The 216,414-nt window shown below is 36.4% G+C and overlaps 4 protein-coding genes, 1 long non-coding RNA gene and 2 pseudogenes across 13 annotated transcripts; 3 read left to right on the top strand and 4 right to left on the bottom strand.

The window, feature by feature from the left end:
* The first annotated feature begins 4,304 nt into the window (after nucleotides 1-4,304).
* Nucleotides 4,305-4,380, top strand: LOC124527469 (uncharacterized; annotated as a pseudogene).
* A 7,260-nt stretch (nucleotides 4,381-11,640) lies between these two features.
* On the bottom strand, nucleotides 11,641-28,574 carry PCNP (PEST proteolytic signal containing nuclear protein). 2 transcript variants are annotated; one of them, XM_047099149.1, is made up of 5 exons: nucleotides 28,473-28,574; nucleotides 22,395-22,609; nucleotides 19,243-19,317; nucleotides 14,096-14,151; nucleotides 11,641-13,430 (listed from the first exon to the last, which is right to left on the bottom strand). In XM_047099149.1, exons 1-5 carry the CDS (start codon nucleotides 28,534-28,536, stop codon nucleotides 13,304-13,306), a joined length of 537 nt encoding a protein of 178 aa, XP_046955105.1. In that variant the 5' UTR covers nucleotides 28,537-28,574; the 3' UTR covers nucleotides 11,641-13,303. The 2 variants fall into 2 exon arrangements, with proteins under 2 accessions (XP_046955105.1, XP_046955106.1); XM_047099150.1 differs by lacking the exon at nucleotides 28,473-28,574 and adding an exon at nucleotides 22,633-22,742 and having other exon boundaries at nucleotides 22,395-22,557.
* A 120-nt stretch (nucleotides 28,575-28,694) lies between these two features.
* Nucleotides 28,695-42,041, top strand: LOC124526832 (uncharacterized). Its single transcript, XR_006965753.1, has 3 exons — nucleotides 28,695-28,751; nucleotides 37,465-37,538; nucleotides 41,832-42,041. It is a non-coding gene; the product is annotated as an uncharacterized LOC124526832 (long non-coding RNA).
* Nucleotides 37,098-41,795, bottom strand: TRMT10C (tRNA methyltransferase 10C, mitochondrial RNase P subunit). Its single transcript, XM_047100019.1, has 2 exons — nucleotides 41,681-41,795; nucleotides 37,098-38,608 (listed from the first exon to the last, which is right to left on the bottom strand). The coding sequence occupies exon 2, from the start codon at nucleotides 38,594-38,596 to the stop codon at nucleotides 37,325-37,327; it is 1,272 nt and encodes a 423-aa protein (XP_046955975.1). The 5' UTR covers nucleotides 38,597-38,608; nucleotides 41,681-41,795; the 3' UTR covers nucleotides 37,098-37,324.
* Nucleotides 42,042-50,316: 8,275 nt separating the features above from the next.
* Nucleotides 50,317-51,120, bottom strand: LOC124527248 (putative protein FAM172B). The gene has a single exon (XM_047100449.1). It carries the CDS (start codon nucleotides 51,118-51,120, stop codon nucleotides 50,317-50,319), a length of 804 nt encoding a protein of 267 aa, XP_046956405.1.
* An 11,507-nt stretch (nucleotides 51,121-62,627) lies between these two features.
* SENP7 (SUMO specific peptidase 7) lies at nucleotides 62,628-215,907 on the top strand. 8 transcript variants are annotated; one of them, XM_047100010.1, is made up of 24 exons: nucleotides 62,645-62,797; nucleotides 68,289-68,341; nucleotides 79,187-79,285; nucleotides 97,771-97,868; nucleotides 137,250-137,447; nucleotides 146,667-146,861; nucleotides 168,973-169,091; nucleotides 172,846-173,030; nucleotides 174,094-174,433; nucleotides 175,501-175,655; nucleotides 178,260-178,406; nucleotides 183,594-183,627; nucleotides 193,063-193,242; nucleotides 194,840-195,102; nucleotides 196,775-196,908; nucleotides 198,499-198,615; nucleotides 202,614-202,736; nucleotides 206,351-206,443; nucleotides 207,337-207,461; nucleotides 209,305-209,357; nucleotides 210,790-210,839; nucleotides 210,934-211,002; nucleotides 211,863-212,013; nucleotides 214,051-215,907. In XM_047100010.1, exons 1-24 carry the CDS (start codon nucleotides 62,758-62,760, stop codon nucleotides 214,186-214,188), a joined length of 3,159 nt encoding a protein of 1,052 aa, XP_046955966.1. In that variant the 5' UTR covers nucleotides 62,645-62,757; the 3' UTR covers nucleotides 214,189-215,907. The 8 variants fall into 8 exon arrangements, with proteins under 8 accessions (XP_046955974.1, XP_046955966.1, XP_046955967.1 ...); XM_047100011.1 differs by lacking the exon at nucleotides 198,499-198,615; XM_047100012.1 differs by lacking the exon at nucleotides 178,260-178,406.
* On the bottom strand, nucleotides 155,541-163,849 carry LOC124526505 (U1 small nuclear ribonucleoprotein C-like; annotated as a pseudogene).
* Nucleotides 215,908-216,414: the final 507 nt, after the last annotated feature.

A 216,414-nucleotide genomic window follows, 5' to 3' on the forward strand; every position in this document is an offset into this window, starting at 1 on the left:
GACCACAACTGTATGAAACTAGAAATTAATTACAAGAAAAAAAAACTGGAAAAAACATAAACACATGGACACTAAACAATATGCTACTAAAAAATATATGGGACAACAGAGAAGCCAAAGTAGAAATCAAAAAATACATGGAAAAAATGAAAATGGAAATACAACACTCCCACAAATCCTTGGGATGCAGCAAAAGCAGTTCTAGGAGGAAAGTTTATAGCAATACAGACCTACCCTTAAGAAATAAGAAAAATCTGGGGCACCTGGGTGGCTCAGTTGGTTTAGCGTCCGATTTCGGCTCTGGTCATAATCTGAGTTTGTGAGTTTGAGCCCCACATCAGGCTTTGCGCTGACAGCACAGAGTTTGCTTCAGATTCTCTGTCTCCCTCTCTCTCTGCCCCTCCCTGCTCCTGCATGTTAAGATAAATAGACTAACATTAAAAAACATTAAATAAGAAAAATCTCAAACCATCTAACCTTACACCTGAAAGAACTAGAAAAAGAAGAAAAAGACCAAAGTTAGTAGGAGGGAAATAACAAACATTAGAGAAGAAATAAATGGAGAGACTAAAAATAAACAATAGATCAATGAAACCAAGACCTGGCTCTTTCAAAAGATAAACAAAATTATAATTCTTTAGGCAGAATCATCAAGAGAGAGGACTCCAATAAATAAAATAAAAAATGAGGGCTGCCTGGCTGGCTCAGTTGATGGAGTATATGACTCTTGATCTCAGAGTCATGAGTTCAAGCCCCACAATAGGTATGGAGCCTGCTTAAAAATAAAGTCAGAAATGAAAGAGGAAAAATAACAACCAATACCAAAGGAATAGAAAGGATTATAAGAGAATAGTAAGAAAAATTATATGCCAACAAACTTGATAATGTAGAAAAATGGATCAATTTCTACAAACATATTCTTCCAAAACTGAATCAGGAAGAAATAGGAAATTTGAACAGACCAATTGTTAGTAATTAACTTGAATTGGTAATCAAAAAACTCCCAACAAACAAAAATCCAGAACCAGATGCCTTCATAGGTGAATTGTACCAAACATTTAAAGAAGGGTTAATACCTATCCTTGTCAAACTATTCCAAAAATGGAAAATTTCCAAATTCATTCTACAAGGCCAGCATTACCAAAACCAGACAAAGATGCTAAAAAAAAGAAGAAAAAAAAATCCAAATACAACATAAAACAAACAAATGGGCCAATATCCCTGATGAACATAGATAAAAAAAACCATCAAATATTAGCAAACTAAATTCAAAAAGATCATTCACTGGGGCACTTGGCTGGCTCAGTTTGTATAGCATGTGACTTGACCTTGGGGTCATGATTTTGAGCTCTGTATTCTGTATATTTTCTATTCTTGAAATATGCTGAAGATTATTTTATGAACACGCACATGGTCAGTTTTTGCAAATGTTTCATAAAAATGTAAAAATATCTGGGCACCTGGATGGCTCAGTTGGTTAAGCGTCTGACTCTGGATTTCAGCTCAGATCATGATCTCACTGTTCATGGGATCCACAGAGCCTCTTTGGGATTCTCCCTCTCCCTCTGTCCCTCCCCCACTCATGCTCGCTCTCTGTCTCTTTCAAAATAAACTTAAAAATTCTGCATTTTGGGCACTGTTTTAATGTGTCAATTAGGTTTAAATATTACTTTTGTTGTTCAAATATTCTGTACCCATACTGATTATGTTTTGGCCTGCTTGTTCTATCGGTTACTATGAGTAGCTTATTAAAATATCCCTGTAAATGTGAATATGCCTATTTCTCCTTTTAATTCTGACAATTTTTGCTATACATATGTATCTTAAAGTGTTATTAGGTAAATAAAATATAGAATTCTATCTTCTTAAGTGCCCTTTATAATACTCTTGGCTTCAAGTACTTTGGCTGAAATTAAAATAGCTAGATCAGCTTTTCTGGCATTTACATGGTGTATTTTACCATCCTCATGCTTTCAACCTGTCCATATCAAGATCTCTTGGGATGTCTGGGTGGCTCAGTTGGCTCAGTGTTCAACTTTGGCTCAGGTCATGATCTCATGGTTCCTGGGTTTGAGCCCTGTGTTGGGCTCTGTGCTGACAGCTCAGATTCAGATTCTGTGTCTCCCTGTCTCTCTGCTTCTCCCCTGCTCAAGCTCTGTCTCTCTCAAAAATAAATACGCATTAAAAAAAATTTTAAAGGACTCTTGTATAGTTGCCCTTTTTTATGATTATTATTTTTAATTTTTTTAATGTTTATTTTTTTGAGACAGAGCACAAGCAGGGGAGGGGAGAGAGAGACACAGAATCTTAAGCAGGCTCCAGACTCTGAGCTGTCAGCACAGAGCCTGACACAGGGCTTGAACTCATGAACCTTGAGATCATGACCTGAGCTGAAGTCAGAAGCTTAACTGACTGAGCCACCCAGGTGTTCCTATTTATTATTTTTTAAGTTTATTTATTTTGAGAGAGTGTGTGCAAGCACGCACATGTAGGGGAGGGGCAGAGAGAGAAAGGGAGAGTCTCAAGCAGGCTCTGCACTTTCAGTGTCGAGCCCAATTTGGCCCTCAAACTCATGAACTGTGATATCATGACCTGAGCCAAAGTCAGATGCTTAACCAACTGAACCACCCAGGCACCCTGCCCCCATTGCCTTTTTTTTTTTTTTAAATCCAGGCTGCCAATCTTTGTCTTTCCATAGTAGTGTAATATTTAGTTCAATTAAAAAGTAAGGCATAATTACCAATATATGTGCATACAAATCTGTCATTTAACTTTTTTTTTGCCCTGCCTGTTCCACATTTTTCTTTTCAGACTTTTTGAAAAATTCCGTTCCCCTCCTCCATTTAGCTTGTTATTTATATATTGTTTTAACTGTTACTCAGTAGTTTGCTTGGTATTCAAATTCTTGGCACAGTGTCTTCTATTTCATGGGCATCCACTTCATGAGCTGTAGAGCTGTGTACATTCAGATACATATAATCCCATTCAAAAGATGCGGAAACAGACAGAAGCAGTGAAATGGTCTCTCAACTCCCATACCTAAGTGGTACTTACCATTATACAATCAGGCCTCGTGTTGACCACATCCCCTCAAATATCCTAGTGCCCTTTGAAAACTCTCTATTGACTTTCTGTCATCATCTGTTACTTACCTAAATTCTGGCTGGAGGTTTTTCTTAAAATCTTTTAAAAGCTACCCTGTATATATTTGTAAACATTTCCCCCTCTTCAGCATCTATCATTCTCCCATGTACGTAGGTCCAAACTCTTAAGTCATCTGGGATGTTTCCATTTCTCCCACCGATTCAGCCACTGCCTTCCTTAGCAAAACCTCTGATCTGTTACTTCTATCTCATTACTGCTAACATACCACTAGGAGCTTTTATGAACTCATTCATGCAGCATGCTACCAATACCAATATTCATGCATGCCCTATTTCCTTTTTGCTTTACGCACATTACTTCCAGATTATTTAAAACTGCCCTTCATCTTGAAGCTCCCTAGTTCTCTAATGGCTCTGTGCCTAGAGCAAAGAAACTACAAATAGGGATGAAAGTAACTTTGTATGGGGCAAGAGATTCCTGTTATAATTCTCCATTTCAGCATGGTGGCACTACCAGCATACCTTATTAAACGCTGGCATAGAAAAGCAACTGCTTAAGTTACTCCTATCAGAGAACGCAAAATCTCTGATAAAAGTGATAAAGATTCCTGTTTTTCTTCCTTAGAGTGTCACATGGCCAATGCCTACCATACATAGTATGGGATAGAATGAGAAGAACAATCAGCTGGGAGAGTGACCTTTTTTTTTTCTCAAAGTGGTCCTCTGAGTATAATTACACTGACATCTTATTTTGAGAAATTTGCTTGTATGGTTATATAGGTATGAATGTTTATACACAGATTAAGTTTATACCCACACACAGCATTACAATAGTGTTAGTGTTAGAATATTTGGGGGGTTTTATACCCAACTAAATATTACTTATATTTATGGTGAAGAGAGGCATCTTGTGAAACTGAGTCAAACCATTGCTCACACCTTGATTTTTTATTAAAAAATTTTTTAAATTTTCTGTTTCTTTTTGAGAGAGACAGACAGATAGACAGAGTGGGGAGAGGGGAAGAGAGAGAGGGAGACACCGAATCTGAAGCAGGCTCCAGGCTCCAAGGTGTCAGCACAGAGCCCCACACAGGGCCCAAACCCAAAAGCCGTGAGATCATGACCTGAGCCAAAGTCAGACGCTTAACTGATTGAGTCACCCAGGCGTCCTAATAAACTTTTATTTTTATTATTTTTTTAATCACTTCTTGGCCTTTTGGCTAAGATCAAGTGTATTTTTATTATTTTTAATTTATTTTTTAAATTTACATCCAAGTTAGTTAGCATATAGCGCAACAATGATTTCCGTAGATTCCTTAATGCCCCTTATCCATTTAGCCCATCCCCCGCCCCACAAACCCTCTGGCAACCCTGTTTGTTCTCCACATTTAAGAGTCTCTTTTGTCCCCCTCCCTGTTTTTACATTACTTTTGCTTCCCTTCCCTTATGTTCATCTGTTTTGTATCTTGAAGTCCTCATATGAGTGAAGTCATACATTTGTCTTTCCTTAATTTCGCTCAGCAGAATACCCTCTAAGGGCGTCTGGGTGGCTCAGTCAGTTGAGCGACTTCGGCTCAGGTCATGATCTTGCAGTCTGTGAGTTTGAGCCCCGCGTTGGTCTCTGTGCTGACAGCTCAGAGCCTGGAGCCTGCTTCGGATTCTGTGTCTCCTTCTCTCTCTGCCCCTCCCCCGCTCATGCTCTGTGTCTCTGTCAAAAATAAATAAACATTAAAAAAAAAAACAACCTCTAGTTCCATCCATGTAGTTGCAAATGGCAAGATTTCATTCTTTTTTGATTGCCGAGTGATACTCCATTGTATATTTATATACCACATCTTCTTTATCCATTCATCCATCAGTGGACACCTAATAAACTTTTTTTAAAGAGCCATTTTAGGTTCACTGCAAAATTGGGCAGAAAAGCAGTTCCTATATACCCTGTCCCCACACATTACACATCATTCTCAATTTGCATCTTCATTGGGGTGCCTGGCTGGCTCAATCAGTAAAGCATACAACTCTTGATCTGAGGGTTTAAAGTTCAAGCCCCATGTTGGGTGTAGAGATTACCTAAAAATCTTTTTTTTTTTAATTATTTTTTTTTAACGTTTATTTCTGAGAGAGAGAGACAGAGCATGAATGGGGGAGGAGCAGAGAGAGAGAGGGACACAGAATCTGAAGCAGGCTCCAGGCTCTGAGCTGTCAACACAGAGCCCGACACAGGGCTTGAACCCACAAACTGTGAGATCATGACCTGAGCCGAAGTCAGATGCTTAACTGACTGAGCCACCCAGACACCCCACCTAAAAATAAAATGTTAAAAAAAAAATTGCATCTTCAGTTAGATTTGCTTTAAACATTTGCAAATAAATGTTTCAACATCTAATTAGTACTTAAATTCTTTCAATGTTACTTTCTTTGCATTACTGGATTTCAAGTGTTCTGCTTATTTTGATCTTTTTTTTTTTATAATCAAGGTATATAAATTATATAGGAACTTTGTTTTATTTCGAGACACGGTTATGTGGGTAAATTCATAGTTCCTATCGATCTATCCAAGTTTTACATCAACTATGATTTAGTTATGGAATTCTAAAAGAAGCAGAAATATTAAAATAAGCAACTCCAGGTGTATGACCAGCATAAGGACAACACTAGATTCTCAGTGAAATGCATTTGTATGACAATGCCAATCAGTGATACATGCAAGAGTTCAGGCAACTGTTCCTGAAGTAATGTTATAGTGGTTATCCTTGATATTTTACATAGTACATAACAGCTTTTATTTTTCCTAAATATTAAGCAATGTGAATGCAATGAATACTGCAGATAAAGTGTTCCCCAAAAGGACTTACTCTTAGAAAAAAACACAGATTTAGGATAACAGCACACTTGCACTACATGAAAAATGGACAAAGATGTCTATGTCCATGTGCAATAATTAAGTGGATATCTATTGTGATGTGGGTCAAAGCCTTTGGTCTAAGTAAGAAAAATTCTCACATATCTAATTCAGACATGCTAGAATGACATCTACCCTAATTCACCTTATTTAGGGATACTTCCACTCCCACTCATTTCTCCAATGATCCAAGTAATGCAGGATCAATATAGGAAATTTGCAAAGTGTACGACATGAAAAAAAGTAAAAAACAAAAACTAAAAGCAAGAATCACGGCATGGGAACAATGATTCCCATGAAGGTGAAAGGTTACAGATCACTAGGGACTTGTCATGCAGCTGAATTAGGGATTTCCAAATTTCTTCTTCATCGTTGATGGTGAGCACCTTGGTATGCTGCTCTTCCCTGCTGCAGGCACATCATCTCCTCAAAGATCTGAAAGTTGGCCTCTTGGTCCCTCCTCTAAGATGTTAAATCTTTTCCTTTCTTACTTCTTTCCTCTGCCTTAGGGTGGTGTTTCTTCTTACAGACGCTACTTCTGCTCCACCTGAGAGTTCTGTTAACAATCTTTATTTATTTATTTTTAAATGTTTTTATTTTTGAGACAGAGACAGCATGAGCAGGGGGTGGGCAGAGAGAGAGGGAGACACAGAATCTGAAGCAGGCTCCAGGGTCTGAGCTGTAAGCACAGAGCCCAACACGGGGCTCGAACTCACAGACCGTGAGATCATGACCTGGGCTGAAGTCGGACGCTTAACCGACTGAGCCACCCAGGCGCCCTGACATGTTAACAATCTTTATACAGATCTTTCTCAACTTAGGATGGCGTTACTTCCCCATGAATCCATTGTAGTTGAAAATATTAAGTCAAAAATGCATTAGTACACCTAGCCTACTGAACACCATAGCTTAGCCTAGCCTAACTTAAAGGTGCTCACTCAGAACACTGACATTAGCCTACAGTTGGGCAAAACCATGTAACACCGTTTTATAATAAAGTGTCTAATACCTCATGTAATTTATTGAATACTGTAGTGAAGGTGAAAAACAGAAAAAAGTCAGTTAAGCATCCAACTTTGGCTCAGGTCACGATTTCACAGTTCGTGAGTTCAAGCTCCATGTTGGGCTCTGTGTTGACCATTCAGAGCCTGGGGCCTGCTTCGGATTCTGTCTCTCTCTCTCTGCCCTCACCTGCTCACGCTCTCAAAAATTAAAAAAAAAAAAAAAAAGAATGATTTTATGTGTACAGAATAGTTTTAACTGTATTGATTGCTTATACTTGTGATCCCATGGCTGACTGGGAGTTGTGGCTTGCTGTTGCCCAGTATCACCAGACAGTGTGGTACTTCATACTTCCAGTCTGGGAAAAGATAAATATTTCAATTTTGATGTATGAAAAAAATAAAATTCAAAGTATGGTTTCTACTGAATGTATATTATTATTTATTTTTTAGTAATCTCTACACCTAATGTGGGACTCTGACCCCCAACCCTGAGATTAGTCACATGCTTTTCTGAGCCAGCCAGGCACCCCACCACCCCAAATGTGTATCACTTTTACACCATCATAGAGTTGAAAAATTACAAGTCAAACCATTCATAAGTTTGGGACCATCTGCATTAGTTTTCCCTTGTTGATATAATGCTGAAAAAGCCTTTGAAAAAATTCAACACCCATTCCTGATAAAAGCACTTACAAAAACGAATTGGTGGATATCTTTAACATGAAAAAATGTTTACCTTAATCCTAAAGTCAATGTCTTATTTAATGGTAAAATACTGGAGACATTCTTACTGACAACAAGAATAAGGCAAGGGTGCGCATTATTTCTCTTATTCAATACTGTACTAGCAGTATTAAGCAAGGCTGTTAGACAAGAAAAATGAATTACAGGCACAAAAATTGGTAAAGAAGTAAAACCAGCTCTATTTGCAGGTGATATGATTGCACACCTGAAAAATCCTAGAGAAACAATGATAAAATTCAGTAAAAGAATTGAGGAAGATAGCAAGATACAGAATTAACATACAGAAATTGCCTTCATATCCTAAAACAATCAGCACACAATGGTAGAGAAAACCCCATTTCTGTAATAATAAAGAAGATTAAAATACTTAGGACTAAGCTTACAAAAAATATGCAAAAATGAGGAAAATTTAGAAACACCCCTGAAAGACACAAAAGCAGAGTGCTCTCAATTATGATGGCTTATTATCATAAAGACAACAGTTAAATGAAATTAGATCCTGATCTCACAAATGCATAGGAATATACTCTAAATTATCAGGAATCTACTTAAATTAAAAAAAATGAAATAATACAAGCACAAGAAAAACATGGGTAAATTCATCTCTAACCTCAGTATGGAGAAAGGCTTTCTAAATACTAACATACAATTGAGAGGCAGTAAGAGATTAACAAAGTTTACTACATAAAAAATGGAAGCTGTTTGCATTGCAAGAAAATATCATCATCAAAGACAAAAGACAATTAATTGGGAAAACTATAACATCTCAAAGATAAAGATTTAGTATATAAAGAATTCTTAAAAATTGAGAAAGGACCAAAACTCATAGTAAAATAGGAATGACATGAAGACTATTCATAAAGATATTCAGATGGTCCTTAAATATATGAAAAGATACCCTACCTTATTCATAGCTAGAGATACAAACTAAAACTAATCTGAAATACCATTTTTTACCTATCAGATTTGGCAAAAATTACCAAGTATGACATAAACATCCTGTTGGCAAGGCTGTGAAAAGAGGCACTCTCATACATTCCTGGTGGGAAAACAAACTGGTACAACCCTTTTGGAGGAGAATTTGGCAATATCTAATAAAAGTACATATGCACTTATATATTTTGACCCAGCAATCCTATTTCTGGGAATTTACCTGAAGGAAGATACATTCCAACAATATGGAAATACACATGCACAAGGTTATTCAATTATAGCATTGTAATGGCAAAATACTGGAAAGGACCTAAATGCCCATACATAGAAGAGTAATTGCATAAGCTATAGTATAGTCACACAATGGAACAGAAGAGTATTTACATAAACTGTAGTATATTCACACTATATAGTTGTTAAAAACGTTTTTGGAGTAAGATCTCCACGAACTGGTATAGTTTCCAGGGTATACTGTAAAGTAGAAAAAAAACACCAAAATATAAAAGAGTTAACTAAAACATGCTACATTTCATGTAAGAAAAAAAGGGAAATAATATCCACTCAGCTATTTATTTATTCAAAAGAGGCATAGGAAGAATAATACAGAAACTAGAGATAGATTACCTATAGGGAATAAGTTCAAGCGGGACAGAAAGGCTACAAGAAGACAGGAAGGATAGAGAGGAGGGACACTTTCTGTATAGTTCTAACTTTTAGAACTATGCTAATGTTTTACATACAAAAAAACCCCCACAAAAAACCAAACAGATTAACAAAGAATGGGTAGCATTCATTATGAAATACAAACAAAACCAAATTAACTATCTGCATTACAAATCAATAACATAACGATACTGAAAGGGGGAGCAGAGAAAACCCACATTACTTTGTAAAACAGTATTTTGATTATGCACTAGAAGAGTAAAAAAGGGAACTATAGACAAATACTGCACTGTTAGGCTGTTTTTTGTTGGTAGATAGATGAACTAGTAATTCTGAAAGTACCTTACATGTATCCTAGAAATTAAGCAAATAAAAGAAGTGAGCATATTACAAAGTCAGATTTCTTACTGTTGGATAAAAGTTTCAAAAAGAGAAAGACTATAATGAACTCTGTGGGATTGGTCTGGTATTAGAAGTATCACTATGAATTAATGGATATACACACACATATGGTATACACATACCTATAACACACATATAGATCTAGAAATGGATGTATATATTACATACATTTTCTAGCTCTGTTAAGCAGGCTAGAAGCAATAATACCTCAGTACCGATGACTACATCTAGTGTTGATTTTGGTTTCTAAATACCACTGTTTCATAGAAGGAACTATGGATACTTACAAAAATCAGTTTCCAGGGCTGGAGAAAATACAAGATGAGTCCAGTATATCTTTTGTTGCCAAAAATTAAGGGAGTATTAAAAGTTGGAGATGTCAAAAAGACATGAGGGTCAAATGGAGAGAGTTCACATGGGCAAATCTGGGACATTCTGGGTAACAAAGTCAATAATGGTAGGAATGGGTTGTAACCTATAGAATAATGTAAGGATACATGGGCCCATTATCAATAAAATAAATGTGTAATGAATGGGGGAAAAACCTTCCTCACAACAGAATTTCAACTACTAAAAGTAGAAGGAATGATGGAAACAGAAAATCATCATTTGGCCAATACTACACTGACAACTGTTTCAGGAAAAGAACCATGGGGGACAAAGAAGAACCATGAATGCCTGCCAATTAAGTGGGCAATAGTGTGAGAAATAGGGTACTTACACCATCCCAAGAATTTCTCCACAAGATACTTACTAATTACAAAGAGAAAGTAGTAATTTGACAGTGGAGAAATCTGACAGACACCACCTTAATTAACCAAGTGATGAAAATTAACATTACTAGCAATGGGACAAATTAACATCATGCTCTTGCTGCTACACTGAGGACACAGCAGTTCTGTGCTATTCTCGCCAAAAATGCATACATGGAATTTAATCATGAGGAAACAGAAGGCAAGGCCCTAGCTGAGAATCTTTTATAAATAATTGGCCTATACTTTTTAAAAAGTCTAAGGTCATGAAAGACAAACACTGAAGAAGTGTCTCAGATTAAGGAAGCTAGAGACAGATGACAACTAAACAATGTGTGATAATGAAGTGGATCTTTGACGAGACATTAGTGGAACAAAAAGTGAAATGTGAAAAAGATCTGTAGAACAACAGTATAAGGTGATATATTAAGGTAATGTAATAATGTTAATTCCCTGATTTTGACAACTGTCCTGGAGTTACTGAAGATGTTAACACTTGGAGAACATGGAAATATCTTGTAATATTTTCGCAATGTTTTCAAAGTCTGAAGTCTTTTCAAAATGAAGTTTAAAATTCAAAAGAAGTACCTTCACTTAAAAGTAACTTGGACAACCCCTCCAAACTAAATCAAGCTAACCTTGATTATTAGAGTTAAGGAACAACATCTGAAACTCAGCCTTCATTTGTAATTATTCAAATTAGAGTTAACCTTAATTCTAAAGTGGAGTTCTATTTTTTATTTACGAAGACCTGATCTATTGGGAAGCAGCAATAGAAACATTCAGAAAACATATTACATGGAGTTAACGGATGGCAGACACTAGAATACCTTCTAACACTTAGGGATTTTCAGAGGTATGCCTTAGCAGGATTTTCTACAGCACAAGACAGGCAATACTTTGGCAGTGGAGAGGGAGGATTTGGATTAAGTCTTTTCCAACCCCAGATATTATAATGCTATAGAACTATGTGCTAAGTTAGGAAGACTCCACTAAGTAATAGTTTTAAAACTCCCTTTACTTTGGCCAACAATCTGGAAAAGAGCAACAATCATAATATCTGTCTCTTCTTTTACGTTAAAAAACAAAACAAAAAAACCAGCGACAATTAAGCAGAATAGAAAATAAGAACACTATTGAGTTTGACAAATTTATTGGTATTTTAGTAAAGACATTCATCTCAGTCATTTCTCTCCCATCTTGACCTTAGGCTAATATTTGAGTCAAGAAAAGAATATGTAGGAGAGGGATGTTATTTTAACATAAACAGTAAAATGGACAAAAGTGGAAAGTTTGCCTACATTAAAGCAAGTTAAATTCATGTATCTTGATATAATTAAATCATGTAAGAACTAATAGTTCTATATACATTTCCATTGTTTTACTTGGGGCTTACTCTAAACTTAAATGCAAATGAACAAGTGTTAGGAATATATACAGGCTGCTTCTCTGGAGTTATTACTTATTAAAAGAGCTTGGCGAGTAGTTCCCACCAATAAAATAGTCTGAAGCTGCCTCCAAATTAAACATTGCAGGAATTTTCAATTTTTGTTTCTTTTATCTGTGACTAGGTTTTTAAAGATGTGTTTAACTATCACATTAAAAAAGAATTCATATACAAAAATTAAAAAAAAAACCTACAATACACAGATCTAACAACGTATATGTGGTCAAAGATTCCATAAAATATGTTTAAAGATGCATTTTCTTTTTATCTTCAGTACCTAAAATGTGCTTTTGAGAGGCCATTGGTTAATATGTATACACTCAAATAAACCACAGTACTGTCCTAAAATAAAGAATTCTTGTATTAAGTTCAAATCAAATTTGCTTTCACAAGTTAGTAACTTAAATTAAGCTTTAACAAAGTTACAGAAAGTGCATCTTTCTCATTTTCATCTTCATACAATGTTGTCTTTTTGGTGTTTCTACTTTTTAAAAAATAAAAACAGCCACATATTTAAGTATTATGTACATTTAAATTTTTGGTGGTGGTTTGTATTTTAAAAGAAACAGCTTCCTTATGATTTGCCTCAAGATCTGGTGGAAATGCTTGCAGCAACTAACTAGTAACAAAAACCAAGAGAAGCACATTCAAAATACTGATTTACTTTGGTAGCAAATGGTCTTTGAAGACTAATGAAGGTAGACAAGACCCGTTAAGGTGAAGTGGGCTATTTCAAATACTCAACAATTTACATAAAATTAAAAAAATTTTTTTTTTCAAGAGCTAAGCATCTGTACCAACTGATAGTAATGCAATACCTAGTTTTTGATGACTTGAAACAAAACAAATGCCCATTAGGAAAAAAAAAAAAAGGCTGTATTTTAATTTTATCTAATGTACTTTCAGTCAATAGTCCAGTAACATTTTCCTCCCAATACAATACTCCCTCTCTATAAGGCTGTTCCTGGGAGCCAAACACTTCAGTGTAATAAGGGAGTTAAGAGTAATTGCTTGCAGTTTAAATAGACAATAACTTTTTGCGTCCCTCTTAATGTGCTAATAATTGCGTCTAAAAAAATATGCAATTCTTAGAAAGGTACCATTTCTGATTTTTTTATTATCTGTAACCTTTGGAAACTAATCACATGAAACTACAAAATTAGCAAATGTCTTGAAATCTGTATATAAAACATAAATTACCTCTAATTTCAAACTCTCATTTATTAGTGTACCACTCAATCTTTAAAAAAAAAAAAGGCGGCTCCAAAGATAGTCTTATACCATTCTTTAAAAAAGGAAACTGTTCCTTTTAACTTTACACCCACCCCACACCCAATTTCAAAACACATCATTTAATTGTCTTGGTCATGGACATTTCCAAGATGAGATTTTATATTTCGCTCCCATAGCTTCTGGTTATCAGAAAAACCATGCTTTCCTTTATTGAAGGAGTTTGGTCCTGCTGATGTTGGTGTATCCCTGTGTTAAAAGACAGGAAATTTATTTTAAAAGTTATATAAGGCCTTTCAAAACATATTTGTTTAGTACCTATTATGAACACAAGCTGAACATCAGAAATCTCTACACAATTAAAAAAAAATACTTTCTATAAGACCCATTCCTAAAATTTCAGATTCAGTAGGTCTGAAGAGGGACCAAGCAAATTTGTAGTTTTAACAAACATGTAAGGTACTTTTGACACATAGCTAAAGGTGGCAACCATGACAGTTTTTAAAACTGGTGCTTGAAACCCACTAACAGGGTCATAAAATCAACTGATGGCTTGCCATCAGCATCTATAAAAAATGAAATCGAAGAAAAACATGAAGATGTATTATACATAGTTCAGTGCCACTGTGGACTTGTGTCATATTTACTTCAATTTTATGTTTTACATGTTTTTAAATGTGTGTGTGTGTGTGTGTGTGTGTGTACACACATACAAACTGGGTATTTAGACTGGGTTCGACAGTAAGTCTAAAGTCTTACTTTGGGTCCCAGTATGAAAGGAAGGTACTCCTTTTCTCTTACCAGAAGGGAAAGTAACATCACTGACAGCTCACAGAATTGTTTTGCCCGAATATTTAAGAAAAGTTGGAACACTAAAAGATCATCCTCTACAATCTTTATAAAAAAGCACATACCTTCCAATATTCTTCATCCTCATCTTTGCTTCTGGAGGCATTTCCTCTGGTTCACTCTGGAGGGGAAAAAAAGCAGAGATGACTCATTATAGGTTTATTAAAATTCACTTGCTAACTCATAATACTAAATTTGTATCTAAGCCTTTTAGCATTTTCAATACTGTAAATCTTTGTAAAAGGAAAAAATTATTTATCTTAACTACATTTTAAAAAGAAACACAGCTTCAAGTGTTGATTTTGCATAAAGAAAAAAATCTGGAAAAACTTGGTATTCTAGAACCAAAACCATTTGCTTACTATGCTACACATACACATTGTGCTAAATTCTTTAATATGTACCATCTTTAGGGGTGCCTGGGTAGCTCAGTCGGTTAAGCATCCGACTTTGGCTCAGGTCATGATCTTCACGGTTGATGAGTGCCAGCCCTGCATCGGGCTCTGTGCTGACAGCTCAGAGCCTGGAGCCTGCTTCTGATTCTGTGTCTCCCTCTCTCTGCCCCACCCCTGCTTGCACTCTGTCTTTGTCTCTCAAAAATGAATACATGTTAAAAAAAATTAAGATTAATATGCACTATCTTTTTTTTTTTTTTTTTTGAGAGTGAGGGAGGGAGAGGGAGGAAGGGGCAGAGGCAGAGAGAGACAGAGACATAGACTCTGAAGCAAGTTCCAGGTTCTGAGCTGTCAGCACAGAACCCACTTCAGATCCTGTCTCCCTTTTTCTCTGCACCTCCCCTGCTTGAGCTCTCTCAAAAATAAACATTAAAATAAAATAAAACCCTAATCACATCCTAAAATAATACAAAACAAACCCCTCCCCCAAATAAATAAACCCTAACAAATCTTATCATCACTTGCATTTTATTTATTTATTTGAGAGAAAAAGAGTGAAAACTCGCAAGTAGGGGAGAGGGGGCGGAGGGAGGGAGAGAGAATCTCAAGCAGTGTCCACACTCAGCTTGGAGCCCAAGGCCCTGGGATTAGGACCTGAGCTGAAATCAAAAGAGTTGGCTGCTCAGGGCACCTGGGTGGCTCAGTCAGCTGAGTGGCCAGCTTCTGCTCAGGTCCTGATCTCACTGTTTCTGAGTTTGAGCCCCATGTCTGGCTCTGTGCTGACAGTTCAGAGCCTGGAGCCTGCTTTGGATTCTGTGTCTCCCTCTCCGTCTGAGCCTCCCCCACTTGTGCACCCAAGCGTGTGCTCTCTCTCTCTCAAAAACAAATAAATATTTTAAAAATTAAAAAAAAAAAAAATTTGGCTGCTCAACTGGCTGAGCATTTGCATTTTAAAGTTGAGGTAAACAAGGTTAGTTTGTCCAAAGTCACAAAGCTAATAAATAGCAAAAGAGTTGGATGCCAAAGCAAAGAATCTTAGTAACTTTATGGTATTGTTCCTTCTAAAAACGTCTCCTTCACTATAAAGATATCTCGAAAATCTTGAAAGTTCATTCATTAGTACTTACATAAATGTTGAAAAGACATATGGTAAGTTAAATTCCTTTTTTTTTAAGTTTATTTATTTTTGAGAGAGTGAGCGTGCACAAGCAAGCGGGTAAGGGGCAAAGAGAGGGAGAGAGACAGAATGCCAAGCAGGCTCTGCATTGTCAGTATGGAGCCTGATGCAGGGCTCGAACTCACAAACCATGAGATCATGACCTGAGCCTAAGTCAGAGGCTTAACTGACTGGTAAGTCAAATAAATGTTGCTGCTGAGCTAAATATTCTTTTTTTTTTTTTTTTAAGTAGGCTCCAAGTCCAACATGGGCTTGAACTCATGACCCAGGATGAAGAGTCACATGCACATCCTACTGACTGAGACAGACAGGTGACCCCCAAGCCCCCTTTTAGGTAAGCTCCAACAACCCTCAGATCAACAGTCATGTGCGCTTACCTACTACTGAGTCAGCCAGGCACCTCTAAATATTTTTTTAAAAGAGTGTTCTCAAGATCTAGTCTAAAGGGGTTTCTACTGGTCAAATCTGGGGCAAGCATTATAGCTTACTGAATAAAGAACTGATGAGCCTACACTTACATAAATAAGGGGAAGTTCTTCCTTATAGTAAGAGACAATAAATATACAAGAGATAAAAGAACAAGAAAAATCATAATTGATTCTGGTAGGAATCCCTCAATGGATGTTAACACTCATGAGAATGTTTTTATTATTACTATTTTCTTAAATGTTTATTTTTGAGAGAAAGAGCACAAGCAGGGGAGCAGCAGAGACAGCAGAGAGCCCGTTTCATGAGATCATGACCCGAGCTGAAGTCAGAGGTTTAACTGACTGATCCAGCCAGGCGCCTTGTATTTTTTTTTTTAATTACAGATTTTATTTTTAAGTAATCTCTACACCCAACTTGGGGCTCAAATATAAACCCCAAGATCAAGAGTTGCAAGCTCTACCAACTAAACCAGCCAGATGCCCCCCCATATAATCTTTAATTACAAAAGGTAAAACAATAATCTGAAAAGCAGAAGGGTGCCCGGGTGACTCAGTTGGTTAAGCTACCGACTTTGGCTCAGGTTGTGATCTTGTGGTTCGTGAGTTCGAGGCCGGCGTCGGGCTCTGTGCTGACAGCTTGGAGCCTGGAGCCGGCTCTCTGCCCCTCCCCTGCTAATGGTCAAAGATAAATAAACATTAAAAAAAATTTTTTTTGAAAAGCAGGGGAAATCTGGCAGACATCACTTTAACCGAAAGATCATAGTTAACACCGTCAGTAATGGGACATATTGACAACATGTGCACCCTGATTATGATGCATTAAGAACTTGGCATAGCTTCTGTGGTACTCCTGCCAAAGTAAGTAATATGAATCTAATCATAAGGAAACATCACACAAATTCAAACTAAGGAAAACTTTACAAAATAACTGGCCTGGACTCTTCAAAAATGTTAATGCCATGGAACAGAGGCCAAGGAATTGTCCAAATTAAAGGAGACTAAAAAGGTAACAATGAAAAATATATTTTTAAAATTTAAAATTAATTAAATGGATGCCCTCTTTGTCAAATATATTTTAGGCCCAGATATATATCCCGTGTTACTTATGTTCTGCAGAAAAAGGAAAAACCAGATGATTTTAGATACACACATTCTTTTATCTAAGAGACAAGTTAAAATTAATATCCTTTACCATCATTAACTTGTTAATTTCTCCATTTGCCAAACAGGAATAACTACATCGCATGATTCATAGAAATATATGGAGGATAAAATAAAGTTATATGAAAAGACCCAAATTGTTAGGCATTCAAAAAAAGCCATTACTATCATGTAGGTGTTTACCATTTCCAGCCTCTCTTTTCACACACGCTGTTCCCTTTTTCGTATATTGTCCTCTCATACATTCTGTACATAGCAAAAAGCTACCTAATCTCTCAAGAATGTTAGAGATAACAGAAAACATGGGATTTTATTTTTTAGTTTTTTTTTTAACGTTTTATTATTTACTTTAGAGAGAGACAGAGTGTGGGTAGGGGAGGGACAGAAAGAGAGGTAGACATAGAATCTAGAGCAGGCTCCAGGCTCTGAGCTGTCAGCATAGACATTTCCACAGAATCCTACAACTCTGACAAGTAGTTTAAAAATGTATGATTTAAACTGACTTTTCATTTTACAACTGAAAAATGAAGACTCCAAAAAGGTAAAGTGATTTATTTCACAGGCTTTCTACTAGTTAGTAACTGGACAAGACAGGAGAAGAATCCAGGTCTTCCCACTGCCAGTTCAGTGCTGGCATCTAGTTACTTGGCCTCTCTTCCTGCCTTGAATTTCTATTATCACTTCATATCTTTGTATACTTTTGAGTTTCATTTTGTACTATTTTATGCCCTATGAGAATGAGTTCCTGGAGGGACATGTCTGAATTATCTTTGCAATATCACTGTGCCTAGCATATAGAAATTACTCAGGGGCGCCTGGGTGGCTCAGTTGATTGGGCGACCAACTTCAGCTCAGGTCATGATCTCACGGTTTGTGGGTTTGAGCCCTGCGTCGGGCTTTGTGCTGACAGCTCGGAGCCTGGAGTTTGCTTCAGATTCTGTGTCTCCCTCTCTCTCTGCCCCTCCTCAGCTCATGCTCACTCACTCGCTCTCTCTCTCTCTGTCTCTCCCAAAAATAAATAAACATTAAAAAAAGTTGCTCAAGTGTGTGCAATGAGTTAAGTGCAAAGAATCCAGAGATAACCACAGTAATTCTTTACCTATTGATCTGGGCTCTAATCACTCCATACTTATCCTTGCCCAAACGTCTACAGCAATCTCCAGTCCAGACAAATACAGCTGCTAGTATTTATGACTTGTCTTAGCTTATAAAAGTATTCTTTGCTTTGTCAAAACCCTGCCTAATGTTTTAGTATCCAATTCTTACTTCTTCTCTTTTATGTTCTTCCCAATTATTTCAGCCCACACTGTGCTCCTCTGAATGTGTAATTCTTATCCATATTGTTTTTGAGAGCAATTACTCATGTACCCGTACCCTGTTAACAGTTAATTGTTATACAATGGGGTCACATCTTAAGAGGGGGTTAGGTTTCTAAAGTCAGAGACCAAAGAAAAAAAAAATCAGTCAAAATGATGCTTTAAATTCCATACGTTATTCATAAGCACAAGAAGAGAGGGACACTGTGAGAGGCATGAAAGAGCTAAGACTGTCTAAGAGAATAGCAGATAAGCAACTCGTGCTCACTTTGGAACACATGCTTAATGAACAGAACTTCTAGCAGAATCACCTGCACTATTAGCTATTCCTCATGGGAGAAAACACTATAGCTGTCTTTTGTAAGCTGAATGAATGCATGATGCCTGAACACTGAAGACTTCCAACTATAAAATTATTAAAGGCAGCAGCATTAAATCTGTCTTTTCCTGGATCCTACATATTTCCTAGCACATATATATGATATATATATATCAACATATACATCAGGCATTTGTTGATTTGATTCTTAAGGTCATTGCCCCCAAAGGCAGTTATATTTTAAATAATCCTACAACCACATAAATAGAAATATCCAGATTTTGCAGGCATCACAAAAAATCTATTCAGAATTACAAAGAAAATTCACTAGTACCATTAATGCAACCTACAACCTGCCACTAACTTCATTAAAGAACTGATTCAAGTAAAATAAACAAAACTAGGTATCAACTTACATCTTCATCTTCATTAAAAGCTGCTGCTACTGAAAGAGTTTTTGGAGCAAGAGTTGGAACAGTTTCTTTAGGCTTCTGAAGAAGAAACACATTAAGAAGTATCACATAATGTTTACACAGGCTTGTTTAATGATACAAATAATTTATCTTCAAAGATTCAATTTTATGTTTTCATAGAAACATACTAAGGAACTCAGAACAAACTTTAAAGAACTCCACTTTCTCTTTTTACAAATGTGGTTATCAATGGGTAGCTTTAATTTTATTAATGATACGTCCATTTGTTTTCATCCTGTAAAAGATTTTCTAGTCAGGATCTGTAATTTAATATCATTTAGCTAAGGGATACCTGGTAAAGGTAAAGGTAAATGATGAGTAGTACTTGCCCACAGTGGCCAAGAATGAACTGCAGTGTGACTTAAGAACATAAAAGACACCAAGACTCCTCTCCCTACTAGTGTTCTGCCCTGTAGCCTGTAAATATGTTTCTCTTCTATCCAACCTAAGTTTTTGAGGTAAACTGCCCTATCATCAACCTCTGACCATCAATCTGGTCTTCAACCCACTGCAATCAGGCTTCCTCCCTCATTCTCCCATGGCTCCTCACTCACCTAGAATCAGGTGACCTTGATTCTGTAGGGTCACCAATGACTGGTGTGCTGCTTTTGACTCTAATCACCAGCTCCTTTTTGAAAACACTCCTACCTTGAATTCTCTGACACTGCTTTTTATAGGCTATTCTAATTCTCTGACCTTTTGTTCTTTGTTTCCTCCTGTTCCCCCCCTAAATAACACATACCCAAGATTCTGTTCTTAGTGACCTTTCCTTCTCTGTACTTCCCCGGTCAACTCCATTCACTCCCATGGTTTTAACTACCAAATCTTAAATGTCTACCCCCAAATAGAATGTCACATGCCTACTGGAGCTCCACTTAAGAGCTCCGATGGGTACTTTAGTTTGACAGTGTTCTAAGTACCCAAGCCAGAAATCCTTTTCTTCAACTTGCACTCTATCATAAAGTCCTGTAGATTAAATATTTAATAGACTTACGTCTCCCTCTGCCTTCCCATCAACTACCATACTATGGACACCTAAGGCCCTTTAGCATTACTTGCCTGAACTGTTAGAAATACCATCCCCTACTCTCAATTTTCTCCTCTATAATGGCACCAAAGTGATATTTCTAAAATGCACATCTGTTTAAGGGTTAAGCTTCCTTACAACAGTTTCATAGCTCCACTAGAACTTAAAGAATAAAACCAAACTATGCAAGTCCTTTATGATTTGGTTCTATGGTCTCATTTAGGGGGCTTTTCATCCCTACATTTGCATACCAATTTCCAACTACAAACATTTTCCTGAATGTACCATGTGGCTTCACATCTAAACTACTTTTGCATGAAATTCTTTTTATCTGAGATGCCCTTTGCCTCCTGTCTATACAGTTAAGGCCAACTCAAGCAACACTTCATCAGTGAAATCTTCTCTGATCTCCTGAAACAAAATGAACCACGCTTTCTTTTTATAACACAAACACTTTTGTCAATAATGCTTGCTTTTGAAGGAATAAAAACCATTAATTTGGAGATTATGCATAAAGACTCTAGAAATACCCTTTACTCTTTTAAAGATGTCAGGTATTTGATGTTGTACATACACATATGACACAAGTATCTGCTGATCAACTATCTTTTCATATCATATAATAAAAGCAATAGTTTCAACTATTTTTTTGTATCTTACATCCCACCTCCCTAAGACAACTGTGGTTATACTATAGTTTATTTTATGAAAACAAGTTTTTGTTTTCCAAAGATTAGGAAGTTTTTACTGAGTAGACTTTCTCAAACAAAACCCTCCCTTCTAAAATGAGGAGGAATTACTACATCATGTCAATGATTTAGGAAAAGTAGGGATTTGCATATCTAATTTAGGGGTGTGTTGAACCACAGCAGAATCTATTATCAACAAGAATATCTATATTGAAGTGTGTCTGAGAATACACGTTGAATGACTATCAGAAAAACACAAATACTTATGCAGTTAGGTCTATGCAACTTTATAAAAAAAAATATTAAACAAAAAGAAATCAGCTCAAATAGGAAGAATAGTCATGAAGTAATGAAGTTATAAGCAGAATGTCTTTTGTTTGGAATGAATTTTTTAAAGGAATAAAAAGAAAACAAATAGGAAAAAGCAAAACAACATAGGGTAGGAGTAGGGGTCCTGAGAAATGGTAGCTCTTCTAAAACTGTAAGTATAACTCAAACACATTGACTCTAGTAGGAACTTGATCCATATCATATTTTTAAGATCTTGGAATGAACATCATACACAGAATAAAGCTGTGTGCACCTGGCAAATAAGCATTAATTTTCACAGAACAGACATGAATAAACAACTCAAAAGTAGTAATCCCAGTAATTTTAGGATTATTCTCCTTACACAAGAATGTGACTATTTTCTAAAGCCAACAGTGTACACTATTTAAGTAACATTTTTTTCTGAAAGACCTATGTGGTTGAAGCATATGAAATTGTCACTTTTGTAGGTCAAAATTAGTCAAATATCAAAACTTCATAATAAGCTTCAATCTATTATTTCAAAACTTTCCAGATACTCCACAGTTAGTTAATTATTAACTTAAGGTTTATATTTAAAACAAGGGACCAAAAGTTGATCTGTCATTGGATATATAGAACTCAATGTCCATTTGTAGCTCCAAAGTAAAGTGACCAGGAAGCTCTTCTTATCAAGCAGTATCTCACTAGTACTTATTTCTAGAAATATTATTTTTAATATTATTGGAATTGAAAAATAAGGAAAAAAAATGAAATTCTTTCTGAAAATGTTTTTTGGAGGTTTTACTCAACTGAGAAAAATTCTAAGCTGTTACTTTATAAATCATATATTCCCTATAATAGTTGCTCCTTCTCATACTCCAAACCTTTTTGAAAAAGTTTTACTGAGTTATAATTTATCCATATTGTTCTTGAATATAGAGCTAATAACTTCTTAAATACTTAACATGTAAGTTCATGTACCAAAGTACCTTTTTACACTCAATTTACCATAACCCCATAAAAGCAGGTTTCCAAAACAAATTCTTAAGCCCCATTATGCACACCATATAGATCAAATAACAACTCACACTTGATCCAAGTTTGATGGATATGGCTGAGGCTTTCTTTGTCGTCTGACTACCTATGGCAAATCCAAACTTGGAGATCTTTGTAGGCTTTGTTGGGAGGTCTGCAGCTTCTTCTTCAGCTGATCGCTTCTCAGCGCTGCGACTGGAACTTTCCCCTCCATTACTGGAAGAAACAGTCTTAGTTTTCACAGGTTTTTCTGCTTCTTCTTCAGGTCCTGGTGAAGTCGAAACAACTTACCAAGATGAGCTATTTTTACTGAGCAGATTGATGGGAGCAGCAACCTCAAAAAGCATCGTTATAAGGAAGATACCTCTGCAGGTGTCACCTACTGACCCAACAGTCTCTTCCACTGTGTTAGAGTGTACAGCAGGAACTGAGATTGTGTGGCAGTAGAAGAGGGTCCCATGAATTAACTAGCATAAAATACAGAGCAATTTAAAATTATAAACGTAGAGTTCATATAATGTAAGACCCTTCAACTAAACACTATTATAGAAGTTATCTAATAATCTAATTATTTGTGGAATTTTGCTTTTTAGAAATTAAGGCCTGTAGGTTCTTCTACACAAACTAGCTTGTGAATATTAGTCCACATCACAGGAAAACACATTTGACTAATAAATTCTAACATTCTTCAATTATGTACTACTAGTTATACAAAGTACCTAGCTATGAATGGTCCATTATTACCTGAACTACAGTGCTAATACAGCCTGGAGTAATTTTCTTGAGTGATGTGTGCCTCATGTACCTCTCACACAATTTTTAGAGTTGAAAAGGAAACTCAAGGAAGCCTTCAAGTCATCCCCTCTGATGTAACTTAATTCTACTTTGAAAGCTTGGTTATCATCTGTTTTAACGATCATACTTAGGTTCATACACTACTTTTTATAATGAAAGAAAGATGAACTAATTATAATTTCAAATAGTAGAAGCCATACATATGTAGACTAGGAATGTAAGAGGGCTTTCAATGATTTGGCTTGAGTCTGTATTAATCAATGAATGGTAACAGTAAGTTTTTATTTTGAGTATCTTTGGTCCTTTGCACAAGAAGGCTACTTAATATATTGGAATGTAAGATAGAAGAAGTTTGGTTGATTATTAAAAATTTTATTTTCTTGCCCCAATTCACCCTAGAGAATGTTTTCTGTTACACTAGTTTATGAAGACAAGATGCTCTAAGCAATATCCCTGACAACTGTTAAGAAAACAGGACATTTCTAGAATGGGGGGAAAGCGGGAAATCAAACACAGATAGATGGACAAGTAATATTAAAAAATCCAGAGACTATATATCTTAATCCATGTATTTCTGGAATGATGAGGTCTCTAAATTAATAAGCACTTTGAACAGAACATTTGATTTCGTTTATAGGAAAGACAACAGGAACTCTATCCCCTTTGGACAGTGGTGAAAGTTATAATAAAAATGTTGAGGAGGAATTAAGCAGGATTAGCTTTTGGGATTTCCCCAGGAGACAAAGATAGCACTGGAATGGTTGCTGGAGGTGCCAGTCACTTATTTAGATATGAAATTACAAAAGCACCTGAAGAATGTAAGATTAATATTCAATAGTTGAAATACAGAAATGTAGAATTTCTTAAAAATAAGACAGTATTATGCCAACATTAGTTTATAACTAAAAGCAGTGTTCTAAATTTCATTCTGCATTGTTTATAGTTTTGATCAATTATGAATTATACTGTAGAACCTAAACAATAATAACTATTTCCTTGTGACTGACGGCTAAAATTGAAAACTCAGTCTCTACGTATGGGAACACATATAAACTGTAGAAAATGCACTGGGTTTACAAAAAGAAACAATCTATATATATTAAGGCACAAATTTTGTGCAAACACAAACTCTAGAAAACATCAAATAGCATAAAGAACATTTAGTCTTGACTGTGGTATATACAACTCTGCTTTTGAACTGTGACCCAAGAACTATACATAATTACTCAAGATCTCCAGTTCTTTAAAAAAAACCTATCTTTTCTTAATTCTAGGTCTCCTTTTACCCACAAAATTCTGGAACAAAGAATCTAGAAAAACGATAGCATAAATATGAAACAGAATGAAAAACATAAATCTTACTATAATATTAGTACAATTAAGTGTGATAACTGGCTGAACTCGTATGTGATAATATATGAAACAATACTATCTGTCCAATCCCATGATGCTATAGCGAAGATTTCTATAGACACTGCTGTAGAAAAGGTAGCATGAACGGGGAAGTTGGGAAAACTACCATTAATTAGGTAACCAACTGGCAGCAACTCAATTTTATTTTTATCTGCCCTCTTGACACCTTAAGAGGCAGACTATTAAGACCACCCACATTTCAGGTCCACACTGAAGATGAAACATGCTATGTCTAGTAGGTCATTTCTAAACACGACTGATTCCAGATCCAGCAATTATTTTTGGACATAGTAAATAACTCTTTGGCCTTGCTCTTCTCAAGAAGCTTTTTTTTTTTTTAAACAACTGTAAATACTCAACAACTTTAGAAAACATCCGCTCTTCAAAGGGATGGGGGAAAGGGAGTGAAGGAAAGTAGGTGTACTATTAGTACTTATTACTTAGCCTTAAATGGCTCAATGTATCACATGGATTGGAGCTGCTATTTTCTCTTTAGGTAATCTAATAATTACGTAGTAAAATACACAAAACATTTAGGAAATACAGCAAATGGAAACAGCAATGAAAACAGAAAAATGTGACAAATCCATATTATCAATGAGACTGTTGTCACAGTTTCTACAAATCTATAGTTCATCAGAAGAGAAAATTATTTCAACCTAATTTGAGCTTTGAAATATACCATTAAATATCAACACTAATTTCAAGGTCCATTAAAGTGTTTATCTTTAAATACAACATGTTCTGCACTTTAGCATTTGGGAGCTTTTAATCAAGAACTCCTGTTTTCAATTTATTTAATGAGATCGCTGAATTTTGGAAAGTGAAAAAATTTTTAGATGGCCATAGTTTGGCAATGTGAAAATTTTAGCAATATGACTTACATTTTTGTTCTTTGTTTTTAATAGGGATTTGAAATTCTCTTTATTTCCTATTCATTGAATCTCACTACACATCCCTCATTAAAAGTAGTTCAAGGTTGGAACTTTTAGATTCTGAGGGAGAAGCAAGAGTCATCTGTCAGAATATCCATGCTGCAGAGAATGTGATTTTTATTTTATTTATTTTTTAATGCTTTTTAAAAAAATATTTATTTTTAAGAGAGAGAGAGAGAGGGAGAGAGAAGAGAGTGCAGGGGAGGGAAAGAGAGAGAGGGAGCTAGAGGATCACTGACAGTAGAGAGCCAGATGGGGGCTCCAACTCAAGAACCCCAAGATCATGACCCTGAGCCAAAGTAGGACACTTAACTGAGCCACCCAGGCACCCCTATTTATTTTTAAGTTTATTTATCTTGAGAGAGAGAGAGAGAGAGAGAGAGAGAGAGAGAATGAGAGCAAGCTCAGGGGAGGGGCAGAAAGAGAGAATTCCAAGCAGGCTCCGCACCATCAGTGCAGGCCTGAACTCAGGGACTGCGCAAGATCATGACCTCAACCGAAATAAAGAATTAGACCCTTAACCGACTGAGCCACCCAGGCGCCCGGCAACTTACATTTTAAAGAATATGTGATCAGTTTTTTAAAAATAAGAAAATCACAAAACAATTTACAGCAAAATATAAATGCATAAAATTATATAAAAGTACTAGATTCTTTATCAAGGATTATTTTAATAAAAGGGATTTTATTGAGTTTGTATTCATTCCGAGCAAACAAAGTATGTAGATTAATGTGAAATCAAATTACACATGGTACTAGCACATTTTTTCTTTTCCACTGAATAGTTGGAAAGGAGGGCTTTGGAGGACAAAGTTACCTTATTTTGAAAAAAAAATTAGCTAATAAAGTTTAACTCCATAAGGGTATATTCTTCATGATCCATTTGTATTTTGGTAGCTTCTTCATTTGATAAAAGAGTACACAGCTACCTCTCCAAAAGGACTGACAAGCAGTTTAAATGAGAACATATTCAAGACCCTCCTAGTGGCTGGTATAATAAATGTCAATTTCATTCAAGTAGTTCTTAGATAACCTGAAACAGCATGAGGTGGCCATGATTATGATATGGACAGCTTTTCTAAAATTTCTATTTCAAGGAGCTACAAAAATTTAGCCAAAGGAGAAAAAAAATCTGCCCAAAGCCTTATTCCCCCGCCCCCCCCCCCCTTCTTTAAGGTGAGAGCAAGCTCAAGTAAGTAGCTTCTCTTGCTAACATAAATTCATTCATAACTACTTATAAGAAAATACACTTCCAACTTACTGGACTGTTCAAAAGGAACTAAAAATCAGAATATTCTCTAGGTAAGTCCCTAAGATAAGCTTGATAGTGTTTGAAAATAGTGACCACTTGCCATAAAATTAGCAATTCAGCAACATCCACAGTGTTAAGTGTTTTAGCTATGATTCCTCTGTATAAATTCATTAAAAATACCTGACATTCAAAAATGGTTTATATGCAACAGCATCATTTTCTTGTAAAGGCAGGCAAATCCAAGGCAAATTATGATGAATTTATTAAGGGATATTATTCTAAATCACCAAGGATACCATAAAATTTTTGATATCAATCACCCAATTTTATACCACCACCACCACACACACAAAAATATGCTAAAATAAAAACATCAATGTTCATGCTATACAGCTAATTATCCCTAACTGAAAGGGTGGTGGATAAATTACACAGTGGAGTTATGTTGACACTTAAAGTACATTTTGGCAACACATTAAACACATCTCCCATATTCTCAAGACACTTAAAAAGCTATCTTACAAAATTAAAAGATAGTCTAAAAGCCAGGTAAAATTCTTTAGGTCACAGATCTTTGTTTTTCCTCAAACTACTAATTTTTAACGTAATTTTACTCAATAATTTCCAAGATAATTTTTGAGGGGGGAAAAAATCCCTAACGAGGTAGTACTAAATGGTTTAAACTGCTGTTTTTTATTCCCAAGGCAATTCACATTAAACATCATGTTAATAAGGTCCTAGTAACTACTTTCATATGCTAATAATCTGTATTTTCTTTAAATACTTCAAGGATAAGACTTGAGGAAGTCAGAAAAGAGAGTAATACTTAAAACGTTCTCAAGACATTATGATCACCTCCCACGTGTTAAGTTACTTGCCTTGTTACGACAAAGGGGGATGGGCGGGCGCCTGGAAAGATGTTTCTTTCCCTTCATGCACAAGGCCCAAATTTATAAGAGTGGAGGGTACAGAATGAAGACAACTGTAATCTGAGTTCACATCGTAACAAAATACAGGAAAAGTCACACTAGCCTATTAAGCCACCTAAATATCTGTCAGCAGTTAGCTGGCAAGAACCTGAGAAAAAGCAGACACTTAGAAGAAAGGCAACCAAACCCTAACCCTAAGACCCCGCATCTTAAACCAGCGGGCAGGCAATGGTATTCTTTCCCTCCATCTCCTCGACCCATCCCCATTACAGGGTCGGTATTCAGCTTGGAAATGAAAGAGAAAAGGCCGGGGTCGTACACCACCTCAGCGAAAAGGGAGAAGCAAACTAACTCCTAGGTGTAACTTAGAGGCCAGCACCATTGGAAACTCGGCCTGTGGCCAGTGCCTGCGGCCACCGCTCGGTGACTCTTCCTGTGTGTGTGCGCGTGTTTTGTGTGATGTGCGTCTCCGGTGTGGCGGTAGCGGCTCCTGCACTGCCGCTCCTGGTCCCACCCCGAGTTCGATACCCCTCTCTGGTACCCATCTCCCTTCTCATTGGAAGCAGAGCCTCCGCTGGGGCCAGCAGGTGACCAACAGTGGTCGGCTCTCCCCCGGCAAGGAGGCGATGTGGGCCCGGATCCCAGCGGGCCGCGCCGGGCGTGCCCGGGTCTCGTCTGGGCCCAGCACCTGGCCGGGTGAGCGCCAGATCCGCCCATTTTCGTCCCATCCTATTCCCCCCACCCCGGGGCGCTCAAAGAAAGGCCCAGAGCATCCCACGCAGCCCGCGACGCTGGGGTTGTGTTCACCTCCGGCGGCTCCAGCTCGTTGCGGCTTCTCAGGCTTCTCCTCTCCCGCCTTCCCGTCCGCCATTTTCCCCGCCGCGGCCTCCGCTGCAGCCACGCCAAGGACGTCACGGCCCCGCCCAGCAACCATTGAGTTTCGGAGCCAGCTCGCGAGGCTGCAGCCTAGAGCGACCCTGGAAAGTAAAAAGATGCCGTTTGGGAAACGGAAGTGAATGTGACGTCATCCACAAGCGGCCTCTGAAGGGAGAGCGGGGAATGTTGTGCTGTGTCTGTGGAGCTCTGGTTAGTGGCTTGAGTAGAGGTTGCTTAGGTTTTCATGGCCCAGAGAAGTGAGGGAGCACCACTCCGGAAACGTTGGTGGAGTTTTGTAAGGTTTTTGCGGACTAGGGTGTGGCTACAGCTGAAGCGATCAGGCTGTTTTCATTCTGGTCTTGCTGGACCACCTGTGCCTTTAAAAAAAAAAAAAAAAAAAAAGAGGGCCGTGGGGTGCCTGACTGGCTCAGAAGAACCCGCGACTCTTGATCTCCGGGTTGTGAGTTTGAGCACCAAGTTGAGTGTAGAGGTAAATAAAACTTGTAAAAAAGTGGGGTGGGGGGGGTGCATTAAAAAAAAAAATCGACGTTTATCGAGCGCCCTCTTGTGTCAGACACTATCTTGTTTAATCCCCACGACAGTCCATTGTGGTATTCTCTAATGAGCTATGAGAGTTGAGGCCGAAGAGTTATTTGTCTGAGGTCACATAGCCACGTGATAAAACTACTTTTTCTACAGGTCGCAATTTTCCTATCAAGAGAAATTACCTCATTCAGTTAAAATTGCAGTAATTTCCGCCTTATTTAGAAACCTTTAATGGATCCCTAGGGTTTTTAAGATGAAGCCCCACGTGTTATATTGGGCCCCAGCCTAACTTTTTAGCCTCATCTTCCCTTACTCTCTGTATTTATACTACCGTCTTGCCAAATGGGGTCAATTCCTTGTCTAGGGAACTAACTGGAGTTTGTGGGTTTGCCCTACATTAAAGTGAGTGTTTCAGAAAGTAGTCTTAAGGAGTCAGAATTTGGGTTTGAATCCCGGTTCTGCCCTTTCCTGGCTGAGTAAACCTTGAGGGTTTCTTACTATCTACAGACATATGTTTTCTTTATAAAAAGAAATAATAATTGGACCTCATCAAAGAGTGCTCATGGGGATCAGATGAGATAATTTCTATATACCACTTTGGTCGCTTTATATTTCCCTCAAGTATGTGTTTAAAAAAAATGTCTCCATAGATGGCTTAAAAGTTATTTGACAACAGACACAATTAAAAGAAATTTTGGGGGGGGGGCTTCTGCGTGGCTTAGTCGGTTAAGCATCTGACTTAGGCTCAGGTCATGATCTTGCGGTTTGTGAGTTGGAGCCCATATCAAGCTCTCCACTGTCAGCATGGAGCCTGCTTTGGATCCTCTGTCTGCTCTCTCTGCCCCTTCCCTGCTGGTTCTCTCTCTCGCTCAAAATAAATAAATAAACTTAAAAAAAATATTTTTGTTCACAGCTCTTTGTATTGCATATTTCATATGTGAAAAGTGCTTAGTATTTATGCGTGGATGACTCCTCAGGCTCCAAGTCTGGGGAATGGAGAAAGAATCAAAGCATGTCTCATGACAGAAGTAGAGCAGTTTGGTGGTGATATGGTGCTGTTGTGATTTGAAGTCCCTGGCCCACCCATTTATGTCAATATATGTAAAACTCCTCAGCAAAATATTTTATTTTATTTAGTTTTTTAAATGTTTATTTTTTATTTTTGAGAGTGAGAGAGAGTGAACACAAGCAGGGGAGGGGCAGAGAGTGAGAGGGAGACACAGAATCCGAAGCAGGCTCCAGGCTCTGAGTTGTCAGCACTAAGCCCGACGCGGGGCTTGAACTCACAAGATGTGAGATCGTGACCTGAGCCAAAGTCAGACGCTAAACGGACCGAGCTACCGAGGCGCTCCAGCAAAATATTTTAAAGAGCAAGTATTAAATTCACATTTGTTTCTTTTTCCTTAGACGTGTTAATCACTGAGACTCACACATTATTTTTTAAATGGAGATGTAAACATGACTTGTATGTGAAATTAAGTATTTATTTATAGATGCCTGTATTTTTGAATGAGGAAAATGAAGTTTAGAGAGGTCCCATATAGCTATGTAAAAGCAGATCCAGTTCCATATACCACACTGTAGAAATTAAGGATGGAAAATAGTAATCCATTCACTTGTCAGTCCAGGAAGTCATATGGTGCTTATCTTGCACAGCATTGTTTCCCAGTACCTAGATTATATCAGTTTCGATAAATATTCATTGAAGAAATGAGTGCAAGCTTCAGTAACCCTCTACAAATGAGTTAGAGTAGTGCAGGGCAAAGAGCAGCAGTATTTATTGCATTAAAAATGAATTTAAACTCTAACTCTGCCATTTGCTAATTCTGTGAGTTTGAACTGACAAAACAATCTTAGCGAATATATTTTAGCTACAAAAGTGTATTAATACAGGATTACTGAGAGGATTAGGTGAGATCATACTGGTAAAAATTGTAATGCAGGGCTTCACTCATGGTGGGCACTTAACGGTAGCTATTTTTTTGTTACCTCTAAAGAGTTATTCCAATAATGGTTTAAAAAGCTGGAAATAGAAGGCAATATGGACAACTATTTTATTTTGTTTTTCATATTTATTTTTTAAAGTTTATTTATTTATTTTGAGAGAGAGGGAGAGGGAGAGAATCCCAAGCAGGCTCCACCCTGTCAGCGCAGAGCCCGATGCAGGGCTTGACCTCACGAACTGTGAGATCATGACTTAAGCCGAAGTCAAGAGTTGGACCCTTAACCGACTGAGCCACCTAGGCACCCCTAGACAGCTATTATTTTAATTTAGATGTTTAATTTGTGAGGTGACAGCTATAATATCTAACATTTATTCATGTTTACTATATGCCAAGCATAATTTGCTAGTTTTTAACATGATATCAAATACATTAAATCATCACAACAAACATATGAATTAAGTGCTACTATTATCATTTTTATGGAAGAAGAAACTGGGACACTGGAAAGGCAAGTAAGAGGTGGAGTTAAACTTAGAATTCAGGCAGAGAGCTACAACAAAATCAGAGAGGAAAGGTAGCTAATCAGGGTTTCACTAACCTCCCGGAGATTATTTTATTGTATTTTATTTAAAAGTTTTTAGTGTAGTTCACATACAATGTTACATTAGGTGCAGGTGTACAACATAGTATTTGACAAGTCTCCACACTAGGCTATGCTTGCTGCAAGTGTAGCTACCATCTGTCACCATACTATGCTATTACAATATCACCAACTGCATTCTTTATGCTGTGCCTCTTATTCCTGTGACTTACTCATTCCATGTCTAGAAGCCTGTATCTCCCACTTTGAGTAGATTCTTTTTGTTGTTGTTGTTTATTTATTTTGAGAGAGAGAGCAAGAGAGCACAAGCAGGGGAGAGGCAGAGAGAGAGAGGGGGAGAGACAGAATCCCAAGCAGGCTGTGTACTGTCAGCCTGGAGCCCATTGGGGGCTTGAACCCACGAAACGCAAGATCACGACCTGAGCCAAAAATCAAGAGTTAAGACGCTCAGCCGACTGAGTAGATTCTTAATACAGCCTTGTAATTTTATTATATTTCCCAGTACCATCCTCAAATTTGAGTGTACATCAGAATCACCTGAAGGGCTTGTTAAAATACAGTTGAAACTCTGGTGCTACTGTCGAGATTTTGACTCAATGGAGCCCCAAAATGTACATTTCTAACTAGTTCCCAAATGATATTGATACTGCTGGACTAGGGACCAAACTTTGGGAACCACTACCCTAATTATTTCACTTTCTTACACTATTTCACACGTTCTCTGCTCTCCACAAAAGTCCAATAGGTACTCCCCCTCAGCTGATGACTTCACTTCTTATTTTCATGGAGAAAATAATAGAAATGAAAACAGAACTCCTGCATATTCTCACCATATCTGTGGTGTAGTACCTTTATTTGTACTTCTATGGTCTTTTTCTGTGTTACTTATGCAGTAGATCCCATCCTTCTTGCTTATGCACAAGGTTGTCACTTCTCTCACTCCACTGCTTCATCAGGTTATCAGATTCCCCTCCATAACTGGATCATTCCCAACAGCATACATACATGGTTTTGTATCTGTCATCTTTGCAAAACCAACAAAAACAGAAGACTCTTCTATTGATCTCATATCTACCTCTAGCTCGTTAGCATTTTCATTCATATAGCAACCCTTGAAAGGCTTATTCATATTCACTGTCTCCAGTATCTCTTTGGTATCTGGTACCTACTGTGCTACCACCCTGGTCCAACCTACTATTATCTTTCACTTTTGTTACGGCAGTAATTTCTTAACTGGTCCCTGTCTTAGAATCTTGATACAGCAGCCAAAGTAATCCTTTTAAGATGAATCAGATTCATTCCCTACAGAAAATTTTATTATGTGCTAGGCACTGTACCAGGCCCTGGGAATATAGCAGTGAATAAATCAGAAAAAAAAAAAAAAAAAAGTTCCTGCCCCCATGGATTCTAGTCATCCTATTAAAACATCAGGAATATGTCATCAAGACCATGGATCTTCCAATCTCATTCACAGTAAAAACCAAGGGACACCTGGGTGGCTCAGTCAGTTGAGCATCTGACATCTTGCTTTCAGCTTAGGTCATGATCTCATGGTTCGTGAGATCAAGCTCTGCATCAGGCTCTGTCCTGACAGCATGGGGCCTGCTTGGGATTCTCTCCCTGTGTCCTGCCCCCCCCCCCAATAAATAAATAAATAAATAAATAAATATTAAAAAACACCAAAATCCTTAACAATGGCGTAAGAGGCTTACACGATGGACCTCTAGTTACTCTGACTTCATCTTCAGCTCTCTACTCACTCTGCTTCAGCTCCTTGTACCTTGAACTCTCAGGTTTTTGCACTCAAAGTTCTCTTGTTACTCCCTTCATGTCTGCTCTTCAGGTGTGCTCTGAATACTTGCTTGAAGGATATGGCTTAGGTATTAAACTGGGTAACATAATAGGGATAATAGTTAACAAGTAAAGACTTTTTTTCATTTTTAGAAATATTTATTTTGCGAGTAAATGTGTGTGCAAGTGGGGGAGGGGCAGACAGGGAGAGAGAGAATCCCAAGCAGGCTCCATGCTGTCAGCAGAACCTGATGCAGGGCTCGAACTCATGAACCATGAGATCATGGCCCGAACCAAAGTCGAGTCAGATGCTTAACTGAGCCACCCAGGTGCCCCAAGACTTTCTTATAAAACTTTTAATTATTAAAATCTGGGAAGTTGATAGTATGTTTGAAGAGAGCACAAGGAGGGAGCTAGAAATGGTATTACATGAAAATAATAGGTAAGAAGAGATGATTAGAATATAGGCAACAAAAATTACCTTCAAAGTGGAAGAATACTATAAATTATTGGGTGTTTGAGATAGGGAAAAGCCACCTAGTGACTGGGAAATCAGATCATTTAGTTTGGAGAAATTGAAGCAGTGTCTGGGGTTAAGTTCCAAATTCCAAAACATTTGGAAAATTAAAATTGAATTGAGTTCAAACTGTGGATGAGTTTGCCATTGTGATTTATCTGCATAAGAGAGGAGTCTTAGAAATTAGTTACTGCTTAGCTATTTGGAAGGAATTTATTTTATTTTATTAAAAAATTTTTAATGTTTATTTTTGAGAGAGAGAGAGAGAGAGCGCGTGCGCATGCATGAGTGGGGGAGGGGCAGAGAGAGAGGGAGACACAGAATCCGAAGCCGGGTCCAGGCTCTGAGCTGTCAGCACGGAGCCTGATGCAGGGCTCGAACTCACGGACTGCGAGACCACGACCTGAGCCAAAGTTGGATGCTCAACCGACTAAGCCAGCCAGGTGCCCCGGAATTTATTTTTTTAATTCTAGTGTTACCCAGTGAAATACCTTAGCATACTATTACGCAGGAAGAAATAAAAATGTGCTCCTCAAAAGGACAAATAACTTGCATATACTAGTATTAGAAAGTCCATACATTTCGAAGGTAGTCTAAACTAGATAACTAGTTAATATTTTACTTAGCATTTATGGGCCAGACACCATATTAAATGTTTTATGAGTCAAGAACTATTTATCTCCTTTTCATATATGAGGAGAACTGAAATTTCAAGAGATTAAGCAATTTAGGTAACATCAGAGCCTCGGGTGAAGCTGAAACCCAGGGAGTATGTCTGGGACTTGGGAGATCAGTAAGGCACGCTAGGAGCCTTGTTTGTCTCACTCTAGGTGCCAGTCCTGCTAGGCAATCCTAACCCCTTGTTCTGAACCACTATGATATTTTATCTCCATTGTGTCTCAAATGGCTTAGGTATTAGCATTTTGCCACTTAGCTGGGTCTAACGGTTGAAATTCATTCATATCACACTTACTCTTCGTTTACATATCACTTTCTCAAGGCCTTTCCTGATCCCACTCACAAGCTTAGGTTAGGCATCCATTATTTTTCCATTTGCACTTCATACTCTCTTATTATAGAGGGTATAATTTATAGGTTGAAGCCTAGGACTTTATTTATATTTTAAACTTTTTTTTTTAATGTTTATTATTGAGAGACCAGACACAGAGCGTGAGCAGGGAGGGGTAGAGAGAGGGGGAGACACATAATCTGAAGTAGGCTCCAGGCTCTGAGCTGTCAGCACAGAGCCCAACGCGGGGCTCAAATTTACAAACTGCGAGATCATGACCTGAGCCAAAGTCGGTCGCTTAACCAACTGAGCCACCCAGGCGCCCCTGAAGCCTAGGACTTTAAAATCAAACAGATCTTTTGAATTCTGAGACTACACTTAAAGGCTGAATTTTGAGTAAATTTTTATCTGTAAAAAAGGTACTATTAAACAAGTAAGTTACAAGTACTGTAACGCTTAAGTTACAGTACCTATAACTTAAATTATTCATGTAAACTGCATTTTGTTTGGCAGAGTAGATACTTAGTATTTGGTAAAAGGTTAGCTGCTTTAAGAAATGTATTGGACAGCATATCTCATGTTAATTTCTAGTTCAGAAACTAGGTACAAATAGTTGGCCATCCATCTCTATTTTCCATGTTTTCAAAAAATTTAATGGTGCAGGTAGTCTACAATGAACGTTTCCTAAAGTTTTAGGGAATAAGTACACATTTTCTCAAGTATATTAGGACTTAGTAGGTAGCAAGAGGCAGAAACCCAGCTTTAAACTGGCTTAGGCAAAAAAGGGGGATCTATTAGATGGGTTATTGCATGAGGTTTGAACAACCAGTAAATACTAAAGGTAAACCTATAGCTGGATCTCAGGGATGATTGGGAACGATGATTTAAACAGCTCCAAAAATTGGTCTTATTTTTATATGCAAGCTTCACTCTCTCCTACTATAGCCTGTCTTCCTTCATGGAAAGGAAGGCCACCATCAATTCCAGAGCTTCCCATCTGTCAAGAGTTCACAATCAGATAGTGACACAGGTTATCTTAGTTCTCAAACCCAAAAATACTAGAAAAGTGTTCTGATTGGCCTATCTTAAAGTCAGATCCCCATCTCTAAGTTTGAGTGAGGTGTCTCCTTTGGGATATTCAGCTGTGGCCAGGGCAAGGTCTGTAAAAGTATGGCAGCTTCCATTCAAATCACATGGCTGGAGAAAAGGAAGTTTTTCCCAAGAAGGGAAAGCTAGCTATACACTAATAGGGAAGTGCTGTATGTAACATTTATCAAATAAATTTTTTTTTCTAAGAGAACAAGAAATGAATTTTGTTCCCTCAAACACATTTTTCATAACATAGCCAAATCCCATAACATGCCAAGGAAGGTCTTAAACTTTTGTTTAACAAAGATTCAGTTAAATATACTTTAGTCCCTATGACATGCCAAGCACTGTACGAAATGTTACTTTAATAAGTGAAACATCACCTGAAGTTTAAAATCTTTTCTGTACCAATTTTTGATGAAAGGGCAGTTGACATGGCTCAAAGAACATCTAAGAAGGAAAATGGAGTCTAAGACTCAAAAGTATTCATAAAAAAGCCACAGACATGGTACAATTGTTTTACTGTACTCAGCAAACTTAGATGATTCTTTTTACTTTCAAAAGCTATTAAGTTCATGATAAACGGTATTTCCAAAGTCTTGCGGAAATTTAATTAATTGGGCAAAAAGACACACACTTCAGTTTATTTGGAAAGACAACCTTTAAATTTTTTTCTTAATGTTTTATTTGGTTTTGAGAGAGCCTGAGAGAGGGAGACACAGAATCTGAAGCAGGTTCCAGGCTCCGAGCTATCAGCACAGACCCTGATGCAGGGCTCAAACTCATGAACCGTGAAATCATGACCTGAGCTGAAGTTGGAAGCTTGGGGCACCTGGGTGGCTCAGTCGGTTAAGCAGCTGACTTTGGCTCAGGTCATGATCTCGCGGTCCGTGAGTTCGAGCCCCGTGTCGGGCTCTGTGCTGACAGCTCAGAGCCTGGAGCCTGTTTCAGATTCTGTGTCTCCCTCTCTCTGACCCTCCCCCGTTCATGCTCTGTCTCTCTCTGTCTCAAAAATAAATAAACGTTAAAAAAAAAAATCATTGAAGTTGGAAGCTTAACCAAGTGAGCCACCTAGGTGCCCCTGGAATGACAACCTTTAAAAGAACAAATGAATTCCATTTAGGAAGAAATAGACCAATAGAATTGTATTTCTACTCCATATGCTTCCCCCCCATTTTATTGAGAAATAATTGACATAAATCACAGTAAGAGTTTAAGGCATACAGCATCATGGTTCGATTTACACATATTGTGACCACTTATTTTTTAAGTTATCAAATATTCTCATTCAAGCCACCTTTTCTGTGTGTGTATATTTAGAGAGCCTTTTGGAAATGAATTAAAAGGTTTTGACTTCTTTAATCTGTTGACAAGCTCTTGAGAATGTTGAGAAATCTCCATACAACCAGTATGTTTTCTCCTAGGAACAAACTTCAGAGCCTCTTCCCAACTACCAGTGTTTTTCAGACATAACAAAATACGCATCATCTGATCTAAGGTGAGATTTTTGGTACCAGTGTCCCACTGTAAATACCTATCTAATGGAAGGCATTCTGTTGCCAGTTTCAGCCGTTTTGCCTTGGCTAGGGATGTGCCTGTCTGCATAGCCTTATCAACAAAAGATCCCACTATATAAATCTTATCATGCTTGAAAGTTGTCATAACATTGGGAGAATCTGCAGTTAAATATATAATACTATCCTTTGGGAATAAGTCTACATGAGACTTTTCTGTTGCTGTTAATAGCAATTTGTCCCATTTTTCTCCATAACGTTTAACTAACTCTTTATGATAAGCGCCTTCTACTTTAAGGTTGCAGAAATAAATATGGAAAGGATCAACATTTCTTCTGTTCCATCCTTCACTTTCTAAAAGTTGGGAAACAGTATTCTTAAGTTCCTTTGGTTTCATATAACTTTCATAATCCATGTCAAAAACCAAAGGTTGTCCAAACTGCATGGCCTGAATACCTTTCCAGCCCATGGCAATGTCTATATTCCTATCCCAAAGTCGTAGAAATAGAAAGTTTTGCTGTTTATCTTCCTTAGTGGTTTCCAGTAATTGGTCTTTTTTGGCTTTTTCCTTTAATGCTGCTTTCGTTTCCTTTTTTATTTGCTTGGCTTTTTTAATTTTTTCCTTAATATATAAATATTTTAAGTATTTTTTTTTTGATGATTTAGAAACACATTCCATAGCAGTTTTGAGTTCTTCTTCACTGATTTGTTCTGGTACTTCTTTGCCAAACAATCTCCACATCTCAATTAACTCCCTGATGGCAACTAGAGGGTCTTCATCCTTGCTGCTTGAGACTGCCGAAGCATCTTCTTCTTGCATGCTAGATTTCATTGTAATTTTCCACCCATCCAATCCCAGCTGTTCAGGAGGTGATGTACTCTCCTTCTTAGGATAGGACACAGTTGGTATTTTGGAAGACATAGATCTCTGCAGAATTGTTGAACATAAAACCCCTTTTTTCCTATGAATGGTAAATGGCACCAAAAATCTGCCAAAAGATCTTAAGGTGATACTACCACTCATTTTGAGGAAAACAGGCATGTAAGAAAACACCTATAAAAAAAGCAAAATGTAGTAAAAAGTTAGATAAAGACTTTTAAAACCTCTCAACTAATTGTGCAAGTATAAATTTGAGACACCAAAATGCAACTGATTTTTGAAACATTTGGAAACACACAGTAAGCACAACTTTATTTGCTGTACTGTTAATTTTTCCTAGACTCCTATGGCCTAGAGCCTGTGATCACTCACCAGGCACAAAGTTTAAAGCTTATATGGGATCTTATTTTTTTTTTTTAATTTTTTTTTTTTTAACGTTTTTATTTATTTTTGGGACAGAGAGAGACAGAGCATGAACGGGGGAGGGGCAGAGAGAGAGGGAGACACAGAATCGGAAACAGGCTCCAGGCTCCGAGCCATCCGCCCAGAGCCTGACGCGGGGCTCGAACTCACGGACCGCGAGATCGTGACCTGGCTGAAGTCGGACGCTTAACCGACTGCGCCACCCAGGCGCCCCTATGGGATCTTATTTTAAACATGAATTTCACTATTGCTTTAGGGAAAAGAATACCTTAAAGATCCCTTTCAGATTTGCAGCTAGGAGCCCAGAATATCTGTATTACTGGATAACCACAAAGTTATGTACTACTGATGTGGGTTAGATCATGATGCTGTTTCTTCTCCATTCTATACTAAGCCCCTAACAGATACAGGCCCAAACACAAGATCCTTAACATAAGCAACACATGAAGACAAGAAGATAAAAAGCAGAAAAGTTTTATAAAGGATGGCAACTAGTAAAAAGCACTTAGGAGCTGCTGTATCAATGCCCTCATATGTTTTCAAAACAGGAATACAGAGAGATCTACTGATTTAAAAACAAACCTCTTTTCTCCAGTTCAGAGTTTATTTTGTAGCAAATAATGTTATTGCCAAACAAAAATGTCCAAAATTAGGGCAAATATATATAAGCTCCACAATTTTATCCTCAAGGTGTGGACATACATCGAACAATGAAGATGCTTAAAAATGTGAAACCAGGGGGCACCTGGGTGGCTCAGTTGGTTAAGGGGCCAACTCTTGATTTCGGCTCAGGTCTGATCTAGTGTTTGGTTGGTGAGATCGAGTTCTGCTTCTGACTCTGTGCTGACTGCTCGGAGCTTGCTTGGGATTCTCTCTCCCCCTCTCCGTCTGCCCATGCATGCTCACTCTTGCTTGCTCTCTCTCTCTCAAAATAAAGAAATAAACTTAAAACATTGTGAAACTAGTATGAGATTTGAAGGAAAAAATCAACTTTTTTACCAAATGCGGTTGAAATACTTGAAAAATTCCTTCTTCCCTTGGCTTCATTTAATGACTGCATGCTTTTGGGAGTGCCTCTCTAACCTGTGTCCTGATGCCCAGATGATGCCCCTCCCTTAAAAGCAGATGTGCCTCTGAATTTTTGTCCTTAGCCCCCCCCCCCCCTTTTTTTTGCAATCTAAAATTTTCTGTATGAGGTCTGATCTTCCTCCATGGCTTCAACCACCACGCATCAGAAGAAACACCTCAAATGCAACATATTAAAATAATCTCTCTCCCTTCCCTTTCCAATCTGCTTCTCCTTACACATGGTTTTAGGGAGGGACACTGCTATCCATCCATTTGCTTAAGCCAGAAACTGGAAGTCATTTTATTACCGTCCTCTCTCACACCCCCCATATCTAATCCATCTGAATTATATTCACTTTACTTTCTTTTTTTTAATGTTTATTGTTGAGAGGGGGTAAGGGGCAGAGAAAGAGGGAGACAATGAATCTGAAGCAGGCTCCAGGCTGTCAGGAAAGAGTCTGAATCAGGGGCTCGAACTCATGAACCTTGAGATCATGACCTGAGCCAAAAATTGGACACTTAATCAATTGAGCCATACAGGGGCCTCAATTCACTTTACTTTCTAAATACATCTTGAGCCATTCACTTCTCTTGAATCCCATTACCCTAACTGCATCCCCTAGCCTCCAGATTTGCTCTGCCTCATCTCTAAGCCATTTGAAGTTAGTGCAAATCTGATCAATGCACTTGTATCATCCCCAACGTGTATTTTTAAGCTCATTGCTGCCAGGTTAAATCCCAAACTTACAAACATGGCTTATAAAGTTTTCCACAAAATCATCCTTTGTTTACCTCTTCAGCTACATCTCTAGCTATACTTCACCTCAAACTTTAGACCAAGTATTCCTCCTAGTAGTTCTTACAGCACCCTGTACCTCTCTATCACAGTACTTGTAACACTCTTTTGTAATTGCCTGGTTACTTATTTGCCTGACTAGACAGTAAACTCTATCAGGACAAGGACTGTATTTATATTAAAATTGAACCCAACATTTGGCAGTTTATGGCTCACAGTAATCACTCAAGTATTTTTCAAATAGATATCCTGGACCAATGCTTTTCACATATAAAACATGTTGAGACACCTGCATTTTTAAAAATTTGTTTTAAATTTGAGAGACAGCAAGAGGAGAGGGACAGAGGGAGGGACAGAATCCCAAGCAGGCTCCATGCTGTCAGTGCAGAGCCCTATGGGGAACCCTGAGATCATGACCTGAGCTGACACCAAAAGCCCCAGGCTGAGCCCACTGAGCCACTCGGGTGCCCCCAATTAAAAAAAAAAAAAAATTCGTTTTTTTTTTTTTTTTTCAAGTAATCACCCAATGTAGGGCTCATATTCACGACCCCAAGATCAAGAGTCACATTTTCTTCGGATTGAGTCAGCCGGGCGCTCCATGTTTGGCCACCATTTAAAGAAGAAAAAAGTTAGACTCCCTATTTCACTAGGAGTCCTCAATCCTGTTATGAAAAACATTTCAAAAACAAAGGTCTTCTGAGTTTTGTCTTTATAATTGGTTAAGATTTTTTTAGGATATCAGAGCAATGAAACCCAAATTTTAAAACAAATAAGGCAATCATTTTGGTAAACATTCCTCTTGTTCCAGGTATTGTGCTGCTTATAGTTTATTAAGTCGCTGGGCTTCCACTTATCTGTGGGCCTTCTTAGCACGCATGCTCCACAACGTGTATCTTACAATGGTTTCCCGAGTTGTCCCACCGCAACACACACAACTAAGATAAGAAACATGCCCATACCAGGAGTGCAGAAACAGTGGCTCCGGCTCGTGCAAACCGCGGAGACCTGGAGAGGACGCAGAACTCTGTAGTGAAGTGCTGAGCCCAAATACGTGCCTCACACGGAATTAAGCCCGTTGGTTCATTTAGTTTCCGTCCCTTTCCGTTCCAGAAGCCGGAAATCCCGCCCCCTCTTCCCGGCGCTTCCGGATGACGTCCCGATACCAGGGGAAAGCCTTCTGGTCTGAAAAACAGCGCGGTCGGGAAGAAAGCTGGTAGCTGGCCTTGAGGCCATGCCCACGGCCTCTTAACAGGGTGTGCTTGTAGCTGGTTTTAGTCTATTACACAACTATTTAAAAAATTTATTTTCCTCCTCTCTTATTCTCTGCTTGCTCCCCGTATTTATAAGCATTTAACATGGTGTTAAAATGATGTTTTCACAAGTCTCACTCAACTTTAAACTGATGCTAGGAATGTAACATATGAAACTTTGTGCCTAGTTTATCACCAGCACCTGGTACAATGCTTGGACTATGGTAGGCGACACTATCTCTCACTCCCCTTAACTCATTTGTTAAGTTTAATGTGAAAATGAAATTAAAGCCACATAGTGCAAATTAGTGGCCTTTGGGTCAAAATGCAGTCTGCAGGTGTTTTGTTTAGTCAGCACATTTTCAAGTATTTTAATTCAGTTGTCATTATTAAATTATAAGGCACAAAATCAAACACTGGGGGAAAGGACAGTCTTTTTCAAAGAATGGTGCTGGACAAAGTTGGACCCTCAACCTAAAACCACATAAAAATTAACTCAAAATGGATCAAAGACTCCAACATAAAAGTCAAAACTATAAAACTCTTAGAAGAAGACGTAGAAAACTTAATGACATTGGATTTGGTGATAATTTCTTGGATGACCCCAAAAGCACAGGCAACAAAAGAAAAAAATGGACATTTTGCACTTAACCAAAATTACAAACTTTTGTACATCAAAGGACACTATTGACAGAGTTATAGATGTGGAATATATTTAAGAGGTAAAAATGGTAGAATTTGCTGATTGATTGGGATTTTGGTGTAGAAGGAGAAGAAGAAGCCAATATTCTAGTTTGAGCACCAGGGTAGACGTGATTAGTAGTGTAGCGAATGGGGAAAAGGAGTGGATGGGGTGAGGGCAGAGATGGTGTGAGCAGTTTTAGACCTGATGACAGCTCCCTTCAAAATCAGATGATGTCTCCTTTACAGTATATGGTAGTTGGCTGCATGGGTCTAGAGTTTGTGGGATTTTTAAATTTTTTTTAATTTTTTAAATGTTTATTTATTTTTGAGAGAGAGAGAGAGAGTGCACGTGTGCAAATGGGGGAGGGGCAGAGAGAGGGAGACACCGAACCTGAAGCAGGCTCCAGGCTCTAAGCTGTCAGCACAGAGCCCGATGTGGGACTCGAACTCACGAGCCATGACATCACAACCTGAGCCAAAGTTGGATGCCTAACTGACTGATCCACCCAGGCACCCCTGCATGGGTCTAGAGTTAAGGAGAAAGAGAATGGACCATAGGCAGAGATTTGAGAGCTATGAAAGAGTCTTTGAAACCAGAGTCTGTGAAACTACGTGGGTGGAAGAGATTACCCAGTGTCTGAGTAGAGAGGAAGAGTAAACAAAGGAGACTGAAAATGAGCAGCTAGAGAGACAGGAAGAAAATAATCAGAATATGAGAGAAACCAAGGGAAGAGTGTTTCAAGGAAGAGACAGACCCAATGGGCTTCAAATGGGTCAACTAGGTCAAATGCTGCCTATACATTATGTAGCACAGGCTGAAAAGCATCCATTGCTTTGGGACCATATACTGAGACTTGGAGGCTGAAGCCAGATGAAGAGTGGGTAAGGAATGAGTGGATTATGAGAAAATGGAGTCAGCAAGTGTAAGTGTTTTAATGAAATTTGGCAGAGGCAATATACAATGGATTCAGTCCCCAGATGTGGCATCTAGGAAATTTGTGTTAATTATTATGACTGCTATGTTGGGAGAGACTTGATCAACTTAAAGGATTGTTAGCAAGGGAATTAGGAAAATAAAAGACAGTGAGAAGAGTGAACATCCTGAGAAGATTGAAAGAAGTGGTATTCAGAGGACAGTGGAGGGAATTGGTCTTGGACAGTAGGAGAAAATTCTACTTCTATAATAGGAAGACAGGAAGAAATAGGTGGGGATAGAAGCCAATTTATAGACATGACAGCTTACTTTGCATTTCCATTTCTGGAAATGGAATTAAGTCTCTTATTTTTAATTTGTATTTGTTTTTAAATTATGTGGAATACAACTGGAAGGATTGGTTTTGAAGAGTGAGATGTGACCCTTGCCTCACTACAGGAGGAAAAGATAAATGTGTCAGTTCACATGGATCATAATCATAGGCTTAATGAAGAAACCCCTTTTGTTGCTTTCCTCGGGGAGGAAATTATAGGCCACATGATAATCCATCATAACTTTGACTTCACAGGAGGTAAATTTAACTTTATTACCTCTGTAGCCATTTATTATTTAGTCTTTCTAACAGTGGTTCACAAAGTATGGTCCCTAGACCAGCAAGATCAGCATCAGCATCCCTTGGAAACTAGTTAGAAAGGCAAAATTTCATGCCCCACCTACCAATTCTACTGAATCAGAAACTATGGCAGTAACACCCATCAATCTTTGTCTTAATAAGACCTCCAGGTTATCCTAATACGCTCTAATGTTAGAGAACCACTGTGTTTGAAGAAACATTGAAAAGCAAGTAAGGAATTTCTTTAATGTTTTTATTTATTTTTGAGAGAGAGCCAGAGCACAAACTGTGGGAGGGGCAGAGAGAGGGAGACACAGAATCCAAAGCAGGCTCCAGGCTCTGAGCTGTCAGCCCAGAACCCTATGCAGGGCTCAAACTCCTGAACTGTGAGATCATGACCTGAATTGAAGTCGGATGCTTAACCGACTGAGCTACCCAGGCACCCCATTCTTGTTTTCTTTTTAATAGACTTACCTTAGCAAATTTGCAAACAATGTTCTCCTTTTTGTTAACATATGTTTAGTCTAGTATTGGAAAATCTTTTTTTTTTAATTTTTAAAAAGTGTTTATTTATTTTTGAGACAGAGAGAGACAGAGCATGAACGGGGGAGGGTCAGAGAGAGAGGGAGATGAGACACAGAATCTGAAGCAGGTTCCAGGCTCTGAGCTGTCAGTGCAGAGCCCGACGTGGGGCTTGAACTCACAGACTGTGAGATCGTGACCTGATCTGAAGTTGGAAGCTCAGCCGACTGAGCCACCCAGGTGCCCCAAGTATTGGAAAATCTTGATGCATTCTGCTTACAAACAATGATAATAGCCTATTACCTCTAACTATTTTCCACAAGAAAGGAAGAAAAAAATCATCATATTGACGTCACAAGATCTTAGGATTTTCCTGAAGGCCTCTCATATCAGTCTTTTTAAAAAATTTTATTTATTTATTTTATGTTTTTATTTTATTTTTTGAGAGACAGAGACAGAGCACTAGTTGGGGAGGGGCAGAGAGAGAGGGATACACAGAATCTGATGCAGGCTCCAGGCTCTCAGCTGTCGGTACAGAGCGCAATGCGGGACTTGAACCCACGAGCTGTGAGATCATGACCTGAGCTGAAGTCAGATGTTTAACTAACTGAGCCACCCAGGCGCCCCTCTCATGTCAGTCTTTTCAATATCAATATACATCTCTGGTATGCAGTTTATAGCTGAGAACTGGACATGTCCTTTTTCCCTTCAGGCTTCAAAAACATAGATATCAGAAGTCAGAGTATGGGAACAGATAGGGTGATGCTTGGGAGAGAAAGCTTAAAAAACCTTAATTTTCAAAGCAAGCATTTATCTGTAGCAAAAATGCTGATGTTTTGAAGAAAAGGAGAAACCAGTTTCTAAATGTACAGAGCTGTTGGGGCACCTGGGTGGCTCAGTCTGTTAAGCAGCTGACTCTTCATTTCGGCTCAGGCCATGATCTCATGGTCGTGAGATCAAGTCGCACGTTGGGCTCTGTGCCAACTGCACAGAGCCTGCTTGGGATTTTCTCTCCCCCTCTCTGTCTGCCCCATCCCCTGCTCTCTCTTTCTCAAAAATAAATAAAATAAACATTAAAAAATAAACATACAGAGAAGTTTATTAAAACAAGAAAAAAATTAAAATGGCAAGATAAACATAGTTTTAGAGCAAAGATAATCTTATGACCAACAACTGAGTTGAGTTCCTATACCATTAGTTTCAACTGACATCATTTCTGATGTGGTGGTCCAAAATATGTTCCCCAATTTTTTGACACTCTCTCTAAAAAGTGGAGCCTAATTCCTCTTCCATTGGATTTAGTGACTCACTTCTAACCAATTAAAAAATAAAAGTGGGCCAGTATGCAACTTCAGAGAGTAGGTCATAAAGAGGCAGTGCATTTTCCTGATTGCTCCTTCACCTGGATGATTCACCCTTGGGGAAGCTGACTGTCATGTCCTGAAGACACCCAAGTGACAAATTTCAGAAACTTCAGTTAGGCTCCTCTGAGCCCTCTTCTGGAATAGTCCTCAACCTTGGCCTTCTGTAAGGCTGCACAGTTTAGTCTTAGCAAGAATCTTGCTAAATCAACACCCCACTCTTGATATCTGATCATGTTCCTCATTCCCCACTCTTGATGTCTAAGTCCTTGACCTGCCTTTAGTAATAAGCCCCTTATCCTGATGTCTCCTCTTAGTAGTTTTCTGTCACTGACGCCCTCACTCTGCTCTTTGGTTACAAATTTCCAGCTATCTTTGCTGTATTCAGAGTTGAATTCATTCTCTCTTCCCTATTGCAATATCCTTAGTTGCAACAGTTTTGAATAAAGTCTTCCTTACCATTTTAACAAGTGTCAGAATAATTTTTTTCTTTAGCAGAAGTAGCCTATGGAAAAGGTCCACCTGGTGAGGAACCAAGGCTTCTTGCCAAACAGCCAGTCAGGTTTTAGATCACTGCAACTCCAGACAATCTTGACTGTATGCTCCTAAGCAATACTGAGCCAAAATTACCCACTAAACTTCTTCTGAATTTCTGAACAAGAGAAACTGTGAACTAATATTTTTTGTTTTAAGCCACCAAATTTTGAGGTTAATCTATTATGCAGCTATAGATAACTAATACACCTGACTACCAGATTAAATAGTAAATTGGGAGTTATGAGAAACATCAACTCCAAGTTAGTTAAGTGCAAGATAGAATAACTTTCATGGAAACTTTTTAAAAAACTTTTTTCTTTTTTGGTGCTTTTCATATTAAGTGCATTAAATGCATTCTAGTTAGACTATGTCAAAAAGGACTTCAAAGCTCACCTCATTTACAAATTGGAAAGTAAGGACTGGGAGACAGTAACTGGTTTAAGCAAGCCTTCATTAAAAGCCTTCACTAACCTTTCCTTAAGCAAAGGTTCATTTAAAACCTGCACATCCTGATTTACAACTCAGTGTTTTTTCCCCCCATTATGCCACTTAAGACATGGTACAGAAAGAAATTTGAAATATGTCTTTCTGATAAAGATTTGTCTTAGTCTGTCTGGGTTGCTATAACAGAGTATCACAGACTTGGAGGCTTAAACGTATGTTTATTCCTCACTTTTCTAGAGGCTAGGAAATGCCAAGAGCAAGGCACTGGCAGATTCCATGTCTGGTTAAGGGCTACTTCCTGATTTACAGACGGCTCTTTTCTTGCTGTGTCCTCACATAGCAGAAGGGAGTTCTCTGGGGTGTCCTTCGTAAGAGCACTAATCCCATTCATAAGGACTCCACCTTCATGACCTAATCACCTTTCAAAGGACCCACACCTATCACATTGAGGATTAAGATTGTAACATATAAATTTCAGAGGGACACAAACATTCAGTACATAACAGGGATTATAGTATATGCTGGGTTAAAAAAACACTGTGAATAGGAATATTAGAAAGACACTAGAAATAGCTGTATCAGAAAAATCTGTATGTTGGGACTCCTGGGTGGCTTAGTCGGCTAAGCATCTGACTTCAGCTCAGGTCATGATCTCATGGTTCGTGGGTTCAAGCCCTGCAGTGGCCTCTGTACTGACAGCTCAAAGCCTGGAGCTTGCTTTGAATTCTGTGTCTCCCTCTCTCTCTGCCCCTCCTCTGCTCAGTCTATGTTTCTCTCTCTCTCTCTCTCAAAAATGAACATTAAAAAAAATGAAGAGAAAAATCTCCATGTCCTATTAGATATGGTAGAGTTAATTCTTCAAATGTCGTGTCTTGTATGGGTTCTTCTCTTACCCATCTATGGACAGAGCTAAAGATAATTTGTAACCCCCTCCTTTTTCTCTTTTTAAACTTCTGGAACAGGGGCATCTGGGTGGTTCAGTCATTTAAGCATCTGACTCTTGGTTTTCAGCTCAGGTCATCATCTCACAGTTCATGGGCTCAAGCCTTCGTCCACCTCTGCACTGATAGCACAGAGCCTGCTTGGGATCCTCTCTCTCCCTCTCTCTCTCTGCCCCTCCCCTGTTTGTGCTCTCTCTCTCTCCTCTCTCTCTCAAAGTAAATAAATAAACTTAAAAAAAAAAAAACTTCTGGAACAGCCAAAATAAATTTTTTTTGTCAGTAGTCCCTATTTCAACAAATAGTATTTCTATCCATCTAGTTGCTCAAGCCAAAAATCCAGGAGTCCTCCTTCTTATTTCCTTCTCCTTATTCCTAACCTCCAATCATAAAATTTTGTTCATAGGAATCACAGTATTAGTATTTAGCATAAGTATTAAGTAATTAAATATTAGTATTTAGGTATTAGTGTTAACTATATTAGTATTCGTAGTTAAGAATTAATATTAAGCATTTCTCAGAATACTATCAAAATTAATTTGGTCTCCCAGCCTACAAGCTTGTGCTTCTTCTAATCTATTCTCTGAACTGTAATTAGGATATTTTTTTTTAATTTTTAATGTTTATTTTTGACAGAGAGGGAGAGAGCGAGCGAGCACAGAAGTGGGTGGGTAGGGCAGAAAGAGAGAGGGAGACACAGAATCCGAAGCAGGCTCTAGGCTCTGAGCTGTCAGCACAGAGCCCGACATGGGGCTCCAACCCACAAACCATGAGATCATGACCTGAGCTGAAGTCAGATGCTCAACCAACTGAGCCACCCAGGCACTCCAGGATATTCTTTATAAAATGTAAATCTGAGAATATTCTCCTGTCTAAAACCATCCAGTGTTTTCTACTGTTATGAGAATAAAGTCAAAAATCATAACCATGGCCATTGCAGCCTTAAGCAAGCTGCCTCTGCTTATTTCGTTAACTTAACTTTCTAACTACTGACAAAACCTCTCCTTGACCAAATCTGAGTCTGGCTCCTCTGAGCCCTCCTCTCAGCTAGGCTCTGATGTTGGACTCCATCGTTGGTCCACTTAGTCCAGTTTTTGTTGTTGTTGTTGTTGATGTTGTTGTTGTCACTTAGTCTAGTTTTAGCAAGAATTTGGCTGTCAGTGAAAATTTCTCATTTTTGGCACTTAATCATCCTCTAGATCTGATAAAATTCCTCATCCTCCACTGTCAATGTGTTATCAACCTGGCCTGGCTTCAGTAAGAATTACGCTGAGTCAGTCTAGTAAGAATCTCTCTTATGCCTGATGTTTCTTTCCTCTTAGTTAATTTTCCATTCACTGATCCTCACCCTACACTTTGGCTATAATATTGCCCCCTCAATTGTCCTTGGTGAATTAGAAGTTGAGGCTGATCTCTCTCCCCAACTTCAAAACCCCCATTGCAGCAATCCCTCTTAAAGTCTTCCTTATGTCTTTAATAAATGTCATGAATAATTTTTTCTTTAACACGGCTCTCCCATAATTTTTTAGCTTCAGTTAACTGGACTATTTTCTCCTACCTCAAGACCTTTGCATATGCTATTCCTTTGCCTATGAATTTGTTTTCCCAACTGCTGTTGTCTTTCAAACTAAGCGTCATTTTCTCACAGACGTATTACCTGTACCCCAAGGCTGTTAGCTCTCATACTAGATGTTCCATGGCACCTTGAATTTCTGAACACTCTTCACACTTTCAATTTGTTGTTCATTGTGAACTCCATATGGATAAAGGCAACGTTGGTCTTGTTTGCTGGTGTCCTCAACACGTACTATTGATGGGGACATAGTAGACACTCAAATATTAGCTGAAGGTATGAGTAAACACCTAAAGTAAACTTCAACATAAGAACAATAAATTCAAACAGAACACAAACATACAAAAATGGAGTTTATAATCATTTTTATGTTCACTTATAATTTTAGTATGGCATTAACAACATAGAAACTGAAGACTGACTTAGTGTTTAATTTCTATCAACTGCAGTTTTGGTGTCATTCTATTAAGACATAAGAGAGGTTTTCAAAAGATCCTCTAACTTGACTAATACTGTAAAATATTAATGATGGCGTTGACTGATGCCCAGCTCATCAATAGGCTACAAAAAAGAACATATTCACTTTTCAAAAAAAGTAACAAATCAAACCTCAAGCCAGAATATAACACTGTGTATATTCTTTTCATAACATAATACTGCAGAGTATTCTTTTTCTTCTAGCATCTACATTCGCAGCATTTCAGTGGGACAAAAAAATCTTAGGTGACAAAAAAGTAAGTTAAGCAATTTGCTTTCTTTTTGTGGAGCTTCTAGTTACTATTGGCACTCGAGAAAAATTAATAGTTGTTTTGGCTTTCAAAGCTTTTTTAAAGTATTTAAAAATTGACTGAAGGCTAGAGGAAGGGGCTAAGTTGTGTTTTTCTGTACCAGCAGAAACCATAGGAAACTCCTGTTTTAAAACAGTAGCTGCAGGTTTATCCAAAGGCTTAGGGCTTGTCACCCATTCACGGCAGTGGTGCTTTATCCAGGCCAATAACTGAACATCACTTCCCAGCTGGTGTCCTACATGATGTTCAGAGTCAATAAAGGCAACAGCATATACTTTGTTCATCACTTCCCACTTTTTACGAACAAGTAAGTCCATAAAAACCAAGCCTCCGTAACCATGTACAATGAAGGCAACATCCTTGCCTTCAGTCTTTGAAATGAAGTAATCCCAAATGTAAGCCATGTGTTCTTCAGGAGTGTTGCTGCATCTTTTAGGGGTGCACTGGAGAGGTTGCTGGACAGATAAAAAGTTCTCTGCTGGAACCATTTTTAGGGAAGATGACCCCTTAGTTTGGGTTAAAAGGCCTTTCCGCTCTTCTTCCATGTTTAGGTCGATGAAATTGTCATTGGGGTTTAGCACAATTACATCATAATGTGCCTGCAATGCCATTTGAATACATGGTATCTGACTTCCATGTTGGAGACCATGATGTATTATTGCCTGCTGACTCCACTGACCAGCTCTAAAGACTCCTTGGTCTTGAAGAAGAACAAGAAGAACAGAACGATGACTTGTTAATGCTCTCTCACTCATGAAAAAGAAGCTTCTTGGTTCTTTATCAGCCTCTGGTGGGATATATACTTTTTGTAATTTGCATACTTTCTCCAAAAGCTCATAAATATATTGTTCAAGCAAATAGCCAAGGGCCTGGTAGCGCTTGCTGTTCCTCTCAAAGACATTTTTATAATAGTTAAAAACAAAAGGCCTTTGTGTCTCAGTGTGTCTCAATTCAGCTTTTTCATTGAAGTCATATTTAAGTTCTTCTAGTAAGTCAGATTGTTCAATAAATTTTTGGAAGCTCAGCTCCCGAGTAACTGGTAACCACTGAAAATAAAAAAGCAATAATCTGTCAGTGGTAGAAAAAACTAAAAATATCCGCTTGTTAAATTATTCCTGTGGAAAATCATTCTAAAATTAAGTACTTCACTAATACATTACCCTTTTAATCTAAATTAAGGACTGAGTTAAGGACTTAATCTGAGTTAAGGACTTTAACTCAAAATAATTGTGAATGATGCAAAGTAGTAAGGGATAATTAAGTATGGGAAAATGGCCAGACCATACATAATGACAGAACTGACCCACAATCCATAGCAACTTGCCCAGGAAGCCAACCCCTTATCTACAATAAATAGCCCAGGAAGCCAGCCTGCTATAAGTCAGATTTGTACGAAGTCAGACTACTACCTCTAGTGACAATCCAGCAAGCTAAACAATAACCTCTGTTACAACTGGCCACAAATGGCCAGGACTTGACTAATAACTGAGAACTTTCCTAATTTTTATCCCTGCTTCCAAATTAGGACCCATGAGAAAAAGCCAAATATGCATCCCTAACCAATCACACAGGATATTCTGCTTTTAGTTAGCCCACCTGCAGCTTCCCCAGGCCAACAGCCTCCAATCAGGACATACCAACAGCCTTTCTTATTTTCCACTATAAAGCTTTCCCAGTTTTCTGCCTTCCTTTGAGTCTCTGCCAAAATGCAAGTGATGTGGTTGACTACATTGATATAGCTAGCACAGAATAAATAGGTTTTGCTTTTCTCATTTGGTTTGGCTTTATTTCCACAGTCAGCATTCAATAATTTTTGCTGTTAAATAAATGGCAGGGGATGGCAGTGGGGGTGAAATGCGAACCAGGCAGTACAGGTTATGATGAATTTATCTTACAATGAAGATATGGTATTTCAGATGTCTGAGAAGAAAAAAGTGGCTGACTAAAAAGTTAATTTAGACAGTTATTGTGGACAAAGCCTAAAAGGAAAAGAAAAGACTTTGAAAGGTTAAGTGGCTTGCCCTGAAGATTATTCATTAAATTATTATTAAATACACGATTGGGTACTGAGGTTGTCGGACTCTAAAATTCATGTTCTTAACTAATACATGAATATGTTCTCTGCTTAATTTCTTAACATTGACAGTGGTAATCCATGACTCACTTCCAATAAGTAGCAGTGAAAATGATTTTTAATTACACTCATGATACTATCAAGGCTTATGGCAAAATTAAGATGGTGCTTGCTTACTTTATTTTCTTAACTCTTTTCTCACTTTCTGAAACTTACTCTGATTCCCATATGTAACGGCTATGTTATGAAGGTGTTTGGTTGTCCAAACCACCCAACATATCTAGACTGTTCTCTATTCCCTCCTGTTCCATTAAAAAACTGTTTTCTGGGGTGCCTGGGTGACTCAGTTAGTTGAGCGACCAACTTCGGCTCAGGTCATGATATCGCGGTTTGTGAGTTCAAGCCCCGCATCGGGCTCTGTGCTGACAGCTTGGAGCCTGGAGCCTGCTTCGGATCCTGTGTCTTCCCCTCCCCTGCTCACGCTCTGTGTGTGTGTCTCTCTCTCAATAATGAATAAAACGTTAAAAAAACCCAAACTGTTTCTTCTAGTGTTGCTGATCTCAGAGGCCATTATGTAATTAATGTCTTTCCAAAGTGTAAATGACAGATAGACCTAATTATCCTTTAAAAGGAGAAGCCTTGGGGTGCCTGGGTGGCTCAGCCTGTTGGGCTGGGCATCCAAATTCGGCTCAGGTCATGATCTTCATGGGTTGTGAGTTCAAGCCCTGTGTCGGGCTCTGTGCTGACAGCTCAGAGCCTGGAGCCTGGTTCAGATTTTGTGTCCCTCTCTTGCTCTGCTCTTCCCCTGCTGGTGCTCTGTTGCCCTCTCTCAAGAATAAATAAAACATTAAAAAAAAATTAAAAGGAGAAACCTCTTGGAGGGAAGGTGGGTGGGGAATGGGCAAAATGGGTGATGGGTATTATGGAGGCACTTGCTGTAATGAGCACTGGGTATTGTATGTAAGTGATGAATCTGTAAATTCTATTCCTGAAACCAATATTACACTATATGTTAACTAACTAGAATTTAAATAAATAAATAAATAAATAAATAAATATATATATATATATATATATATATATAGAGAGAGAGAGAGAGAGAGAGAGAGAGAGAAGTCTGTCGAATTAGATTGATTTAGGTTTAAACCCTAGCTCCAAATTTTCAGTTCGAGTGACTTTCAGCAGGTTCTTACCTTCTATGAGTTTCTTCATCTTCTGAGTTTTACTTTATGCTATTTAATAGTGATCCTTACTACTCTCTATCTTGCTACTCTGCTTTATTTTTCTTCATAGTCTACATTACCACTTAATACCTAATTGCTTGTATATTTTTCAACTTTACGTCTTCCCTCACTAGAATGAAAGCTCTAGGAGAACAGGAATTTTATTTAACTACTATAGCTTCAGTGTTTAGAATGCCCTCTGGCACATATTATATAAATATTTTTTGAGAGAATAAATGCAAAATAGGGATAACAATATTTCACAAGGCTGTTGTGTGAAATTAACTAATGTAGGCAAAAACCATACTACATAGTGTCTCACGCATGGAAGGTTCTGTGAAATTAGACAGGATGATATTCATTTTTGAGAAATGTGAAATAAAAAACCGTATATATCTCTTTCCAGCCTTCCTTATTCACTTAACATTGTGATATTTATCCATATTAATAAATGTATTTCTACATCATTCATTTTGTTTTTGGTGTTCCATTTCTTGAATATGCCATAGTTTAACCATTTTCCTGTGGAAGAACATTTAGATTGCTCTAATTTTCTACTATTATATACAAAACTGAAATGGGTATTTTTATAGCTATATTTTTGTGCACATATCAAAAATTTCCCTAGGCAATATACTTGAAGGTGGAATTTCTAGGTTATATCAGCATCTTTCACTTCACCAGACATTGCCAAATTGCTCTTTAAAAAGAAAGTTCTATTTTATAAATTGACATGGATGACCAGGTTTGCACAGAAAACCAATAGTCTCTCAGATCTAAAATACCCTGTTTAGGGGTGCCTGGCTGGTTCAGTAGGAAGAATATGTGACTCTTGATATTGGGGTCATGAGGTAGAGCCCCATGTTAGGGGTAGAGATTACTTAAATAAATAAAATTTAAAAAATACTGTTTATTCAGATGTTGGTCTGAAAATTGCCTTTTCCTCTACTGAGATACAGTATATTTAAAGCTCAAAGAACTGGGGCGCCTGGGTGGCTCAGTCGGTCGGGTGTCCGACTTCGGCTCAGGTCATGATCGCACAGTCAGTGAGTTCGAGCCCTGAATCAGGCTCTGTGCTGACAGCTCAGAGATTGAAACCTGCTTCGGACTCTGTGTCTCCCTCTCTCTCTGCCTCTCCCCTGCTCATGCTCTGTCTCTCTGTGTCTCAAAAATAAATAAGAACATTAAAAAAATTTTTTTAAAAAACACATCAATTTCTTCTTAAAAAAAAATCTCAAAGAACTAAGCATTTTGTTAGCTATTTAACTCTTTTTTAATCAGAAAGTAAAATAAACAGGGGCGCCTGGGTGGCGCAGTCGGTTAAGCGTCCGACTTCAGCCAGGTCATGATCTCGCACTCCGTGAGTTCGAGCCCCGCGTCAGGCTCTGGGCTGATGGCTCGGAGCCTGTTTCTGATTCTGTGTCTCCCTCTCTCTCTGCCCCTCCCCCGTTCATGCTCTGTCTCTCTCTGTCCCAAAAATAAATAAACGTTGAAAAAAAATTAAAAAAAAAAGAAAGTAAAATAAACAAAATCAGTATTTTCATTCTTTTTTAATCAGTATTTAAAAAAATTTTTTAATGTTTATTTATTCTTGAGAGAAAGACAGAGTGCAAGTGGGGAGGAGCAGAGAGAGACATAGAATCCGAAGCAGTCTCCAGGCCTTGAGCTATCAGCACAGAGCCCAATGTGGGGCTTGAACTCGTTAACCATGATATCATGACCTGAGCCAAAGTCTGACACCTAACTGACTGAGCCACCCAGGTGCCCCTTAATCAGTATTTTCTAATAGCACATAGCACAACATTTAATGATCTCTTCCACTTTTGTTCAGTGTTTGTATACTTAGTTGTTTGAGACACTTCTCAGGGCTGAAGAATGAGAGTTTACAAACTGGAAAAACAAAATGGCACATAGATATATAAAGGATAGGTGGTGATGGGGTGAACAGGAGCAAGGTAGAGAGTATCTTCCAGAATGAAAAGCTAGATGATTTCTAGCACGTTTTGCTTGGTTAATATCCTCCAACCTGAAACTCTCCCCTAAATTTATATCTAATTGTCTACTAGGTATATTGACTTAGATGTAAAATACATTAAAAAAAAAATCTAAGGGGAGGGGAGAGGGAGAGGGAGAGGGAGAGAGAGAGAGAGAGAGAGAGAGAGAGAGAGAGAGAGAGAGAGAGAGAGAGAGAGAGAGAATCCCAAGCAGGCTCCATCTCAGGAATGTGAGCTCATGCCCTGAGCCAAAATCAAGAGTCACATGTGAAGCTCAACAGACTGAGCCACCCAGGCATCCCTAGGCTCTGTTATTTGAAATACACCTGTAATCTAATCACTTATCACCCTTCCACCTCTATCACCCTAGTTCAACTCAACAATAACTTTATCAAGTAACATTATCAAGTCTCCTATATAATCTCTTTGCATAAGCTCTTATCATCATGCAGTCTGTTTTCCACATAGCAGCTAGAGTGATCTTTTCAAAACCTCTAAATTGGATCTCACACACCTGTTCAAAATTCTCAATGGTTTCCCCTCTCAGAATAAAAGATTAGGTCCTTATCACTGCCTGCAAGGTCCCACATGGCCCTTAGCTCTTCAATGTCATTGCCTTACTTGCCTACTCATCTAGCTGCATGATCTGGCTCTTAGCTCTTTCTCAGGTGTCATTTCCCACTATGCTCTTGCTTACTTCACTCTAGCCACACCTGGCCTTTTTGCCTCCAACTGTGAAGCAAGCTCCTGTTTAGGGCATTCCCCCTCACTATGCCCACAGCTTGGAACACTCTTCCTGTAGATATTTCATTTCCTTCACATTTCTGTCCACTTGTTATCTGATCAGAGATGTGAGCATTCTATCTGAAAGGGCAATTCTAATTCTTCCTCATTCTCCTATCTATGCTTAGCTCCTTCTCTTCTCTTTCCTTCCTTTCCCTTCACTTTCCTCCCTCTACCTCTCTTTTTTTAAAGCACTTATTTCCTACCAGCTGACATATACTTGCTTATTTTCTGCACCCCCTTCCCCCGCCAACCCATTAGAATGTAAGTTCCATGGGGCGCCTGGGTGGCGCAGTCGGTTAAGCGTCCGACATCAGCCAGGTCACGATCTCGCGGTCCGTGAGTTCGAGCCCCGCGTCGGGCTCTGGGCTGATGGCTCGGAGCCTGGAGCCTGTTTCCGAGTCTGTGTCTCCCTCTCTCTCTGCCCCTCCCCCGTTCATGCTCTGTCTCTCTCTGTCCCAAAAAATAAATAAAAAACGTTGAAAAAAAAATTAAAAAAAAAAAAAAGAATGTAAGTTCCATGAGAACAGGGACAAAGACTTTGTTTTGTTCACTACTGTATCTCTAGTTCTTGGAATAATGCCCGGTACATACTAAGCACTTAAATATTATTGTTAGAAATTTACAATTTTTGCTAAGGGCATAAGTTAGTAAAGAGCAAAAGACCTCTAGCTGCATATACAGGAGAAAGATGCACACAAAGCTCTCTAAAAATTATAGAGGCTTCTTGTATAATTTTAAAGTTAATAAATGTCAATTTATTAATCATTCTTAGAGAATATCCTATGCATTTATGTTTCTTTTACAAATCAAGATCAATAATAAGATTATTTGATTATTAGATAATTAGATTATTAGAGCTGCAAAGCATGTTATTGATATTCATTGTTAATGTGTTTTTTATAGAGAAGTAAGGATTTTCTTTTTTTTTTTTTTTTTTTGAGAAGTAAGGATTTTCAAAGTAAAATGACATACCCAAAGTAACTCAGGCAGCTCTAGGAGACTGAGAGAAGATTCATTTTTACCGGTGATCTTGTAAATGCATAGTATTTAACTTATTTCATTCATCTTCCAAAAATTTAGTGAAGGTATTTGCTAGACACTTAGTGTCTTACATCAAGTAGCCTAGTCATTTTATATTGAATGGAATAATGGAGAATAGTATATAATCATTAATTAGAATATTAGGGGTGCCTGGGTGGCTCAGTTGATTAAGCATCTGATTTTGGCTCAGGTCATGATCTTATGCTACATGAGTTTGGAGCCTCCTGTTGGGCTCTGTGCTGACAGCATGGAGCCTGGAGCCTGCTTTGGATTCTGCGTGTCTCTCTCTCTCTCTGCCCCTCCCCCTTCGTACTCTCTCTCAAAAATAAATATAAGAAAAATTTAAAAAGTAATAATTATTAATGAGAATTTCAAATTAGGTTCTTCTAGTAACCTGGATTAGGTGATTGACACAGCTGTTATTTTTTGTTTTAGGGATGGCTATTGTTTCTAATTACTTATTTAAAAACCTTTTTTAACGTTTATTCATTTTTTGAGAAAAAGAGAGAGACAGAGCGTGAGTGGGAAAGGGGCAGAGAGAGGGAGACACAGAATCCAAAGCAGGCTCCAGGCTCTGAGCTGTCAGCACAGAGCCCAATAGGGGCTCGAACTCATGAACTGCGAGATCATGACCTGAGCTGAAGTTGGACGCTCAACTGAATGAGCCACCCAGGCGCCCCTCTAATTATTTATTTTAAAAATTGTAGTATAATATACTAAAATTTACTATTTTAGCCATTTTTAGTTGTACAGTTCAGTGACATTAAATAGATTCACACTGGTGTGCCACCGTTACTGCTATCTATCCATAGAACGTTTTTCATCTTGCCAAAATCTAACTTTGTAACCATTAAGGGATAACTGCTCATTTCCCCATTGCCCCAGCCCCCAGCAAACCATTCTACTTGCTAGGAATTTGACAAGTGAGTAGTTGGGGCAATAGAATCACAGATGCACATAATTTTAATTAGCTTGATTTTAAGGAGCTCCTTTTCTCTCCAGGATCATCAATTGGCTTTACTAAGCAATATTTTACATTCTTCACAGATGAACAGTAAGCTTTTATGAAAATAAAATTTTACAACCTGAGAAGTTAGCATCTAAAACCCTGGTTACTCAGTAATACCTTATTACAGTGATTATAGTCCTTTGGTATACTTTGGAGGTCTTTTGTATATCCTATGCCAGTAGGAAGCACAGAGTGAAGGATGCTTCACTCAGAAAACTTAAGAATATCTAAATGCTTTTTATTACAATGACCATGATTTTATTTATTTAGAAAAACAAAATAAAGAATCCTAGAAAACATGTCTTAAGAAAATAATTACTATTTTCATACAAAAGCAGATTATTCTCAACACAGAATGCAAAAATGAAGTTTTTTACTAAAATTATGCTTGTATACAATTCTATTTAGTAAATTACAGAAAAAAACTAGAAAATGATAAAGCTAATGAAATAACATATGTGAAAGGTTCAAAAAAAGCAAACTAAATCCCTTCCTCCTAGGATTCCTTCTCCCTACCTACCTCTCCCCAGGAAAGACTAAAGTGGCTGAATTTAATGTAGCTGAGGTAAAGACACAGAAATAGGCTATTAGAAATAGAAAGAAAAATAGAATAGAATAGAAATAGAATATTAGAAATAGAAAGAAAAAAAGTTAGATGTCACCAAATCTTGGGTTTCTCAAATTTGAGTATGCGACAGAAGTTTCTAGAAAAGTTAAAGAAAAAAAAGTTTAGTCAACTATTATAAAGAGAAACATCTCATAACAACTGATGGTTAGTGTTGCCAGCCATCCCTAAAGGGCCTTCCAATGCTTCTCTCTCTCTCCTAAAGTAATCACTCTGGACTTTTATAGAAATCAGTGCTTTGCATTTCTTTATGGTTTTATCTCCTAAGTATACAGCGCTATAAATTATAGTTCAGTGTTATACTTAAAAAAAGAAATACTTGATATGTCTTCCTGGGATAAATTTTAAACATACAGATTATCAGGCCCCACTTGTAGGAGATTCTGATTTAAAAGGTCTGAGGTGGGACCTGGAGTAGGTAGTTTAAGAAAAGATGCTCCCAAATAATTCTGAAAACTAGATTTTTGGATTTACCGACTTTGTGCAGTCCTAGACCCTATGTTTCATGTTTCTTGATTTGGATTATTCAGAGGCAAGTGGGTACCAAAAGTTAAAGGCTAAAGAAGATGAGACTACCTAAAGCCTCAGTTTTTACTAACAATAATATAAATTGAAAAATTTCTCTTGAAACTAATGTATTAAGGCACATTTCTGTGCCTCAATAACAACAGAAATGTGCCTTAATACATTATGTGTGCCTAAGAAACAGATGTGCCTAAGAAACAAATGTATTAAGGCAAAGAAATGCTAAATAAATGTAACATTTTAAGATAGGACACTTCAAAGAAGTTAGCAGTATATGTACAAGATATCTTGGGCTTGGCTGGCCCAGGGCCAAATGACAGTTTAGGGATCTTAGGTTAAAGATTTGTGCACAGATTCCTTCTATAGCTTTTTGGACAACAGATTATCCATCTACTCCTCAAATACCTAGAGTTACTGCAGGTTTTCATAACTTGTGGAAACAGGCCGTTCCACTGCAGGGCAGTTACAGTTGGTGACTGTTAAAAAAAAAAAAAAAAAGATATCTTTAAAACTAACTTAAAAAGATACCTTTAAAACTAAACAATCTTATGTATCTTTTCATGAATTACAGATTACTTCATTTATATGTGGAAGAAAAACTTGCTTCACATAAGAATTCTCAGTATTTTAAAGATAAAAGTCAATTACTAATGAAAATGGAGCGAATAGCAACATAACTCCATGTATCTTTGCCAACTGTAGGCTTTCCTGGAGCCCATGGTAAGAAATTCCACATTGTTTCTTTTAGTTTTTAAAATAGGAAGTCCAGATATCTACAGTGCCCATCTAAACCTCTTTACATTCATATTGTACTTAAAGTTAATTCACTTGTGATGAGAAAGGGCCTTTTGCAGATTTTATTAAGCTCTCTTCAAAGAAATTGTTAATCCAGGGATAAAATAAAGGGTTGATCAATTTCATACTGTCTCTTTGTCTTGAAACTATTAAAACCAAACCCAATGCATAGAACAAAAATAAAAATATAATACTTAATGTAATCACTTTTATGCACCTTTAATGCTCAATAAAGAGCCGTACCCATTAGATAACACCTGTCCATCCTCTCTTATAAAATACTGGGCTGATGAATTTCTAATCTCAAATAATTTTAATTTGAAAGGTTCTATACAGTGTGAGTTAAATGTACATAAGCAAAATGACATTATCCCCAAACATACTAAGACAATCACTTTTTTTTTTTTTTTTGGTCTTTCTTATTTTTAACATAAGAAACCTCTCACCTGAGCATCACTTATTTTTATGAAAGGCAAAATGAGGTTAAGTGACTCTCTCAAAAGTAGAAACTGAACTTTTAGTCCTTTAGTTGTTTGCAATGCAGTTAACTATGAGACAGATTAATGCTCTAACAATAAAAATACTGGTCCAAAAGCAAATTTGAAATTCTTGAGCTTCAAGTTCATTTATCTTCAAACGTTATTTGAAACAAGTTCCAATTCAAAGAGACAAATTGGCTACACGGTATATTAGCAGAACGGTATATTTGTTTCAAGAAGTCTAAGTGACACATTTGCAAACTGAATAATTAACTTCTTATAATTTCATTTCTTATAAGCTAATGTCTTACTGCTAAACTTTAAAACCACTTACTTTTATGGAAGCTGCTAATTTGGGTGGAAATGGATAAGGCCTACTTACACTTTCCTTTTTTATGTTCCCATCTCTCAGCTCTATTTCCATCTTTTGCAGTTAATTTGTTTCCTACAATATTGGCAAATGAATTAAGCTGGTTTGATTCCGGAGTTAAATTATTCAATGAAAAACGTAGATTTATGAAGAAACTTAAAATTCAGCTATTTTTTTTCTTTAAACAGTGTTTTGCTTTGCTAAACAGAAATAAACTAGGGCCTCTAAGTGAAACCCTTGTCGTGAATTTCAATCTCATCAAGCTCTGAAATATTCCTGCTTTTCAACTATTCCTGCCCTGTAAAACACTCCCCCGGGCCCAAGAGCCCAAATAGGCTTTAACACCTGGAGGCTTACCTGTACCTCAGCACACATCATACAGTAATTAAGGACGCTTGACTCAAGAAGCAGGAGACTGGGCTCTAGGGCCAGTTAGGTAAGTCCCTTTATTGGCCTTGGTCAAATGGGGAAAGGGGATGGGATGTTAAGCTCAAGTAGCTCCAAGATCCCTTCTGCTTGGAACATTCTAAGATCGTTTTGCCTCTGACTAATCATGCTTGAGCTGAATTATGTTTAACTTACTCTGATTACATCTTACACATTTAAAAAACTAATATGTATATCGTGGCCAATAAAACAGGGCAGTTTTCTAAACTGATGAGCCCTTTGAAAGAACTGAAAAAGAAAAATAAGTCTAAAAATAGTCTGAGTTCATTGAGGACTGGGCTAGTCTCTTAAGTACTTTAATAATAGTTGAATGAATTCCAGTTTACAGCCATCCACTTTCTATAACTTCAGCGTTTTATGTTTTAAAAAAACTGAGTTCTAGTTTACCTTTTTTTCTGAACCTTTAAAAATGATGAGTGTGAATTTTAAAAAGAGATGCTCTTTATTACTATGACATTTTTCCTCAGCTGACCAAATACATTTCCACTCCAAATGCTAAGCCAATGTCTAGGCTAACAGGTGGCTTTACCGTCTTTTTATTTCTGAGTTTGAGGACACTCTTGAGGACAAGTAGCTAGGAGAGACCGTGTAGTATTCCTCTTATTTTCATTTTTCTGGGCCACCTCGCGAGAGTCATTAAACTACAGGAATTCCTAAAGTTTCCCCTTTTTCAATTTTCAGTCTACCCCAGCCTTGAAAGTAAACAAAGCCGCAGACGATCTCGGGCTAAAACCACGCACACAACCTCACTTTCCTATAGGTTCAGAGATAATAAGAATAGTACCACTAAATAGGCATTCGAGGTGGCAACCCGCAGAGAAAACAAGTCCCAGGAAGTGATTTCCGGGTGAGGTGGGAGGGGCAGCTGATTTCCGGTCTGAGGGCAGGCGCCGGCTCTTGCGCAAGCGCTGTTCGTACTTTCCTGGCTTTCCTTCCCCCCCCTCCCCTCCCCCTCTCTTCCCCAGCCTGAGGGGTCTTGAGGTGACAGCGACAGCAACTGCGACTCCAGCAGGAGGAAGAGAAGATGGACAAGGGGAAGGCCGGGCGACGTCGATCTTCATCCGGTGAGAACGGGTCGGAGGAGGGCTGAGCATATTCTCTTCAACCTTGGGCAAATGGGAGGTACAGGCGGTGACGGGTGCGGCGGCCCGGACCAGAGAGGGCTCGGGCTCGAGCTCCCGTGGGGGCTCGGGCTCCCGTTCGCGCGGGGAGGGGAGGGGAGGGGCGGGGAGGGTACGAGCGGAGGGGCGCGCACAATGGAAGACTCCCGGGGCGCCCCCGCCTCTGCCAGTCGGAGACCGAGTCCTAGCTGTCATCAAAGCCCTGGCCGCTCTTAACCCCAGCACCCCTTCAGGTTTTCCCTCGTCCCCCGAACACCTTGCGTGAGTCTCGTCGGCCCAGGAATCTTCCCTGTTGGCTTGCCGCTCCCCTGCCACGCCTTCTTCTAATTCCACCAGTGCACCAGTTTCACTTCCAGCCCCTGACCCCACTTTTTCTCTATTTCTTTGATTCTCGATTCAGCTGCCTTCTCACCCCCTTACCTCGGGGCAGGTATAGCCGCGGCTGCAAAGGGGGAGAGGCGGGGCTTGTTAATTGACACTTCATCGCTCAGATCAGCGCTGCGACGCGTTTCGTTCTTTTGAACAGGCCCTCTTAATAACCTTTTTCTTTTCCAGCCTCCTGCTGCTTCTTCCAGAAGTGAGTAAAAAGTCGAACAAAGGATTTGAAGTTGTGCTTCCATTGTGTTTTTATTCGCCGTGTATTTTTGTTTTTGAAATTGCTTTATGGCTTCAGCTCGGGGTACTACATGTTGGAAACACAAAAGTGGAGTTGTAAGACATGAGGTAGAGCTCCTCGTAGTCAACAAGTTTTTGTCAAAGATCTCATCTGCTAAGAGTACCTCATTTCCTCGTGTTAAGTCCTGTGGATGCACTAGAGGAGGAGGGGGGAGGACTCTATTTTTAATAAGCTTACAGTTCAGTCCACAAACTAACACCCAATGAATCAGTTAATTCATTGTCTCCTTTCTTACTGTACCGTTTATTTTTGCAGAGACAGTCTTAGCAATTACAAATTTATTAGGAGTCTCTGATGGCAGTGCGTCTCAAACCTTTTTCTGCCTTATTTGCAAAGGATGAGTGAACAGGATTTCTGGGACATTGCTTGAAGCAGTTAAAAACCTGACTCCCTTTTCATAAGCAACCGTGTGTGTGTGTGTGTGTGTGTGTGTGTGTGTGTGTGTGTGTGTGTGTTTTCTAGGGATATTCTTTGCCTTTGAAAGTACGTGCATTACACATATGAAAGTACCGGCCTGCAATAGATCAGTGTTTATTTTAATATACTTTTTTTCCTCTTCTAAGACCTTCATGTAAAATTTACACATTAGGAAAATGCGCATTGTTTATCTGCTGCCAATTGCATGCTTTCTACTTTAGGGATTATTATTCTTCAGTTTAAGATGCACAGCCTTTTTTCAATAAGTGCATTTCATCTTAATACATTTCTTTTGAGGGGGAGCAGCAAGATATTAACCCTGTCCTTCAGCAAACCCCATCTCCTTTCACTTGTCACACTTATTTATTACAGTTAACATGATGCAAGTAGCTGTGGGAGGTAAAATTTGAAAACACAGCTGTTATTTCATAAAAGATAGTGATGTTTATGTTACCTATACCTCTGGAGAAGTTTTTTTTTTTTTTTCCTGGTGATTTTCTTTTTGGAGCTGTCCTTTTTGAAAAATAATTGCTATTGTATAAAACCCATTTTCAAATCTAATATTACCTAGCTGTTTTCCAGTATTCATCTGGTTTTAAGAGACGAATATTAATTTTTAAGAATGATTCTAAAGTATGTTTAATTTTTTCCACAGATTATCAGAAATAAAACTAATCAGTTGGTTTGAAGGGATTCTGGATTCTGTGTGATATTTGTATGCATATATTTGCCATTTCATTAGGAGTGGTTGCTAACTTGAACTCATGACCGGAAGTGACATTTGTGGTCATCAGAATTTCCAAGTACCCAAAGAGAGGAATTTGATTAATAAAATAGGAAGAATTCTATTTAGTTAGAAGTAGAATGTAGATAGCAGTAGGGAAAAAAAAAAAATGAAGTTTCAAAGTTTCCTCTGTGAGACTGCACTAGGTTTCCCTAAAACATACACCTAAAGAAGAAACTGTGAAGGGTTACATAGTGTATTGCTGATAGATCTTTTAGTTGCAAGTAGCACTCACTTGCAATTGGTTTAAGTTAAACACAAAACAAGTATTTATGGATTCATGTAACTGATAACTCTAAGAGTGGGATGGTTTGCAGCATGGTTATAATCTACTTTAGGCACTGGTTCTTAAGGTGTGTTGGGGACCTCTGGGTTCCCTTAGACCCTTCTGGGTCTGTGAGGTCAAAATTGTTTTTGTAACAATTCTAAGACATTGTTTACCTTTTCCTCTTATTCTCCCACATGTGTACAGTAGAGTTTTCCAGAGGCTACATGACATGTATCACAACAAATTGAAAGCAGAAACAGATGGGGGGGAAACAGTTGTCTTTTATTAAGCTAGACATGAAAGAGATTTGCAAATAAGTAAAATACTGCCATTCTTCTCAGCATTAAAACAATTATTTTTCATATAATACTTGAGCCATGTTAGCATGCAATGAGTTTATTGTTTTTAAATGAATTGATATTTTAAAATTAAAAGAAAAATTTTATAAGTAGAAGAATCACAAAAGCTCTGATTAACTTACTTTTCTGTAATGTGTCCATGAATCAGGAATTAAGCACAAAACACCTTTGAGCAGTGAGACGAGAAATTACAAAGTCTGTATGCTAAAGTTTACTTGTGAGAAGCTTCTCTAGCTTTTCTTCAGAGTACGTTGTATCTATATTTTAAAATTATTTGTAACCCCAATGAGCATGAATATCTTATTTTCAAGTTCACAGAATATCAAAAGCAGTAAATTAAATGGGACACAGATAAAAAATTTACTGGTGCCAGAGATGGGTCCACTAACAACTGAGTAAAATAATAATTAAATAATGCACAGGTCATTCAAGGGAGAATCACCATTAGAAATGTTTAATAACGAAAGTATAACAGATAAATTAGAGTCATAGATAACAATTTTCAGATGAATCTTTGATTTCAAACAGGAAAGCTCAAGTGAATTTTAGGTTTTCAATGGATTGCTTCAGGCAACATGCAAGGAATCTGTGTTCACTTTCATTTAAGTTAAGGGTACATACGTTGAGTACTTTGGTACTAAGCAGTGTACTAAGAATTTTAGGGACTTTAATTCTTTCAAAAGCCCTGTGAAGTGGTTATTATTTCTGATATACAGATGAGACAACTGGATTTAGAGAGGGTAAGCAACTGTTAGCAATAGCAAGTAAGAAGCAGAGCCAGGATTCAAAGTCTGGTCTGATTACAAAATATATAATTTTAACTTCTTTTGCTGTCACAGGGCATGGGTGAGTCTCACTTGGAAAAAAGAAGTTTCTGTGGACAAATAAGTATGAGAGCTGTAGTTACAAGAAAAATTAATTTATTGCAAAATTTTTAGAGCCTTTGTTATGCTCTAGTACACTGAGCCTCTGCAGAAGAGTAGCTGAGCATGCACTGTTATTCAAACAAGTGAAACTCTTCTCTCCTCCCACCCCCCCCCCCCCCCGTTTTATCTTGAGGATCTAGTGTCCCAGGATGATATGCCTTTATTTTTTTAGTAGCCCCTGGTGCTGTCTGCATATTTTGCATTATAGGTGTAATGAACGATACTTGAAGGTCAAAATCAGAATCTGCAATTAATCATGATAAAACTACATTATGTGCATAGATGTTAGCTGAAGCCATTGGCATGAATGGAATTACCCATAGAACGTACAGAGTGAAAAACATCTTGAATCACATACATTTAATTTCAGTGTAAAGAGGAAGAGACATTGATGGGCAGATGGGCAAATTAGGAAACAAGGAGAGTGAAAAGCAATGTAAATTACAGAGTTAAAATAGTGTGAGAGTGCTGAATTTGGCAATTAGGAGGTTACTTTTACCACTGATTTTAGTAGGACGGAAGCCAGATTTCTTTTTTTTCTTTTTTTTTTTTTTTCTGGAAGCCAGATTTCAAGAGGCTGAATGAAACAAGGAAAACAAAATGTAAAAAAAAAAAAAAAAAAAAAAAGAAAGAAAGAAAGAAAAAGAAAAAAAAAGAGATTTCTGAACAAGTTGGAGTAGGACATTAGGTAGAAAGGAATTTTTTTTCCTGAAGACTCTAAGACACTTAAATCAGATTGGTATGGAGCTGGAAAGGGGTCAGTGGAAAGAGAAAGATATTAAGTAGGAGATAATTGATGGGGTGAGGTTTCAAAAGAAATGGGGGAGATTGGAATCAAGAGTTTCTTGAGATGTGCAGAAAGGAGGGAAGATGGTTAAAGATACAAATAAATTTTGAGAAGTTAATGATATTGTAGTCATGGCTTCTAAGTGACGCAAAGAAAGATCATCTTTTGAAAAAACAAAAAGGACTTTCAAGTGGTAATAGGAGCTCAAAATAGAATAAGTAGTCAGGGATGAATAAAAGAACTGTTAACTAACTTTGAAAGTCTTTGTTAAAACAAGTGTGAATTTTGGGGCACCTGGGTGGCTCAGTAGGTTAAGTGGCTGACTTGGGCTCAGGTCATGATCTTGCAGGCCATGGGTTCAAGCCCTATGTGGGGCTCTGTGCACCTAGCTTAGAGCCTGGAGCCTGCTTCAACTTCTGTCTCCCTCTCTCTCTGCCCCTCCCCTGTTCACACTGTGTGTGTCTCTCTCAAAAATGAATAAACATTAAAAGAAAAAAAAACAAGTGTGAGTTTTGTAGTTAGTAGTAGTAATAGTAGTAAGTAGTATTTGCAGTTACTATTATGTGACTTTCTTCAGAAGTGCTAACAAGTCTAAGAGCAAGAATTTGGGGCAAAAAACATATCTTTTATAAAGGGAGAGGGAGCTAATAACACATTTGCAGATTTTTTTTTTTTTTAAGTTTATTTTGAGAGAGAATCCCACGCAGCCTCCACACTGTCTGTGTAGAGCCTGATGCGGGGCTCAATCTCAAGAACTGTGTCAAAATCAAGAGTTGGAACTTAACTGACAGAACCACCCAGATGCCCCTGAAAATGTTTTTGTAGAATATTCCCAATGTACCTCTCACCTTTTGCTTCATTCCCCCGCTTCCCAATTACAAAAATCTATCTGGTCATATGGTTCAACCAACATTTGTTGAACACCTATCGGACTTTTGCTGGGTAATATTTTATTTAGTTCTTAGAGCCAAGTTTTCTTCTTTTTTCTATTGTCGTCCTATATATTATTTAATGAAGACATTTTGTGAGAACTTGCTGCTCTTCAGATTATTTTTTGACCTTTATGTTTAGTCCATTAGATTCTGTAAAATGTATCAATGTAAATTCAAATTCTAACAGGTTAATTTAAAACAAAGGATAGCTGTGAGAGGATTTATTTTATTACATTGTGTATTTCATTTAGATATTAAATGATAATTTTTACCATGTCTTTGTAGAAATTGTCACAGAAGGAAAAAGGAAAAAGTCTTCATCTTCTGAGTTACATAAGGTATGCATTAGTTTTGCTTTTAATCTGTTCATTATCTTCAGAGTTACTAATATTGAAAGTATTTTGCTATTTATTTTTTAAGCAAAAATTTAAAGAAAATATTATAAAAACTTAATCAGTGTTTTATAGGGAATGGTATATCCTAATTATTTCAAGGGTTAATCAAGAAAATTTCTGGGATGTGACTTACTTAAATCATTGTGAGATGTATCAGTACAGTTTCCAGACCTTATTTTAGATTTTATATAAAACATAACCCAGCATTTCTTTGATAACTGAATATATTAGTTATCATTCATTCATTTTAATACTGTAGATATACAAAAGTTGTGCTCAAGTCATGTGCTGAAAATTACTATTTAAAATATTTCCTGTGAAACTTTAAAAAAAATTTAGTTCTTTTATGTAAGCCAAGAGTAGCAAAAGAAGCAAAATGAAGTTTCTACCTATGTAGAAAGTGTTTCAAAAAATATAATTTGTTTTTAGAAAAATGATCTTTTTTCCTCTAGAATTTTGTGATATTTTATTTATTTAAGTTTATTCTGAGAGAGAGAGAGAGAGAGAATGCAAGTGGGGGAGGGCTGGAGAGAGAGAGGGAGAGACAGAGAATTCCAAGCAGGCTCTGCACTGTCAGTGCAAAGCCTGATGGAGGGCTCTAGCCTGTGAGATCACAGCCTCAGCCGAAGTCTGATGCTTAACGGAGCCACCCAGGCGCCCCTAGCATTTTGTGACTTAAACACAGTAGTATCCTGATATACATTGTAATAATTTATTAGACACCTTTTACTGAAGCATTCCAAATTATGCAGAGAGGACTTTTAATTTGATAGAGAGAACTTTAATTTGGTACATTTCATGGAACAAAGAGGGAGAAGAAACCATAAAGAGGGCTTTGAGAGAGAATCAAGAGCACACAGACCACAAGACCAAACAGAAAGTATGGCTTTAGGTACTCTTCTGCCTTGGCTTACTTCACATTTGTGGGGTGTGGTTTCTTCACTCAAAATTCTGGATTTGGCTTCAGTGGCGTAAATGAGGGGGATAAAAAGAAATTCTCACATTGCTCCCATTCCCAGTTTTAAATACCTCTGTATTGACTACTGCTGCTTCTGTGTTTAATACCTCCAGTGAAGTGAAATGCTCTGTTTTAGGCTGTTGCTTCATGCAGTTGAATCTGAAAGTCCACCATTAGAAGTTCATAGTATTGAGTAAATACGTTTGTTTATTTTTAGATGAACTGCACTATTTTTTTTAACTTTTTATTTTCCAGTACCTTTAGATTTACAGAAAATTTACAGAAATAGTACAGCGTTTGCATCTACCCTTCACTCAGCTTCCCCTAGTGTTAATATCTTACATAACTACAGTGCAATGACCACAATTAAGAAATTAATGTTGGTACAATACTTTAAGCTACAGACATTTGGATTTCTTAAGGTTTTTTAAAGATTTTGTTTTGGGGGGCCTGGGTGTCTCAATCGGTTAAGCATCTGATGTTGGCTCAGATCATGATCTCATGGTTCACGAGTTTAAGCCCTGTATCAGGCTCTGTGCTGACAGCTCGGAGCCTGAAGCCTGCTTCGGATTCTGTGTCCCCATCTCTCTCTGCCCCTCCCCCACTCGCACTCTGTCTCTGTCTCTCTCAATAATAAATAAACATTAAAAAAAATCTTACTTTAAAGTAATCTCTACACTCAATGTGGAGTTTGAACTCAAAACCCTGAAATTAAGAGTCACATGTGCCACCGACTGAGCCAGCCAGGTGCCCCAGTTTTATTTTGTTTTCTTTTGTTTTTCACACTAATGTCATTTTTCTGTTCCAGGATCCCACGTTGCATTTAGGTGTCATGTCTCCTTGATTTCCTTCATTCTGTGACAGTTCTTCAGTCTTTATTCCTTCATGGTCATGACATTTTAAAAGAGTACTGTGATTTTCTCAGTATTTTGTTGAATATCTCTCAATTTGGGTTTGTCTCTGGTTTCTTGTAATTAGATTAAAGTTATGGTGTTTTGGAAAGAATATGTGATGTGTCCTTCTCAGTGTATCCTATCAGTGTAACCATTACTGGTTATGTCAGTCCTGACTGCCTGCTTAAGATGGCTTCTATCTGGTTACACCTTCACTTTGTAATAGGTATCTTGGGAGAGCTACTTTGAATCTGTACTGCAAATACACTGTTTCTTAAACTTTCGCTCACTGTTTAGCCACCTAGTGGTGGATCTTGCCTGCAGCGATTGTGTATACAATAGTCTATTGGTGATTTTCTATTTCCCTCATTCCCTTCATATTTATTAATTGAAGTTCTTCTGTAAGGGAGACCTGCCCCTCTTCCCTCCTTATTTATTTATTCAGTTATTTATTTTTATCAATATGGATTCATAGGTATTTTATTCTATGGGTTATAATTTATTGTAGCATTATTGGTTTTGTTGCTCAAATGTTCTAGCTTTGGTATTGACAGATCTTTTAGTTTGGCTTCTGTGCCCTTTGGACATGCTGCTTTTTTTTTTTGTTTGTTTGTTTTTTAAGTTTATTTATTTTGAGGGGGAAGAGGGGCAGAGAGGGAGGAAGAGAGAACCTAGCGCGCTTCAATCTGTGAGATCATGACCTGAGCTGAAGTCAAGAGTCAAATGCTTAAATGATTGAATAACCCAGGTGCCCCTCAGTACTGATACTTTAAAAAAAAAAATTTTTTTTTAGTGTTTATTTATTTTTGAGAGATGGAGAAAGAGCACGAGTGGGGAAGGAGTAGAGAGAGAGGGAGACACAGAATCCAAAGCAGGCTCCAGGCTCTGAGCTGTCAGCACAGAGCCTGATGCGGGGCTTGAACTCAGGAACGATGAGATAATGACCTGAGCTGAAGTCGCGCTTAACCGACTGAGCCACCCAGGTGCCCCAGTATGTTAAATTCTTTTTTTTTTTTTTTAATTTTTTTTTTCAACGTTTATTTATTTTTTGGGGACACAGAAAGACAGAGCATGAATGGGGGAGGGGCAGAGAGAGAGGGAGACACAGAATCGGAAACAGACTCCAGGCTCTGAGCCATCAGCCCAGAGCCTGACGCGGGTTCGAACTCACGGACCGCGAGATCGTGACCTGGCTGAAGTCGGACGCCCAACCGACTGCGCCACCCTGGCGCCCCTCCAGTATATTAAATTCTTAAAAAAATTTTTTTTTATATTTATTTATTTTCAAGAGGGAGAGAGTGCAAGCAGAAGATGGGCAGAGAGAGAGAGAGAGAGAGAGGGAGACACAGAATCTGAAGCAGGCTCCAGACTCAGCTGTCAGCACAGAGTCCGACATGGGGCTCGAACCCACCAACGGCAAGATAATGACCTGAGCTGTAGTCAGATACTTAACCAACTGCGCCATGCAGGTGCCCCAGAATATTAAATTCCTGTTAGGGGGCGCCTGGGTGGCGCAGTCGGTTAAGCGTCCGACTTCAGCCAGGTCACGATGTGGCGATCCGGGAGTTCGAGCCCCGCGTCGGGCTCTGGGCTGATGGCTCAGAGCCTGGAGCCTGTTTCCGATTCTGTGTCTCCCTCTCTCTCTGCCCCTCCCCCGTTCATGCTCTGTCTCTCTCTGTCCCAAAAATAAAAATAAACGTTGAAAAAAAAATTAAAAAAAAATTCCTGTTAGTAGTTTACATTACTGCTTTTTCTCTCAAGGTAGCTAGGGAAATAAATTACTGAAAGAATTAGGGCTGTGATGGGTATAGGTACAAGACACTGATACATTTTGACTTTAAAGTATTTGAAAAATATTTCTAAAGGGGCCCCTGGATGGCGCAGTCAGTTAAGCATCAGACTATTGATTTCAGCTCAGGTCATGGTCTCATGGTTTGTGAGTTTGAGCCCTGCATAGGGTTCTGTGCTGACAGTGCAGAGCCTGCTTGGGATTCTCTGTCTCTGCCCCTCCCATTGCTCGCTCTCTCTTTCAAAATAAACAAATAAACTTAAAAAAAAAATTTCTAAAGCAATACCAGTTTGTTGTAGAGAAATTAGAAAAGTGAGTTGAGGAAAAAAGACCACTCAGGCAGGACCAAAATTAATGTTTGGATGTATATCTTCCTAGTTTTCCTATTTTTTTTTGTTTTGTTTTTATTTTAACTTGTTTTATGTTTTATTTTTTTTAAATTTACATCCAAATTAGCATATAACTAATAGTTACGTAGTACATAGTTACATAGTACATAGTTACATAGTTTCGTGTCCCTTCCAAACAGCATACCTGTATCCCTTGGATAAATGCCTAGTAGTGCAATTGCTGGGTCATAGGGTAGCTCTATTTTTAATTTTTTGAGGAACCTTCATACTGTTTTCCAGAGTGGCTGCACCAGCTTGCATTCCCACCTAGTTTTTCTATTTGCATATCCATGTATAACAAACACATATTTAAATATTAAAAAATAGAAAACCACAGAATACTGTTTTATAATTTGCTTTTTCTGCTTAACTATATATTATGAACATCATTTTCTGAAATCAAATTGAAAGTATGGCTCAGTAGATATTTGTTGAGTACTTAACATGTATTGGACACTATACTAGGCATAAGTGCCAGGAAAACGGTAGCAAACATTTTTAATGGCTACATTGTATTCAGTTATATGGGTGTATCACAGTTAATTTAATCAATATCCTATTGTATTTTTGAGTTTTGTTTGTTTGTTTGTTTTTTAAGTAAACTACGCCCAACATGGGGCTCAAACTCATGACGCTGAGATCAGGAGTCACATGTTTTACTAACTGAGCTAGCCAGGCACCCCTTGAATTGTTTTTAATTAAAAAAAGAAATTATGAACAGTGCTGTAGTCGTTATCCTTGTAGCTAAATCTCTGGAACATCATTATTTCCTAAATTATTCCTGGCCTTTTTTTTTTTTTTTTTTTTGGATATTTTTTTTAAGTTTATTTATTTTGAGAGAGTATGAGCAGGGGAGGGGTGGAGAGAGAGGGAATCCCAAGCTTATAGCGCAGAGACTGACTGATGTGGGGCTCCAACTCACAAACTGTGAGACATGACCTGAGTGAAGCCAAGAGTCGGACACTTAACTGACTGAGCCACCCAGGTGCCACTGGCCTTTTAATAGCTGAATGTAGGTTAATTCAAGGCTGTTCACCCTCTCGCTCCCTGTTTTTTTTTTTTTTCAAGTTTATATATTTATTTTGAGAGAGGGAGAGAGAGAGAGAAAAAGAGAAAACAAATGGAGGGAGGAGCAGAGAGATTGGCAGAGAGAGAATTCCAAGCAGTCTCCTTTCAGTGCGGGCTGGAACTTACCATGAGATCATGACCTGAGCTGAGATCAAGAGTCATATGCTTAATCTTAATTGACTGAGCCACCCAGGTGCCCCAAAGCTGATATCTTGGTATATGTGAAGTAAGAATGTGAATACCTTGAATTCTGCTAATGGGGAGATCCATAGTTTTTGGATTTACGTATGAGGAAGTTGCTATTCTAGTTTGAATATTGAAAAATGAGAGTTTAAAAAATTATTTATTTATTTATTTTGAGAGAGTGGGGATGGGGAGACAGAGAGTGAGAGGGAGAGAGAATTCTAAGCAGGCTCTGCACTTCAGAGGGCTGAATCTCATGAACCATGAGATCATGACCTGAGCAGAGATCAAGAGTCTGACACTTAATCAACTGATCCATCCAAGCACCCTGAAAAATAAGACTTTTATTCTTCCTTGGTAAGTAATAGCCATACCTTTGGACAGACCCCCAATTTTCTTTAAATAATAGCTTTATATTTAAGTAGTATCTGAATAAGTAAGCGATTAAGATTCTGAAGTTCTGTATTAAGAACATGGCAGAGATCATTTTAGCCTGAACAATTTAATGAGCCTATGTTAGTAATGTGTAACTTGTCAGTGGATTCCAGCATCTTTTTTTCTCCTGGTTTATCTGCTTTTGATAGCATTTTCTTTTTGAAGGCTATACTATAATGAATCAGGTATAGAATGAACCTGAAGGTGACTACATGACTTGATCTGCTGAAGAGCTTGTTTAGTATTACATTTGAACATTAGTAAGTAAAATATATGTTCTTGAGCTTTGTTTGGGGGAAGTTATTAGAGTTCTATTGATATATTTAAGTGTAATGTGAAGGGAAGGAGATTTAGAACCCATTTTTGCCTTAAAAGTTTAAATTTGAATCTTTATTAGAAGCCTGTTGAAATACTTGAGAGTGTTAGGAGTCCCTTCTGATTCTTGTAAATGGAATTATAATATATGCTTTATAGAATCATGAGTAGCTTAGAATCTTTATTGGTTGTACACAGCTGAGACCATGATTAAAATTTGTGTAAGAATAGATCAGGTTGTTGCAAAAAGTCTTACATTATTTTTTTATCAGTCATTAAGAAAAAAGTGAGCGTGGAAAAAACTGACAGTAGTTAGTTGTACCTGAAATCTGCTTGTCCTATGCTTGTATACAATATTAGTGTGAGAGATTTAAATCTATAATTTATTAATCAGGAAGCTACAGCAGAGGCTTTTCTGGAGCTTTAAATATTAATATTTTTTCCCTTACCTTTAACAGTTGCATTGTATTCCTATCAAAACATTTGGAAGCTAGGAAAACACAAAAATGAAAATAAAATTCATCTCTTATCTCACTAGAGATAATCACTGTCAAACATTGTTATGTACAGCCTTTCACATTTTATTTCTATTCATGGATTTTTTTTTTGTCTTATAAAGATCATTCTGAATCTGTGTTTTTCTTTTATACTTATTTTATTTGAAATAATTTCTTTTTTTTTTAAAGTTTTTTTTTTTTGGTAATCTCTGCACCCATTGTGGGGCTCAAACTCATGACCCTGTGATCAGGAGTTGGATGCTTTTCTGACTGAGGCAGTCAGGCTCCCCCAAAATAATTTCTTAATATCATTAATCTTCTGGAACATGTTATTTAATAACAACTGAATAGTATCTTACTTGGTTTAATTTTGCCATAATTTTGTATTATTGTTCTTTTATTATTATTTCTAGTTTTTCTATATTAAAATAATGTGTGGTCTATATCCCTTTTCATAAATATTTATATATACTTTTATTTTCAAAGCTTTTAATGCTAGTTTATAGAGTTTTAATAAATATCCGTATTTCATGTGTCTATACTTTGGAGGGAATAGAGAACTGCCCTTTTTCTTTTAATGTTTGTTTATTTTTGAGAGAGAGAGAGAGAGAGAGAGAGAGAGAATGAGCAGGGGAAGGACAGAGAGAGAGGGAGAGGAGAATCCTAAGTGGGCTGCACAGTGTCAGTGCAGAGCCCATCACAGGGCTCAGTCTCACAAACCATAAAATAATGACCTGAGCTGGAATCAGGAAGTCAGATGCTTAACCAACTGAGCCACCCTTGTGCCCCAAGAACTGCCCTTTTTGAATATAGGATAAATATAGATATATTTCAGCACTGGGCATGGAATATAGATAAATGTGTCTGTCCTAATGGAAGTATACATAAATATTTATTAGGGTGAATAATTCATTGATACTGAGTATAAGCCATTCATAGGTAAAATGATTGAAAACAAGTTACTGTGGAAAAAGAATATAAAATATTCTACAGAAGACATCAGCAGTATTTTATAAGAAACTAATTTTACAGAATACGCGGTACTTTTCTAAATTTTAGTTACTGTCCTACAAGTTTGAACTGGGTAACTTTTTTTTTCTTTCTTTCTTTTTTTTTTTTTAATATCCAAGGTAGTTAACGTATAGTGTAGTATTGGTTTCAGGAGTAGAATTTAGTGATTTATCACCTACATATAACACCCAGTGCTCATCACAACAAGTGCCCTTCTTAATGCCCATCACCCATTTAGCCCATTTCCTTCCCCTTTTCCCTCCAGCAACCCTCATTTTGCTCTCACTATTTAAGTCTCTTATGAAAAAAAAAGTCTCTTATGGTTTGCCTCCCTATTTTTAACTTATTTTTACTTCCTTTCCTCTATGCTCATCTGTTTTTTCTTAAATTCCACAGATAAGTAAAATTGTATAATATTTGTCTTTCTCTGATTGACTTATTTTGCTTAGTGTAATACACTCCAGCTGCATCCACATTGTTGCAAATGGCAAGATTTCATTCTTTTTGATTGCCAAGTATTATTTCATTTTGTATATACCCCACATCTTCTTCATCCGCTTATCAGTCAATGGACATTTGGGCTCTTTCCATACTTTGGCTATTGTTGATAGTGCTGCTATAAACATGGGGTGCACGTGTCCCTTTGAAACAGCATACCTGTATCTCTTGGATAAATACCCAGTAGAGCAGTTGCTGGTTCATAGGTAGTTCTATTTTTAATTTTTTGAGGAACCTCCATAGTGTTTTCCAGAGTGGCTATACCAGTTTGCATTCCCACCGACAGTGTAAGAGGATTCCCTTTTTGCTACATCCTTGCCAACATATGTTGTTTCTTGAATTGTTAATTTTAGCCATTTTGACTGGTGTGAGGTAGTATCTCATTGTGGTTTTGACTTGGATTTCCCTGATGAGTGATGTTGAGCATCTTTTCATGTTAGCCATCTGGATGTCTCCTTGGGAATAGTGCCTGTTCATGTCTTCTTCGCAATAGTTCCCTGGATTATTTGTTTTTGGGGTGTTGAGTTTGATAAGTTCTTTATAGATTTTGGATACTAACCCTTTATCAAATAAGTATTTCAGAAATATCTTCTCCCATTCCATAGGTTGCCTTCTAGTTCTGCTGATTGTTTCCCTGAACTGGGCAACTTTTTAGGTTATTATAAGGGCCATGTAACTACTTACCCCAAACTTAGTGGTTTGAACTTATTTTATTCAGGAATCTGCAGTGTGGGCATGGTTCAATTGGAGATAACTTTTCTTTTTTTCACTTGCGAGTTAGCTAGGTTGGCTTGGAGGTCAGGGCCTTTGATCACTTTGAAGGCTTGCTCACTCACTTATCTTGATTCCTGTGCTGAGAAAACTCAGTATCGTGGTGTAGATTTATTTTTTTTTCGATGTTTCCAGTATAGTGGCTTAAGGGTGTCCAAGATTTTTTTCTATTGGCTCAGGTCTCCTGAGGAATGTGTATTGAGGGAAAGGGGGGGAAAAAAAAGAGAGGAAGGAAGAGAGAACACAGAAGCATGCAAAAGCCAGGCTGAAGCAATATAAGTATTACTTTTAATGATCTAGCCTTGGAAGTCACAGGTCTGCCCAGATTCAAGGGGAAGGAACGTAAACTGCACCTGATGTTGGAGGACTGTCATTGTCACATTGTAAGAAGAGCATGTGGAATGTGGAATATCGGTGTGGCCATTTTTGGAAAAATATGATATGCCACATTATCCAATATAGGCTAAATAACCTGCTCACAGCGAATCCATGGGTGTGAACAGCCTGAAGACCTTATTGTTACCCTTTGAGGAAGCAATTGTTGTTCCCTAATTAAGAATATGAAGGAAATGACTTAGAGATAGTATTGTCTTTTGCAGATGAAAACTTAAAAATAGGTACCTTTTTATACAGATTAGGTATAAGTAATTTATACTTATTTTATACTTATTATATTAATATAAAAAAGTATATTATATTATACTTATTATATACTTTTATACAGATTAGGTATAAGTAATTTATACTTATTAGGTATAAGTAATTAAGAAGTGCCTTGGAGGATCAACTCAGATTGCTGTGAAATAAGGGTTGCGATAACCTTTGTTCAAATTTACTGTGTTCTCATGACTTACACTTTACTCTCACTGAAATCATTTTATGGATTGCTAATGGATGTAGTTGATATAGTACTTATTATGTTATATTTTGTAGGCTGAATTTGATGCTTAACTGTCATTTATAACTTTTAATGTGAAATTTAAGGTATTTAAATTCTAAACAAATGATTTCAAACTTGTGGTTGTAATCCATACTTTCATTTGTTTATACAGCATACATGAGCCATACACTTCAGAGATCTAAAGGTGACTAAGTTAGGGTCCTCTGCTTAAGGACCTCCATAGCCTGGAGAAGAAGATGGACATATAGACAAATATTTATAATATAGTATGATACATGTAATATAAATAGTGTAATAAAAATGAACCAACTACTAATACCCAGAGAAAGGAATACCTTGGTTTGGGAGTGACAGTTGTGTGGATAGGAGACAAATTTTGAGCAGAATCTGAAGTGTTTTATAAGGGACAAGTAGAGGGAAGGGCATTCTTCATACATACATACAAAGGGAGCAGTACATACAAAGGTCTAGAGATATGAAATAATATGATGTGTTTGAAGGAGGTTGAGTAAACAGTGTGGTGGGATGTAGAGTTTGTGATGTGTGGGTGATGTTAAAGAGCCCAGATTGTTAAGAGTTTTATCTGTATGTAGTAGGTGCGGTTGTTGTATGTTAAGTATTGTAGCCATATTTAGATTTGTGTACTAAAAAACTCCGGGGATAGTATTTGAAAGATTAGAAGGGATAGAGACTGTAGGTAAGAGAATATAGTATGGCTTGCTCATACTAGGCAAAGCCTAACTATAGTTAGGAAGCTATTGTGATACTTTATTTATCTACCTTAATACTGAATGAGAGGTTTTTAGAATAAAATTATATTAAACTGCCTATAAATTAACCACTGAATTTAAAACTATTTAAAACTAATAGCAAAATGGGGTATGTGGTTGGCTTAGTACACAATGCAAGTCTTGATCTCAGGGTCGTGAGTTAAAGCCTCACATTAGGTGTTGAGCTTATTTAAAAAAACTGAAAAACTAATAGTAAAATATTAACGCAGGTAATATAATGATTCTGTTAGCTGATTCAGTTCTTATTTATATTTCAGTTAGATCAATTATTTTCTCATTCTGATTTCAGATAACAAAGATGTTAAATGCAAAATCAGAGGATGTTCGTGTTCAGTCATCACTGTCCAAACTCAGAAGCTCAGAACGCTGGGATCTCCCTTTGCAGGGGGTAAATAAAAACTATTTTTTTAAAGTACATAATATTATTTAGTGTGTTGAAAATATTAAAACATTTTTTAATGTTTATTTATTTTTTAATTTTTTAAATGCTTAATTATATTAGAGAGACAAGAGTGTGAGTGGGGGAGGGGAAGAGAAAGAGGGAGACACAGAATCCAAAGTGGCTCCAGCCTTTGAGCTGTCAGCACAGAGCCTGATGCAGGGCTCAAACCCACGAACCATTAGATCATGACCTGAGCTGAAGTCGGACACTTAACTGAGCCACCCAGGTGCCCCAGTGTTTATTTATTTTTGAGAAAGAGAGACAGAATGCTAGCAGGGAAGGGCAGAGAGAAAGGAAAACACAGAATCTGAAGCAGGCTCCAGGCTCTGAGCTGTTAGCACAGAGCCCCACATGGGGCTTGAACTCACAAACTGTGAAATCCTGACCTGAGCTGAAGTCAGATGCTTAACTGACTGAGCCACCCAGGTGCCCAGTGATGTTTAAAATATTTTAATAAAATTGAGTTTTCATTTTTTTATATGTCCTTGTTTGGGTTTTTTGTGTTATTTAATCACAAGTTTTTAATTAGTGTATTTCTGGTATTTGTTGAAGTGATGAAGTTAGGGTCTCCTTTAGTTTAAATCTAAGTATACCTTATTTTGCATGAGTGTTTTCTTGAAATTTAAATCTCATTATTGTACAATGTATTTTAAATTTACAAGAATATTAAGCTTATCAGAATCATTTGCTCTTTTGCTCTTGTTTTGTAAATTATAGAGGGTATATTTTAAAATGTGACACAACTGTACTTTAGAAGATATTCTGATTATAAATTTGAACTTTAATTTATCACTATTAAGCATTTTTATGGAGCTTTTGTGAATAACTCTTAAGATGGCACATTTTAAGTATATATATTTTTTTCTGTTGCCTGGTCACTTTTTAAAAATAGAATTTTTCTCAGATTTTCCAGTTTATCCATTTGAGCCTGTGTTCATTTCCTAGGGCTCATGTAGCAAAATACCATGGTGTGGGTGGCTCAACAGAAATTTATTTCCCAATAGTTCTAGAGGCTGAAGTCCAAGATCAAGGTGCTGGTAGGGTTGATTTCTCTATTGCCTTTCTCCTTGGCTTAGAGATGGCCATCTTATTGCTGTGTCTGCCTATGACCTTTTTTTCTGTGTACCTACATCCTGGTGCTTCTCTTCTTAAAGGCAAACTAATCCCTGGGTTAAGTAAGTCCCTACCCTTATGACCTCATTTAAACTTAATTACCTTTGTAAAGAGCCCATCTCCACAAACAGTTGTCTTGACAGTTAGGACTTCAACATATAGAATGGGTATGGGGAGCACAATTCAGTTCACATCATCAAATAATACATTTGTTTCTCTTTTTTGATTTTGTATAAAAAAATGATAAATGAGTCAAGATGACTTCTGTTGACAGAAAAGAAATTGTGTAAGGTTAGAAAATTTGGGGTGTATAGAAAGGTACAGGTGAAAAGACTAAAGAATCTTTCTCTGTTCCTTTTTCCTAAAGGCAACCACTATTAATAGCTTTTTTTCATTCCTTTCAAGAAAAAAAAATACATATGCCCATAAAAATAATAATTTATATTATTTTTTGATTGTTACAGAACAGGGATCATGAGATCTACACTGTTCTGTGCTTTGTTTGCATTTAATATTTCTTAAATTTTTTTTTCTATTTTAATACATTTAGATATACTTCCTTTATTTTTTTGGCTTTGTAGTACTCTAAAAATATAAAAATACTATAATTAAAAATTTTTTTTGAATATTGTCACATTAGTTTCAAGTGTACAGCATAGTGATTCAGCTTCTCTTTATGTTTTGCTGTGCTCACCACAAGCGTAGTTAACCATCTGTCACCATATATAATTTACTTAGTGCACTGGTATTAGATTGTTTCCAGAGTTTTGCTAATAGAAACAATGCTGCAGCAAACATCATTTTTTTTTTGAATATCATTTTTCATATGTAGAAAACTATTTTTGAGTGGGATTACTGGGTTGAAGGGAATTTGTATATTAAATTTTAATAAACATTGCAAAATTGTCTTACAGAAACTGTGCACTAATTTATATTGCCACCAGTGAAAGCTCCCATTTTGCTAGAAACTTACTGGCACTGGATATTATCACACAGTAAAATTGTTGCCAATTTAATAGGAAGAAAAAAACATAATTTTAAAGAAAATTTAATCACTTTGCACGTATGTATTTTGTTAGGACATTGAATTTATTGTGGAATAAATGTTATATATACAATATATATAATTTTAAGTATATACACACACACACACACACACACACACACACACACATACACTGCCTCTTGGAAGTAGACGTAGGCTTTTTGTTGGGTTTGTTTTCTTTTTTTTTTTTTTTAAATTTTTTTTTCAACGTTTTATTTATTTTTGGGACAGAGAGAGACAGAGCATGAACGGGGGAGGGACAGAGAGAGAGGGAGACACAGAATCTGAAACAGGCTCCAGGCTCTGAGCCATCAGCCCAGAGCCCGACGCGGGGCTCGAACTCACAGACCGCGAGATCGTGACCTGGCTGAAGTCGGACACTTAACCGACTGCGCCACCCAGGCGCCCCGGGTTTGTTTTCTTAAGCAGTATCTTATTAAATGCTTTTTTTCCTTTACCCTTCAGTCATACATGTCTTCCTTAGTTTTTGGCTTTCAAGGGGTAGATGTGGATCACCTGAGAGCTCTTTGGATATTAAGTGTTTGTGTTATAGTCTTCTGCCTTCTCTTTTTTCTTAACTGTTTATTTCAGCAGTCTCCTTTTCCTGAGAAACTAACCATTTATTTCTTATTTAGTTCCTTCTAACCCACTGAGTGAAACAAGGTCTTTCAGAGACATACTTTCTTTTCCCATGACTAGTTTTCCACCCTAGTTCGATGTCTTCCTTAAGTTAGTGTTACTTTTTGGAAATCTGTATCCTGTTTGAGATTTGAAGTGGCTCATGTGTCAGCATTGCCATGCTGTCTTGTTGCTTTAGATTTCACAACGTTTGCTAAGTATGCTTCATAGTTTGTAGAGTTTGAGGCTGTACCAGTATCTTGCTTTATTGTTTCTCTCTCACACCCTTTGTTTTTAGAGGGTTTCAATGAACAACAAAGAGATAACCTTGCGTAGTCTTTAGTAGAATTTTAACTCCTTTATTTACATGTTTGTGATTTTTATTGAGATAAAATGATATGAAATAGGTTACACAGGTCTTAGGTATATAGTTGAATAAGTTTGACTAGTGTGACATATGTAACCAATCCTGCTCAAAAATAGTTCCCTACAGTGTGAGAAATGATGTTCACTGTTGCAGTGTTTCCTGAGGAATAGAGCAGTCATGAACCTTGAGAGTTGTTTGTGCCCCTTTCCATTGTATCTTATCTTTTCCTCTCTCCCAGTCCCTAGCCCACTACTAGCAACCACTTTTCTGAATTCTGTTTCTGTAGGATAGTTTTGCCTGTTCATACAACATACACTCTTTTGTGCTTTGTTTCTTTTGCTCAGCAAAATGTTGCATTTCATCCCTGTTTTGCATCGATCAGTGGTTTGTTACTTTTTATTGCTAAATCATACTCCATGATGTGGCCATAATACAGTTTATTTAATTCTGTTGATAGACTTTTGGACTTTTTTCTTCTTTTTTTTATATACAGAGAAAGCAAGTGTGTACATGTGCACACACCAGGGAGGAGCAGAGAGAGAGGGAAAGAGAGAATATTAAGCAGGTTCCACATGCAGTGTGGAGCCGATGCAGGGCTTGATCTCACAACTATGAGATCATGACCTGAGCTGAAAGCAAAGTTGGATCTTCAACTGACTAAGCCACCCAGGTGCCCTTGGACTTGGTTTTAATTTGCATTTTCCTGGTGACTAATGGCATTAAAACATTTTATATGTTGATTGGCTTTTGTATATCTTTTTTTGCGAAGTGTGTGTTCAATTTTTTCACCCTTAATTTAAAAAATAAATTTTATTGATAATTTATATACAATTAAGTTAATCCATTTTAATTCTTTTTGAATTTTGACAAGTGTATATGCTTTTGCAACCACCACAATAATAAAGGTGTTGCGTGCGTGTGTGTGTTTGTATTTATAGTTTTTTTCTCAGTGTACAGCTCTGAGTTACAAGTTCTGTACAGGCTCATAGAAGGATTATGACAATGAAGATACTATACATAGTTCTATCAGTCCAAAACATTCCCTGGTGCTGTCCCTATGTAATTGTTCTCTGTCTCCAGTTTTCACCCATGGTAACATTGTTTTCTGTAGCTATACTTGTACATTTTCCAGAATGTCACACAAATGGAATCATAGAATGTGTAATGTTTTGAGAATGACTTTTACTCTCAGCATAATGCCATTGAAATTCATTCATGTTTTGGGGCGCCTGGGTGGCTCAGTCGGTTAGACGTCCGACTTCGGCTCAGGTCATGATCTCATGGTCCATGAGTTTGAGCCCCACGTTGGGCTCTGTGCTGACAGCTCAGAGCCTGGAGCCTGCTTCCGATTCTGTGTCTCCCTCTCTCTCTGCCCTCCCCCATTCATGCTCTGTCTCTCTCTGTCTCAAAAATAAATAAACATTAAAAAAAAAATTCATTCATGTTTTTGTGTGTGTCAGTAGTTTATCTGTTTCTGCCGTTGACATTCATATGGGTTGTTTCTAGGTTTTTGGCAATTGGGAATAAAACTGCTATACATATTTGCATACATATTTTTTTTTGTGAGCATAAGTTTTAATTTCTCTAGGGTAAATACTTAGGAGTGGGATCCTGGATTATATGGTAAGTATATATTTAATTGCCAAACTGATTACCATAGTGGTTTTATGATTTTGCATTCCCACCAGCAATGTATGGAGAGTTCTGGGTGCTCTGTATCTTTCTTAGCACTTGGTATTGACAGTTTATTTACTTTGTAAAAAATGTTTATTTATTTTTGAAAGAGTGTGAGAAGGGGAGGGCAGAGAGAGAGAGAGGGAGACACTGAATTTGAAGCAGGCTCCAGGCTCTGAGCTGTCAGCATGGAGCCTGATGTGGGGCTCGAACTTACAAGCTGTGAAATCATGTCCTAAGCTGTGAAATCATAACCTGAGCCAAAGCTGGATACTTAACCAACTGAGCCACCCAGGTGGCCCCAGTTTATTTGCTTTTTTAAATTAACAGAATCTATTTTTTAAGAGTAATTTTAGGTTTACAGAAAAATTGAAGGAATAGTACAGGTAGTACCCATAAACCCCTTAATTCCCCCTCCCCTGTTACCCCCACACAATTTCATTTATTAATATCTTTGCATTAGTGTAGTACATTTATTACAATTGATGAGTCAATACTGATATTATTATGTATTGAGATGTAACTGACATTTAACATTGTACTGATTTTAGGTATACAACGTAATTTGGTATATGTATATATTGCAGAATGATTAGCACAGTAAATTTAGTTAACATCCATCACCACACATAGTCACAGTTTTCTTATGAGACTTTTAAGATCTACTCTCTTAGTAACTTTCAGATGAACAGTCAATATCATTAAGTCACCATACTGTGTATTACATTCCCAGGACTTATTTATATTGTAACTAAAACTTTGTACATTTTGACCCCCTTCACCCACTTTGTCCACTCCCCACCTTTGGCAACCACAAATCTGTTCTCTTTATAACTTCAGATTTTTTTTTTTTTTTCAGATTCTTCATATAAGTGAGATCATACAGTGTTTGTTTTTTTGGTCTGATTTATTTCACTTAGCCTTATGCCCTTAAGGTCCATCCGTGTTGTGCAAATGGCAAGATTTTTTTTGATGGTTGGATAATATTCCATTGTGTATGCATACCACATTTTCTTTATTCATCTATTGGTGGACATATTGTTTCCATGTCTTAGCTATTTTATTTTATTTTATTTTATTTTTTTTATTATTTAAAAAAAATTTTTTTTAACGTTTATTTATTTTTGAGACAGAGAGAGACAGAGCATGAATGGGGGAGGGGCAGAGAGAGAGGGAGACACAGAATCTGAAACAGGCTCCAGGCTCTGAGCAGTAAGCACAGAGCCCGATGCGGGGCTCGAACTCACAGACTGCGAGATCATGACCTGAGCCGAAGTTGGAGGCTTAACCGACTGAGCCACCCAGGCGCCCGATATTATTATTTTTTTTAAAGTTTATTTATTTTTGAGACAGAGACAGAGCACGAACAGGGGAGGGGCAGAGAGAGAGAGGGAGACACAGAATCGGAAGCAGGCTCCAGGCTCCGAGCCATCAGCCTAGAGCCCGACGCGGGGCTCGAACTCACGGACCGTGAGATTGTGACATGAGCTGAAGTTGGAGGCTTAACTGACTGAGCCACCCAGGCGCCCCTGTCTTAGCTATTTTAAATAACGCTGAAATGAACATGAGGTTGCATATATCTTTTTGAAGTGGTGATTTCATTTCCTAAGGATAACTACCCAGAAGTGGAAGTGGAATTGCTGGATTATATGGTAGTTCTGTTTTTACTTTTTGGAGGAACCTCTATACTGTTCTCCCTAGTGGTTGCACCAGTTTACATTCCCACTTGCAGTGCACAAAGATTCCGCTTTCTCCACATCCTTGCCAGCACTTGCTTTGTCTATGTCTTTATGATAATGGCGGTTCTAACAGGCATTGATGATTAGTGATGTTGAGCAGCTTTTCATGTAGGTATTGCTCATTTGTATGTCTTTTTTGGAAAAATATTCAGACCCTCTGCCCATTTTTCAATTTTTTTGGGTTTGTTTTTACTTATTTTTGAGAGGGGTGGGGAGCTAGAGAGGGACTGAGAGAGAAGGAGACTATCTGCTATCAGCACAGAGCCCAGTGTAGGGCTCAAACTCACAGAACTGTGAGGTCATGACGTGAGCCGAAATCAAGAGTTGGATGCTGAATTGACAGAGCCATACAGGTGCCCTGAGTTTTATGAGTTCTTTAAATATTTTGGATATTAACCTCTTATTAGATATATGATTTTCAAATAATTACTTAGATTCTGTACGTTGCATTTTCATTTTGCTGTATAGAAGCATTTTAGTTTGATATAGTCCTACTTATTTCTTTCTTTGTTGCCTTTGCCTACATGTCAGATCCAAAAAACCATTCCTAAGACCACTATTAAGGACCTTACCATCTTTTAGAAGTTTTATGGTTTTAGGTCTTATGTTTAAGTCTTTAATCCATTTTGAGTTGATTTTTGTATATGGTATAAGATAGCGATCCAGTTTCATTCTTTCACATATGACTATTTCCCAGCACCATTTATTGAAGAGACTTCTTTCCCCATTGTGTTATTTTTGGCTCCTCTTATATATTAATTGAACATATATGCACGGGTTTATTTCTGGGCTCTGTTCTGCTCCATTGATGTATGTGTACCATTCTATGCCAGTACCATTCTGTTTTGATTACTATAGCTTTATAATACAGTTTCAAATGAGGAAGTATGATGCCTCTGGCATTTTTCTTCTTTTTAAAGACTTCTTTGACTTTTTGGGGTCTTTTGTTGTTCCATACAGATTTTAAGATTGTTCTATTTCTGTGAAAAATGCTGTTGGAATGTTGATAGGGATTGCATTGAATTTATAGATTGCTCTGAGTAGTGTGGACATTTTATCAATATTCTTCTAATCCATAAGCACAGGATATTTTTCATTTATGTCTTTTTCAGTTTCTTTAATTAGCGCCTTATAGTTTTCACTGTATTGGACTTTCATCTTGGTTTAATTTATTCCTAGGTTTTTCTTTTTTTTTTTTTTGTTTGGTTTATATATGGGATTGTTTTCTTAATATCCCTGATAGTTTGTTGTTAATATATGGAAATGAAATTGATTTTTGGATAGTGATTTTGTATCCTGTAACTTTATTGAATTTGTTGATTAGTTTTAGCAGTTTTTGGTGGAATCTTTAAGCTTTTTTTTTTTTTTATGTTTATTTATTTATTTTGAGGGACAGAGAGATCATGAGTATGAGCGAGCTGGGGAGGGGCAGAGAGAGAGAGGGAGAGAGAATCCCAAGCAAGCCCTGTGCTGACATGGGGCTTGATCCCACGAACTGTGAGATCATGAGCTGAGCTAAAATTAAGAGTTGTATGCCCAACCAACTGAGTCACCTACGTGCCCCTTTAAACTTTTCTATGTATTACATCATGTCGTCTGTGAATAGAGACAACTTTACTTCTTTTTAATTTGGTTGTCTGTTATTAAATTTTTATGCATGCATGCATGCCTAATGCAAGATTTGGTTAGGACTTCTAGTATTCTGTTAAATAAAAGTGTGGGAAGTTGGAAACCTTGTCTTCTTCCTGATTTTAGAGAAAATACTTTGAACTTTTCATGATTGAATATGATAGGAGCTGTCATCTTGTGATATATGGTCTTATTATGTTTAGGTACATTCCATATATATTTATTTTGCTGAGAGTTTTTATTGTGAATGGATGTTGAATTTGTCAGATGGTTTTTCTGCATCTTTTGAGATGATCATATGTTCCATCTTTTATTTTGTTAATGTGGTATTTCACATTGATTGACTTGTGGATGTTGGAACCTTCCTTTCATCTCTGGAATAAATACTATTTGATCATGGTATATGATTCTTTTCTGTGGTTGTATTGGGTTTGCTAATATTTTGTTGAGGATTTTTGTGTCTGTTTTCATCAGATATTTTGCTCTGAAATTTTCTTGAGTGTACTGGTCTGATTTTGGTATTAGGGTATTGATGGCCTCATAAAATGAGTTTGGGAGTGATTCCTCTTCTTCTCTTTTTTGAAGGAAATTAAGAAAAATCGGTAATAATCATTATTTAAGTGTCTGGTATACTTTACCAGACAAGTTCTCTTGTCCTGTACTTTTGTTTCTTGGGAGTTTTTGATTACTCATTCAGTCTTACTAGTAATTGTCTGATCAGATTTTCTGCTTCATGATTCAGTCTTGGTAGGCTGTGTTTCTAGAAATTTACTCATTTTTTCTAGGTTGTCTAGTTTGTTGTGTAATTTTTTATAGTAACCTCTTAGGACCTTATGTAGTTTGGTGGTATCATTAGGAATGTCTCCTCTTTCACTTACGGTTTTATTTATTGACTTCTCTTTCTTTTTTTTCTTGGTGAGTTTAACTAAAGGTTTGTCAATTTTGTTTATCTTTTCAAAATACCAGCTCTTAATTTCATTGGTTTCTTTCTTTCTCTCTCTTTCTTTCTCTCTCTTTCTTTCTCTTTCTTTCTTTCTTTTCAAGACAGAGAGAGAGAGAGCACAAGTGGAGTAGGAGCAGAGAGAGAGAGAGAGAGAGAGAGAGAGAGAGAGAGAATTCCAAGCTCTGATAGTGCAGAGCCCGATGTAGGGCTTGAACTTAAGAACTGTGAGATCATGACCTGAGCCAAAGTCAGACGCTTAACCAACTGAGCCACCCAGGCGCCCTGGTGTATAATTCTCTTTATACGTTGTTGGACTTGATTCTTTTGAGATTTTTACATCTATGTTTGTAAGAGAGATTGTGTAGCTTTATTATCTTGTAATGTATTTTTCTGGTTTTGGTATTAAGGTAATACTGTCCTCAGAATGAGTTTGGAAGTGTTCCTCTGCTTTTGTTTTTTGGAAGAAATTGTTGAGAATTTGTATAAATGGTTTCCTTAAATGTTTGGTAAAATTCACCAGTGAACCAGTCTGGGCCCAGTGCTTTCTGTTTTTGAAGGTATTAAATATTGATTCAGTTAATTTAACAGCTATGAGACAATTCAGATTATGTATTTCTCACTGTGCAAGTTTTGGTAGATTGTGTTTTTAAAGATACAGGCCCAGTTTATCAAATATGTGGGAGTAGAGTTGTGTCTAGTATTTCTTTATCATTTTTATATAATGTACATGGGATCAGTAGTGATCACCTCTCTTTCACTTCCTATATTACTAATTAGAGCTTGTCTTTTTTTCTTAGTTAATATGGGTAGAAGTTTGTCAATTTTATTGCTCTTTTTAAAGAAGCAACTTACAGTTTTGTTGATTTTCTCTATTGATTTCTTGTTTTCAGTTTTATTGATTTCTGTCCTATTTTTAGAAATTTTCATCTCCTTTCTTTGAAATTAATTTGCTCCTCATTATTTTAGTTACTAAAGATGGAAGTTTAGATTATTGATTTTAGAATTGTCTCTTTTTTTTAACAGATGCATTCAATGCTATAAGTTCCCCTTTTAGCATATGAGCTTGAGAAGAATGCATATTCTTCTGTTTTTAGATGAAATATTCTATAAATGTTAATTGGATACAATTGATTAATGGTGTTTTTCAGCTTAACTCTGTCCTTATTGATTTTCTGCTGGATCTGTTTCTAAATGAGGGTAATTGAAGCTATAATTGTTGATTCTTTTATTCGTCCTTGTATTTCTATTGGTTTTTGCCTTATGTATTTTGATGCTCTGTTGTTGAGTACATATACATTAAAGATTGTTATGTCTTCTTGGAGAATTGACCCTTTTATCATTATGTAGGATGTCTCTTTATCCCTGTATCTTCCAAATTTGATAATTTTTCTTTCTCTGAAGTTTGTTGAGTCTGAAATTAGTATTGCTACTCTAGTTTTCTTTTGATCTCTGTTAGAATGGTATCTCTTTATTCCTTTACTTTTCATCTGTTTGTGTCTTTATATTTAAGGTGAGTTTATTGTGTACAATGTATGGTTGGGTCTTTTTCTTTTTCTTTTTTGGGTTGATCTTTGAATATTTAACCACTTTTCTGTCCTGGAATAAACCCTAATTGGATGTATTGTAGTATTCTTTTTATGTATTACTTGTTTTGATCTAGTGATTTTTTTTTGTTGTTGTTGAGTGTTTTTGTTTATGCTTATCACAGATACTGGTCTTTAGTTTTCTCTTCTTGTACTGCCACTATATGGATTCAGTATCAGTGTAATTGTTTGCCTTATAGAATGAACTGAGAATTGTTCCCTTCTCTTCTAGTTAATAGAATAGAGTGTTTAGAATTCATTTTATTCCTTACGTAAATGTTTGTGTGAATTTCTAGGAAAACTCTCAAGGTCTGCAGGAGCTAGGAGTTAGTGGGAGGGAAGGTGGTAGCTGTGTTTGTAAAAGGATAGCAGAAAGGTTGGTGTGACACAGCTGTTCTATATCTTGACTTAGGTTGCAGTCACAGAGATGTGCACATATGATAAAATTGCATTGAACTAAATATGCATGCACACACAAATGTATGTGAAATTTGGGGTGCCTGAGTGCCTCAATAGGTTAAGTGCCCAACTGTTGATTTTGGCTTGGTCATGGTCTCGTGGTTTGTTGAATTGAGCCCTGCATTGGGCTGTGCACTGACAGCATGGAGCCTGCCTGGGATTCTCTCTCTCTCTCTCTCTCTCTCTCTCTGCCCCTCCCCCGTTCATGTACACTCTCTTTCAAAATAAATAAACACTTAAAAATTATTAAAAAAAATAAAGCAGGTGAAATCTTGATAAGGTCATGGATTGTGTCATTGTTAATTTCCTGGTTATATATTTTTCTAGAGTTATGCAGGGTGTTTGGGGAAAACACTGAGGAAAATTGCTTGAAGAGTATACAGGATTCCTCAGACATTATCCCATAATTCATCCACTGGTTCACTAGATACTGGTTAGCAAATAACTTCAGCTCATGGTTTTTGTCAAGTGTTTTCAGTGTTGGCATTACATGTTTCTTACTTTGGAAACTGGGTGAAGAATCAATAGAGTTGAAATTCTGATTTAAAGTTAAAATGAACATACATAAGAAGGTAAGGAAAATAAGCTAAAAAGAGACAGGGAGGCAAACCATAAGAGACTCTTAAATACAGAGAACAAACTGAGGTTTGCTGGAGGGGAGGTGGGTAGGGAGATGGGCTAAATGGGTGATGGACGTTAAGGAGGGCACTTGTTGGGATGAGCACTGGGTCTTATATATAAGTGATGAGTCACTGGGTTCTACTCTTGAAACCAGTACTATGCTATATGTTAACTAACTTGAATATAAATAAATGAATGAATGAATGAATAAATAATCAATCAGTTGGGTTGCCTGGATGGCTCAGTTGATTAAGCTCCTGACTCTTGATTATGGCTCAAGTCATGCTCTCATGGTTCGTGAGTTTGAGCCCCGCATCGAGCTCTGTACTGACAATATGGAGCCTGTTTGGGATTCTCTCTCTCCTTCTTTTTCTGCGTCTCTCTTACTCTATTGAAATAAATAAGTAAACTTAAAAAATCTATAAAAAAAAAAGTTAAATCCAGACCAGTAATCTCAATTGGTTAGAAAGTCATCATATATTTTTATTTCAATAAGCTGTGATAGTGGTAGTGGTTGTGAACAAAGTATTTTCCTTAGGATACAACTTTAGTTCTTTTTTAATATTTAAGGAAGCACTCAGTTGAGGTTGTAAACCCCACACCATTTAGAATGCATGTAGGGTTGATTTTGTTCAAGCAAACTTTTAGTCAGGATACTATGGAGTTTCTATTTTAATTACCATTATATTTTATTTTGGCATTTTTCTCAGAATGAAAGCTGCAGAATTAGGTAACTGAATGCTTTGATCTTGTTTGTAAACAAAGTCTTTTATTCTTCCAAAAGCTTTTTTCATATTTAAATTAAAATTATTTATACCATCTTAAGTTTCATAGTGTGGTCAGGTAGCTTTCAAAATATGTATGTGAATAAATTCCCATTCATAATCAGTTTGTAGGAGAAATCTTTGTTATCTGATTTTATTTTTCAGAGCTAGTGTATAATAGGTTCACAGACTAAAAGAAAAACAAATCATAATTTGTGAAAAATACAAATTATTAACCCAGCCTGTAATTCTTATATAATTTTTAAGAAGAAAATATATAAATATTTTAGTGTGATAATATCTGTAAGAATCAATTGATCAAAGTCTAAGTGAATTTTGTTATCATTTGGTAATATCTCCAGATATACTTCAGGTTACCCTTAAATATGATAGGATTCAAGAATTTGGAGTTAATGACATTTTAATTAATTTCCTTCCTATTAATGTTATCTCCAGTTTGTCCCCATGAGTTCATTTTGGTGTTCATTCCCTTTTTGGTGGGAATAATGTTTTTTTTTTTTTCCTATAAAGACTATATAGTACTATAGGTTCAAAGACTAGTACTTTCGTTGTTTTGCACATAGAGGCAAACTTTTTTACAATATGATAGTGGAGTACAAAAAATTCAGTAACATAAAATGTGAAGGCTGCATTTTACTGTGAGATTAATGGAATATTACAAGGACCTAATTGGACAGTAGTTTTGAGAGTTCAGCCCTTAAGCCAAATCATTCCCAGTCCTGGTGGTAGTTTTGATGTAAACAGATAGTATAATTCATTGTGAGAAGTCTTATCAATACTAGGGATATACAAAACTTATAATGGTGTTGTAGAAGAAATTGATTCACTCTGCTAGAGGGTGAGAAAGGTTTCTTGATGGTACTAGATTGGGGCTTAATGGACAAAGAGGATTAGGGAGGGCAAAGCACATTCTAGTAAAAGGAAACAGATGGTGAAGGATGAAACTGCTTGGCTCTTTCAGGGAACTACAAATAATTTAGTATCGTCAGAATACAAGATGTATGGGAAACAGAAGTGAGACATGAAAACAAATTTTTTTTCCCCATCCTATAGGTAGTCAAGATAGAAATTTAAACAAGAGAATTTTAACAGTTTCGCATTTTTTAAAGATTTAACTGTCATGATGGACTAGATGCTAGAGTAAGGGAGTAAGAGACCATTGGCAGGGAATCCCATTAGTTTAACATTGTAAGAGTCCAGGTGACAAATAAGAAGAGGCAGAACTAAGACAGTGATAACGAAAATGGAGAGAAGATATAGTTTTAATCTTGTTATATTGATACATTTACATTTTGTAGAGGAATGGGAGTGACAGATGTATGTTTAGGTTGATATCTTGGAGATTTTTGAGAATTTGTATAATTTAGAATTAAAGCATTGGAAGAAACATAGGCTTTTATGGGAGTCAGACCTGGGTTCATTGGTCAAGCCTCACTTACCTTTGATTAAAGTGATATGTTTTATACCATGCAGGGCTGTGATGATAAGGAGATAACATAATGCTTGGAAAATTAAAAAGGATGTTTATTGAAGGCTGTCATGTTCAGGACAGTGTTTTGTTTTTCATTACTTAAAACATTTTTTTCTTTTGTTAAATGACTTTTTTTTTTTTGTACAGGTGGAAATGAATTGTTTTACTTTTTTTATTAATTTTTTAGTTTTTATTTAAAATTTAGTTAACATATAGTGTAATATTAGTTTTAGGAATAGAATTTCATGATTCATCACTTACATAAAACACCCAGTGCTCATCATAAATGCCCTTCTTTAAAAAAAATTTTTTTTTAATGTTTATTTATTTTTGAGAGAGAGAGAGTGCAAGCAGGGGAGGGTTAGAGAGAAAGGGAGACACAGAATCTGAAGCAGGCTCCAGGTTCTGAGCTGTCAGCACAGAGCCCAACGCAGGGCTCGAACCCACAAACAGTGAGATCATGACCTAAGCTGAAGTTGGACGCTCAACTGGAGCCACCCAGGTACCCCACAAGTGCCCTTCTTAATACACATCACCCATTTTGCTCATGCCCTGCCTACTTCCTTTCTAGAAATGCTCAGTTTGTTCTCTTTTTTTTTTTTTTTTAATTTTTTTTTTTCAACGTTTATTTATTTTTTGGGGGACAGAGAGAGACAGAGCATGAACGGGGGAGGGGCAGAGAGAGAGGGAGACACAGAATCGGAAACAGGCTCCAGGCTCTGAGCCATCAGCCCAGGGCCCGACGCGGGGCTCGAACTCACGGACCGCGAGATCGTGACCTGGCTGAAGTCGGACGCCCAACCGACTGCGCCACCCAGGCGCCCCTCAGTTTGTTCTCTATAGTTAAGTCTCCTATGGTTTCTCTCTCTCTTTTTTTTTTGTTTTTTAACCCCTTATACCCCTCTGTGTTGATCTATTTTGTTTCTTAAATTCCACATTTGTGTGAAAAGATATGGCATTTGTCTTTCACTGACAGACTTATTTTGCTTAGCATAATATACTCTAGCTCCATCCACATCATTGCAAATGGCAAGATTTCATTTCTTCTTATGGCTAATATTCCATTGTGTGTGTGTATGTATGTGCGTGTGTGTGTATGTATATGTGTACACATAAATACACACCACATCTTCTTTATTCATTCATCAGTTGATGGACATTTGGGCTGTTTCCATAGTTTGGCTCTTGTTGATAGTGCTGCTATAAACATCGGTGTGCATGTGCTCCTTCAAATTGGTATTTTTGTGTCCGTTGGATAAATACCTACTAGTGTAATTGCTGTGTTGGAGAGTAGTTCTATTTTTAACTTTTTGAGGAACCTCCATGCTGTGTTCCGGAGTGGCTGCACCAGTTTGCATTCCCATCAACAATGTAAGAGGTTCCCTTTTCTGTGCATCCTCGCCAACATCTGTTATTTCCTGTATTGCTAATTTTAGCCATTCTGACAGGTGTGAGCTGGTATTTCATTGTGGTTTTGATTTGTATTTCCCTCATGATGAGCGATGGTAAGCATCTTTTCATGTGTTTGTTAGCCATCTGGATGTCTTCTTTGGAAAAATATCTACTCATGTCTTCTCTCCCTTTCTTCACTGGATTATTTGTTTTTTGGGTGTTAAGTTTGATAAGTTCTTTGTAGATTTTGGATACTAACCCTTTATCCGATAGGTCATTTGCAAATTATCTTCTCCAATTCTGTAGGTTGCCTTTTAGTTTTGTTGAGTGTTTCTTTCATTGTGCAGAAGCTTTTATCTTGATGAAGTCCGAATAGTCCATTTTTGCTTTTGTTTTCCTTGCCTCTGGTGACATGTCTAGTAAGAAGTTGCTATAGCTGATGTCAAAGAGGTTGCTACCTGTGTTCTTCTCCAGGATTTTGATGGTTTCCTGTCTTACATTTAGGTCTTTCATCCATTTTGCATTTATTTATTATTATTAGTTTTAATGTTTGTTTATTTTTGAAAGAGAGAGAGAGAGAGAGACTGAGCAGGGGAGAGGCAGAGAGAGAGGGAGACAGAGGATTCAAAGTGGGCTTTGTGCTAATAGCAGAGAGCCTAATGAGGGGCTCAGACTCACAAACTGTGAAATCATGACCTGAGCTGAGGTTGGACACTGAACATACTGAGCCATCCAGGCATCCCTTGAATTTATTTTTGTGTGTGGTGTAAGAAAGTGGTTTAGTTTCATTCTGCATGTTGCTGTCCGGTTTTCCCAACAATGTTTGTTGGAGCCTGGCTTTTTTCCACTGGATATTCTTTTCTGCTTTGTCGAAGTATTATTTTTTTATCTTTTAAAAATTTTTTTAAATTGTGGAAAAAATAACAAAATTTATCATTTTAACCATTTTTTAAATGTTTATTTATTTATTTATTTTGAGAGAGAGGGAGAGAGAAAGCATGAGTGGTGAAGGGGCAGAGAGAGAGAGGCAAAGAGAAAATCCCAAGCAGGCTCCATGCTGTCAGTGCAGAGCCTGATGTGAGGCTTACACTTATGAACCATGAGATCATGACCTGAGCCAAAATTAAGAGTTGGATGCTTAACCAACTGAGCCACCCTAGCACCCCATTTTAACCACATTTCTATTCATTCATTCATTCATTCATTCATTCACTCATGAGAGCATGCAAGTGAGTAAGGGGCAGAGAGAGAGGGAGAGAGAGAGAATCCCACCAGGTGCAGAGAGAGAGTGCAGATCCTGGAGTGTGATTCAAGCTCATCTGATGCAGGGCTTGAGCTCATGAACTGTGAGATCATGACCCCAGTTGAAGTCGGAGGCTTAACCAACTGAGCCACCCAGGCATCATATTTACAGCAATTTTTGATGCCAGATGTGTGTGGATTTCCCCCACCCATCAATCCTCTGTGACACCAACTGGGTATCCTACAATTTAATTCAATTCTGACACTACTTGGAAATAGTGTCAGATCCCACAAGTTAAGGGCGCAGTCACACAAGACTGCTCCCACAGCACTTCAAATGCCAGTCACAAGTCCAGCTGTTACTTTGCTTGTGATGAACTGGTTATAAATCTGAAGTTCCACAGCTTCACCCCCTCCCCACCACAGGTTCAATTAATTTATGCTAGAGCTACTAAGAGAACTCAGGGAAACACTTATATTTACCAGTTTATTAAAGGATTTGACAACATAACACCACTGAAGAGCCAGATGAAGAGATACATAGGGCGAGGCCTGGGAGGGTTTCATAGACCAAATAATATAACAAAAGATGCTCCTATCACCCAGTAAATTACAAGGGTTTCAGAGTTCTAGGCCAGGAACTGGGGGCAGAAACCAATATATATATATTTTTTGTTCTTTCACAGTCATCAAGGGTCATCCATGTAGCATGTGTCAATTTCTTTTTTAAGACTGAATAATATTTCATTGTATATACCTCGTTTTGTTTATCCATTCACTTATTGATGGGACACTTGAATTGCTTCTATCTTTTAGCTGTTGTGAACAATGCTGCTATAAACACAGTGTACAAATCTCTCAGGAGTAAACTGTTTTATTTTTATTTTTTTGATTTTTTAAAATAAGTTTGTTTATTTTGATTGAGACAGAGCACTAGTAGGGGAGGGGCAGAGAGAGAGACAGAGAGACAGAGAGAGAGAGAGAGAGAGAGAGAGAGAGAGAATCCCAAGCAGGCTCTGTGCTGCCAGCTCAGAGCCCAGCGTGTGGGGCTGGAACCCATGAAACCGCTCACATGACCTGAGCTGAAACCAAGAGTCGGTTAACTGACCAAACCACCCAGGCACTCCAGGAAAACAGTGTTTTAAACTGACTACCTATATAGTCATGTTTACATCCTTGTGAGATAGCTATTATTACGTCTATTTTCAGGCAAGGTAACTAATGAAGAGAAGATAATTTATTTGTCTAGATTGATACTGTTTTGTATTAAATTTAACTTTTGTGTCTAGTTAGATTAAATATAAACCCTGTTAATAAGATGTCTGACTATTCCCTAAAAATTTCCATGCAGCAATTCATTGGGAGCAAGTTGTAATCCCTTTCAATTATTATAAATATGGTAACTTCAAAATCACAGGTCCTATTTAACTTGGCATATAATAATTTCTATTGTTTTTTTTAAACTCTTTGAAAAATTTTATAATTATATAAGCTTTAGGATCTCAAAATGTTGGTTTCCGGACTAAATTTACCTTGCGATTTTTAAATATCTTTCTTCTATTTTTTTGGTAGACTTATATTTCTACACTAGCAAAAGAGCCAGGTGGGTTTGTAGACTGCACTTGTTTTCCTCTGTGAATTACTATGAATTTGGCCAATCATCTTGAAGTTTTAAATAAAAACAAACTTAAATGCCTCTTAATTATCATATTGTTATACTTAGTATTAAATTCCATTTTTCCCCCACCAGTGGAAAAGAAGCCTAAGAAATAAGGTCCTCTCTCTAGACCATAAAAGTAGAAAAAGTGTTCGTGGGCGTCCTGTCACCTCTAAGACATCACCAGAAAGGTAAGATATATGTGTGTATGACATAGGATGGGCTTATATTGTGTATAAATAGTGTGACTGACCATGGTGATTCATTTAGCTTCTTTGGATCTCAGATACATAATTTTGAAATACAAGGACTGAATTCAATGTCCTCTAAGGTTCAAGTGTGAACTTTCTGTGATTCTAAGTCATCTTAACTCTTTTCTTTTTGTGCATTTGGAACATCTTGATAAACTTTAGCTGATAAAACAATAGTTACATATAGACTTGATTATAATGCTTGATTCATTATTTGTGGTCTGCAGTAAAAAAGATGCTGAATTTAGCACTTAATGTTAGTAAATTATGATTATACTAGAGTTAAATATTTGGGAGATTCAAATTGCAGTTATCAGAAGGAATTTAGAGCATTTCAGGATTGGATATTTGTAAATAATTAAAAAATTGTTCTATAAAAGAGTGTTGAATTTTCTTTTATGGAATAGTGAATGAATAAAAAAAATGAGTGTAGCAAAGTAAAAGTTGTAATTATTGGGAGGTCACACAAATTAGAAGACTAATTGAAGTTCTTAAATTTATGTCAGAGCACTTCGTAAGGTACTTAGTCTTATTCTCCCTTTTCGAGTAAATTGTCTATAGGAAATGAAAACCATTGGTATTCCATATCCTTATCACTACTTAATTCCCTTCCTTCCTTCCTTCCTTCCTTCCTTCCTTCCTTCCTTCCTTCCAATGTCCTTATGGGTGTAAACCTGTGTCTCATTGTGGTTTTGATATGCACTTCCTAATGACGTTTGTCTTTTTATGTGTTTGTTGGTGATTTTTATATCTTCTTTGGAGAAATGTCTACTTAGATTTTTGCCATTTTAAAATTGTGTTGATATGTTTCTGTTGAGTTGTAAGACTTCTTTATATATTCTGTATACAAGTCTTTAACAGATATATGGTTTGCAAATATTTTCTCCCATACAGCTTTTCACTTTTTTGATGTTGTCTTTTGAAGCAGAGGTTGTTTTCATTTTGATGAAGTCCCATTTATCTATTTTTCTTTTGTCATGGTGCTTTTTTGTTGTCATGTCTAAACTATTGCCTAATCTCAGGTTAGAATGACTTATTCTTGAGTTTTCTTCTAAGGGTTTTAAGGTTCTAGTTATTAGAGTTAGGTCTTTTATTCATTCAGAATTAATTTTTGGATGTGATATGAAATAGGCATCCAAATTTATATTTTTGTTTGTGAATATGCAATTGTCCTAGCACCATTGGTTGAAGAGGTACCAATGTTTTGGGCTAACTTTGATGAAAATCAATTGCCTACAAATATAAGGGTTTATTTCTGGATTTGGAATTTTATTCCATTGATCTATATGTTTCTCCTTATGCCATTACCACTGTGTCTTGATTACTATAACTTTGCATTAACTTTTGAAATTAGAAAGTGAGAGTCTTCCAGCTTTATTGTGTTTTTCAAAATTGTTTCAGTTGTTCTAGATTTGTTGCATTTTCAGTTGAATTTTGAATCAGGTTGTCAATTATAACAAAAAAGCCAAGAAGGATTTTGAGAGAGGATGTGTTAAATCTGTAGACTAATTTGGGGAGTTTGGCCATCTTAATATTAAGTCTTCAGATTCATGAACATGAGATATCTTTCCATTTAGATCCTTTTTAATTTCTTTCTGCAGCTTTTGGTAATTTATTTTCTTCTTTTTGATGCTGTTGTGGAATTGTTTTCTTAATATTATTTTCAGACTGTTCATTGTTAGTGTATAGGAATTCACTTGATTTATGTATGTGGACATTATATGCTGTGATCTTGTTTAAGGCTTCCTAGTTCTAGAAGTTTTTAGTAGATTGCTTGGAGTTTTATACATAAAGACAGTTTACTTCTTTATTTCCAACTGGATGCCTTTAATTTTTTTTTTCTTTGCTTAATGTTCTGGTTAGAACATCTAGTATGATGTAGAATAGAAGTGGTGAGAGTGGACATTTTTGTTTTGTTCCCACTCTCAGAGGGAAAGCATTCGGTATTTTACCATTACGTGTCATGTTAGCTAGATTTTCATAGATGCTTTGCTATGGTTTGAATGTTTGTGTCCCCTCAAAATGTTTATGTTGAAATCCTAATGCCCAGTGTGATGGCATTTGGAGGTGGGGCCCTTGGGAGGTTAAGTCATGAGGGTGGAGCGCTCATGAATGGGATTACTGCCTTTATAAAGGAGACCTCACAGAGCTTCCTAGTTTCACCTTTTGAGGACACAGTGAAAAGTTAGCAGTTTGCAGTACAGAAGAGGGCCTTCACCAGAGCCTGAGCATGCTGTCTGGCACCCTGATCCTGGACTTCCCAGCCTCCAGAACATGAGAAATGAATGTCTGTTGTTTATAAGCCACCCATTTTATGGTATTTTGTTATAGTAACACAAATAGACTAAAGTATGCTCTTTTTCATGGAGGAAGTTCCTTTCCATTCCTAATTTGTTTGAAGCTTTTTATCATGAATGTGTGTCAGGTTTTGTCAAATGCCTTTTTTGCATTCATATCATGTAATGTGTATCTTTTAATTAATGTGTTACATAAATTTATTTTTAGATCTTAAGCTAAATTTGCATTCTTGAGATAAATCCCACACGATCCTGATTTATGATCCCATTGATATGTTGCTGGATTTAGTTTGCTAGGATTTTTTTGAGGATATTTTCATTTGTATTAGGAAGAGAAATTGATCAGGAGCAGTGGCTTAGTTGGTTAAGTGTCCGACTCTTGATTTTTGCTCAGGTCATGATCTCATGATTTGTGAGATTGAACCCTGCGTCAGGCTCTGTGCTGACAATGAGGAGTCTGCTTGGGATTCTCTCTCTCCCTCTTTCTTTCTGCCCCTCCCCCACTCACATTCTCTCTTACTTTCAAAATAAATAAACTTAAAAAAGAAGAGAAATTCATCTGCTGTTTTCTTATGTTGTCTTGTCTGGGATTTGGAATCAGGCTAATACTGACCTTGTAGAATGAGTTGGCAGGTGTTTTCTCTTCCTTTGTTTTCTGGAAGAATTTTTGGAGAATTGATGTTAAGTTTCTTTAAATTTTTTTTTGTTACGATTTTATTTTATTTATTTATTTTATTTTTTATTTTTTTACGATTTTATTATTAAAAAAATTTTTTTTAATGTTTATTTTTTTTTTTGAGAGAGACAGAGACAGAATGCAAGTGGGTTAGGGGCAGAGAGAGAGGGAGACAGAAGCAGAAGCAGCCTCCAGGCTCTGAGCTATCAGCACAGAGCTGACGTGGGGCTCGAACTCACAAACCGGGAGATCATGACCTGAGCCGAAGTCGGATGCTCAACCGACTGAACCACGCAGGTGCCCCACGATTTTATTTTTAAGTAATCTCTACACCTAATATGGGGCTTGAGTTCATGATGGTCAGAGTTGCTCCCTCTACCAACTGAGCCAGCCAGGCACCCAGGTTTTTTTTTTTTTTTTTTTAATGTTTATTTATTTTTGAGAGAGAGAGGGAGGGAGGGAGGGAGAGAGAGAGAGAGAGAGAGAGAGAACAAGTGGGGGAGGGGCAGAGAGAGAGAGGGAGACACAACATCTGAAGCAGGCTCTAGGCTCTGAGCTGTCAGCACAGAGCCTGTCAAGGGGCTGAAACCTATGAACCATGAGATCATGACCTGAGCCGAAGTCGGATGCTTAACTGACTCAGCCACCCAGGCACCTCCCGCCCCCCAATTTTTCTTTAAATGTTTGATGAAAGGCACCAGTAGGCCATGTAGACATTGGCATTTTGCATGTGTATGTGTGTGTGCCTGAGAATATCACGTTACAAGTTTAAATTTTTATTTGTTACAGCTCTATTCAGATTTTCTGTTTTTTCATGAGTCAGGTTTTTTTTTTTTTTTCAGTTTTAATTTAAGAAATTTCTACACTCAGTGTGGTGCTCAAACTCACAACCCCGACTACAAGAATTGCATGCTCCACTGAGTGAGCCAGCCTGATAGCCATGTATGAGTCAGTTTTGGTACCTTGTGCCTTTCTAGGAATTTGTACATTGTGTAAGTTATCTAATTTGTTGGCATACATTTGTTCAAAATACTCTCTTACAGTCTTTTTAATTTCTGTAATATTGTTAGTGATCTCTTTTTCTTATTTACAAATTTGCATCTTTTTTTCCTCTCTTTTTCTGTTCACTCTCCCTAAAGATTTGTTAATTTTGTTGATCTTTTCAAAGAACCAACTTTTGATTTCATCAATTTTGTCTCTTGGTTTTCTGTATTCATTTTCATTTATTTCCACTATAATCTTATTTTCTTTGTTTTTGTTTTGGAAATAGTGCTGCTTTTTCTAAATCTTAAGGTGTCTGGTAAGGTTATTGATTTGAGATCTTTCTTTTCTAACATAGCCATTTTGCAATTTTAAAATTTCCTTGAGCGCTGCATTAGCTGCATCTCATAAATTTTGGTGTGTTGTGATGTTCTATTCATTAATCTCAAAAGTATTTTCTAAATTCTGGTATGACTTTTTTGAGTCATTTGTTGTGAAAATGTGTATTATTTAATTTCTGCATTTTTGAAAACTTGCAAGATCTTATTGAGATATAATTATATTAGTTCAGGTGTACAATGTAGTGATTCATTATTTATATATATTGAGAAATGATCACTATAGTAAGTCTAGTTAACGTCTATCACCATGCATAGTTATACATCCTTTTCCTTGTGATGAGAACCGTTAAGATTTACTTTCTTAGCCATTTTCAAATACACGATACAGTTTTATTAACTACAGTCACCATGCTTTATATTATATTCTCATGACTTACTTACCTGTTGTTAATATTTAATTGAATTCCATTGTGGTCTGAGAACATTCTATATGATTTCCTTTAAAAATTTTTTTTTTGACTTTATTTATTTGTCTTGAGAGAGAGAGAGAGAAAGAGAGAGCACAAGTGGGGAAGTGACAGAGAGAAGGAGAGACAGGACCCCAAGCAGGCTCTGGACCATCACTGCAGAGCCTGATGCAGGGCTCAAGTTCATGAACAGCAAGATGATGACTTGAGCCGAGATCAAGAGTCAGATACTTAACCGACTATGCCATCCAGGCGTCCCTGTATGGTTTTCTTTCTTATAAATTTACTGAGTTTCATTTTATGGTTTTGCATATGGTCTTGCTTGCAGAATGGTTTGTGTATTTGAGAAGAATGTGTATTCTGTTCCTATTTGGTGGAGTGTTCTATAGATGTCTGTTAGATTGAATTGGATGATACTATTATTCAAGCTCCTGTTATCCTTGCAGATTTTCAGTCTAGTATATCTATCCGTTATCAAGACTGGTGTTTTGAAGTACCTACATATTATTGTTGAAATGTTCATTTCTCCCTTATGTTTTGTCAGTTTCTGCTTAATGTATTTTGTGGTCCTGTTGTTAAGTATATGTGTATTTGTAATTGGTATATCTTTCTGATGAATTAACCCTTTTATCAATGAAATGTCCCTCATTGTCTATTTTTGTTTTAAAGTCTATTGGATCTGATGTTCATATAACTACTCCATTTGTCCTAAGGTTGCTGTTTGCATGGTACACCTTTTTCCATCCTTTTACTTTGAACCTATTTATTTCTTGGAATCCAAATTGTCTCTAGTTGAGAGCCTTTAGTTGGATCTTGCTCTAGTGGTTTTGGGCTGCTATAGTAAAACACCATAGACTGGGTGGCATATAAACAACAAATAATTATTTTTTATAATTCTAGTGGCTGGGAAGCCCATTATCATGGCACCAGAAGGTTCATTGTCTATGAGAGCTTCTTGGTTCGTGTAGATGGCATCTTTTCATTGTGTCCTGAAAGGGTGGATGGGGCCTCTCTTAAGTCTCCTTTATAAGCGTACTAATACCATTTATGAGGGTTCCACTGTCGTGATCTATTCACTCCCCAAAGGCCCCACTCCTAATACCATCATTTTGGGGGTTTAGGATTTTAACATATGAATTTTTAAGGGAAGCAAACATTCAGAACATAGCAGATGTGGATTTTTCATCTCTTCTGGAAATCTCTGTCTTTGGACTAGATTGTTTACTCCACTCACATTTCATGTGAAAGTGTCAGTAGGGCCATGCTTCCTCTGAAGGCATTAGGGAAGGATTTATTCCATGTCTCTCTCTTCTCTTTGGGCATTCCTTGTACTTTGGATGCATTACTGCTGTCTTATCTGTTTACATGATCTCTATGTGTGTCCTCACATTGTCATATGTGTATTTCTGTTTCTATGTTCAATTTGCAGTTTTTAGAAAGACACCAGTCATAATCTATTACGGCCTTATTGCCATTATTTTAATTTGATTTCTGTGAAGACAGTATTTCCAAATAAATTAACATTCTGAGATACTGGGGTTAAGAGTTTAGAATGTCTTTTGGAGGGGGGCACAATTCAACCCCAGACAGACACCTTGAACAAGGGAGAGGAACTGAGCTTCTTTTGGGAACAGTAATTTCTTTTTCTTAGGAAATGAATTGGCAGCCTGTCAGTTTCCTTTTTCTCGTTCTTTATTGCTTCTTAAAAATTCAGTCCTTCTTCAGTGACCTGCAATTAAAATGAATATTTGTTTTTTTGTATTACCTTTGTGTTTGTGTGTTGCTTCTAATTATAGAACTATTCAGGTTTTCTATTCTTTTTTTTTAAATCAACTTTATTGTGTATCATTTACTTAGAGGAATATGTGTCAATTATAAGTTTTTATAATTTTTGTCAGATATATTGCTTTTTTTATTATAAAATTTACACAACATAAAATTTACTGTCTTAAAAAAATTTTTTTTAAATGTGTATTTATTTTTGAGAGAGAGAGAGAGACAGAGTATAAGATGGGGAGGGCCAGAGAGAGAGGGAGACACAGAATCCGAAGCAGGCTCCAGGCTCTGAGTTGTCAGCACAGAGCCCGACATGGGGATCACACCCACGAACCACGAGATCATGACCTGAGCCAAAGTCAAATGCTTGACCAACTGAGCCATCTAGGTGCCCCATAAAATTTACCATCTTAACCATTTTTAAATACATAGTTCAGTAGTTTTAAATCCATTTCTAATGTTGTACTAACATCATCACCAACCATCTCTACACTTTTCATCTTGTACTTATACTATATACCCATTAAACAGTGACTCCCAGTTTCTCCCTTATAGCCCCAAGCAACCACCCGTTCTACTTTCCATGAATTTGACTACTTTAAGTACTTCATGTAAGTGGAATCATTCATTATTTATCTTTTTGTGGTGGGCTTATTTTACTTAGCATATTGTCACCAAGTTCATTCATGTTGCAACATGTCAGAATTTACTTCCTTTTTAGGCTAAATGATATTCCATTGTGTACTTATGTTATACACGTGCTGTTTTGCTTAGTCATTCATCTGTCAATGGACACTTGCATTGCTTCCCCATTTTTGCTATTGTGAATAATGGTGATATGAACATGGCTATATGAATATGTTTTCAAAACCTTGCTTTCATTTCTTTGAATTTGGGGTATATATCCCCAAGTGAAATTTCTGGACCATATGGTAAATCTGTTTTTGATTTTTTTTTTTTTTTTAAATTTTTTTTTTTTTTCAACGTTTATTTATTTTTGGGACAGAGAGAGACAGAGCATGAACGGGGGAGGGGCAGAGAGAGAGGGAGACACAGAATCGGAAACAGGCTCCAGGCTCTGAGCCATCAGCCCAGAGCCCGACGCGGGGCTCGAACTCCCGGACCGCGAGATCGTGACCTGGCTGAAGTCGGACGCTTAACCGACTGTGCCACCCAGGCGCCCCAATCTGTTTTTGATTTTTGAGGATCACCATACTCTTTTTCATAGCAGCTGCATCATCTTACATTGCCAGTAGTAATGTGCTACTTTCTCTGCATCTTCATCAACACTTACTTTCATTTAATTCATAATAGCCATCCTATGTGAAGTCATAGGTGATTGTGTTTTTGATTTGTGTTTCCCTAATAATTAGTGATGTTGAACATCTTTCCATGTGCTTATGGCCATTTGTATATCGTTGGAGAAATGTTCATTCAAGTTCTTTGCCCACTTTTAAAGGTCAAGTTTTTTTGTTGTTGAGTTTTAAGGGGTTGTCTATATATTCAGAATATCAATCCCTTATCAGATTCATGACTTGCAAATATTTTATCCCATTTTTTGGGTTGCCTTTTTGCTCTCTTGATGGTGTCTTTAGATGCTATAAAAATTAAATACTTTATAAAGTACATTTCGTTTGTTTTGTTGTTGTTGCCTGTGTTTTCGGTGTTATATCCAAGAAATCAGTGCCAAATCCAATGTCATGGCCATGAAGCTTTTCCCCTATGTTTTCTTATATGCATTTTATAATTTTAGCTCTTACATTTAGTTCTTTGACCCATTTTGAGTTAATGTTTGTCTATGGAGTTGAGTAGAGGTCCAACTTCATTCTTTGGAATGTGGATATCCAGTTTTTCTAGGACCATTTGTCCAAAAGTCTCTTCTTTCCCAATTGACTAGTCTTGGCACTGTTGCTAGAAAACATTTTCTATGTATATGAGAGTTTATTTCTGGGTTCCTTATTCCATTTTCTTGATCTGTGTGTTTGTCCTTAATGCCAATACCACACGTTTTCATTACTGTAACTTTGTAGTAGGCTTTTTTTAGTGTTTCTTTTTGAGAAAAAGAGAGAGAGAACGAGCACGCATGTGTGAGCAGGTGAGGGGCAGAGAGAGAGAGAGAGAGAGAGAGAGAGAGAGAGATCGAGAGACTCCCAAGGAGGGTTTCATGCTGTTAGTGTGGAACCTGACATGGGGCTTGATCTCTCACAAACTGTAAGATCATGTCGTGACCTGAGCCAAAATCAAGAGTCAGATGGTTAACTGACTTAACATCCAGGTATCCCTGTAGTAAGTTTTGAAATAATGAAGTGTGAGTCCTCCAGTTTTGTTACTCATTTTCAAGATTGTTTTGGCTATTGGGAGTCCCTTATATGAGTTTTGAGATAAGATTTTTTGTTTCTGCAAAAAACATCATGACTTTGATACAGTTGCATTGAACCGATAGATTGTCTTGAGTAGTATTGACATTTTAACATTTAGCCTTCTAATCCCTGCAAATGGGTTGTGATTACATTTATTCATGTATTTTGTTTCCTCTAGCCATGTTTTGTAGTTTTAATTTTATGATTTTTTTGCCTCTTTAAGTTAGTTCCTAAGCATTTTCTTCTTTTTAGTGCTATTATAAGTGGAATTGTTTTCATGATTTCCTATTCAGATTTTTCATTGTTAAATGTGTAGGTGTGCAGGTGATTTTTAAATTTTTTTTTAACATTTATTTATTTTTGAGAGACAGAGACAGAGTATGAGCAGGGGAGGGGCAGAGAGAGAGGGAGACACAGAATTCGAAGCAGGCTGCAGGCTCTGAGCTGTCAGCACAGAGTCTGTCACGGGGCCCGAACTCACAAACTGCGAGATCATGACCTGAGCCGAAGTCAGACACTTAACCAACTTGAGCCACCCAGGCACCCACGTTATGTAGGTGATTTTTGTGTTGAGTTTATATCCTATCGCTTTGTTGTATTCATTTTTGAAACAGTCTTTTTGTGGAATCTTTAGGGTTTTCTACATATAAGATGATACCATTTGTGAGCAGAGATCATTTTACTTATTCCTTTTCAATTTTGATGCCTTTTTTTCTTTATATTTTGTCTAATTGGCTATGTAGTATGTTGAATAGAAATGGCAAAAATGAACATCCTTTTCTTGTTCCTCATCTTACAGGAAAAGAGTCTTTCACCAATAAGTATGATGTTTGCTTGGGTTTTGCATATATGGTTTTTATTATGTTGAAGCAGTTTCCTTCCATTCCTGGTTGTGTGCTTTTGTCATGAAAGATGTTGAACTTTGCCGCTTTTTTTTTTTTTTTTGCATCAATTGGGATGATCATATTTTTTTTTCTATTCATTCTGTTAATCTCATCTTTTTAGTGACCAATTTTTGTAGGTTGAACCATTCTTGCATTACAGGAATAAATCCCATTTGGTCATGGTGTATAGTGTTTTTAATTTGCTGCCAAATTTGGTTTGTTAATATTTTGTTGAGGATTTTTTGAAACAATGTTCATAAAAATAATGGTCTTTAGTCTTCTTTCCTTGTGGTGTCTTTGTCTGGCTTCAGTATCAGGGTAATGCTGGCTACATAAAATAAGTTGGAAATTATTATTATTAAAAAAATTTTTTTTTGATGTTTGTTTATTTTTGAGACAATGCGAGAGACAGAGTGCAAGCAGTGGAGGGGCAGATAGAGGGAGACACAGAATCTGAAGCAGGCTCCAGGTTCTGAGCTGTCAGCACAGAGCCCGACACGGGGCTCGAACCCACGAACCGTGAGATCATGACCTGAGCCTAAGTCGGACGCTTAACCAACTGAGCCATTCAGGCGCCCCTAAGTTGGAAATTATTTTCACTTCCATTTTTGGGACTTGTTTGAGAATGATTGCTGTTCTTCATAAAATTTTGAAATTCACCAGTGAAAGCATCAAGGCCAGGGCTTTCTTTCCTGGGAGTTTTGATTACTGATTCAATCTTCTTACTAATTTTAGGTCAAGTCAAATTTTCTGTTTCTTTGTGATTCTATCTAGGTTTTTTGTTTTTAGGAATTTGTCCATTTTATCTATATTATCTAATTTGTTGAGATACAGTTCATAGTACTCATTTATAATCCTTTTTATTTTTGTGGAATCATTAGTAATGTCCCCACTTTCATTTCTGATTTTAGTTATTTGCATCTTCTCTCTTTTTCTTAGCTCATCTAGCTCAGGTTTGCCATATTTGTGAACAAACTTTTAGTTTCATTAATTTTTTCTATTGTTTTTCTTCCCCCCATCTTTTTTTTTTAATGGTGCCCTGCCCAACGTGGAGCTTGAACTCAGACCCCTGAGATCAAGAGTCAGATGCTCTACCCACTGAGCCAGCCAGGCACCCCATTCTCTTATTTTTCTATTCTGTATGTCATTTGCTCTGTTCTTTATTATTTCTTTTTTTCTGTTAGCTTTGAATGTAGTTTCTTTTTTCCTTCTGGTTCTTCAAATTATAAAGTTGTTGATTTGAGGTCTTTATGTTTGTAATGTGAGCATTTATAGCGAAAAACGCTTCTTGGTACTAGTGTTCTTGTTGTGTTTTGCTAATTTTTGTATAAATTTTGTATGTAGGCACCCCTATTTCCTTATAGTTTTATCTCTATCTTTTTCAGTTTTTGATTTCAAAAAATTAAATCTTTTATATTTTTGAATTTGTTTTTGTTTCTGTTTTCATTCATCTCTTAAGTATTTCCTAATTTGTGATTTCTTCTTTGAACCATTGGTTATTAAAAAGTATGTTGTTTAATTTCCACAAATTTGTGAGTTTTCCAGTTTTCCTTGTGTTAATGAGTTCTAACTTCATTCCACTGTGGTCAGAGAAGATGCTTTGTGTGATATCTTTCTAAATCTATCGAGACTTAATTTGTTCCCCAGAATATGGTCTGTCTTGAAGAATGTCTTATGTGCACTTAAGAAAAATGTGTATTCTCTTGTTGGATGGATTGTTTCGCGTATATCAATTAGATCTAGTAGGTTTATTGTGTCTTTTAAGCCCTCTAATTTCTTTTTTTCTGTCAGATTGTTCTGTGCCTTATTGAGAGTGGGGCATTGAAGTCTCCCAACTATTATTGTAGAACTGTCTATTTTCATTTTCTATTAATTTATTCTTTATATATATATTGTTTTTGGCGATTTGTTAAAGTTTATTTTTGTGTTTGAGAGCAAGAGATCATGAGCATGCTAGTGGGAGAGGAGCAGAGAGAGAGAGACAGAGAGAGAGAGAGAGAAAGAGAGAATCCCAAGCAGGCTTCGTGCTGTCAGCTCAGTCTCATAAACTGTGAGATCATGACCTGAGCTGAAATCAAGAGTTGAATGCTTAACTCACTAAGCCAATCAGGTGCCCCAATTAATGCTTTATATATTTTGATAGTTTGTTATTAGGTATGTAGATGTTTATAATAGTTAGATCTTCTAGCTCTGTTATACCTTGTATTAATATATAATTACATCTTTGTGTCTTGTAGTCTTTTTTTGATTTTGTATTTTGTCTGGTATCAATATAACCTTGCTCTCTTTTGGTAGTATTTGCATGGAATATCTTTTTCCATACTTTGACTTTTAACCTGTCTTTGGATCTAATGTGAATCTGGTGTAGACAGCATATAATTGGATCTTTTTTTTAGTCATTCTGTCACTCTTTGTATTGGAGAGTTTAATCAATTTACATTTAAAGTAAGTAGTGATGAGGAGTGACTTATTTCTGTCATTTTTCTGTTAATTTTACATGTCTTACCCTTTTCTTTCGTCCCAACTTTCCTGCATTATTCTCTTTTTTTGCTTTGTGGATTTTTTTTTTCATAGTGAAATGCTTAACTTCCCTTCTCATTTCCTCTTATGTAGCTATTTTCTTTGTGGTTATCACGTGGGATTATGTTTAACATTATAAAGTTGTGGTACTCTAACTTGAATCTCTACTTACTTATCTTGAATAACACGTAAAATCTATTTCCTTATAGTTTTTAAAACAATTTTTATTTATTTATTTTGAGAGAGAGAGCAAGTGGAGTAGGGGCAGAGAGATTGAGAGGGAACAGAGAATTCCAAGCAGGCTACACACTGTCAGCATAGACCCTGATGGTTTTCTTTATATTATGTAGAAAACAAAATTTGCAGTTATAAACCAAAGTTGAAGTAATACTGGCTTTTAGACTAATTTTTTTTAAATAAAATATTAGTCTGTCAAATCATGTGGAAAACAAAAAACGGAGTTTCAAACCAAAGTTACACCATTGCTCATATATTTTTTATTTTTATTTTTTTTGAGAGAGGGAAAGTGCAAGTGGGGGAGGGGCGGGGGGGGAAAGAGAGTAGAAGAGAGAGAACCTTAAGTAGGCTCCACACCCAGCATGGAGTCCGACATGTGGCTGGATGTCACCACCATGAGATCATGACTTGAGCTGAAATCAAGAGTCGGATACTTAACCAAATGAGCCACCTAGGTGCCCCTCATGTATTTACTTATATTGAGATCTTTATTTTCTCATATGGTATTGAGTTAACTGTGTGGTGTTGTTTTGTTTCCCCTTGCAGGATTCTCTTGAGCATTTGGTGCAGGGCAGGTCTTATGGTTGCAAACTGTCAGTTTTCATTTGTCCAGGCATGTCTTAATTTCTCTCTAGTCTTGAAGCACAGTTTTGCTGAATATAGGATTTTTGGTTCATGGGTTTTTTTCTTTTAGAACTTCAAATATATCAAGCCATAGCCTTCTGTCTTCCAAAGTTTCTGATGAGAAATCTTACTATCTTGTTGAACATTTTTGTATGTGACAAATCACTTTTCTTTTGCTGCTTTCAAGTGTGTCTTTCAGGAGTTTGATTATAATGTGTCTCAGAGTGATAAACGAAAGACACTAAAAGTAAATTAGAAATAGAAACAACAAATAATACAAATTTTATTTATTTGTAAATAAAACCTTCATTGAATTATTTTAATTTGAATATGCTCTTTGACTTTTTTGTGTGTCCCTCACTAATAAAGTGCCAGGCACAGATGTTCTCAGCCATGCCATGATGTAGATATTGTTTATTCAAGGGAAAGTGATATAACCTCTAAGACAGTTGCTTATCTGTGAAATTAGGAGAAAAGTCATCAAGTTTGCTAATTCTTCTGCCTGCTCAAATCTGCTTTCGAATCCCTCTAGTGAATATTTCATTTTAATTACTGTACTTTCAGCTCCAGAATTTTTTTGGCTTACTTTTTGGTGTTCAGCCTCTTTGTTGGTATTTCTATTTTGTTCACAAACTGCTTTCTTGACTTTTCTCAGATCTTCTTACATTCTTTGATCGTTCTTAAGACAATTGTTTTAAAATAATTTGTCTAGTAGATCTGATATCAGGTCTTATTCAGGGACAGTTTGATTGATACATTTTTTTTCCTATGAATGGGCCATACTTTCCTCTTTCTTTGTCATATTATGATTTTTTGTTGTTGAAAATTGGACGTTTGAATCTAAAAATGTGATAATGTTGAAAATCAGATTCTGTCTCTTTCGCAGGGTTTGCTGTTATTGTTTTTTATTTTGTTTATTTCATTCATTTATTTATTTTTTATTGTTGTAGGCTGTCTCTTTGTCAAAGTTCATTATATCTATAAAATTATGGTCTTTTCAGGTTTTGTTTGAGCCTGTGCCTTTCCCTATGTATACGTGGTAACTTTCTAATTTCATCCTTTTATGCATTCACTTTTGAATGTTTTAGTGTTTAATGTATGGCTCCTAAATGGGGAAAAAGGGAAAAATTAAGAGATGAAAAAGGGGCATTAGCTTTTTAAATCCCCTGGAAGTCACTTTTAGAAAGGGTGAGGCTTGCAGAGATGGAGGGAGGTGCAGCCACAATGATTGCTTGCCTCTTTTTCTGCACCTCTGACATAAGAAGCAGTAATCAGTGATCAGAGAACAGATCCCTGATATTTAAAGGATAAGACCATTTTTTCTCCTTTGGTTCCTACAATGCTGTGAGTGTAAGCTGTTCCTGTAACATATGCTCAGCTGTTGCTGAGGGTCTGGGGGCTTGGGGTGGGTAGCTTCTACTATGCTAAGAACTGAAATTGACCAAAATCAATGACATTTTACTGCCTAAGCCTTTTCCTGAAGTTGTAAGCCTTCAATAATCTCCAGATTTCTAAAAACAGTTGTATCAGACAGATTTTGCTAGTGCAGTTCTGTGGGTTGGGAGATCGATTCTTGGTGAGTCCTACTCCACCATCTTCCCAGAATCCCCTTTGTATTGCTTTCTAAGAAAGGAGTATTCTTTTGAATATTTATTGAAATGTGTGGTGTGCTTACATTAAATTTCAACAATTTGTGTTTATTTCTTTGTTCTCTTTCCCAAAATCCATCTTTTTCCTACCATCAATAAAAAGTTAGAAGTAAAATTTGCCAACCAGGGAAACAGTATATTAAAAGGGAGGAGTCAGAAAAAAACAACACAAGACTTAATTGAATTTAGAGACAAAATAAGAAGACAATAACTGTGAAGGAGAACAGGAGTAAAGGAAGAGTGAAAGGTTGGAGCATTTTTTTCCTACATGTTGTCTTATCTTTCTTAAACATTGATATTTCTTTAAAAAATTCTTACTGTTTTTCCTTTGCCTGTTATGTAAGGAAAGTGGGATGGGAAATTGAAGACATAACCAAATAGCAAAGGAATCTAACTCCATCCTGTTAAATATAGTGTTTGAATATGTAGATATATCTTTGTTTTCTTTCCTATTCCTATAGGTCATTCCTATTTCTGTGCCTTTACTTAGGGTCCAGATAACCATCACTACAATATTTTTCAGGATTTTTTGTAAACCTTGTAGATCATCAGCTGCTTAAAGTTTTCTGGATGGTGGAGGTAGGTATGAAAAACCCCCAGAAGGGCAAAGGCAAAAAGCAAGGAGAAAACTGGAGACCTTCTATCATGTTTGTTTTTTTCTTTTATGGAGTGATATCACATTCATGAAGAATAGATGGGTAACTATAAAAACTGACATTTAGAGAATAAGAAAAAGCTCTTGGAAATTACACAATGATCGTAGCAATAAAGAAAGTCCTATAGAAGATGTAGCTAAAATTTCCCCTAGTAAATAGAATAAATATAGTAGAACAGAAAAGAAGAGACTCAAACCGGGTAGTACAACATCTAAATAATAGGAATATCACATAGTTTAGAGAAAATGCAGGGAAGAATTTATCAAGAAAATACTAAAGGACATCTCCAACATTTGAAAGATTGAAAAGCCTTAATGAATATTAGCACTGTGTCAGAGGGGTAAAAAAAGGGAGAAAGAGAAACCTTCACTAAGGCACATTATGATATATCAGAGTACCAGAGGTAAGGTAGAAGAGATCTTAACAGATTTCAGAGGCAAAAAAAAACCCGCAAAAAACAAAACAAAAAACTTGTCACCTATGAGGATCAAGAGTCATAATGGCATTGATATTCTTAGCTGCTCTGGAAGGTAGAAAATTATGAATCTGTATCTTCAAAATTCAAAGAGAACATTATTTCTAGCCTGTTGTTCTACACCTAACTCATCAAGTGTAAGAGTAGATTCAATACGTTTTTAGACATAGAGGTTCTCAAAAAAATCATCTGCCATGTATACTTTCTTAGGAAGCTCCTTTACGATATGCTTCACTAAAATGAGCATGTAACAGGGCACACTTTTTTTTGTAGAAGGCCAGGTAGTAAATAATTCAGGCTTTGTTGTCCACAATGTCCCATATTCTTCTCCTCCTGGAGATGATAGGCTACCTGATGTTTTGGCTTTATTGAGAGGAATTCTGTATATGTTAATCAGTGAAACATAAGTGATATTACATGGGGAAAAAAAAGTAAATTGACTGTATAAAAATTTAGGTAATTAACTCCTAGAAAAACTAAACACTGTATAAGAAAGGAAATGTAACTGTAGTGGATATATGGATCAGCTTTGAAGAACATTCATGTAAGGATTAACAACTGCAGATTTAAATATAATTTGTGATATAAGGATATTGGGAATTTATTGGATGGAAGGGGAAATGTTGGAACAAAGATTGCAAAATGCTCATATTCTATCAGTGGATATTGTTTAAAAGAAAAAAAATCAGTGCCAGTAATTAGTAGGAAAAATAGTAGAACAGTTTCATTGGGGAGTAGAGAAGGATGGGGTAGTGGACTGTTTCAACATGAATTCTGTAATAAGAATTTGTCATTCATACAAAGGAAATCAAATCATCAGTTATCAGAAAATTCTGTTTAGGGGACTTAGTGAAGACATTATAGGCTAATTGAAATCTGAGAGGTATTTCCTCAGTGGTAGTTCTGGGATTACCTAATACTTTCTTATATTTAAGTTATATAACGTTATGTATGTAGCACCTTTTTGGGGAAAGAGAAAATAATAGTTACTTGTATAACTAGAGCAGAATCTGGATTATAAGGCAGTAAAAGTCAGACTTGAATGATTTTCTTTTACTTGTAATATTCAGAGAAAGCATATAATTTTATAATTAAGATGTACAAATACATTTTTTTCCTGCACAGATACTACTGTGGTACCATGTGAAAGATAAGAGAACTTTCCCTGAAAAATAAAGTGACCTGCAGTTGAAAAATAAAGGAATATTTGCAAGAGGAGGAAAGGGTCTATTGTAATAGGGAGAATACTCTGACCGTAAGATCTTTAAGTGTCTCAAAAGTTAGCCAGAAAAAGGCTTTTCTCTTTTAGGGAGAAGTAAACAAGACTTGAAATACCTGAGTTTGGGGAAGCAGAATGAGAAACCAAATGAGATAGCACCATAGATCAGAAAATGTTTTAGCTTGAGGTCAGTCTATTCTAGGCAAGGGTTGTATCCTGGCTCAGGCTGAGAGTAGGTCAAAGTTCATATGCCTGGGCAAAGGTGACAAACGTAACTAGAGTTTGGTTAATAAGAAATTTGTTCCTATAGATCAGTGGAGACACACAATTCAGTTAATCATGTATGACATTTTGGGGAAGAAAAAATTCTTATAGCAATTTAGGTTCAGTGACTGGGTCTGCATATAAACTGAGAAAAGACAGATTAACAGGAGGGAAACAATGCTGTTTTTGTTTTTTCACTCCACGTGTAAGTGAAATCATAAGCATCTGTCTGTCTTTGACTTTTCCACTTAGTATATAATACACTCTAGGTTCATCCATACTGTCCCACATAGCAAGATCTCATTCTTTTGTATGACTGAGTAATATTCTATTGCGTGTATATACCACATCATCTTTATCCATTCATCTATCAGTGGACATGTGGGTTGCCATCATATCTTGGCTATTATAAATAATGCTGCAATAAACATAGGGGTGTATCTTTACAAATTAGTGTTTGCATTTTTGTGGGGAAATAGCCAGTGGTGGAATTACTGGATCATACGGTAATTCTATTTTTAGTTTTTTGAGAAACCTTCATACTATTTTCCACATTGGTTGCACTAATTTCCATTCCTACCAACTATGCATGAGGGTACCCTTTTGTCTACATATTCACCAAGTTGTTATTTCTTGTCTTTTTGTTACTAGCTATTCTGACTAGTGTGAGGTGTTATCTCATTGTGGTTTTGACTTGCATTTCCCTGATGATTAGTGATGTTGAGTATCTCTTCATGTGTCTGTTTGCCATTTGTGTGGCTTCTAAGGAAAAAGGTCTATTTTGGTCTTCTCACTTTTTTTTAAGGTTTTCTTTTCTTTTTCTTTTATTTTTTTTTTTTAAGAGGGTGAAAACAGGGGACAGGCAGAGAGAGAGAGGGGGAAGAGAGGATCCAGAGTGGGCTCTGAGATGACAGTAGTGAGCCCAAAGCAGGGGTCAAACTCATGAACCTTGAGATCATGACCTGAACCAAAGTTGGATGCTCAACTGAATGCACCACCCAGGCACCCCTGCCCATTTAAAACAAAATGTTTATTTATTTGTTTTTAAAAGAGAGCTCGTGTGTGAGTGGGGAAGGGGAGGTGAGTGAGGGAGAGAAAGAATCCCAAGCAGGCTCCATGCTATCAGCACAGACCCCAATGCGGGGCTAGATCCCACGAACCGTGAGATCATGACCTGAGCCAAAATCAAGAATCGGTTGCTCAACCAACTGAGCAACCCAGGTGTCTCTGCTAATTTTTTAATTGAAAAAAAAAAATTTTTTTTTTGGTGTTGAGTTGTATAACTTTCTTACATATTCTGGATATTAACTCCTTATCAGATCTATCGTTTGCAAAGATCTTCTCCCATTCAGTACATTGCCTTTTTGTTTTGTTGATGGTTTCCTTTTTATTTTGGTGTAGTCCCAATAGCTTATTTTTGCTTTTGTTTTTCTTGCCTGAGAAGACATACCCGTAAGTATGCTGCTAAGGCCGATATCCAAAGATTGCTGCCTATATTTTCTTGCAAGAGATTTATGGTTTCAGGTTTCAACTGGGTGTGGTGCCATTCACTTTTGACACTCTACTGGGAGTTAGTATCAGATCCCACAATTTAAGGGCTCATTCCCATAAGACTGTACTCACTTCATATGCCAGCTGAAAGTCTCAAGTTGTTACCGGTATTTCTGACTGGTCGGCTATCAACTGGGCATTTCCATGACCCCCTCTTCAGTTTTGATGATTTGTTAGAATGGCTCACAAAGCTTAAGACAATGTTTTATTTACATTTGTAGGTTTATTATAAAGGATACAACCCAAAAACAGCCTAATAAAAGAGATCTATAGGGCACGGTATGGATTGGAGGTGTGGAGCTTTCATGACCTCTTTGGGTGTGTCACCCTGTCTGCACCTTCATATGTTTACCAGAGAAAAAGACCAAATGTCTATTTCCCATTATATCCCAGTGCTAAACTAGAAAGCATCTTCCTTTCTTATGTTGTCTCTTTCTCAATTTATTATGGTGTTTTTTATTTGTATCTATATGTTGTTCTAAGTAAAGTAAAAATTCTAAGTTATTAGAATTAATTTTATTGTTCACCTTTATACTGTTCAATTCTTCTTTTTAAATGAAGCATTGAGCATTGAGCCTGTATGTACAGTTACTGAAATTATACGACTTATATTTCACAGTTTATATATATACATATTTTGTTCTTCTGGAACAATAGAAATGCTGCACAAACCTAATTTAGCTTTTATTTTATTTTATTTAAAAATTTATTTATTTATTTATTTACTTTTTAATTTACTTCCAAGTTAGTTAGCATATAGTGCAACAAATGATTTCAGGAGTAGATTCCAGTGATTCATCCCCTATGTATAACACCCAGTGCTCGTCCCAACAACTGTCTTCCTTAATGCCCCTTACCATTTAGCCAATCCCCCCACCCACAACCCTTCCAGCAACCCTCAGTTTGTTCTCTGTACTTAAGAGTCTCTTATGTTTTGCCCCCCTCCCTGTTTTTATATTATTTTTGCTTCCTTTCCCTTATGTTCATCTGTTTTGTATTTTAAATTACACATGAGTGAAGTGATATAATATTTGTCTTTCTCTGACTAATTTTGATTAGCACAATACCCTCTATTTCCATCCACATTGTTGCAGATGGCAAGATTTCATTCTTTTTGATTGCTGAGTAATACTCCATTGTATATATGTACACATACACACCCCACATCTTCTTTATCCATTCATTCGTCAGTGGACATTTAGGCTTTTTCCATACTTTGGCTATTGTCGATAGCACTGCTATAAACATTGGGGTGCATGTGCCCCTTCAAAACAGGACACCTGTATCCCTTGGATAAATACCTAGTAGTGCAGTTGCTGGGTCATTGGGTAGTTCTATTTTTAACTTTTTGAGGAGCCTCCATACTGTTTTCCAGAGTTGCTGCACCAGTTTGCATTCCCACCAAAAATGCAAAAGAAATCCTCTTTCTCCACATCCTCGCCATCATCTGTTGTTGCCTGAGTTGTTAATGCTAGCCATTTTGACATGTGTGAGGTGGTATCTCATTGTGGTTTTGATTTGTATTTCCCTGATGATGAGTGATTTTGAGCATTTTTTCATGTGTTGGTTGGCCATCTGGATGTCTTCTTTGGAAAAGTGTCTATTCATGTCTTTTGCCCATTTCTTCACTGGATTATTTGGTTTTGGGGGGTTGAGTTTGTTATTTGTAGATTTTGGATATTAGCCCTTTATCTGATACGTTGTTTGCAAATATCTTCTCCCATTCTGTTAGTTGCCTTTTTAATTTTGCTGATTGTTTCCTTTGCTGTGCAGAAGCATTTTATTTTCATGAGGTCCCAAAAGTTCATTTTTGCTTTTGATTCCCTTGCCTCTGGAGACACGTCTAGAAAGAAGTTGGTGCGGCTGAGGTCAAAGAGGTTTTTGCCTGCTTTCTCCTTGAGGATTTTGATGGCTTCCTGTCTTACGTTTAGGTCTTTCATCCATTTTGAGTTTCTTTTTTGTGTATGGTGTAAGAAAGTGGTCCAGGTTCATTTTTCTGCATGTTGCTGTCTGGTTTTCCCAGCACCACTTGCTGAAGAGACTGTCTTTATTCCATTGGATATTCTTTCCTGCTTTGTCAAAGATTAGTTGGCCATACATATGTGGGTCCATTTCTGGGTTCTATTCTGTTCCATTGATCTGAGTGTCTTTTACTGTGCCAGTACCATACTGTCTTGGTGATTACAGCTTTGTAATACATCTTGAAGTCCTGAATTGTGATGTTTCCTGCTTTGGTTTTCTTTTTCAGGATTGCTTTGGCTAGTCAGGGTCTTTTCTGGTTCCACACGAATTTTAAGATTGTTTGTTCTAGCTCTGTGAAGAATGCTGATGTTATTTTGATAGGTATTACATTGAATATGTAGATTGCTTTGGGTAGTATTGACATTTTAACAATATTTGTTCTTCCAATCCATGAGGATGGAATGTTTTTTCATTTCTTTGTGTCATCTTCAGTTTCTTTCATAAGCTTTCTGTAGTTTTCAGTGTATAGATTTTTCACCTCTTTGGTTAGATTTATTCCTAGGTATTTTATGGGTTTTGGTGCAGTTGTAAATGGGATGGATTCCTTGATTTTGCTTTCTGTTGCTTCATTATTGGTGTATAGGAATGCAACAGATTTCTGTGCATTGATTTTTTATATCCTGTGACTTTGCTGTATTCATGGATCAGTTCTAGCAGTTTTTTGATAGAATCTTTTGGGTTTTCCATATAGAGTATCATGTTATCTGTGAAGAGTAAAAGTTTGACCTCCTCCTGGCTGATTTGGATGCCTTTTATTCCTTTTTGTTGTCTGATTGCTGAGGCTAAGACTTCCAACACTATGTTGAATAATAGTGGCGAGAGTGGACATCTCTGTTGTGTTCCTGACCTTAGGGGGAAAGCTTTCGGTTTTTCTCCACTGAGGAGGATATTAGCAGTGGGTCTTTCGTATATGGCTTTTATGATCTTGAGGTATGTTCCTTCTATCCCTACTTTCTTGAGAGTTTTTATCAAGGAAGGATGTGGTATTTTGTCAAATGTTTTCTCTGCATCTACTGAGAGGATCATATGGTTCTTGTCTTTTCTTTTATTGATGTGATGTATCACATTGATTGTTTTGCAGATGTTGAACCAGCTCTGCATCCCAGGTAAAAATCCCACTTGGTCGTGGTGAATAATCCTTTTAATGTAATTGATGGATCTGGTTGGCTAGTATCTTCTTGAGGATTTTTGCATGCATGTTCATCAGGGAAATTGTTATGTAGTTCTTCTTTTTAGTGGGGTCTTTGTCAGGTTTTGGAATCAAGGTTATATTGACTTCATAGAATGAGTTTGGAAGTTTTCCTTCCATTTCTATTTTTTGGAACAGCTTCAAAAGAATAGGTGCTAACTCTTTAAAAAATTTTAAGTGTGTATTCTTAGAGAGAGAGAGCACGAACAGGGAAGGGGCAGAGAGAGAGGGAGACACAGAATCCAATGCAGGCTCCAGGCCCTGAGCTGTCAGCACAGAGCCCAATGTGGGGATTGAACCCATGAACCACGAGATCATGACCTGAGCTGAAGTCAGATGCTTAACTGACTGAGCTACCCAGGCGCCCCAGTGTTAACTTTTCTTTAAATGTTTGGTAGCACATTTTCCAGGAGAACGTGGAAAGCCATCTGGCCCTAGACTCTTGTGTTTTGGGAGATTTTTGATTACTAATTCAATTTCTTGACTGGTTATGGATATGTTCAAATTTTCTATTTCTTGTTTCAGTTTTGGTAGTTTATGTGTTTCTAGGAATTTGTCCATTCTTCCAGTTGGCCCAATTTATTGGCATGTAATTGTTTATAATATTCTCTTGTTATTGTTTATACTTCTGCTGTGTTGGTTGTGATCTCTTCTCTTTGATTCTTGATTTTGTTTATTTGGGTGCTTTTTTCTTTTTGATCAAACTGGCTAGAGGTTTAACAATTTTGTTAATTCTTTCAAAGACCCAGGTCCTGGTTTCATTGATCTGTTCTGTTCTTTTGATTTCAATAGCATTGATTTCTGCTCTAATCTTCATTATTCACTGTCTTCTGCTGGTTTGGGTTTTATTTGCTGTTCTTTTTCCATCTCTTTAAGCTATAAGGTTAGGTTGTGTATCTGAGACCTTTCCTCCTTCTTAGGAAGGCTTGGATTGCTATATACTTACTTCATATGACTGCCTTTGCTGCGTGCCAGAGGTTTTGGGCTTTGGTGTTATCATTTTCATTGGCTTCCATGTACTTTTTAATCTTCTTGGTTAGCCCATTCATTCTTTAGTAAGATATTGTTTAGTCTTCAAGTATTTGTTGTCTTTCCAAATTTTTTCTTGTGGTTGATTTCAAGTTACATAGCGTTGTGGTCTGAAAATATACAAGGTATGATCTCGATCTTTTTGTACTTGCTGAGAGCTGATTTGTGTCCCAGGATGTGATCTATTCCATGTGCACTCGAGAAGAATGTGCATTCTGCTGCTTTAGTATGAAATGTTCTGAATATGTTTGTTAAGTCCACCCATCTAGTGTGTCAATTAAAACCATTGCTTCCTTGTTGATTTTCTTTTTAGATGATCTGTCCATTGTTGTAAGTGGGGTGTTGAAGTCCCCTACTATTATGTATTATTATCAATGAGTTTCTTTATGTTTGTGATTAATAGATTTATATATTTGGGTGTTTTCACATTGGGGGCATAAATGTGTACAATTGTTAGGTCTTCTTGGTGGACAGACCCCTAAATTATGATATGAAGCCCTTCTTCATCTCTTGTTACAGTCTTAATTTTAAAATCTAGATTGTCTGATATAAGTATGCTTACTCTGGCTTTCTTTTAGCAACCATTAGTGTGATAGATGGTTCCCTATCCCCTAACTTTCAATCTGAAGGTATCTTTGGGTCTAAAATGGGTCTCCTGTAAACAGCATATCAATGGATCTTGTTTTTGTATCCATTCTGTTACCCTGTGTCTTTTGATTGGATCGTTTAGTCCATTGACATTTAGAGTGAGTATTGCAAGATACAAATTTATTGCCATTGTGTTGCCTGTAGAGTTGGAGTTTCTGGTGGTGTTCTCTGGTCCTTTCAAGTCTTTTTTGCTTTTGAACTTTTTTGTTTTGCTTCATCTCTTCTCCCCTCAGAGAATCCTCCTTAAAATTTCTTGCAGGGCTGGTTTAGTGTTCACAAACTCTTTTAGTTTTTGTTTGGGAAACTTTTTATCTCTCTATTTTGAATGACATCCTTGCTTGATAAAGAATTCTTGGTTGCATATTTTTTCAATTCAGCACATTGAATTTATCCTGCTACTCTTTTCTGGCCTGCCAAGTTTCTGTGGATAGGTCTGATGCAAACCTGATCTGTTTTCCCTTGTAGGTTCAGGACATTTTTTCCCTAGCTGCTTTCATGATTCTTTCCTTGCCTGAGTATTTTGTGAATTTGACTATGGTATGCCTTGTTGATGGTCGGTTTTTGTTGAATCTAATGGGAGTTCTCTGTGCATCCTGGATTTTGATGTCTGTGTCTTTCCCCAGGTTAGGAAAGTTTTCTGCTATGATTTGGTCACATAAACCTTCTACCCCCTTCTCTCTCTCTTCATCTTCTGGGACCCCTATGATTCTGATGTTATTTCTTTTTAATTAGTCACTGAGTTCTCTAGTTCATATATTGTGTTCTTTTGCTTAGGCTCCCCCCCCCCTTTTTTTTTCTGCTTCATTCTCCTTAAGTTTGTCCTCTGTGTTGCTGTTAGCTGCTCTGCTTCATCCATCCTTGCTGCCGTGGCAGCCGTTCGAGATTGCCACTCAGTTATAGCATTTTTAATTTCATCCTGACTAGATTTTACTTCTTTTATCTCCACAGAAGGGATTCTAATCTGTTTTCAACCCCAGCTAGTATTCCTATTGTCATGATTCTAAAATCGGGTTCAGACATCTTGCTTGTATGTGTGTTAAGTCCCTGGCTGTTACTTCTTCCTGTTCTTTCTTTTGGGGTGAATTCCTTCATTTTGTCATTTTGGAGGGAGAAAAAAATTAATCAAGTAAAAAAATTAAAAAACTGAAAACAACACAAAAATACCAAATAATGGATGCTAGATCCTAGATGTGTTTTGTTCTGGTTGTTGAAAGAAGCTTGATATAATAGAGAAAAAAGGAAAGAAAAGAAAAGGAAAAAAAAGGAAAAAAAAAGGTAAATGTTTGTAAATTTAAAAGTATGAATACAATAATATAGAATAAAATGAAATTACAAGAATAAAATAGAATAAAAAATTTACAAAATTAAAAAGTAGTGTAGAAAAAATAAAAGAAAAATCTTTTTTATAAAAACAGAAAATAAAAATAAATTTTTTCTTTCTGTATTAAAGAATACAAAAAGAAAAAAAAATTGAATAGATGAGCCAGTGAACAAAATGAAATATGATTGAAATTACATCCAGTTTCCCCTAGGTGTCAAACTATGAAGCACTTTATAGTCTGTAAAGTAAGCAGGTGGAGAGACTTGTGGTATTTCTGCAAAGCATGGTTGGCACAGTTGGACAGGCTTTGTTCTAAGTGGTGCTGCTTTGCTTACTGGGGTGGATCATTGTGGCACGTGTATGTGGGTATGTGCATACAGGAGAGGTGAAAATAGCATCACCCAGCTACCCAGTCTCTAACCGCAGAACTCTGTGCTCTCACCTACAGGCAGTCAAGCACCCTCCTTTGTCTCCAGTTTCTGACCACTCCCCACTTCTACCTGTCCACGTCCAAGCTGTCTGTCTGCCAGGCGTTACCTCCCTTCCGAGTTTTATCTCAGGTGGGGCTGTATTTCCAATCCCCTCACCTCTGAGAGCCCTGTGGCTTTGACCTGCTCAGACTCTCTGGACGAGAGTCTCAGCGAGCAATGGTTGGGTGCTGGCTTGCCTCCAGGAACTTCCCTCAACCGCAATGCTGTAGATGCCCAGAGACTGCGGCCAGGTGCTAGCCCACACCTGAAAAAGTTGATGCAATCATGTAGCAGCAGTGTTTCAGGGATTATGGTAATCACAACACACATCTGGTGCCAGGCTTCACCATCCCTTCATGTCCTTGTTCCAACACCAGCAAACGTAACTGTTCTCTGTGGTCCTCTGGGACCTTTGCCTGTGGGGAGGCCACACAGCCTCTACCAAATTTCCTCTCAGCTAGAGAACCACCTCTCTCCTTGTGGCCTGAGGACCCCTTGGACTTCACTCTCTGCTCCTGAGTATTCACCCTTCCCACCATAGCTCCACCACGTATCGAGCTGTGGAGTTTTTAGAATCTATGCTCCCCTGTGTATAGAGTCTTGATGGTATTTAAACCCTGTTCTTTTTCCTTTCTCCCTTTCATGTTAAGCCCCTTATGGGTGTTTCCACTCTTTCTCTTTCTCTCCAGCTTCTTTCGGGGGGAGTGCTTTTCCTGTACTTTTCCCCCTGTGTCGCTTCTCACTCCACAAGCAAAAACAGCTCCCTGTCCTCCACGCCTTCTCTCTCCCCCACTTCCCCTCTCTGTGTTGCATACTTGCCGAATTCTGTGGTTCACGTTATGCAAAGTGTTTTGTTAATCCTTGGATCAATTTTTTAGGTGTGCACGATGCTTTGGTGTTGATCTAGCTGCATTTCAGGGACAAGAGAAATAAAAACATTCCATGCTGCTTCTCCATCTTGGCCCCTCCTCACTTAGCTTTTCACTTTTTGTTACATCTATATTCTACCAACACTTTCTGTCTTTGCATAATGATATGTAAAAGAATGAATGAAAGTAAAAGGAACTAAGAGTTTCCCTGTCATTCCTTTTCCTGCTATGTCATCGTTTTCAGCACAAGTGGTTGACTAACACAGGGAAGTAACACAAGTAAGAAAGGATACAGTAGGGCACCTTAGTCATTTCTGTTTCTTAGGATACCATTCTTTTTTTTACTTTCTCTCTTGGAACCATTTACTGGTTTGAATGAAAAAAATGTGGCCTCTCAGGACTTTCAGTGTCTTTGCCTGCCTTTTTCTCACTTTGAATTTCATCGAACTTCCATACATAGTAAATTCACCAGAATTTTCTCCTCATGGACATCTCAAATATTATATGTGAATGGAACAGCCAGGAATGTTTGACCATGCATATGATGAATATTTTCTCTGCTCTTGTGCATGCTTCATTGTTTCATGAATTTCACTTACAAAGTACAGGTTCAAAGATAAAATTTTTAAGAATTTCAGGATTGTAACGGCAGAGCATTAAAACAAGTATGGGGTCTTGAGCCTAGGGTTCTGTATGCTGTACAGGTTGCATGTCCATGAAGCTGCTGATGGAGGCAAGTAAAATAAGATGGAAATGTTTACTCAGAGCAGCTTCAGAGGAAAAAAAAAAGATTATCATCAATAGGTGATAAAGAAACTTGAAGTATAGCTGAAATTAAGTATGTGTTATGGATTGAATTGTTGTGTCCACCCCAAAATCTATTTTTTGAAATCCTAATCCCTAATGTAATGTATTAGGAGATGGGAAGCCTTTGGGAGGTGATTTGGTCATGAGGGTGGAGCCTCTAGTAAAGTCTCTTATAAAAGAGACCCCAGAGAGCTCTTTCATCCTTTCTGCCATGTGAAGATACAGTGAGAAGATGGCCACCGGTGAAACAGGAAGCTCTTACCACAAATTGCATCTGCTGGTGTCTTGATCTTGGACTCCCCAGCCTACAGAACTGTGAGAAATACTTGTTTGTTGTTAATCCATCCAGTTTATGGTATTTTTATTAAAGTAGCCTGGGTGGACTGACAGTAAGAAAGGGGAATAGGGCAGAGGCATGCAGTGTACTGTGTTAACTATATGGATTATGGATTAAAATTATTCACTCAACTGTGGTTTACTCAAAGTCCAAACACTGTAGTATATGTGTTAAGTGCCAGTTTTTTTTAATTTCAAAGAATCAGTTTAAGTACCTTTCTTATTTAAAAGGTGCTTGCTAAGGCATTTGGCCAGTTGCCAGGTAACAAATTCATGTACTAGAAAGGTGGCATCTAAGGCATACTGCAGTGATGATTATTCTTTAGAGCCTTTGAACTTATTCTAACTCATGAGTTTTTCAGTCCAAATCTTAACAAAGTATACTTTATAAATTAATAAAAATGTTAGTCATTTAATTCATTTAATTTGGCTGTGATGAGGTAAACTAATAAGGTAGACTCATTTTTTAAAGGCAATAGAAATGTTTTTGCATATTGTCAATGACTTTTAATCACCTTTATTGATGTATAATTTATATAGAACAAAGTACACACATTTTATGTGTATATTTTGATGAATTTTAACTAATTTGTATACCCATGTTACCACTACCACCACAATCTAAAAACATCCACTTCCCCAAAGACTTTTCATGTACCCTTTCCCACTTAACCCACAACCCCCTTCCTCCAATCCTAGTCACTGATCTGCTGTCACTGTAGATTAGGTTTGTCTTTCTAGAGTTGGACATTTATGAAAACAAAGTATGTGTATTCTTTTATGTCTGTTTTTTTTTTTTTTTTCACTGAGCATAATGTTTTGGAGATTGTCCATATTACCCTCTAAGATTCTTTTGCTGGGCCTGTGAATTAAACTGGCAAGACAGAGCAACAGGAAAAAAAAGCATACAAATATTATTTAATTTTTTAAAAGTGCACATGGGAGCTTTTATAGGAAAAATGGAGACCTGAAGACATGGCTAGGCCTGAAAGCCTATATATTTTTTTAACAAGGAATAATAAATTTGTGAAGTGACAAGACAAAAGAAAAGGGTTTATGTTTCCAGGCACAGTAAATTGTGGGAAAGTGACTAGAAATATATGGGGGAAACTAATGGAAGATAAGGGTTATTTTAGTAGGTTTGTTTGTACAGATCCGTTTTGGTGTCTACTCCCAGTCTGCAGTGATAAGAATGTCTTCCTGGTATAGAAAGGGCACCTTTCTCAAGGGAAATTTTATGACTTTCCTTCAGGTAGAAAGGGGGAGGTCAGAGAGTCTTTCTGGCATCTGCTCTTTCTCAGATGGCTTCAGCTCAAAATAATATGCCAGAGTGGTGTATTTTGGGGTGACGTGTTTTGAATGCGGTGAATCCATTCAGCTATTGGTGGACATTTGGGTTGTTTCCAGTTTTTTGCTACTATGAATAAAGCTGCGGTGAATATTCATTTACAAATGCTTATGTGGACATGTTTTCATTTCTTTTGGGTAATTACCTAGGAGCTAGATTGCTGAGTCATTGCAAGTGCATTTTCAGTTTTGTCAGGAACTGTCAAACTGTTTTCCACAGTGGATTATTTGTTTTTCGGGTGTGTAGTTTGGTGAATTCTTTATAGATTTTGGATACTAGCCCTTTGTCCAATATGTCATTTGCAAATATCTTTTCCCATTCCGTTGGTTGCCTTTTAGTTTTGCTGATTATTTCCTTTGCTGTGTAGAAGTTTTATTTGGATGAGGTCCCAAAAGTTAATTTGTTTCCCTTGCCTCTGGAGACATGTCTAGAAAGAAGTTGGTGCAGCTGAGGTCAAAGAGGTTTTTGCCTGCTTTCTCCTTGAGGATTTTGATGGCTTCCTGTCTTACGTTTAGGTCTTTCATCCATTTTGAGTTTCTTTTTGTGTATGGTGTAAGAAAGTGGTCCAGGTTCATCTGGTGTATGAAAGTGGTCCAGGTTCATCCAGCATGTCGCTGTCCTGTTTTCCCAGCACCATATGCTGAAGAGACTGTCTTTATTCCATTGACTATTCTTTCCTGCTTTGTCAAAGATTAGTTGGCCATACGTTTGTGGGTCCATTTCTGGGTTCTGTTCTGTTCCATTGATCTGAGTGTCTGTTTTTATGCCAGTACTGTACTGTCTTGGTGATTACAGCTTTGTAATACATCTTGAAGTCCTGAATTGTGATGTCTCCTGCTTTGGTTTTCTTTTTCAGGATTGCTTTGGCTAGTCAGGGTCTTTTCTGGTTCCATATAAATTTTTGGATTGTTTGTCCCAGCTCTGTGAAGAATGCTGATGTTATTTTGATAGGTATTACATTGAATATGTAGATTGCTTTGGGTAGTATTGACATTTTAACAATATTTGTTCTTCCTATCCAGGAGCATGGGATATTTTTCCATTTTTTTGTGTCTTCTTCAATTTCTTTATAAGCTTTCTATAGTTTTCAGTGTATAGATTTTTCACCTCTTTGGTTAGATTTATTTTTAGGTATCTTATGTTTTTTGGTGCAATTGTAAATGGGATTATTTCCTTGATTTCTCTTTCTGTTGCTTCATTTTTGGTGTATCCATCTCTCTCCCTTTTAAAGACAGAGCCCTCTTTTTTTTTTTTTTTTATACCAGAAAGACAAGAAAAATAATACCCAGGATCTTTTCATTTGTATGTTAGCCATTCGTATGTATTTTTCTTACGAAGAATGGAAATATTTTGTCTATGTAGTGACAAAACCGTTTTCCTCTACCCTCCTTGGTTCTCTGACTGAGGCCTTGCATATTAGACTGACAAAATACAGATTTGTTAGAGAAAAAGACAGAGCTTACTAACACGTCTAATGTGCATATATGAGGGAGAAATTCTATGATGCGTACCCCAAAGGGGTAGCTACAATTTGGGCTTATGCAGTGTCTAACAAAGATTAAATAAATTTTTAGAGAAGGCTTGAGAATCCCAAGGATGGCAAACTGTGGGAAAGTAAATATATGGAGAAATCTAATGAAAATAAGGTGTAGGCTTGTTATATAGATTCAATCTCTGAGCTGATAAGAATTTCTAGCAATGAACAGTCTAAGCCTGCATTTAGACAAGTGGTAGGCGGACAGAGGTTTCTCGGTTGTCTTTAGTTCAAAACAATCCTTGCGCCACAGTGACATATTTTAGGGTGACATATTATGATTTCCTACACCTATTATTTTTGAAGGACAAGAAATGCTCTCAATTAAATTATGAAAAAAGAAATTAAAGCACTGCTTTTATTCTGGTTAGTTGGAAGAACCAGAAAACAGGACTCCAAGTTTTTTTTTTAATGTTTATTAATGTTTGAGACAGAGAGAGAGTGAACGGGGGAGGGGCAGAGAGAGAGGAGGACAGAAGATCCAAAGCAAACTCTGCACTGACAGTGGTGAGCCCAATGGGGGGCTCAAAAACTGTGAGATCTTGACCTGAGCTGAAGTTGCATGCTCAACTGACTGAATCACCCAGGTGCTCCAGGACTCCCAAGTTTTGAGCAATGGTTATTTTTTCTGATTTCTCAATTTATTTAGCCAAGCTATATAGTTAACTTATATTTATATATTCAGTGCATAAACTGCTTTTGTTGAAAATTATAACTAAATTTGAACTTTTTTAGAAAACCTAATATATGTGTTTTGTTCATAGGCAAAAAAAATTGATTTTTTTCCTGCTGTGGTTATGAGTTTTCCTACAATTAGAGATTTTTAAATGTATAATAAAATAGTACACTAGAAGAGATAGAGTATAGTTTTTTATTTCTAGGAATGGTATTTTTTAGACTTGAGACAAAGATCAGTGATGATTTCCCTTGTAAATTAAATTACATTTGATCCTTGAACAACTTGGGGTTTAGTGGTGCCAACCCTCAGCTCAGCTGAAAATCTGCAGTTAACTTTCTTTTTTTTTTAATATATATGTTTTAATGTTTATTTATTTTTGAGAGATGGAATGCGAGCAGGGGAGGGACATAGAGAGAGGGAGACACAGAATCTGAAGCAGGCTCCAGGCTCTGAGCTGTCAGTGCAAAGCCCAATGTGGGGCTTGAACTAACGAACTGTGAGATCACGACCGGAGCTAAAGTCAGATGCTCAACTGACTGAGCCACCCAGGTGCATCTGCATTAAACTTCCGACTTTCCAAAAACTGAACTACTAATAGCTGATTATTTAATAATAACATAAATAGTTAACACATATTTTGTATGCTATATGTATTGTATACTGTATTCTTACAGTACAATATGCTTGAGAACAGACAATGTCATTAAGAAAATCATAAGGAAAGGAAAAACACATTTACAGTACTGTACTGTATTTATCCAAAAAATAATCCTCATATAAGTGGAACTGCACAGTTCAAACCCATGTTTTTCATAGATCAACTGTAAATAATTAGTAGTATAATGGTTGACATCTTAGGGTTATTTTGTAAACAGATAATTGGATAGTTCTAAAAAGACTAGGCAAGTACTTTAGCAAGAATGGTATACAGTGTGGGTTAGATGAAGTTCTCTGTTTAGCTGTTCTCTATTCTTTATTTTTACTGTGAAATGTAATACACCTGCCAAAAAGGTGAATAAAAGGTAAACAATTTAATAAGTTACTTATTATAATTTAAAAATCTTTTATAAGTCAAATATACTTAAGTTTAACCACCATTCAGGGACAAAAGAGAAAACTACCCCAGAAGTTCTCTTGTGCCTGTGCAGTTACAATTCCTTTCCTCTCCTTTATTTTTTAATATTTTTATTTATTTAAAGTTTATTTATTTATTTTGAAGGGGGAGCAGGGGCAGAGAGAGAGAAGGATAGAGAGAATCCCAAGCAGGTTCCGCACTGTCAGGGTGGAGCCCCCTGCCAAGCTCCAACCCACCGGGGCATCATGACCTGAGCCAGAATCAAGAGTCAGACACTCAACCGACTGAGCCAGGCATCCCTGACAGGTTCCTTTTAAAAGAGAGGAAAGGAGGGGCACCTGGGTACCTCAATTGGTTAAACGTCCAACTCTTGATTTCAGCTTAGGTTATGGTTCCAGGGACATGGGATCCAACCCTGCATCAGACTCTGTGCTGAGTGTGGAGCCTGCTTAAGATTCTCTCTCTCCCTCTGCCATCTTTCCTGAGCTCACTCGCACATGCTGTCTCTCTCTTAAAAGAAAAAAGAAAAGAAAAAAGAAGAACCTGTCTCCTGACTTCTTTTTTCCTCCCTCCCTCCCTCCCTCCCTCCCTTCCTTCCTTCCTTCCTTCCTTCCTTCCTTTTGTATAGTATTTCTACCTAAGTGTGGTTTCCAAAATACAAAGTTTAGGTCTTGTGTGGTTTGAATGTTGTTCCTTACCCTTAAGTTTCTATTCTAGTATCTAGAAATCTTACAGCATTTGAATGTAGAAATTAAACATTTTTCACCTAAAAAAAATTTTTTTTTTACATTTATTTTTTTTGAGGGACAGAGAGAGACAGAGCACAAGTGGGGGAGGGGCAGAGAGAGAGAGAGAGGGAGACATAGAATCTGAAGCACGCTGCAGGCTCTGAGCCATCAGCACAGAGCCCGACGCGGGGCTTGAACTCATGAACCTTGAGATCATGACCTGAGCCAAAGTCAGATGCTCAACCGACTGAGCCACCCAGGCGCCCCGTAAACATTTTTTACTTTAATATTATGGGGAAAAAAGATTGCTGACTTGTGCTTTAGCATGTGACTAGTCAGCCAAATTACAGTAAAGCCAAATATATAAATGTGAAAATTTTCCCAAAGAATCCAAATTGTCTTTTTCAGTTAGAGTCACATTTTTAGAACAATCAGTAAAATCGGCAATGGTTTGCTATTTTCCAACACAAATTTTTAATTGGTCTGGGTGAACAGAAAAATGGCTTTTTCCAGCATTGGATATTTTCATATTTAAAATTATTACAATTACCATTGGGATAATAATTTTTCAAATAATTTATCAAATTACTAATTTTCAGTATTTTTCCAATTACACCAAAAGTATACCTTATATATCCTTAAGATTTTGTAAGTATTTTTATTATTTGGAATTTTAGACTGTACATTTGTAAAATCTTTTACATGAAATAGTCTAATTTCCTAAATGTAGAAAACATATTTATGAGTCAACTGGTAGCTTTTGGCTAGGTAAACCTGAATTATTTACTATTCTTTTTTATTTTTATTTTTTTTCAACGTTTATTTATTTTTGGGACAGAGAGAGACAGAGAATGAACGGGGGAGGGGCAGAGAGAGAGGGAGACACAGAATCGGAAACAGGCTCCAGGCTCCGAGCCATCAGCCCAGAGCCCGACGCGGGGCTCGAACTCACGGACCGCGAGATCGTGACCTGGCTGAAGTCGGACGCTTAACCGACTGCGCCACCCAGGCGCCCCTTTATTTTTATTTTTTTTAGAGAGAGGGTACAAGTGAGCAAAGGGCAGAGAGAGGGAGAATCCCAGCAGGGTCACACACACACAACAGAGAGAGAGAGAGAGGGAGGGAGGCAGAGAGAGAGTCACCCAAAGCAGGGCTTGTGTTTTATTTTTTTATTTTTTATTTTTTTTTTACCCGAAGTGGGGCTTGTGCTCACCCTAAGCAGGACTCCACCTGACCCGAAGCAGGCCTTGTGCTCACCCAAAGTGAGGATCCAGCTCACCGGAAGAGGGGCTTGAGCTCATCCAAAGTGGGGCTGGAGCTCACCCTGTGCAGCACTCGAACTCATCAACCATGAGATCATGACCTGAGCCGAAGTCAGATGCTTAACCATCTGAGCCACCCAGGCTCTGTTGACCATTCTTTAAAAAAATTAATTAGTTGACCTTTCTTTTCATATGAATGGTACTTGCTTTGTATAGAAAACAGAAATAAAGACAAGTGGAAAAAAGAAAACACAGAGGTAGTAAACCACCCTTAAAATTTAAAGTAGAAGATTTTGAGAGACTAATAAGTAACATTTCATTAAGTGGATTTATCCTGGCTTACTTAACTATTCTGTAGTTTCTGGGTAGAAACAGGCTACTTTTAGTTTGCTGCTTTTATAAATGATACCATCATGAATATCTTTGTGCATAAAACTTCTCCCTGTATTTCATACATTTCTTGGTTTAGGATTCCAAACATGGGATTATTTTGTCAAGAGCATAACAAACATTCATATATATACTTCTTCTAGATTCACCAGTTGTTATGCCTTCTTTCAGTCTCTGTATACGTGTATGTAAGTGTGTATCAGATATACACATGTAGATAGGAATATAATACACATTTTTCCCAGAACCATTTGAAAGTAAATTGCAGACATCATGGAGTTTCACCTCTAAATACTTCAACCTGCATTTTCGAAGAACAAGGGAGATTCTTTTATCCCATGCTGTAATATTTTATGAAGAAAATTAACAGTAGTCTCATTTTATCAACGAATATGAAGTCTAGAATCAATCAGAATTCCTAAATGTTTCCAAAATGTTTTTTTATTTTATTACTTTTTACAATTTAGTGGAGCACCTGGGTGGCTCAGTTGGTTAAATGTCGGACTTTGGCTCAGGTCATGAACTCAGGGTTCGTGAGTTGGAGCCCTGTGTTGGGCTGTGTGCTAATAGCTTGAAGCCTGGAGCCTGCTTAGGATTCTGTGTCTCCCTCTCTCTCTGTCCCTCCCTCACTTGCACTCTGTCTCTCTCTCTTGAAAATAAATAAACATTAAAAAAATTTTAAATTTAGGATCAAATTGAAGTTTATGCATCATGTATTTTGGTTATTAAGTCTCAGTAGGCTCTTAATCTTACAATACCCCTGTCTGTGCCTTTTATTAAAAATCATGTTATTACTTTTTTGAAGAGTTTAGGCCAGTTGTCTTGTATAATGTCATGTGTTCTAGATTTTTATGATTTGTCTCGGTTTGTTCTCATGGATTAGGTTCACATTACGTTTTTGTCAAGAATACTTAATAGCTGATGTCATTTGCTTACTGCATCATATCAGAGGATACATAGTGTCTGCTTGTCCCTGTGTTGGTGGTTCTACATCTGATCATTTGGTTAAGATTGCTCTATTATGAAGGTGCCTTTCTCTTCTGTAGTTAATAATCGCCTGTGAACTTAATTATCTTGTTTGCATTGGGCTGACGCTAAGGCTGAGCATTGCTGGAAAAAAAAATCACAAAACAGCGTCTATTTGTGGCATTATAAATTCATGACTATTAATCTCACTGGATTTCTGTACTGCAAGATAATCCTGCTGTGTTCCTCTAGTCAGCTTGTGTTCCCCCTCTCCACAATGATGATTTAAGATCTTTCTCTTCTCAAGCCTTTGTTCCTTTATCTTTTGTATCATTTTGAAAAGGGGATCTTGATTTCTTCTACTTCCCAGAAGAAGGAAAGGGGTGCCTCTTCTTCCATCATAAACTAGCACAATGGAGCAGTTAAGAGTGCTGGCAATAGAGTTGAGAGTGAATGGTTTTGGATCCCACTTTCACTACTCACTCAGTTCAGTTTGGGTTTAAATCATTCTGTCTTGGTCTTAATTACAGAAGAATTACCATTGTACCTCATAGAGTAGTTTGTGAGGTTTAAATAAGGTAAATCATTGTAAAATCATTAGCATAGTGCCTGGTATATAGTACATGTGCAATAGATATTAGCTCTTATTATACCATTTCTTAAAAAATTTACTGTGTGAATTATACTGTCTTCTGTATCTTCAACCTCTCCTATTCTGTTCACCTCTTCCTTAGGCACTTACACTTAACACAGATTTTTCCATTTACTCATCCCATTGTATTCTGGTTTCTGCTCCCACCATTCCACTAAACTGCCCCCGATGAAGTCACCGTTCCATCTCTAAATTCATTTTTATTACCCTTACCCTTAGTGCTTCCATTTCATTCTTCATAAGAGATCAATAGTGCAGCTGTGAGCTCATCATTCTCTTGTAAAAACTAGTGGGTTTCAATTGTTTTTGACATAAAATCTGAAATCATTAATATAGTTCATTGGTCCTGCCTAACTACCCATACTGATCTTGTACACATGTCCTCTTCAGGCTAAGCACTTGAGCCCGCTAAGTCCTTTGATTTTCTTCAACAAGCTTTACTCACACCAGAGCATTTGCATTTTGTCACCACTTTTGGACCACTCTTTATTTTCCACCTGTTTCTTTGGATAGTGTCTGGTTTCAGCTCAAAAGTCATATTCTCAATAAAACCTTCCCTGATCTAGTTCAGAAGAAGTGCAGCATCTGTACTTTAACTTCATATCACTTATTACAATTATAATTAAATAATGAATTGGGTAATTCTCTGGAATGTGAGCCCCATGAAGGCAGGCACTATAACCATCATGTTCATCGATGTATCTCCAGATTCTGCTAGTACAGTTGTTTTGCTAGGAGGTATTTGATAAGTACTTGTTGAATGAAGAATGAATTACTATTATTTAGACATAGAAATGTCACTTATCTCTGTATTATTTATTTGAAGTTTCTGTGTATTTTATGGAGGTTCCCCTGAAGACTTGTACCGCCTTTTTCCAGATGGTCTGAAAGGATAGCCTTAAGTGGCTGCTGCATACAAGTGATATCTTTGAAATTGATTTTATCTTAATTTCTTAAAAAAATGTTTATTTTTGAGAGAGAGAGTGTGAGTGGGGGAGGGGCAGAGAGGGGGACAGAAGCTCTGAAGGAGGCTCTGGGCTGACAGCAGTGAGCCAGATATGGGCTCGAATGCATGAACCTTTAAGATCATGACCTGAGCTGAAGTTGGACACTTAACTGACTGAGCCACCCAGGTGCCCCTCTTTAATTTTTTTAATTTAATGTATTTTTAATTTTATTTTTTTATATGTTTATTTTTGAGAGAGAGGGGAGGAGAGTGCATATGTGTGGGAGAGGCAGAGAGAGAGAGAGAGAGAGAGAGAGAGAGAGAGAGGAACAGAGGATCTGAAGTGGGCTCTATGCTGACAGCAGAGAGCCTAGTATGGGTTTGAACTCATTAACTGTGAGATCATGACCTGAGCTGAAGTTGGCCCCTTAACCGACTGAGCCACCCAGGTGCCCCTTTAATTTTTTTTTAAAGTAAGCTCTGGCTCAGTGTGGGGCTTAAACTTAAGACAACCCCCCCCCGCCCCCCCAAAATCAGGAGTCGCATGCTTTACCAACTAAGCCAGCCAGGCACCCAAGATCAGTTTTATCTTTAAAATATTTGAACACTTTGCTTTGTGTTTCCTAATATTCTTTTTTTAAAAAATATTTTATTTTTAAGTAATCTCTATACCCAATGTGGGGCTCAAACTCATAACCACTCGATCAAGAGTTGCATGTTCCACCTACTGAGCCAGCCAGATGCCCCTGTTTCTTAAGTCTTAGACTTATTTATTTATTTAAAAGTTTATAAATTTATTTTGAGAGAAAGAGAGCACATGCATGCACATGCAAGCTGGGAGTGCAGAGGGAGAGAGCGAATCCCAAGTAGGCTCTGCACTGTCAGTGTGGAGCAGGACATAGGGCTTAGACTCACAGACTGTGAGATAATGACCTGAGGCTAAATTGAGTTGAATGCTTATCAACTGAGCTACCCAGGCACCGTCTTACTTTTGTTAAACAATCCCTTGGGGTGCCTGGGTGGCTCGGTCAGTTAGGCTTCGGACTTCGGCTCAGGTCATGAGCTCACATTTGTGGATTTAAACCCCCCTGTCAGGCTCTGTGCTGACAGCTCAGAGCCTGGAGCTTGCTTCGGATTCTGTGTCTCTCTCTCTGTCTCTCCCCTTCCCCGCTTGTGCTCTGTCTCTCTCTCTCTCTCTCTCCCTCTGTCTCTCAAAAATAAAATAAGCATTAAAAAAAAAAATCCCTAAAACTGGTTACAGGACAGCTTTATAGATAAAATAGAACAGACACTCTTCTGATCAAACATTTCCAATTCTTTAAGACATTTCTCATTTGATACTGTCTCAAGTCCACTTGGTAGCCTATCCAGACTACTGCAAGAACTATTCTCTGGTTCCAGAACTGAACATAGCTCTTCAAGTATTACCAGCAAAAGATTTATTGAATGAGTAACGACCAAAATGTAATGAGACAAAAAGCTGGAGCTGCTTGAATTTATCAGTTTTACTTATTAAAAGGGTATAGGTACAGTAAAAATAAATGTTTTAAATCGACCTATTTGTAGAAACGAGGTAAAATTAAGTCTATATCTTAAGACTGTGAAGACTTAAGACTATGTAGCTTTAGTAAGGCTGTAGATGATACACGTTTCACCTGTAGTTTTAATAATGCTTTCCAAATTAACAAATGCTAAAACAAAATACATTTACATTGCAGAAAGTGGTTGCCTTTGTGATGAGATATGCAGATGTGTACAATTGTTTTACTAAAAGTGTAAATAGGTGCAGATGGGTTACCAGGAATCTCAACAGCTATACGTGTGTGTGGCCATAGTTATAGTATACTAGACAGAATTCTGAAGAAAATTCCAATATAAGTGAAATAGGCTTTACTTTTTAATATATATTTGAGAATGGTTAAGCAAATATTTTACTTATTTACCGCTCTAGTTAATTGCTTCAAGAACTGAAATTAAGAATTCCTGGAGGTTTTCTTTTGGTATAGTTTGTGATTAATCATGTATTATACACTGTTTAGTACTTTATGTGTTAATTATTTATGTGTGTAACAGGCAACTCAAAGTTGTGTTGACGAATGTCCTATGGACGGATTTAGGACGAAAATTCAGAAAGATCCTACCTAGAAACGATGCTAATTTGTGTGATGCCAACAAGGTGCAATCAGACTCATTGCCTTCGACATCTGTTGACAGCCTAGAGACATGTCAAAAATTAGAACCTCTTCACCAAAGCCTTAATTTATCTAAAAGGTATGTTGTTCAGTATTGATTTTGTTCAACTTACCACATTTGAAGTAGTAGAACTCCAATAATCTTAAAATTGTTAAGATTGTTGGAAATGATTTTTAAGAAAATCTGCATACACAGGTGTGCCCCACTCTAAAGCAAATCATAAAGCTGACAGTCTCAATTTACAAAGTTAATGGTGTTTTTGCATTTCATTAAGTTGACATAGAATTAGTTTTAAAACCAATTATCATTATATTTAACTTATAATTTGATTCACATACACATATTTTTATAGATTCATTTATGATATAAAATGAAGATACTTATATATATAGGTAGGTAAGGACCTAGATTAAATAACTTACGAAAGATATGTTAAAGATGGAGAAAATAAAGGTATATATATTTATCTATTTATGCCTTGATAGAGTTGACAGAATTAATAGTTCATTTTTTATTTTCTGCATCTTTAACATATCTATTAAATAGTGTTTAATATAGTCCTTACCACTTTTGACTTTGAGTTTTCTTGTATCTTACATGCATTTTAAAATAAGTGAGGTGATATTAAAATAATACCCCTAGATTTTTAATAGTAAATATGCAGTTTAATTTTATAAATAAGACCAGTTTTGTTTTATATTTTTTAAAGGAATTGTGTATGGAATTTGGGGCTAAATACTGGGAATTAGCTCTGGGAATTTGTTATCTGTGACATAATATTTTTAATGTGTTTCTACTTACAGTTTTAACCCTTAATGTTTTGATGGAAATACTTAGCTTTTAATTAGAAAAATTTGTCATTAGCTAGGTAGTGCTTTGGTTATATGGTCTGTAATATATAAGTGCTTTAAGCCAAGTCCAGAAAAAAACTGATAAATTTTTAAAAAATGTTTTATTTATTTTTGGGAGAGAGAGAGATAGAGATAGAGAGTGTGAGCTAGAGAGGAGCAGAGAGAGACGGAGACATAGAATCCTAAGCAGGGTCCAGGCTCTGAGCTGTCAGCACAGAGCCCAAAATGAGACTTGAACTCGTGAACCACGAGATCATGAGCTGGGCTGAAGTCGAATGCTCAACTGACTGGGCCACCTAGGCTCTCCAAAACTGATAACTTTCAGCACAATTATTTAAAAAATAAAAGTAGAACTCTGTCAAGACATCTGGATATAGTATTACATGTTAATTTTAAAGGAGGATACCTCTTTTAAAAAAGGCAAAAACAAAGTTAAGTAGAAGAATTTCCTTATGTGTTCATGAAATTAAAATTTAGTATGAAGTTAAAAGTCTCAAGATTCTAATTTGGTTTTTATAGTATGTGTCTGTGTTTTTTTTCCTTTCTGTCATTACCAGCTAATGGAGACCTTTTCTCTCATCTCCAGGGGTCCTAAATTGAACTGTTCCAAAGTGAATGCATTATCTTTCTTCTCAGACTTATTCCTATTTCTGTATCCCCTCCCTGTCTGAATATATGACGACTCTTTCTTTCTCACCCTTTATATTCAGTCTTTTTTCATGTGTAGTTATTTTTGCCTCCTAAATCAGTTTTGAAATGATTTCTTCTCCACTTTTATTGCCACTGCCTCAGTTCAAGCCCTGATAACTTTGTGCCTTTATTACTATTAGTATTGGGCTTCCCATGTATGGCCTTTTCTTCTTAATAATTTCCCTATATTGTTGTTGAGTTAATCGTTCTGAAAGGCAGATGTTACTTTTAGCTCTCTAGTTTAACATCTTTCTGTGGCTCCACATAACCTTCAGGATAAAGTTCAAACTCCTCACGTTAGCATACAGGGTCCTTAATGGTCTCACCTTTGCCTGTCTCTAGCTTTGTGCCTGTCTACACATTCATAACTGAGCTTTAGTCTGTAAGAAACTGGTGGTAGCTCAGTAAATGTATAGTGCTGTTGTATACCTCCGAGCTCATTCTGTTTGCTCTCTTACCTTGGAAACTGTTCTCCTTTCCCATTTACTGATATTTTTTAGTCTTTAACATTGAACTCATATGCCATCTTTTTGGGACAGCTTCCTTGATTCCACCCTCCTCATTTGCATTTAATCTCATTTTTTGCTTTGTTAAGCAGGCTGTTTATATATCATAACACTTATCACATTATATTATGAGTTTTAGTTTTTCTGCCTCCCTGACAGTAAGCTTCACAAGGGAAGCTTACAGGGACTACATTTTATTATTTTTTACTCTGATACTAATACCTAGCACATTGCTGGGTGCTTACTAAATGCTCAGTTTTTGCTGAATTCAAAGAAGGTTGCTTCTCAGCAGAGTTACGTCTCCAGTCTCTTTGATTAAAATGTATTTTCATCCATTAGAACCATTTATTTGCTCTGTAATTTTGGTGACAACCAGGAAAAGGGATATTACAAGCTTCAAATAAGAATACTGGAGAATAAGAATACTGGAGAATAAGAATACTGGAGAACTGAATAGTTTAGGGTATCGGTTTGGACAGTTTTCTTTCAGAGACTTACTTGCTATCTGGAATGATCTGGAATATCTGGCTTGTTCTTTCTTCAGGCTTAGCTTAACTTTTGCTTTTTGTTTTACTTTCATTTTACTTAGCTAGGACTTTATTATTTCAGAAAGATGAAAGGGAGAAAAATTTATTTTTGGTTTTCAATTTTATCTTAAAGTGTAACTGTTGAGGGGCCCCTGGGTTGTTCAGTCAGTTGAGTGTCTGACTGTTGATTTTGGTTTAGGTCATGATCCCAGGGTCTTGGGATCGAGCCCCGTGTCAGGCTCTGAGTTGAGTGTGAAGCCTACTTAAGATTCTGCTTGTCTCCCACTGCCCCTGTCCCCACTGTACACTATTTAAAAAAAAAACAAAACACCAAAAAAAAAAACAAACCAAAAAAAGATCGACTATTGAGTCAACCAAAATTACTCATTCAGTCCCCAAAATGACATTTTTTAGAAATTTTATTTGCATTTTAGATTTTTTTAAATGTTTATTTATTTTTGAGAGAGAGAGGGAGAAAGAAAGAGAGCAGGGGAGGGGGCAGAGAGAGGGAGACACAGAATCTGAGGCAGGCTCCAGGCTCTGAGTTGTCAGCACAGAGCCTGATGTGGGGCTCAAACTCATGAACCTTGAGATCATGACCTGAGCTGAAGTTGAATGCTCAACTGACTGAGCCACCCAGGTGCCCCTTATTTGTATTTTGTTGGGTTTTCTATCAGGACAATTTAGAATTTTAATTTCTGAACAATATTGAGAAGAAAAACAAAACATAATCCAAATCCGTCTTCTTAAATAGTGAGGAAAAGGGTGAAGAGTTTTAGAAATATGAAACTAGCAGTATGTGGAATGCACAAATTTCTTTTAAATAAGTAAACAATATTTTAGTGTAGGTTTTTATTTCCATATGTGATTCACATCTATTTTCCTGAGAGATAACTTTGAGGCATTGATAAACCTTGATCATTAGGCAGGAAAGAGCCTTGTGGGACACATAACACAAGGCTTTTGAGAAGATAAACCATCTTTCTCTTCTTTTCATCAGTTGGCACCAGAGATTATTAGAGAAATATGGAGACAGTGTACTACCCATATTCCATTAAGAAAAGTTAGGTCCTAGTTCTTGGAATATCCCTAATTACATTTATTCATTTGTCTCTTAAATTTACATATATTTGAAGTTTTAAAAAAATACACAATTTAGATGTTGTGATGGTAAGACTTTTGGGACACTATAGTATTCCTGTCACCTTTCAGCCAGTGTAATTTTAGTTGAGTGATAATTTATTCATTTAAAATTAGCTTAGTAAAAGAAAGGAGCAAACTTAGAAAATCTGTGAATAACAGTTACTCAGCAATTAAAATTATTTTCACTATATAGCTTAAGAAACTGATTTAGAAAGTACATTTTCTTAAAAGTTTATTTTGTGTGAGAGAGAGTGAGAGAGAGAGCATGAGAGTGGGTGAGGGGCAGAAAGAAAGGGAGAGAAAGAATCCTTTGCTGACAGCACTGAGCCCCATTCAGGGCTCGATCTCAGGGACCATGAAATCATGACCTGACCTGAACCAAGAGTCAGACGCTTGGGGCGCCTGGGTGGCGCAGTCGGTGAAGCGTCCGACTTCAGCCAGGTCACGTTCTCGCGGTCCGTGAGTTCGAGCCCCGCGTCAGGCTCTGGGCTGATGGCTCAGAGCCTGGAGCCTGTTTCCGATTCTGTGTCTCCCTCTCTCTCTGCCCCTCCCCCGTTCATGCTCTGTCTCTCTCTGTCCCAAAAATAAATAAACGTTGAAAAAAAAAATTAAAAAAAAAAAAAAGAGTCAGACGCTTAACCAACTGAGCCATGCAGGTGCCCCATAAATGGCATTTTATTTTACTTACTGTTATTGTTTACATACTAAGGAAAAATTGGATAGACTGTAAAATGACAGTTTTTTTTAGCACTTTCTTCCATATTGAGTTAGTATGAAGGATGAAATGTATACCTTTATATATTTCTTGTGAAAATTTAGAATATTTTGAAATTCTGGCTAGCCATGGAATTTCCATGACAGTGCTAACTTATTTAATTGTACACCAAAAGGTAGCTTAGGTATTATGAACTTAATCACCACTACCTGAATTTGTACTCTGGAAGGCTCTTACAGAGAGCTCTTTTTCTTCAAGGTAACCAAATTGCATGAGTTGCAAATGGTTGTTGAAAGATATTTGGACTGTGGCTATGTGTTGTGAAGAGCTGAGTGTACTAAGGGCATTGCTAAGTGTTTAGTTATGTACTTTTCTAATAAGATGTTTTCATCAGGATTACAGAGTATGATGAATTAGGACAATTAAGCACCATTTGCTCTTTTCTTTTTTAAGTTTATTTATTTATTTTGGGGGGTGGGGGAGAACCAGCAGGGGAGGGGCACAGAGAAAGAGGGGGACAGAGAATCTGAAGTGGCCTCTGACCTGACAGCAGAGAACCTGATATGGGGCTTGAACTCACGAACCATGAGATCATGACCTGAACCGAAGTTAGATGCTTAACCGACTAAGCCACCCAGGAGCCCAGGACAATTATGCATCATTTGAAAGGATACTTTATAACTTTGAGGAAGACTTCAGTAATAGGAAAATTAAAGTGACTTTCTTCTCACTGTGTACCTACTACGTGCCAGGACTTATACCAACTGCTTTACATCTAATTTATTTCATTTAGTCTTAACAACTTTGTAAGGTAGGTTTTCTCCTAATTTTAGAGATGAAAAGATCAATGCTAAGGGGAATAAATTATAGTAAATAGCTTGCCTAAATTATATTATTAGGTGCCAAAGTCAAAACCTGACCCCTATTTTTTTTCTGACTCTAGAGTCCTTGTTCTTAACCCCTGTACCAGTGCTTTTCACTCCTCTGAAATTTAATTTTTTCGTAAGTAAAGTAGGAATTGGACTTTATTACTTATTATCTGTGAGATCTAAATTATTGACCTTTAAATATTCTACTTATTCTTTAATTTTTTTTCTTGTGGTATTTTGTTCACGTTATAATAGAGTACTGTCTCACTGAAAGATCTACCACGGTAGAGATGCTGAGGGTAGTGGCTGGAACCTTCTGAGGACTTCAAGGGCTCTCTAGGGCTCTTGTGCTTTAGAGTTGCGGGTTCTACTGCAGCTTGGTGTATCATCTTTTCAACCAGTTTTGGGGTCAGTTTTGATATTTCTATCTTCTAGGAAAAACTTGGCAACTATTTGTTTAACCATTTAACTTTTTCTCTTCTAGGAAAGACTTTCAGATGTTTGTTTCAGCTATTTGTTAACATATTTGTCTAACTTAAAAGGTCTCATTTATCCTCCAGGGTTCTTTTTTCGTATCTCCTTTGCTTTTTTCTTTCTTTAAATAAACCATACAAGAATAGGATGATGATCATTTATTACTCAGAAGAGAATTCTAATCTTTAAAAATTTTCCCTTTGCTTGCTGATATTTGTATTTTTTGTTGTTGATTATTCTCTTCAGCACTTTGTACAAAAGTAATCTTTTATGGACTGCATCGCTCCTATTTGGAGGGACCGCTTTTTTAAGGGACTCAACATTCTAAAACATACTTAAACATAATATAGTCAGGCATTTAAACAGAGATACAACATGATAGTTGACATTTCTTTGATGTGTCTCCTTATGTGCCACAAATTTTCTCTTTGCTTAAATACTACAGTTTTTGGATTATTTTATTATGAGCCACATTTTAGAATTCAGTAATTATAGGGGACCATAAAAATAGTATATTATCAATTCTTAAAATGATTTATCAAGTTAGTATATCAGATTCTCTCATCTCTTAAAAGTAAATAAAACTTATTTACATTAAGGTATTGATCTGGAAAATAATAGTTCTAACCTGAAATAGTTCTAGCCTCTGCTAGCATTCCTATATTTTCCCTAAAATATTGAGAAACACAAGATGAGTTTTTTTTTTATTGAATTATAGTTGAAGTTTTTTAGTGAGTGAAGTTTTTTTTTTTTTTATATGAAGTTTATTGACAACTTGGTTTCCATACAACACCCAGTGCTCATCCCAAAAGGTGCCCTCCTCAATACCCATCACCCACCCGCCCCTCCCTCCCACCCCCCATCAACCCTCAGTTTGTTCTCAGTTTTTAACAGTCTCTTATGCTTTGGCTCTCTCCCACTCTAACGTCCTTTTTTTTTTTTTTTTTCCTTCCCCTCCCCCATGGGTTCCTGTTAAGTTTCTCAGGATCCACATAAGAGTGAAACCATATGGTATCTGTCTTTCTCTGTATGGCTTATTTCACTTAGCATCACACTCTCCAGTTCCATCCACGTTGCTACAAAAGGCCATATTTCATTTTTTCTCATTGCCACGTAGTATTCCATTGTGTATATAAACCACAATTTCTTTATCCATTCATCAGTTGATGGACATTTAGGCTCTTTCCATAATTTGGCTATTGTTGAGAGTGCTGCTGTGAACATTGGGGTACAAGTGCCCCTATGCATCAGTACTCCTGTATCCCTTGGGTAGATTCCTAGCAGTGCTATTGCTGGGTCATAGGGTAGGTCTATTTTTAATTTTCTGAGGAACCTCCACACTGCTTTCCAGAGCGGCTGCACCAAGTGAGTGAAGTTTTTTATTTCATAGCAATTTCTAGTGTGAGGTCAGATAAGAGAAATCTTGAGACTCCTTAGTGGTCCTATATTACTTACATTCCTACTTCAGATCCAAGATATTAAGGAGGTTCTGTCAGGCATCAGATACACAAAGCTCACAATGGCAACTAGGATCCTTGGAGATTTAAATCATATGAGAAGGTAGAAAAATATATCTGCCTTCTCCTCCTTATAATTGGTGGTTATGCTAGATAGCTAACTTCTTTCCCACTTTTTCTTTACTCAAACTCTGAGTTTAGGGGATCGTATTTACTACCTGCCTTTGCTTTTACATCATACATACTACTTTTTTTTTTTTTTTAATGTTTATTTATTTTTGGGGGGGAGAGAGAGAGAGAGACAGAGCATGAGCAGGGGAGGGGCAGAGAAAGGGAGACTCAGATTCCGAAGCAGGCTCCAGGCTCTGAGCTGTCAATAGAGAGCCTGATGTGGGGCTTGAACTCGTGAACCACGAGATCATGACCTGAGCCAAAGTCAAATAAATGCTCAACCGACTGAGCCACCCAGGCGCCCCTATGTCATACATACTACTTAGTCATTGCAATACTTTTTTGTGGAGGTTCTGCTGGAAAATGCATATTTTCAAGAATTTCCTGCGGTATCTATAGAAAAGCTCAGTTATCTGGATCCTCTGGCAACTTAGTATTAAGGATACCTGTAATGGAATGAAATAAAGAAACCAAAAGATAATAGGCCCAGGTTCTTCTACTAGGAAGAGTTATACCTTCAGCCATTTAATTTTTCTGAGATTTGAATTCTTCATATTTAAAATAAAGGTAAGACTAAATTATTTTAAAGTTTTCAAGATCTGAAATTCCATGCTGTCTAGAACATAGTGAAAAGAACATAATGCCTCTGTGTAGTGAAAATGAGTACCTCTAGGTACTACAGCAAATATAACAAAGTACAGGGAAGCTCACATGTTTCACTTAAATAGAAGCACTCAGGCCCTTTCTAAGTGTTTTTTGTTGTTTCTCACAAAGGGTCAATAAAGTGTTGGAGGTGACATATTGATAAAGTCAGGGGGACATCTGATGAAGAGGAGATAGGAAAACTTAAAAAATTCAGTAACAAGAACTAAAAACCAATACAGTAATTTGGTTTGGGTTGTCAGTTCAGGGCCAAATAATTGCCTAAGGGCGTCATTATAGTGTGGCAAAGTATATAAGGTGTTTGTAAAAACAGTTGGCTAACCAAGAGAAGATTATATTATCCTCTTCCGTTTAAGGAGATAGCAGGCTTTTATGTAGTACATTTTGATGTGAACACCAATTTTAAAAAGTGTGGAGCTTTAAAAATACACTTTAATTATCTAGACATTTGATTTGTTGGCTCCTTCCTTGGTGCTGTTATATAAAGCATATATATTATAATCACTATATGTGCTGTTTTACTTATGGAATCTATCATTACCACAGATGCAATCTGAATGATGTCTTTCCTGTTGGATTTAGCATTTCTCATTTGCCAATTACAAGTATGTAATTATTTATCAAGAACCTTTCTGTTGAATGAGAAGAATAAAGATTTCTTGAATTGGTTTAAAGTATTCTGTGTTGTTTTTTTTTTTAATTTTTTTTTTTTCAACGTTTTATTTTATTTTTGGGACAGAGAGAGACAGAGCATGAACGGGGGAGGGGCAGAGAGAGAGGGAGACACAGAATCGGAAACAGGCTCCAGGCTCTGAGCCATCAGCCCAGAGCCTGACGCGGGGCTCGAACTCACGGACCGCGAGATCGTGACCTGGCTGAAGTCGGACGCTTAACCGACTGCGCCACCCAGGCGCCCCTAAAGTACTCTGTGTTTTTAATAACTATTGGGGAAAAAGCATTTTTTGAGAAAAAGTGATTAAAGTTTTAAGCACCCCAATAGCATCCATTAGTTTAGTTAAAGCCGTTACTGTGGGAGGCTAATCTGCGCCAATTTATAAGACACTAGTACTTCTAAAAATAAAAAAAAGAATGTGTTCATACAGAATTTTGAGTGTTTATGGGTTGATTTCTAGAGTGGTATAGATGAAAATGTTTGAAAATTCAACTTCCTAGAATACATTTTTCACTGCAAACCTCAGTACAGTACACTGTTTGTTATTTTGTGTGACAGGATACCCAGAGTTATATTGACGAATGTCCTGGGAACGGAGTTAGGAAGAAAATACATAAAGACCTCATCTGTAACTGAGGCCAGTTTGGGTGATACAGACAACTTGCAATCAGAGCAGCTTTCTTCATCATCTGATGGCAGCCTAGAGTCTTGTCAAAATCTAAATCCTCACAAGAGCTCCTTTTTATCTGAAAGGTATGTTTAGTGATAACTTTACTCAAAATAAATAATATATTTACTCTAATGAACCTCTCTATTCTTCCCCCTATAGATGCATTATTCCTAAAAGTGAGGCAGATGTGCTCTGTTGGCTAGTGTGACTTTTCTCCCCTGGTGGCTCGAGATGGCTGTTGGAACCAACAGTCTGTGGCTAATAATCAGTTTCAGAAAGTACACTGTACTTGTGTTTTGGGAAAATAGATGTAGACTTTAATGAAAATTTAGTTACCTATTTCAGTATTTCAATTTATGTGATATAATTAAGATTTGTTCCTCTGACATTTTTCTGTTCCTCTTCCTCCTCTTTCCTATTTATCCATCTGGCCATCTATTGGTCTGTTCATTCAACCATCTCTCCATCTTGACATAGTCACTGTTTTTATATCCAGATTCTAGAACTAGACCTGGCATTTAGTCCTCAGTAAATATTTGCTGAATGAATTGCTGAATGTGTTCCTCAAAAAAATGGTTTGAGATTCCATTAACAAACATGGCCTGCTGAGCCAGTGAGAGAAATGGAAATCTGAAGTTGCTTTTGTTTTAACCTATAGGAGATGCTTCTGTGGGGACTGTAAATAAAAGAAATTGTGGGATAAAGCTAAGGGATGTCAGTTAATAAATACTACTAAATCTCTTAACTTTCTTTTACCATGAACTTCTCTTTTTAATTTCTTGCCTTGTTGCTAGTACAATAAAGTAGTTTTGATCTCAGTGAAAAATTATTGATCCAATCTTGTTTTTTGTTTTGTTTTGTTTTGTTTTTTTAATTTTCCCTGAACCATCCAAAGGTAACTTCTAGTTTGTATTTCTCTTGTAAGCCTAATTACATTAAAGAGTATTTATAGCTGACTTTTTAAAGATTTTTAATAAATTTTTTACATTTCTAACGCACTTTATTTTTATAAACTCTGTTTATTTCTTATGAATTTATAAATTTTACAAATTTTTCTCCTTTTGGAGAATATTTTATGTTTCACTTCAGTTCTACTTAGTGAATTATTAATGGCAATTTTAACTTTATACTTTATTTGGTCTTTTTCTGAATTTACCAGAAGAACTGAGTTTCAGTGTCATTATCCAATTAATAATGTATTTAATGTATAAATTAAGGTATAATTAGAGATGTTAGAAATGCACTTATCAGTTTGTAATATAGTTATTTTGTTTCTGCCTCCTCTACTAGTCCATGAGTTCCTTAAGGAGAAGCATTATGTCTTAATTATATTTATGCCCAGTACTTAGCTAAAATACAAACTTTAATTTTGTGCACTTGGATTAATGTTCATGTCATTTAATCTCGAGCTTTGGTTTCCTGAGTTGGAAGAAGAGAAATGACCTTCGACCTTATACATCACATAGTTATTTATTATCTTTTTAATAAATATCACGTCAGAATTCTTTGTGCACATAAAACATCATGCATTTAAAAATTTTGTTATTGATGATACTTTCTATAGAAAAAGTCACTTATTATGTACTGTCCCTGTGGAATTCAAAAGACATCAGTGCACATTCATACTGTTAAAAAAAATAGCACTATTATGAGGATTCAATGGAACCATCAAATTATAATCTGTACTGTACAGGTTTTATACCAATTTGGGGCTAAGATTTAATAATAATAAGTCTCAAATTTCTAGTTGTTCCTAAAATCTATTCAGTGAGAATTCTAGCTCTCTTCAAGTCCTTCCTAAATATTTATGAAATTTCCAGGTGGTATTTGATGTGGGCTCTGAAAATTCATTTTCTTGGTGGTTATTTGCTTTGTTTGTTGCATTTAGAATAGGCATAGACTTTGGAGCCAGACATCAGTATTGCAAACATGCTGATTTACCTTGGGCAAGTTACTTTGATCTTTAAAACACAGATAGTAACACACATCTTAGAAGATTATTGTGCGGATTTAAGGAGATAACTATGTGATGTTCTTAATATAATGCTTGAAATTTAATAGGTGGTAGTCATTATTTTTGTGTCTCTCTTATTGATACTTTTATCAAAAGTACCATTAAAGGCTGGTGCTATATGTTGATGCTACTGAAGTCTTCTATGGTGAGGATGCTAGTGTCTGATCCTGAGATCACTGTTACTCCATTACCATTACCAGTACTGCCAAGGCAATTGTCACAGCCATACTAAGTATTACCATTTGGTTTAAGGAGGAGTACTGCACTCCTTAAACCAAGCTTTAGTTCTCTTTTCCCTTCAGATGAGTTCACTTTGAGGAGAATCCAGAGTGCCCTATGGAAATAAATTGCACGTGTGGCCATACCATCACTTGAGTTAGATGTGCCCCATTAGAACTCACTATAGCATGGACAGGATAGGCTCAAGGATGGGACTCTTGTTGTAACCAGCCTCTTTCCAGCCTGCCTATTTCAATCAATTATTGAAATATAAATTATGTAGATCTTTTTAGGAGACACATGTTCTGACATTATTGTAATTGTTGTTATTGCAGAGAATGTGGTAAACATGTCAGCTCTTTGTTACAAAGATAGAATGTCGAATAACAACTAAAAATTGGTGGGTGGGAGAATGGAGGCTATGACTGAAAACTGAGGAAGTTTTCTTTGAAAACCTAGCACTTATGCCCCTTATGATATTTGTGGAAAAGTGTTTTATAAAGGCTAAAAGTCTATTTATATATTTTTGAGAGAGAGAGAGAGAGAGAGAGAGGGGAGGGGGACAGAGAGGGAGACAGGATCCAAAGCAGGCTCTGTGCTATGGCAGAGAACCTGATGCAGGGCTTGAACTCACAAACTGCCAGATCATGGCCTGAGCCTAATTTGGCTGCTTAACTGACTGAGCCACCCAGGTGTCCCAAGGCTAAGAGTCTTATTTTAGCCTTAGCCTGTCTTTAGTGTTCAGAACTGTTATTGTTGACTATAATAATAACTTAAATGGACTTATGCAGGAAAAAGAAATTGTGTTTTATGCCCAAAATAAAGGAATAGTAAAAAAACATCACGAATGAATAGGAAATTTGAATTAAAATGATCTCTTTGAAGTAGCATATTTGTTTTTTCTAGTTGGCAATTAATTATTTTAAAATACTTAATTATTAAACTTTATATTATTCTTTAAAAACTTTTAACTAAAATTTGTTAAGTATTTGTGATATTATACTGTGATAAATGAAATTCATCTCAGTCTGTTTGCTTAATTTCTTTCTCTGTGCCTCAGTTTACCTCATCTGTAAATCACAATAATACGTAGGTAGCTGGAGAATAAAGAATTAGCTTTTCTCTTTTAATTTGATAACTTGCCAATAAATATATTGAGATATATCTACTTTTACAAATATGTGTTTCCTTATGAGTGGACATTTAGGGTATTTTTCATTTTTTGTCTGTATAGCTTTGGTACAGTAAGTTTGTGTATTTTTATAAATTCTTATAGTGCCATTCATTTAACCAGAATTAAGTGTTATCATTGAAAATTTTTTTCAGGGGCGCCTGGGTGGCTCAGTCGGTTAAGCGTCCGACTTCAGCTCAGGTCATGATCTCACGGTCCGTGAGTTCGAGCCCCGCATCGGGCTCTGTGCTGACAGCTCAGAGCCTGGAGCCTGTTTCAGATTCTGTTTCTCCCTCTCTCTCTGCCCCTCCCCTGTTCATGCTCTCTCTGTGTCTCAAAAATAAATAAATGTTAAAAAGAAAATTTTTTTCAGACTCTATTGATAAAAATAAATATAACTTTACATAAAATTGTTTTCATTTCAGCCATTTTTTTTATTTTTAGTGAAGATGGATTTTGTATTTTTTATATAAGTTTTCTCTGTAGTCTTTGTATGTATTCAGGTGTTCTGCTTCTTACTGACTTGTAAGAACTCTTAATAAAGGTATTAACTCTTTGTTACCGGTGTGTTGGAAAAAATTTTTCAAGTTTCCTGTTTGTTAATTTTACTTTGTTTATAGTATCTTCTGTAGTATAATTTTTTTAAATTTTATTTTATAAAAAATATGTTAGGGCTTGACCCCTGTGTTTTGGTTTATCCTTGGAAAGACCTCTTCAACCCCAAGTACAGAAATAGGTTAGTCAACCGGTGTCTTAATTTGTGATGATGTAGATGAGGTGACAGACCCAGAACAACAGTCTGGGGATCACTTTCCTAATTGAAGTTCTAATTCCTTTTTTTTTTTTTTTTTTGCCTCTCTGTAGTCTGGTATAAATGTCTTTGGATGGTTGGGTGGCTTTCACCTTTTTGCTGTTGTGAATAACACTGTTATGAACACTGGTATGCAGGCATCTCTATCCCTACTTATAAGTTCTTTTGCATATCTACCCAGAAGTGGGATTTCTGGATCATATAGTAATTCTGTTAGTAATTTTTGAGGCACCACCATTACTCTTTTGTATAGTAGCTGCACCATTTTACATTGCCATTAACAGTGGTTAGGGGTCCCAATTTTTCCACATCCTTGTTAAAACTTGTTTTCTGTTTTTATGTAATAGTCATCCTAATGGGTGTGACATGATAGCTCATTGTGGTTTTGTTATGGGTTTCCCTAATGATTAGTGATGCTGAGCATCTTTTCATGTGCTTATTGGCCGTTCATATATCTTTGGAGAAATGTCTGTTCAAGTCCTGTGCCCTTTGATGAATTAGGTTGTGTTTTACTTTTGAGTTTTAGGAGTTCTCTATATATTCTGAATATTAATTTCTTGTCAGAAATATGATTTTGAAATATTTTCTCCCATTGTTCTCTGACCATATGATATGAAGTTAGAAATTATTAATGGAAGGAAAACTGGGAAACTCACAAGTTTGTGGAAATTAACATACTTAAAGCAACCAATGGGTCGAAGAAGAAATCACAAGGAAATTAAAAAATGGTTAAGAATGAAAGAAAATGAAAATATAGCATATCAAAACATATGGTATGCATTAAAAGCAGTGCTAAAGGCAAAATAAATGTATAGCTGTAGATGCTTACATTAAAAAAGAAGAAATATCTCAAATCAACAACCTGACTTTACAACTTAAGGAACTGGAAAAAGAATAGTTTTGCCAGATACAGGATTTCTAGTTGACAGGTTTTTTTTATTCAGTACTTTGAATATACCAACCCAATGCCTTCTGACTACTATGGTTAGTGATGAGAACTCTCATAATCATATGGAGTGTCCTTGGTATGTGATGAGTCGCTTCTTTCTTGGTGCCTTCAAGATTCTTTGTCTTTGTCTTCTGACAACTTGATTATAATGTTTCTTGGTACAGGTCTCATTGAGTTTATTCTGCTTATAGTTCTTTGGACTTCTTGGATGTTTGTATTCATGTCTTTCATCAAATTTGGAATTTTTTTGTGATTATTTATTTCAGTAATTTCTCTTCTCCTTTATTTTTTCTCTACTGAGATACCAGTATTGCATATATTGGTCTGCTTGTTGTTGTCCCACAGGTCCCTTAGGCTCTATTCACTTTTTTCAAAATTTTTTTGATCCTCAGATTTGATAATTTCCATGATCATATATTCAAGTTCTCTTCCTGTCCTTCCTTCCCTTTCCCTTTCCCTTTCCCTTTCCCTTTCCCTTTCCCTTTCCCTTTCCCTTTCCCTTTCCCTTTCCCTTTCCCTTTCCCTTTCCCTTTCCCTTTCCCTTTTCCATTCCCATTCCCATTCCCATTCCCATTCCCATTCCCATTCCCATTCCCATTCCCATTCCCATTCCCAAACTCAGGGTTGATGATGAACTATTTCTTCTGCCGGTTCGAATCTGCTTTTTTAAAGTTTATTTAAGTAATCTCTCTGCCCAATGTGGGGCTTGAACTCATAACCCCAAGATTAAGAGTCTCATGTTCTCCCAACTGATCCAGCCAGGTGCCCCATGAGTTTTTAATTTTAGTTATTATACTTTTTAACTCCAGAATTTCCTTTTGATTTATTTATATATTTTGCTTCTTGATATTTTTGTTTACCCATTAATCATTTTGTTGACTGTCCAAGACTTCCTTTTTTTTTTTTTTTTTGTAGCTTTTTGATGATCTTTAAGACAGTTGTTGTAATGTCTTTTTCTTCTCTTGAGTCTGCTTTCTGAATTTTTTTCAGGGACATGTTCTGTTGATTTTTTTTTTTTTTTCATTTTGAATCATCCATGGTTTCCTGTTTGTATGCCTTGTGATTTTTTTGGTGTTGTTGAAAATGCAACATTTCAATCTTATTATGTGGTAAGTCTGGAAATCTGATTCTTCCCCTTCCCAAGGGTTTGCTGCTTTTTTTCCTCCCTCCCTCCCTCCCTCCCTCCCTCCCTTCTTTCCTTCCTTCCTTCCTTCCTTCCTTCCTTCCTTCCTTCCTTCCTTCCTTCCTTCTCCTCTTTCTCTCCCTCCCTCCCTCTTTCACTCTTTTCCTTCCTTCTTCTCTCTCTCTCTCTCTTGTTCTTTATTGTTCACATGACTCTGTTCCACACATCAGCTTGATGTATAAATATAAGATCTTCCCAGGTCCTTTATAAGCTTGGTCTTTTTGTAGTAATTTTTTTTTTAATGTTTATATTTGAGAGAGACAGGGAAAGAGAGTGTGCAAGCAGGGGAGGGGCAGAGAGACTGAGACAGAATCTGAAGCAGCCTCTGGGCTCTGAGCTGTCAGCACAGAGCACGATGTGGAGCTCACACTCAGGCTCACACTCACAAGCTGTGAGATCAGGACCTGAGCTGAAGTTGGACACTTAACTGACTGAGCCACCCAGGCACCCCTTGTAGTAATGTTTGTGCCTTTCTGAATTCCCTCATGTATGTGATTACTTTCTAACAATCACAATCCTTAAATGTTTGGTTTCCAAAAAGAGAAAAGGGGAAAAATTAAAGGGGGGGAGTAGATAAAATAGGTCTAACTCTTTAAGTCTCTTGGAGGTCATAAGTGTTGTAACAATGGTGGTGGTTGCTGCAACACTGGCTGCCTTTCTCTATGTCTGCTCATCCATGAACAGAAATAGCAATCAGTGATCAGAATACAGATTCCCAATATTTGGAGAATAAGGTTCCTCTTGCTTACCTTGGTGATTGCAAGCCTGTGCAAACTATTTTAAGAACTCAAGCTTTGCTGCTTACTTTGTTGCTAGGGGTAGGGGACTGAGTCACTGCTACCACTGTTGGAGCTCAAATTGACCGAAATTAACTGTGACTTGCGGTTGAATCTTTTGACTAGTAGTTGCAGGCCTTCAATAGACTCTAGAATCCCAAAATAGTTGCACAGACAGATTCTGCTAGTGTAGATGTTGTGTAGGTGGGACGATGGTAGGTGGTTCTGACTCCACAGTCTTCCTGTGATCACTTGGTGTATGTTTTATAGTTTACTGCACAGGGATCCTTGAGTTATTCTTGGTATCTGAATTTTTTAGTGCTTATAAATGATGTAAAAATTTCCATGTTCTTGAATAGTGTTGAAAATGCAGCAAATACTATATAATATTTTTTATTATAAGAGAATAATATAGGTTAGTAATTTTATATAGTTTTTTTATTTAAACTTTTTGGCCTACGGGGCGCCTGGGTGGCGCAGTTGGTTAAGCGGCCGACTTCAGCCAGGTCACGATCTCGCGGTCCGTGAGTTCGAGCCCCGCGTCAGGCTCTGGGCTGATGGCTCAGAGCCTGGAGCCTGTTTCTGATTCTGTGTCTCCCTCTCTCTCTGCCCCTCCCCCCGTTCATGCTCTGTCTCTCTCTGTCTAAAAAATAAATAAACGTTAAAATTTTTGGCCTAGTTTAATACAACCATTATGAGTTGTTTTGTTAATAATAATTATTATGAGTTAGAGTATTGTGTGTATAAAGATTTAATTCATTCTCTGTCTATTTTAATTAATACCAAATTACTTTCCCAGTGTTTTCTATCAATTTATTTTTAAAAATTAATTTTGCTGATATATTATTGACAGAACATTGTATTAGCTTTAGGTATACAATATCACCATTTTATGTATGTTTATATTGTGAAACTATTATTATTTTAGAGAGAGAGAGAGCACACACAAGTGGGGGAAATGAGCAGAGGGAAAGAAAAAAGAATCTTAAGCAGGTTCCATGCTCAGTGTGGAGCCCAGTTTGTGGCTTGATCCCTTGACCCTGGGATCATGACCTGAGCTGAAATCAAGAGTCGGATGCCCAACTGACCCAGCCACCCAGGTGCCCCTATATTGTGATATTAATACAATAAATTTAGTTAACATTCATCAGCATGCATATAGTTATTAAATTTCTTGTGATGAGAACTTTGAAGATCTGTTTTAGCAACTTTCAAATACACAATACACTGTTGTTTACTATAGTCACTATGCTGTATGTATGTTACACCCTTAGCACTTACTTGTCTTAATACTAGAAAGTTGTACCTTTTTAATACCTTCTCTTCTCTCCAACCCCCCCCCCCCATTCCCTAAAACTACCAATCTATTGACTGTATCTAGATGTGTGGGTTTTTTTTTTTGACTAAAACAGTTGACAATTTTATTTTCACATTTCACAATACAAATAAAAATTGATAATTGCTTTTTTTTTTTGTTCCACTACTCCCCTGCCAAAACAATTCTGTCTTTGATAGGAAGGGAGAGCAAGCCTTCCTTGTCATGCTGTTAGAAAACACCCAGAGTCACAGCACCATGATCTACTGGTGAAGTAGAACATGTAATATAAAATGGATATAAAGATGTTCACATTTCTCCTTATCAGTCTTGTTGACTCTTTCCTGGCCAACTAGGCACCATCATGGGATAGGTAGGGAGGTCTCATCATTGGGGGCTCAGGCATAATTGGCAATTGGCCTCACATAGGTGGCCTCATTCCAGGAGCAGGTCCCACTGGCATCATCCCAGGAGGAGGAGGACCCATCATTGGCATCATGGAAGGGCCCCCATATGAGGTGCTGGCATCATACCAGGGCAAGGAAGACCCAAGAGACTGGGAGGAGGTGGGATCATTGCCCCTTAGGAGGAGGAACAGAGAATAAAGTAGGAGATATCTTTCCTCGTTGAAATGTAGCAGCTGTTTTGTTGATCAGGCTCTGAGCCTGCTCTTCCATCCATTTCTGATAGTAGTCTTTCACATTCTCTTTGTGTTTCCTACCACTGCTCTGTGTCTTTCTCACAGATGGAGAGTCATGGTTGAGGTATGTGTTGCAGTAGTTACAGTAGAACTTAGATGTGTTGCTCTGTAGGCCATTGGCCAGTCCCTCCCATTTTTTTTTCAAGGTTTTACACAAAAGTGAGATCATACAGTATTTGTCTTTCTCTTTTTGATTTATTTCACTTGGCGTAATGCCCTCAAGTTCCATCCATGTTACTGTATATGTCAGGCTTTTTTTTTTTTTTTTTTTTTTGTGGCTGAATAGTATTCCTGTGTATGTGTCTTATATTTTCTTCATCCATTCATCTTTTAGTGGACATTTAGGTTGTTTCCATGTCTTGTCTCTTGTAAATTGCACTGCACTGAACATTGGGGCACAGATATCTTTTTGAGGTAATGATTTTGTTTTCCTAAGCACAAATACCCAGAAGTGAAAAAGCTGGAACATATGTCAGTTCTGTTTTTAATTTTTTTCCTTTAAAAAAAAATTTAAATTCAAGTTAGTTATTTGTTAATATAGTATAGTGTTGGTTTCAGGAATAGAATGTAGTGGTTCATCATATATACACACACACACACACACACACACACACACACACACACACACACAACACCCAGTGCTCATCCCAACAAGGGCCCTCCTTAATGCCCATCACCCATCTAGCCCATCCCCCCACCGACCTCCCCTCCAGCAACCCTCAGTTTGAGCTCTGTCTTTAAGAGTCTCTTATGGTTTACCTTCTTGTCTGTTAAAAACTAATTTTTCTGTCCCTTCCCCTGTGTTCATCTGATTTGTTTCTTAAATTCCACATATGAGTGAAATCATATTTGTCTTTTCTCTGACTTATTTTGCTTAGCATAATGCACTCTAGTTCCATCCACATTGTTGCAAATGGCAAGATCTCATTCTTTTTGATCACCAAGTAATATTCCATTGTGTATATGTATGTGGGTGTGTGTAAATATATATATAATAAATAATAATATATTTATATTATACTTATTTATATTATAATATTATAATATTATAATATATTTATATTATATTATAATAATATTTATATAATATTATATAATATATATTATAATAATGTATTTATATTATAATATAATATATTTATAAATAAATATATATAATAAAAATATATATATATACACATACATACACACACACACACACACACATACATACACAACCTGTTCTTTATCCATTTATCAGTTGATGGACATTTGGGCTATTTCCATAATTTGGCTATTATTGGTAGTGCTGCTGTAAACATCAGGGTGCATTGTGCACCTTTGATTCAGCATTTTTGTATCTTTTGGATAAATACCTAGTAGTGCAATTGCTGGGTCGTAAGGTAGTTCTATTTTTAACTTCTTGAGGAACTTCCATACTGTTTTCCAGAGTGGCTTCACTAGTTTGCATTCCCACCAGCAGTGCAAAAGGGGAACCCCCTTTCTCTGCATCCTTGCCAACGTCTCTTGTTGCCTGAGTTGTTAATTTTAGCCATTCTGATGGGTATGAGGTGGTATCTCATTGTGGTTTTGATTTATATTTCCTTGACGAGTGAAGTTGAACATCTTTTCATGTGTCTGCTGGCTACCTGGACGTCTTCTTTGGAAAAGTGTCTATTCGTGTCTTCTGTCAAGTGCTTCATTGGATTATTTGTTTTTTGGGTGTTGAGTTTGATAAGTTCTTTATAGATTTTGGATACTAACCATTTATCTGGTACGTCATTTGCAAATATCTTCTCCCATTCTGTAGGTAGCCTTTTAGTTTGTTTGAGTGTTTCCTTCACTGTGCATAAGCTTTTTATCTTGATGAGGTCCAGTAGTTCATTTTTGTGTCTTATATTTTCTTCATCCATTATCTTTTTCCATCCATCCATCATCATTTTCACTTTTGTTTCCCTTGCCTCCGGAGACGTGTCTAGAAAGAAGTTGCTGTGGCCGAGGTCAAAGAGGTGGCTGCCTGTTTTCTTCTCTAGGATTTTGATGGTTTCCTGTCTTAACATTTAGTTCTTTCATCCATTTTGAGTTTATTTTTGTGTATGATGTAAGAAAGTGGTCCAGTTTTATACTTCTGCATGTGGCTGTCCAGTTTTCCCAGCACCATTTGCTGAAGAGACTATCTTTTGTCCATTGGATATTCTTTCCTGCTTTTTCAAAGAGTAGTTGGCCGTATATTTGTGGGTCCTTTTTGGGGCTCTCTCCTCTGTTCCATTGATCTCTGTGTCTGTGTTTGTGCCATTACCATATTGTGTTGATGATTATAGCTTTGTAATACATTTTGAACTCCGGAATTGTGACGCCTCCAGTTTTGGTTTTCTTTCTTTCTTTCTTTCTTTCTTTCTTTCTTTCTTTCTTTCTTTCTTTCTTCCTTCCTTCCTTCCTTCCTTCCTTCCTTCCTTCCTTCCTTCCTTCCTTCCTTCCTTCCTCTTTTTTTAAAAATTTTTTAACGTTTATTTATTATTGAGAGACAGAGAGAGAGCATGAGCATTGGAGGGCAGAGAGAGGAGGAGACATAGAATCTGAAGCAGGCTCCAGGCTCCGAGCTGTCAGCACAGAGCCTGATGTGGGACTCAAACTCACAAACCACTAGATAATGACCCGAGCCGAAGTTGGATGCCCAACTAACTAAGCCACCCAGGCAGCCCCAGATTTGGTTTTCTTTTTCAACACTACTTAGGTTATTTGGGGTATTTTCTGGTTCCATACAAATTTTAAGATTGTTTGTTTTAGTTCTGTAAAGAACACTGGTGTTATTTTGATAGGGGTTGCATTGAATGTGTAGATTACTTTGGGTGGTATAAACATTTTAACAATATTTGTTCTTCCAATCCATAAGCATAGGATGTTTTTCCATTTCTTTGTATCTTCAGTTTCTTTCATAAGCTTTCTATAGTTTTCAGCATACAGATCTTTTACCTCTTTGGTTAGGTTTATTCCTGGATATCTTAGGGTTTTTGGTGCAATTATACCTGGGGTCGATTCCTTGATTTCTGTTTCTGCTGCTTCATTATTGGTGTATAGAAATGTAATTGATTTCTGTATGTTGATTTATATCCTGCAACTTTACTGAATTCATGTATCAGGTCTAGCAGGTTTTCTATGGAGTCTTTTGGGTTTTCCACATAGAGTATCATGTCATTTGCGAAGAGTGAGAGTTTGACTTCTTCCTTGCTGATCTATATGCCTTTATTTCTTTTTGTTATCTGACTGCTGAAGCTGAGACTTCCAATACTATGTGACAACAGTGGTAAGAGTGGACATCCCTGTCGTGTTACTGACCTTAAAGGGAAAGCTCTGAGTTTTTCCCCATTGAGGATATTAGCTGTGAGTCTTTCGTATGTGGCCTTTATGATGTTAAGGTATATTTCTTGTATCCCTACTTTCTTGAGGGTTTTTATCAGGATAGAATCCTGTATTTTGTTAATTGCTTTTTCTGTATCTATTGAGAGGATCATGTGGTTCTTATCCTTTCTTAGTTAATGTGGTGTATCACATTGATTGACTTACAAATATTGAATCAGCCCTGCAGCCCAGGAATAAATCCCACTTGATCATGGTGAATAATTCTTTTAATGTACTGTTGGTTCAGTTTGCTAGTATCTTGTTGAGAATTTTTATATTCATGTTTATCAGGGATATTGGCCTGTAATTCTTCTTTTTACTGGGATCTTTGTCTTGTTTTGGAATCATGGTAATGCTGGCTTCATAGAATCAGTTTGGAAGCTTTCCTTCCATTTCTGTTTGTTGAGAAGAATAGGTATTAATTCTTCTTTAAATGTCTGATAGAATTCCCCTGGGAAGACGTCTGGCTCAGGACTCATGTTTGAAATTTTTGATTACTGATTCAGTTTCCTTGCCTGTTAATGGGTCTGTTCAAACTTTCTATTTCTTCCTGTTTTGGTTTTGGTAATTTGTATGTTTCCAGATATTTGTGCATTTTTTCCAGATTGTCCAGTTTGTTGAAATATAATTTTTCATAGTATTCTTTCATAATTGTTTATATATCTGTGGTATTGGTTGTGATCTCTCTTTCATTCATGATTTTATCTGTTTGGGTCCTTTCTCTTTTCTTTTTGATAAGTCTTTTCTTTTTGAAAAGTCTGGCTATGGGTTTATCAATTTTGCTTATTCTTTCAAAGAGCCAGCTCTTAGTTTCGTTGATATGTTCTACAGTTGTTTGTTTGTTTGTTTCTATATTGTTTATTTCTGCTCTAGTCTTTATTATTTACCTTCTGCTAGCTTTAGGCTTCATTTGCTGTTTCTTTTCTTTACATCTCTAGATGTAAGTTTAGATTGTGTATTTGGGACCTTTCTTGCTTCTTGAGATAGACCTGAATTGCAATATACTTTCCTCTTAGGACTGCCTTTGTTACATCCTAAAGGATTTGGACTGTTTTGTTTTCATTTTCGTTTGCTTCCATGTATCTTTTTATTTCTTCTTTAATTTCCTGGTTAACCCATTCATTCTTTGGTAGGATGTCCTTTAACCTCCATGTATTTGAGAGTTTTCTAAATTTTTTCATGTGGTTGGTTTCACGTTTCATATTGTTGTGGTCTGAAAATATGGATGGTATGATCTCAATCTTTTTATACCTGTTGAGGGCTGATTTGTGACCCAGTATGTGATCTGTTGTAGAGAATGTTCCATGAACATTCGAGAAGCATGTGTATTCTGTTGTTTTAGGGTGAAATGTTCTGATGATATCTGTTAAATCCATTCAGTCCAGTGTGTCATTCAAAGCCATGTCTTCCTTGTGGATTTTCTGCTTAGATGATCTGTCCATTGTTGTTAGTGGGGTATTAAAGTCCCCTACGATTACTGTGTTATTATCAATTAATCTCTTCATTTTTGTGATTAATTGATTTATATATTTGGATGCATCCAAGTTGGGGGAATAAATATTTACAATTGTTAGATCTTGATGGATAGACCCTTAATTATGATTTAGTGCCCTTCCTCATCTCTTGTTGCAGTCTTTTTTTTTTTCTTCAATGTTTATTTATTTTTGAGAGAGAGAGACAGAGTGCGAGCAGGGAGGGATAGAGAGAGAGAGGGAGACACAGAATCTGAAGCAGGCTCCAGGCTCTGAGCTGTCAGCACAGAGCCTGATGCGGGGCTCAAACCCATGAACTATGAGATCACGATCTGAGCTGAAGTCAGCCACTTAACTGACTAAGCCACCCAGGCGCCCCTGCAGTCTCTGTTTTAAAATCTAGTTTGGTGTAAGTATGACTATTCTGGATTTCTTTTGATGTCCATTAGCATGATGTCCTACATTAGCAGGATAGTTCTACATCCCCTTATATTCAATCTGCATGTGTCTTTAGGTCTAAAATGAGTCTCTTATAGGCAGCACATAGATGCATCTTTTTTTTCTTTAATTCATTCTGATACCCTGTGTCTTTTGATTGGAGCATTTAGTCTATTTACATTCAGAGTGGTTTTTGAAAAATATGGATTTAGTGCCATTGTATTAACCTGTGAAGTTGTGTTTCTGGTGATGTTCTATGGTCATTTGTAATCTTTGTTTCTTTGGTCACCTTCTTCTCCTTTTTTTTCCCCCCTCTACTCAGTCCCCCTTAAAATTTCTTACAGGGCTGGTTTAGTGGTCATGAACTCCTTTAGTTTTGTTTGTCTGGGAAACTCTTTGTCTTGCCTTCTATTCTGAATTACAACCTTGCTGGATAAAGAATTCTTGGTTGCGTATTTTTCCTCTTTAGCACACTGAATATTTCCTGCCACTTCCTTCTGGCCTGCCAGGTGTCAGTGGACAAGTCTGCTAATCTTATGTGTCTACCCTTTTGGTTAAGGATGTGTTGTCCTTAGCTGCTTTAGGAATTCTCTCTTTATCTTTGTATTTTGCAAGTTTCATTATGATATGTTGTGGTGTTGACCCATTTTTTTTTATTTTGAGGGGAGTTTTCTGTGCCTCTTGGACTTGAATATCTGTTTCCCTCCCCATATTAGGGAAGTTCTCAGCTATAGTTTGTTCAAATAAATCTTCTGTCCCTTTTTCTCACTCTTCTTCTGGGAGTGCTACGATATGGATGTGACTTCATTTTATGGAATCACTAAGTTCTCTAACTCTCCACTAGTGATCTTTCCCTCTTCTTTTCAGCTTCATATAATTTTATCTTCTTTCTCACTATTCTCTACTCTGCTTCTTCAATCCTTGTGACTATATCCACTTGGTTTTGCATCTCAATTATAGCATTTTTTTATTTTAGCCTGACTAGTTTTTAGGTCTTTGATCTCCACAGCAAGAGTTTGTCTGGTGTGTTCTATGCTTTTTTCAAGCCCAGCTAGTAATCTTATAACTGTTATTCTAAATTCTTGTTCAGATATATTCCTTATATCTCTTTTGAGCAAGTTCCTGGCTGTGATTTCTTCCTGACCTTTCTTTTGGGGAGAATTTTTCCATCTTGTCATTTTTGCTGTTTCTGTCTTTTGTGTGTTTTAAAAGCGTGTTATGTTCCCTCACCTGAGAATAATGCTGTATTAAAAAGAAGTCGTACGCTGACCAGGGCCTGGCACTTCACGAAGTGTTTATGGTGTATGGTGTGTGCATTCTGCTGTTGTGTTTTGGCTGCTCTTTCCCACTGGCCAGTCTTCTGCAGAGCCCCAACTTGCTTGCATTGGGAAGTGTTTGGACGTTTAACTAGGTGTGCTTTGATTTGTGTGTTAAAATAAGCCTAATGAAGCTGATTTGTTTGTTAAGAAAAGCCTGGAAAAAAGGGAAAAAAAATAACCAAACCTGATCCCAAAAAAAGGAAAAGAAAAGGGAAAAAAATCCAACCAGAGAATCAAAAAACTTTAAGATTGATTCCAAAGAAAAAGAAAGGGAAAAAAAAAAAGAAGCCTGATCCAATAAAAAGAAAAAAAGAGAGATAAAAAAATAACAAACAAGAAATTCTTAGCCTGATTCCAATAGAAAAGAAAGAATAAGGAAGACAAAAAAGAAAAAATGATTAGCCTTGGTCTATTTCCGCTAGAACTGCAGGTGATGTTATGAAGCACTCAATTTCAGTACACTTGGTGCATGTGGGGTGCTGACTGTCCTGGTCTTCTGGAGGAGAGGCCCCTGTGTTGGCTCAGAGTCAGTCTTGCCCTGGGAGTAAGCAGTTTCTTGGCATAAGCAGGCTCAGTGCTGACAGTCGATCTCATGAACCACTAGATCATGACCTGAGCTAAAACCAAGATTTGGAGGCTTAACTGACTACTCCATCTAGTCACCCCAAAACTGGAAGTCTTAATGGACCCTGTACCGCCTCCCTGTTCCCGAGTAGAGCCTCTCTACACTGTGTCTGAAGTCCTTTTTCTTTGAAAAATAGTCCCACGCCTGTGCAGTGTGTGGAATCTATGGTGTAGCACCGCTAAAAGCAGCAAAGTTTCTCTTTCTTGTTGTGTCTCTGTCCCCTGCTAACGAAAGACCTTTTGTTGGCACCTACAAGGTCTTGTGTCCCTGGGAGGGAACCTCTTCCAAAAATACTCCAGGAAGGGGAATGTTTTCTGCTAGTGCACCCTGGAGATCCCTACACCACACTATGCGCTCTGGCTCCACCTCCTTCCTCCCCAGCAGTGCATGCCCCAGCTACATTCTGGAGAAAATCACTCACTTCCAAAATCAGAGTTTGAACTCCAAAGTCTCTTTGTGAAAAAAACCCTGTGACACTCAATACTTCTTGCTCCCCAGTCCATGGTCCAGAGAGGTTTTCATCTTGTGCAAAGCAGATGCCATGCTTTCCCAAATCCTCTCACTTTTTCTCCCTTCTGTGTTTGCACGGAAAGGGTTTGCTCCCCCTCGTGGCACCGCCATTTTTTTCTTCCCCAATTCACTTCCACATGCCTTGCACCTGCTACTCTGTCTTCCTCCAACCATGGGGATTCTTCTGCCATTCCACAGATCGATTTCCTGGGTGTTCCGCTTGATCTCACCTCAATACAGCTGTGATTGAGGGACTAGAAAATCCCAGGCTTCCTCTACTTCTCCACCATCTTAACTACTCCCTTATTTTTAATTTTTTTGAGGAACCCATACTATTTTCCACAGTAGTGCACCAATTTACATTTTCATCAAGATTGCCCAGGGGTTCCTTTTTCCCTACGTTTTAGCAAGGTGTGTTATCGAGTTTTTTTTTTTTTTTTAATGGTAATCACTCTGACAGGTGTGAGGTGATATCTCATTGTGGTTTTAATTTGCATTTCCCTGCAATTATTGATATACCATTAATGCATTACTTTTCATGTACCAGTTGGCCATGTATATGTCTTCTTCAGAAAAGTATCTGTTTGGGGCGCCTGGGTGGCGCAGTCGGTTAAGCGTCCGACTTCAGCCAGGTCACGATCTTGCGGTCCGTGAGTTCGAGCCCCGGGTCAGGCTCTGGGCTGATGGCTCAGAGCCTGGAGCCTGTTTCCGATTCTGTGTCTCCCTCTCTCTCTGCCCCTCCCCCGTTCATGCTCTGTCTCTCTCTGTCCCAAAAATAAATAAACGTTGAAAAAAAAATTTTAAAAAAGAAAAGTATCTGTTCAGTTTCTCTGCCAATTTTTTAATAGAATGTTTTCTATTGAGTAGTATGAGTTCCTTATATATTTTAGATATTAACCCCTTATTAGATGTATGGTTTGCAAATATTTCTCCCATTCCATGTATTGCCTTTTCATTTTGTTGATAGTTTCATTTGGTTTGCAGAAGCTTTTTAGTTTGATGTAGTCCCATTTGTTCATTTTGCTTTTGTGGCCTTTGTTTTGGTATTAATTCCAAATAATCTATTGCCAAGACTGATGTCAACAAGCTTACCCCCATGTTTTCTTCTAGGACTTACATGGTTTTATGTCTTACATTTAAGGTTTTAATTACTTTTGATTTGATTTTTTTTTATGGTGCAAGATAGGGATCCAGTTTTGTCCTCTTGCAAGTGGCTGTCCCATTTTCCCAACACTATTAGTTGAAGAGACTCTCCTTTCCCTCTTGTATATTTGTGTCTCTTTTGCCATAAATTAATTGACCATATATATGTGGATTTATTTCTGACTCTTGATTCTATTCCTTTGACCTGTATGTCTATATTTAGGCCATCCCATACTGTTTTGATTAATATAGCTTTGTAGTGTAGTTTAAAATCAGGAAGTGTGATGATCCCAGCTTTGTTGTTCTTTCTGAAGATTTCTTTGTCTATTTGGGGTCTTTGGTGGTTACGTATAGATTTTAAGATAATTATATTTCTATGAAAAAGGGCATTGGAATGTTGGTAGGGATTGTATTGAATCTTAGGTTGCTTTGTGTATGGTGGACATTTTAACACTCTTAATTCTTCCCATCCATGAGTATGGAATGTCTTTCAATTTATTTCTGTCATCTTCGTGGTGGTTTTTTGTTTTGTTTTGTTTTGTTTTGTTTTGTTTTCCATCAGTGCCTTAAGGTTTTTGTGTATAGTTCTTTTTTTTCCTTGGCTATATTTTTCCTAGGTATTTTATTCTTTTTAATACAATTGTAAATGAGATTGTTTTCTTAATTTCTCTTTCTGCTAGTTCACTGTTAGTGTATAGAAAAGCAACTGAGTTTTGTGTATTGATTTTATATCCTGCAACTTTACTGAATTTTTTTTATTTTTAAAGTTTTTTGGTTTTTTTTTTTGGGGGGGGGAGGGAGAGTTCTATATAAAGTCATATCATCTGCATATAATGGCAGTTAATGCTTTTGAATGCCTTTTATTTCTTTTTCTTACCTAATTGTGCTGGCTAGGATTTTTAGTACTGTGTTGAATAAGAGTGGTGAGAATGAGCACCCTTGTCCTGTTCCTCATCTTAGAAGAAAAACTTTTAATCTTTTACTATTGATTATGATATTAGATGTGGGTTGGTTGTATTGACCTTTATTATATTGACATGCATTCCTTATATACCCAGTTTGGTGAGAGTTTTATCATAAAAGATACTGAATTTTGTCAGGTGCATTTTCTACATGTATGGAGTGATCAGATCCTTTTAATGTTTCATTCTGTTAATGTGGTGTCCCACATTGATTTGTGGATATTGAATCATCCTTGCATCCCTGGAATAATTCCCACTTGATCATGATGTATGATCCTTTTAATGTATTACTGAATTTGGTTTCCTAATACTTTGTTGAAAATGTTTGCATCTATATGCATCAGGCATATTGGTATATAGTTTTCTTTTCTTGTAGTGTCCTTATCTGGCTTTGGTATCAGGGTGATGATGACCCAATAAAATGATTTTAGGAGTATTCCCTCTTCAGTTTTTTGGAAGAGTTTGAGAAGGATTGGGATTACTTCTTTTTTTTAAATTTTTTTTTTCAACGTTTATTTATTTTTGGGACAGAGAGAGCCAGAGCATGAACGGGGGAGGGGCAGAGAGAGAGGGAGACACAGAATCGGAAACAGGCTCCAGGCTCTGAGCCATCAGCCCAGAGCCTGACGCGGGGCTCGAACTCGCGGAGCGCGAGATCGTGACCTGGCTGAAGTCGGACGCTTAACCGACTGCGCCACCCAGGCGCCCCTGGGATTACTTCTTTAATTGTTTGTAGAATTACCATGGAAACTATCTAGTCCTGGGGTTTTTTTGTATTGGGAGGTTTTTAACTATTAATGTTTATTTTTAGAGAGAGAGAGAGACAGAGTACAAGCAGGGGAGGGGCAGAGAGAGAGGGAGACACAGAATCCAAAGCAGGTTCCAGCCTCTGAGCTGTCAGCACAGAGTCTAGCACGGGGCTTGAATTTATGAACTGCAAGATTATGACCTGAGCAGAAGTTGGATGCTTAACTGACTGAGCCACCCAGGCTCCTTGGGAAGTTTTTGATTATTAATTCGATCTCCTTACTCCTTATCGAACCATTCAGATTTTCCTTTTTTTCATGATTCAGTCTTGGTAGGTTGTATGTTTCTAGTTACTTACCCATTTCATTTAGGTTATCCAATTTGTTGGCATATGATTATTTCGTAGTAGTCTCTTGATCCTGTATATTAGTGTGGTATCAATTTTAATGTTTCCTATTTCATTTCTTTATTTAAGTCTTCTTTTTCTAGTTTGTTTAGCAAAAGCTTTGGATATTTTGTTTGTCTTTTCAAAACACTAGCTCTTGTGTTGATCTTTTCTATTGTTTTTCTGGTTTTCATTATTTATGTTCTGATCTTTGTTATTCCTTTCTTTCTGCTAACTTTGGGCTTAGTTCTTCCTTTTCTGTTTTTTAATGTGTAAAGTAAGGTTGTTTATTGGATTTCTTGTTTCTTAATGTAGGCTTTTATTATTATAGACTTTCCTCTTAGACCTGTTTTTGCAGCATTCACTAAGTTTTGATATATTGTGCTTAAATTTTTAATAGCTTCAAGATATTTTTGGTCTCCTTTTTGATTTATTCTTTTTTAATATTTATTTATTTTTGAGAGAAACAGAGAAAGTGAGCAAGGGAGGGGCAGAGAAAGAGGGAGACAGAATCCCAAGGAGACTCCATGCTGTCAGTGCAGAGCCTGACGCAGGGCTCGAACTCATGAACCGTAAGGTCATGACCTGAGCTCAAACCAAGAGTTGGACACTTAACTAACCTAGCCACCCAGGCGTGCCTCAATTTCTTCTTTGACAAATTGTTTGTTCAGGAATTTATTAGTTAATCTCCATGTATTTGTGAATATTTTAGCTTTTTCCTCCTGTTTTGGTTTTTATTTTAATACTATTGTGGTTAAAGATACTTAGTATAACTTAAATTTTCCTAAATTTGCTACAACTGTTTTTGTGGTCTTCCATATGATTTATAGTTGTCATATGATTATGAATGTTCTGTGTGCACTTGAGAATTGTGTATTCTGGTGCTATTGGATGGCATGTTCTATAAATGCATATTAGGTCAATTTAGTTTGATGTATGCTTTTAGTACCGTGTTTTCTTTTTGATTGTTTGGTCTGGATGATTTATCCATTGCTGAAAGTGGGGTATTGAATTCCTTTATTATTATTAAGTTTTCATTAATGGTGATGTTGGGCTTGTCCGTCCAAAACTTGTTTTTCACACAACCTTATATTTTATATATTTAACCTAGTACCCTATAAATTATTCATTCTGTAGGTAAAATTTGTTACCACACTCCAAAGTTTATTTTATACCTAACTGTTGATATATGAACCATGCTTGGAACATATTAACAATTACCTTGGGTTATTATTATTATTTTTAAAGTTAATTATTTTGAGGCAGAGAGCACACATGCATGTGTGTGAGTGGGAGAGGGGCAGAAAGAGAGGGAGAGAGAGGATCCCAAGCAGGCTCTGTGCTGTCATTGTGGAACTCAGTCCCACAAACTGTGAGATCATGACCTGAGCTGACGTTGAGTTAGTTGCTTAACTGACTGAGCCACCCAGGATCCTCTGGGTTATTATGTAAAAAAAAAAAAAAAAAAAAAAATTGATAAATTTTTTGATAAAAAGAATTTTTTTTTTTACATTTATTTATTTTTGAGAGACAGAGAGCACAAGTTGGTGAGGGGCAGACAGAGAATGAGACACAGAATCTGAAGCAGGCTTCCAGCTCTGAGCTGTTAGCACAGAGTCCGACGTGGGGCTCGAACTTACAAATTGTGAGATCATGAACTGAGTCGAAGATGGATGCTTACCTGAGTCACCCATGTGCCCCGGGTTATTATTTTTTGATTATGTATAGATGCACTTATCATGTACTTCTGTCCATGGAATTTTTACTTTTTTAACTTCTTTGATGTGTTTAAATACTCTTATTATTCTTTTGTTCATTTTGCATGTGCCCATTTCTGTGGTATCCATGTGTTCCCCCCCCCCACAAAGAAATAGGGAGAATTTATAGTAGAGTAGGGATGAGAACTTACTTCTCAAATATTATTTCAATATTCTTTCTTTTGTTCAGATCATATACTCTGCTATATGGGACTGTATTTTTAACCAACTGGATTTTTATCTTGTATATATATATCAATTAACTTCTTAATTCATCTGGACATAGAAGAATTGAGTATAATATTTACTTTCTTTTGCAGGGATTCACAACCAAGTAAGACTGTAGATAATAATTATGCAAAGCAAGCCTCACACACTAAAGAAAAGCAAAGAGATGATGATGGCATTTCTCTTGTAATGTCTGATGCTCAACCTAAAGGTTTGTGAACGCTAGAAAATTTTTGTCATTTGAATTTTTGTCTTGCATTTATAATAATTTTTAAGTTATAGTTAACTTTATTTAATCTTACATTTAAAGGATCTGTGAAAGTAAAGGGAGATTATTTAGCAACACAAAGGAAATTGCAAAGTTTGCCATTTGTACACTATAGTATTCATTTCTTGATTTATTTACTGAATCTGTAAGTTACATTTGAATATCATTTCTTTTTTGTTGTTGGGGCTGGGCATACAGCTATACAATTATAATGTTAGTTTAGCTATTTGTAAGTATTATTTCCATAGATATGTCTGGTAATAATTGATATTACTGCTAATTTGATTATTATTCTTAGCTTCCCACTGTCTATCCTCCTATGGCATACATTCTTTATTCATTAGAATTTCTCTCAACTGTAGGATGATGCCTTTACAAGCCACTATTAGCAAATTTAAAAGTAAATACATCCCAGACTTCTGAACATTCTTTTTAGGCCTCCTTGCATGTGTAGGGTTAATTAATTGACTTTTCTCCTTTTGGTCTTTCTTTTAAGATTTTAAAATAATTTACAAAATTTTGCACCAAAACACTTAACTACATTAGTCACATCTTGTGGAACAGATACCTTCAGGGATCTCTTGGATTACTGATTGCCTTTTTTTTTTTTTTTTTTATTTATTTTGAGAGAGAGCGAGAAAGAGGGAGAAAGTGAAGGATGAGCAGAGAGAGAGGAGATAGAATCCCAAGCAGCCTCCACACTGCCAGTGTGGAGCCCGATGCCGGGCTCAAACCCACAAACCATGAGATCATGACCTCAGACAAAACCAAGAGTCAGACGTTTAATTGACTGAGCCACCCAGGCGCCCCGCGATCACTTAAAACTGGTTGAGATCTTTATTTTCTGAATGATTTCAGAAACTATTCATGAGAAAAAATGCTTCTGCAATGGCACTATGCAATAATTCTTTGCGCATTATTTGAAACACAGCTATTTACAATTTTTAGTAGTTTTTTTCATACAGGAGGAAAACTTAAAAATAAACTAGACTAATAACCAGCTTCAACTCTTATGAGGGTAATCTGGAGAAAGCATTTTAACTGTGTAGACATAATCTTTCTTTTCTTTTTAATTTTTTGCTTTTTTTCTTTTTTAACGTTTATTTATTTTTGAGACAGAGAGAGACAGAGCATGAACAGGGGAGGGGCAGAGAGAGAGGGAGACACAGAATCGGAAACAGGCTCCAGGCTCTGAGCTGTCAACACAAAGCCCGACGCAGGGCTCGAACTCACAGACCGTGAGATCATGACCTGAGCTGAAGTCGGACGCTTAACCGACCAAGCCACCCAGGCGCCCCTAGACATAATCTTTCAATTAGCTACTAAGCCCTAGCTGCATAAAATGAAAGACATTTATTTTCTTATGGATTGTACTTTTCCCAGAAATAATTCTCATTAATTACCAAACAAAAAGTATTTGTATAAGTTGGCTCAGTTCACATACTATTAAGGTACTGTTAAACCCTCACATTCCACTGATTTCCTAGATAGAGTAGAAATAGTTAAATAAAAAGCTTTCTGATTTATGTCCTTTAGTATTTCTCCAAAGTCACAGTGAAAAAATGCATAATAAAAGAAACACTTCATAGTTTCTTAGTACCTACTCTGGAGGTTCTTTTCAGACATAAAGTGTTGTTAAGAAAAGTGACTATTGAAACTATTGAAACTCATCATGTTTCCATACTACAGATAATTGTGTCCAGTACCAGTTTTTTAATATAAGCCCATAAATTAATGGGAATTCTGAATTAAACTCCAGGTGTGCCCTTCTTTTGTGGTATATTAAGTTTGTCTTGTGGAATTAGCTTTTATGAAAATAACGTATTGGGGAAAAATTTATTTTAAAGGTTTTATTTATTTTTAAATGTTTATTTTTGAGAGAGAGAGCGCGTGCATGCACAAGTGAGGGAAGGACATAGAGAGAGGGACAGAGGATCTGAAGCTGGCTCTGCACTGACAACAGTGAGCCTGATGCAGGGCTCAAACTCAAGAACCATGAAGTCATGATCTGAGCTGAAGTACTGTGCTCAACTGACTGAGTCACCCATGTGCCCCTTAAAGGTTTTATTTTGAAGTAACTCTGTACCCAACGTGGGGTTCAAACTCACAACCCTGAGATCAGTTGTATGCTTTACCAGCTGAGCCAGTGAGGCACCCCTATATTGGAAATATTTAATATTTTGTTTACAGGGATTTGTCACTTTAATTTTATATACTAGCAAGTTAAATTGTATATGTTATGTAGGCAGAATCCTATTTTTACAATGGCAAGCTCTAATACATTTATTCTTGTTTCCCATGGTATAGTCTTATGAATAGTAAATAAACTGAAAGAGGAAAATTCTTGTATAGTAGCGTTTTTCTCAAGCCCCTTTTATTTTCTCAATCTTTTTGCTGTAGTATTTATGTTTAGAAATTGTAATTTGATGCATTTATATGTAGAAATTATATTTGACTACCTTTACAAAATTACAAAAAAATATTGTGCTTTTCAAAATATTGTGTTGATTATTTAGGAGGAGATTTTAATTTTTGGGAGAGTGAAGAATGTTTTCTCTGGCAATTGGAAGACTCTTCTTTTTATTCTTGTTTTTAAGTAGGCTCTGCTCCCAGCATGGAGCCCAATGCAGGGTTTGAACTCATGACCCTAAGATCAAGACCTGAGCTAATATGAAGTGTCAGATGCTTAGCTGACCCAGCCTCCCAGGTGCCCTGCAAATTGGAAAACTGTTGATCGTCTTGGAGTTTTGCCTTAATCATGCCCCACTGCCTACCTTTTAAGCAATGACAGATATAATGAATGTTAGCTGTTAGGTTTCTGTGAAGCTAGAATAAGCAAGAATAGTCTGAAGAGAAGGTGGGTAGTATTGAAGAACTTTGAGTGAATGGAGAGGTCAGGCCCAGTGTTACATAAATTATCAGTTAGGAGTTCAAGGAAGCTGCTTTGTGATTTTGTTTACATAAACTTTGGGTTGGTACTTATATAGATTCGGAAAGAAATATAATTCAGGATAATCTTCAGTTGGTTAGGTAGAACTTTTTGGAAGGTATTTTTGTATACTGCATATATTTGCTAACTGAAATACTAAGCATTTTTAGTAATAATTGACATGGGTTTCAAATAATGCTTTGTTGATTTAAAAAATGGAGCATTTAGTAGACTTATTGTACACTTAAAATGAGATCTTGAGTTTTAAAAAGAAGAAACAAACAAATGGATAGTGACTAATACTCTTTGTAATTATTGTCCTTTTTCACTTACAAAGTACATACATGTATATAACACTCAAATTTTAAAAAGACAACTAATTTCTAAAGTCACAATGAATTATCAAAACATTTTAAGATTGGAATTTTCCAAATTTTATTAACACCCCTCCCCCCCCACCATTCTTTTTGTATTACAGTCAAATGTAATTATAGCAAGAACAAAACAAAACATGTTTTGATTGCTTTGCTTTGGTTACTAAAGAATACTCCCTTTTTATGTTTTCCTCATTCATTATCGTACAGTGAACATTTATTTTGTCGATGCAGTTTAAAATAGGGTATTTCTTTATATTCATGTCCAAGTGAACTTCGTTTTAAATTAGTTTTAAAAGTTGTGTAGCAATTTTGATGATGCTTATTTGAGCTCTTCTAAAAGGGATTCTTTCTGTACTTTTTGGCCATATTTATGTCTCTTTTGTTTTTTAAGACCTCAGTAGTGGAAGTAGAGGTTGTGATCATCTTGAAGAGGGGAGCAAAAATAAGGATGATACATTTTCTGATTCAAAAATGGAACCCACTCTGACTTCCAGGAAGAGAAAGAAAAGGCTTAGAAGTAATTTACCTGATTCTCATAATTCTACTTCTTCTTTGTATGAGTCAGCAGAACAGATAGTAAGTATAGGTATTTAGATGTCATGTGAAATAATTTATGCTATGATAAAAATGAATTGACAATGAATTAGATATTGTTCTTAAGCTTTCTGCTTTTGTCATCAGATTTCTTTCTTTTTTGGCAATTTTTTAATTCTTTGGTTTTTAAAAAATAATTTAAATGAAACTTTTTTCAGTAATATAGCTATTAGAGCAAATTTGAAACATGGACAAGTAAAAAAATTAAATATGTTCCTTCTCTGATACCACTCCTTACTTAGTAGTTTGGTATTTATCCATCAGACTTGTTTTATTTTCTCTTATTTTAACAAATACTATTAATACTCTATCCATTCTGTCCAGTCAATTGCTTTTTCATATGCTGTGTAAAAGTACTACCAGATTTCTTTGATCGGTAGTAATTTACTTGCCAACTTCTTGAAGCCTTTCTCTGCCTAGAGTTTAGGGAGTTTGTTGTATGTAAAGAATTATGATACTTCATGCACACATTACCTATTTTCAAAACTTAGTATACAGTTAATAAAAGTATAAGAAGATAATTTTTTTACTCCTTTGATTCACAAGGCGTTTCAGAACTTTTCAGGACCTTTGAGTTATAAACATGATTTAGATTTAAATGGTAATAGCAGTGTGAAGGCAGTGATTGATGAATAGTTTTTCATATTGTTTTCCTAAGTTTTAATTTTTTGCTTTTGTTAATGAAATCACATGATGTCATATGGCCTCATTACTTTTGCAAAATAAAATTGTAAAAGAAAAGTTCCTCTTATTCTAAGTTGACTTAGTTTGTGGGAGACCATCTAAACCACTTGTAAATACGTATGAGAATTTCCATATCGTGGCCTTTTAAAAAAAATGTTTGGGTATTTGATTTGGACAGACCAAACTCTCTATCTTTTTACTTGGGAGACCCTGGCAAGAGTAATATAGTATAATTGTGTAGTTTTCTGTCCCTGTATAATATTTTTACATTTATATTCTTCTTTAGGAATTCAAACTTTAAAAAATTCTTTAGCCAAATTTGAAAAGTACTAATTTTTTGTGTGCATTTATTTATGTTCAGATAAAACAAGAAAATGACTCCACAGTATCTGCCGAGTTTAAAAAGTCAAGTGAAAACTATCATCAAGACTCAAAAGTGCTTGAGGAAATTACACCTGAACCTATAGAAAGTGATTTTGCTAAACTATCCTCACTTGATAGTCAGGAGTTGGCTTTGAGTGCTGCTCCCAAAAGTGCCTCTGACTCTTCAGCCACTGAAACTTTTGAGAGCTCTAGTTCCACTGATTCCATGGGGAATTCTACCCTGGTTGAGAAGAATGAGAGTGAGTTGAATGTAATAGAAAAGCCTGCTTTAAGTGAACACAGTGAAGGGAGCCAGTCTTTGGTATCCGTTGAACCAAGTAAGTAACAGTAGGATTGTAATATCTTTTAATTTTCTCTGCTTTAGTTGTTCTGTTTTTCCTCTCAAACAAATTTTTCCGAGGCAATAAGCTGTTTGTAACATCACTGTGGAATATATTAACTTGAGGAAAAAAAAAGACCTGGAGTTTTGGGACTTTGTTGTAGTATTAATTTAGGTAAACAGTGGATTACTTGAAGGCAGGAGTATTTTTTTTTTTTTTTTGTGAACTGTCATTCATCTCCTCAGTAGTTTTTATTTTTTATTTTATTTAAGTTTATTTATTTTATTTTGATAGAGCAAATGTGCATGCACATGTGCTTGAGATAGAATGAACTTGAGATAGAATGAACAAGCAGGGGATGGAGAGAGAGGGAGAGAGAGAATCCTAAGCAGGCTTGGCACTGTGCGTGCAGATCTCAAGTGTGCGTGAGAGCATGAACTGAAGCAGAATCAAGAGTCAGGTGCTTAACTGAGCCACCCAGGGGCCCCAGCTCAGTAGTTTTTAAAAGGATTCTGGAAGGACCATTATTATTGACGTTTTGATTGATGAACCTGAAGTGCAGAATTTGAGTGCTATATAATTATGGTCATTAATTTTGATTTATTTGCAAGTGTTTGGTACACTCACATGGTACAAAAAAAGGTTTTAAAGGATATACAGTGAATAGTCTCCCACATCTTCTCTTAGACATCCATTGTTTCCTTCTGGAAGAAACTGAATGTAACCGGAGTTACAGTACAATTTAGAGTGGTGGCATAATACATTTTTATTATTCTAACTAGAACATGTTCCTAAGTTCTCCTCATGTCTTTATCCATTTTTAAATGTCTTGATCTTCCAGAAGGTGAGGTTGTAGGTAACTGCTAAATAATAGCAGTGATCTGGAATATTGCATTTAACTAGTATAAATCAGATAATGAATGGTAGTCCAGTTTCTAAGTTGAACAAAGTTAGATGATTAAATTTTAATGGTATTATGAAGGGATATGTTGTTTCAATTGGAAAGTTTTCTGTTTGATGTGTGATTATTGCGATACATTTAAAGAATGATTTTTCCTTTTTAGTTGTTGTTTCCAGTGATGAAGAAGGACCTGTTGAACATAAAAGTTCAGAAATTCTTAAGTTACAACCTAAGCAAGACCATGTCATCACTAATGACAATGAGAATACTTCTGAAGCAGCGTTGTCAGAATCATTGATGACATGTGAATCTGTACAGGTAATTTATTTCTGCTTTCTCATAGATTAACAGTGAAATATACACCATTGGCTAATGATTGTTTCTTTCATCAAGCAGAATATTATTGTAAAAATTACAAATTTTCTTAGTTTGAATTTTGAGATAATTTTCATATCAGTTTGAAGGAAATGTGTAGTTGTTCTTATTTTGAAGTGAAGGAATTATTTTTTTGTCATTTATATTTTTTCAGTCTAAATATTCTATGACTTGAATACTTTTTTTTTTTTCTTAAAGATTCTAATTGGGCAGTTAACCACTTTATCAAAATTTCTTAGAATTAAGCAGTTGCCAATATTAGTCTGTCTGGTCTTCCAGTACTGTGATTACTTTTTTCCTCACATGCTCTTAAGGCAGCATGATATAGAGGAATGAACATGGCTTATGGAGATTACAGACCTGGGTTCAAATCCTGGCTCTGTCATTTGGGCAAGTCACTTAACTTCTTTAAGCCTGAGTTTCCTCATATGTTCCATGAGGATAATAAGATTATTTTAAGTGAAGTAACATATGAAAGCATTTAGAAGAGTGAAGCATTTAGAGAGAGAAAGCATTTAGAAAACCTATCAATGTGGTAAGTCCTTTGTCTTCTCCTTCTTACAGAAAATAATAAATGGGAAATGTCTTGTTGGTTTAATGTCAGCGAGTTGTGTTTTGACATAGTACTATAAGAGTGTAGCTGTAAAATGAGGTTCAAATCATTTGTTTTCAGTATTCATTCTTATTATCAGCCTCTAATTATCCTATTTTAAAGAAATGATTATCAATGCAGATAATTTGATTATGATAATCATAATCATTAATCATAATCGTAATGATTATGATAAACTTCTGTTGGTTTGTTTTTTAATAATGTCTGAGGCTATTATCCTCTAAGGTGTGATGAAGAATTAGGTCAGTTCTATAAAAAGTCTGGTGGTCTGATTATTGTTTCACTGCTGTTTCTATTGCATTTGGTACTCTATACAGAAAGCACCTTAGCAGCTATGTTTGGAAGTTTTGTTAAAATGTAGCCATTTTTGCTTGATTGGGCAAGTAGCCTACTTAATGGTTTAGTTGTATTTGTAATGAAAACCGTGTCATTATTGATAAGGAGTTCAAATTTCTAAATGAATTATAGTTTCCTTGGCAGTATATACCTTGATAATACAGTGTGAAATGATCATATTATAAGAAAGTAACTTTTTTTGTAGAACTGACTGAATATGATCGCAACTAGGCAATAAATAATGTGAAGACCTACTAAGATCTATAGGGCAGCATACCTTAATATCTCCACACCTTCCTTTGTTTTCAGTTTTAAAGGAAGTTATGAGAAACATGGGTTGGCCATTTTTAGGAGGTAGTTAGTCTTTGCAAAATTTGAGGCCCCAATGAGAAATTCTTTTTATCCCATCTTCTCATTTTATCACTTAAAACACACACATGCTTACAAACAGTTAGCTGTCTGACTGATTAGAATCACCTGTAGTTGATTTAGTACCTGTTCTTTAAGGAATAAGAATAGTAGAGTAAGCAATAAAAGATGAGAATGACAAAGATTTTTTTATTAAGCAGATAAATGCGTTTGTGAGCTGAGTGAAGAATAATGAGTACTACATGTGTTTCAGAGTAAGAATAATCGCATTTCCTAGAGGTAGGAGGAGAGTGAATACACATGCATAATTGCTCATGTGGTAATTTGGTTGTTAGTGATGTTAGGGTTAAAGAGGAATAATGTATCAAGGGTAGGGAAATGTGGAGTTCAAAAAGTCATTTGAAAGCAGTTTAAAATTCAGAAGAGATTGTGGGAAACAGCTGCTGCTGATACTTCCTGGTAGTCTATTCTAATTTAAAAGTACAGTTATGTAGTTGTTTGGAAGCACTATGAATTTTGAAGTTTTAGGCAACTGGTTGGCTATTTTCAGACATGGAAAGAGTAAAAAGCATATAGATTTGATATAACAGATGATTCTTAGGTACTTACATCCCTTGAAGTGCATTACCTAAGAGCATCATCTTGGTTTATGAAGCAATTGTATATGGTTGAAATAACCCTTGACCCGGAGATAGAAACCTGGGTTTGTTTCATCCTAACTTCATGACCTTGGACAAGTAACTTAACCAATTCACACATCTATTAGTTTTACTTATGAAATGGAAAAAAAACAAAAACAAAAAAACAAAACACCCAGACTACCTCATGGGGTGGTTATGGCGATTAAAAGAGATAATATTTAGGAACTCATTTTAAACTAAAATACTATGTAAATCTTAATTTATTTCTGTTGAGCTAAAAATGAATAAAGCCTATTAGGGAATACTGAATTTACAATCATGGCTTTAATATAAAGGAAGATATATTTCTGGAGTTTAGGCCTATGGAGTTAATTTAAGATTCAACTATTAAGAGTAATAGTCTCAAAGTAAATCATATACTTTTTAAGAAAAAAAAATCTAGATAAGTATTTTTTCACAGTAAGAACAGTACAAAATCCTTCATAAACGCATTAATAGTAATTTAAAGAAGTATTTCACTTTGAAAATCATTGTCACATTTGTATAATACTTAGGGTTATATGCATTTTATAATTTATTCCTTGTTAGGCTTCATCTGAATTATGTCCATATAATCCTGTCATGGAAAACATTTCCTGTATTTTACCTAGTAATGACATGGATCTACAACTGGATTTTATATTTACTTCTGTTTATATTGGTAAAATAAAAGGAGCTTCTAAAGGTTGCGTTACAGTAAGTATATTTAATATGTTTTTGTTTTAGATTTTGGACAAAGCATTTACATATTATCTTTTTTTTTTTTTACTACAAATGAAAATAGAATTGAGTTTAATTTTATATGGGACATTTTGAATATATATTATACCTACTTTGATACATGTCTTTAATTGGGGGAAATCCTAAAATCTTAAGGGAATATCTTAAAATTACACCTTTGATCTGACTATTCTAATGAAGATCATGTATGAAAATCATACACAGTACTGATATTCCTTGGGTTCCTAAACTTATTTGGTGGTAAAGTAAATTTTTATTCAGGGTATAGTTGAGAGCAAAAAGAAATCTTATTTTGCTGGCTTAAATTGTAAACTGAGTTCATCAAATTCCTAAATTTATTTAAAGGTCTCCAGGAATAGTTCTTTTCCATTTTTTTTCAGTGTTCTGTCTCACATATTATATTATGAAAACTATACTGGATTTTACTCTGTTCTCTATATTTTCTATTTCTGCCTATTAAAATTCTAACTATCTTTTAAGGTTTATCTGAAATACTTCCTCTTCCAGGAAACCTTTCCTGATTTTTCTAACCAGAAATAACTTCTCCCTTTACTATGTACTTATAACAACACTTTGTACATCTGTTGTAAGATTTATTCTTTGTGTTCATAATTGTTTTTACATTTTTGCCTAAACCTCTCAATTTTAGCCTTTAAACATCTTGTGGTGAAGAGCCATACTTTTATTCGCTTTTACATATTCCATAAATGGTTCACACCTAAATAGGCACTTAAAACGTTGGTTGAATTGTATTGACCATGTCAGATTATAACTGAGGTATTCTCCCAGAAGTTTTATTAATATTTACTGTGTTAGGGATAGGGCAGGGAATATTAAAATGGTAAGACATGGTCTCTGTTTTCATGGAACTTGTAGTCTAATGGAAGAGACAGACACATAGATATTTTGTACAATGGAAATATGGACAAGAAGGGTGCATATGGAAATATCTGTCTGGAAGAATCAGAGAAGACTTCACAGAGAAGACAGCATACGATTTAAGATGTAAAGTATATGTTTACTTGGTGACCATGCAGGAGGAAGACCTAATTTCATGTATAAATCTAGCAAATTCTGTGTTCTACAAATAGTAGTAACTTGTGATATAGTTAAAATTGCTTTGGATGAAAACACAAGAATAGTTTGTTTAAAATTAATATTCCCTAAACAGTAGTTTTTAGATATTAATGATTTTGGCATGCCTGGGGTGATATTACAATTTTTTTCTGTTAAGGAATTTCATGCACTTTTTACAATCTTCACTCCCCTTATCCCCATTTTACTTTTTTATTTTAAATTCAGTTTAATCACTTTTTTTCTGTTGGTTTCTTTGTGATGGTAAAAAATTAGATAATATAAATATATGACAACAATTGATTAGTCAGGGGAGGAAAATCCAACATAAATATTCAGCAGCGGATTGTCATTAGTTAATATATTAATTGTATATTACAGTTAGATGGGCTTGTTATGGGCAAAAAAGAAGACCAAACAGAAAAGCAATTGAGGGGTGCCTGGGTGGCTCAGTTGGTTAAGTGTCTGACTTCGGCTCAGGTCATGATCTTGCAGTCGTGAGTTTGAGCCCCACGTCAGGCTCTGTGCTGACAGCTTGGAGCCTGGAGCCTGCTTTGGAATCTGTGACTCCCTCTCTCTCTGCCCCTCCCCTGCTCACACTCTGTCTCTCTTTGTCTCAAAAAATACATAAGCGTTAAAACAAATTTTTTTAAGAGAACAATTGAATAAAGAAACAGTTTAAAGAATACCTATAATCTTGCTTGCCCAGAGACCATTGCCAGTAACTCTACAGTGTATATATCATTCTGTATTCTTCGTTAGATACATATATATGTTTAAATCAAAAGCATGTGACATATATACTGTTTTGTAACTTGCCATTATTATATGAAGTTAGTTCATGTACCTATTTGGGGGTATTTGTGTTGTCCTTAATTCCTGACTGTTGGGACATTTTGGTTGTCCCAGCATTTGTTATTGGTAGTAGGGGAGTGCAAATACTCAATAAATATGATAAAGTAGGTTTTAAAAATGTGTTTCATGTTTGTTGGAACATTTGTTATAATTGAAATGAAAACTTAAATGTTTAATTAAAAGAAAATAATTTAGTAAAATAAAGCAAATATATGCAGGTATAATATATGTATATGAAGAAATACTGAGAAGAATTCTACAAAAATTAAAAGTTATGTTACTAAGGAGAGAGCATAAGCAATTTTAGAAATTAAAAATAATGAATAACATGCAAAAGGGAAAAAGGGAAAAGTCTTAAAACTTTCAAGGATTCGGGCACTTGGGTGGCTCAGTTGGTTAAGTGTCTGACGTTGGCTTATGTCATAATCTCATGGTTCATGAGTTCACACCCCTGATTTGCACTGTCAATGCAGAGCCTGCCTGGGATTCTCTCTCTCTCCCTCTTTCTGCACCTCCTGCACTCGCATGCGTGAACTCGCTCTCTTTCTCAAAATAAATAAATAAACTAAAAAAAAAAAAAAAACCTTTCAAGGATTCAAAAGACGTATTTATTTTTATTATTTTTTAATGTGTATTTACTTTTGAGAGTTGGGCAGAGAGGGAGGGGGATAGAGAGAGATAGGGACACAGGATCTGAAGCAGCTCTGCGCTGATAGCACAGAGCCCCAGGTAGGACTCGAACTCACAAATTGTGACATCATGCCCTGAGCTGTAGTCGGACGCTTAACTGATTGAGCCATCCAGGCACCCGTCAAAAGACTTTTTATATAATCTCTTTTCAGACACTGTTCATAATGCTCTGTAACTTAGAAATTGAAGAATTTTTTGTGGGGGAGTAAATAAGATAATTAAACTCAGTCATTTTCCAGATGTTTAATGAGTTTTAATGTGTTGTTATAGATTAGCTAGAGATATTGTTCTCACTCTCATGATAATTACATTTTAGCTAAACCTGAAAAATACCTAGAGTGGGAAACTATTTACTTAAATTAGAGCCCATTTTCATAGAGTTGGACATTTAAGTTAGTATTATTGTTTTTTAAAGTAGAGAATGCTGCAATGGACGTGAACATTTTAGTTTTTATTTCTCAACTTTGTTGATAGTAGGACAAATGTTTATTAAGTACACATTGTGTTCAGAGAAGTATACTGGCTTTTGTAAGAAGTTACAAAATGGATATGGTATTTCAGAGAACTGAGTTTACCTTACTCTGACAAAAACATCTGCCTTATTTTCCCAACAGGGGATTAAATTTTTGCTGGGAATAGGGCTTTGCTTTTGGGAGAGGTTACATGTTGGCTTAGTCATCACACAAAGGTGTAAATGAATATCAGATCTTTGCCATGCTGAAAGATTTGGTAGGACAAGAATGCTTATTGTGGAAGAATGAGAGACTGATGACAAAGTTGAGGCCAAGATACATAAATACACTACTTCTAATTCATAATTTTATAGTAATGTCTATAAAATCTCAAAAGCAAACATTCCTTATATTCATTTTTCTGTAACTAGTTATTTACATTTGCCAAGATATATTTTATGAGATTAAAGACACAGTGAAATAAGTCAGAATTTGAGAAAGGAAAATATACACCATATATATGTGTGTGTGTGTGTGTATGCATATATATATATATATATATGTATATATATATATATATAACAGTTGTGTGAAAGTGACAGAATAATGAGATGTATTTGACTAAATTAAACTAGATAATACACTTAATCAGATGCTGTGTCTAATGATAATAGCTCCTTTTGATTAAGGCTTTTAATCTAAAGCTGACAGAGGTTCAGTAAGTTACCTAAATTTACCTACTTAACTGTTTGTGTAAGTGGTAGAGTTAGAGATAGGATTTGAACCTCAAATTCAGCTTTTAACTCATATGTCCATTTGCTTGAGTTTTGCTTTAGCGGCTGACTTAGACTCTGCAATATGAGTTTTATATTTATGAAACTACAATAGGAAGTAAGTCTTAAATTAGAAAAAGAAATGGAGTCACAGTAACCCTGTGGTTGCACTGGGCATTGTTTGCTACTTATTTGGAACTCTGTTGGTAGTTAATTTAGGTATCCATGTACCAAGACCCTTTTTGATTTTGTTTTGTGTTCACAGACTGTACCCTTCATTTGGTAAACAGTTTCACAAATGTATTGATCAAAAGAGAACCTGAATAATAAATAAAAATAAATAAATAAACAAATGTAATAAATGTATAAATAAATAAATAAATGTATTGATCAAAAGAGAACCTGAATAAATAAATAAATAAATAAATAAATAAATAAATAAATAAAGATTTGGCATTAATGGAAAAACAAACTTAAGAGCACAAGCCTATTTTAGGTAGAACATGTAAGATTTAGGTGCTCCACGATTCTTGAGTTTATTGTAAAAGCAATACTTAAGGTCAGATGTATACAAAAGATTCCTAGAGAAAATTAGTGTCCTGGCACAGAAAGAGCAGAAAGAACAAAAACTTGGCTAAATCCTCAGTTGGAAGGGGATTTGTAACATGGAAAGAAATATGAGTGCCGGAATGTCAACAAAGCCAAGAATTAAACCTTGTTTTGTGGTTTATTTACCAAAATCACTGATACCTTGTTGGGTTTCTTGGCAGTTTCTTAAGACTTTGTCTTATTTCTTCTATACATATTCAGGAAACATTTTTGAAAATATGTTAAATAAAGTCTTACTGGTTTTTATAAATGAGCATATTGAGAATTAAATTACATGTGCTGGGTTCTTCCATAAAAACTAAGTCTTTACATTTTCTTGGTTTATTTATAAAAAGACTTGAGGGGCTCCTGGATGGCTCAGTTGGTTAAGTGTCCGACTCTGGCTCAGGTCATGATCTCACGATTAGTGGGTTCAAGCCCCACATCTGACTCTCTGCTGTCATCACAAAGCCTGCTTCATATCCTGTCTCCCTCTCTCTCTCTGCCCTTCCCTTGTTCATGCTCTCTCTTTTTCTCTCTCAAAATAAACAAATAAACATTTGAAAATAATAAGAAAATACAAAAAGGCTTGAGCACTTTTAGTATCGACTTTGAATATATACTTGTGTTTGAAAAAGAAAAATTGAAAATTTTGAATGGAAACATACGTTGAGTGGTAACTCATTTTTGCTTTTCTGTTTTTTCTTTAGTTCACGACAAAGTATGTTAAGATCCCATTTCAAGGTAAGCTATCATTGTCTTATGATCTTTTTTTCACTGTAATTTTGAACATAAAATAGCAAAACTTTGAAATCTTTCTGCAGCCATAATTTTTTCCAGTATAGAAATTAAGTAAAACTAAGGTTAATAATGTGTTTCAAGTCAACACTTTTTTAAGCAGCTTCAAAAGGTGTTAAAGTGTTTTATAACATTGAAAATAGTAAACTATTGTTTTAATGGCTTGAATAATAAGGGACTCATGGTAACTTTTTGGGATTAACAGAAATAAAGTTTTGATAGCAAGAAGATTTTGGTATGATGAAATGTATGAAAAATAGGAAGTGTAAGGAAAATTTATAATGCTGTACAAAATATGTAAAATGGTTTTCATAGGAGTTAGGAGAGATTTTTAATATCTTTTTCTTATCTGAGTAAAGCAAAGTAGATGTGAAATTGTACCTGTAATATGCAAAGACTCAGAACGTTTTCTTATTCTTTCCCCAAGTAAAATCATTTCAGAATAATAATGACACTAAGAAAAATAAGAAGCAATAGAGAATAGTCTCTTTAGAGAATGAATAAGGAAAAGAATGAGGAAGAAAAATATACACAAATATCCACTTCACAAATGAACTAGGGAAGAGAGGAAGCTTCTGTTCCAAGACTGAAGAAGTGATCAAAGTAATTTTAATCAGACTCTGCAGGTACCCATGCACAGAACCACAACTATATATTATGATAATCTAATAATCAGGAAGCTGCTATAAGTGGTAAGAATAATAAGGCTAGGCACAGAATAAATATATTGATATTCCTAATTAGGATGTTTAAACAAGTTATGGAATAATATAACATTAACTTCTAAATAGAAGAAACAAAAACCTATGATTTAAAAGGAAATAATTTCATAAAAGAAAGTGCTTTTTTTCATTAAAAAAATACCTATGTGACAGTGCTTCTCTCATATTCTTTTTTTTTTTTTAATTAACTTGAGGTACAGTTGACATGTAACTTTATAATGGTTTCAGGTGTACACCATAATGATTTGGTATTTGTATATATTGCAAAATGATCCCGACTGTATGTCTAGTTAACATCTTTCCCCATACACAGTTGCAAAAGGTTTTTTTTTTCTCTTTTGGTGATTGATGACTTTAAGATCTCTCTTAGCAACTTTCACATATGCAATACTGTATTAGTAATTATAGTCACACGCTTTAGGGTATATCCCCGTGACTTATTTATTTTATAACTGTAAGTTTATACCTTTTGACCCTCTTTACCCATTTTGCCCACTCCACCCTCTGTCTTTGGCAACCAGTAATCTGATCTCTGTATCTATGAGCTTGTCTGTGTGTGTGTGTGTGTGTGTGTGTGTGTGTGTGTGTGTGTTTTAATTTCACATATAAGTGATACCATGCAGTATTTGTATTTCTCTGTCTGACTTAGTACAATGCCCTTAGGGCCCATCCATGTTGTCTCAAATGACAAAATTTCTTTCTTTTTAGTGGCTGAATAATATTCCATTTTATATACATAACACATCTTCTTTATTCGTTCATCCTTTGATGGATACGTAGGTCATTTCCATATCTTTGCTATTGTGAATAATGGGACAGTGAACGTGGGGGTGCATGCATCTTTTTGACTTAATGTTTTTTCTCTTTTCTTTTGGATAGATACTCAGAACTAGAATTGCTGGGTCATATGGTAGTTCTCTTAATTTTTTGAGGAACCTACAGACTGTTTTCCACAGTAGCTGCACCAGTTTATGTTTCTACCAACAGTGTTCATGGTTCCCTTTTCTTTTTTTAATGTTTTATTATTTATTTTTGAGAGAGCACAAATGGGGGAGGGGCAGAGAAAGGGGAACAGAGAATCTGAAGCAGGCTTTGGTGCAGATTGGCTGACAGCAGTGAGCCCAGTGTGGGGCTTGAACTCACAAACCACGAGATCATGACCTGAGCCAAAGTCTTGGACTCTTAACCAACTGAGCCACCTAGTGCCCCAAGGGTTCCCTTTTCTCCACATCCTTATTAACACTTTTTTTTTTTAAATAATGACCATTGTGACAGGTATGAGGGGATATCTCATTGTGGTTTTGATTTGCATTTTTATGGTGATTAATGATGTTGAGTGTCTCTTCATGTATCTGTTTGCTGTCTGTATGATTTCTCTGGAAAAATGTCTATTCATTTTCTCTGCCCATTCTTCTTCTTTTTTTAAAGAGAGAGATTGCACATGCGTGCCCACATGGGGCAGGATAGGGTGGGGAGGGTGGAGAGAGAGAACGAGAGGGAAAGAGAAAGAGGGTACCTTAAGCAGGCTTCATGCCCAGCATGAGGCCCATGTGGGGCTCAGACTCACTATCTTGAGATCATGACCCGAGCTGAAAACAAGTTAGACACTTAACTGAGTGAGCCACCCAGGTGCCCTTCTGCTCATTAAAAAAAAATTTTTTTTAACGTTTATTTATTATTGAGAGAGAGACAGAGACAGAGTGTGAGCATGGGAGGGACAGAGAGACAGGGAGACACAGAACCTGAAGTAGGCTCCAGGCTCCGAGCTGTCCGCACAAAGCCCAGCGCAGGGCTTGAGTATGAACTGTGAGATCATGATTTGAGCCAAAGTCGGATGCTTAACTGACTGAGCCACCCAGGCGTCCCTCTGCCCATTTTTTAAATGGATTTTTTTTTTTTCTGTTGGGTTCTCTGGGTTCTTTATATATTTTGGATATTAACCCTTTATCATATATATGGTTTGCAAATATTTTCTCTCATTCCATAGGTTGCCTTTTCATTTTGTTAATGATTTCCTTTGCTGTGCAGAAGATTTTCAGTTTGTTGTAATCCCACTACATCATCTATAATCTATAAAGACCTGTGTAACAGAGCTACTTCTCAAATCTGTATGATACAAACCTCAAAAATAATATTTTAGGTTTTAATAGGTAATGTTTATATCTTGTTTCAAATATTGCTTTTATAACTTTTCTGTTCCAAGTGATTTTTGAAAGACATTTTTAATAAAAAATTATGGGGGCGCCTGGGTGGCGCAGTCGGTTAAGCGTCCGACTTCAGCCAGGTCACGATCTCGCGGTCCGTGAGTTCGAGCCCCGCGTCGGGCTCTGTGCTGACAGCTCAGAGCCTGGAGCCCATTTCAGATTCTGTGTCTCCCTCTCTCTCTGCCCCTCCCCTGTTCATACTCTGTCTCTCTCTGTCTCAAAAATAAAATAAAACGTTAAAAAAAAAAAAAATAAATAAATAATTATGGAAAGGTTCACGAGTTCAAGCCCCGCATTGGGCTCTGTGGTGACAGCTCGGAGCCTGGAGCCTGCTTCAGATTCTGTGTCTCTGTCTCTCTCTGTCCCTTCCCTGCTCATGCTCTGTCTTTCTCAATCTCTCAAAAATAAACATTTAAAAAGTATTTTAAAATTAACAATTAGGGAAAATACTCTCTTCAGTAGTAATGGCTTTATGATTTTGTAATATAAGAGGAAAACATTAGTCTTCTTCCACAAATTCTGTATATGCATATATAAAAATCTTTTATAAACAAGGCATGCATATAAAACGTTTTTATACATAAGGAACCTAGATCTAAATGTTTATTCTTTTTCTGTAGTAGCTGAGAGAAATAATGATTTACATATTTATATTAGCTATTAATTATGTTTGGCTGTGGCTTAAAGAAAATAATTTATTTTTCCTTTCCAAAGAAGAAATCCAGAGGTAGGCTGAAGAGGGCTGATATGGTATTTCGTTTGGTCATCAGAGGTCCTGGCCCTATTGTTTTTGTACTGTGTCATTCCTAATGTATGACTTGTATTCCTAAGTTTGTCTCATGGTCCAAATGGCTGCTTGTACTTTAGTCATCATGTTTGCGTTCTAGGTAGAAAGCAGGAGGAAGGGGAAAATGGTAAAAAAAACAAAAAACAAAAACAACAACAACAACACACACATACCACCTATTTCTTGTCTTTTTAAAAAATTTGTTTATTTAGAGAAAGAGTGCATATGCACGGGAGAGGGGCAGAGGGAGGAGAGAGAAGGAGAAAATCTTAAGCAGGCTCCAGGCTCTGTGCAGAGGTCGATATGGGGCTTGATCTCATGACTGTTGTCATGTCCTGAGCCAAAATCAAGAGTTGGACGCTCAACCAACTGAGCCACTTAGGTGCCCCTCTCTTGCCTTTTTAAGGAGGTTTCTTAGATGTGCATGCCACCTAACTTCTACTTACATTTTCTTAGCTAGAAGGTAGTCCTTTGACCACACATCTATTTGCAAAGGAAGCTAGGAAATAGTTTCTTTTTTTTTTTTTTTATATGAAGTTTATTGACAAATTGGTTTCCATACAACACCCAGTGCTCATCCCAAAAGGTGCCCTCCTCAATACCCATCACCCACCCGCCCCTCCCTCCCACCCCCCATCAACCCTCAGTTTGTTCTCAGTTTTTAACAGTCTCTTATGCTTTGGCTCTCTCCCACTCTAACGTCCTTTTTTTTTTTTTACCTTCCCCTCCCCCATGGGTTCCTGTTAAGTTTCTCAGGATCCACATAAGAGTGAAACCATATGGTATCTGTCTTTCTCTGTATGGCTTATTTCACTTAGCATCACACTCTCCAGTTCCATCCACGTTGCTACAAAAGGCCATATTTCATTTTTTCTCATTGCCACGTAGTATTCCATTGTGTATATAAACCACAATTTCTTTATCCATTCATCAGTTGATGGACATTTAGGCTCTTTCCATAATTTGGCTATTGTTGAGAGTGCTGCTATGAACATTGGGGTACAAGTGCCCCTATGCATCAGTACTCCTGTATCCCTTGGGTAGATTCCTAGCAGTGCTATTGCTGGGTCATAGGGTAGGTCTATTTTTAATTTTCTGAGGAACCTCCACACTGCTTTCCAGAGCGGCTGCACCAATTTGCATTCCCACCAACAGTGCAAGAGGGTTCCCGTTTCTCCACATCCTCTCCAGCATCTATAGTCTCCTGATTTGTTCATTTTGGCCACTCTGACTGGCGTGAGGTGATACCTGAGTGTGGTTTTGATTTGTATAGGAAATAGTTTCTAACAGCTAAGTATCTTGGTTTCTAAATAAAATTAGGGTCTGTTACTAAGATCGCTAATAGTGGGTAGGACAGATGATAGACAGCTCCCATTTTCAGTTACTGCTATATTCCTGTTACAGAATAAACCAAATATTGGGGGAAAATTTGGTAATGAGGTAAACTTTCCTTAATGATGGTGTTAAATCTTTTTTCTAAAGAAAATTATGCTTTTATGCCAAGAGGTTGGTACATTTGGATTAGTAATAATTGTCTAGATTGCACAGAAATAATATCAATTATTTGGGGTTGTGAGCTGACTGAGGAAGAAATGCTGAGAAGTTTCCTGAAGGTTTTTACTCTTTTAATCTGTTTGTCTTTGCTGCCAGTTTCACTGACATTTTTCAGAATGGGGAAGTTACATAGCTTATGGATTAGAAGAATTATTGTTGTTAAGATGTCCATACTACCCAAAGTGATCTGCAGATTCAATGTAATACCTATCAAAATCTCAATGACATTTTTTATAGAAATAGAAAAAACAGTTCTAACATCTGTCTGGAACAACAAAAGACCCCAAATAGCCAAAACAGTCGTGAGAAGAACGTGGCTGGAGTCCTCACACTTCCTGATTTCAGACTATATTACGAAGCTATAGTAATCAATATACTTTTGTATTGGCATAAAAACAGACACATAGGACAGTGGAACAACATTAAGAACCCAGAAACAAACCCAGGCATATATGGTCAGTTAATTTTCAACAAAGGAGCCAAGAATATACAATGGAGACGGGGTAGTCTTTTCAATAAATGATGTTGGGAAAGCTGTACAGCCACAAGGAAAAGAATGAAACTGGACTCCTACCTGTATTATATACAAAAATCAACTCAAAATGGATTAAAGCCTTAAGTGTAAGATCTTAAGCCATAAAACTTGTGAAAAAACTTATCCCCAATGCTTTTTTCTATCATTCTTGGCAATGATTTTTTAGGATTCGATACTAAAAGCAAAGACAGCAAAAGCTAAAATAAACAAGTGGAGCTACATCAAACAAAAAAGCTTCTGCATAGCAAAGGAAAGAATCAGCAAAAAAGAAAAAGCATTCTGTGGAATATCTGAGAAGGAGTTAATATCCAAAATATATAAAGAACTCAGAGAATTCAACAGGAAAAAAAAAGTCTGATTAAAAAATGGGCAGAGGAACTGAATACACATTTTTCCAAAGAAGATATACAAATGGCAAATAAGCACATGAAAAGATGGTAAACATCACTAATCATTACAAAAATGCAAATCAAAACCACAATGAGATATTCCCTTACACCTGTTAGAATGGCTATCATCAAAATGACAAGAAATGAGCAAGTACACTGTTGAGATTGTAAACTGGTACAGCTACTGTTGAAAATGGTCTATAGACTTAAGAAATTACAAATAAAACTACTATATGATCCAGCAGTCCCATTTTTGGGTTTATATCCAAAAGAAAATGGGATTTTGAAAAGATATATGCACCCCTCATTATTCATGTAGCCAAAATTTGGAAGCCACCTAAGTGTCTGTTGATGAATGGATAATTTTGTGGTGTATATGTACAATGGAATATTAATCTTGAGAAAGAATGAAATCTTGCCATTTGCGACAACATGGATGGACCTTGGGGGCCTTTACTAATTGAAATAAGTCAGAGGAAGACAAATACTGCATGATATTGCTTATATGTGGAAACTGAAAAGGCTGAACCATAAAAACAGAGACTAGCCATCATGGTTACCAGGGACTGGGACGTGGGGGAAATGGGAAGATGTTGGTCAGAGAGTATAGACTTCCAGTTATAAGATCAATAATGTACAGAATTGTGATCACAGTTAATAATACTGTTATTATATACTTGAAAATTGCTAAGAGAGTTGATCTTACATGTTCTCATCACGAATATGAAATGGTAGTTACAGAGGTGTTAGCTAATGCTTTGGTGGTAATTGTTTTGCAATAAATGTATCAAATTAACATTAGCTTAAACTTACATAATGTTATATGATAATTTTATGCCAATAAATTTTATCTGGAAAAAATAAAATGAAAGGTCAAAGTAAGTGTAAAAAAATATATAAAGCAGAATAGCTAGGTAAAGAGAGAGAGGGAGATAGGGAGAGACAGAGCAGACTTTAAATGGCCTAAGTCAGTATGAAAGACTACAAAATAGATGCAAAGAGAAAGAGAACAAAAGAGTAATGAAAAGAAAAAAGTTTAAAAGTACAAAGACAGAATAGAGGGAGGAATGAAAGGAAAGGAGAAAGGAGAGATAAAGGGATAAAAGAAGGAGAGAAAGGGAGGAAGTTAAGAAGAATGGAAAGCAGGCAGTATACAACACGGTAAGAATAGAGAAAGAAAAGGACAGTGAATAAATTAGACTGAGAAAAGATAAAGAAAAAAAGCTATCAAAGAGAGAAGAAAAAGGAAGTGGCCAAGATAGGAAAGGGAAGGCAAGAGAGAGAAGTTTAAAGTGATGAGTCTCTAAGAATAAAATACAACAGAAATGAAGGAAAGAATGTGGGAATGAGAGATAAAAAGAAGGGTTTGAAAGGAGGAGCCAGTAAGAAAATAAAGTACAATAGTGGACAGTGGGGAAAGAAATCTAAAAGTAACTCAGTCAAAATTCTACAGTAAAAATAAGATTGATGACTGGGTGACAGCTAGATAGGAAGGTAGACAGGTATGTAGGCAGCTGTACAAAATACAAATAGATCCATAGGTAGGGTGATGGATAGGTAAGTAGGTAGCTAGAGATTGATAGGTAGAAGCGATTTTAAAAAGGATTACCCAAGAAAATGTCAATAAATAAGAGGCAGAAAGAGAGTTAGAAAGGGAAAGAAGAAATGTAAAATGTTTTTAAAAATTTCCATGAAATAGAGAGTAAGTAGGCAGGTATGCATGCAGACAGACACAGAGGAAAAAATTGAAACACAGAAAAGGAGCAAGAAAAAGGCATGGAGAAATGGAATAAGGGAAGGAGAGAATGAATGAAGGAAAGAGGAAATATGAAAGAAATAAAGACGTGTTTAAAATGGATTAATTGATTATAAGAAAATATTTAAAAGTAGAATGGCTCGTGTGGGAACATTAAGATGACTAGTTAAGTATGTAAGTACTTATTGTAAAATGCTTTTCAAACTTCAGTGTTGAGTGATATAAATCATCTGGGGTTTTTGTTTTTGTTTTATTTGTAAATCAATTCTGATTCAGTACATCTAAGGTGTGGCCTGATATTCTACATTTGTAACAGGTTCCAGTGTGATGCCAGTGTCTCAGGCTCAGAAGTAGATTTTAAGTAGCAAGGTGCCAGGAGATAATAGGAGGAGGAGTACGAAGAGATTTGTTTCAAATAGGTATTCATCTTGAGTTTATACTTAACCAATACTTGTATTAGTTGTTCAACTGCTTGTTTTCTTAAAGTTGGGTCAGATGACCTTCAGGACTTCTTTATACCAGTTCTCTATTTCTTTGAATTAAAAAAAAAATCTTTAGGAAAGATTCTTTTGCTAACTCAGAGAAGGACCCATAATTCTAGGTGATTTCCTAGAAGTTTCAAGAAGTAAAATCTAATCTGGAAGAATTTTATTTTATTTTAAGTTTTATATATTTATTTAATCTCTATACCCTATGTGGGGCTTGAACTCGTGACCCTGAGATTAAGAGTTGCATGCTCTTCCAACTGAGCCAGTCAGGTGCACCAAAACATGGGAGAATTAAAAAAAAAAAAATACTACCTTAGACCATTCAAAAGCTCATGTTATTTTTGAGAATCTTTTGATAGTGGCTAGTCTGTATAGGGGAATGCAGATATTTTAGGAGAAGAAACATAAGAATAAATTGGCTAATGATAGCGTTTGGGGATTTTGGTTGATCATATTAACCAAGATAGAAATATATAATTTTCTAAGTTAAAACCGTGCTAGTTGTGTGCATTGATAAAGTCATCTTCTTTCCTTTCTTCCCCTCTCCCCCTGCTTCCCCTTCTTCCACTCCCTCTCCCCTACCCCACCCTTCCTCCTTCTCCTTCTTATTTTATTTTCTTCCGGTGATATAGCACTTCCAGTAAGAAATCTCTCTGGACAAGTTTATATGCTAGGAAAATTTAATTTCATATTTCCCTTTCCTGGATATAACTGAGATTGATAATTATTTGGGCCTTTCTAATTGCAATATGATCTTTTTTATGCTAATAATATTGTTTGAGGTATTTCAGCCAAGGTTAGTGAAGTACACTGGAAATGATTTTTGTAAAACTTCACATATCATTCTTTTTGAAAAACATCATGTATTAAAGAAGAGCCATAAGGCGTATCAGTGTTAATTCCTAAATGGATAATTTATTAACTTGTTACCTTTTATTTGTTTCAGTCTCCCTGAATGAGGTTTCATTGCTAGTGGATACCACACACTTAAAGAGGTTTGGGTTATGGAAAAATAAGGATGATGATCACAGTAAAAGGAATCAAGCTATCCTTTTCCTTTGGGTCTCTGCAAATTATCTTCAAGAGATTCAGACCCAACTAGAAAACTCCATATTAAGCCAGCACTGTGAGTATATGAAATATTTCTATATTTCAGAATAACCTGAGAAGTCCTGTGTATAGTTTTCTTCTAAAACAATTTAATAGAATGTAGTTATTTCATTGAATTGAAATTAAGTAGACTTGATTAAAAATAATTTTAGCCCTTAATATTATACAAGGTAAATTATTTATTCTACACAATTTCTCCTGATAATTTTACTCAACCAAGAGAAATTATCTGGTAAAATAAAAGGAGTACTTTATCTTTTAGTCAGTTGCCATCCTTGGCTACCTTTCTTATGAATTTCTTGCCCTTGTTGCATAAAGAACTGTGGCAGCTAATCAATGGCAAAGTTAAATAAAATACAGAAATCTTTACCTTCAACATTTTCTTTAGTTTTTTAAAAAATGAAACCTAGTTACTTATATATATCATTTCTCTAAGACTGGATTGAATACTTTTCTGTATGTTCCCATAAACTGGTCTGTATATATGCATCTTAAACATCTCCCAGCTTTGTTTAGTTTTCAACTCCTAAAGGAGTCTAGTTTAGAATTGGGTAAATCAGATTAGTAAGCTTCTTTCTTACCTCTTTGATCTCTCTACCTTGCTGTCTCTACTCCCTTATATATTAAAGATGTTAAGTAGTGAATAAATTTTATACCTTTAATATTATAGTAGTCCCTCCCTTATCCATGGAGGATATATTCCAAGAACCCCAGTGGATGCCTGAAACCACAAATAGTACTGAACTCTCTATATATTATGTTTTTTTCCCTAGACATACCTACATACTTTCCTATACATATGAAATTTAATATACAAATTAGCTACACTAAGAGATTAACAATAATAAGTAAGAATAATTATAACAATATCCTGTAAGAAAAGTTACATGAATGTGTAACATCTTCTTGTGATTATGTGAGAAGAGGGAATGCTTATGTGATGACATGAAATGACGTGAATGACACAAGCATTTTGATGTAGTGTTAGCCTACTGTTGACCTTATGGCAACAGGCCAGAAAAAAGATCTGCTTCTGGACTGCTGTTGACCATGGGTAACTGTAACTGTGGAAAATGAAACCATGGATAAAGGAGGACTACTTAGTTACTTTGCTGTCCTACTTCCAAATTAATTGGGAGAATTCATGATTAAATAGCAGAGAAGTTGGGGGAATAAAGCTAGCCATTTATAATTATTATGGGTGGAGAGAATATAATTTGAGACGATTGTTGAAATGTTTGATGAAACAGAATGATTTTGAAGGAAGTGTTTGGTTGGTTGGAATAATTTTTTAATTGGTAGATTTGATAAATGGAGGAGGCTAGAGAAAAATAATTAGTTCCTTAGTTATCATTCATTCAATTATTCATACATTCATTAACAAATGCCAGGTAGTAGAGATACAGTAGCTAATGCCATTGTGAAGTTTCCATTTAATGCAGGAGGAGTTTAAAACTTGGGTTTTGAATCTAGGTTACTAATAGCCTGTTTGGGGATTTAATTTCCCTCGGTTATTAACTAACATACAAAATGCTGTTATTAATAATTAAATTATTTATAGTCCTCTTGAACTATAATACTTGATTAAAATTGATTTATTTTTTCTTTTATAGCAAAATCCAGTGAATTCATTTTTCTTGAGCTATACAATCCTATTTCGCAAAGAGAAGAATTGAAATTAAAAGATATTATGACAGAAATAAGTACAACCAGTGGAGAATTGGAACTTTCTTATCCATTGTCTTGGTTTCAGGCACTTCCTTTATTTCAGAACCTCTCTTCAAAAGAAAGTTCTTTTGTTCATTATTATTGTGCTTCGACTTATTCTTTTCCCGCTGTTGCTGCTGAAGAAATGAAGATGAAATCAGTGTCTCAGGTTAGCATCTGATTAATATAATTGTCAAGTTTTAGTAAAAACTTTTTCCCTGAAAATCAGGTGATTTCAAAATGCTGTGTTTTGTCCTAAGTGCTCAGGAGTCAACCTGAGAGAACTCTGAATACCAAATCTAAAATAGTCTTATTTTATTTTTAATTTATTTTATTTTTAAGTAAACTCTACACCCAATGTGGGGCTCAAACTCACAACCCCAAGATCAAGAGTCACATGCTTCACTGACTGAGCCAGCCAGATACCCCACAGCTAGAATAATTGAATCAATAAAATCAGTAATGATAACATGATTATTACCAAAGAATAAAATAAATACCCAAAATCTATATTGATGCAAATAAATTTCAGAATCAATGAATGGAAAATCCTGATGGTGGATAATTGACAGTTCTTTCTTAGGAAAGTATTTAACTAATAAATGTAAAAGGAATAAAAATTACAAAGCCACCATAGAAAAACCATAGTTAGGGGCACCTGGGTGGCTCAGTCGGTTGAGTTTCTGACTTCAGCTCAGGTCATGATTTCACAGTCCGTGGGTTTGGGCTCCGCATCAGGCTCTGCTGACAGCTCACAGCCTGGGGCCTGCTTTGTATTCTGTGTCTCCTTCTTTCTCTGCTCTTTCACTGCTCACACTCTGTTTCTCTCTCTTTCTCTCTCTCTCTCAAAAAAAAAAAAAAAATAAATAAATATATATATATATATATATATATATATAAATTAAAAAGAAAGAAAAACCATAGTTAATGATTGTTATAGGCAAGGCCCACCAAGAGATACTAAATTTAATGGGTAAAAACTTAAGGAGAAACAGGATATGTGCATAATCTCAAAGTTTCTCAACCAAAATATTTATTTATCACCAAAAGAAAAGTACTAACTTTACAGTGGAGAAATGTGGCAGATATCACCAGGAATAAGATACCGACATGGTGTACCTGTCACATAATACACTGAGAGGGTACATGACTTCTCTGGTATTTTCCCCAATATTGTGTAGCCTCAGTCTAATCATGAGAAAAATCAAACAAATTCAGTTTCAAAATAACTGACCAGTACTCTCGAAAATATCAAAGTCATGAAAGACAAGGAAAGACAGGAATTAAAGGGTACTGATACAGAAAAAAAGATATTAGTAAAAAAACTAGTGAGATCAGAATAAAGTCTCTAGTTTATGTTATTATTCCAATGTTAATTACTTAGTTTTGAAAATTGTACCGTGGTTATATAAGATGTTAATATTAGGGGAATCTAGGAGAGGCTTGTATATCTCTGCCAAATATATCTAGAAAGAAAGTTTTTAAAGTTTGCTATGACAAATATAAACTTTTTGTCTTTTAAATTTTATTTTGTCCTATTTATTGTATCTTTTGTTCATTTTGAATTGTAAAGTTTTCACATTGTTCTTTAATTATAGAGCCCAGATCTGTAACACTTCAAGTTAAACTTTGATCTTTGTATATACAATATGTTTTGATCAAGAGTGTTATTTTGATTCAGCTGTATCTTTGTAGAAACTCCAAATGTATAGATATAACTCATTGATATTGATTTAGTCACATTTTCTCATAGAAGTTTAGGTTTTGACTTCGTCCTTTTGAGAGCTAATGTGCATTTATGTATTTATAAGGAAATCTTTTTCTTTGCCATTTCTTGGCAGCCTTCAAATATGGATAGAGCCAAGCCTACTTACACCTTCCTACAGAAGCAAACTAGCGGTTGCTACTCACTTTCTATTACATCTAATCCAGATGAAGAATGGCGAGAAGTCAGGCACACGGGACCTGTTCAGAAGTACGTACTATTATAGGCTGTTTGTGATAGGTAGACACGTTAGTAGTTTTCAGGCATGTTGCTGATTTTAAGTAGTTTGACTTTTTCTTTTTAATTGAGGTATAGTTGACATACAATATTATATTAGTTTCAGGTGTATACCATAATGGTTTGACAATAGTTTGCCTTTGTAAATGTTTTGAGTTTTATTCTTAAAAAAATTTTTTTTTTTACATTTATTTATTTTTTGAGAGACATAGAGAGACAGAGCACAAGTTGAGGAGGGGCAGAGAGAGAAGGAGACACAGAATCTGAAGCAGGCTCCAGGCTCCGAGCTGTCAGCACAGAGCCTGATGCGGGGCTTGAACCCACAAACCGTGAGATCATGACCTGAGCCTAAGTCGGACACCCAACTGACTGAGCCATCCAGGCGCCCCAGTGTTTTGAGTTTTATTCTTACACTGATGGTTAGTGATAGAAATAATAATTTTTTATTTTAGAGAAAGTTAAAAACATTTATTAAGAAAACAGTGCCATTCCATTATTTTTAGTAAAGTATGCCTCAATTTAAGATACTTCGGAGTTTATCAGAACTTTCTTTTCTGAAGTTGCTATGTTACTCATATTTCCTCTTTTATATGTCTTCTTAGGGTGGTCAGGCAGAATAGGGATTCTGTGCATTTAAGGGTGACTTCTATTCTTCTGTGTGATTCTTTTTTTCTGTTAAAAAAAAAAGCGAGTGAAAGAATAGGATAGAAAATAGCCAATAAAATACTATCATATTAGCATTTAAAGTTTTCACATATTCTTATTTAAGTGCTTTGGTTGCCTAGATTAAATCAGTTGCAGTTGACTCCATCTTCTTGAATCTTTCTAGTTCAGGAAGTATAGTTATACCTTTATTTTTTACTACATTTGTGCAGTGAGGACCATCCTGTCTATTCCAAGATTATAGTTGGAAACTCACAACTGCTCTTCTGAGTTTTAAGAAAAGGTGCCAGAAGAAAGATGCCTAATTAGTTGTCATCTGTTTCCTACTTCTTTCTGGTTGTGTTGTAATTACTTGTTTCCTATATTCTGTTAAGTTTTACATTATAAGCACTTTATTATAAGGAAACTTGCTTCTCTGCTCCCTTGTTATTTCTGTATTGTTCGGCTGTTGGTGTAGACTAGCCACAAGTAGAAGAACATAGTTTTTGACTGCTTGCTCTTTTGAATGGAAAGGAACTAGTCTTGGGGATTCAAACTTAGAGTTGGAAGGTAGAGCACAGGAAAATCTTTCATGGTTTATTACATCAGTGTGTTGAAAGTTAAAAATTGTGCAGAAGAGAGACATCTTAGATGGCATTATAACTGAGACATAACGTATTGGTTAGACAAATATGAGACTAGGTCACATGGGAAGGACTGGAAATGAAAAGATAATGGAAGTACTATTACTAGCTTCTGAAAATAAAGGAAAATATAATTGCTTGTATCCTGTCAATTATTTTTACTCTGTACATTATAGTTATTGAATACACTGCCCTAGTATTGTTCCATATAACAAATCTCTTTGATACTAGAATTTTCACTACCAATGTGTTTTAACTTTAGTTTTACTTTTTTAAGGTTGATTGTATATCCTCCACCACCTACTAAAGGGGGATTAGGAGTAACTAATGAAGATCTGGAATGCTTAGAAGAAGGAGAATTTCTTAATGATGTAATCATTGATTTCTATCTTAAGTAAGTACAGTGATGAATGATCTCATTTGTTTTATCAGTTTTGATGTAAACTTTAAACTGCATGTCTATCACTGAAGTATTTTAACTCTAGCTAAAAGTAACCTGCCAACAATTCAGATTTTAGAAATTTTTGCCTGGGCGCCAGGGTGGCTCAGTTGGTTAGGTGTTCGACTCTTGAGTTCAGCTCAGGTCATGATCTCACAGTGGTGGGATTGAGCCCTGTGTTGGGCTCTGCGCCAACAGGGTGGAACCTGCCTGGGATTCTCTCTCTCTCTCAAAATAAATACATGTTGAAAAAATTGTTTTGTTTGCCTACCGAGGTTTTCTACAGTTGACTACTTCAGTTTGTATATACTCCAGAAGAGTTGCTATTTTTTGTTTGTTTTAGTTTTTGTTTATTTGTTTATTTTTTCTTATTTATACTTCTTAACTGTTGTATTACTGTGGTGAAGGAAGTATCTAAAAATTACAGATCACTTTGGGAAAGGAAAAGAAGCAACTCTGTAGTTATCTATTCTGTCTTCAAGTGCTGTAAGAGTTACCTGTCATTTAAAAAACCCATATCACTATGCCATTAAAAAATAATTTTCAACTTTGCATAGCTTAGTTGAAGGAATAGATAGGAAGGTTTTATAAACTTTGATGCAAAGTTTCTAGCCTGCATCTTTCCTGAGTCCTATTGTTTACATATACTAGCCTTATTCCAGTCACTCAGGCTCTGAATCTCTATCACTAGCCCTTCATCTCAGATCCTGTACATTTGATCTCTAGAAGTTTGATCTGGGTCTTTTTTAATATCTTATACCTAGGGCCTCCATGAATTAGGGGGTTTTCCAGCCTGTCTGGTAAGAACAGGCACTATTCTTGTCACTGGCTCATTCCCTCTCATCTTTTCAGGTAGTTCTCACCCCAGCATTTTCCTCACACACATGCAATGGTCATTCTTCTAAATACTTGAGGAGGACTCTGCAGATGTCTGGAGTTCTGTTTATCTACGACTCTTCCCTTTTTAGTATTCTGATCTGTAAATTCTAGCTGTCTTGGTCTCTCCTGACTTTCAGCATCTCAATGTGGAGTCTGCCACCTGGGTTACTCCTTCCTGTGCTGCCACCTGGAAACTACCAAAACAGTAAACTGGGGCATGAGTGGAGCTCACCTTGTTTATTTCTCATTTCTCAAAGACCACTCTTCTTTGTTGCCTGATGTCTAGTGTTTTGAAAACTATTGATTCACATGTATTTTGTGTGATTTTTCGCTTCTTTCATCCAGGTGGGTAAATCTGGTCCCTATTGTTCTGTCTTGGCTGGAAGCAGAAGTCTTCATCATCATTGACTCTTCACCCTTCCTTCCCTATCTGCATACTCAGTTGCCAATTTTAGTAGATTCTGTCTCTCAAATTCATTTATTCTTTTTCTTCTGTCATCATGATTTCCTAGTACTTCTTACCTGAATTGTTATTCTGTCTTTTTAACTAGTGTCCTTGTATTTTTTATCTCTGTTTTCCTGTGCATTAGGTGTATTATGACCACCAGTATTCTTCTTAAACCACTCTATGAATGCAGTTCCCATTAGAAACTTATAGTAATTTCTTATTACCTGTCAAAATGAGTTCAGACCATCTGGCTTTTGAGAGTCTTGATAATATGACACTAATCTATCTCTTTAGCCTTTTACACGTATTTCATAGTCCAGCAAAATTGAATTATAAACAGTTTACTAAACAAAGCCTATTCTTAGTCACTCTTCTGCCTTAATGCCCTGCTCTCTTGTTTCTTGGAAGACTTTCCTCTTTATCTCAACCTGTTGAAGTTTTATTCCTCTTTCATGGTTCCTCTCAAATGGTACCTTCCTCAAAACTTTTCCTGATCTTCTAAACAGATATTATTAATTCCCATAATACTCCACTTGCATCTTTTTTATGTTACTTATAATATTTTTCTTTATTTTTTTAATGTTTATTTAATTTTTTTTTAGAGAGAGGCAGAGCATGAGCAGGGGAGGGGCAGAGAGAGAGGGAGACACAGAATCCAAACAGAATCCAAAGCAGGCTCCAAGCTCTGAGCTGTCAGCATAGAGCCAGATGTGGGGCTCGAACCCATGAACTACAGGATCATGACCTGAGCCGAAGTCGGACACTTAACTGATTGAGTCACCCAGGCACCCCTTATTTTGCATTATTTTAAAGTTAGTTGGTGATTTTTATTTTTTTTTAAATTTTAATGTTTATTTATTTCTGAGACAGAGAGAGACAGAGCATGAGTGGGGGAGGGGCAGAGAGAGAGGGAGACACAGAATCCGAAGCAGGCTCCAGGCTCTGAGCTGTCAGCATAGAACCTGATGCGGGGCTTGAACTCACAAACCGTGAGATCATGACCTGAGTCGAAGTCGGTCGCTCAACCGACTGAGCCACCCAAGTGCCCCAGTTAGTTGGTGATTTTATGATCATTCTTATTCTAAAGGTTAAGCATCTTATGTCTTTTTTTTTTAATTTTTTTTTAATGTTTATTTATTTTTGAGAGAGAGAGAGAGACAGAGCGCAAGTTGGGGAGGGGCAGGGAGAGAGGGAGACACAGAATCTGAAGCAGGCTCTGAGCTGTCAGCACAGAACCCGATGTGGGGCTAGATGAACGGTGACATCATGATGTGGCCTGAAGTTAGAGGCTTAACCAAGTGAGCCACCCAGGCACCTCCATCTTACTTATTTTTGTATCCGTATAATAGTGCCAAATTTATATTTGGTGAGATGAACTGGATCATATTGTTAGTCTTTATATGTTTTATTAGAATTAACGAATACAATTCTATTCCTAATTTATTTCCAGTAGTACTTTTCTATATTTCCTATTCACTAAATTACCTGTTTCTCTGTCTCATTGACTTATTTTCAGAGAGGATTCTAACTTTAGTGTTGTTTTTTTAAATAATTTTTTAATGTTTTTATTTATTTTTGGGAGAGAGAATGCAAGTAAGGGAAGGGCAGAGAGAGAGAGAGAGAGAGGGAGGCAGAGAATCAGAAGCAGGCTCCAGGCTCTGAGCTGTCAGCACAGAGCCCAATGTGGGGCTTGAACTCAGGAACCGTGAGAAGATGACCTGAGCCAAAGTTGGATGGTTAATCGACTGAACCACCCAGGTGCCCCCTAACTTTAGGTTTTAAATGACTTTCTATTTATTTTTTAAATTAAGGTGTAACTTTCAAGTGGTAAAGTACATAAATCTTAAGTGTGCAGCTAGTGAATGTTCACAAATGTATGCACCCATAATATCATCATTTAGATCAAGGTAAAGAACATTTCCAGCACACCAGAAGCATCCTTTGTGTCTCCTTCCATGTAGCAAAGCCTGTCCATAACCACATTTAAAAAAATGTCAAGTTGTATTTGTCTTCTATGCTTTTTTTCTTAAAGCAATTACAAGGTCATTTTTGAATCTGCAGAGATTCAAAAGCAGAGTTAAGAATAGCAGAGTTCACTAATGTGAAGAGTTTAATCACTAAATGATTCAATTACAAGCTTATGTTGAAGAATTGTTTTAGTAGAAATGGACTCAGGATTTATATATTGGACATATCTCACAGTAATTTAAATTTTTCTATATTTATTTTAGGAGTGTCAGGGTTTCAATCTTATCTCTGTGTGGTATTTGATTAATATTTCCTTCTATACTCACTCCTCTGGATTGTAAGCTATATGGCAGCATGTATTAACCCCCCTTTCCCCATTTTATGTCTCTAATAGAATTATGGTGCTCTGCACATGTTAGGAATTTGATAAGTAATTGTTAAGTAAATGAGTTAATAAGTGGGCAATTTCTGCTTTAAACAATCTTGATGGAAGGTGAGGTAATAAAGAACAATTTTAGCTGGAATCTGAGCAGATTGCAAGATTGCTTTGAATCTAAGTGGTCATAAAAATGAAGATTTACAGAACACATAAGATAATTGGGGGAAGATTAGGTAAAATCTAAAAATAACTTACTTCTGTGGTTTTGCTATTTTACAGATATCTTATATTGGAGAAGGCATCAGATGAACTTGTTGAACGAAGTCACATTTTTAGTAGCTTTTTCTATAAATGCTTGACAAGAAAAGAAAATAATTTGACTGAAGATAATCCAAATCTTTCGTAAGTCAGTCTTTCAACGTACTTCAGTTTTAAGAGAAAAATATGCTGTGTTGATGCTCCTAGTAAAAAAAACTTCTTACAGTTTTTCCTAGAGTGATCAGTATTACCATTTGTGCAGGCCTTTCAGCTCTTTCTCACCCCACTGTTCTTTTCCCTATCAGAGGAGGCTGACTCTTGCAGGCTGCATTTCCAAGTGCGTGTTCTGTGGGGGACACTGGAAGTTGGAGGGCAAGGGAGGAAAAAGTCAGGTTATTTCTTTCTTAACCTCTTTGCATTGGGCAGTGATTTTGGCAGTGGCTCTATTTCCTCTATGGGTCCCATCTTATTTATTTATTTTTTAAGTTTATTTATTGAGAGAGAGAGAGAGAGAGCGAGGGAACAAGCATGTGTACATGTGAGGGGAGGGGCAGAGAGAGAATCCCAGGCAGGCTCCACATTGTCAGCGTGGCACTCAACACAGGGCTCAATGCGGGGCTCAAACCCAAGAATCGTGAGATCAGAACCTGAGCCGAAATCTAGAGTTGGATGCTTAACTGACTGAGCCACCCAGGTGCCCCTATATTTAACTTATTTGATGGCTTCCTGTTCTATTTTATGTATATAGAAATTGATGGTTGGTACCATGCATTTAATCTTATGTTTTGTTTTAAGATTACTAGTCATTATTTGGCATAGCCACCTAGAAACTGATGAAATGAAAGCAAGTGGATTCTGCTGTGGTTTTAAATTTTAACGTAATTTTTTAAAATTAGAAGTTACATGTTTGATCATATATAAAAGTAATATAAAACAGTGTTACATAAGTGGCATATTCCAGGGTAAGACATATATAAGGTACTAAGATACTATACTTCATATCTTATATATACACACACACACACACACAGTTGACCCTTGAACAACATGAATTTCAACCATGGGAGTCCATTTATATGCAGATTTTTTTGGATAAATACAGTACATGTATATACTGTAAATACTACAAATGTATTTTCTCTTCCTTATGATTCTCTCAACATTTTCTTTTCTTTAGCTTACTGTATTATAAAAATATATAATACATATACCACAAAATGTGTGTTAATTGGCTTTATGTTATCAGTAAAGCTTCTGGTCAACAGTAGGCTATTAGTAGTAGTTAAGGTTTGGGGATCCAAAAATTATATAGGTGGATTTTTAATTCCATGGCGAGGCTCAGTTCCCCTATCCCCTCACAGGTAAATACTTAGGTTAATGCTTGGCCTGATATATATGTAATTAGTTATCACACAAAGAATTTCTACAAATCAGTAAAAAAATAAGAAGATAGCCACAAAGCAGAGTGGTAAGGGGTATAAACCTTAATGGTAAATAAATCTCTGACAAGACACTCCAACTACTAGTGTAAGGGAATTGCAGCCTAAATGATGCACAAACTCATTACTATGGATTATGAGATGCTGAGAGATCTGGCTTCTGCCCGTCTCCCTACTCTCACCTCATGACATTCTTTCTCCTCACTTACCCTCCTTCAGCTCAGCCTTCCTCCTTTCAGTTTTCAAATATGCTAAGCTCTTTTCCTATTTTCTGACTGAAATTTCTTCTCCTGGCACTTTTTTTGTATTATAACATGGTTTGTGATCATTGGTTTGTTTGCTTGTCCTAAGGTTAAACTTCATGAGGTCATGGACTTTATCTGTCTTATTTTCTACTCTGTCCCAGTGCCTTTTGCTCAGTGCTTGTAACATACTAGGAACTCGAAAGAGAATAATAATATATTTTATTGAATGGGAGAGAACTCTTAGACATATAATTAAAGATCTTCCAAAGAGTTAGGAACTGAGAATAAGAGATTATATTGTGTTTCCCATAACCTCTCCCATTCTCCTTGTTCCATCTAGTGTCTAATATATCAATCAAATAAGTCCAGTATGATCAGGAAATCAAACACCAACGTAACAAAACAAAAGAAAACCAGGTGTCTATCTTTAAGATTTTCAAATGGAAAAGCAAATTAATAGGCTATGCACTATTTGAAAATAATTGTGCATAATCATTATAATGATTGGGTCATTCTGAAACAAAATTTAGTAAACATGTGACTTCTGATCATTTTATGAAGTTAAAGTCTACATAGTGTCTAATTCCTACCACCTTTTATTAGCTCATTCTAAATTCCATCTTCTCCTAATGTTTACTCCTGTGAGTATGGTTAAATATTCAGATGAACAGGGATGGGACAAAGATTTCTTTTCCTATATTACTTGGTATATAAATATAAAACAACTTATTTAATTCCTTGCATAAAAAGGAGGTTCTTGAGGGCGCCAAGGTAGCTCAGTTGGTTAAGCCTCTGACTTTGGCTCAGGTCATGATGTCACAGTTCATGGGTTTGAGCCCTGCATCAGGCTCTGTGCTGATAGCTCAGAGCCTGGAGCCTGCTTCAGATTCTGTGTCTCCCTCTCTCTGCCCCTCCCCCGCTCCAGCTCTGTCTCTCTTTGTCTCAAAAATACACATTAAAAAAAAAAAAAAATTCTTGGAGGCCCTGAGCCAGAAGTTACACACCACCTCTTTTCTAAAACTTTTTTTTAAGCAAGACTTTGAAAGTCTTTTTTAAGTTTTACTTTTTAAATGTTTATTTTTTTTAATTTTTATTTTAGACAGAGCATGAACAGGGAGAGGGGCAGAGGGGGAGAGAGAGAATCTTAAGCAGGCTTCATGGTCAGAGCCTGACGCTGGGCTCGATCCTATGACCCTGGGATCATGACCTGCGCCAAAATCAAGAGTTGAATGGTTAACCAACTGAGCCACTCAGGCACCCCCCTTAAAACTTTTTTTTGATATTCAAACTTGGTTTAATATCTTCCTTCCTTATTTTCCTGATAAGATAAAGAAAAGAAACAATTATTTGTGTGTCCTAGTTCTTTTCTAGGTGGCTTTTCTAAATGCTATAACATAATTCCTTTGTGTCCCTTATGACACTTATATTTTAGTCATGGTTTTTTTCTACCCTCTTCATTTTGTGAACTCCTTAAGGGCAGCATGGGTGATTTTTATTATTTATTCTTAAGAACCTAATAAATCTATGTTGAAGAAGTAAATGAAAGATGGATGAATAGTGTGTATTTTCAACTCATTGTCTTATAATTTCCTTATATATAAAATGAAAGGAGATGACTGTCATCTTTAAAAAAATCTAAGAATATATGCCTCATTCCTCCTGTTAACTTTAACACCTCCCTCATCACAGGTATAACACTTAGACAATTCTTTTAAGGTTTAATGATAATATTTTTATCATGCCCAGATGGAACTAAAGTAAATAAATAGGTTTAGCTGTTTACATACAGTTACTGAGCTATTTTTGGAGTCTATAAACCATTTTATAAATTGCTCCTTCTATTCTATCTATGACATTGTTTATAAACAGTCATTAAGTTTAACAACAATTAGAAATTAATGAAAGGAAATGAGTATTATATATCTTAATATGCGTTAAATATTATATATCTTGAAGAAGATGGTTAAGTAAACTGAATCTCACATTTTTCAGTGTATAAAAATGACTCCTGAAATCTGTATCTTCAATTTTTAATTTTTTATATGTAAAATACATGTATCTTTCATATTCCCAGAATGGCACAGAGGAGACATAAAAGAGTAAGAACATGGACTCGTCACATAAACATCTTTAACAAAGATTACATCTTTGTGCCTGTAAATGAGTCGTGAGTATTTCGGATTATTTAAAAACAAAATTGGAGAGTACAGAAAAAAATATTTTGTGCATTTTTAGATTAATAATCAGTAAAAGGTATGGGTATGCATCTCAAGTACTATGTTTAAATTTTCCAAAGAAGTAGCTAAAACTATGAGTGACTATATTAGATTTTGGTTTGACAAATGGTCATATTGTAAATATAGTAGAAAAAATAAAAATGACAAATGCCCATAAGACTGTAATGACTGAGACATTGAATTTTTCTCTTTTGGGCTCAAAAGAATTTCTTACTAAGTAAAAGATGAAAAGATTTTAGAATAAACCTTAAAATATTTAAGAGAACAAACTGTTTAAGCACTAACAGAAAAAAGATGATGCTATGAGTTTATTTATTAAAGCAGTTCTGGGGCGCCTGGGTGGCGCAGTCGGTTAAGCGTCCGACTTCAGCCAGGTCACGATCTCGCGGTCCGTGAGTTCGAGCCCCGCGTCAGGCTCTGGGCTGATGGCTCAGAGCCTGGAGCCTGTTTCTGATTCTGTGTCTCCCTCTCTCTCTGCCCCTCCCCCGTTCATGCTCTGTCTCTCTCTGTCCCAAAAATAAATAAACGTTGAAAAAAAAAAAATTAAAAAAAAAAAAGCAGTTCTTCAATAGGAAGCACTGATTATATGAAAGTAAATAAATTTGAAATAACTCAGATTTTACCCTAAGTAGTCTTACTACTCATTTAATTACTTTTGGAATGTGTGGTCCGTGTTATGTCAGATATTACATTGTTAATTGGTATGTTAATTGTTAATTGGTATGAAGTTTGTTTTACCCACTTTCTCAGCTGTAGATCCAAAACACATTGCTCTGCATTGTTTAGATTTCGTGTTACTAAGATTGTGTTTCTTTTTCAACAGATCTCATTGGTATCTTGCTGTCATTTGTTTTCCATGGTTAGAAGAAGCTGTATATGAAGATTTTCCACAAACTGTATCCCAGCACTCACAGGCTCAGCCATCTCAACATGACAACAAAATAATAGGTGGTAAACTTAATGTAGATACTGTTTTTAATGATGATGACAACAGTAGAATGATTGTAGTGAACAATATGAGGTTAAAAGATGGTGTGTGTGTATATATATATATTTTTTTTTTTTTTTTTTTTTAGGGAGGGAGGGAAGGAGAGAGAGAGAGAGAGAGAGAGAGACAGACAGACAAAGGGGGAGGGACAGAAGGAGCCAGAGAGAGAATCTGAAGTAGGCTCCATGCTCAGCACAGAGTCCAGTGTGGGGCTCGATCTCACAACCATGAGATCACGAACTGAACTGAAATCAAGAGTTGGATGCTTAACTGACTGAACTACCCAGGAGCCCTGGTGGTAGTATTTTTTTTTTTAATGAAACTAGTAGAAAGAATAAGAAATCTGAAATTTTCATATAGATGCCCAACCTCACGTATAGACAAAATGTAATTCTTAAGTTATAATGTTATGTCAAGTTTTATCGTAGCATTTTTTATAAAATAATCTTGCTAACATGACTAAGAATTCATACTATGGATCTTCAGGCATAGACCAGTTCAGGTCTTTGGCCTCCTTTGTTAAGTTTATTCCTAGGTATTGTATTCTTTTTTTTTTACTAGTAAAGAAACTAAACCAATTATCAAAAACCAAAGAAAAAATCAATGACCAGATAAATTCACAGATGAATTCTACCAAACATGTAAAGAAGAGTTAGTGTCTACTGTCTTCAAACTATTCCCCCCCGCCAAAAAAAAAGAAGAGAGGCTTCCAAATTGGTTCAATGAGGCCAGCATTACTCTGATACTGAAGCCAGACAAAGACACTAAAAAACAAGAAAACTACAAGCCAATATCCCTGATGAACACAGAAGGAAAAGTCATCAGCAAAATATTAACAAACTGAATCCAAAACTACATTTAAAGACAGTTAAGTGGGATTTATTCCAGCTATGAAAGGATGGTTCAGTATCTGCAAATCAACCAACGTGACACATCACATTAACAAATTAAAGGATAAAAACCATTTGCTCATCTTAAAAGATGCAGAAAAAGGATCCATTCATGATAAAAACTCCCAACAAAGTGGGTTTAGAGGGAACATAGTTCAGCAGCATCATAAAGCCCATGAATGACAACCCATACCTAACATCATACTTATGGAGAAAAGCTAAAAGCTTCTCCTTTACGATCAGGAACAAAGATGTCCACTGTCACCACTTTCATTCAACATAGTACTGAAGTCCAGCAATTAGACAAGAAAATAAAGAAAAGGCAACCAAATTGGTAAGGTAGAAGTAAAATTGTCACTATTTGCAGATGACATGATACCATATATATATATATATATATATATATATATATATATATATATTCTTTTTAGTGCAATTGTAAGTGGAATTGTTTTCTTAATATCTCTTTCTGCTACTTTGTTATTAGTATATAGAACTGCAACAAATTTCTGTACATTAATTTTGTATCTTGCAACCCTACTGAATTAATGTATTTTAAGAGTTTTTTGGTGGTGAAATCCCACATTTTTTCTCAATTTAAATGAACACATTTCTTGTTAATGCTAGTAAACTGACTAGGTTTACTTAAAATTCTTAAAATTCTTACTTAAACTTCAGGTCTCTTAAACTTCTTCCATGATTTTTCTTATGTTACAACCCAAATGTTAATTCAGTAAGCAAATAAGCCTACTTATTTTGAGAAAAAAAGAAAATTACATGTTTTATAGCTGTAGTCTAAGCAGTAGGCAGAATATTAATAGCCATTGCCATTACTACTGGTCCAAACCACATCTAAATACTTGATATTAGATATAAAATAAGCACTCATTATTGCTTTATTATTTCTAACTAGATAATGATGTACATACTACTTCAACACTGTCCTTGGGCACAGAGGATTCCCAAGTAAGTGTGTTCTTTATAGATATGAAAGAAGGAATCTTTTCTATTGTTATTTTTTAGTTTTTATTTCATTTATTTCCACCCTGGTCTTTATTATTTCCTTCCTTCTACTACCTTTGGGCTTTGTTGGATCTAACTTTTCTAGTTTCTTTAGGTGTAAGGTTAGATTGTTTATTTGAAATTTTTCTTATTTGTTGAGGTATGCCTATATCACTATAAACTAACCTCTTAGAACTGCTTTCATAGCATCCCAAAGATTTTGGTCTAATGTGTTTTCATTTGTTGCCATGTAGTTTTGTGATTTCCTCCTTGAGTTCTTTGTTGACCCATTGGTTGTTTAATAGGTTTAGTGTCCACATTTTTAGGTTCTGTTAACTTTTCTTTTTCTTTTTTCTTTTTTTCTTTTCTTTTTTTTTTTTTTTGAATGTTTATTTTTGAGAGAAAGAGAGAGACAGAGCAAGAGCGGGGGAGGGAGGGGCAGAGAGAGAGGGAGACACAGAATCCAAAGCAGGTTCCAGGCTCTGAGCTGTCAGCACAGAGCCTGAGGCGGGGCTCGAACTCACCAGCCGTGAGATCATGACCTGAGCCGAAGTCAGACACTCAACCGACTGAGCCACCCAGGCACCCCTAACTTTTCTTTTATGGACTTCCAAACTGTTATGTATGGTCTAGATTTGGGGTCTTAATTGATTAATGTAGCCACCTAGCGATTTTTTTTTTTTTTGTATGTATAGACAGTAGCAGCCTTGCTATCCTGGCAGAGGCTTATGTCTTTATTGTTACTGGTATAGGGTGGGCAGAAGAAAGGAAGTTTCCTTTTCTGTTCTAACAGTGGCACAATAGGAGACCTTCTTCTTGCTTGTACAACAGTCTTCCCAAATTAAGTTCCTTAGACCAACTGTTGTAAGATGCAGAGTATGATAAAAAGGATTGTAAGGTCAGTTAAGTTGGTTAAACCCTGTGTCCTGTTCATCTCTTAAAGATTCACTGTTACATTAGAATAATAAAGGTACTAAGAAGTTATGCATTAAAGAATCTGCTTAAGTTCGGCCTGTTGTTTCCCAGATTTGTCTCCAGTGACATCATATATTGAGTTAGAGAATGTATGTAAAGGCAGGTTAAATTAACTTGTTTATCTTTGCTTGAGATGGTAACTCTGAATAGAAGTAATTAAAGTTCTAGGTTGTTTTTTAGGCTATGTCAAAGTTCTAGAACTTCTTGAAGCTACATGTAAAAGTATAAGATATTGTTTCACTAGTATAAGAAAATAAATCAATGAATTTCTGAAAAAACAACATTGGCTCACTTTAGATGATGAAAAGGACTCTTGAAATTTTAATTTCAAGTATTTCAAACATTTTAAAGATTAACTGAACACTAATGTATTCAAACTGGTTTTAATTGCAAAGCCATAAAAATTCCTGTTTTATTTCAGAGTACCGAGACAAATATATCAGTACCAGTACCAAAGAAAATGTGTAAAAGGTAGGTACATGCTATAATAATAGTTTTCTCAGATATTTAAGTTTAATTCATGTACAAGTATGTACATCTTGATTTCTTCTTTTGATTTTCATAGGCCATGCATTCTCATACTAGATTCCTTGAAAGCTGCTTCTATACAAAACACAGTTCAGAATTTACGAGAGTAAGTAACGACAATTTTTCTCTCAGTCTGTTATCTAAAATCTCAATAATTTTGAAGCTACGATATTTAAGAATTACTGAAAAGACTATCAGGAATTATATTTTATTATGTATTTAGATGAGGTCTACAATCTAATCAATAATAAACATCCCCTATTGTATGTTAATATTAAAGCACTAATATTTCTCAGATAATAACTTGTATATATTGAAAGTAAAATCAAAATTTGTATTTATAACTGAACAAAAAGCATAATTTTACAAAGGAGTGTTGCAGCTATTAGTGGTTGTCAAAAGTATCATTTTAGAGAAAATAAGAACTCTTTCACCTTTTTATTACTTCTGTGTGTATATATTGGGGAGCCTGGCTGTCTCAGTTGTAGAGCAAGCGTGTGACTCTTGATCTCAGGGTCTTGAGTTTAAGCCCCATGTTGAGTGTGGAGCTTACTCAAAAAAAAAGGGGGGTTGGTATTTGTGTGTATATATAAGTGTGTGTGTGTATATGTATGTGTGTAATTTTGTAATTACTGTAGGATCTGGAAACAACTGGGAACTCAAGTTTTAAAGTAATTTATTAGTTTAGTAATTAACAAATTTAGTAATTTGTTAGTAATATAAATGAGCTTATGTGTGTGAGTTATGAAAGTTGGATTGTTGAAAAAAGTCTAGCTTTTAGTTAGAAACTCAGATGATTGTCTTTTAAATAGCAACCCTTGAAGCCTCACATATTATAATTTGTACTGTTAAACTTGGAAATTTGACTTGAGGCAACACATTTGGTAGCAAATATTTTCCATCTTTGTGTTGAATAATAGTAAAGAGATTTCTACTAGAGTCACTCTACTTTTTTGATGATTCAAGGTATTTAGAAGTAGAGTGGGAAGTTAAACGAAAAACTCATCGTGAATTCAGCAAAACAAACATGGTGGACCTATGCCCTAAAGTTCCTAAACAAGATAATAGCAGTGATTGTGGAGTATATTTACTGCAGTATGTGGAGAGCTTCTTTAAGGTATGTAGAAATTCTTTATTCACAGTTACCAGCATATAATTACAAATTACTGGGCAAACAAAGAAGCAAAATATTACAGGTAATCAAGAAAGAAAAAGTAAATCACATATAATCCAGATATTAGAGTTATTTAATGGATAAGAACTTTAAAATGATTTGAATAATACGTTAGAGAGAATAGAGTGAACAAAATGGATGAAAAGATGGAACCTGCTAAAAAAGATCACGTGGGTATTCTACAGCTAAAATTTCATAATAACATATCTGAAATTAAGAATTTATTGGCACTGGGGTGCCTGCATGGCTCAGTTGGTTAAGCATCCTTCTTCGACTCAGGTCATGATCTCAAGCCCTGTGTCGGGCTCTGTGCTGACAGCTAGCTCAGAGCCTGGAACCTGTCTTCAAGATTCTGTGTCTCCCTCTCTTTCTGTCCCTCCCCTGCTCAGGTTGTCTCTCTCTCTCTCTCTCTCTGTCTCAAAAATAAATAGAACATAAGAAAAAAAAAAAGAATTTATTGGGACTTGTGATGAATACTCGGCGTTGTATGCAAGTGATGAATCACTAAATCCTACACCTGAAATTAATATTATACATATATTAACTAACGAATTTAAATAAAAACTTGGAAGAAAAAATAGGAACTTATTGCTTGAGTTTAATAGCAGACTTGGATGTAGCAGAAGACAGGATTAGAATTAAAAAAAAAAAAAAGAGCAATAGGGGCACCTGGGTGGCTCAGTTGGTTAAGCATCTGGCTCTTCATTTTGGCTCAGGTCACAATCTCACAGTTTGTGGGTTCAAGCTCCACGTTGGGCTCTGCACTGACAGTGTGCAGCCTGCTTGCGATTCTCTCTCTCTGCCCTTCCCCTGCTCACTGTCTCTCTCTCAAAATAAATAAACTTCTATAAATGAGTAAATAAATAACAAATAAATAGGGCAATAGAAAGTATTCAACTGTATTTGAGAGAGAAAAAAGAACATAAAGAACAGAATAGACAAGTGTGATGTGAGTAAAAAATTTGAATTTACATGTAATTGGAGTTCCAGAAAGGTTGGAAGAGAAAGGCAGACAAAAATTTGAAGGAAAAATTTCAAAACTAAAAGACCCATATATTCAAGAAACTCAGAAAGCCATAAGCTAGATGAGTACAGTGACAAGCATGAGTGTTCTTTTCTAGCTCATCAGCCATGCTATAGGTAACAGTATTGAAGACATTTTAAAAGCAAGGGACCACTCTTTGCTTTTTAAACCGTCAGCTCATTACTTCAGTCATTACCAGGGTTACTTGTGAGGCCCCTCTCCTCTCTCTGGAGGTCAGGGAGGCGAGACTGAAAGTTCCAACTCTCTAATTACATTGTTGGTTGTCTTGGCAACCAGCCCCATTTTTTTTTGGTGTGGTGTTACGAAGGTGGGTACAGAAGCAGGGTATTTTTGACTAGAAGCTTGCTTGGAGAATTCTTTTTTTTCATATTTATTTTCTTTATTCTGAGAGAGCATGAGTGGGTGAGAGGCAGAGACAGAGAGACAATCCCAAGCAGGCTCTGCACTGTTAGTGCAGAAGCCAGCACGGGGCTCCTTACCACCCCCTGCCCAAACCATGAGATCATGACCTGAGCCGAGATCAAGATTTGGACAATTAACTGACTGAGCCACCCAGGTGCCCCTTGCTTGGAGAATTCTTAAAGGTACTTTCAGCATGTGAGGGTTATAGTATACAGTTGGAACTTTTGATATAATTGGGGAGGAATGATAATATATAGTTTTAGGTGAATTGTATAGTATGTGAATTCTATCTCAGTAAAGCTGCTATTTTAAAAAGTTAGCAATTTTTCAGGGTGCCTGGCTGGCTTAGCCAGAAGAGCATGTGACGCTTGATCTCAAAGTCATGACTTTGAGCCCCATGTGGGGTGTAGAGAGGACTTAACTTAAAATAAAAAGCTAAAAAAAGTTAGGAATTTTTCATTTCTTGTAAAATGAAACTAAAACAAGTTTGAATTGTCCTGCTAAAGGGATTTCATTTTCTTTTCTCTCATTAGGATCCTATTGTTAATTTTGAACTTCCAATTCATTTGGAGAAATGGTTTCCTCGTCATGTAATAAAGACCAAACGGGAAGATATTCGAGAGCTCATTTTGAAACTTCATTTACAGCAACAGAAGGGCAGCAGTAGCTAGTTAATCTGTACAAACATGACACAGATGTCCTATAAGATTACTGGAAAGCTGCTTACCAGCATTTGTGTTAGTCAGCTCACAGAGAAGAAAATAACTTGTGGTAGTTTTATAAGTCATTGAACATTATTTAAAATAAATAAGATATATTATTAGATTGTTGGGATCTGGTAGATGTAGTGGAAAATGGGGGTGATATAGAGAAACTTATTAGAAATTAAACTTTCATAAATATTTGATATTTTTCTGATCAAATTTGCTTCTGATTATGCAATAGCATATGTAAATGTGGGAATGTTTTTGTAGATAATAAAACCAAGTGATCTGTACTTCCATATAACTGGGAGTTGAGGGGAGTTAGGTCCTCCCTGGTGCCAGCCCCAGTGCTTGTCACATTTGTTGACAAGTCACATTATATTGTAATACTATTCTTTGCGGCTCAAGCATGCAATATGAATACTATGTATTTTTTTAAAGAAGAATTTAGTATTAAGGCTTCAGAAAATGCCATTTACGGCATCCTTTCTGTATAGTGTAAAAGAAGACATGATGTTAGGAAGATGATTGAAATTGACTCTTTCAAAGCGCAGCTTATTTTTCTCAGTTGCTAAATGGAATTGTTACTCTGCTGTGATTGTTACATGTTTTCTTTTTCTTTTGATGTCATATATGGGGATCTGGGAAATTAGTTCATTCATTCAGAATGAAACTTGGAACAAAAAAAATTTAGCTACCCAAAATAGGTTTTTACAATGACATACGTAGCTCAACATAGTTCTTTGAGGTAATAGCTATATCAATATTGACTTCTATCCTATTCTGATATCCTAGAATATACGTACACACTTTCTGTAAGTATCAAAGATAAAATTGATGTCCTCATAACTTTAATTAAAGAATACCCTCAAAATCTTATTTATTAATTGTTAGAACTAAATATATAATTTTATAGCTCTGTTTACCCAGTATTTATCTGCAAAGTCAGATTGCTCGAATGGCTTTTATATTTTTAAATTGTAGTTTTTAGAGACCTATGATCCCTATGAAGCATAAGTTTTTATTAAATGTTTAGGGAACAGTTTTGAATTCATGTGATGATGGTGGTATTATATGTGATTAAACACTTTACAACCTTTTAATGTTATCAGGAAAATTTTGAGGGGAAAATTATATTGTATTTTCTCAGATTAAAAAACCATGTTTTTTAAGAATATTATTTTAATCTTCTGTTTTAAGTATCTCTTGGATTTATATTGTTAACTGTATATAAGGCAGTGAAGCAAAGGCAATTTAAGATGAAGCTAAAAATTGGAACATTTTATTTCAAAATCATGTGAATTTGAAGTTGTCAGTTAAGCCTCAGTATTTTTGAATTTTTGTTAATCTTGTCACCATCTTTATATTTTTAAAGATATTTGTCTTTTGGGGATTTCTCAGAAAGATGATTATAATTACATGATTTTATTCCCAGTATGTGTGTGTATGGGAGGGGATTTTTTTTAAATGACTATTAATTATTTTGTACATCTAACTTTGGGAAAGCAAGTATGTAATACATCTTCATATGACTTCTTAACTTTTGTGTTTGTATGTTTTTCAAAGGTACCACTGTCCTTTATCATGTTTTGAAGATTGTTTAAAATTCATTTTCCTAAATTCATGTGGAAATAATGTGTTGAGAATATCAACATTTTATATTAAACATGTTTCCAATTCATCAAATTAAGGTGTAATTTTCCTTTCTTAAGAATCATGAGCCATTCTTGGAAATAAATTGTTGAATTTATAATACCCAGTGCATCTCCAATAACTGATGGTTAGATGAATTTTTCTTTCTGCCTTAACAAGCATATAGTTAATTTGATTGTTCAGGAGACATTTTTGGAGCATGTACTATTAGCAGGCAGTTTGCTAGGTACAAAACAATGAACCACAGCTTTTATTCCTGAGTCATTTATAGCTAATGGGAGAAATGGACATATACATAGTTTTAATATTACTGGTAAAAACGATCATAGAGTTTCTTGGGGGCTCAGGAGGGAATTCAGCCTTGCTGCATGTGTGTGTGTGTGTGTGTGTGTGTGTGTGTGTGTGTGAGAGAGAGAGAGAGAGAGAGAGAGAGAGAGAGAGAGGTGGCGGGGGAGAGAGAGAGTGAGATGTGGTAGAGAGGTAGTAAGAGGGTTGTCACTGGACAGGGAAAGTCTTCCTAGAGAAGATAATATTAATTTT

This window comes from Lynx rufus, unplaced genomic scaffold (genome assembly GCF_022079265.1).
Source record: "Lynx rufus isolate CCGP_SWC_20201006 ecotype Redwood Valley unplaced genomic scaffold, mLynRuf1.p SCAF_5, whole genome shotgun sequence".
NCBI lineage: Eukaryota > Metazoa > Chordata > Mammalia > Carnivora > Felidae > Lynx > Lynx rufus.

What these genes read in the sequence shown, in the direction of transcription:
- PCNP (XM_047099149.1), bottom strand. Translation starts at nt 28,536, where the DNA reads ATGGCGGACGGGAAGGCGGGAGAGGAGAAGCCTGAGAAGCCGCAACGA. An exon ending in CTTTTAATGAAGATGAAGAT is followed by an intron (nt 14,152 to 19,242) that starts GTAAGTTGATAC and finishes TTTCCCCTCCAG; the next exon opens with AGTGAACCAGAGGAAATGCC. An exon ending in AGGATGAAGAATATTGGAAG is followed by an intron (nt 13,431 to 14,095) that starts GTATGTGCTTTT and finishes CTTTTAACACAG; the next exon opens with GGATACACCAACATCAGCAG.
- TRMT10C (XM_047100019.1), bottom strand. Translation starts at nt 38,596, where the DNA reads ATGCCTGTTTTCCTCAAAATGAGTGGTAGTATCACCTTAAGATCTTTT.
- LOC124527248 (XM_047100449.1), bottom strand. Translation starts at nt 51,120, where the DNA reads ATGAGTGAGAGAGCATTAACAAGTCATCGTTCTGTTCTTCTTGTTCTT.
- SENP7 (XM_047100010.1), top strand. Translation starts at nt 62,758, where the DNA reads ATGGACAAGGGGAAGGCCGGGCGACGTCGATCTTCATCCG. An exon ending in CATCTTCTGAGTTACATAAG is followed by an intron (nt 68,342 to 79,186) that starts GTATGCATTAGT and finishes TTCTGATTTCAG; the next exon opens with ATAACAAAGATGTTAAATGC. An exon ending in ACATGACAACAAAATAATAG is followed by an intron (nt 207,462 to 209,304) that starts GTGGTAAACTTA and finishes ATTTCTAACTAG; the next exon opens with ATAATGATGTACATACTACT.